Source organism: Falco cherrug, chromosome 8, assembly GCF_023634085.1.
Source record: "Falco cherrug isolate bFalChe1 chromosome 8, bFalChe1.pri, whole genome shotgun sequence".
Lineage (NCBI taxonomy): Eukaryota > Metazoa > Chordata > Aves > Falconiformes > Falconidae > Falco > Falco cherrug.
Window position 1 is genome coordinate 42,225,381 of NC_073704.1, and position 255,007 is coordinate 42,480,387.

General features: G+C 44.8%; 1 protein-coding gene across 6 annotated transcripts; it reads left to right on the forward strand.

Annotated features, from left to right (window-relative positions):
- Positions 1-63,404: 63,404 nt before the first annotated feature.
- GALNT13 (polypeptide N-acetylgalactosaminyltransferase 13) lies at positions 63,405-221,865 on the forward strand. Of its 6 annotated transcripts, none has more exons than XR_008733679.1 (16): positions 63,405-63,708; positions 76,033-76,137; positions 76,768-77,016; positions 126,490-126,658; positions 146,883-147,049; positions 148,468-148,675; positions 149,734-149,904; positions 158,264-158,381; positions 167,344-167,524; positions 187,113-187,252; positions 191,365-191,463; positions 205,658-205,792; positions 211,589-211,618; positions 213,514-213,712; positions 217,617-217,656; positions 217,852-217,964. XR_008733679.1 is itself a non-coding variant. In XM_055719318.1 (15 exons), exons 3-14 carry the CDS (start codon positions 76,875-76,877, stop codon positions 213,697-213,699), a joined length of 1,746 nt encoding a protein of 581 aa, XP_055575293.1. In that variant the 5' UTR covers positions 63,406-63,708; positions 76,033-76,131; positions 76,768-76,874; the 3' UTR covers positions 213,700-213,712; positions 217,852-217,964. The 6 variants fall into 6 exon arrangements, 2 of the variants coding, with proteins under 2 accessions (XP_055575293.1, XP_055575294.1); XR_008733676.1 differs by having other exon boundaries at positions 63,406-63,708; positions 76,033-76,131; XR_003560646.2 differs by lacking the exon at positions 63,405-63,708 and adding an exon at positions 63,730-64,121 and having other exon boundaries at positions 76,033-76,131.
- The last annotated feature ends 33,142 nt before the right edge of the window (positions 221,866-255,007 follow it).

Here is a 255,007-nt window from a genome sequence, read left to right on the forward strand (position 1 = left end):
CCTGGGTTTTGGGGTGGGTTTTGGGGGGAGCAGGATTTTTGCCAGTGGGTTTTGGGGTGGGTTTTGAGGAGCAGAACATTTACCAGTAGGTTTTTGGGGAGCAGGATTTTTTCCAGTGGGTTTTGGAGTCAGTTGGGGGGGCAGGATTTCTGCCAGTGGGCTTTGGGGAGCAGGAATTTTTCCAGTGGCTTTTGGGGAGCGGGATTTTCGCCAGCAGGTTTTGGGGACTAGGATTTCTGCCAGTGGACTTTGGGGATCAGGACATTTACCAGTAGGTTTTGGGGAGCAGGATTTTTTCCAGTGGGTTTTGGAGTTGTTTTTTTTGGGGAGCAGGATTTTTGCCAGTGGGCTTTGGGGTGGGTTTTGAGGAGGGGGACTTTTGCCAATGGCTTTTGGGGAGCAGGTATTTTGCCAGTGGCTTTGGGGAAATGGGGTTCAGGGATGGGCATTTTCTAAGGCAGCAAGCTCTGGGGGGCGCCTTTCTAAAAAGTGGAGTTTGGGGAGTGTTTTTGGGGAAACAGTGTTCCAGATTTTGAGGGAGCAGGATTTTCCAAGTGGGATTTTGCAGGAGTGGGTTGTTTGTTGTTTTTTAAAAGGAGCAAGTTCTTGGGTGTGGGCTTCCAGAGAGTGGGGTTTTGGGAGTGTTTTTGGGGGGAGAGGAGGAGGTTTCTGCGGGGGGGTGTGTGCAGTGCCGGTCCCTGGGGCTGTAGAAGGAGCCAGACCAGCCCTTGGGGGATGTGTGGGCTCAGTTGGTTGAACCTTACCCTCCTCAAACACCGGGCCCTCACCCCGCCCCCGGTCTGTTTTAATCGAAGGTTCAGCCGCTGCATGGCCCCAAGGGTTTTTCGGAGCCGTGCCTCCTGTATGTGGCTGGAGGCCACAGTGCCAGGAGAGGTGACAACAGGAGCGGTGACAACCCAGTGTGACTCTGGGGACGCACTCAGCGGCAGGTGCACAGGGGTCCGCGCGTTGTGCACCTCTGCACCCCACTGCCCAGCCCTGGGGGTGCACCTGAGAACCCTGGGTACCAACGCTGCTTCCCCAGAGGCACCCAAGCACCTGGGGGTGGCTGGGGCTTCGTGCCCCCCATTTAGGGGTGGGTCCAGCCCTGATGCTGCTAGTGGGACCGCTTTCCCCATCTCCAGTTTGGGGGTTGGGGGCTAAGTGGGGGGTGGCAGCAGCTCCCGACACCCGGGGCTCTGGTTTGGGTGTGGGTCTGCCCATGCCGCTGGCCACCGGGTGGTGATGGGCAGGACAGGCAGTCCCGTACCGCCAACCCGGCGGTGATGGCTGGGGGTATTTCCGAGCAGAGGATGCGAATGCAGGCACAGCTGGGAGCTGCAGGCAGCAGGCGGTTGCTGCCGTTGTTAACCCGGCCCTCTCTTTGCTTGAGCGGAGATTTAATTATCGCAAACAGGCAGAGGAGTCGGTGTGCAGGGGCCTGCCGGGGGGCTGCGAGCAAGCACTGCCCATGGCAGGGTGGGCTGCGACAGCCACACGGCTCCTTACACCATCCAAGGCTGGTCCTCATGGGATGAAACTAGCAGGGAGGTCAAGGCCAGGCATGGAGAAACAATGTTTTCTGAACCCCTTGAGCTAATTGCCTTAGCGGGGTGGCCGTTTTGTTAACTGACACAGTCGTCTAGAGCCCAGATGAAACCTGTTACCCATGTCCTGGTCTCGATGCAGCCCGTTCCTTTGGCACAGGGTTTTAGGGGTGGCAGTGCCTGTGCGGGGTCCCCTCCCTGAGGAGCCCAGCTCTTCTACCGAGAGCAGCCCACCTACAAGGCCGTGCTGGGTGAGCTCTGCTGCCTTATCAGATGGGACATGATGGGAACATTTTGTTTTTACTGTTGGAGGAAGAAGATAGTATTAATTCTAATTAGCAATGGGAGTGCTGGCAGTTATTTTAGCCAGAGGAAAATGCTGGAAGAGATGTTCAAACTCCGCATGACTCCTTTTTTGCAGCTCGGGGTTTCTCTGCTTTCCCAACTTGCTGTGCAAAGCAGCTGGTGGGGGCGGCAGGCGCATGGTCGGGGTCTGCCCCCCGTGCTCCTCTGTGCTCACCAGCTCTTGGCACCTCTCAGCAGCAGTTAGGAAAATGGATCGCATCCCTGAGTTATGTCAGGAGAAGGGATCCCATCCCTAAGTTGTGTCGGGGATGGCCTGCATACCCTCTCAGCTATGAAAAGCCAGTGGCTGAGAGTAAGGAGAGCTGGGTCTGTGCACCCACTTGTGCTCTGTGGATCGCTAGCAAGTTTTCTGCAGATTAATCATTTGCAAAGCCTAAACTTGAAGTGCTTTGGAAAAGTTTTCTAACAAGTGATCCTCACAGTGCCCTGAGGCAGCAGCAGCAGCAGCAGCAGCAGCGTTAGACCCATCTTAGAGACCGGACCGGGACATCTCAGCATAATGGTAGTGGTTGTGTCAAAAGGTACAAAAGAGAGAAATTCTGGAGAATGCAGTCTCTGTGTACCTGGTGACAACATGCAGATTTCATCTTTATTAGTTTTCTGTGATAAGGAAACAATATGAAGAGTGACCTTTGGTCTGAGCAGGGAAAACGGTATGGTTTTCATACTGTATTTAACTGCTGGATGAAAGCAAGATGTGCAATTTAACCTCTTAAAGTCCCTGTCATTGTTTTTGTAGGTTTTATCCTTATGATTTGCAAACTGGAATCGGATTAGCCTGGAAAAATAAAGTTTATTTCATCTTGCCCAGTGAAAAAAGTTGCTAAAAGCTCAGGATACAGGTTTTAGCCAGTGCAGTGTCAGGCAGATGCAGAGTACTTGCCTGTAAAGGCTCAAGGAAAGGATCGCTCTTCTCCCCTCCTCCAGGTCTGTAGATAATTGGAGGCAAGAAGGCACCAAGAAACAGCAGGGGCTTTAAAGAGTACTTTGTGGAGCTATGAGATGGAAAAGAATGTTCTCATTTACAATGTTTTGTTGTGGAAAAAAATCTAGGAAAGGAAGGGAGAGAAAAACACCATTCATTTTGGCAGTGCTCCGGACAAACGGACAAATCGGGGCAAAGCTCAGCGGTACGCCCATGACACGGTCCTGCCTCGTGGTGCTGGGGCTGGAGGAGGCCGTGGCGGCCAGTGCCCTGGGTGGGATTTGTGTGGTATACGTGGCAGCCCTGGAGAACCCAGCCCCCGGGCAGTGTTCCTGCCCTCCTCCTCCTCCCTGCTGTGGCAGACCCCCTCCCGCCATGCAGAGCCTTGTTGCTCGCCCATGGGGTCTTTATACCTTCTTGGTGCACAGTCTTGGGGGGGCTGTGAGGAGGGGGTAGGGGCAGCCCCATCTCACCTGTGGGGCAGCCCCCAGCCTTCTGGGTGATTTGGGTTGTGATGGGGGATGGGATGAAGATGTGGGGGGGATGGGATGGGGATAGGGTAGCGATTAGGATGGGGGTAGGGGTAGGGATTGGGATAGGGATGGGATGGGATGGGATGGGATGGGGATAGGCATGGGGATGGGGACAGGGATTGGGATAGCGATAGGGATGAGGATAGGGATAGCGACAGGGACAGGGACAGGGCTAGGGCTAGGGCTAGGGCTAGGGATAGAGATGGGATGGGGATAGGGATAGGGTTGGGATGGGGATAGGGATAGGGTTGGGATGGGGATAGGGATTGGGATAGGGATAGGGATGGGGATGGGATGGGGATAGGGATAGGGATGGGATGGGGATAGGGATAGGGATGGGATGGGGATAGGGATTGGGATAGGAATGGGTTGGGGATAGGGATGGAGATGGGCTGGAACGAGGAGAGAGATGGGATGGGGACAGGGATGTGTGTTCTGCAGCCGTTGGCCAGGCAGCAGCTGGCTTCCAGGAGCAGATGTCAAAGACACCTGTGGAGCAAGGGCTCGCCCGGTCAAGCGCCGCCCGCCCCCCGCGGTGCTGCCGGAGCTGCCCGGCCCGTGGCGGGACCGCGCTCTGCCCGCGGCCGGAGCCCTGGAGCCATCCGGGACCGCCGCCCCCAGCCCCCCCGCCCCCCGGCCCGGCCTCACGGGTGCCCCGGCCCCGCCGCCCCCCCCCGCCCGGCCCCGCGGGTGCGCGCTCGGCGGCGCCGCTCCCGTCCCGCTCGGCGGGGCCATTGCCGGGCGCGCAGTGACACCTAGCGTGTGCGCGGCGGGCGGGCGCGGGCACGGGCACGGGGACAAGGGGACACGGGGACACGGGGAAACCAGGACATGGGCAGGGGGACACGGGCACAGAGACACAAGGGCATGGGCAAGGACACGGGCACAGGGAAGTGAAGACATGGGGATGGACATAGGCACAGGCATGGGCACGAGGACAAGGACATGGGCACAGGGACATAGGCACAGGCAGGGACATGGGTAGGGGGACACAGGTATGATGACAGGGACACAGGCACGGGGACACGGGCAGGGACATGGGCAGGGACATGGGCATGAGGACACGGGCATGGGCACAGGCACAAGGACAGGGACGGGGACATGGGGACATGGGCACAGGTGTGGGGACACCGACAGGGGCACAGACAGGAGCATGGGCAGAGACATGGACGTGGGCACAGACATGGACACGGACACTGACACGGGCAGGGACAGGGGCAGGGGCACGGGCAGGACCACCCTGAACGGCCTCATCTCCCTTACGAGGGCAGAGGTCTGATTGCCCAAGCCACGGCAGTGCCCACTTCAGACTTGTTTAGTTACCGCAGAGCTCTGCTCGCCTTCAGCGGGTTTCAGATTCCTGCTGGAATACTCAGCCCCGAGCTAACGCAGGAAAAACAGCTGCAAGGGGAAAATTCAGGTGGCACCTTCAACCCGGCAATGTATGCACAGCATAAAGCAGGGAGTCACCACAAATCTCCATTTTGAGCTCAGGCGAAGGGTTTCAGAGAGTCCTTGCAGCCAAGCTGATGGCCAGGAGAGGTGTGCCCAGGTATGCAGGGGCTTCTCCTTCCCACCTGTGCCATCACCAGCGGTTTGGGGTGCCCGCCAGGGCAACGTATGGTGGTGTGAGCTAACATTGATACTCGGGAACTAATAAAGGTGTTTCAGGAGAGGCAGTGGCTGCCTGTTTTTCTCCTGTTCTTGTTTCATGCACTTCACCTTCAGATGCATCCTTACGTGGGATCTTGGTTGCGATGAATACTGTGTGACCATGACATTTTCCTCTCTGGCTGACGAGGCGTTTGTTCATCCTACACGCACCCCGTGTCACGGCTCAGTGTGCTGTGCAGGCACTGAGCACCGGTGCAGCTCAGCCAGTGGCAAGTACAGCTGATACCAACCTTTTACCATCTCTCGACGCTCATGCAAGTTTCCCTGTGCTTGCAGCACAGCCAGCACCAGCCCCTCTGGGGACAAGTGGCTGTGTATAGCCCCAATGTGCTGGCGTTTGAGATACCAGCGCAGCACGGGGCACCTCCCTGTCCCTGGTGCAGGTAGTGTGCAGCCTGCATTTTGCAGATGACAACGAGGAACTCCCAAGTGCAATCCCAAAGGGCAGCCCTTATCTCCCTCATCATTCCTCATCTCCTGCTGCCAGAAAGAGCCAGCTTTCCCGTGCCTGGCAGCCAGTATCCCCACTAACCTCCCAGGGACCCTCCCAAGGAGGCTTATATAGCACAGCCCTTCTTCAGGGCATTCCAGGAGGGGAAAAACCCACTTCATTTGTTGTGATGCTTCTTTGGAGGGAAGCACTGGGGGGGGCAGGGGCACCCCTGTGCGGGGCTGGTGCTGGCACCGGCCCTGCCCCACTCCGCAGTGAGGGATGCTGGAGGAGAGGCGGCTGCTCCTTGGCAGAAGGGAGCTCTGGCTCGGCCAGGGACAGGGATGCTTCTGCATCCCCAGCCTGGGGACCACTGAGGGCCACCAAGGAGCACGGCTTGTTTTGCCGGGTGATAGTAGGCTTAGGGTACACTGGCACGGCTGACATTCTCAGTGAGATGGATTAAATGTCACTGTGGCTTCCCCCACATCCGAAGCCCACCTCTTTGGAGAGCGGTCACGATCCAGATGGATGCTGGAGGTAATATGTGCCCTGTTTATTAGCATAAACCTTTAGGATAGAGGAAAAGAGGAAACTTAGCCCAGTTTATGTGACTTCTGGAATGACCTGCAGTGCTGAGAAGTGAGGGAGGGCTGCCCTGCCCTGCCAAGGCAATCCCTCCAGCAGTGAGCTCTCCTCGCTCCCTTTCTGCCCAGCCTGCGCCCCTCTGGGTCTCCTATCTCCAATTACCACCAATTTGAGAAACCTATTTTAAAAAGAGACTAAAAATAAAAAGTAACGCTTTTATGATTGTAATAAGTGGGGGTGTAATTCGGTGCTACAGAGCAACTTGCCTTTGCTCCCTCAGAGAGCAGCAGCAGTCAGGAGGGATGGTGGGGAGATGCCAGGGACCTGCCTGCAGCACACTTTGCCCTGGGAACTGCAGTGCCTGATAAACGCTTGGGGACCTCCCCCTGAGAAATTTTAGAAAACTGCAGGTTTGACTTTTTCATTATTCCCGCACACCCCCCCTACATTTTCGCTTTACTTATTATCTTAATTTTTTCTATTTTGATCAAGGCAATGAAAACAAGATTCAGTCTTTTAAACTGCTTTATCCGAGGAAGTAAGAAATTGTGTATTTATAAAACATGCCAGTCAACGGATGTATGAAACATACTCTGTTCCATTCCGTGTGTATTCCGCTGGTAATTAGCTATAAATACACTCTCATTTGGTGACTGATTTTAAGTATATTTATTCTACTTAGTTGTGGAAAAAAAATCATGTTGATCAGCTCCCTCGAGGCCTTCATCAAGGTGAGTTAACGAAGAGAACAGACCTGTGCTTTTTATGAGTGGGTGTTGGGTTTTTTTAATTTTAAGAAAGGTTTGTAGCAGTACCTCTTTCATCCTGGTCTCCAGCTGGGAACCCATGCCATCAGCAGAGCTAGTATCTCACAACAGGATCCTCCGGGCTTCAGAGTATAAACATTCAAAACTTTGTTCTCCTCCATCTTGTTATAAAAAGTGCAATAACCTGTAATGAGAGCGTGGAAAACAATCCCATAGATTTGCAGGGTTTGACTGAGTTTGCCATGAGGATGACACAAACAGGGTACGGCTGCTGAAAGGAAAGGGATGCCAGACTGATGCAGAACAGAATATAGAACATTTTCGTTGGAAGCCACCTACATTGAGCACCTAACCCAACTGCCTGACCAAGTCAGGGCTGACCAGGCTCCAGCACATTGTTCAGGGCATCATCCAGATGCCTCTTAAACTCTGAAAGGCTTGGGGCATCAACCACCTCTCTATGAAGCTTGTCCCAGTGTCTGGCCACCCTCTTGTTCAAGAAATGCTTCCAAAAGTCCAGTCTAAACCTCCCTTGCTGCAGCTTTGAGCCATTCCCATATGGATCTGGTGCCCTCTGGGATAAAGGCTGGCAGATCTATTCTATAGAGCCTAAAAATCCGGAGTGTGTAGACATGCATGTGCCCACTGCTCTGGGCTCCTGAGGTGGTTTCCTGGGGTGCACCCCCTGAGGGATGCATGCTTTTTAAGAGCACTCCCCAAAATGGCCAAAGCCCAGGATCAGGGCACAGGGATGCTGGTGGCATTGCCGCTGGGTCCAGCTTAGGGCTGTTCTCCCGCAGCAGCGATGGCAAAGTGGCTTCTGCCTTCCTGCTGCTCTCCCAGCCCAGAGGCTCACATTTGGCAGCCGCTCTTTCCCTGCTGCTGCACTGGACAGCTGATGAAGACATCCCAGCAGTGGAGAAGCAGTGGTTTTCCTCCGCGAGGTGGTCGCTGCTGCCTTTCTGTAGGGGTTATAAGCTCCTTACGTCTGCAGGCACTGCTTGACGGGGCTGTCACAGCACCTGGCCAGATGTGCTGCAAAGGATAATTTGTTCCCAAAAGATTGCAATTATGTAAATTAATATATTGACTTATTTTTTGTTGAGTAAAGCCAACAGGCTCCCTACTCACTCTAAAATATCTTGGCATGTAATTGGGCTGCCCACTGGGATGGAGGTAATTAGTGAGGAAGAGGGAGACAGCTGTGAAAATTGGATATGGACATGACACAAAGAAATACATCTTCATGTTACAAAAGTACTCTTCTGCGTGAACCCCGTGGGAAGTGCGTATTAATGCATTCCCCGGTATGCCACCGGCTGTCTGTGCCCTCTGCGGGCTTACAAATGAGTTCCAGAGAGCCGTCAGGTGCCGCCGGAGCCTGCCATGGTGTTTGGCTTGTATAAAACATCTGGGAAGATGTGCTGTGACAACGGTGGTGTGGTGTGACCCATGCACGGTGTCCTGCTCTGGCTCCTGGCTGGAGAGACAGGGAGCTACTGGGAGGGCGGGTCGGAGGCCACGAAGGTGCTGGAGCGGGCGGCGCGTGCGGGGCGGCTGCGGGAGCGGGGGCTGCCCAGCCGGGGCAGGGGGAGGCGGGGAGGGGACCTTGTCGGGGCACACGGAGACCTTAGGGGCGGGTGGCGAGGGGCCGGGGCCGGGCTCTGCCCAGCGGTGCCCAGCGCCAGGGCTGGGGCCAGCGGGCACCCGCTGCGGCACAGGCGGCTCCCGCTGCCCGTGAGGGAGAGCTGCTGTGCCGGGAGGGTGCCGGGCAGCCTGGGGGGGCTCCTCCTGCCCAGCCCCCCCAGCCCAGGCTCTGTGCAGCCTGCCCGAGGGGAGCTGCCGCAGCCGGGGGGCGGCTGGGGGGGCTCCGCCTGCCCTGCAGCCCCCACCCGGCTGCGGTTCTGATATCATTCTGATATCAAAGGCAACCGTGATCGCAGCTCTGTGTGGAGACTGAGCTGCTGAAAGCCCTTGGGGGTCTCCTGCTCCCCTCGCGAACGCACCCACCAGGCCTGGGGAAGGCTTGTTTTGTCATTCTCAGCAAAGACAGGCTGAGCAAACCGCAAGGGCCCCTGTCCCATACCCCGCACGAGGAGAAGGTGGTGGCATGCACAGGGCATCCTGCTGGGACACGCTCACCCTGCACAGACACAGCTCGCTCTCTCAAGTCCCATATAGCCTCATTGCCATGACAGATTGCTTTGGGAAAAAATGCATTAGGCACCCGAATAAATATTTAAACAAACGCAGGCCACAAAAAGCAACACAAGTTGGAGCTAAACCGGTGGAGACATCTCCATAAGGCAGCTTGCTGCATTGCCGGGGCTTGGCACGGTGATCTTGAATGGAGGCAGCTCAGCCCTGTGGCAGAAGTCCACGAGACACCTCTTCTTCTTCCAAAGGCTCAGGACGAGCACGAGGAAGGCTAAAACTCAAGGGGCTGAGCACAGTCGTGTATTTCCAAGGCCTCAGTAGATGGTGTGGGGCTGTGGAGCTGTCGTTGTGCCGGGCAGCTGAGCACAAGGGGTTGGAGATCCACCATCTGACTGATGGATCCATGGCACTTCAACAGGTCTCAGAGGAGATCCTATCCTGCAATTATCTGTTCACTAAAAGTTGCTTTAAGAGGAACTTAAGATGCACTTCAGCAGCAGTTTGCTCATCTGGGATACTGGCTCTCAGTCAGCAAAGACATTTAAAACATTTCTTCCTCAAAATATGGCTTTTGAAGACTCCTCAGCATTCCCAGCAGTGCTTGCTCCTTCAGGTGCAAAGCCTGTAAGGGTTTACAAAATATATTTTAATTAAACTGTTATTAGCATTTAAATGCTAATGGGAAGACTTCACCCACATTTTTAATAAAATTATTTCTGAAACGGAGCTTAAAATAAACACTACCAAATTATTTTAAATTAAGCCAATTTCCTCAAACTCAAACAGGAAAAGCTTTGGCTAATCAGGGGGTTGAATAAACTGAAATCCAGGAATGATAATATAAGACTAAAGGAGGAGAAAATAGCGTTTCTTCAGGTCAAAAGAGTTAATTATTTTTAACCACATGATTGCTAGGTGCAGGCACTGCTATGGCCCACGCAAGCATGGCAGGTACTGGTCAGCTCTCGTGCTGGAGACCAGGTCCAGATTGTGCAGGTTGGGGCACATGGGCAGAGAAAATGGTTGGTGCCGCTCAGCGGGGAAATGGAGCTTCTTCAGCAAAACGTTTGCTGGAAACACGGACCTGAGCAACTGAGGGCGGGACACCCACCTGCTGCTGCTACCGTTCTGGGAAAAAGGACTTTGTGCTTTTGATGACATAAGGCTTCGCCAAGAGAGGTGCATGCTAATTAATATTTTTTTTTTTTTTTTTCAAATCTAGATGGAAACAGCAGAGCAAGACTCAGGTTTCTGGCCAACAGCCCCAATTGAAAATGCAGAAATATTTTTCAAGAAGTCTTGGCTGGCAGCAGCGCCAGCATTAATTGCTTTCACAAACGCTGTGTGGCCCAAGCGTGCAGCCTGGGCGTGGGGATGGCTGGCACCCTCCGCAGCACCCTCCTGCCCGCGCTGCCTGCTGGCACCAGGCTCCACCGCGGTGGGGGTGCTGTCAGCCACCTATGGCAGGTCATTGTGCAGCAGCTGGAACGTCTCAGACACAGCCGTCATATTTATCGCGTTGCAGCAACATGTCTCATTTGTGGTATTAGCAATTGCAAGAGATCTCTCTCACAGCTGTTAGCAGATGGCACTTGGCAATGCCCCTGGACTCAGATAAATTCAGAGGTTGCTTTCCTTAAAATGATACTTCCCTCAGTGTTGCTTTTCACCCCAAATGTATAGTAACGTGATTTAAGTTAATTTCAATACTGGGTTTCAATTATACCTTTGTTTCATAGAATCACAGAAGGGTTTGGGTTGGGAGGGACCTTAAAGCCCACCCAGCCCAGGCTGCTCCCAGCCCCATCCAGCCTGGCCTGGAGCACTGCCAGGGATGGGGCACCCACAGCTGCTCTGGGCAGCCTGGCCCACCGCCTCGCCGCCCTCACGGGGAGAGGTTCTTCCTGATCTCTGACCTGCATCTGCCCTCTCTGCGCTCAAAGCCACCCCCGTGCCCTGTCACACGTGCCCCTGTAAGAAGCCCCCCCCCAGCTTTCCTGCCGGCCCCTTCAGGCGCTGGGAGCTGCTCTAAGGCCCCCCCGGAGCCTGCTCTTCTCCAGGCTGAACAGCCCCAGCTCTCCCAGCCCGGCTTCCCAGGAGAGGGGCTCCAGCCCCTGCCCATCTCCGTGGCCCCCGCTGGGCTTGCTCCCACAGCTCCATGTCTATGTTTCAGTAAGGATTCATTATTTTCCTATGGAGTTTGGACTCCAGTGTGTTTAATTTCACTGCAAACTTCAAGCAGCAGAGCAGAAATGCAAGAGGGATCCCTGGGAATGAAAGCTGGTCCCTGAATGTGCTGCTCCCACCTTGCAGGCACAATGTTCTCCAGGAGTGTAATGCACAAAACGCAAATCAAGCTTTCTGTTTTAATGCTACAACGCTGCCTTTTTTTAGGTTTTGTAATAGACCAAGAGTGAAACAAATGTTAAAGACTGAGTTAATTCTGTTTAAGGGAAGGCATATTCCAATGTTAACAACTTTTTTAAAATTAACATTATCAGTTTGGTACTTAAATATTAATTACTGTTCAATAGATCAGACTGTACAGTCTGACAACGTGATGACATGTAACCAATATTTTATTTAATATTTTAGGCCTCCCAAAATGCCTTAGATCACAGGATAATGTAGTAAAACTCTGGTCTGCCTTCACAAAGTAGCATCTGATAGCATTTTTTATAAAGGGTAAACAAAAAAGCCCATTATTCTGCCTACTGCTACCACACTGCTTTTCCTATGGAAGGGTAGTCATTCACTTTTTAAATGTATGAGCTATGAGATAATTTTTTTATTTGAAGAGTGAAGCGATCTTTTGCTTTGGGAGGTGGGAATGGAGTAAATGGAGCCAGGTGCCAGGGATCAGCCCTTCCCACCTCCCAGTCATCAGGCCAATGTGCCCCAGGTGTTGCTGCCGCACTTATATTTAACAGAGCTCTGAGCTCTGGTCTGAGCTTGCTGCTCATCCTGGTGCGTGCATTGCTTCTGTAAGTACAATGTGAAATGAAAAATAGGATTTTTTTAAAAAAAATAATTTAATTTTTGAGTGAGGGCAGTGGGGTGTGAGAGGGTCTTTGTGACTTCAGGTTACTTCTCTTGCTTTGGCTCAGTGTTGCTGTGCCTGGTCCTGGATGGCTCTGTAGGAGGGAGCTGGGGTGGGAGCTGCCTGAGGAGCCCAATGCCATGCCTGAGCAACTGCCCACCTCAGGGACATCTCCTGGTTGAGGATGTAACATCTTTGCTTGCAGCTCTGTGAGTGCAGGGGGGGTGCTGGAGCAGGCAAGGCTGCTAGGAAGCGTTGGAGTAGGCAGCAGTATGTGTTGGATGGTAGAAAAGGTGCAGCAGAAGAGTAACTGCTGAGAGATGGTAGCTGCAAAATGTGAATTGGCAGCAAAAAGTGTAAACTGTGCTGGACCCCCCGTGGCTGCTACTGCTTGGGTCTGTGCTGGTGGCCCTTGGGCAAATGGGGTGGTGGATGCTGATGCTGTGGGCCACAAAAGTGTCTCCCCTGGGGAGCTGTGCACTGGGCTTGTGTGGGTGCTGGGGGCTGACCAGCTGCATGGGGGAGCTGCCCATCTGCTGGCATTGGTGTCAGGAATAATGTCATTTTTTTTTAAGAGCCAGAAAAAAAGTAGGAAACAAAGTAGAAAGTGAAGTGCTGAGCTTTTTGATTGGCAGTACGTTTTCTACAGTGGGTGTAACTCAGCATTTTCAGGAGGGGAGGGTGTTTTACTGATTCCTGTGGTCCTGGTTTGCACCCTCTGGGTTTAAATGCCACTTCTAGTAACATGGAATAAGCATTTTATGGTGACTGACATATGGAAATTAGGGCTTGCAGAAACCTCTTAACTTCACTGTATCACTGATGCAAGCCTGGATCTGTGGCTTTGCCTCTCTTTCCCACTCTGTTCTCCACACACACGTGCATCTTGTGCTTTTTAACGAAGTGTAATAATGTGCAAATGATAAGTTATATATCTTCTATAAAGAAAAGTACTTGTCTTTAACTTCATTTGAAATGCTGTCATATAAACACCAAGTCAGCACTCCAGAAAAAAGGAAGCTTTCTGTGCATTTCAGCAAGAAAAAAGTGGTTTTGTACAGGTTTTGCTCATGACCATTATATCCATGTGAAACAACTGAAGTATTTAAGTATGAAATGAAAAATTGTTACAGCTTACCTTAAAACATTGCACATGAGATTTATGTGAGATACAGGCTTATCTGCTTTAAAACTCAAGTGTTTGTTTTTTTTTTTTTTAAAGAACCACACCTGTAATTGTTTTATCTGCTTAGTGCTTCTCTTGCTGGAGCTCAGGACCTTCCATGTGGTGAAGGAGTACCCACAGGTTTGTTTTGTCTCACAGCAGCACTGCTCCAGCAGCTACCTATGATGGCAACCCCACCGGCTGTACCTGCTCCTCATACCTTCACAAGGGCTGGGAGTGGATTCTGTGGAAACAGTTAACTCTAAGTATCTCAGACACTTTAAAAATTATCTTAAAATTAGACCCTTCTTGATTCGTGAACCACAACTAGATCTGTTGGTGACTGTGTAGCTCTAAGCTGAACTATACTCACGCCTACTCATGGAGAGGCTGAAGCTCTACTCAGTGGCATGTCAGCAGGGGCTTTGTGATACAAGGGGACAGTCAATGTAAAGATTATTTTTCCTAACCCCAAGTTCAGTTTTGAGCTCCTTAGGCCCTTCTGCTCAGAAGGGAAGATGCTCTGCAAAGCTGTCATAGTTCCAGGGCTTCGTTTGCCTGATCCAAGTATCTCTGCATGAATTTGTCGCTCACCGAGACAGCTCTAGGGAATTTGCAACTGCAATATATTTTTTGATTGCCTTAATTTCTGAAATGCACAATTCAGTCCTACAATTTGCAGTGATAGCTTATATTTATAGAGAGGTTTTTTTAAGGAATTTATGTAACTTGCTGAAGCTGGACCATGGTAGTAACTCCCTTGCTCCAGCAGGCAGACCGGCTGTGGCGTGTCTGGCTGTGGCTGTGCCCAGGGTAGGTCTGTGGGCTGGGGAGTTCTCTATGTGGGGCTGGACCCCCAGCCCTATAGAGCAGAGCTACTTGGAAAGCTAATTTGAAATCTTAGTGGAAGATACACCTGCCTGTGGGGAAACTATTTCCAACTTGGACAGATGTTGATGCAATTGATGCTGTCATGCCCTGTGGAGGGTTGTGGCTGGCATGGCAGGACTTGATGTGGCTCAGTGGTACTGGGGAGCAGGTAGTTATGGCTTCCCTCCCAGCTGCTGCTCTGAACCTTAATTACACCATAATTAGTGGCTTTTCTGGAGAAGCATCCCCTTTGGGCTCTTCCTACTCCCCATGGGGACAACAGTGGTGTGAGTCTGTGGATGCGGTGGTGCCTTACTGGTGATGCTGGTGCTAGTGGCGCATATGTGCTACCTCTTTTCTTCTGCAGGCTGCTTCAAACGGAGTCTAGTTTCTGTGCATCTCTGCTACCACGCTCTCAGCCTTGTAAAAGAGCTGGGCTTAGTGCCAGGGCCTGAGTCTGTGGGCACGTCACCTCCCTGTAAGATCAAACTCCTCTGCCCTTGTTTTAACTTGGAGCAGAAGAAAAATCACTTACCAAGCACTCATCACTGCAGAGTGCAAAGGCACACAGCATTCATTTGCTATCGAGATGCTTTCACCATTCAGGTAAACCATTGCAGAACAAGCATCTTAAGTATACTTCCACAGCTCAGAACAGCCCAGCAGGTGCTTGTGTTTTGGAGAGAAGATGGGTATTAGCTGGTAAGAAAAGATTTGTGCGTGTGCTCCTGTGCTTGTGTATTTGTTTGGCTGCACAAGTAATTTCAAGTCAAATCAAAATATAAGGAGCCTGTAAATAAGTTTTTACTCTTGGGCAGTGGTTTTTTACCCAGAATGGTAAATCAGTAAGGAAAAAAATGTCTATTACCTCTCCCCCCCATAGAGGGGAATAGAAGCACAAATCCTACTTCCATCAGCAACTGCCGTTGTGCTGTCTCTCACCACCCCCCGCAGACCTTCCCTCACTTGATGTCTGCTGTGATGTCTCCAGCTGCATGCAGAGATAAACCGGATTCATTTCCATGGTGTTTCCACCATTCAGCTGGGCTTTAGAGAGGCACCATGAACTGTAACAAGGGTGTATTGTATCTGCAGCACAGCATGTGGTTTTGGGGCTCTTCAGAACTAGGCTCAGCACTGGAGAGGAGCCCTGCCCTGCTGTGGGACATGCGTGGTGGGGCAGCCCAGGAGCATCTCCCATGTCCCTTCCAGCTGTGGCATGGATGGAAAGGTGCCTTTAAGGATAACAGCCTTGCCAGCTCAGGTGACTGGCTGCTTGTTTTGCTGTACTTACTGCGCCAGCTGCCCATCAAGCTGGAGCACCGCTTCTCCAAGCACAGCTCGCCTGTATGGTGCCCTGTGCTGCTGCAATGAGTATTTGCCAATTTGGCAGCCTAAGGTTTTGCTCCCAGGCTTTTCTTTGTGCGTTCTGCTCAGCCACCTGGCTGTGTGTACATTAGACATGCTGATCCATCCTCCTCTGAGGTGGACTTACTGGAGGCTGAGAATAGACCCTGGACCCTCTTTTCTTCACCTGCCTGCAGACCCGATGGGGAGGGGTGGGGGCGGGGGCTCTGCTCTCCCTCTGAGCAGCCTGTCCTGTTCTGCTGGCCGCAGATGATGCGGCACGCCTGCTTTGCACAGTCTCACCCCTCCATCAATACGCCAACTGCTTGTTTTAGTGAGCAACAGAGCATTGACTGTAAACCAGATCATATTTTTTAAAAATCTATGCTTTAAATTGATACTCAGAAATAGTATGGAGTATGCCTTGGCCAGCCCAAAGGATCCTTGCAGGGAAGCAGGGGTGATGTCGGCAGCAGTGGGGGTCAGCAGGGAGCCCGAGTGGCACAGTGGGTTTGTCGGGGCAGTTGCAGCGTGGTGCTTCGGCTCTGCCCTTTGCTCAGCCCAAATGATCTGTTGCTTATTTAATGTTGTTACAGGCTGACTGCGAATATGGGCAAAGACTGGGGGTGGTTTGTTTATAAATGGAAGATATTGCCTGACCTGCCTGTGCTTTCATGTCAAACTGGTGTAAAGCTGATGGGAAGGGACCTCTGGAGAGTAGAGTCCTATCTCTTGCTGATAGCAGCTGCTCTAAGCCAGAGTCAGACCTGTTCACGTTAGACAGCGTAGAACACTCCTCTGTACAACAACAGATAAAGGGATTGAAGTAAAATTGTCGTGGGGAGGCTCAGCATCCTCCTTGAGAGTACTTACCTAATTATTTACAATTATTGTGAAATGGTGTTCCCTTCTTACTACCTTTTCAAGCTGTTTGTTAAAAGCTCAAAAAAAAAACCCATCCAAAACCTTTCTAATAAACCCTCATTGCATGATCTTATAGGCTGAGAGTACAGACTGATATGTAAAATTAAAAATGAAAAAGTAAAATTTGGTGTTATCAGCTCCTGTATGATACACCTCTTTTAATTCTCCTCTGATTTCCCTGCAGTGCTATCAGTCTGCTTCTGCTACGTGGGATCAGTTCAAAATCCATCCTTAAAGATCCCAATGGAAAACCTCCCTCCAGCTCCTCAGTACTTGCTCTGTTGATGTAAACAATTTAATTATTTTGGCCAGTGCCATGCCATTTGTGCCAATTCCCATCTTCCACAATTAATGCCTCTTTAGCATTGGTAGAATGCTTCACTGAAGCTCACATAAGCCCATCTTTCTTCTGTCTGGAAAATCGCTGCTTGAAGCCATGGGGTGGATTCAGCAGCAGCAGGTCATGGCAAGCACGAGCAGCACCTTTTCCTGCGTCCTCCTTATCTGTTCAGTCCATTTTGCGATGAAACTGCTTGTCAGAAGTCATGCTGGGCACTTCTGAACACCCAGAATGCTCAGCCAAAACTACCATCCTGGCTGACAAAGTTGCAGCTGTATTCTAATTAAATATTTTGAAATATGAAGGGGGACTTTTGCAGTGTCCCTTGCAGATGTTAATCCCCAGGGATTCATTGCATCTGTTTATGGCCTGTATGAAGACGGATGCAACTTCCAAGGACCTTGCATTGCCCAGAGTCGTAGGGCCACTGGCTTTCAGGGGTACAGGTTTAAATCCTATATTTGCTCTGCAGGATGTTTCTGTGGCAGCTGAAGAGCTGTTTCCAAGGAAACACCTGAAATCAAGGGCAGTAAGCAATTAAGTGTGTTAATTGTGTTGGGTGGTGCTGTGAGACCCAAACCAATCTTGCTGCAGTCTGGGATGCACCCTGGGACATGATGTGGGGAGAGATATGGAGAAATAAACTGTGTAACTTGTAGTCAGGGTAAAAAAAAAAAAATGAACAAAAGCCCATGTTGGTTTGTTAAATGGACTGCTGGTGCTGTTCTAGCACAACAGTGTTCAGCAAAAAAAAAAAGTATTTGGGTAAATGCATGGTATTGGATTGCTAATGTTCAGATATCAGTGATGCATGTGCTATATGCCCCTGCTTTGCAGGCGGGCGGTGAATGAGTTTTGTTGAGATGCGGAAAGGGATGGCTGCTTTCTGGAAGTGAGAGAACTGGAGCTCGTGGCCAGAGGGGCTGGCTGAAGTTAGGTCTCTTACCGGGGTCCTGTTCATCTTTGGATGAAAAATTACGTGGTCAAAACAGGTTCCGCTGCCTGGCTGTGCCCAGTGCTTTGCTGGAAAAGCGAGTGCCCGGCAGGGCTCTGCCACAGCTCTATCACCAGCTGGGGGCTGGTTTTTACATCACCTTTTTTTTTAATGCCTCATAAAGAGAGACTTACCCTTTTAAACTGTGCTCATTTCCACTGCCCCAAAGGAGGCAGTGAGATGAAAGGAAGCAAATTTTCACCTTTTAAATAACAGTTTTAACATCTGCTTTTCATTCAGCTCACAGTAGTTCTGTGCATGGATTCTGTGGTTGTGTTTTTAATAAAAATGACTATTGTTACTAGACTAAATTTCAGCCTTCTTGGAAGAGTGTATCAATATTTTGATTAGAGAAACTATGCATTTAAAAAAGATGAGCAATGTCTTGGCAATCTTGAAATGGGAAAAGGATAAGAAAAAGTTCATATTTTATTAAACTGTATAGCTGCTTCCTCCAGTTGGTAGATTGTGGAAGGAATTTAGGTTTAGGAAGAAAAAAATGTTCCGTATACTCCTCTGGGAGCTGATGTAGAGGAATAGATGCATCCCTCCAGAATTCAGAGCTGGCCTTTACGGCAGCCCCAGGGACCATAGGGTGTCCTGCCCCACCGGGATGCTCTGCGTGGGATGGGGTTTAGTTGCTGAAAGTAAAAAACAGTCCTGTGAATATGCATTAAGCCAAAGGAAAATATGAAAGGAGACAGCAAGTTGTTAAAATAAACCTGGACTTGTTCAAAAGGGTCTTGTGACCCCTGCCTCCTATGCTGCTGGTTTTGGGAGGAAGGGGCAGCACCATCCTCCTCCTCCCCCATGCCAGCTTCTCCCGTGCTTGGCTGTGGAGTCGAGCTCGGCTCTGTGATGGGAGTAGGGATTTTCCGCAAGGTATAGAAGGAAAAATTCAGAGACTGTTCTTCAGTGCTATTGATTGCTTAACATGAAGTATCTTTTGAAGGACTGGAAATGTACTTTTTCTGAGAGAAAACATCTTTCTTGCAGCGCTGGGTCCCCACAGCTCTCTGCAGGGGCCAGGGAGCTGCAGTAGCTGCACGGATCAGCTGGTGGTGGGGGATGTGCCAAGCAGCCGTCATCCTGCTGCTAGATCAAGGCAAAAATTAAACCGTCACCAAGGAAAGTAGCACAATGGACAAACTGTTCAATTATCCAAGGAGCAAAATCACAGCTTCTGAGTGCTTTAATACAACTTAATGAGTTGTTGTTAATACTTGATTTTAAAAAATTGGATTTTTAAGCAGCCTTAGAAAGCACTTTATGCCATCTCATTAGGCTTAGAGGGCAATAAAAATGTTTCTTAGTATGTCCAAATGTAAAAAGGGAAAAAAAATTCAATTTCTCTGGAGCCAGTTGGCATTTATTTTTCTCACTTTAGTAGCACAGCACAGTCCTGGTCATGAACAAAGTTAGATTTTCTTGTGCTTGCTCCAGGAGCGAATATGCACCCATTTCCTGGCTTGCCCTCTCCTCCAGCTGCCACCCAGAGCTGGCCATGGCACATCACTCCAGGATGGAGATTGCTGGAGGTGCTGGTGTGGCTGCGCTGCCCTGGGGTTTGCAGGAGCAGCGCTGGCTTCACTGGGCACTTCTGCCCTGGGTCCAGGATGTGTTCCAGAGCCATGTTTAACCTTAGGGAATGAAAAATTCATGTGAAGGTCTTGTGTGACTGGGGTGGAGGTGGAAAGCATGACTGCTTCCTCCCCTCCTGAAAGTGCTTTTCATGTGATGGTTGGTGAGAACCAGCGAGGGAGATGCTGTGTGCTGCGGAGCAGGGTCTGGCTCCTGCTGTCAGCCAGCAGCCCCGCCAAAATAAAGGGATCTCCTCCTGCAGAAGCCCACCCTGTGTAAGGCTTTCTGCAGTGGAGCAAAACCACATTTGCCCAAGTGCCATGTGAACAGGATTAGTACTGCCTAAGGCTTTAAAGCTCACACATAAATTGTGTGTTTCCTTGGGGCAGGTTGGGCCTGGCACAGCCCCTCGTGGGGTGGCAGGGTGGGTGGCTTTGCCATGGAGCATCTGAGACACAGAGGCTGATGCTGAGCTGCATCCCAGAGCTACTAACAGTCCTGCGGTGCTGCTCCTCTGTCATCTGCAAAGATAAGCTACACAGCTCAGACCAGATCGCATCACCTGTACTGCAGATGTCCCTGCAGATACTGGTCTGCCTTGAAACCTACTGGTCATTGCTCCAAATGACGGGACAGACTGAGCAGACCTGGTGTGCTCATGTTCAGGATGCTCCTGCCAGTGCCTGGCACAGGGCCTGGCTCCCTCATCACCCCTCAGGCATGGCCGGGAGAGCTGGGATGCTCCAACAGCCCTGCGAGGCTAAGACTTCAGCTCCTCTGTGCTGCAGGGCACGGCATGTGTCTTGTGTGCTTTGGGACTCCATCTGCGATGATTTAATGCTCTGAACAAATAAACCTGGTATGAGTGTAATGCGTTACTCCTGTTACTGCTACGCCTAGGTCCTGGTGAGCAGATCCAACTGGGCTAGACCCTGAAGGGGAAGTACAAAGGAAGCAACCTTTCCCCGAAAGCTCAGGTTGGAAGACAAGAAATAACAAGTGGCTGCAGAAGGGAAATCGGCGAAAAAGCAGACACCTTTACATGTTGGCTGGCTGCTCCTCTGCCCAGTCTGGGTTCCTAGAATATGGTTAAGCTGCATGGCATCTGGTTGGCGTGGGTGCCTGGGGCTGAAGATGAGCCTGAAGAAGTTGCAGAGAAGAAGGACCTGGTAGAGCACCTTCAGGTGCCACACAGGACACAGCCCAGTTCCTGGCAGAGTGCCGGTGAGAGGAATAGAATTTGTGGGCCAAACGCAGCAATGCATTACTGGCACTCGCGATTACAGTTCCCAGAAGAGCAGTAACTCAATTGCACTGTATAGACTCTAATGCCTTTATTGTGTGTAAAAGGGTAGGTTGGCCATTGCTGCAGGCTTGCGCATCTGTCTCCCTTCCTGAGCTGTTTGACACCCTCTCTGAGCGCCCAGTCCCACAGCTCCTGCTCTGCTGTAACCCCAGCAAGGCAGACATTACCTGCCTGGGGCAGGAGCAGCCTTGCCCTGCTGCGGGCTGCCTGTCCAGGGGCTGGGCTGGGGGCCTTGGGTGAGATAAAGGAGTTAAGTGATGTGTGGGATCAACATTGGCGTGGTCTGCCTGGGCAACATGAGCGGCAAGGGGATTGCATCTGCACACTGGTCTTACATGGCGAACACGTGTCAGGGTAGCCTGCAGGCACTGCGGGTCTGCCGCAGTCGGTGACAGCCAGTGGCTTCTGCCTCAGCATGGCTCTAGTTAAGCTGCCTGAGCTGACCTTCCCTCTTCTCTAAAAAAAAACCTTTCAAATTTTTTCTTGCTGGATGCTGGGGAGCTCTGAATTTGAGTCTGTGCTCTCCAGCCAGCCCATGGGGGCTGCAGGTCACAGGCACCACCAGCACTTGCCATCCTGTCACCGCAGGAGGTTTTGGCGTTGGCCCTGGCTGCTGCTTTGTGCGGCGCTGGGAGCAGGTGCCCTCCAGCGTGGGGGAACCCGCGAGTGCTGATGAAGCAGAGCTGGCTCCCACTGGACTGCAGACTAGATCAAAGTGTCACTTCTGAACTGCTTGGAACCTGGTGGCATTTGGGAATGAGGTGTGTGATGCTGGGCTTGCCTGTAAATAAGGCTCCTGCTTTGCAGCGTCCTTGAGCTGCTCTTCCTGATGAAGAACCTCAGAAAAATATATCTATGCAACAGAAAAGTCTTTCTACAGGGATTTTTGATTTGTGTGCGTGTAAGAAATATAAAACCATAACAATGTTTTTTTTTCCATGCTCTCACAATAAATTTGTTGACATAAAATAAGAAATAGCTATAAAAAGGAATTGCACCAAGATGGGGACCAGAGCTGCTTCTGAATATAACTATAGTGAAGTTCTTTGCATTTCTCTTATTTTGCCTGTGTATCTCTTGGGGATTATTCTCCTATCGGATTTGTCCCCAAATAATATTTATTATTCTTGTCATAACCAGCCAAAAGGCATAAGTGGAATATAGCTCGCTTTTGAAGCCCTCACTTTTCAGAACACTGCTCCTCTGTGTGCCAGCCTGCAGCCCGGGTTTCTGTCGTGACGCTCACAGCCTTGTTAACTGCGCTGTTGAAGCCTTGATCTGGCAAAACCTCACAGGGGCAATCGGGGTGCACACCATGTGCATCAGTGAGGGGGGTTCAAAGGCAACACCAGTAGGTTGATGTCTTCAGGGCAGCTGTTTGCTGGACTCTCACCCAGCCCAAGCCCTTCCCATGGCTGCTGCTGGCATGCAGGCTGCAGATGGGAATGGCGAGGATGCTCCTGCTTGGCCCCATGTGGTCCCCAGCCCCATTGCTCTTTTGGGTGCTCAGCACCCTCTCCCAGCCGGAACTGCTGTTCCTCCCCACCGCGTGGTTCCAGCTGCAGCGGGGTCTGCATGATGCCATTACCCAGCGATGGAGCTCACAGTAATCCTGTGCTGGTGCAATTGCAGTTATCTCTTGCATCTTATCTCAATTTATTTGTTACAAACTTTTTTTTCCCAGTAGTCTAGTGGCAGCATAAACTGCTTTTTTCAGGTATTTTAATAGGAGAAATACTTAACAAACCTTCTGTCCCATTCCCCTGAAGACACTGTGCCAGTCTACAAAAATGCCATAAAAATGCTCTGTAATCAATAGAGTAAGACAAAAGACAAAAGAGCAATCTGTTTCTCTGATTTACTTAATCACATAGCATTTGATGCCTGACCTTTAAGTCTTTTGGACTATATTATATTTAGTATCTAATTATCAGTAACACAAATGCTATGGATTTAAAATCTGATGCTGAAGCGATCTGGTCATCAGGGAAAAAAAGCTTTCATAATTGCATATGATAGGTACTGGAGAGATTTCCAGGAAGACAAAAGTTTGGACTGAGCAGGGGAACAATTCTGCTAGGATTTTTTTCACTGTAGTATTCTGATGCATTTTTTCCCTCAGTGTAAAATAAGCTAAGGTTGATGAAAGCATGTCCAGTGAGGCAGGTGGCACGGGTACGAGTGCAGAACAGTAACATCATGGACAGTGCTGTGCCGGTGGCAGTGCAGCCAGAGGGCTCCCCCCCCGGGCTGTACACCGCCCAACCACCCCAAAGGGATCCCTCATCCCAGATCGATGGAAGTGGGGAAAAAACAGTAGTTATGCTCCATGTTTTCGTATGACTCGGAGCCCTTGCTTTTCCCCGACTCTGAGTTAGTATGGAAAAGGGATGGATGGAAGAAACTGCAAGCACCTGGCAGTGCTGGTGCCCTGGGCGCCTGCCTTCCCCACCACCTCCCGTGCCTCTGCTAGTCACTATTTGCTCCATTACAAACTTAAAAAGCTACACAACACCACCTACAGTGGTGTCCCCCCGGCCCTTCATATTTCTGTAGGCAGTTTGGCTGTCTGGGGGACCTTTTCTGCAGATATTCAGGCACTTACGGTGTGAGGGCTGGTGCTGCCTTTTGTCCTTCCCTGCAAAGGAAAATTCACTGCAGAAAAACCATTCCTGTTAGCTTTAAATTAAGGCAAATTGAGAAATGTGTAATGTTTCTGGCAGGGCTGACTTCAGTAAGCAGGTTTGCTGGTGTACATACAGCGGGTGGGGTGGGGTGCTCATACAAGCCCCATAAAAGCACACATAGGCATTGCCGAGATGCTTTAAAGTTTGAAATTTATAATATAGTTGCTTTTTCGTGCTGTTGTGTAACATCTTTGGTACCTCATATAGGTGTTGCCCCAAGTTCTGTGTTGCTCACTGTAGGGTGTTCTAGGGATGCTGCTGGTATGGATTTTCCATGTTCTGGAAGTCTCTAACATCAGCGTTCTTGGCTAAGACACAAGGCTTTATGCACTTATCTCAGGATGGCTTTTTGTGGATGCTACCTACCATTGCCAAGCGAGGTCAGAAAAAAATGCTTTTTTCCTCTCAAGGACAACTGGGAATGTTACCAGTTCCTCAAAATGATTCTACTTCAGCTACTTGCCCATGATGCATCTTCTAATGATGGACTCTGTATTTGCCACTTTTTTTCCTCCACCATTTTCCATTTCTTTTTACAGGATGCCTTGCTATTTTTGTATTTCTCTGTCTGAATCCTAAGCAGATTTTAATGATGTTTTCACTGTATACTCAATTATTTTACTGCAAGCTTTATAGAGAGTCCCAACCAGTCTTCTGTGTCTAAGGAAAATTCCTGTAAAATATTAGATATGTAAAATCTGCCAGACTTAGATCCTTTTATGTATAGAGTCTGTTAGTTAGCCCATAAGAGAAAGCTTTTTCTCTGATCATCTCATTGAATGAGCATGTGCCAGGCTCTGGAGCTCGGTTCTGGGGATGCAGCTCAGGCTGGAAAATGGAGCGGTGCTGGGTTTCTTCCAAACAGAGGGTGGGGGGCAATATATGTCTGGTAACAGTTGTGTGCTGCCTCTTACAGCCACCTTTCCACATGCTGGGAAGGAGACCAGGCACAAAATGCCCATTAAAATAGCAGCCGTTCCCATGCCCAATTCCCCGCGCTCTTTACTATGCGCATCCCGATTTACATTGTTGCATGCACTGAAGGCACGAGCATGTTTGCAGCGGGAACAGGAGCTACATGGAGAGGGGAAGTTAATAACCCATCTTTCACACCTTGCATGCTGTTTGGGATTTCTTCCCAAGCTGTGCCCAGGAGGATTTAATCTTGCTGACGTTGCACTAGCCCTAAACCGAAATCAGTTAAGGATTTTGTGATCTTCCTTACTTTCAAGCTGTTCTGAAAGCGTGAAAGAAGGAAATTGAAGTGGATTGTCTGGGCTTTTTAGCCGTTGTTCTCCTGTTATGCGTTTGTTAAAAGGACTCTGTGTTTCTTGTAGTCAGGTAGAAAATACTAATGGAGGTAGCTGGTGCTTTACTACAGAACGGCTGGGGACATCAGGGTAAATAACACATACACGACCTTTCTGATAGCGTTGTGCTCGGTTTGGGCAGTGGTTTGGACCATGGCAGCCTGGTGATACTGCAAAGCTGGGAAATGCTGGTGGGTTTGAGAATGAGGGGGAGATGTTGGCACCACGGGGATGGTCAGCCGCTGCCTCTGCACCCGTGCCTCCATCCAGGCACCTCCTCAGCAGCTCTGTCCCTGCAGGCACCTCTGGGCTCCGGTGGCAGAAACACCTGAGCCCATTTGTGCTTTGCGGAAGGGATGGCTTCACCAAAGAGGCCAGGAGTGAGCCCCCTGCTCTGCATGGTGCCAGCCCCTGCATGGGGCTCAGCCCTCCCTCTTGGGACGGGTCCTGGCTGCCTCTGCTGCCCAGGTGGCATCCTGGGCAGGTGTGCTCAAGGAGCACAATAAATACTGAGCGGGAAGATATTAAATCCAAACTGCATTTTTTAAAAAAAAGTGAATAAGAAAACAAGTCTCATAAGCAATACCGTGAGATAGTCTGTAATCATTAATACTTGTCAAGCAAAGCACTGTTCTTTTCTAAAAATATTGCTGAAGGGAAGCAGATGATGTCCCAAGCGCCTGGTACATTAGACTTCCCAAGTCCCAGGGGAAACTCCTTTTCCAGCGTGTGCAAGTACGTAGGCAGAGTGACTTTTGCAATGGCTCTGGTGTAAGTTTCGTTCTTCGTGGGCATAGTATCTATAGGGATGTTACAATCAGTCTGTGATGGTCTGCCTTGCATGAGTAGCTCGTGAATTCCCATCTACTGTGGCTGCACACAGCGGGTGTTTTAGCATAGCTCAAAGGTGTGACACTGCGCAAGCATAGCTTCATATCAGCTATTCTGGAAATATTTGGATATGCAAATAGCTTAAGAGGAAATAGAACCTACTTTTTTTTAATACAACAGGAATGAGGGAGAAGGGAATTGCTCTGTTTCAGTTAAGAGATACTAAGGTCTTCTAAAGACTACAAGTGAAACCTTATGACTGATGATGACTTATTGCAGAAGTAATTGTTTGTATATTGAACTAAAGTTGAGAAAAACCTCAGTTTGATATGCCTTAGCGTATTCTTGGACTGACCTGTTCAGCCCTGAAGACCTTGTACAGTTGCAGGAGGTAATAAAGCTGTTTTCCTGCCTGCACAGGGAAGGTTTCCTGGGGGTGGCATCAGCAAAGCCTGGCCTGAGGAGCGGGGATGCTGAGCACCATCTTCTCAGAATGGAAAATCTGGGCTTTCTGAATACCTGTTAGCTCCTGTGGCTCACAGCATGATAGCAGAGAGGAAAGGAATGTGAGTAAGAGGAGTGAATCAAATGAATCAAATGTAAATTTAATATATTCAAGCAAGAATTATTCCTATGTCATTCTAATACTGTCATTGACTTTCACTGAGGTTCAAAATGCATTCAGAAGATCGTGGGATTTCTGAGATGTGTTAGGATGATTATGGGAAACAGACTTTTGGTATAGCTCTTCTCTCCTAACAGGTTACTAATTTTGGATCTACTGGTTTTTGGGTTATAAAATAGCTGTATTGGAAAGCATTGGAATGGTGGCACAGTAATGCGGCAAACGAAAATGAAGGATAACTGTAATTAAAGCATTAGAAGACAAAGACCCTTTCAAGTTATTCCAGATGTACCCAGCCCACAGACAATCAGAGAATTTGTTGCATTTATCAGCTTTTGTCGAGCTTACCAGCCATGCAGATCCCATTTTGGCAGGTCAGTGTGAAAATCTTTCAGTGGTTTGATGCCACATACCGGGTCAAATGGGGATTGATCCTGCCATCACCTGCTGGTTGAGGGCCTGAGTGTCAGGCTGGAGTTAGAGGTGAATCTCCTTTAATTAAAATGTATGGAAAATTCTGATTTTTCTGTGCCTGTCCTGCCCTATTATGTGGGAACATTTGCATTTCTGATGATGAAGGGGTGGGGATGTCTGTCATCAGCAGCCTGCTTCTGCTCCTTCATCCATGCCTGGCCCTGCTAATGAGCTGCTCTGCCCCAGGGAAGCTGGCTTTGCTAGGTGACAAAAGTTATCTATTCTCTTATCCTGCCTTGTTCACAGTCTTTCAGGAAAAGAAATCGTCAATCACACTTAATTGCACTAAATTATGTGTGGCAGATGGGTACAGAAGTGCTGCTTGCTCCAGGCTGAAATGAGCCCTTGCAAAAGTGAGCTCTTGTACCGGGATTGCAGAGGAGGATGGCAACCACATTCCAGCATGACCCATCAAAGCAATGCTGGATCCTGGGGTAGCCAGAAAATGGGGAAATTCCCACAATTACTTTTTTTTTTTCCACAGAAACACCCTCATGGTTTTGGCTATGCTACACAGCTTTTCCTTTACTTGTAGAAATTTGCTTAGCTAGAAATTGCTTTAAGTTCTTAGGTGAACTATGCAACTAGATAACAAAAGAAGTAGGCTAAATCCCAGGGGCAGGTGGTTTGCTTTAAACCTCCTCCTGCCAATGCCATCAGGAGGCATGTCACCTCTTCCCTGGGCTGCCCATCCCACTGCTGCAGCCAAGGCCACGGCTCGCTGCAGAGACCCCAGGTCTTTACAGCTCTCAGGCATTCACAATTCACCTTATGAATTACTCAAGGTTATTTATTTTTTTTTAAGCTAGTCCACTGAACACTGCAAAAGCAGTGAAGAAAAAGTCAAGATCAAGAAAAATGTGGAACAGAAGTAGGAGATGCCAGTAAATGATCCTCCAAAGGCTTAGGCTGTGTATGATGGGGCTGAAGAAATGTATGAGGAAAGGAGACACGCCATGTGTGTCCAGGAGACTTGCTCTTTCGAACACCTGTAAAGCATTGCACAACTTGAACCCCATGTGGATGGAGGCAGTTTCACACAAGCAGGGTTGTCCCCAGCATCTACCCTCCTTCTGCGTGTGCAGCAGCTGCAATCTCACGCAACTCTAACCTGGAGTGTTCTCCTGCTTTACTGAACAGAAATAACCAAATGCCCCTTGGCACCAGAAGTCCCGGTGCGCTGGAAAGCCGTGCTGTGGGCTCAGGCAGTGTCTGCATCTCTGCTCCTGGTAGTATGGTTGGGAACAGTATCGGGAGCAATGGGCCAGCAGCCAGCTCCTGCCAGGTCTAGGAAGGCTGGTGTGGGATGCAGAATGGTGTGGGTGCCGCCGCAGGTGATGTGGAGCCTGATGGTGCCGGCACTGCTGGACCTCATCCTGCAGCCGGTGCGGAGCTGTATGGCTGATGCAGGTGGGCTGAGGTTTGTGGGTACCTCGGTGGCCAGTGGTCCCACCTCTGCCCAGCACCAGGACAGCTGGATCAGGCAGCTCTGCTCTTGTCCAGGCAGTTTTGGATGTCTCTGAGGATGGAGATCCTGCATCCTCCCCATCCCTCTGTTCCCGAGTTGGCTGCCTTATGGCTCAACATGCGCTGCCAAACCTGCAGCTGGGGTTTGCCCTGCTACAGCCTGGCCCCACCAACTGTCCTGTGCGCCTTTGTGCCCAGTGGGTACAGGATTGCTGCAGAGACATCTGGACCACAGCCCTGACTTGCTCTGGATTTGCATGCACCCACTTTTTGTAACAATTACCTGTTCTCCGTGATGAGGATGTCTTTTTCTGGTATGTGCCAGTAAAGAATAGCAAAATACCTTCTCTTGGGCATCTTCTCTTGGTATCTTACTGTTCCAATCAAAGCTCACAGCTGAATTAAGCTGCAGTCACTGATCTTGCCAATGCTTCTAACAATCTGTATTGTGTCCTCCCTGCTTATCTTCCTTCCTTCAAGCTGCAGCTATCAGTTAATTCAATCAGGATTGATTAGGCAGTCAATGAATAATTAGTTAAATCATTTGTGGTGCACACCAGAAAGCCCAGTTTCTGTTGAAGGAGCCCCAGTAATTGCCAGTGTTTAAAAATGTAAAAATAAAATGGATGCCATGGCTGAGTCGAGCTGTTCGTGCTCCTCTGGAGCATCTCCCATGATTTCTGTTGGATCTGGGAAACAGGGACCTGAAATCAGGAACCAGCAACTGTGGCCCTGTGGATATTGCAGGATTATTTATTTTTTTTCAGAGCATTTTGTCAGTTGTATTCTTGAAAGTAATAAACCCCCCATTTTAAATTTATGATTTTACACTTGCAATAGCCCATGAAGGATATCCTGTAGCAGAAAATAACACATTCTGGAAAAGACTTTTACTTGGTTGGAACAGATCCAAGGAGAAAATAAAATCATCTACAATACTGCCTAGTTCAAAAAGTCTGATTGTTCTACACTGAGAAATCAGACATTCGTGGGGTATTTTACACTAAGGATATTCATTTTCCAAAAAGATAGGAAATACTAACCCCATAAAAAGACTACATTTCTGAGGATAATATTTTACAGAATCCATAAGCTGGAAACTGTGGTGGGTTATTGCTTGTCTCTATTTGCAGGGGGGGAAGGAAAAAGCACAAAGTCAATCAATTGCTGATCTACCAGTTCCCAAATGGACCTTGCAAATACTCTTTGCCATGGATGCAAAGTGATTTTCTGTTGTCATAAAACCAAGTTTCCATCCTTTTCTTCCAACCAGCTGAAACAGCTTTTTAAATCTTTCTTTCTGACCTGCTGGCCTTTGGAGCTGGGCAGCATGGGAGACCTCAGATCCCTGGTGCACGCTTATAAATAATTCCCATCAAATCCAGTTTTGCTGGAGACCTTGCTCCCACAAAGCCCTGCTGGTGTGGGGGTGCTGAGACCTGGTGCGTGGTTTGACCTGTTTATCTGCTGGAAGCTGAGCAGACAGTGGAGTTAGCTCACCTTGTGACAGTAATTCATTGCATTTTCTTTAGCTTATTCACTGTTATTTAGAAATAATTTTTATTTACACTTAGCGGTGATGGTGGGTATCTGACACAGGAGCTGTGCTGTTTGACTGATCAGATCAATCTCGTGCTGCTGCTGCTTTTTCCTCCCTAGACATGTGCAGGAGCATAAATCTGTTTGGTTTGATAACACCGAATTCTCTTTCTGCGAACTAGATGTTACCATGTACGTGAGAGCATCTCTCTGGTTGGTACTTGCCGTCAGCTGGATATATGCCCGGCGCAAATGTGAGACATACTTTGTGTGGCTGTTATTCCAATAAAACTGAGTTGGTTCGGCTTTTGTGGGAATCACACAGAGGTCTGTAACGGGAATGCGGAGCTGAAGCAGAGGAGTCAGCGCTCTTGCTTGGTGTTTGTTTGATTTTGCTGGTCTAAGGGCATTTCTTTGCAGTTGGAGATCTTTGAGGTTGCTAGAAATTTTCTTTCTGAAACTTAAAATAACTGCTATTTGGAAAAGCAAGAAAAATTCGAACGGCAGAGGTGACTGTATGAGAATCTTGGGCTGGGCACGTATGAATGAGGAGATTGGAAGCACAGAGTGCAAGGAATTACTTACCCTTGTATAAAAGTATTAATTCAGGTCCCTGATGGAGTAGGTCTGTACCAGCATGATGCTGTGCCTGTGCTAATTAGCTGGGTTAATCCTCAGCATTTAATTTAGTAGTGCTAATTACTGTAGGTCCTGTGACACAGCTGTCCTGTTCCCAGTTTCTGACCCCATTTGCCCCACTCTGGATACTCACAACTCTAGCAGCGATGCATTGGGAACCAGAACTTGGTGGCTGACACCAGTGGAACCCCCTGGGGGGGTTAGCGCAGAGGGTGCTGAGATGGGCTCACTGTGCAGAGCTCTGTTTGCAGGCTTTGGTAACTGATGGCGTGCATCAGCTGTGATGGAACGTTACCTCTGGGGGAGAAAAGAAGAAAAAAATCTTCCCCAGGGGCTGACCATGTTCTTTCCTCTTAAAAATGTATCCTGGTTTACTCAGTTGCAGATTGGCAGTAGTTTCACCCACAGCAGAGGGTGTAATTTGGAAAACAAATGCATCTTGTGTTCTGAAGATGGGTTATTTTGGGGACTGGCACGTGAGAGCCTGGAGTCAGATGAACAGCAGGTCTCAGGGCTGACACTTAAACAATTAACTTCAAAAACCCCACTACCTGTGTTGCTTCCCTCCAGAATAAATGTGGAAAAAAAAAAAAAAAGGATTTTTAATATGCAGGAGCACTCACCAGGGCAGAAGCTGATGTAACGATGTTAGGCAATATTCGTTTGTAGCCTCATTTTTTTAGGTTTGGCAGAGTGGGCTTCCTGGAGCATCAGGGAAAAGGAGCCTTTGGAGGGGGATGTGAGACAGAGATGCTGGAGTGGACTCTCCCAGCATGATGGAGATTGCTTGGGGACCTGAGGAGGTGACACAGCAACAACCAGAGAGCGCAGCAGTCCTTAATTCAGGATGAGAACATCTCTGTCCCCTCCAGCTGTAGCTGTGGTGCTGCACGTGCTGCCCCTCGGGCTGTGAAGCTGAAGCTGTGTCGTGCTGCTGCATTGCCCTAGCCTGTGGCAGTGGCTTCCAGGGTAGTGCATGTCCCACGTGCTTTCCCTGACCCTCTGTGTTCCCCCAGAAAATACGGATTGGACCCTGGAGTTAAAAAATGTAACCCAGTGCCTTTGGGCAAGGGTGCTGGCTGCCTTCTGGTGGTGCTGGAGCAGCCTGGACCTTGGCTTCGGGAACTGGCACTGCAGCTTGGCAGCCAGCCCCCAGAGCGCTCTGGCATGCCCAGAAACACCTTTGGCATCAGGGCAGTGGAGGTGGCCCTTCTCCTCCTCAAACACTGAAATATCGACTACTACCTGCTTACCAAGATCAGTAGCATCTGCACCGCACAGGGATCACCCGCTGTGCCAGATGGGCATAAAGACTAAAGCATCTTCCTAAGAAATAATCTCTGAAGGAGACTATTCCCACAACACATTTTTCTTCATTGCCTTTGTAAATTCAGAATATATGTAGAAATAGTTCAAGCTCCAGAGTCACCAGCTCCCATAAAGAGGTACAAAAATTCAGAAGATGCTCAAATAAGCAAAACTTCAGATGTGGTAAAAAATCTTAAGTACAAACACAAAAAATCTAGGACCACAGCACAGGATTTGCAAACACTTATGTGCTGGTGGACCTTTAAAAAATAAATCAAGGAAGTCTTAATGTTTAAACGGCATGTTTAAAATTTAACCTGTGCATTTCTGTCAGTCACCCCTGCTGCACAGCAGCTGGCTTGCTTAGTGCCCAGCCGAGAGCATTCCTCTGTGAGCAAGGACAGGCTGTTATTTCCCCCAAACGCAACAAAACCCCAAACCAGCATAACCAGTGGCAGAGTGTGCTGGGAGAGGTCAGGGGGAGGCAGCCCCATCCTCTCAGGCTCTGGTATGGTAGAGATGTGCAGCCTGCACCCACAGGGATGCTGCTGCAAAGGGCTGGGCTGGCAATGGGCGCCGAAAAGCAGGGCGAGACGTCACCCAGCAAGGTTTATCCATTAAAGCGGGTCACGAGAGGCATTAAGGGTAAGCCAGGAGGGCTTATGCTCGGCTGGGATCAGGCTTGGAGCCTTCCTCGAGAAAAGCTGCTCCTGGACAACATGTGTCCCCGTAGCAGCAGTGGTAAAGGCTCAGCCGCTGCGGGGAAAGCGCCTGCAGACAGCTTTTAGGACTTAAAAAATAGAAGTTGCGCTGGCATGGTGCCTGTCTTGTTTTGTCAAACCTTTAATGTAGTTTCGTTAACCTTTAATGTAGCGGTGACCTCTGGGATAAAAATATGCTTGCCTTCAAGTTTTAATATGTGCTTTCTATTCTAAAGGGAATTCTAAAACTACGTAAGAGACCTTTTCCCCCGACATTTTCAGTACTTTCTGTTAAAGCACAGTAAAATACACTTTTTGTGCTGTAACACCTTCCCAAAGAAACAGGCAGCACTGCAAGAGGACCTAACTGGGAAAAATCCTTTAAGGATGGCGTTTAAGTATTTATTAATTGATGCCTTCATTTGCATATGAGCTTTGATTCATAAGTGGTCGCATTGCTAGGCTGGGCATCTCTTGGGCCCACTCAGGGAGCTTGTGGAGCTGCTTTGCTGTTCAGCAGCGTGGTGCTTTGTGATCCTGAATGCTGAGGATCCGGCAGGTTTTCACCGGGGAGCTTAATCAGGAAGTTAGGGAGGAGTATGGACACTGCGCTGTACCTTCAGGCACCCAGGTACCAGAACGTGGCCCTGGCTTTCGCTGCCCCTGGGAGGCTGGGCTCCTCGGAGGGCTGCTCTGCTCTGTGCCGCAGGACAGGCTTGGGGATGCTGCTCGAGGCAGAGTGAGGGACGGGGGGCTGAAAAAGCCTCCATCTGCTTTTCTGTAGCACAGCGTGTCCCTTCCCTAGTCTTCTTTCCCCTCTTGCAAGCTGTGTTGCTGCTTCTACTGCTTAGTGTAGAAATATCCTTTAATACGCTGCTTGTGGTGTATCCCTTCCCATTACTGCCTCTGCTGTCGCTTCCAGCAGCGCGGGGGTCTTCTAAGGCTTTCTTGCAAAGAGCTGTTTGGTCTGACAGAGCTGCTCTCAGCTCTGGGGCTTATTTTGATGTGTCGCCACTGTTGCACTGAATTGCTTTTTTTCTTCTCTGTATGATAAATCATAAATAGATAATTTCCCTGAGAGAAGAAACACTACGCTTATGCTCTGAGGAGATAAACACGGAGCCGTGCAAGCCCTTCACAACCAGCCCTGCTGAGGAGGACTTAAAACAGGGCTCCAGAATTGCAGCAGAGACCTGGAAATGCAAAACTCTGGAATAAAACTTATAGCTTGGAAAAACTGGGTATTAATAATGTTCAACCATATGTACACTGATTTCCATAAAGAGAGGTAAAATTTTACAGCTAGAGTTTACGCTCATTTTGGACATCTGCTTAACAGGCTGTGGAGTCTCACACAGCTCTCCTGTGAGAGGCTGCTCTTCACAGAGTTGGATCCTACTCGTAGGGTGAAGTAACGATCGTGTAAAGCCCGGCAGCAATGCGGAATTTGGTCTGTCTGGTGTTGGTCCCCATTTCTGACCAGCGGTGTTTTCCAGCCCCGTGTAGGCAAGCTGCAGTTCGGGTCAGAGCTGGTTTCTTGACCTCCCTGCCCCTGCCTTTGCTCGCTCCGCCTGTTGCCGCAGGACCACTGTTTTTGAACGCTTCCAGCTCAAGGTCAAGTACAGCTACATGTAAGGCAGAGCTACGGTGTGAGGCTTTCCCATTGTTTCTTTTAGGGGAAAAATATTGATGCAGAACATACACAACTTGGTGAAGGTTCAAGGCTGTTATCTTTAGTATATGATAAATAAGCAAAATAAATGTCTTTGCAGAAAAGTTTGCAAGCCATTACAGTTTCCCAGCCTAGTGAGGCTGGATCAGCTCCTTTCAGATCTTGAAGATCTGAAAAACTTTAAGAAGATCTTAAAAATCTTTTCCCATGTTTTTAGCTTGGGAGCTACATAAAACAAGGTGTGAAATGTCAGAGGCCCAGAGAGCTGCTGGGCTACAAGAGTTATTTAAACCCCCCTGCAGAATGCCCGTGCTCTGCTGCACAGTGCAACAGGGATAGGGCATCTTCAGTAAAATGGGGAAAAGAAGCCCGACGTAGGAAGGGATGAAATATTTCTCAAAACGGAAAGAAAATGTTCTGAAAAACAGGTATGTCCTTTGGCATGCTTGGTTGTAATCGCTTTAAAAGGGTTAAATCCCGTGGGGGAGCAAGCGCAAGGGCATTTTGTGCAGCTGGGGGTGGATCTGCTGCCCGTGGGCAGCTTTAGTGGTGCTGGTGCCCTACGAGCCACCGCGTGGGCTTGGGGCTGCCCCTGCACACCCAGGCTTTCTGCCCCCGCTGCTGCTTCTCACGTTCTCCCTCTCTTTTTGGTGTAAATATCAGCCGATTCTGCATTTAACCCCCTTACCTGAAAAAAAATGAGGGGTAAGTGATTTATTTGGATATAGGCACTCACGCAATGAATGGGTGTTTTTAATTTTAAATTCATATATGAAGGACACACCTGAGAGAACATTACCTAAATTTTAACAAGTCCACTGAACAAGCATTTGGAGCCAGAGAATGAATAGTCTGAGTTATTTCACCTTCCTAATTAACATTAAAAATGTATTTTTATTAAGAGTTGCTTAAAAGGCTGACTTTAAAATAGGTTCTGCCCTTTGCTATCATTTTTCAAACCGATACGGTAAAACTGCAGCTCAAGCCCTTTCAGCTTGCACATGAAAAATTCCATTGTTTAACGGTGTCGTACATCTTAATTCAATTGTCACTTTCAATAAATATTTTGAAGCTACCAGCAGTTGTTCTTTGTGTGGCAGCTCCTAATGTTAGATTGCATTTTCTTGAAAAAAGTTAAAAGGGAAGGTATTTGGCACATTAAAGCTTTATTGCTCTTTCCTGGCAATTTCTAATCCCAGCAAAACATTGATCTTTAGTTTATATTTTTCAAAATTATCTTAGGTTTATTTGTACCCACAGCTGAGAGTAGTTTAAGTTTTATCTGTATGGAACTAGTGTAATAAGTACAATTAATTGTGCATTTGTACTCCAAAAGAATATTTACATCTGTTTGGAACAAACAATGTCCTGAGTGCACAGGTAGTTTCCCAGCTTTTCCAGCTTTTTATCCAAATCCTCATGCAGTACTGGCTGCAGGTGCAGAACCAAGGATAAAAGCAGGGAGAAAACAGCACTACAAAGCCAAACAACTACAATCACAACAATACAGTAAGTCAATAATTTTTTTAATTTTTTTTAAAAAAAGAAGTTGGAGAGCAGAGCCAGGCACCCAGCAATGAGAAAACAGAGCCTGTGAAACCACTGTTGATTGCCTCCACCTTTTTAATGGTCCGGTACTGGGATTGTTTGGAGTTTTGCCGAGATGTGCAGCTGTGATGAAGCGTGGGGAAGGCGCTGCGTACCCCTGCAGCGGTATGCTTTCAAAACCAGAGAGAAAAGGTCAAATTGTACTTAGGGCCCACATTCTGCAACCTCCGTGTGCGGCCATTGGCAGCCTGGCACTGAAAATGGCATCACTGCCCACCAAAATGCTGCTTGGCCTGATATAAACCAACACCACGAAAAAATACTTCATTTCACAAATTTTAGTCACTGCTTTCCCTTCCTCCGCCTCTTCCCCGCACTCCTCCTGCGCCTGCTCCCCGCTTTCCTGACATAGATCCCAATTTCTTTCCTTAGAAGGGACAGGACCGAAGGACCCTCTGGTCTCTCAGGTGATACCTATGCTGGATTTCTTTGCCTGTCGCTTTTTTTTGTTTTGTGTATGGTATCTGGATGCAGAAGACCTGTGCGTAGCTCTACAGATGCATTTATGCTTGGCAACAGTAATTACAACTTGGTTATGGCTCAGAGAACAAGCTCACTGTGGAGTGATAGTTAATTTTAAGTATTGGCTGCCGCGAAGCAGCAGCAGTGAAGATGCTAGGTGAGGAGCCTAAGCACCCGCTCAGGATCTTCTAGCAAAGTTGCAGTCCTACAGCCATGACTGAGGGGCTTCCCATCATCTTAAAAGCCTTCATCCTTCTCCTGAAGAACCACTGAGCCATGGTTTAATGCAAGGCTTTCGCAGGCAGCATGAAATGCATCCCTCCACCAGAGGGGAGCCCCTTCCCAGCACCACCCTAAACTGGTGTGGCTGGAGACTGATGCCTGTGGAAAAAAATGAGAAGAAAAAATGGCCTTGCAGATCTTCGACTCCTGGGCTATCTCAGCAATTAATGAAAACCAGCGCCATGCCCAAAACTTTTTTTTTTAAGGCCCTCTGAGAATAATCATATTAAAGTAGGTCTCATAAATAATTCACCACTGCTGACTTAATGCCTTTTTTGTGCGAAGGCCAATTATAAAAACAAACACTTAGCTTTATGTAGATGGGTAAATGAAAAAAGTCATTTCTATGACACATAATGTATGCTTTCATTTATAAATCGTGCTACCAAATACAACTTTAAGTGCCTCTCTCCACCATTTTTAAAAATGTTCCATTAAAAAAGAATTTGTTAAAACTAACCTGCCAAGATAGAGAAAAGAATTTTAGGCACTGTTATAGCTAGTTTTGTTTCTAGATTAATGAAACTTAATACTAACGCGACAGTTATTTCAGCAGCTCACATAAATCCAACTTTTTGGTCGTGTTAATAAAGCACCGGCGTTAGTTGCTGTAGATGGCTGCTCGGGTGGCTTCCAATGCTCTGCCAGAGGTGCCTGACCCGGCACTGGGGACACCTTGGGAAGCTGGAGGATGTGGCCTCAGGGGCTCAGCACCCAGCATTTCCACAGCTGCATTAGACCCGGGGCAGCAAAGAGGGTCAAGGGAGCTTTAGGAGCACTTCAGGTCCTCGTCCCCAGTGACCCAGGAAGAACAGGTAGGGCAGACATAACCTCCCCTGGACTGGACTCCAGCAGTCTCAAAGAAGATGGTTTCCAGGGGTCCCTGACAAGGCGAGTGGTCTTTTATCAGGGGAGCAAGTGAGATGCTTGACTCAAAAAATAGCAGAGTCAGAGCAGCTTTTGTGTACTGACAAGGTCAAGAGAGGCACCGCCTTGAGCTACAGCGATGGGCCAACACCTTGCTCAGACTCTCGGGGAGGAGGATGCCTGCGGCAGAGGAACATCTCACAGACTGACCTACTTCATGGAGCTGGTCCGTTTATTTTTTTGTTAATGTCCAGTGGATTGAGCTTTGCACTTAAACACTTCTTACCACCATGGAAGCGCAAGGAGCGGTTCCCAGGTACTGCTGAACTGGGTCAAACAATGAAATAACATGTCTGGCAAATGCAGATCTCCTTCTAGGGCATGGATGGACCTATTTGCTCAAAATTAATTGCGGCACAATGTATCTAGTCAAGCAATCTATAGCACAGCGTTGCCTGAAAAGGTTTTTCCTCTCTCTCTCTCTCTAAGAAAAACTAATAGCAAGACTCGCATAGAGTTTTGAAGTTAAATCTTGACCAGGTTTGCTCTAGCTTAATGAAAAAAATCTGCATAATCTGTTTTTAGGTAAATTCTGCCAGAATTTGCATTTCTCTTGAAAATACTTGTTTTATGATACAGCTTTGTGAACAAGCAAGTCAAAGTTACTAATCCTAAACATGCTTTGTGCTAGCATTCATAAAAAATAACTTCAAGTACTTCAAGTGCTTTCTAGACATACTTCTTAAAATGCTCTCCTCGCTGATGCATGTGGGCACGGCTCGGAATCTGCAAAACCTTCCCCGGAGCCTCCCCATAAGAGCCGGTTAACGCCAGTTACCTGAAATCTTTGCGTTACGAGATTCTCTCATCGGTAGCTGACTTTATAACACACCTTGCCAAATCCCTCGTCTATTTGAAAGCAAGACCTGAATAGTTTCAAATTTTCATCTAGATGTGGGTTCATGGAGAGGTATACCTTTAAAGTTTTATGGCTTTAGCGCTCAATATTCAGAGAACTCCTTTGACTTCAGTAAAAAGCGATGGGATTTGAGGGAACTTCTGCTTCCCTAGATGAGCGATTCAGTCTGATTTAAGTGGCTCTGTAGATCTTGCAGGAGAGTCTCTCAAACATTATTCACTCCTCTGAGAAATATGCGATTGTGGAAAGCTGTTAGACTTTTACCATTATTGTTTGGGTTGTCTTGTAGAGGGATGAATTGCCCTGTTCTACTGATCACAAATCAGTATCACAAACACTGTGTTCTGTAATTGCATTTCATGTAATAATTTATAGTTTCTTTACTAAGAATGTGGCTTATGGGTTATAAAATAGAAGCGGTAGAAATATTTAGCTAATGGATTTTTCTAAGCCACTGCAAAAAATTTATTTGCATTATAACTTCTCCAAACCATCCGTTTTTATAGTTGTATCCATTTCCCAAGCAAAGTAATGTTATTTTAATCAAGTCCACTGGCTAGAGCTTAGAAAGGGCAAGGAATGTGAAAGAAAGGTGCCTTATGTTACAAATATGTATTTGGATGCATAGGAAGAGTATACCTTACGTACTACCTATTGGGTTTAGACCAAGTGTGCTCTGTTATTTCCTTGCAGACATTCCTGTGTTGCCCAGCTGGGGAAAAGGCAAGCAGGCAGCATGGCCAGATCCTGCTTGTCTTGTCCAGATGTGCCGTTGAGTTGAGGCCAAGCTGCTCACTAACGCCCGGGGCTGGGAAGCATCCTCATCCCCCACGAGTACTTACTGCAGATTTACATGCCCCAAACTCCCCCAGCTGAACTCACACTGCCAACTTGCTATAAGCCCAAAGCCCACAGTAAATGTCTTTTAACACACCTATTTTTTTTAAAGATGATGGTGGCTAATTTGCACCGTCTATCCTTCTGGCAGCTAGTGCCAAAGCCCTGTGCAGGGGTCAGGTCGCCCCCCCCAGGGGGATGCTGCGTGGTGGCTGCAGTTCCTAAGCCCTTGCTTGAAATACCAGACACCAACTGGACTGCAGTTTGAAATCCAGGCAAAGAAAATGGTTTTTCAACCCCTAAGTTGCTGGAAGGTCTCCTTCCTGAATGCTGGGCTCTAACTCTGGGATAGCTATCCCAAAGGGCACGGCTGCCAAGAAAACTGCAGCGCTACTTTTAATCAGCCACCAAGTTTAGCAATCCTCTGCTCACTGGGTGGCCCCGGCATCTCGGTCGCTGCTTCGCCCTTGGCACAGCCTGGCTCTGTGTCTTCCCTGATGAAATGTTTCCTGATTCGGATGTTTCACTCCTGCTTACTAACTCATCCTTTCTGGTCCGGCTCGGTGCTGCTTCACCCCTGTTGTATTTGGGAAAGAAGGCAAGAAGTATTTATGCTGGTTTTCGGTCATCCTCCTTGGGATTGTGTTTGTAAGTGTATTGCTGAGGAGCGCAAGGGGCGGCACCGAACTCCCCTGCCCGCAATCCGAGCTCCTGTGTCCCCTCGAGGTGTGATGGGCATCGTGCCGTTTCCCAGCCAGGCCGCTGCCCCTCGCCGCCGCGTGCTGCCCATGTGTTTTGGTCACTGCGCAAAGCTGAAGGCACTCCTGGGGCGCGGCCGGCACTGCTCGGAGCGTGATGCACAGCATCGGCCTCAGGATTCAGCGACTGATGTGCTTCACTTGATGAAACTACCCGTTTCATCAAGAAGATACAATATTGTTTGTTAAGGTTGGACCCAATCATCTTAAGGGTCTTTTCCCACCTCAGTGATTCTACGATCTCTGGAATCTGTCTATACATATGAACCTGGCCAGCTCTTTTTCTTTGGGATGGCCAAGCTCATACAGACCGATAAACCTTTACCTATAGCATAGAATCCTGGACAAATAGTTAGAAGGTGTTGCAAATTCATATTTACCAGCAAAAAGGATGCTGTGTGTCTGAACGTGTTTCGAGAACTTAATTTTATTTGACAATCTGGACTAACGAGGGGTCTCCAAGATGTGCTGTCACCTGTCCCCTCCCACCCAGACACACTTTGCCCTAGGTTCCATAGAGTTTAGAACATATACCAAACATCATATGCTAGCCCAAATATAAGACGCATTCACTGAAAATTCCAGACGAAATGATCAGTGGAATTTTTTCTCATCTTTATTTTTATTGTCTTCTGTTCTGACTCCTTCATTTTCAATTTTCCTATCTAGGTTAGGTGTCTGGGGATTTCTGTATCTCCTGCTGTGATTTCTTCATGTCTGAGTTTCTTCTCTAAAGACAGCCTTTCTGTCTCTGGCTGATAAAGCATGTTTTTGGAAGATCAGGTGGGGGGGTGGGGGTATTTTTTTCCCTTTCACTTGTCTTTACCTTCTTCTTCCCCAGTGTAGCTTCTTTCCACTGGCCAGTTATCTTTTCCTCTCCGGAGAGCACGTCTGTCTTTTCTTTCCCTTCTATTTTCTTTTCCTTGCTACCACCATTATCTACAGTTCCATTTGTCTCATATCTTTATGAAAATGTTTACTCCCACTTTTCTTCTTTTTCCCTTCAGCCTGCATTCGTCCAACCTTTTATTCCTCTTTTGTTTATATCTCATATTTCAAGTTAAGTAAAAATTTTCTGCTTTGGCTTAAAAGAAGTAGAACCGACTGGGTTTACAAGGCCTCATGAGGCAGGACTATGTCACAAACACACCCGGAATAAGCTATGATCTCAAACAGAAGATCATTCACAATTTGGTGACATGTAATTTTGGTGTGAAAGCAAATCGGATTTTTTTTTTGTGTGTGTGCATGAATTTAACTTCATATTCTATGCTTTCTTGTCCAACAGCCCTAAAAGCCCTCTTTGTTTCAGAACAGCCGTTAGTCAGTGTCGCCACCGGCTCCAAGGACATTCCAGGTACTGACTGAACGTGGTTTCTCTGTGATTGCTCAGCAGCTGGAGATACTACCATCCACTGACTCTCCACCCGTAGGCTAACGTGACCATTTTTCAGCAACACTACCTTGTATCGTGAAGATAGAAGGTACCCACAGTTATTCTGGGGAAAAAATGAGCACCACACATGGGGTGGCAGGAAGGTCTGTGACCTCCTGCTCTCTGTCCCTACAAACTGCTGCAGAAAAACTGCAAAGGGAAATCTGGAGAGTGATTTCCAGCAGTCTGATCTGTATCAGGTAGATATCATTTGTACAACTTGTAATATTAGGGGTGGCGATAACATCCATCAAGAGGTCTCAAGAAAAGCTGGTAAAAAAGCTTCCCGTTTTAAAGCTTTATTGCCATGTTCAAAAGTTGATACTTTGACAAAAATGTTGAAAAAATCCAGGAATTCAGTGAAAATTTCTGGGTTATCTTTTTTCCTGCTCTTAACTTGATTTTTACATTACCATTTCATAACAAGTCATCATTTTATAAGCATATACAGGCATATGCCTGTACCTGTGTATATGAGCATATACGTACTTGTTAGTTATGGATAACTTTAAACAGGTTTTTTTCTGTTCATGTGGCTTGGGGCTATTAAGTGACACAAAGAAAATACTTCATGGGCTTCTGCATAGGCATAAATTTATGGCTATGTAGTTGGGCTGAGTGTTTCAATTGTCATTACAGTATCTTCAGGAGCAATTACCATTGCAGTGGTGGTGGAGAGATTGCATGAACTGCCATGGTAGAGAGCAGACCTTGTATGATACGTGTTTACTACATGCCAAGATGACCCCAAACCACATGATCCCTCCATCTACTTTTAGAAAACAATCATGAGTGAGCAGTATCCCCAAATACTTGTGGCGTTCTGGAAATTTCTGATTAATTAAATCACGACAGAGACTTATTTGAAAATGTTTATGAAAATTACCATGCTGTTTATCACCTACGATGGTTGACCTTGGCTGGATGCCATGGCTGGTCACCAAGCTGCTCTATCACTCCCCTCCTCAGCACAACGGGGGGGTGGGGGTGGGGGCAGAAAACAGGATGAAAAAAACCTTGTGGGTCAAGATAAAGGCATTTTAATGAAGCAATAGCAAAGGTCGCAAGTACAGAAGCAAAGGAAAACAAAAGATGGGATCTTCCACTTCCCATCAGCAGGTGATGCTTGGCCACTTCCCGGTAAGTGGGGCTTCAGTATGCATAGAGATTGCTTGGGAAGACAAATACTGTATATAACAAACGCCCTGCCTTCCTCCTCCTTTCTCTTAGCAGATGCTACATGTATGGAATATCCTGTTGGACACTTTGGGTCAGCTGTCCTGGCTGTCTCTGCCCCCAGGCTCTTGCCCACTCCCAGCCTGGTGGTGGTGGTGAGAAGGTTGGAAACAGCCTTGGTGCTGTGCGAGCGCTGCTCAGCATCAGCCAGGTGTCATCACCACCCTTCTAGCTACCGACACAAAGCACAGCGCTGGGAGGGGATGCTGTGGGGCTCTGCCAGGCCCAGCACATCACCACAGCTGTAAAGACACGTACACTGTTACAGAATTGGAGGAAACAAGAATAAGAACAAAGGGATGTAGAGCAGCTTACTGGCTATGCTATCTGGAATAAACTAAGCGGTGATTTTTTTTAACATGTCGTATACTTAAAGGAAATCAAATTTCACTTCTGCAGTATTGCTTTTCTTGTATTTTCTGGTAAGTTTTAATTTAATAGGTGTGGTTTTCAACACCACAGTTAACATTTAACAAAAAATTAGTAACTAAATACAGTAACTCCTATTGACTCCTAGCTACCCTCCATGTAATTTCTACAGCTGTGACTCTGTAACATATCTGTAGTCTGTGCCACATGCAAACAGGTTTCAAATGATTAAATTTCCCTCTTTATTATTCCATTCTGTTTCCCGTAAGGATTTCAGATACCTAATTTGGGGACTCGGTCTAGTTTATTTTACATCCATTAAAATACCTTTCAAGTGTCTCTCTAAGTACCTTTGCACAGAAGAAAACAAAGAACTGACATACAATTATCACTACTTGGCTTTCTGAAATATCTAGCTTAAAATGGCTAACAACTGGCTATCTCTTTCTAGGATAGTAGTGAAATACCAGTCTCCAAACATGTTTTTGCAGCATATTATAAGGTTTTTAGCTTTTTTTGTCAGACCTAGTGGCCACTGAACAGAGCAAGAAGTGTTTACATATTGTTCACTATTCAGCTTCAGTTCCATCTAGTTAAACATGAGGGGAATGTAATATATTTATTTCCCCAGAAAATTCTATATTCTTTTGAAGTGATGAATGATTCAGCAAGGCACTGTCAGAGTCGATAACAGTTTTGCTAAGCTGTCCTACTCTCCACTGTCACATTATCAAAATACACTGCAATAAAGGATGCTTTGCATTCTCCCATTTTCTATTACTAGCCCACTAATTCTCTGTAGCACCTAGTCCGTACATTACCTAAAATACCTGTTGCTTAGATTCTCTGCTTACACTGCTTTATAGTTTAACTTCATCATTAGCTACCCAAGAAGTTTCCACATACAGAACTATTTTCCTTGAACAGATCCTTTGTATATTTATGGCTCTTTTTTTTTATAATTCAGCACATTTGTTTGGTTTTTTTTTTTTTAATCCTACCCAATGTGAAATTAGATCTCAGCTGTAGGCAGAGTTGGAAATGAACCCAGGGACTGGATGGGCACAGCATGGAGCCTAAATTAAGTTTTTACACCTCTGATATATCTGCAAATGCATAGAAACGTTGGTGGGCAGCAGGTCCTGGCAATGTCTGAAAAGCATGTATGTACATAAGGCTGTATAATGACCACTTAATTTCTTTATTTATTTACTCTTGCATTTGTGGGTAAGTGCTATTGCCTCTGTTTTACAGATAAGGGAAAAGTATTTAATGGCCCACAGGGACTAATATTCCTAAACTCTGTACACAATGTAAAATACTCTGAAATATGTTTTACTACAGTTCTCTTTCCTCCATTTCCTAACCTTAGCTTTGTGGGCCACCCTTTCGCCTGCTGCCAAATGGCTTGCCAGAGTTGCATGTGAGATCTATGGAAATGCGAGGAATCACAGCGAGGCCCCTGCACAGCCCCTTGACTTTTGCTCAATCTTTCCTCAGTGCCCTTGTTTTGCTAAGGGGGGGAAGAAGAGTTGTTGAAGCAGTTGAGCTGAATCATGCCACCAGCAATTTGCAGTAACATCAAGTTACTGGCACACACCCCTGCATGCTCACTGCAGCGCCTGGAGCTGCAGAGTGGCACCTGCACTGCTGCTCTTTTGAGTTTTGCAAAATCCCCTGTCCTTTGCAGCCAGGTATGTTATTGTGTACACAGGTAGCCACAGAAAATTAAAGTCTCATGCTTTAGGTTCAAGTGATTAAAAAGGATGCATTCTGACAGGCAAAAGTACTTCCAGAAACACTTTCAAATTGTGGGGAATAAAAATCTTAGCCACCCCAGTTATAGCAGAGTTTGGACATAACAGGTAGTTCATTCTGGGTTTAGAACAGGCACATAAATTTGCGTCCAAAATGCAATTTGTTTAGATGATGTAAAGCTCCTGAAAACACAGAATTAGAATTAAACGCCTTCTCAACCATAAGCATGGCGCTGCAGTCATGACTAGAATGTGCTGGAGCACAAGTACCATAGACAAACATAACAGACTGAACAAACAAGCAAGAAATGCACAGAAAGCAGGCACCAGTCAAAATCATAAACCATCCTACAATTCTGGGTTGGGAGGGACCTTAAAGCCCACCCAGTTCCCACCCCTGCCCCGGGCAGGGACCCCCCCAGCCCAGGCTGCTCCCAGCCCCATCCAGCCTGGCCTGGAGCACTGCCAGGGATGGGGCACCCACAGCTGCTCTGGGCAGCCTGGCCCACCGCCTCGCCGCCCTCACGGGGAGAGGTTCTTCCTGATCTCTGACCTGCATCTGCCCTCTCTGCGCTCAAAGCCACCCCCGTGCCCTGTCACACGTGCCCCTGTAAGAAGCCCCCCCCCAGCTTTCCTGCCGGCCCCTTCAGGCGCTGGGAGCTGCTCTAAGGCCCCCCCGGAGCCTGCTCTTCTCCAGGCTGAACAGCCCCAGCTCTCCCAGCCCGGCTTCCCAGGAGAGGGGCTCCAGCCCCTGCCCATCTCCGTGGCCCCCGCTGGGCTCGCTCCCACAGCTCGTGTCCTTCCTATGCTGATCAGCAATAACAGCAATTTCACTGAATTGAAATAAAGTAATGTGTCCCTGACTGTCATTATTTTTATTGTCACTTTGTCATTACTGGTAGTAGGGGTTTTTTTAGCTACTCTTTTCCATATTTCACTTCCTGAATAAAGGTGTTGAAAATACAAACCTTACTTTTGGCTGAATTCTATTTGGAGAAAATTTACTTTTAGCAAAAAAGAAATTTGAAAACTCTAACATCATTGGTCAGAAAACACAAAAGCTTACGCTATCCTACTGTGCTTTGTACCTTGTCTTTAGCTTGCATGGTCTACAGGGCCATGAGGACCAGGGCAAGCGGTGCCAAGCTTATTGGTTAGGTCTGAGCTTTGAATGAAGGCTTGGGTGTGAAGTGCTGTAGCCAAGGTGGACTATAATAAGAATTGAAGAGTTCCAGGGAGATGTGGTCTAAGGGAAGAGGTGAGGCTGTGGTCAAAGATCGACACAGGTCTAGAGGCCCCTCATACTGCACTTCCCACTGAATCCTTGGCTGAGTCAGATCCTGACTGGCTGTACATACCCGGTGTACGCGGAGGAAAAAAGCATGATTGTTGCTTGTGTTCAAAGAATTGGTTGTTTTCTGGCTTTATCTCTTAAGGAAGGTAACTGCAGTCAGCGTAACTTCCCCCAGCCCTGGAGGCAAATAAGAGAATAAGGACTGAAAAAACCTCCAAGCAGCTGCATGTATGGTGGTATCATCAATTCTGAAAATCTGAATGTTCAGCTTTTATGTTTCGTTTAATTGGAAACAGATATTGGTCATTTGCTGTGTAAACAGCCAGTGTGAAGTTGTAGTATGCAACTCTGTGATTACTATTAATGATCTGAAAGCATATTGCAATCAGGGATTGCAATATGCACTGTAGAGGTCCGAAGACACATTTTAAAACTAAAACATTTATGCCGCATGATTGTTGAAGAGATTAACTTGCTGTATTTTATTCTTAGTTGACTTTTCCAGCCATCAGTGATTTTTTGCTTTGTCTTGAGCACCATGTTGGTTAAAATTTCTTCTGTGCAGCCATTTTGATGTGAATCTAAATATCAACATCTGTAATCGTGGGTCTATTCTACTTCGTCCCTGTTTGTCTCAAGAGAGGTTATTGGAAAGATCTTAAAATTTAAAACTGTACAGCTAAAAAGCCCTCTGCTTCTCTCCTAAGTTAATCTCAAACCCTTTTGTTTCTGGCATACATCCATATAGCTGAGATCAGTAAACAGCGAGTCCCCAGATGGAGGGCCGTTACGTCCATCAGTTGTATGGGAACCGATCTGGGAACCATCAACCTCTCTGCAAGATGAAGGGTAAGCCAAGTACATGAACTCAGTGTCCTTCCTGTAAACATTCTTCTTAGGCTTTGTTCACATTCTCTACAACCTAAGACAATCTCATATGAAGTATCTTTACCATGCTCAATAATCATATTCTTGAAAGCTTTATTTTAATTGTTAAACAGAACAGATGGAAATTACCCTTAGTATGCAGATGAAGGGAACAAATTCTCGTTTGGCTTGTAGATGATGATTTTCACTGAATTTTGGGTATGCTAGAGTTTCTACTGGGTTGATATTTATATCAAGGAAAGCCACAAATGTGGAGAGTTTGTTTATAGCTGGAGACAAGCCCAGCTAATTACTAATCGTCCTTAGTAACACCAGTTGTTGAAACTTGACCCAAGATTTGGACAACACTTTTGTTTTGTATTATCTGAACACTTAAAAATGTGGTATTTTAAATGAGTATTGGTGAAAAGCAGTTAAACACATGTTCGTTCATGTTCGTTTTGGGCAGTTCTGCAGAACAGCTTTCACACGCTGTGCCTTCTTCCAGAACATTGCTGGTCTTCGTTTAAGAGATGAAAACAGCAAAGGTCCCGAGGGAAGATACCTGCCTGCCTCTGCTTTGTTATATATACATTTTGAACATGTCCCCTTAGAGGCGACACGAGCTCTAGGCTAAACAGTTCATTTTGTCTGCACATGCCATTTTTCTGTGCGTTCTGTCCCTGACCATTCTCTACAGCTGTTGTATTTTTAAAGATTTTTATACTGTGTGTCATGGTAATATGGAGCATTAGTATGGAATATGTCAGACATCTGTGCACAGTGGCATCCAGGTCTTTTTTCTGAGAGTAACACTTAAGGTTTCATCAGTGTTCAGGCTATTACTTTCTAGAACATGTATCTATCAACTGAATTTTGTCTGCCATTCTCCAAAATTGCTTTGCTTACTTAAATATCTAAAGACTTTTTACTCTTTCTCTCTGAGGCAGTCTTTAGCTGTATTAGTCTCTTGCACACTTATGAAGAATTTTGGCATCTGTTGAAAAACCCAAGCTAATCTGGATATTCTTTACTATCATCTCTTTTGCTGATGTTCTAGAAAAGTTTTAATTGAAAGAGAAGTATTTGATGTAAAGAAGATGATTTGGCCAGTGGCTTTCAAGTATAAAGCTTAGTTGTTTTACAACATTATTTTTTTTTTATATTTCAGGCTATACTACCAGCTTCTTATCTGTAATCCCCCAGGTTCTTGCAGATCTCTTAGAAAAGCATTCGTTGGCCATGAAGTTAACGTAGCACTTTAATTTGGCTGGTTTGATCTGACCTCTGCTTTTTTACTTTTGACGTTTTTCTGACTGTGATTGTCTACCTTTGTAACATTTAAAGATATTTCTCCAGTTTCTTCTATAATAAAAAAAACGTACCGATAAATACTTAAGCTTTTCAAGAGAGCCTTTATTCTACAAAATTACTTTCTTTATACCCTTGTGGCTAAGCCTATCCCCTAGCTCTCTTGCAACTTGCCTGTTTCTGAGATAATTAAAGTTTTTATATCTTTGACTGTCTGATCTTTGCATTCTCTCTTAGCTCATCTGTTACATCCTTTGTTTTAACTACCAGTTTTACTTACATAGCTTTGAAAGAAAAAAATATCTGTGCCACATCTCTTGTGCTGTTGGCATGATAACCTCTAACCTCTGCAGTTCCACTCTCTATTTTAAAGCATAAAGAACAAAAGAAATTTTTCATGCTCCTGCTACTTTGTGTATTTCTTGATGGTTTGTCTTTTTTAAATAAAATGTAAAGTTTTGGGGTTTTTTTAGATGGCATAGTTTTTACAGAGGTCTATTGTCTAAACATTGAACGCTTGGAAAAGTTTCAGAAACAAAACTGGCAAGTTAATTGTTGTAGTACTATAACATTACAATAGACTTAGTAAAGACAGCATAGCTTCTTTCCACAAATAAATCTGTTGCTTTTCTGTCTCCTGCTAAATAGACATCTTAAGATGTGAAAATCCATTACAAACTTAGTATAGTATTGGAAAAATGGTTATATATTAAATAACTAGAATTGGTATAGTCTTTAATTAGTGTTTTACTAAAATACTGTGCATGGCTGGCCTATCTCTGCAACTTTTTCCATCTTCAGTTAAGAAAACCACCTTATTTCTGGGTGGAAATTTAAAACTGAAAGTAGACATTAGAAACTGACGTATACACAATTTTTATAGTATTTAACAAAAATTTTCACAAACGGCTAAGCAAAATATTTTGTGAGGATGATGATCTCAAGTGAAGGTTGCTCCAGATATTTGAGCGAACAAACTGTTATTCATACATGAAATTCCATCACTGAAATTTCAGCTTGTGTCTTCCCATATACATATGGTATGGTGCCTACCGGGTGCTCCGCATGGACACTCAAATCTAAACACTGTCCTCAGTCATGTGAGTTTTATGGTTTTTTGCACAAGAAAGTGCAAGGGTTAAGAAGTTCAGGAGAAAAACAGGACTTAGTCTGAGTCAAGAAAAGTGAAAAGGAATTTTGCTTTACAATAGGTGTGCGTATGAGAAAATGGAATGAAAACAAAATTTCAGTTAAAACTCAGAAACATATTATGGGAAAGTAAGTTATAGAAAGGAAAGTATTTATTGTGGATAATTCAGGGTGCTATTAAATGTTTAATTGCCAGATCAAAAGGAAATTAGCAGAGCTGTTTCAGCAACGGGTTCTTATATTTATTCACTTACTCTCACTTTGCATCCACAATAACATAGCATTACACCTTTCTTACCTACCCTGTTTTATCCCCATGATGTTTCCCTCCTTCATGGAACTCCTCCCCACCCCCCACCCGACCCCCCCACCCGACCCCCCCACCCCCCCCACCCCCCCCCCCAACCAACCACCAGGGCACAGGCATGGACCTGTTTAGAACATACACCGAATCCCTTGATATTATAGCAACTGCCAATGTAAAATTTGTTTCTGAAAAAGAAAAACTCTGCAAACAGCAGTAACCTTGCCTTTCTAGCATTAATTATTTTTCAAGTTAACCCACATAAATCATGTGAAAAGTTAACACTTACTGCATAACACAAAACCACCTGCAACATTTCTCACATTATAATGATAGTCATGCTTATGTCACAGTAATACATTTCCCATTACAACTGCTCCTCCTTAATTCATAAACCACAAAATATAATAACCACTAAAATATATATGGGTTTTCTTTTTTGTTGTTTTGGTTGGTATACTAAACATGAATACAGCATTTTTTTTCTTATAACCATAAAATTTAATTCATCAGACATCTGTGTCATTTGACTTCATTTGACCTCTGTGCTTGGAAAATGCATACATAGAGAGCACTTTAAATTTAGTCAATGTACAGTACATTGACAATAATAGTTACATATCTACTTACTTCTGTCCTCAGAGTGCCACTGTGTGTCTGCATGTTGATAATTTTGGCCAGTTTCACTGATTCCGCCTTCCACTCCACAGTTAAGTAGTCTGAGGATTTCATTGCAGTGATCTTCAGAGCATTCTCCACGCTTCCAGGAGGATATGCTAAAGGTTAAAGGCAGCCTCAACCTCACAAAACATCTGCCAAAGCTCCCTGTAAAGCCAGTTGAGAAAGGTTCCTCCAGAGAGGGCTCTGGAGCAGGAGCCCTAGCGGCCCTGATTTTCGTGCTGAGGAGCACCCGCTCTGCTGGCTGTGGAGCGAGCCAAAGGGTATTGACCTCATCAGGCTACTATTAGCTTTCGTGAACCCGTACATACAGGCTACTTAAGAGCTCTCTACACAATGTGCTACAATAGGCTTTTTGAAACACTTGGCTTTTTAATCACTTCTCCATTCTGCATCTGTGAAACTTTTGGTGACACAGCTGCCCAGCCTTTGGTGACAGGGAGCATGCTTTATCTGCAGTACAGCAAATAGCAACCGCGTGTCTCCATCCTGTTGTGTTCCATCTTGGCAAGAAAACACCCTCCTTTCTCCTTTGTGATCTTCCCAGAACACTTATGAGCAGGCCCATAAGGTCAACTTGTAGGATTGGAGTCACTTAAGTACAAAACCACTAAGTGACTTAGGAGCCTAAATCGTTGATTTCAGGACAGCATAGGTTTCTGCAAGGCTGTGTGCTTTTCAGTAGTGTGACGCAGAAATTCCTGAGTTGGCATCAGTAGCTCCAAATAGCTAAAATGGTCACGTTTTGGTCAGGAGTTGTGTGTGGAGATGCACAATGGAAAGGTGCTCTGCTGTGCACTACAGCCATACAACAAAACAAGTGCTTTTAGTAATCTTACAAAGAAGAACAGGCTTCACATGGGCTGGCTATTCATATGGTTACTTGGGTTGGAAGCGATGTGCTGATTTCTTCGGTCTTTTCTTTGAATATTGAAATAAGGATATGGCTTATGCTTATTATCCTTATGCTTAAGGATATGCAGACTGAATTATTCTTGTGTAACAGAGGCCTTACAAAGTTATTACTCAACCTGGGTAAGCTATAACACCATAAATCCACAGGTATTGTATAAATGACTGGTTTCTTCAGCTTTGTCCAGAACACTACACTTAACTGTTGCTGTGGTTGAAGCATTAAATGAGAGAGAAATCGAGCCATTTGATAGATGTACCCTGCAGCTGATGTTTGCATAATTTTGTTTAATAATGTTACTTTTTAAAATGAAAACATCTATAAAATGTGAATAGAATGCACCATTTAAAGACACATTTTTAATTCTACTTTATCTCCTTACTCCTGTCTGGTAAAGCACCAGAGAAATCAGATTAAAATGTCTTCCTTGGACAGCAAGGTATGGTGAAGCATCTTTTTCTTTTTCCCTCTTCGAAGTCATACTCAGGTGATATCCACCCAGTGGAATGTATCTAAGTATGTCTTCGCCTCAGAGTAAATTATACATATTTCTACCAGACATCTACTGGTTTTGTCCTTTATTGTTAGGCTTTTATTTCATTAATAACTTGCACCAGCCTATCATTTTAGACATCCATCAGCTTTGATTGTTTTTGTTCTGGGATACCACACTGAAGAGATTTTCAGGAGCTCTGCAGGGAAGTAGATTCTGCTAGATTTAGTGTCCAGAGTGTCTTTATTGAATGATAGGAAGCCTGCTCTTCCTTGCAAAGTAAGGGTGATGTCAGTCTGCTTTGTTTGTGATCTTTCTGTATACAGAGGTGAGCAGGTTTGCAATCCTCTTAGGTAGGTGACTGAAAATAAGGACTGAAGCCATGTTGCGATAGATATGCTTCTGCACTGTTATGTTAGCTCAAGGTGGTTTTGGAGTCACCAGCTACAATGAACTCCCAAAGGCAGTTTCATTGGAATAAGACCAACAGCCTACATATGCTATTCTAGAACAACATGAAGCATCAAGCAGCTTTTACAGAATGTGAGAATTTAACAATATAAATAATCTAGAGCAACAGTACCACACCGAGTGTCACTCCTGTGTGAGAAGGGGAGTATAATGCTAGAACCTTGTTCTGTACTTCTAACTCAAGAGAAAAGCAGTAACATTAACTCTGTACCTGCTGACAGCTAAAATTTCAACAAAATCTTCTTTAAAGTCTTGAGGGAAGCAGGGGGTTAATGCCACAGTCTCACAAATTCAATCTTGTTCATGTCTTGACGTGGTTCCTGTGATATGCCTAAAACCTGCAACAAGAAAGAAGGAACAGCATCACAAACTCCCTGAGCGTAGAGGTTAAGATTCCTCCCACAGTCAGTGTGTTAAAAGCTTACCCGGGTAACTGCTACCTGAAGACCTTCTGTCAATTAGAAGATGAGTTTAACCAGAGGTCGAATTAGCATTGATTTTTGTTGAAATCATGCACTCGTAGAATAAAAAAAGGATAGTAAAATAAATTCTAGATGCTTTTGCCACACTGTGCAGGCATGAAGGAGACTACATCTGGAAGACTAAAGAAGACAAAGACAGGAACTCGGCTGTTTGGTACAACTAAGGTGTTGTATTTGTTAAAACGAATTATCTACTTCAGTGTGCAAACTAAAACAAAATCTTTAAAAGTCGGCCAGTGAAAGAAAACATCACAATGACTTTCAGAGAGGACTGGAATAATTTTCTTTCAAATCAATACCTTTTCCAAGTGATAATTCTTTTTCAGAGATATGAAACAGGGAAATCACAGGTACCACAAATCATATTAATATTTTTCCTTTACAAAATGAAAAAAAGGAGTATTAAGAAAAAAAGAGAAAATATCAATAGCCTTCAAAGACTAGAAAAAAAAAAAGTTTATAAGAACGTGGTGTGAAATGCTAATCTCAAAAATCAAATAAGGAATGGTATTTGTGGAAGGAGTCTTCATAAATTTCTGTCATAATGTGCAGTGTTCTTGTAATTGACAACATCTGGGGAGAGAAGGAATTTGACAATAGGATGCGTATGATGCAAATGGCTTGCAAAAATTATGGGGAATGAAATATTAAATTATCTTTTACGTATTCAGAGACATTTGAGAGCATTTCCCTTACTTGCATTTTCATTTTGGTAAGCACAGAATAATGAGATCAGATTGGGTTACTTTGCTTCTGTATGTATAAATGTCTATGCTGTCACCTCCAAAAAAGACAAATTGTCAAAAAAGCATTAAAAATGAACGAACGATGTTACAGCTTTGCGGTAGGAAATCCTATTTTGGGTTCAGATGCAAACAGCATTCTTTCAAATCAGAACTGACCAACAAAATGAACACGGCCAGCACTAACTGGCTGTAGTGGTAGTCTAATGACTGCAGGAAGGAAAATATTGATAGGGCTGATAGCAGAGGAAAGAAAAAATCACCTTGAGATTCTGCAATGTCAGTGAAAACCAGAAAGAGTCATCTTAAAAGGAACGAACAACTGGAATCAAAAACCCAAGAAAGGCCTCAGTTTCTTCGAGTAAGGTCCCAGCAGCAGAAGACTGAACTGGAGGATTAGAGCAGCAGAGGAGCGCATGGTTTCACCAACAAACACACAAAGTTCGGCTTGACTCCATCCCGGTACACCCATCTTCTACCCGAGTGCACTCCCGAGAGCGACAGCAGCTTTTGCTGGTGTGAAGAGGTGCTAGCTGAGTACAGCCTGGCGCTTACCCTACGTGCTGCTTCTGTATTGGTTTAATGACGTAAATTGGGAAATGGGAGCAGTTAGAAGAGCCCGAGCTATACAGCTATGGATCCTGCAAGTATTAAATCTGTGGTTTCAAATTCTCTGAAGTACTCCTTACAAGGAGAAGTTTGTAAACAATTTATATGCAGCTTTATGCTCACATAAAAAAGAACAATTTCAAATGATGTCATTATGTTGAAACTGTTCTCTAATTAATTGATGAATAGGAAGAAAAAGTCTGAAACTAACCACTTCTTAGTTGTAAATAATGCACCCTGTTTTGTACAAACTTAATTAGAAAGGTTTTCCCTTTCAGCAGTAGAGTACTCATAATTCTATTAGAAAGTCTGAAATAAATAAGCTTAGAATTGGGCAGCTGTTCACAAATTAGCACTGTCACAGAATTCAACTTTTTTAAATCCTTTTATTATGCAGACTCAGGATGTATTTTACCCCACGATACACCACTATACCTGAAATTTAACTCATTCTTAGCTATGTGCTGCTTCAGTATGAGTGAACTCACACATCAACACATTGTTCTTTTCACTGTGTGCAGGAAAAAGCTCAGCTATTCCTTTTGGTGGAGTTGCAAACCTTAATCGAGGTAGGAAAAAGTTAATGGTTGACAGCAACCTTGTACATTCTGTCATGCGTGAAATTTTGACAGCAGCATTGAAGGAGACAATTAAGCCACTTCCAGGTTTGAATGTCACTTGGAGGCTGACTACAACACAGCAGATGCTCTCCCAAGGTGTGGGAGGCATCTTCCCACCACATGGAAGACTTCAATGAACTGCACGGTTTCAGATGGATTCATATAATGCCTTGCAAAATTAAACCAAATTAATGCATTTTTTAACAAGGGAAATTCTGCAAGCAGTATAAATGACATTTGGGTAATGCCTCAGGAAAACATTTGGAAAGAGTACTTACAAAGGGAAATCTAGTTTCTGCTTTTATAGCACACTTTATTTCTTTACAAGTAATATTTCTGTTATTGTTGTAGATACCAAGGCCAAACCCCTCTGCATTTAAATGGAGTAAATGCAAATGTGTTGTGAGACACCGAGTTTACACCACAATGGGTAATGACTGTTCATTTATTTGTAAGTAAGAACATTTGCAGTATACTTTTCAGCCAAAAAGATTGTTGGCCACTATTATACATATGAAAATGTGATATCTCATTTAAAATGTGGCAGCCGTTACTGACAGAAGCAAAACTAACCCCCAGAACACACAGTATATAGAATATCTGTTTTCCAAATATGAATGAGGTCACCCTTGGATGTGATCTATGTGTTATTAAAATGAAAGATTTCCCTAGGCAGAAAGCCATTAAGCCTGAATTAATGCCATAAATATCTAACAGCTACTTCAGGTGAATAATTCTGATTAAAATATTGCTGTAGTTTTCTCAAATCACACTCCATGAATATTAGCCTGGAAATTAAGAATACAATGTTTAGCACATACTAACATGCTTTTACATGATACAGTGGCACATTTGCCGCGAGTTCCATGAAGTACCTGCTGGTGTGCCTTTGGCAGGGAGAGGAGGTACCACCGCTGCCTCTGGCACAGTCCCAGCTCAGTGGCTGCGGTGCCCACACAGGACGCGAGGACTTGGATTTAATTTCCTCCTCTGCCTAAGAGAACTTCAACCTGCAGCTCCCATTTCCCGTGAGAGCTTGGGAGACTGCTGGCTAATGAGGCAGGACAAACCCTATTAAAGCCGTATCACTTTGTACAGAATCATTAAGATTTAATTGGGCCAGAAAGAAGGTAGGGTGATGCTATGGATAGTTGGGTCCTATGCCTGCCTCCAATCAATGTTTAATTTTCTCCCCTTAAATAGCCTTTAGAGCAGGGATTTGGACCCAGGCCTGCGCGCTTGAGGTGGTATGGAATTACCATGCACTGCTGGCACGTCTGGGGACACAGGGGGCTGCGCCACAGCGACTGCCACCCTTACACTGACCAAATCCGTAATGCAGCGCAACACTCCCTGCATGCAGCAGCATCAGCATGTAAAAGCAGGGTTTCTAGACCTTTGCATTCCTCTGCCTGCGGCGGAGAGCTAACTTGGCACCTCCTGAGCCTGGGAATATACCACATCCTACAATCTGGAACTGTATAAGCAGGAATATTTGAAAAAGCTCAGCTCTAAAGTGCCCTGTAGACCTTCCTTGCCAAGCAGACTGTCTGCATGCAGCTCACACCTGAGAGACCAAATATATAAATTCAGGACTCCTCAAGCAGAGTTGATAATTATTTACAGATCATCCACACCCTTGATGAATGATTTATGCACTGCCCTGCTGGGTTGAAAGGAGACAGCAGGCAGCCATGCCCTCTGAGTTTTGTGTGAAGTCCAACTGAAAAGAGATGCTCAGGAAAAGTCTACTAGACCAGACAAAATGATACCTCCTAGGCAGTGTCAGCCTGAAACACCACCCAATTATAATGTGGTAATTTATTGATACCTTTTGTTTTTGTAAGCAGCCAGTGCATTTATAGCATCACCACTTGGTTCTTACTCTTTGTAAGAGTGATCTTGATTTTAAAAAGAATGCTCATTTTACTTCCGAGTTACAGATATGCAATTAAATACGTGAAACAAAAGTGAGAAAAATAATACAGATAACTACATTTAGCCATTGCCCTCTCAAAGGAAGATAAACTTCTCCATTCACTGCCAAAGGAGTAACTTAGATGTGCCTGGGTTTGCCAGCCTCCCTTTTCGCTGTGTGAATTATTTCACTCTTGGCTTATGAGTTGTTTCAAGCGTGACCTGCACGTAGCTAGATCAAACACCTGTTATCATTTCATGTTTTCTATTCAACATTGCCATTTCCAATGGTTTTTACTTTATTTTTGAGAACTCTAATTGAGTTTGTAAAACATTATTTTTCCTCTGAGTCAAGACCAAAAAGACAGTAATCTCTCTGATCAGTGCCTCTGAGGTTTCCAAGAGAACATGTGCTGAAATCCCAAAGGCATTTTTGTGGTGTGAATTCAAGACACTTTTTATTCCTAATAAGAAAGCTATATGACTTCCAATATTCATAAAGCATTGTTTCTATATAAGATTTCGAAGTACAATTTGCCCTTCATGCAGACAGAGATCGAAGCAGAGATAAAGGAAAAAAACCAAAACCAATTGATACAATAATGCTAGTAACAGAAGTTCTAATTTTAAAAAAGGAGATCATTTGAAGGGGAAAGATTAATCGTATTGACAAAGAAATCTGGGTTTTACTAAAATGAGGTCTTCATTTATCATGTAAGTTTTACTATGAACAAGCTAGAAGAAATGATTAAAGTAGACGTGATCAAAATTTTACTGAGGTTTGGCAAGGTGGCAGATCTTTATCTGACACCTAAAACATTGAAAATCAAAAGCAAATATTACAAATATGGAAATCTGATGTATCTCTAGACAGAGGACCAGATCCTGCCCTGTGTAATAGAAAAACCATTAAACTAGCTCAGCTCTGTGATCTAAGGGATTAGGATTGCAGCTGTGGTCCCCCAACAGAAGCAGTTACATGTACTGAGTTTTGAGGATCTTTACCATGAACTTAGGACCTGGAGGAAAGCTCCTTAAGGCTTCATCTATATTAGTACGTTCAACTTCCCTGGGACCATTCTCTGGCACTGAGAGCAACTGGCTTGGGATGGCCTCTTCCTCCAAAGGTGAATATGCAATCCGATTTTTAACGTCCGTGTGCAGACACAGAAACATCTTTTAGAATTTGATTTACTATTTTATCTGTGATGAAGGATGCTTCTCAATTAAGCACTCAGTTAAGGACTCTGCTATCTTAATATAATCACCACGATGGTGATACAGAAGTAAAAAAAATTCTGTATCACACAACCAGATCTCTGAATCTTCTAGACAGTGATTTTTATTTTAAAGTAAATTGAAAGAATGACTAACTCACCTTCTCTCTACACTGAGAAGGTAGACATATCACCTGGGGAAAAAAAAAACCCTAAATGTACCTTAACTTTGCCCTTCCATTGCAAATGAGTTTTCTTAGCTTAACTGACTTCATGTGTTTTTACGCCTTTCCTGTTTTTAACAACCAGTCAAAATGAAACCACTTCTGGCCTTAAATTAATGGTAAGTCACAGGTAATGAAAAATCTGTACTTCAGACACTCCCACAATGAATGAAACAGCTTCACTGAGAAGGGTAAAGAAGTAATAAACTTGTAATAAATGTCAGAAAGATGTGAGCCCTTTATTGGAAAAAACCTCATGTACTGCTTTTAACAACTGAAGCTGTCAGTTATATAAATGATAATGTGCATTGAGGGAAAGCAAGCTATAAATCCTTTATTTCTGAAATGAAATTTTATCAAACATGAAGAAATAGGTTGATGACAAAATTAATACTCTGGTAATGCCAAATATAGATGCATCTGGATATAACAGTGCTTTTGACTCAAAGCAAAAAGGATTTTCCCAGTATTTTCTTGCATCATGAGTGCTTTGCATCCAAAAATGCCTGTGCCCTTTTGATCATCCTCATCCTCAGACTGAAAACAATTCTGGAATATTATTTTTACCATCACTAACTGGTACTGAGCAGAGACTTGAGCACTGGTTCTGCCACACACACAGCTGAACAGCAGGCTATTGCATTCAGAGGAACCATCAGAAGAAATGCTCTTTACCACCTCCAGCACAGGCTGGTTCACTGAGTAAATGCAGACCTCAGGGTGTTTGACACTGACTTCTCACTGGGCCTGAAACACTGTTCACTGAGATTTGAGATTCTTTCTGGGTCCATAGCTGTAGAAAGAAACTTAAATTCAGTGTAAAGGTTTAGATTCAGTTCTGTGTATGTTTTCCAGCTCCACTGAGCTTACCCATCTTTTTAAATTCGAAGCAGACTGGTGCATTTAAATAAGAAACAAAACATGGAACAGTATTAATGCTAATGCCCTTATTTCACTTCCATTACCAGAGAAATATGTTATCTTCTTTAATTAAGTAAACAGAAGCAGAGGTAAATGATTCTAGAGAGACAGGACTAGCGAGAAGCAGCCTGAGGTTTACCCTTTATGAATAAGGAAGGCAAGACAGAGGCAGTTACTAAGATGTGCAAGAAAAAAGGAAATTAAATCACAAAGCCCAGATGACATTTGTCTAAGAGTCCTGAAGAAACCAAAGTCTGGAGTAACTGAACTGCTGCCAAATGCATGTAATTTATCATCACACACACCTACTATATCAGATGAGTGGACTAAGTGTCATACGCTGCTTTAAAAAAGCTCGAAGATTTGTGTTCAAGACATAAAGGGAGTACAGGGCATAAAGTATTTAAATGCAAGGGTATTTCAACCTTCCCATAAAGGGCAGGAAAATTTATCTCAAAGGTTATCCCATTTCTTTTCAAATGGTAAAACCAGGTTGTGTGGTCGTACAGGAAGTCTCCATCAGAGGAGGTATGGGATTAACTGATGCATTAGCTGTGATTGCTTTAATGTTATAAATGATACTTCATGGGTTTGATGAATAGTTACATTTGGTTTACCTGTGGTTCTGCGTTTGAAAAGGTAATATAGCCAAAGCAATAAAATTGAGTAAGTAGAACGGTATAGGCTGCTATTACCTAAAAAAGAATAAATGAATTACACTGAAAGGCAGTATACATGCAATAACTGTCAGTCTGTTATCTATCAGCCCATTTTATTTCTATTAGGTGGTAGGAGAGAGTTCTATATTTTGTGTAATTATTGATGTAAAATGCAGATGAAAATGAATTGGCTTCTTCCCCCAGCTTTGTTTTCCTTTCTGTATAAGATCATACACAAGTCAAAGGGTCTGTTTTAGGAAATAAATACACGTTATTTTTTTCTCCAACCTCACCTGCCAGAAAAAAAAAAAAAAAGGTTACCTTCTGGCATGACAGATTGGTTAGAAGGTCACAGTAGATATTCCAGTAGAGCTAGGAATACATTCTTTGGCACAACGCTATATACATTTTAAATAATGCAACACAATATTTGAAAGTACTTGCCAAGAAAAAGCACTGGTTTTATATAAGCACTATTCAATTCCAGCCTGTAAAAGCCTAGCAGACATGGACTTATGCAGGTCACACAATCAGCTGACTGATAACCAGTCTGACTGTGACACCACTTACGTATCTGGAAAGCAAAGGGATGTTTTATAGTCCCATTTTGTCTGGGAGGGAAAAGACAAGTTCTAGTAATAATAATAATAATAAAAAAACAAACCACAAAAAAGCATAGGGAAACATGAGGATGAGTGGAGATGGGGAGTGGCTTTTGTATAGGGGAAACTGAAGTGGCCTGGACTTTTCTTCTGCCTGCAAGGGCAAAGGGAGAAGAACGACTGAAACCCGTGAAATCACGTCATAAAAAAGTGTATTTAAAATGACTGTCCACCGTTTCTCAGAATACATGAATGGAAGACCACCCAGTAAGAATATCAAGTATACGGCTAATGTGGTGAAGCTGAAGTACTTTTACAGAAAACGTATAATTAATCTTGGAACTCTATGGCTCAAGCTGTTGTTGAAACCAAAAGACAAAACAGAATAAAATAGATGTTAAGAGAAATTCATAGAAGATTTATAAATAGATGTTAAATGCGATGGTCTGTAGGCAGTCCCCACGCTGGAAACTCCATGCTGCTAATTGCTGGAAACACAGACTGCTGGGAGAAGAATTATTTTATATTTTTGCTATTTCTTATACTGTTTTCCAAGCATCTACACCATATTACTGCCTTTGATTCAATCAAATATGTCCACCCTATGTGCCCTTTACCATCATACACCAGGTATTAGGGAATTCTTTTCTGAAGAACGGGATTTTTTGACATAGTTACCAGCATGTGGCCCACCCACGGTTAAGTAGTAAAACAGATGCTTTTGTGCAAACACCACACTGTTACACCAGCCATACATTTAAAGTTTGTGTATCTACCCTTGTATTCATTCTTGTACCTCTGTACCTATGTACTGCATTCTTCCACTGTCAGGAATGCACTATTCTAAAAAGGACATTAATACTATGTAACACCATGTGAGTGTGGAGAAAGAAGTCTTTCCTCTGCCTTATGTATCACCTGGCCACAGTAAGTTAAAGGATAAAAAATCAGAAAATAATACCAGACAAACTAGATCGGTTACTGCAGAACCACAGATGTGACCAAAGCAGAGTTGCTTAATATACCCCACTTGTACTGAAATCATCTGGAACTGTGAATGATTTAACACTGGGACATAGACAATGCCAAAGACAGAAGTTTTGGTACACACAGAAGAAACTGTCGCTATCTCTTCACCGTAAAGGGTGGTCAAGCATTGGAAGAGGCTGCCCAGGGAGGTGGTGGAATCATCACCATCCCTGGAGGTACTTAGAAGACACGTAGATGCGGTGCTTAGGGACATGGTTTAGTGGTGGGCTTGGCAGTGCTGGGTCAACAGTTGGGTTTGATGATCTAGAAGGTCTCTTCAAACCTAAATGATTCTATTGCAGAGGAATCCACTTCCAAATGACTAGGGAAAAATGAAGTATAAAATCTTTTGGATACAAAAACGTATCTTTTCTACAATAGGTTAAAGATCTGTGCGGCTGCACTGTCAGGAGCTTCTTGAAAGTAAGTATACTAGTAACATTTGGAGGTTTGTTATTTTAATGAATAAAGATAGCAGTTGTCTATTATATGAACTAAAAGGAAAATCAGATTGAGAAGTGAATGTTTCTGCTCTATGACAGTGCATGGTTACTAGTCAGGTGGTGAAAAAAGTCCTTCCAGGAGACAAAAACTGCTCCGGAGTATTTTTACTCAGTTCTTTCAAACAGGTGCCATTGCCCAGAATCTAACACAGCATTAGGACTGAACAAATAATGCAGCCACTGAATTTTTCTGTTTCTTTTGCATTTATTACTTTTGAGGGAGAGGATTGTTTTAAAAGTGCCAAACTCTGTGGATTGTTATTTTCTTCTACACAATAGCTGATATTTTCCTACTTGGAGCAAACATCTTCCTGTTAGTATTAAAAATTAACGGAGAAAGAATACTTTGCACTTACACAGGCAACATCCATTTCTGCATCTTAACATACTTTACAGGAAGCAATTAGTGCTTACAACTCCAGCGCGAGGTTAGAGATAAGAAAGCTGCAATGCAGAGAAATTGACTTGCTCACCCTCAGAGAAGCACGGAACTGGATTTCCAGTCTTGCGCTCTATCACTATACTGAGTTCTCTGCTTTGCTTCTTATGAGCCTACCTTAGGAATCACTAAAAACTTTACAGGCTATGTATCATATACACTGACCAGCCTTTGTACCCCAAAGAGAGCTCAAAAAATTCCGAGCAAGCTTTCGGTATGGTTTGAGGAGAGAAACAGAGGCTGTTTGTTTATTTAACAAATAAACATTCATTTATTTAGATGTTATTTTAAAACATACTGAAAAATGCTTTCATTAATCACTTCCGTAAGGGGAAAAAGAAAAACAAAGTGCCGAGAGGTTCCTCATCCTTATATCAAAGCATCTAGTTTATGCAGTTAGCTCTCAGGGCCAAAAAAGACATTATTCAACTGACAATGCAATGTCGTAAGTCAGGACTTTCTCCACATTCCCTCGGCGCTGCCCAGGCTCGTCACAGGCTGGGAGGAGAGGGGACCGTGTCACAAAACAAAACGTCCCGGACTTTCTATCTGCTACCCACTGGGAAGAAAGTCAGCGTCCATGCCATCGTCACCTGGCTGCTCATGTAAACAGGACGGAGAGCTTTATCCTTTTGCTTTCCTTTTCTAATGCGTGTGATTTAGCTCCCGAAAGTAACAGAATGTCAGCCAGTGCTGAGGACGTGCTGCTGGTTCTGAGAGGGGCGGCAGGGCCGCTGGGGCCGGGGGTGACCCCAAACCCCCCAGCCCCGCCGGGTGCGAGGGCTCTGCCGGGCGGCGGCTGCTTCCCCGGGATTTTACCTGAGGAACGGTGAGATACGTCTGCTCCAGGGCACACGTCTCCACAGCGATTAACCGAGCTGTTTTTAAATGGAGAAATACAACGTTTCGATGCGTAGCGGTAACTGACAGGAGCTTCCCCTGAAGGGTCTGGCAGCCGGGGCTGGCACCAGGGGGGGAGCGCGGCCCGGCGCCCGGGCACGACGCGCGGTTCCCCGGGGGGCTGAGCGCGTTAACGTGCCGCTTCCACCAGCCCAGCCCGGGTGAGGGCCGAGGGCTCTGCCCGGCAGCGCGGCCCGCCAGGGGCTCCCGGGGCACGGCCGGCTATCGCCCCCCGCCCCGCCCGCTCCGCGCCACTTCAGCGGAGGGACCGCGCTCGTGTCCCCCGCCGTTCCGCCGCGCTCCACCATCCGCTCCTAGCAGGTCCCCCAAATGCACAAGCTACCGGGGGACGCTGCGGGCCTCCGCGAGAGGACGGCCGGGCTGAGGCCGGCTCCCTCCACCGCCCCCGCCCCCTCAGCGGCGGCCTGCACCGGGGGCCCGGCCGCGGGTCCGAGCGCCGCACGCTGACCCAGCGCGCCCGGGGTGAGGGGGGCCGCCGGCCACCCACCGCCCGCAGGCTCGCAGCCGCAGGCAGCGCTGTCCCGGGGCGGTCGCACACCGACCGCCTCCCGGCGGGGACCTCGGCGGCACCGCCCGCTCCCCTCAGCACCTCCCGGGCCGCCCCCCGCCAGGCGAGCAGCCCGCCCCCGCACCTGCCCGCCCCGCCCCCCGGCCGGGCAGGCTCCGCGCCCCGCTGCGGGGGCACCCACCTCGCCGCGTCCCCGCTCCGCCGGGCCGAGCCCCAAGTATCGCGGGAGCCGGGCGCCGCCGCTGCAGCCATTGGGCGGCGCGCCGGAGGAGAGGCGGCGGCGGCGGCGGCAGCGGCAGCTGACGCGCGGCTCCCGACCCGGCGAGGCAGCGGTGCGGAGCCGAGCCCGGCGCAGCCTCGGCCGCGCCTCGGGGCCGCTGTCCCGCCTCGGCGGCCATGAGGAGGAGGAGGGCGGCGGCGCCGCGCTTGGCCCCGGGCGGGCGGCGGCGCTGCTGAGCGCGGGGGGCGCGGCTGTGGGGCTCGGCGTCCCGCCTCAGGTAAGCGGCGAGCGGCGGCGGGGGCACCGGGCGGGGCGGGATGGGTCCTGGCCGCACCGAGTGCCAGCAGCGGGGGTCGCCACCCCCGCCTCAGCCCCGGTGCCTTTGTCAACTTTGCGCGGCGCTGGCGGCGGGCGAGCCGCCCGCGGCGGGCCGGGGGCTGCCGGCGGGGCCGGGCTGCGGGCGAGGCGAGCGGGCTGCCCTTACCCCGTTTCCGCAGCCTCTCCTGGCGCTCCCGGGTGCGGCTTGGGGCGGGGAGAGCGCTTTAAGCAGCGGTAAGCCCGACCTGAAGCGCCGGCTCTAGTCGGCGATGGCAAACTGTGCTTAAACCCGCGTCCTGGCGTGCAGCTCTCTCCCTGACGAACTGGTGCCGGCGCTGGGGGGAAGGTCGGAATACCGCTGGAGAGCCCGAGGTAGGCTGTGCTGGTGGCAGAGGGGGAACAGGGGTTTGCGCTGTAGATCCGAGCGGCGGGTTCCCGAGCTGCCCGGCAGCCCCTCGGCGCCCTCAGCCCGGGCTGTGCCGGCGGGGCTGGCTGGCTGCCGGCGGCCCTTTCGCCGGGGTGTAAATGGGCCAGCCCGGGTGTAATTGAGGTTTTGGCACAGCTCTTTGGTAGCTAAGGTTTTTCCTCCGAACGTCATAAAGTTAGGATGCCGAGTGTTTTCCCGAGAATTGGGTAAAAACTTCTTCCGAGCTGAGAGAAAATAAAGTTTATTTTACAGTTCTGCTAAGGTATTTTATCAGTCTGGAATAGTAAAGAAAAACCCAGAGCTGCTAGAGATGCCACTATTTCCTCTTCGTTGCAGAATGAAAATGGGCTGAGTATTTGGGTGCTCCTGGCTGACTGGAAATAGTTAAGAGGAAAGATTAATGAGAGATTAAGCCGTGCTCAGAATTACCCGAGGAAAGCGAGGGGCAAAGATTATTTTAACTGGCTGATGGCTGGACTTGGAGGAAAGAGATGAGGCCTGAGAGATTTTATCGTTTTTCAAGTAGTCTCTCTAAATTTTCCTCCGTAGTGCCCTGGGTTGATAGCAGATCTGATTACCAGCGATCTTGATGGTCTGCGTCCATCGCCATCGGTAAAGCCGTGCAAAAGTGCTGAGTCTGCAGACAGTTAAAAAACCTGGTGTAACTTGAAAAGTAGTACTTTATCTTTTGATAATCTTTTAGCTGGGCCTGTTACTATTAAGTGCATTAGGTTTGGGTTTTTTTAATATATATAGAGTGGTTATTGGTGGCATTAAACTAAGAGTGTAATATGGCATATTACATACGGGGTTTGGTTTTGGGGTTTAGAAGTGGTTTCTTCGCTGAAGCAGTATTCTAAGAAACAAAGCATGTGCGGTATCTTCCAATTTTTGTGCTCATACATGAGTGTTTAGTGTTTGCAAGTTCCCGAAGATGAGTGTGCACTATCAGGAGATGCTGATGCTGGTAGAACAGGGTGGGAAGCCAGACTCAGAGTCTTCTGTTTGTCTGCGGATGAGCTTTAAGAAAATACAAGTCTAAGTAACTGTGCCTTTCAGGCACAAATGAAGACTGAAGGGGAGGATGTAAGCCTACATGGTTCTAGGATTTATGACTGTTAACACCTGCCTCCCACCTTCCCCGGGAAAAGCTACGATTCCTCCTGAACTTTCATGAAGAAGAGAATCTGTTCCCATCACTCGTACCCCCAGGAACCTAGGTGAGAATAAGTTGTAAAAACGTTCCTTACCAGCCATAGCAAAAGCTTATGACCAGTTTATATTTGGGAATGTGGAGAATCACGTTGAGTTACTTTCCTTCTAATGTTAAGTGCAGTTGTTTTGGTTTGAGGCAAAATACAGTAGAGTACTACCTAACCCCACTGTCAGATGACAAGAAAATTAAGGCTGAAGAAGAAGAGCAGAATCACTTGGAAATAAGAAACTAGGAAACCTTGTAATATTTTTCTACATGAGACACAATTCTAGTGGGTTTTATGCATTAGCAGGTGAATTCAGGAGAATAATTTTCTTGAAAACATGGGAGAATTGACTTCCATTTAACTGTATATAATTTCTATGAACATAGGAAAATATGGGTTTTTTTAAAGATGCAACATAGTGAGAGCTGTGCGCTTCTAAGAAAGCTGCTTTCTTCAAAGACTTTGAGGTGAGGGGGGGAAGAAGATTGGACAGTGCATATTCTACTTTAGTGATGATCAGTTTTGAGTTAAGTAGGTATGATGTGACAGCTTATTGATTGTCAGAAATGGCCCTTTTTGATATTCACAAACTTTGCTTTTTTCAATACTGTTGTTCTGTTGGATTGGAAGAAGTGAGCAAGTTCTGATTTCCCGGTGTTATAAATGAGTTCTTTTGGCCTTAGTATTTAGAAAAAAGAATCAACAGGTCCTTCTCTTCACAAAATAAGTGAAATACATGTTTTTGTATTGATTAGTGTTCCTTGGTGGGTATGCCCTGCCAGCTGATGTGTGCAGGAACGCCTCACAGTCGTTATTTGCTTGACTGATCTTCAGGTTTGTGTTGGCAGCTCCTGATGAGTGCTGTGCTTGACCTTTCTGCACTAGGACAGCAGGGTGCTGAGGGTGGGCTTATGCCATGGCCTTGACCTGCATGCCAACAGGCATAATGCACCCAGAAGGTCACTGCCATTTTGGCAATGCGGAGTGGTAAGGAGTCACTCCTAAAACAGGACTTAGGTAGGAGGCTGTTACAGAAGGCAGTGGTTGTTTCTTTGGCGATGCTCTGGTTCCACCTGTTTGAAGTTTTGGGTTTGTAGTATTACCTTCATGTGCAAATATCAAAAAATCCATTTGATCAGCAGGACTGGTGCAGTGTGAATGTTCGGTTATTTTTCGGTGTTAGCGTAGATGAGTGTGTTGGCATGGCTGGGGTGGTTGGGCAGAGTCCTGTGTCTCCGTAGTGTGTGTTGTCTGTGCTGGTGAGGGCTGGCCAGCCATGCAGTTGTCGAAAGGTTTGTGGGGCAGTCCTCTGGTAAGTGGCTATAGCTGCTCGGGCTATGTTCTTCCATGGATACTTGCCCTGTAGCTTTTCTCCTGGTTGTCGTGTCACTGCCTGGCTTGCTCCAGCATTTTCTTTTTGTTTGAAGACTAGAAAACTGGTCCTGGGTGGTATCTGTCAAGTCGTCAATACCACTCAAGTACTTGTTACTTTTTAATTTCACTGGTATGTGGGAGAGCACCCACCATCTGAAAACAGAATAAATATAGTCAGCTTAGTCTGCTAATTAGCTTTGACAAGGTTGTACAGCAGCTTGCAAGGGGGATACCTGCCTATCACCTGGTTGGGTGGTTGGTGTAGGTTAGAGAGATGCCTGCTCTGACAGTCAAGACGAGAAGAAACCTGTGAGGTTGGTGAGCAAAGTACCCTGGTGTGTTTATGTCTGTTACTAGATGGGCTGCACTTTGGGAGAAGAATGTGGCTGTATTCTTTTAGTTGATTTTTTTTTTTTCAGTTGGCTTTATGTTTTTGGTGCTTTGTGCCAACACACCAGTAGAAACAGCCTGGTTTTTAGTACAAAGTTAGTATCTGAAGGCATGGACTTTAAAGGAGGGAGTAAACCCAGATTAATTCTTCACAAATTTGCCATCATTTGCAAGTGGGTGGCTTACAGTGAGGTGGCTTTGAACAGAAAAAGCTTTTCTTGTCTGGATATCGGGGATATGCTGCTTTGAGGTATGAATTCTGGGAGAAACTGGTGCTAGTCATTGCCCGACTCTAGTCTGAACAAAGCCACGCAAAATAAAGGGTAGGCTTTTATTACAAAGAAGTTTGGTTAGATGAATTAATAAGTCTTTTCCACTTTAATTTCTGAGTCACGGAAATGCATTTTAAAATGAAGAATAGGTCTATTATTAAATGTCAAGCAGCCTATTTCAGGAAAGGAGAGAGGGGGAGAAACTAATTCTTAAAACAGAGAACACTGGATAGCTCTAACTAGAGATACCTGATTTCCACACACCCCCCGCCTTCCCTTGTCTTACTAAATGTGGAAGAGCTTCCTGTATTGATCTTGGAGATGGGCAGTTTCAGCATTTTAAGTTCTTCAGATAGCTGTAGGTGAATTGATAAACTGCTTATGGTATTAAATGATGATTCATGTCTTTTTGAGAGTATAGTATATATTAAGGTTTGGTTAGATAAATCTAGCCATAAGGTTTTTTTAGGCAAAATATATTTTAAATAATTTTATTTTAAAATTAAGTTATGCCTCAGAAAGATAGGGTTGCAAACCTTAATAGTTCTTAAAGCAAGCTTGCCTCTTCAGTTTTTTAATGATGATTACTCTTGTAGCAACTCTGATAAATTTAATTTATAATGCAGTGTGGCATGTTTTGCCCAAAGCTTAAGCAGTGGACTTTAGCTTGTTAGATCATATCTCATGATATCATGGTGCTAGTGTGCATGGATGCAGTTCTGTTTTAGTAGAGTTTTGTCAGTTCACGCTGGCTAATTGCCATTCGGTGCAGTACTGCCTGCGTTGGACCCTGATTCTGCAGCAGAGATTGACAAAAATAATAATGCCAAATCTTTCTGTGACTGACACTTAAATATTGTTGTTGTCTGTTTTTACTCTGGCAGCTGCAGTGAATCAGAGGAAAGCTACGAGAAACAGCCGCATTCATCCTTTGATTTATTAGAGGTGAAGGCTGGAAATCTCAGATTTCAGTTGAGCTGAACTCTGGTCTGCCTTCCTTAGGTGTGAAAAAGACATATGTGATTGCTCTTATTTCTGCTCGGGAATTTCTTCCAGCAAACTTCTTTCTGATTACTGTTCAGCTGACCTACCCATCTTTTGCAGAAGTCTGATCCGAATGGCTCTGACAGAGCAGATGTGTACTATAGATTAGTTCTGAAGGGTTGAAACACTACTTTACTGGAGGGCTTTGTGGATGCTTTTACTACTGACTTGCATTCATTTTTTAAAAATTAAGTATTCTGCTGCTATCACGAGCTCAGTGTTCATTAATATGTACATCACTTGAGTGTCAAATGTTGCATTATAACAAGGATTTGTCAACAGCAGTAATTTAATGTCTGAATTAACTGCTTCATAAAATGATCTGGTATTCTCATATATAGTACTGTTGTGGTCAATACCGTAACAGTAGCCGTGGCCATCCTAAGGTTTCTGTTTCTTTGCCTTTAGCCTAAATTCTTTTAAGTATGTGTGAGAGGAACACTTGAAAGGCTGTGAATTGAGATGCTTGCTAACATACAGAGATGTCAAACAGGATAGATTTCAGTGCTGACTGAGGTGTTAAGTTGCATACATTAAAAGGATGGTCTACATGACAAATAACAGATTCGCTAGAAAATGCAGCATGCCTCAGTTAAATAATGAAAAGTCAGGAAATTACCACTGGAGTCGTAACAGTAATGTAACTCCATCCACTTACTCATCTTTCTAATGCGCTTGCCATCTGAAGGCTGTGTACAGTAATGGATATGTACCCCAAAAGGTCAACCAAGGCAGTTTTCTGTGTGTCCCCCTGCCAATAGCGTATTTTTTTTTCTCCTCGGTACTCTTAGTTTAGAGGGGTATAAAGGAAGAGAGGAGAAGGAGGGGTTCTGTTTGCTATGCAGAGGTATTGGGCAAAGTCTCAGTGGAAGCGTGTAGCTGTGTACGGCGATATTTAATCAAACCTATACTATGAAACACTAACACAAATAACAGATTATCAGGAATAGGCGTTTTTGATCCCGCTTTTCATCTGTGAAGTGTTGCACCCATGACATGTGCTACTTAACTGCAGTAAGAACCGTGATGTTGTCTGGAAATGCAGCTCAATTCCTTGTCCTCTGAGAAATCAAGCTGCTGTAGTGGCAGTGCAGGTATCTCTGGGGTGTATTTTGCTGTTCCTTTACTGCTGTCGTCATCCTCTTGGTTATCTTACAGCATACAGCAAAACTTGTGTAAGTGTGTACTGAGCAGGAGGCAGGAGCAGGCCTCCTTTTCCTTCTCCTGCGAGTCAGGCTTCAGGGTGCTAGTGGGATCCCCGGGTGTTTTGTTACCCTCCGAGGTACTGCCCAGTACGTCCCCTCTGCTGCCAGCCTGTCCCACCTAGCCGCTGGTCCCTGTGGGCTCTGCTCTGGGGAGGCTGAAGGACCTGGGAATCACTTGGCAGCAGAAAAAACCCAAATCCCTTCCCCTCCCTGAGAGCAGACCCAAAACCTCCTGGCAGTCTGGAAAGCCAGGCTGGTGCTGTGAGTTACATGTGCTGCATCTGGTGACTGGTGGGGAACCAGGGAGCAGCTGGGCAGCTCTTGGGGGGGGCTTTTGGCAGAGCCTGGTACCCGGGGGAGCAGCCCCCCCAGTTGCTAGGCAACTGCTGCCTGATGCTGTGCTGCAGCAGGCTGTAGATGCATGCAGATGTGGCCACATCTGGCAAAGGAAGGAGGTGTAGTGTTCATCCTCACCTCCTGTGCATGTTCCTATAATACATGGTAGATTAAGCTCCGTTTTATCAGGACCTAGCTCCTGTGGGTACTTCGTGAAGCCTTTATGGCTAACATTGAGATCAATGTTGACTTGAGAAGTGATGCTCAGCTCTATTTCAGATTTCATTCCATAAGAAACTGTTCTGTTTTGAAACAGTCCTTTCATACAAATAATTTGCAGTTTGTATCCTTTCTTATCCAAGCCTCTAGTTGTCATTGAGTCAGTTATGGTGTTACCAGGAGTATAGATGGCTAACTCAAGTTGCTTTGCACAGGTTAAAGTCTCACAGGTTTGGGAGATCAGGTTGAAGTCAGGGTGGTTTTGATATTAATTTGGAAGATGTAATCACAGTTTTAGGACATAGGTGGACTCTGGGACTCTATGCTTCTGTATTAAATCAGTAAAAGTGCTGAGTGATAAATCAGGCGATTCTGATTTTCTTCAGAGAACTTTTGTAAACGGTTTATTTCTGTCTTGGTCAAGAATTAGGACACTTAATTCGTGTTGAGTCTTAAGAGTGGGAACAGATTAAGGGGCCATTCAAGGATGTGCTCATACTGATTTATGAAAATGGGCCATTTGAAAATGCATGGAGATAAAATTCTATTACGTTTCTTCTGGATACAGGTTTTGCATGTGGTGCTTGAAGCACTGCTGTGTTGGACTTCCTCTTACCCCCATCCCTATGTTGCTGCTATTTACATCGCGAGTCCACAACAGAGCCTCAAATTGCCACAGGTTTCACTAATGAAGTGTGAAGACAAAAAGCAGTTGGAGGAAACCTTTGGTCTGTGAAACAGGTGGATGGTCCTTAAAGGAGCTTAGATCAAGATGATCAACAGGCATGTTGATACAAAAAGCCATGTTCAGTGCTTCAAAAAGGTGTTATTCTGGCTAGAAGCTTTCAGTTAACACCTTAGATGAAATTTTTATGTGCAGCATATTTGCAGTTTTAATACTTCTAGTCCATTAATTCACAAGACATGAAGATTATGCTCATCACTTAACAGACTGCTCTCTCCCTTAGGCAGCTTTCATCTTTCTTTTTCTGTAGTGGAAGTGTTGATGAGCATGCCCAGGGACAGGCTGGAGCTGCCTCTTGTGGGGTGGATGCTGATCCTGGGGTTGGAAGGGAGGGATGGCTTTGAGGGGTGTGGATCCAGGCAAGTGAGGCCTAGGGGCTGATCCCTTTTCAGCGCTGGTACAAAAATACTGGCTCAAGAATTGGGGCTTTTGTTGAATCAGTGCACTAACGTGGGCTACATGTCAAACTTTGAAGAGTGTGACTCCAGGAGCATCACCAGGGGAGTAGAAGTGGTAAATGATTTTCAGAAGTCTTGGCCTCAGTCTGTGCTCCCATTGTTCCTACAGAGGAATAATATTTTTTTTTTTAATCTCACAGAGATATTGTGAAAGTGAATTAAATCTTTTGAGGCAACTGGATAGAGTAGTGATGAATGCCATGGCTTTGAGCCCCTGAGAAAATTAAACATTGTTCATTCTGTGCATGGCTTGGCTGGTATGAAATAAATAGGGCACGGGGCTGTGTGGTGAGTTACAAGAAGAAATATGGAACAATGGCTTTGTTTTACCAAATCTGATCGGCTGTGTGCAGTCAGTGAAAGTGGGCTCTGCAGGGAGATGGTTTTTTTTTTTAGTACATGAGAAAGGCAAGTCAAGGTTTTTGCAGCTATCTTTAATTCTGCCAGTTTTTCAGAGCTTGGATTTGCAACCTCCATAACATTCTCATACCACAGCATTTTATTGTGGCGGTTTCAGGAAAGGCTGGCAGTGCAGATGATTTCTAAATTTGTATTCTGTTTTCCATTGTAAACCTCTGTTTTTATTGCTTATAACACTGACAAACTGCAGGTTTTGGGGGCAGGAACTTCCCTGGCTTTGTTGCTGCTAGATCCTTGTTTTAAATTAACTTTGTTCTTAGGAGTGGGTAGCTCAAAACCCCAGCATCTTTACCTTCCTCCTCTTCCTGCAAACCTTTTACTCTATATTTTAGAAAAAAACCAACAAACCTCTTCACCTCTTGTGAGGTCTGGAGGAGGGACTTTGGGTTATAAGAGTAGCTGACGTAGCCAGCATTGAGAGGTTCCTTCTGCATGTGGTTGTTGGTGACCAAAGTACCGTGGCTGCGGTGCTGGCTGGCTGTCCTTCACAGGTACCGCTCTGGGCTGCTGTGAGCTGGGAGAGAGCCGAGCCCCTTCAGCTGAGCGTGGGCAAGAGGAGAGCCAGGCTAGGAGGGGAAAGGCTGAGCTGAGCAGAAGAGCTTGGCCTTTGGAGAGAAACAGGTATTTGGAGGCAAAGAGAGAATCAACTTCTTGGAAAAGGAGACTGGGGGTAGGATTAAGAGGGGGAAAATGGGTGGGGAAGAGCGTAGAGGACCCTGACTGGGTGTTTGGCAATACCTGAATAAGGAAACATTAAAAACTAGTAATGGACCTTGGGAAGTGAGAGGAGAAGGAGATGCTCGACAAGAAAAGACCACCTCTCATTCCATTGCAGCAGTGGTGGGGTGGGAGAGCTGGGGACAGAGCAGGCTGGGAGGTGGACTGAAGGAAAGGTGGGAAAGAAGCAGCAGAGGGGCAGAGGAGCCCCCGCTGGGAAGCTGAGAGCAGGGGGCATGGGTGGCAAGGCTGGACGGGGAGCGTGGCCGAACGCTGAGCGCTTGGAGTGGGAAATGTGGGTGACGAGGTCATAATGCACATGTGCTTCAGGGATTGCCTTATGCTGGCCAATTCTGTCTCTTTGTGAGTTGTGGGGGTTTTTGTTTGTTTATTTTGCTTTGTTTTGAGTGCTTGAACTTTTTCAGTGGTCCTCTTACATAGTGCTGGTGTTTTCCTTGTGTGATAGAAATTGAGTAGTACATGTTCAAACCATGCTTTCGTATGCTTGCGCTCCAGGTACAGAGTAAGCAGGTCAGTGGTTCCTGTGTTTGGGAGGAAGATGGAGAAACTGTTTAGTGTGGTTCTTACCATAGCCACAACTCTTTGCTTAAGTTTCTTATTTACTGCTGTGAAATCCTGAAAAGGCGGCCAAAAGCATGCTGCTGTTTTAATTTTGATTGGGTTTTGGGTTAGTGGCAGTTGTATCTAGTTCTTGGTTTAAACCTTTGCATTTGAAATTTTTTTAAGACATATTATTTACATCATCTCCTAAGGAGTTGTAATATAAAGCATTTATGGGAACAGAAGAGTATTCAAAGTCCACAAACGTATTGGCAGAAACATAGAGATTTTGGCACAAGTGTCCCAAGGTTGGTGTGAGGTTGTCCAGACCATGAGTGAAATTTTTTGTTATCTATTTTTGTGTTATCTGAAATTGGAGAAGGAGAACTTTGCTCCTATTTGCCTAGCCCTAGCTTTTCAGGTATTTTTTTTTTTATTTCCAATATTTGCTGAAAAATGCAATGTTGGCTAGTCAAGATGAGCGTGATTTTTTTTTTTTTTTTTTTTGTGCAAATGTGAGGTTAAGGCAAGGGAAAGAAAGGGAGAGGGGAGATATGTCCATCTTGAAACAGAGCTAGGTTACAAAAAATATTCCAAATTATAAACTTTTATTAAAAAAAAAAATTTCATCTGAAATTATTTTTTCAAATTCAACTAAGGAATTTGATTGAATAAAAAAGATCAGTTAGCCCATCTTGGTGATTTATTTGATCTGTGGTGAATTATCCCATTTGGAATTCAATATGCATGGATTTTTTGCATATTTTATTTTTTCAAATGAACCTTAATTGAAATATAAGCTAATTTGAGGATTGTTTGTGGTGGAGTTGGGTGGTGGGAGGTGGAGTGTGGGAAGTCTGGAGCACATGTGGGAGCAGTTTAGAGTGAGCAGTGCCAGAATGGTCACAGATGGTGCCCAGTTCTGGTGTCCACCAGGCTTCATATGTGCCCAGAGAAAGGGCTGAGCTGCTCAGCCTGCCTGTGGCTGGGACAGGGAGGGTGGCTTTCACCAGGAGACCATGCAGACAACAAGTGGTCCCTCTTCAGCCATTTGATCTTTAATTCCTCATCCCACATGAACAAAGCATGGTGTTCCAGCAGGTACCTCTGAAGAGCGAGCCATCTTCTCAGTGGGGCACTGCTGGATTCAGCGGTGGGGCTGAGCCTCCACTGTATGCCTTTGAAAGCTCCTTCCCACCCCAAACAGAGCATGAGTTTTTGAAACTTGCATTCCAAGAAGAAAACCACTGAGTTCCTCCCCAGCTGCCTGGCACTTACCTGCTGGTCAGACCTCCTACAGGCATTGATGTGTAACTGTAGAGGCTGCTCAGTTACAGTGTCTGCTGGTGGTTTTTCTCTGGGTAATGAAATACTTTAATTTCTTCCTTAAAAAAAAGAAAAAAAGTGGTATTTGTAGGACAGGGAGAGTAGAAGGCTTGGTTCCTTGCTGCTAGTAATCCTCATTTTGTAACAAAGCAACCCAGATGAATGGTTAGAGCTTGAGGCCAAAGGCATCTTGCAGCAGGCTGCACTGCCTGTCCCTCACAGTGAGACACTGCATACACAGGAGCGCAAGTACCCTGATTTACCTGGACTTTAAAAGATTAAAGTGAGTGTTATTATTTTTTTAAGAAAGGAGGAGAATATTGAATCTAAATGTTAACTATTGTAAAATAAGAAGCTCACTGTCATTGCTGCTAACTTTGTAATAGCCTGTTGCACTGCCTTTGTTCAGACACCTGAAAGCTGTGCGGCTAGCTAACGCATCGTAGCAGACTGCAGTGGTTTCTGTGCAGACTATTTGTTTAAATACTGCACAGAATTGGGAATAGAAAATTCTTTTCCAATCGCCCATTGATGACTACTACACTTCTTGTTTTAATATAAGCGGGTAAACCTCGGAACTGATGAAGAAAAAAATTCTTCTGTATTATTAAGAGCTTGGGGAGGAAGTGCCTTTGTATCTCAGCTGGTGCTGAACAAATAACTATTCTACTCCACACTACAAAAGCCAATTACAGCCACCATGGTGACAGAGACTGCGTGGGGAGGGTTAACACTTCAGCTGTTTTCTCCTCTCTTTTTTTTCTAATGAAGATCTCTGTTAATTTGTTTTTTCTTTGTAATTTTCTTCGTATAATTAAGCTGTTCTTGTTGCCTGGCATGAAAATGAATTGTGCTAACCTGAAACACGTAGTCCTGAGCCTTGAAATTTTAAATCAACTGGCTGTAGATCACTTCAGCAAGAAAAAGAGCTATTGGTTGTGTTTGTATTTAAGACAGATGGAAAAGTGTATTAATGATTACATAGTAAAATAGCACTTCAAGAATAATTTGAAAAACTGTATATAAATAATTCAGTCTCTTCTATCTCATTGGTTCAAATGAGCTGTAATTAAAATGTAATGTAAGTTTCTTATATTTTGGAAATACTTAAAATGAAAGCAACCGGTTACGAAAGCTCCCTCAGCACTGTGTTCTACCTGGTATGCTGCTTAAACCAGAAGGTAAACTGGCCTAGCTGTCTGATTCTCTTCTCCCTGTGTGCTGTGGGAGTTGATGTGGCTGTGCTTCTTGGGGAGATCACTTTGGGAGGGACAGAAATGCGTTTGACTAGAAAGTAACGCAGCGGGATGAGGTAGTGTGGCGAGAGTGCGACCATGTGTAAAGAAAGCCAGGCCAGGAGTGAGTTAAACCACGAAAGCTACCAGCTGTGATGTTGCTAGATAGAAAAGCTGAGGGGTTTTCGGAACTACGATAGAAAAGTGTTGTGTATGAAATCACATTTAATTAAGGTAGGTAGGTTAAAACGTGGACAAAATTTATGAGAGCTTTTTTTAATTATAAGAAACTTCTTTATGTCCTAGAAAAGACAGTCAAGTGATAAGGAATTTCTTCTCTTTTCTTTTATAGGCACTCGGACAGTTACCCAGCAGTTAGTGCTCCAATAGTACTTTGGGAGCATGGCCGCAGCAGAACTCCCAGTCCTGACGTTGAATGCAGCTTATAATGGTAACCGTAAGTCTTGAATATGGTCGTCTAACTTACAGCCCTGTGCTGGGCGTAGATACGGAGGCTGTCACACCTAGCTTTTGTTGACCAAACTTTCTGTTGCAGGCAAGAGCCTAAATATGTTTGTGACTGACTGCAGCGTACTTTTGCAAAACATCTTTGGTGATAGTAAGGTGGTGTTCAAAATTTTTCTGCAAGATAAAAATTAATTGGCTTTTAGTGTTCAGAGGCCGTATCTAAAATAGCCTTTTAAAAACGTTATTTGAGGAAAATGAAAATTTCAGTTTTCTTCCTTAATATATGTCAGATGTTCAATAAAATAGTGACTGTTGGTTAGAACTGTCTGTTAGCACTGCTTTGTTGTCTTTTTGTGGAATCTTTATTAAAATTTGTTACATTGCATGAAAGCTGTATATATATTGCATGTGTTTCTGAGTGAAGGCAAGTTATGTAGACTGTCCATGACACATACAGGTCAAAAAGGTATTCATAGAAGGGTGGTAGAAAATGGAAAGTACCTGCATATATGGAAAGAAATACTATAAACATCTCAACACTGCACTTTCCTGTACGTTTTTCAGTTCAGACTGTGTGTACTTGTTAGCTAATTCAGACATTTTTTCTTTTTGCTTGCAGTGGGATGCTTTTCTTTGCTTCCATATTGGATTTTAACTGTGGAAGTTTGATACGTCTCAGCAACTGCCGTCTTTCCTCAGAAACTGAGCTAGAAACCAAGTAAAGCAATGAGGAGATTTGTTTACTGCAAGGTGGTTCTGGCCACTTCTCTCATATGGGTGCTTGTGGACGTCTTTTTACTTTTATACTTTAGTGAATGTAATAAATGTGACGACAAGAAAGAGAGGTCTCTGCTGCCTGCTCTGAGGGGTAAGTGCCAAATCTAAACTGTCTTTGAGGGTCATAGATTTTGGGTTTGGGGTTTTTTTAAGCATTTGGCCTCACAGATGTTTCTCAGTACTTTCTAAACTATTGTTCCGATTCAAACAGACAAAATGCCAAGACTGAAGTCCTTTCTTTCTGTAGTGCTTTACTGGTTTCTGAATTAGTTTTAAGTTATCTTAGTGTTTGACCTTTGCTGTAATGAAGGCTGAGTCTTGCATGTTTTCTTTAGCAAAACTAATACAAAATGTCTTTGATACGCAGAAGAGAAAATGAAAATGAACATATTAAGAATGTTTTTTTATCAAAAGTTATTTGACCTACAAGGGAATTGATGCTCTGTAATCCTTTTTTTCATTTGGGAAAGGTGTAAACTTGCTTTTAAACTCTTTAACTCTGGCAGAAACAAGAGATTTAAAAGACACTTGATTCCCTCTACCATATTAAAACGTTAGGATAAAGTCTTAAATGCAGATGGAGCAGAGATTCTCGTCTCCAAATATTTTTTAGCAATGTCATTTACTAAGCTGGAGTTCATGAAAACTGAACCTTGGCAGAAGCTACACGTTTTCAAGTTCGTAATGGCTGATTTCCAGAGCAGTCGTCTACAGGGCAGTACTTCCCACTTCGTACTTGCAGTGAACTAGAAAGTAACCTGTAGTAGCTGTAACATTGACTCCCAAGTGCAGTTAAGGCTGTAAATTTATGGGAAATGCACAAGAAGAAGAGGGAGTGGAAATTTACGCAATGTACATGTTTGTTTTTCCTTGTGAATTAACATCCTATTCTTTGCCAGTTTCGGTTCAGCATATGGAAGAAGGAAGACACTTTGAATCCCTAATAGGATTGAAACAACATTAATTAGAACTAGTGCAGCTGCTTTTGTAACATGTTTACTGTTGACAATAGACAAAAATTGTGTCTAGTGCTGTTCCTTTCTTCATAAATACGTACTTGTGGTAAACTACTGATCCTCAGTTTTGTCCATAGGATAAACCATTGTCATCCTCTAAAAAGTGCTTTGGAGTTACGGGTCAGTTGAGTTGATAATTTTGCAGTAATTTGAAATGAAAATACCATTCAGTGATGGGTTTGTCATGTGGCAGTCCGTACTCAAAAAGTATTTGGAAGACCTCACTTTCACCTTCTAATCATATGAGTAGGTACATAACATTAAAAATAATTAAAAAAATCAGTTATTTTTCCAAATGAAAAGGATATTGCTTGTTGTCATAGTGGTTTTCTTCCCTGTGTAATTGAATTACTGGTTTTTTTTTTAAACAAACATTTGGCAAGAATTTGGTATATCATGAATAAAACAACCCATTTTACCTATATCGTCAGCTGCAGGAAAGTGATCACAGATTGATTTTTTTTTTTTTAAGTATTCATTGGAATTTTCTCAAAATTGATTACATTTTATGAAATGTGTTTAATCGGTTGCATTTTCTGCTGTGTAATCGGATATTTTGTAAAGAAAAATACTAAATATTAGAATAATGGATTTATTTGAACACTAACAACTTTTAAATCAATCTAGACTAAAAAAAAAATAAATGTATAAACACATCCCTGCCACCACCACTCAGACTTAAATGAAAAAGTCTGGAATTTGCACATATGAATTCACCTTTTTGACACTTCTTTTTTGTCAGCACAATACTATGTATTACTTGACTTTTATTTTGAAGTACTCTGTTGCATTTAACTACTTGAAATGACTTTTTTACATCCAACTTATTGAATTCTACATGCTGTGCCTGTTATAAAGAGGTGAGCTTTCTGTACAGAAATTCTAAAAGCGACACTGCTTCTTCTTTCTCTAAGTATATAGATATTCATTGCATATATGCCATTATTTCTACCTTAAAGCCTGGCAAAATAAATATTGAGTCTGTTAATATGCTATGCATATTCTACGTGATCCTGGAAGAATATTTGATTGTAATACTTTTTACAAAATCATGAAAGTGTATGTAATGTTTGCAGATGCTAGTGTAGGTTTGTTGGAAATTGCTTGCATGCCATTTTTTTGTGAGATTACTGAAATTCTAGAAGGCTTCTGCCAAAAAAGGAACAAAACAAAAAAAAGCAGAGTTTATCTACTTTATCCTTAAGTTTTCGATCGGGGTGGGGGTGGTGGGGGCAGGGGGCAGTGAGCAGTGGAGCAGAGAGGGGAAAAAAAAAAAAAAGCCAGTACTGTAGAATCTAAAGCAGTGTCCTTCACTGATATCTCTACTCTGCTTGGTGACATACAGACTTAAAACAATTCCAGGAAACAGGAATAGCTGAATATTCTTGTTTAAAAGATTCTGGTTTTAGAAAAACATTGTTTAGTAGATGAGGGCGGTTAATTCAGTAATCGATGACTTGCATAAATAATTGCAACGAACCCACGTTTTCTCATTGGCTGTTACAATTAGAAGGTTTGGTAGCTTCTTATGTAGTTTGTGGAGTTTTGTGTTAGTATAGCCACAGACCTGAAACACTCTACAGACTGTTCCAAGTAAGTATTAGGTGTTCTTGAATGAAACTCTTATTCCAGTCCACTAAATTCAAAGTTAATTTGTCTGACTTTTGGGTTTTTCCCGTACCTTAAGTATTTCTTGTTATATTACATAGTCATATGTATTGCCAGGCCAGTATGCATATTTGAAAATAAAAAAAAATCCGGAGTAATTTTTCACTTTGTTCTGAAGATTTAACAAATTGTCTTCATTTATTTCTGCTCAAACAATGTGTGTTCTGGTGGAGTGATCAGAAATATTTTTTAAACTTCTGTAGCTCCCAATCCAGCAGACTGCTAAAACCTCCTTATACTAAGTGCTGTCAGCTATTTTGATGGAAATGAAGTGTAGTGCTGCTTTTTTGCTGTAAAGTACCTGCATGGGTACCGTCACCTTTGTCTTATTAATAGTGTATTTATCAGTCTCTGAATACCTCTAATTGAGACCACAGATTATCTATAGACATAAAAGGCCACATAATTACAGTATTTGCACAAGGATATTAAAAAAGACACAACAAGAATCAATATACTAATAGAAATTTAAATTAGACATGGTAATCCAGTATTTGAAGTCACTTAATCCATCACCCTTGTCATTAATTGGAGAAGAAGGATTCTGTTTATGCAGAATGGTGTGTGGAGAGGTGAAAGAGGTAAACTTCCCGTGCCTTTTTCAGTCGTAATTATTGCATTCTGAATGATTCATGAAGACAACTTTACAGTAGATGTTGAACTGTAAGCAGTGACAGTCCATGGACTGGAACACAGCTGTCAGAAATCCCCCTCTGATGTCTCCCTGTACACCTTTAAGCGCACGAGTGACAAGTATAAAAGCTGAGTGTTATAAAAATGAGCTGTCACTGAGCTGGGTTAGTGGTATTGCTTAACAACTTGCAAGTGTTATCCTAATCAACCCCGAGCTGGCTTTTAGTCAAGTCATCTTTACTTGCATCTATTTTTGTGCCACTATTGAAAGAAAACATTTATTTCTTAAACTTCCTACCTTAGAAGAAAATCAGGATTGGGCTTGGGCAGCCTCTCAGCAGTCTCTGTTTGTCAGGGGCACATGCAGAAACTTTGAAAGTGACGGTCAGCAGTTCTGCTGCCGCTTGGTTCAGGGCCTGCACCCCAAGGGCAGAGTTCTGTTGCTGCCGCTTTCTCCTAATGTTTAGTGCAGGTCTTCAAACACACCTTGGAGCCCCTAATGTGGTGTCATTTGGGCAGCGTTGTCTGATGAATCTTGGAGGTGACAGAGGAGTAAGTTCCCAGGATGCGTGTCAAACAGGCTACGGGGAAGCTCTTTGAAGAGCGGTCAATAACTTGGAAACAGGATCGCAGTCCCTTCCCGTTCCCGGAGGCGTCTGGAGTCTTACAGCAGCCTGCTGGGATGCATGGAGATTTTGCCTTGCATTTCAGGAGGTTCAGGGTAGGTCTAACTGTGCCTAAGCCATTTCAGAAGGGCTACGAGAGGTACAGGTTTTATGGAGAGCATCACATTAGTTAGAAACTCAGTCTGGCTTCTTCCCAAATGCAAATAAAATGCATGTTGTCTAGTGGAAGAGGGGACAGGGCAGCACTTAGTAGTGCTCCTGGCAGGAGAGAGCAGTCTGGGGAGAGGGTCCTCCTCGCTTTTCTTTCCTCTTTGTGTCTCTTCCTCTCTTTTCTTCCTGCACAGGCAGGAGTCGGAGCTGATTAAGGATTTAAAACATTGCGAGCCAAGGTGCACTAGTCAGCAGTTTGCTTAGGCAGGGCTTTGAAGGGAAGAAACAAGTTGGCAAGTCCGAAAAAGGCCAGATGGCCATAGTGTTTACCCTGTAGCATGTGTGCATGAGGACTTCAGGAACACGGCACTGAGTAAACTGATGGGAGGCACAGCATTGTATTGCCTGTTGGAGGACCCTTACCACAACCTGAGCCTGTTGTGGATTCAGCCATCACACGGGAGAAAATAGTGCTTGGTCTGTCAGGTGTCTCTGCTTGTCTCGGGCTCTTCTGCTCCATGTCAGTGCAGTATGTATTTCTTTGGCTTCCAGCGAAGAATTGTCCAACTCAGTCATGTTCAGCGTTAGTATTAATGGCAGCTTTTCTCAAGGACAGGTCTAGTTCTTTCAGAAAAGCTGGTTCTCCCGCTGTGTCTGTGTGGGACTGTATCTAGCCCTGTTTAGAGTCCGGGGCAATGAATGGGCACGATGACCACCAAGTGGAAAGGTGGCTACCCAAGGAAGAGACTGCGAAGGCAGTCTTTCTCATCTTGTGAACTGATCATGTTCAATCTAATATTCCTAGCAGATGGTTCTTCTGAAATGTACAGTACTCACAGCTGGCAGGACAGGATGCTTTCAGGTCTGCTTGAAGAAACAGCCTCACTTTTATTAAAGGCAGAAGCCTTTTTAATGCACAGTCTAGAAGTCAGTTTACTCAGCACAGTGAGCTTACAATGAAGGAAACGTTTAAACAATACTGGAATGCTATTAAAATTGCAACCTGCACCATGAAAAGGGATCTTATGAAGAAGGTACAGTAAGTAAAAGCTGAAGCCATGATGCTTTTAATTAAAAAATAATAGCTCGAGTTTTCTCTGTACTGCTTCTGTTGCCTTCCACAACTTTGTGATTGTAAATGGATTCTTACTGACTCTGGAAGTCTTGGTCTCCAAACACACAAATGAAGTGCTTTTGAACAAATATTCAGTGTGTAATCCTAAAAAGCTGAGAGAAGGGTTTTGCGTCTTGAATAAATCCACAAATGGCCTATATTACTGCAGCTGTAGTTATTTGCCTACATACATCATCATAAAGCCAGCTGCCACCAAGGACGTTGTAACCTGTCTAGTAAGATGGCCAAATGTTGCAAGGGCAGTGCTCTTTTTTTGTGGGAGGAAAAAAAAAGAGCAGGTGTCTGCAGGTGACCAGTGAGGATCTCTTAGCAGAGCTCTGTCCCAGAAGACCCTGCTTCTCATCTGCATTCTGTGGCACGCAGGTGTGGGTTACTGTCTGATAAACTGTGCCTGCTGGGTCTTGCTGCTGTATTGAAAAAGCTACAGACTGTTTCTAAGCCAAGGCAATCTGACAGCCTGGCATCTTATCAATTAAGCTTTATTTTAATTTTCTGCTAATTAGGGTAATTCTGAATGCCCACAAGACCTTTGCTTCACAGTTGCTGTAGCCTCCTCCTCACTGCAGCTCCTTACTATGAACTGAATGGAGACCATCATCCCTTTGGGGTAGGTGCCGTGAGATGTTCCCCAGCCTGACTGCAACCTGGGGGCAAGTGTGTTAGCAGGGAGGTTGTACTCTGAGGTGCAGCGTCTCTTGTTAAGCTGCTGTGGATAGGAGGAGGAACGTAACTGGAAAATGGAAAGACCTCATCTCTCTTGATCTGTCTGGCTAGATGCATGGCCTTCCATCCATCATCTCAAATGCTCTTAGAGAATCCTATCACACCCCCACAAGCTTCTGCTGTGCCAGGAGGGCGTTTGGTTTGTTGTGCCTGGTGCAGCAGTTGAGAGAGGGAGGATCTTAGTTTGTTTCTAGGCATCTTGTCAGGAAGAACATGTCCTGGAGGCAAAGAGAGGGTTTCATGCATTTGTTTTAGTGTTTTTCTTTCATTCATGGTTAAGGAATTTGAAATGGAGAAGGACTTGAATGCAGAAAATCCTCTAATTTTTAATTTCAATTTCAAATATGTTAGTTAAACTTAGTGTTTTCTGTTTGGAAAGCTGTCTTTGAAAACAGTTGTTGTTGGCACTTTTCTGTCCAGATTAAGAGTAAAATGTGTAGTGAGCTAGGGGTAAGTGAAATATTGCGCTCTAAATAATAAAATGGGGAGCATGTGCTGTGATTGAAACAGTAATTGCAAAGAAAGTGTGATTAATTAAAATGACTGTATATGAGTAATGAGACAAAATTGTAAGTTTGAGTGCTTGTCTTTGCTACATGAATAATGCTTTTAATGCAGCTTTGTATTGTTAATGTGTGTTTTAAATTTTCATGAAGTGGTGACAAATCTTTAACATTATTTTGGTGTCTAATGCCTTTATGCAAATTTTTGTTTGTGGTGTTAACTATGTTCTCAAGTGCTACAAAATGGATTTGTCATGAAATCTGTAAAAATAATTGAAATGTTATTTTGAAGAAAACTCAGTATGAGGAAGGTTCATTTATTCAAATCCTATAATGTATTTATGTATTTTTAAAAAAGAAAAGGTCTGTGTTATGATCATATAGAGCAAGTGAATGAAACATTTGGATGCTGCAATAAAAGTTTGGGGTTTTGGCCAAGTTTAGAAAATAAGGCATTCATTTGGGTAGTTTCCATAGTAACATGTTTATCTGTCAGATTACTGTATGCATTGGACTCTCTGCAATAACAATGGTAGCAAATATTTTTAATAGCATACCATAAAGATTTAATAGATGGATGGATGAGTATGTACATTGCACTAAAATCTTTTCACAAATTTGTTGACAAATAAAATTTAAAGTGCTGATTTGGATATTGTGAAAACACATTAAGTTTATTTATAGATCTTCATCGCACAGTTCAAGGAAAAAAGCATTTCTAAAGCTTGAGGGAAAACTGCCATAGCAGACATCTTTTTCTGATTGCAAACTTAAAAAAAAAAAAAAAAAAAAAAAAAAATGGAGGCTGTCTTACTGAGAGATGTGCTGCTGTCTTGTTTGAACTTACAAGCTTCAGCCAGAAAATGTCATGTTTTCTAGCACACTGTGGACTCCGATTTGAGGATGAATTGACAGATATTTCTTCCTATTGTTCCATAACTTCCCGTTAACTTTTATTGTTAGATATTTTAAATACTGGACGTTAGAAGAATGACTGCCAAGCTGTTTTGGCAGAACGAAGGACTTGTTTGTTGTGGAATGGGTCTTGGTAAATAAGTATCTTTGCAACTATGATTTGTGTCTCCTGGAAATGGTATTTCTGTTATACCGCTTTTTGTGTACTGAATGGTACATACATAGTCTGTCTGTGCAGCTGTGGGTATTGCATGGAACAAGTGAAAGTGTTGACAGACCCTGAATAACCTCTTCCCTCCTTTGAAGAAGAAGGGGAACTCCCCCATCCCCACCGCAGCAGCTGTTTCTCAGTAATTTCTGATCTCCTGAAAAACAAATAATCAGCCACATGGTCTGGAATTTCTCATTTTTCCAGAGTTCTGCCACCAGAAGCTTCTGACTGCTCCCCCAGCTCTGCAGGTCCCCTAGCTACTGCATGGGACGGGTGATTCCCAAGCTTGCTCCATGCCACATGGATGGTGATGGTTGCAGTACTGGAGGCGGGTTATGCTTCCCGTCTGTACTGCTTTTAGGTAAGGCCAGAGGTAATGGGAGAAAGAGGAACGTGTGTTTCTCAGTGCCATAACCGGGAAACAGCTCCTGTTTCTGACACTGAGAAATACACGGACTCATCCTCAAGGGATCCAGCTTAAAAAACCAAAACCACTAACTCCAGAAAGCAAACACCACCATCACCCCTCCCGCCCCCCCCCCCAATCAAAACGTGGGCTTGTTTGATCAAATTGTTGTACGTGATCAGCCTGACGTACAGAAAGCGTTGATGGTTATGCACAGTACTTTGCCATGACAGTAGAGTAGGAAGGGAACGGTGTTCTCCCAAGTCTTTGCGCTCCCGTGGAAGTCTGGTTGCACAAGGTATAATTTCCACAGTTTTGTGTTGCTTTCCTAATTCTTTTTGTATGGATAAGGTTTACCTCAAGGTTTATTGTTGAAGGTATTTAACCCAAGAAATACTTAATGAGAAAATAGGAATAATGATGAAAGAGTTAACTTGTACAGTGTTTCTATACTGTGTATCTATATGTTCATACACTATACACAGTATCATGTGCATATACTTACACTTTACGCATGCTTAAGCTACAAGAGTTGCTCAGGCCAGAGAAGGTCCTGCCCTCTCACTCATCCTTCCCTCCTGCCCAGTGAAAGGTTCTGTATGACCAGAAAGGTTTATTATTTTTTTTTCATTGCTTTTATACTGCTTAAGAATTTACTGAAAATTTGGCCAGGGAAAAAATGTCATTCCTTATGTATGTGGTGTTCTGAAATATTGTTAGTACTTCTGTGGTTAAATTGAAGTAAAAACTATGATACCTTTCCAAATAATAAAAAAATCTATCCATCAAAGGTTGGTAGAAATGAAAAATATTACCTTTTTTTATACTTTACTGATATTCATAATACCTTCCTTATCTTCAACATTTATCTGTCTAAACGAGTGTTGTGTTAGAAACCAAAGTGGAAATCTTCAGTGCTAGTGGGAAAACTTGCTGACTTATTTATGTGTGAAGCATACTGCATTTGTTCAAATAAGTTGATAAAATTTTAAAAAAATGAGGTTTGTAGTATGAAAATACGTTTTGGCATTTTTGTATATCACACAGTCCTGCTGTAGTATCTTAACTGTGTCCAGCCTTCTGAGCTGAATTGCGATTTTAGTTTCAGTGTACAAATATCTAGGGGAATTGTTTAGTAGATATTGAAAACTGCACTTTTAGCTTGTTGACAGTAAACATAGAAATATTGGAAGATGTCAAAAGTACTTTCCATCTGTAGTAGCTGACAGAAAAATGACATGGTAGTGACAAAATTGAGATTTATGTTCTCCCTTGCTGCCAAAAGTTGGATAACTCTAGTGTAGTATGTGGTACGACTGCATTTTAAAGCTGTCTAGAAACGTGCAGTTGTCAGTCCCTGGATTATTTTTTGAAATGTGATTTTTTTTTTTTTTTCTTCTTTTTTCCCCCGATATATTAAGGGTTTTATAATGATTCTTTTTGCTTGATGTTTCGGAGAGAAATTGTTGGTGTGAAAAGCTTGCATTGCATGGGTCTATCCTGTATCCTAAAGGTATGAACAAAATACTGTGAATTTTACATAACACTTCAGACTTTTAAGTAAGAAGGGTATAAACAATTAGGGGTTTTGCCTTGTTTGTTTTTGCATTTTCTCTTGAATAATCCACACCATTCTGAAGTTTAAAAACTATGTCACATTGACAACATTGTCCCTGATATTCAAGTACTTTCCAGCTGTCCTCATAAAGCCTGTTTAAGAGTTTTCCAGGGGACCGGTGCCCTGGGTATAAGAGGACTGCCCTAGCTCATCTGAACTTCATTAGCGGGTATAGTTTACCAGGTTGTACCATTTGTTATTCCTTTAAATTAAATTTAACTTGCTGTTCTTTTGCATTTTCAGTTAAGTTTTTTGTGGTGTTGTTTCATTGCTTCATCACAGCACCAGGAGTTTTAAGGCAGAGCTCATGAATGAAGTGTGGACATAGGCGCGTCTTGCTAGTTAGGACTGCATGTATTTAATAAATGTGTGTATTTTTCCAGTAACAGCTTAAATTTTTATGTCTTAATGGTACAAGAGAAAAATAGTTTTCATGTAAATGCTAACAATTGGCTCTCTCTGATAGACTGATAAATATTAGTGGTTTTAGTGGTGTAGGTATAATATATAATCTTCAGTTCAAAAACAGGAACCTGCAAAAAGTTGAAAATTTAATTAAAGGGAAATGATCTTACTGCTAGTTGAATATGCAAGATAGGCAGGAAAATGTATTATCCTTCCCAGAAATAGATGCTTTGCACTTGACAATTTTTTATTTCAGAGACAGCCAGTTTAAAATCATGAGTGGCTGAGGATGCTTGTATATACATGTGCCTGTATGCAGTATAAGAGTGGTTTGATTTTGCTTTGTAACTAGTACTTTTCTCAGTTACAGTTATTCTGATAGCAAGATATATGAATTGTTTGTGTTGTAAGGCAGGAGAAAGAAGCCAGTTTTCTAGCTGTGTTGGGAAACTTCAAGTCATTCTTATGAGGATTAACAGAAACCCAGAATTTTAGAAGAGATACTTTCCTTTGGCAATGGCAGAATATGGTTTCCAGCCACTTTGAAGATTTTTAGGTTTTCTGGTTTACTTTTTATGTTCAACAGATGAATCATAAGATTACTGGAAACCCTACTTGGGCACAATCTTTTCTTTTTGCAAAGTACCTGTCACCATTTAGACCTACTTGCTTACAAAATTTATTGACAGTCGATACCTCAGGAGTAAATAGTTTTATGAAAATTAAGAAGGATTCATGAAAACCTCGTGTACTTCTATCATCAGACGCTCTTATAGTGGATATTGTCTAAAAATTATGACTCTCTTCCTGTTATTGACACTACACTTCCAAACTGTGAATGAATTTCAGGAAAGCTCTGCAGATAGTGTCGGTGTACACAAGTCTGCAAGAATTGAGCCTTAAAAATGTGAAGCTCTGACTGCCATCAGCCCTTCTTAGCCCAGTTTTAAATAACCTTCAAATTGTTCTACACATTACATGGTATATTTGAATCTCTTCCTTACTGTTTGAAACTTCAGCACAGGTGAGTAGTTTTTAATCTTGAACAAGTTCTGTATAGGGTTTAAGCAATACAACAAAACAGTGAAGAAATCAGGGTTATTGAGAAGGCATCAGAATAATAAGGGATACACCAAGTTAAGTTGTCATGTGCTGCAGCTTTTCTATTTTGCAAAGGAAGAGAAGTGGGTTTTATGCTAACTTGAAGCCACCATTTTTGACTGCAATTTTTTTTTTTCTGAAGCAGGATGATAGGGAATTTTGGGGAAACTTTTGAAATAAAAACAATTGGTTTTATCAGTAAGAAATACTTTAAAATTGTGTTGTTGGTGCAGTATGGAATTTGAATAATAATTAGAAATCATAATATCTATTGTGAAGGCATGATTGTTTATATATCTGAATACCATCCTTTGAGGCTGTTTTTAGTAGATGTCATGCGCAGTATTCCTGTGTGCGGTAATGGAAGTTTTTAGCTACAGACGTTCTCCAGGGCCTTGATTGCCAAATCTGACAAGCTAAAGTGAGCATTCATTTGCATAATAAAGACTGAAGAATCAGAGTGAAATCCATTCCAATGTCATCCTTCTTGTCCTTGGGATTCTACTCTATTAAAACAAATAAGCAAAAACCAAAACAGGTTCTTACCATTGGGTTGCCATGCAGAAAATGTGTTCCTATAAATGAGATTAATAATACCATCTGGTACTTTGTGCCTTTTGTGATATGTGAAATAGTAGTGGCAGAAAGGTGTCATTTACCTTTAGTATTTGGCTAAAAAGGGCATGCCATTTAATGGGAAGGGAACTAGGAAGCATTTCAAGACTTAAGTTGTATGGTAGTGGTGTAATAGCGCATTACAGAGAATTTCTGCATCAACGTGGTATGACACCTCCATACTGAATTTTACTCTAAATACCTAACAGCTTTTCTTAGGCTAAACAGCAAAATAAAATCAGTTAATTAGTGTACTCAAACTGTTTAAAAATTATCTGCAAATGTACAGAAAGAGATTTTGTTTTTCACTCGTTGATATACTTACACATAGAACTGTTAATGCAAATACTCTATAACCCCCAGTTCATGCCTCAAAGTAGTTTTACACATTTTCTATTAGTTTTTGGATTTTTTTCCTTTTAAAAAAAAAGCAGAGTGCTCTAGCAGTACGTCTCACTCTGCTTTCAGTGTTCTCCTACAACACTGAAGATTTATATTGTTTCCTTTTTTAACTGCCCAGGTTGAGGGGATCAGTGAGTGCAGGCTGAGCTCAAGTTTGTTTTACGCATGCTCCGATGAGCTGCTGTCACTAATTAGATCTCACATATTGGTCTCTTTCCTGACTGGCTTTTCTTGACTTGTCTGAAACTTTGTTTACTTTCAGTATTGTACAGGTTTAATTAAAGCATGATATAATCCTACAATATTTTAATGTGGAAATTCATCTTTTTGCGTTCTGTTTTATGATATTATTATTAGGGCTTGGTTAGAGTTGGAAATAAATTGGAAGCATTTAACTCCTAAATTGCTTCTGTCCTTATAATGCTGAGTGTATCTGCCCAAGATTTAATTTTTTTCTCTTCCCTTTTAAAATTTTTTTACATGAAATTAAATTGGAATTATTGTAACGGGCTCTGTTCTCTGATCTGCAGTTCCACCTCTCCCTCTGTGCTTGAGGTGCTGTAGGTTCATGTCTGTTTTGAGCGTGTTTGTATCCCGGTGGCAGGATCGAATCCTATTGTGAGGACGCCTGGTATTAGCTGTGACAGAAATAGCCCTTTCCTCCCTTGAGTCGACATTAATTACACACTCCATAGCTGATCTGTGTGCAAAAAAAATCTGTAGTAGTGCTCTGGAAATGGAAGCATTTTGGCAGAGTAACTGAAAACTGAATGCATGCTTTAGACCCTCGCAGAAGTCATTTCCCAAAGCGAAACGTTGTACACTCTCCTTTTGCACACACATTGTGTGCAACACATCTTAGAACCATGGAATGGTTTCGGTTCGAAGGGACCTTAAAGCCCACCCAGTTCCCAGCCCTGCCCCGGGCAGGGACGCCCCCCAGCCCAGGCTGCTCCCAGCCCCATCCAGCCTGGCCTGGAGCACTGCCAGGGATGGGGCACCCACAGCTGCTCTGGGCAGCCTGGCCCACCGCCTCGCCGCCCTCACGGGGAGAGGTTCTTCCTGATCTCTGACCTGCATCTGCCCTCTCTGCGCTCAAAGCCACCCCCGTGCCCTGTCACACGTGCCCCTGTAAGAAGCCCCCCCCAGCTTTCCTGCCGGCCCCTTCAGGCGCTGGGAGCTGCTCTAAGGCCCCCCCGGAGCCTGCTCTTCTCGAGGCTGAACAGCCCCAGCTCTCCCAGCCCGGCTTCCCAGGAGAGGGGCTCCAGCCCCTGCCCATCTCCGTGGCCCCCGCTGGGCTCAGTTCACCAGGTCCGTGCCCCCGAGCTGGATACAGTACTGCAGTGGAGGTCTCACAGGAGCCGAGTACAAGGGGGACAATCCTCTTTTTTTGATCTGCTAGCCACACTTTTGATACAGCCCATGATTTGGTTGGCTTCCTGGGCTACAAGCACACATTGTTGGGCCATGTTGAGCTTATTGTCAACCACCACCCCCAGTCTTTCTCCTTCGGGCTCCTCTCAGTCCATTCTCTGCCCAGCCTGTGTTTGTGCTTGGGATTGCCCTGACTCAGGGTCAGGACCTTGCACTTGGCTTTGTTGAACTTCATGAGGTTTGCACAGGCCCACCTGTCAAGGTCTCTCTGGATGGCATCCCTCCCATTCGTTGTGTCTTGGTGTTGTTGGCAAACTTGCTGAGGGTACGCTCCATCCCAGCATCCGTGCTGCCAGCAAAGATGTTAAACAGCACTGCTCCCAGTACCGACCCCTGAGGAATGCCACTCATCGCTGGTCTCCACTTGGGCATCGAGCCGTTGACCGCAACTGTTTGGAGTGTGACCATCCAGACCTTCCAACATGTGTTCTGTTCCTTGTTTCTGTGTTAGTACTTTCACTAATCTTCAGCACACAGAGATGCAACATCTCTACAAAGTCATCTTTCATGAAGAGGAAGTAGTATCCACTTTAAAGTTTACAAATATTTGACCAGCAAAGAAACCTTTTAAGAGGAATTACAATATAAATTTTGTAGGTAAGTCTAGTACAAATGTACAAATTAAGAAATGAAATTCAGTTATAAGTAAAGCTTTGCTCAAAGGCTTGGAGAACTAAGTATGCCGATTTTTAATTCACAACTTTTTCCCCTTTTTAATAAGGTTCTCTCAGTCAATACTGATGTTTTCCACTTCTTTACACATAAAGCTAGCGCTATGTTAATGGAATTAGCGTGCTGTGTGGATTTTCTTACTGAAGAGAGAGTATGTTGCAGTGTTCTACACCTCTCTTCCATGAGAGGCAGGAATTTTTAGAAAGCTGTCCATGTGCTGCCTGAAACTGGTGGAATTATTCCTGGAAAAATTTGGCTTGGCTTTTCAGCAATTTCCTTTTCTGTGGTTTGCACAGCTTGCTCTTAGATGTTAGATAATTTAAATCTAATCATTGGAGAATATTTTTGGTATGCAGAATGCCTACTTCTATGGTTTGACTACAGTACTATTAAGACACAAAAAAAATTTATGGAAAATAATTTATATTAGTTTAAACAGCAGCTCATCACGTGTTGTGAAACTGCAGTGCTCAGTAACACATTTTTGATATGCTATGCTGAAAGAATACACTTACTATAGTATATTACAGAATATTCTAAAATCAGAAAGACTAGTGTACAGTTAAAGGGTGTGTATTTTGTTTTTCAAAGGAGCATTCTGCTTTCAGAAATGTAAAGATACGTTGATGCTTAGCTTCTCTTTTCTTCTATTCAAACAGAATTTTTAACTTCCTTTGACATTGGGCGGTCATTAAATGGTTGAAAACCTGTGCTGAGTTCGCAGGTTTTTTTCATAACTAATTAACAGTTGCTGTTTACAAATATTTGCCAAGCACAGTGTGAGACAGGTTTGCGCAGAGAACTTCTTTTTGGACCCTCAGTTTAAAATCTATGTTGGATTTTTTTTCAGAAAGGGTATATAAATCTGTATTGAGTCTCTCTTTCAAAGAACTGTTGCTCGGTCGGTGTTTTGAGCTTAATAGGGTTTGGAGTACATTTTAGCGAGTACGTCTGGACAGGTGTGTAATGCGTTGGGAGGTTTATTGTTTTTTTCCTGTTGCAAAATCTCTAATGCATTTCTTTTGGAATTTCACTTCCTTTTGTATGTGCGTTGTCTTACAGTGTATTTTTAAAAAATATTTTAAATGGGCACTTAAAACATGCAGACATGAGCATGTGTACAGTTTGTATAAGAACTACAATAGTAGAAAGGCTGCATCAGATTAATATTTCATTGCATTCTTTTTTAATACACCAAAAGTAATGATAAAACTTGATTTATTTATTTTTCTTCTCCTTCCCAGCTTTAGGCAAAGTAAATAATTTCTAGCTTCTTTATATTTTCCTATAGGAAATGGCAAATGTAGGCCTATTCCACTGAATGCTTATTATGAAATGTATGTTGTGCACCTTTTGGGAGTATTATGCCATTATCACGCAGCGAGTTCTTTGTGGATCAGTCCTTTGAAATCCAGAATCCCTCTTAAGACAAAGTGGAATTAGATAGGATGCAGAGATCCTCATGTGTGCAGGACACCACGTTAATTTGCACAAACTGGTACTGGGGGAATATATAGCTTTGCTCATGTTTTCTGATTTATTTTATTGTGCTTCTATTCAGTTGATTCAACTCATTTAACTAGCAGCATACTGAGTCATGCCTTGCATAAAGTAAGTAAAATACCTGACCACTGGTGTGTTGGCCAACATTGAGAAGTGCCGTGGCCCTGTCACACTGCAAGGATGATTTAGAGCTTGCATTTTTACACTTGCTTTGCCTTCGGTTATCGTGCGAGGACTTCAGCAAGAGTGTCTGGCTTCGGTGGTAATGCCTCGGTAAGTGCTCCGAGGCAGCAGAGCTAAGCTTGCATGGGACCTATGAGCTGGTGGTTTCTGCCCCCAGGTATTCCCCGGGAGCCACATACTCAGAGAGAAGTGTCTTTTAAATTTTTTTAGAAGTAGGTCAGGTTTTGCTCTGGCTATATGTATATGTGAGCTGTCTGGTAGGTGAGGGAAATCAAGGAATTTATGAGCAACAAATATTGAGAATATTTATGAAGAGCAAGGAGTGCTTAAAGGTAGTAATGAAATAAATGAACCCAGTTTATTTACAGTGGATATCTCTGCTTTGTATGGTGATTTTTCGTTGCAGTAGTGATTGCCTGTCTCTATTGAATTGCAGTTTTTCAGTGCATGTAACTTTAGAAGTCAATGGGATGCTGCTGCTTAGCTTTACCAGTGTGTTGCTTGCATTGTACTAGAATTTTATTTAGTAAATGTCAAATTTCCAGCCACACAACCTTTAAAGCCCTCAAGTGCTTTTTAGTGCTTAACATTGTGAGACTTGCATGGAGGTGGTGCCATCTCGGCAAAAACGATGAAAGTGTTTTGTCCAAGTTTGTATTGTGGAGCCAGGCCGGAGGTCAGGCTCTGTCCTTAGGGATAGGTCATGGTTCCGCTGAGGTCCATAAAAGTGTGCAGGGACTGTGACAAGCAACATTTGAATAGAATCCCCAAACCATAAAACCCCGCCAGGAACCACCCCCATAAAACCACCCAAAACACAAACCAAAACCATGTGGACCTCCACAGCACCCTGCAAAATTATTCTAGTGAATTCAGCTGTAAGTATCACAGGCTCTTGCACTGACATAATTCTGCTCTCCAGAATGTGTTGAGTTACAAGAACAATGTTCTTTGTGTAATGTTGATATCTGAAAACCAAATAAAACTTTAATCATAAAAGACTCCCTTCATTAAGTGATAAGAGCCCTTTGTAATAAAAACTTGTCAGTCTTTCATGGTTTAGGAATAATTTAACTGTGTTAAATTCTCTTGTTTTAGACTTTATATAGCGGCAATCTCCCTCATTTGCTACGCCGGTGGAAATCATAAGTTTAAATACGGCGTATTGGGACTTGGTGCTGGCGGGTTCAGCAGTTGGTTCCACTTTTGATGGTCCTAAAATTTAACTGCATGAAATGATCCCATTTTAAACTTCATAAAATGTCAATTTGCCTCATTTTGCTATTCACTGGAAGTCATAATTCTGAGTCGAATGTGCCGTGATTCTGATACGGGCAGATTTAGTGGTTGGTATGAGCATGCTGGTAGTCTTGAATTGCTTTTCGTAACCTGCTTGAGGGAAGCGCTACTGGGTGTTTGTGGGGCTTGGGGTGGTTTCTGTCACCAGTGTCCCGTGTTGTGGGTGAGCTGGGTGGGTCCTTCCCACTGGGACACGCGTGTTCTGGAGATGGACCTGGGAGTGCTGGGGGGCAGCAAGCTGCCCACGGGCCAGCAGTGTGCCCTGGTGGCCAAGGCGGCCAGTGGGACCCTGGGGAGCATGAGGAGGAGCGTGGGCAGCAGGTCGAGGAGGGGGTCCTCCCCCTGTGCTCTGCCCAGGTCGGGCCCCAACTGGAGCGCTGGGTCCAGGTCTGGGCTGCCCGGCTCAGCTGTTCCCCCGGAGCTACTGGGAGGGCGGGTCGGAGGCCACGAAGGTGCTGGAGCGGGCGGCGCGTGCGGGGCGGCTGCGGGAGCGGGGGCTGCCCAGCCGGGGCAGGGGGAGGCGGGGAGGGGACCTTGCCGGGGCACACGGAGACCTTAGGGGCGGGTGGCGAGGGGCCGGGGCCGGGCTCTGCCCAGCGGTGCCCAGCGCCAGGGCTGGGGCCAGCGGGCACCCGCTGCGGCACAGGCGGCTCCCGCTGCCCGTGAGGGAGAGCTGCTGTGCCGGGAGGGTGCCGGGCAGCCTGGGGGGGCTCCTCCTGCCCAGCCCCCCCAGCCCAGGCTCTGTGCAGCCTGCCCGAGGGGAGCTGCCGCAGCCGGGGGGCGGCTGGGGGGGCTCCGCCTGCCCTGCAGCCCCCACCGGGCTGCGGTTCCATTGCAGGCAGGGTGGGTCAGTGGGACATGTCGCTCTCCTTGGGCTGATGTTAGCCTTGGGGTGGCCAGGGTGAAGTGTTGGGGTTGTCGCCTTCAAGGAGAAACGTAAAAGTAGCTGTGTTGAGCAAAAAATGGGCTAGGAAGTGGCTTTTGTTGGCTTTTTGTTGTTGTTGTTTTGACTACTAAAAGATCTGTTTCTGTTTTGAAGGTTAAAGATCTGTATCGCTGATAAACGATTCATTCACACATTTAATTTAATTTCCTCAAGGATACTGTAACTAATGATATTCATTATTTAGGTATCTGTATATTACTGAGTGTTTTATACTTTAATCCATTTAATATGACATGACAAGACAATGAAATTGAAATATATGCTGTGTAAAAAGCATTTATATTTATATTTCCTATACTTCAAGAATCCCTTTGTTCTTTTGTTTAAGAATGAGTAATTAGGTTGTTCTGTTATGCACGCCGAGCGGCAACAGTTCATTTTCCTTATGCACCCTACTGAAGGGGAGGAGATGGATGCTGGAGGCACTTGCATACATCCAAAAAGAAAGTAGAGGTATAGGTTTTGTTTGGTTGGGGTTTTGGATGTATTTTTTGTTTGCTTTTGTATGAGTATGTCATGGTTTAACCCCAGCCGGTAACCAGGTACCATGCTGCAGCTCGCTCACCCCCCCTCACCCAGAGGGATGGGGAGGGGGATCGGGAAGGAATGTCAAACTCGAGGGCTGAGATAAGAACAATTTAATAGGTAAAGCAAAAGCCGCGCACACAAGCACAGCAAAGCAAGGGATTCATTCCCCACTTCCCACGGGCAGGCAGGCGTTCGGCCATCCCAGGGCAGCAGGGCTCCATCACACGGTTACTCGGGAAGACAAACGCCACAGTGCCAGATGTCCCCCCCTTCCTTCTTCCTGCCCCCGTTTATATACTCAGCATGATGCCATATGGTATGGAATACCTCTTTGGGTAGCTTGGGTCCTCTGTCCTGGCCATGTCCCCTCCCAATTTTCTGTGCCCCTCCATCCCTCTCGCTGGCAGGGCCCAAGGAACTGAGAAGTCCTTGACTTAGTATAAACATCACCCAGAAACAACTAAAAACATCAGTGTCCTATTGACATTGTTCTCACATCATGGCCAAAACACAGCACTGTACTAACTACTAAGAAGAAAATTAACTCTATCCCAGCTGAAACCAGGACAGAGTAGTTGGAGTATTATTATTATTATTTTTTCATTCTTATGTTGACAATTGCTAGGAAGCTTGAGTCTACCTGTAGATAAATATTTCTTTGTAGAAAATGCACAAAAGTTTTCCTATATGTTACTTGTTGCTTTGTTGCAGTTTTGAAGATGCTAGTATTAAAGGAAAGCATTATGCTGTCATTACAATGGGGATTTCTTCAACTTTCTTTTAACTGCTGGTTATGTCATCTTAAATTAAATGATTATGCTTGAAATAATTTTATTTTGGGAATGCTTGTGACTTGCTGTAGATATAGATGTTGCTCTGACATTCGAAGTGTGTACTGGAAAAAAAGAAAAAGAAAAGAAAAAGGAAAAATAATTAAAAAAAGAAGAAGCCAGAGTTGTGAACCACAAATTAGACAAGGCAGATGCTACAATAGTAAATGCTATTTATCTTGTATTACATTTTATGGCATGATGACAGACTAAGTCTCAGAGGAAAGAACTGCTTCCCCACAAGTAGGTCGTGCATCTCAAATCTGACTTCTAAACTAAATTGGCTTTGGCTTATTGTTTGTTAACGCTAGTCTATGGTACAAGGAGTAAAACCCCAAAATAATACAAAAATCATTAAAATGTCCTAAAATTACTCATTCAGTAAGTGTGATGAATGTATATTCTTTCAGTTAGTAGTGTAGAAAACTGATCTTATAAAACATTGAATATTGGTTATTTTGTAAAATGAACTTTGTAGATGGACTTGAAATTTTGCCGTTCCTTTACCTAAAGCTGTGGTTTGAAGGTCTGATCTCTGCGCTTCTGGGCAGACATCTAGAACCATGGGCAGAGGGTAACCTGTTTGCCTTTGCAGTTTTCAGAGAAATCCATTAGTTGGATTCACTAGCATAACCCATCACAAACATGCCTTTTGGGCTCTCAGAGGTGGCTGGGGGGTTTGCTTGAAAAGCTGGGGGAGCTGGTGAGGTTGGAGAGAGGGAACCAGGCTGCTCCTTTCTGTTGCTGGCGCTGCCTGCGCTTGTTCTGCAGTCACAGAGGGGCTGGGTCTCCTGTCCGGTTCTTTGGCAGCTTGGGATGAGCAATGCCAGCCGTCTCCTCAAGTAACCAATTCCAGCAGTGTGCTACCCTCCTTTTCAAAAGGTTTGGGTTTTTGATACTGTTTCAGCTGAGCCTTTCCTGCTGCAAAAAGAAGATGCAGGATTGCTCTTTTGCAGAGGCTGGGTAACTCATGCGCCTTTGCCCCCTGTGACAGTCCTGTAGTGATTTGAAGACTGTTGTGCTGTCTTTAGGCGAGACAACCATGTTCCTGTGGTCTTGCATGATTGTTTTCTATCTCTGGCAGTTCTCTTTGCTCTCCTCCTGCATTTTCCCGTGTGCTGGGTGTTAGCAGTGTGGTGCCTGGTGCTGAGCTCAGCCCTGCGCCAGGGCGCTGAGCCAAAGGGAAGATTGCTGCGCAGGCGCTGCCCCGTCTGTGCTCATGCGTTTCCCTTGATGGCATCGTGACTCGTCTTCCCTTTGCAATTCTCTGCAACTCCCGCATTCTTTTGATATCAGAGGGAAAAATGGAGAAGGAAGAGGAAAATAATGATAAAAGAACAGTTTAAAGGTTAACTAAATGCGAAAATGGTATGATGAGAAAATAATAAGCTTCAAAGATGTTAGGACTTATTTTCCTGAAGACATTTGGGTGCTTTTTGTACACAATGGAGAGATGATCATTTCTAAACTAAAATTAAAAAGAAGTAATTTTAGGAGTAGAAGTTAATAGCCTATTTCTTTTGTAGTATTGTAAGGTATAATTAAAACCTGCTGCCAGAATGAAAGTGTAATTGCTAATGTGAATTATTATACCAGGGAGACCTACAATAAGGGAAAGTATCGGGCATTTGATGACAGTTTGGATCTCCCAACTCTATTTTTGGGTTCCTACTGCTTGCGTATGGTCAGAATTGTTGTACCATAAATATGGAAGAAGGAAAAAACCTTCCAAAATTGCCACACAGAGTACAGTTAAAACAACTGCTTGAGACAGTGTAAATAGATAAATGCTACCATCAGTTTCATGTGTAACTGTTACTTTTAGCTCACAAATAGCTGTAAACACACTCTATTAAAAACGGTTTTTGCTTTGAGCTTTCCGTATTTAAGGGCAACATTGGTACACAGGCTGGGTTACGTGAAACCCTCGGCATTACAACACAAGTTCTACGTTAGAACAATACTGAGCATGTAGTTCTGGTACTGTCCTGTCCAGCTCAGTGCTTTGGTGTGCATTTGAGGATGGAATTTCAGATTTCTTTGGTTGGTAGGGTGGGGGGAGGGGTTTTTATTTGCTTGGTTTTAAACCGGGTGAATAGGAGGGGTATAAATGTGTTCTTTTTAGCTGATTTGCTCTGTCTGCACCTTCTATGAGGCCCACTGATGAGACCAGCTGGGAGAAGTGCTGCCCCTTTCACCTCCGACACAGCAAGGAGTGCGTGCCACAGTGTGTCGTGGGAAATGCAGCGTTTGCTCTCTTGAAAATGCTGGGTTGTAAACGTAAAACTTGTGGTTTATCCCACAAACTGAGGGGCTGGTAATGAGACTTAGGTAAGTACTCCTGGGAATTCCCTGATGATAATCTCATAATTAATTCCACATGGTAGAGGGCTGCTGTCAGCTGCTCACCTCCTTATTGTTGCTGGGGCCATCTGTGATAGGCGCAGGTGGAGGAGAGCAGGAGCACGGGTCTGCTACGTGCCAAGGTGGCTCTGTGAGCAGGAGGGGACAGATGGATGGGGATGTGCTAGTTTTGGGACATGCTCTCTTTTGATCTGCTTACAGTCTAGTTCTTCAGCACATGGACCTTCTGTTGATCAATTAGGTGCTCCTTGTGTTTGCTAAATTGTTATGGGATTAATTATTTTAACTAATGTAGTCACCATGTTATGTGAGGAGAAGGTAAAAAAAAAAAAGGCAGTCTGTTAGGAAAAATTTTCTTTCTGGCAAACAGATTGATGTATGTGTGTTACTTGGTGTTCGTGTCACAGTATAAAAACAAGCGGGTGAAAGCCCAGAACCATAATGCACTTTAGAAGAGAGGAGGAAAGGATTGTAAATTAATGAGTCTTTTTTTTTTTTTTTTTTTTTTTTTTTTTTTAACCTTGGCAGTTCTGGAGCCTTGTATCCTTCTGCCTGTCCTGTCCTCTAGTGTGTAAGAAGATTGAGAGGGTACTGAATCATGATGTTCTGCACCTCAGGACCCCAGGAGAAGCCTTTGTGAGGAGGAGAGGGTGAAACACACCCAGTAACTGTGCAGCCCCCATTCCTCAGGGCTCCTGAGCCCGTGCTGGTAGCACCATATTTTGTATGAACCCATGCAACACCTCCTTGGCAGCCAGCCAGAGCTCTAGCCTCCTAGGCGTAATGACATGATGAGCATTTTCTCAGAGCAAAACGATAGGACATGTATACCGCTTAATTATCCTCGGGAAAGGATGCTCTCTAGATGCAGCGCTTGCCAGTATGAGGAGAGGAGCGCTGTGCTCAGGTCCAGATCTCTCCTCTCTCCCCAGGGCTGCCAAACAAGACAGAGGGTCCTTCTCCTCTCATTCATCATGCTGTTTGGACCTCGCTGTATGTTAGCACCGAGTTATTTATGGGCGCGTTGGCTGCTACAGAACTGACACAGGTTCATTCTGAAGTTATTTCCCAAAGTGGCGTCAGATCTTTCATTTCATGGAAAGGTGTTTTCTTGAGTACACAGTCATCCTTCTTCAGACACTGAAATGTAGGTCTTCAGCTTCTTAACTAGGAGAGCAGCTAGGACTGTTCGCAGGCATTGGCCTTAGTAGTGCTAGATGCATGAAACTTTGTAAGGGGAAACAAAGTAATGAAAGGGGAAGGAGGTGAAAGTGGTTCTGGCTGGCCAGCTTGGGCAGGTTGAATAAACACAGGAGGCCATCAGGTCTAGCCAAATGGGATTGATTTGTCCTTTTTTTCCTCCCAAAGGAAAGGCAGGATATGTCTGCTGTGTGCATGGTTGCAGCTGAGAAGGACTGATGCAGGGAACACCTCCCTGGTCTGCATGTTGACGTTCCTGTGATTTAGGTTGAGCACTGCAAGAGGAGTCCTCAGAACTGGGTGCAGTTGGCTCATGCCCTAGACCTCTTCGCGAGGCACGAGGCGAGGCAGCGAGGCGCTGGGGAAGGGCAGTGTTCTGCAGCAGTGGCTGCGGCCCCCTGAGGGCAGTGGGCTGGGGGTGGTCGTGTCCGCCTGCCGTGTGGGAAGGCTGGGGCTCTGGGTCTGGGAGCACCGTGCGCAGCGTTGCCTCGGCTCTGCTTGGCTGCTGTGCTGCGTGCGGAGCACGCACAGCCTGAACTGGGGCTGGAGCCAGCTCCGCGATGCCAACAGCAGTGTTTTACAGATACAGAGGAGTAGGCTGAGGCTTATTAATGCCTGGAAGTGTTATCGTCTCTTGTGAGGAGAAAAACATTAACCTTCTGATTAAACAAATAGTATCTAAATTCATTTTAATTTAGTTTCCAACCTTTGCATTTTACTTTTCCTTACTGCTTTTCTGAAACCTTTTGAAACAAATTCACATAGCTGCTTTGTGCTGCAGGAAGAATTCAAGCCGCTTTGTGCTTGCTTTCTTTCACTGTGCCTGTGTGGAAGTCCCCTGGATATCACAGCTTTCCTCAGTATTTCTTCCCTTGTATTGAAAATGTTTGTTCTTAAATGAGTTCTTTTCAGGCAACACAAGTAATTACTCTCACTGTTGTGTGTTAGTTACTTGTTCCTGTAGTTTGTGGAGCTGACAAGTTTGAAGTCTTTTAATCTTTAGACCCTGTACTACATGCTACCATAATGATGATGCTAACACATCCATTAATTTAGCTAATGCTTTACAAAATTGACAATTTTCTCATCTGTTGCAGCCATACATAACTGCTGACACACACACACAAGATGTCACACCCCCACAAAACCTCTTCAGAAGAATAAATATATTGATGTATCCGCTAAATGCAGTCTGTCTGTTTTCCTGCAGACTTCATGCTGTGCTGAAAATAGATTTTACTGAGTTGTAGAAGCACATGTTTAAAACAGAATTAAACTGAGTTTGCGTGGAAATTTCTTATTCTTTGCTTGCTTGCACACATGCTTGCTAGCCCTCACTCCTTGACTGTGAATCCCTCTTTGCTTTCAAGTTAATTTCGTCTTGAGATCTGATCATCTTTGACTGCTGGGTTTCTATTTTTGCATTTTACAAATTTGTTTTTGTTGACAGCACATTCCCTGTCCATCCTCTGTGTGCCTTGATTAATTTTTGCCATTGTAATCTTTCAAATCTTTGGTTATTCTTTATGTGTATATATATTCTTTATCTAGATAATACATATTATATTTATTTTATATATAATATATATAATAAATTCTTTATATTCACCTTTTTCTAAACTAGGTTGATTTTCTGTGGAATTGTTAATATTTTAACTTTGTTATCTTAATGCTTCTCATTAGAGGTCCTTTTTTTTTTTTTTAAATCTTCTTTGATCTGTTTGTATGTTGTGGAATTTGTATGTGCCACTTCATGGCCAGTTTTGATGCTGCATGCGTGGCGCCTGTGCCCATCCAAGAGACAGTGGTGGCCGCTGGCTGGGGCCATCTGTGACCCTCTTCCCTGGGGCACTAAATACCCTGTCTTTTTTTCCTGTGGTATCCAACAAGCAAACATGTGCTGGAAGGTGACACAAATTAAACTGCAGGTCAGCACGGGGAGACCTTTTAAGGACTGTAATACAGCAAAGGAGTATCATTGCCTATCACAGGCGCTCACTGGAGCTGGCTGCCTGGCCACCTTTGTACCAAGAGGTAGGTGCCTGCAGGACGTGCCTTTCCCACTCCAGCAATCAGAGGAAGGCTTTCTTAATCTTTGACTGGTAAATTTAAATTACATTAATCCCACCCAAACTTTATTTTCCTGTCTAATGTTAGCAAGATCTAATAAGAAGTCTTGGATTTCATTTATTTTTGGTTTTGCCAGTAGATAAACTTGTATCTTTGTGCATGCTGGAACTAATAGTAAATTGTATTCTAAAACCCTGAACTCCGCAGGTGTGTGGGCAGGCTCTTTCCCTGCTTGGATATGAAATGCCAAATGGAGAGGAAGTGTAGATCTCAAAGTTTTTAATTTAGGAGGCAGTTTTGTACTTTCTTCCAGCCGTAGGAGAGGGTGACCTATGTTACTCCGTTCCAAATTGTTAATCTTGGTTACATTTGGCCACAGAAGATGTGTGCAAATGTAAGGCTTAATTTCATGCTTGGTTTGTTTCAGTGGAGTACTGGAAGATGTTTCGTCATAAATACAAAAAAAAATATTGTTTTTAAAAAAAGACGCTGCTCATCTAATATCAACATGAGGAGGGTTCTAGGGCTTGGGAAGGGACTGTTTCTCTTCCCAGAATTCATAATCTGTTAAATTTAGGCAAAAGTCCAGAGCAGACATTTGCCATGGCTGCTATTCAGCCATTTTTGCGGCTAATGGGAAAGTTGAAATTCTTCTCGTCTTTACTTTAGAAATAAGTTAGAGTTCAGGGATAGTTTTGTTCAGTGGGTAGTTCTGCTGAAGTAACAAAGTGGGCACTTGCCAAATTCACAGCAAGCCCTTCTGTGTCCTTCCTGCATCTAAATGAGTGATTACAGTGTGAATTGCACTAAAATTAAGTGCTATGGGGAGTTCAAAGACCTCAGTGCTGGTGTCTGGACCTCTCAAGTCTTAGTGTTTCTCTCTGCTGAGGTGAGAATTGTTTCTCCCGACGTCCCTTGACGTTGTCCCTGTCAAGCACTTTGTCCATGTGGGATCAGTTCTTCAAGGGCAGAGATTAGTGCAAAGTGATGGAATGTAGGAGATTATTTTATTCATTCATTCATTCATTCATTCATTCATTCATTTATTTATTTAATGCCTGCTGGAGCTATTAGTTGTATTCTGAAAACTCAGACTCTGCAGGTGGTATGGGAAGGCCCTCTTCTTTTGAAACTCATGCACATAGTGTCTCCTGCCCCATTTTTAGAGGAGATATTTCCAGCCGGGCCATAGTAGATGAAAATGGATGTGGCAGTATTTCCAAATTCCTAACTTCCCATGGGGTTGAGCTGGCGCTAGCCTTCAGGACCTCGTTGTGTCCCTTGTGATGGCTTGTCCCTTAGGTGGGTCGCACCACTGTCCTTGCCCATGTGAGCACCAGGCAGGATTACTGCTGTGCCCTTTGCCTGGCACGTTACCTACCTTTGCTTTTTTTAATTACTGCTTTGATCAGAATTAATCAACACGTTTAAAGTGGGACAGTTGACATATTGCAATAAAAAGGGGAACAAATAAAGGCGAGAGCAATTAGGTAAGCCTGCTCTCTTAGTGCAAGTTTCCTTCCTTTCTTTGCTCCCTTTCCTGCTGGTGTGGGGCTGTGCTGCCAGCCTCACTGGCAGGAGATAAACAGCTCATGGATTAATTTAAATGAGAAACTACAACATTCCTGACTTGCAGTGATGTCCTCATGCTACTTTGCTCTTCCAGCAAAGGAAGAGAGGGTAAAATGCAAGCTAATTTTAGAATTATATTTTAATGTGAGTGCATTCATCCTAGCTATCACTTAGAGTAATTAATTTCTTGACTTCATAGTACAGATTGTGTGCAAATTCCGTAAGACCAATTAATATATGGCAGGAATTGGGAAAAAGTGATGTTTCCCAGGTTAAAAAAAAAAGGTTCTCACCAAAATTTTATATAGGTTCAGCTGGGAAATTGTGGCAAGACAAATGCTGCCTAATTTAATTATATGAATATATTTATTTTTTTCATTTTGCAGTTCTTGTTTTCCGTTGAAATATATTGCAAGCTGGAAGACATTAGCAATGATACTGTCCTGATTTAATTGGAGCTGTTTCTTTATGGTTCTTCTGACTTTCATTACTCAAGCAAGTCTCTTTCTTAGTGTTTGTAGTTAAACAAGAAGCCTTGGTACATTTACAGCTATGTATTTGTAGTTGTGCTGTTTTCTCCTCCAGGAACATCTTTTGGGGGAGGTTATATTCCATAGAAAACCAAGCTTTCAATATAAACCATAGGAAAAATTTAATACATATCTGTATTAGAAGGGCATTGTTAATGACAAATTAGTTTTTAAATGGTTTTATGCAATTAAAAATGCATGAAGTGCTTTAATTAAACCAACCTATGTTTGCATGTAGGATGCAGTTTCTTGGAAGAGTTATTAGTTTTGTGCATGAAAGAATTATCAGTTCTGTCCACAAACTGCTTTGGTATGGGTGATCAGCAGTCGGTGTGGTGAAGCAGAACATCTGGCTCCTTGTGGTCTGGGCGGAAGGTACCATACATCCAGGGCGTGTTTTCATGAAGTGGAAGAGCAAAAAAATTCTGGTTTAAGTTCTAAAGCAGCTGCCATCTTGAAAAACTAATAAATTAGGAAAAAATAATTTGGTGATAGTAAATCTAAATATATTTTATAAAAGTTAAGTTACACATTCATATATATATATATATGTATTTGATGCCTTTTAATATCTTACAGTTTAACTTTATAAAAGTGGTGTGTAGACTCTCCTGAAACACTTGAAGAATTACTTCTGGAATTCTGCAGTACACTTGTGGTATTTTAGTGACTTTAAAGGGAATATCGGTTGCTTTTACAAAAGGTGTTTCTGTTCCTTCCAAATACCTCTGTTAGAGTGATTTTTCCTAAATTGCCATTATGCTGTGATTTATTCCTAGGGTCTCTGTCCCTCAGTGTTGAATATTTTACGTTTTAAATGTATATGCTTAACACAATACAGCTGTATAAGTACATAATGTGGGTGTGTGTTTGCAAAGTATGTATGTGTGCTCCCATAGATTTGCAGTTCTGGTATTTTTAATGTGGCACTTCAGTATCACCTTTTTTTCTAATTTTATGGTTAGCATATTTTGCATGGGGTGACTGAAAACTTGTTTTAAAAACTGCTTCAGAATCAGCGATTGACATCCAGTTTTAATTGCTGTCACCTTGCAGTCAGGTACAGGTTCCTTTCATTCCTGGTGCTGCGTGTTGCTCATTGATCATCCACAGCGCAGGACAGAGGCAAAAACCTGCTGCTGCTCTGCTTGGATTCCTAGCGGTGGGATGGCACTTCCCTGCTGGCTTCATTGCAGAGCCCAGCTAACACGTTCTGGGCAGAACTCATGGAAATGTGTGAAATTCGTATTTTAGGAAATTCCAGACTAAGTAAGAGTCATGTAAGCAGCGCATTGTAGTTCATTGATTGGATGCAACTAACACAGGTTTTTATACTGAATGAGGTATGTATGGGGATGGTGATTTGCATGTAGTAAATTAGACTAATGGACAGGCTGATGGGCATGTTTTTTAAATCTGATTCTTCTCCTGTCTATAAATTAAGACTTCCTCTACTACAGGCATTACATGTGTGTTTCTCTAAGTGTAGGTTGCTTTGGGTTTGCAAAGGCAACTCGTAACTGTGTTCCAGGCACAAGTTTGAATTTTCCAGTTATTCTGCTGTTAAGAGATTTTTCAGTTTAAGCTCAGATTGCCTTTTTTTTCCCCTCCATTATTTTTCTTCTCTTTCTCCCACCCCCTCCTCCTGCTTTTTTCCTCCCTTTTCCCCCCTCCTTTTCTCATTTCTTCTTTTTCTTTCCCCCTCCTTTTTTTTGCTTTGTTTTTGTTTTTTATTTTCCCTGTGCATCTTCAGGATGTAATCTGTATCGGCTTTACTTTACTTGTCACTTTTGGTATATAGGCTGGCCACTTGGTGTATTTAGATGGGAAATGTTGGATTAGGTCAGTCAATGATGGGATGTGTTACTGTTATGGAAAGGATAAATGGTCCTTTCTTTGTCCTTAGACAGCTTTTTCTAATAGGATTAAGATGGATGTGTGTGGCCTGAAAGCTGATGTTTAAAATTTGATGCAAATAATAAAAACCTGAAGAATTTAAAGCCTGCAAGTTAAAAAAGCACCTATTACGCTACAGATCATCCTGTTGTCATTTTAGACCAAATCAGATGTGATTTCACCATCAGGCCCTAACCCTCATGGTTAATTCATGAATGGGAATTGACAGTGATGTTTTCTGACTACAGAAATTCTGACAGAGGTATCCTGGTGGTACCACTGTGAACCAAGTGTTCCATCCCTGTTCTGCTTGGCACCCCTTTGGTGGCCATTGCGCAGGCACGGAGTCGATGGCACATTCTGTAGCTGTTTATATTAGAGTCTTTCGTTTTTTCCCCATATATTTCTGACAGCTGTGGCTCCATTTTCATTTCTCCTTGCCTTTAATTAGAAATGAGATAATTTCTTTTGAAGTTGTTTTCAGTATCTGACTCTTGTATTTTCCTTGCAACTCAACAAATCCTGGTGCATGATCACGTTGCCTCTTGCTAGGAAGCGACTAATTGGGCTATTGTATAATATTGCATAGAGCATAACCTGGCTGTAGGGGAGAGCTGTGTGTCCTTGGAGGCTGTAGACCCTGTGGAATCCACATGTTCTCTTAGCTTACTGCTTCTGCCGGAGTTCCGTCTCCCTTCAATAGGGAAAACAGCAGAGCTCTAGGGGGGTGAAAGCAGCTGATCCTCATCTGATTAAGCAGCATTTACAATGACAGACAGCCCCAGAGGAGAGGAGCCCCCACACAAACCTGGTGGCTGCCTGCTCAGCCTGCATCTGCAGGGCTCCTGGCGTGGTGGGTGCCTGCTGCTGCTCTCCTCTGACCAGGACAAAGGCAGCCAGCTCCTGGCCAGCAGCCTGGAGCGATGTGCAGGACTTGGCTTTACCAATGTTCAAAAAAACATGTTGAGTCATTTGGAGGCTTTGAAGAATTGTTTCTTTCTAGGGCATTGCTAAGAGATCATCCCTGCAAGGAAGGTGCCTCAGTGTGGTAAGGACACGCGGTGATTCTTGATGGTGCTGGGCAATGGGGTTTCTTCTGAGGGACGGGAGCTGGTGTTCACCCTCGCGGTGGTGTGCAGTGCATGGATCACAGCCCGGTGGGAGCTGCAGGGCAGGCGGAGCTCCCCCAGCCTCCCCCTCCCCTCCCTGGGCTGCGGCAGCTCCCCTCAGGCAGGCTGCACAGAGCCTGGGCCGGGGGGGCTGGGCAGAAGGAGACCCCCAGGGTCCCACTGGCCACCTTGGCTGTGAGGGCATGCTACTGGCCCATGGGCAAGTGTGATGTACAGTGTGAAGGTGTCATAGAATCACAGGACATTTTGGGCTGGAAGGGACCTTAAAGCCCACCCAGTTCCCACCCCTGCCCCGGGCAGGGACCCCCCCCCCAGCCCAGGCTGCTCCCAGCCCCAACCAGCCTGGCCAGTGACAGCTGGCTGGTGTGATCAGGACAGTGACAGTGCCTGCTGGCACCTTGCAGCAGAGGTATTACCGGAATGGGAAAGGCCCCTTCTTGCATGTGTAACTCACCATCACTGCCAGTAACACAATGTACTCACATACCACCAGTCACTAATTAAATGTCTGCACACAACAGTTCTTTCCCCCAGGGGCTGCTCTGGATACTTTTTCTTGCTTCATTTACTCTTTTGTTAAGTGTGGTTTGCTGGAGGAACTATCCTGTGCCTCAATGTCGCTGCAAATGAACAGAAATAGGTGTCATTTACTCTCTGTTAGATGAACACAGTCACGGACTGTAGCATGAAGAATCAGGTATATATTTGTTATATTATTCATTATTTTACAGTTATTTTCTCAATTATGGGGTGCAAGTCCAGAAATGACCAACTTAAGCCTACAATTCAAAAGGTATCACTCACTAGACCAGTGTGATTTACTCTCTGTGGGAACTGGCAATCTTCCCTTTTTGCTTTTATGTAAATCATGAGTTGCAGTAATTTGTGACACAATGGTGGAGGCTGTAATAAGTCCTGTACGAGTTGGGAAGTTTAAACTATTCATAAACCCAAGATTTATTACCATGCAGACACCATGATTTAGGTCAACATGCATAGACGGGGAAGTGTTTTTCTTCATAATGTAAAACTTTTTATAGCTTTTCTTGTAAGGGAAATTGAACTGTGATTCTTTTGGTGCAGAAAAATTTCTTTTTTGCATTTAATTTGCATTACACTTAATAAAGGACAGTATTTGTTAGAGAGGCGTATCAATTTTTACAACCATGTCAAATTTAGCTGACCTCTTTGCAATAATTAAATACTCATTAAAACTGTTCTTGCTGTAGAAAACCATTCCGTAAGTGGAACATAGCAATGGTTCATATGGAAGTGCAACGTTTCAAGATGCCACATGCTTGTTGCAGAGGTGGAGATCTTACAGACAGGCTTCGCTGCCTGGGTGCTGCTGTTGCTAAAAGGACCTGGCTATGCACAGCCCTTCCTTTGTAAGAGTGGGTGGTTTGGAATGGGAAGTTCACAAGCTGCCATTTATTAGTTTTGAATCTCTTTGCTCTTCTGAGTCTCCCTGTCCTGACTTGTCCCCAGGGCAGCAGGATGTGGCAGGTTGCAGCTTCCCTGCAGAGATCCCTGGGGAGCTCGTCTGTGCTGGTGCCTGGAGACTCTCAGTAGTAAAAAATCCTGCAAATACCCATTCCCATCTATAAATGGGTTATGAAGGAGTATGAATTTTTCAAGGAGAAAGGAGGCTTCTTAAGCCAGTAACTTCAGGCTTGTTCACAAGGCAGTGGCTCTTCAGAAAGAAGCTGGCTCCTTTTTTCTTTCACTAAAATAACATTTACCAAAGTACGTAGCAAAGTGCTGTGCACAAGTGATTGATGCGTGCTGCTGCAATGTGACAGTATTAGCCATCAAGCCTTGTATCAAATACCAATTAGGGTAATGTACGATCCTCTGTGTGCATCCCGGCTCTGGGCTCATGGTGTGTTGATTCAAGTGGTGTTTTCCTGAAAGCAATTAATCCTGATGTTCGTAACTAAATGGTTGGTTACACATCAAATTGCTCTTCCTCAGACACACTTCAGGGCTGCTTTTGGTAGCTGCAGATGGGTGCTCAGGTGAGGCCCTGAAGGACATGGAGGAGGAAACCTGCTGCCCTCAGCCCGTGGCGCTGGGGGGTGTCCCATGGGCATCAGAAGCTCTCCTGCCTCTTTCCCCTTCCCTGAACCCTCCGATGTTGGATATACTGCGTTTGGGAATCCTCAGCAGGTTCCTGCTGATGACTGAATTTGGGGTGGCAAAATTTGCTGTTGGTTGGAGGTAGGGAGGGAGAAGGATGCTGTTTTCAGCATCCCTCCTCTTTCCTGTGTGGATCCGAGCAGGTGACAGCAGCTCCCCTGGCTTGGGCAGGGGACTGGCGGACTTGTCCGCAAAACTTTTCACAAAACAAGTAAGAAAATTCGAGGAATGTTTTTCTCTCCCAGATTTTTGCCTTGTTGGAAGTATAGCATGGTAGACTAAAAACATTGAATGGTTCAGCCCTATGGGAAAAAAAATACACAGCAACAAAAAGAAGAATCTTTAAAGATTTACTGAAGATGTCTAAATGAATTCAGGTAGCTATCAAACATTTATTTTTTCATAAATTTGGAAAAAGCAGGCCTGTTAATGAAAGCAGATGAAATGCTCAGATATAAAAATCGTATGTCAGTAAAGGTTTGACTTTGTAAGACATTCTAAAATACTAGATTGGCAGACAGGGCAGGATCAGGGAAGGTTTAAAAAACAAAAATAAATGAAATGCCTCTTACTTTCATTCCGTGCAATTACTGTTTGCTTAATTTTATTTTGCAGAACATTGGTTTGGCTGTCACTGTTAATCTTATGTTTGTTTCTCTACCTTTACTTAAGTACTTTTGGCTTTGTTTGTAATGGTGAAATTTTTCAAAATAAAGAACTACTGCTGCAGGAAAAAATGGCACAAACCTGCATAAACAAACCAGTTCAATGCAGGTCTTTACAAGCTGGTGGAACTACAAGCGGTAGTTACAGAGTGTGTAGGTAGTGCCATTACAACAGTAGGAATATTTCTGAAAGGAGCGCCCATCATGTGGTCCATGGTGGGCAGGAGGGGCGCATGAAGGACCCCCCCAAGCCAGGGAGTCTCTTGCTGAGTGGCAGGACCTTCTGAAATGTGGCCCAAAATGCGTGGCAGGCCGCTCCTTGGTCTGTTTGTTTTCTGTTGGCTTTTGCTTGCTTAGCACTTAGCATCAGTTAGGTATTTCCATTACTGTTAAATTATTATTGATATACTAATAAATCTTTCCTGGCTTATTGCTCACTTATAATTATTTTCAGAGAGGTAATGCGTATCTCATTGTATGTGCAAGTCCAGGAGTCATTTATAAAACACAGCCATAAAGGTGATAGATGAGCAGGCGATTCACATGCGTCCCATCCTTTCCTTCGAAGGCCGGGGATCGTCCCTCCCAAAGACGGCATCACGGCTCCTTGGAGCTGCCTCCTTGGCCCCAGGAGCATGGTGTGACCACTAGGACAAGCAATGTGTGCCATGCTGGTGTGTGGCTGTTGGGTCCAAGTGCTGCTGGCTTAGGGAGTGATGGGCGACCCCAGAGTGCTCCCAAACAGATGCTGCCCCTGTGGATCCTCTCCTTCTCTTGCATTTTTGTCCGGGATATTTTTTTCCTATGATGCAGGAGGCAAATGAGTGAGCTGAACCTTGCTGCTGTTCTTTGCTGATCTTGAAGCCTTTGTTCTTACTTTCTGTAAGATGGAGTGCTGGGGGGCAGCAAGCTGCCCACGGGCCAGCAGTGTGCCCTGGTGGCCAAGGCGGCCAGTGGGACCCTGGGGAGCATGAGGAGGAGTGTGGGCAGCAGGTTGAGGAGGGGGTCCTCCCCCTGTGCTCTGCCCAGGTCGGGCCCCAACTGGAGCGCTGGGTCCAGGTCTGGGCTGCCCGGCTCAGCTGTTCCCCCGGAGCTACTGGGAGGGCGGGTCGGAGGCCACGAAGGTGCTGGAGCGGGCGGCGCGTGCGGGGCGGCTGCGGGAGCGGGGGCTGCCCAGCCGGGGCAGGGGGAGGCGGGGAGGGGACCTTGTCGGGGCACACGGAGACCTTAGGGGCGGGTGGCGAGGGGCCGGGGCCGGGCTCTGCCCAGCGGTGCCCAGCGCCAGGGCTGGGGCCAGCGGGCACCCGCTGCGGCACAGGCGGCTCCCGCTGCCCGTGAGGGAGAGCTGCTGTGCCGGGAGGGTGCCGGGCAGCCTGGGGGGGCTCCTCCTGCCCAGCCCCCCCAGCCCAGGCTCTGTGCAGCCTGCCCGAGGGGAGCTGCCGCAGCCGGGGGGCGGCTGGGGGGGCTCCGCCTGCCCTGCAGCCCCCACCCGGCTGCGGTGCTGTATCTCAGTTAGAAATTGCCATATTTTCAGTCTTGTTTTATGCATCTTTGATTTTATCTTTGTGTACGGTAGACTTTTCTACTTCACATGAAAGTAGGAAAAATTTCCCAGAAGTTTTGGATGAACAAACACAACCAGTGCCTGTGCCTAACAGCAGGAGAGGAGGCGGATCGGTGCTGGTGATGCCGTCACTGCTGTGCCTGCATTCCCGAAGCGCTGTGGGCAGGACTCGCCGAAGGCTGGTGCTTCTCTGGCGCTGCCGGGGGTAAGGAGGCCTCGAGGATCCCCTTCACTTCTCATTAACCTGGACCTGTCCTGATGCACGTCCGTGCTGTGTGTAACGCCTGCTCAGGGCTTCTGAATGTTGCTCGTGAGTGCATGAGATGGCCGTACCTGGTACTCTCAGCTGGGAGCTGCTGCCTGGTGCCATAAGTGTGGCAGAGTCTCCGAGTTGCAGGCAGATGTAGCCGTTTCACCCACCACTTCTCTTTAATTTTCCTCTTTACTAGAATTTTTGTTCTCTGCATGGTGAGTGCCTTGCGCTTCTCCCCGAGTTGCTCTTAAGAAAAGCTAATCCCTGCTCTTTCCTCTGATGACTATGCTGCCTATTGACAGTTACAACCAGGAGTTAGTGAAGGCAAGGTAGAGCTAGGCGGTTTTTTTTTTTCTTTTTAAAACCTACCTGGTTCTTGTGGGTGCCCTGAGGGTGGCTGGCCGCTGCAGCCTGGGGGGAAAGGGTGCCCGACACAGCCCACAGCTGCTGAAGCAGCATCTTTGGTTGGCCTGTGTGGAGATGGAAAAAAAAAAAAAAGATGATTGCTTGTGAAACAGAATTGCAACGAAACCATTTGACAACGTAACTGGGAGTAATACATTTACATTTCCTTTTTCCAGGGCTGATAATACAACTATCGAGATTTTTACAGAGACTGAGGTTTCACAATGCCTTTCCTCAGCCTACTAAAAGACTTTTTCAGTGATGCAGTGATTACCCAATGTCAGAGCTTTCATGTTGCTTCATTCTCTAGTTTGTCTTGGAGTCCATTATAGTGGAAAATTAAAGCAAGCGATACCTGGAGATGATGTGCTTTTCTGAAAAAGATATGAGCCTTTCATTGTCACATTCATAAAGATATTGTTTATTAATTGATTAGATACTGTACGGTAAGAATGGAAGGGGATGGGCTAGAGTGCTTAAATTGTTTTTATTCTCTTGAAAACAGTTTGCCTGCACAGCCCAATATCTGTGGTTTCTTAACTTTGCATTACAGCTACTTTGCTAAAAATTAATTAAATAAATAAAATGGTTATAGTTCTGAACTGTGTTGAACTCGTATGATGTGTAATTAGGCTTTGAATTTGTATCAAAATCTAGCAGTAGCTATTAACTGCGGTGTAATAAACAAGGCTAGTAATTGTAGAGACCTTTTAATTTTAGATTGCATAATTTAACTGCATGTAAGTTTCTTATGAATTTATGAATAATGTTCATGAGAGTTGATGTGTTTTTTGGATAAGAAAATGCTTCTTTTCATGTGTTCTCTCAGGAATGGCAGCCAGTATCCATAAGCAGATTTCACGTCCCTTCTAAATGTTTGTTTGTTTGTTTTAAAGATCTGATGTTTAGTTTATTCTCTCACTGCAGAGCTCCTTATACCTCTTTAGGCATTGCAGAGTCATTGTAGGCTGGTATGTCTCTAGACAACATGTGTAGCAGAAATGCTAAAAAAAAGTGTGTTTATGGCAGAAGTTACAATGAGTTCCGATGCTTTTAGTATCAGAAAGCAACATTCATTTTTTTCCAGAATCATGGAACTCTTATGTTGAGAAATACTGCGAAGTAAATGGTCTATTTAATGATGTTTATGACAATTTTACAGGATTTATCGCTACCATATAATTAAAACTAGAATTCTTTATGTTCTGGATTAAGATAAGTCTGTGTATAGTTCTGAGCAGCAGAGATACATCATGTAAATGGCAAAGGACTGTGAATTGATCCTTTAGTTTATTGGATTCTCTGTGGAATTTATGGCAACAAATTATTGGGGCTAAAATGTCTAATATCCACTATGGAGATGCAACCAAGAATTACTTATTCAGGATGCAGGTTTAGAAAAACAAACCAGCCAAACAACACCACCCCCCCCCCCCCCACACACACACACCCAACCCCAGCCTTCTGTGTAGCTGGCTGCCAAAAGGTTACAGCAATTCGGGTAGTCGTGCACCAGAAATCCAAAATAGCAGCAATGGAGGTTATGATGTATCACAGCATGTCAGGACTGCTCCTGATGACTGTGAGACTGGACGTGTGTTTTGGGTGATGGAGCAGGAACATTCCTTAGCTTCAGTGTGCTTTTCTTTCTGAAGTCAGAGTGAAGGTTGCGGTGGCTTTTGCTGAATTTTGGATAAATGCTGGTTTGTATCACCCTTGCTGGGAGGCAGGGCTGTATGGATCAGACTGCAGAGCTATTAATTGGTTGCTCAAGCAAAACCATTGGAAAGATAGTTATTAGCTTCAGCTGCCTTATTAAAAGGATAAAAAATATGAAAGAAGATAAAATAAGCAATAAAAATAATGCTTAGAACTGAAATGTTGTACAAGTAATGTAACAACAAACTAGCATGGAGTACCAGAACTGGATTTGGTACAGGATACTGGGAGTGTTCCCCATGTGAAGTGGCTGCCGTGTGGCCCAGCTCCAGTGCAGCTCCTGCTAGCAAGGATTCACCGTGCGCTGCTCTGTAACCAAAGAGCAATGCTGTGTGGCCCAGAACAACTGCTTAGGTGAACTTTTTCCTCTGGATGTTGTTTAACAGTAGGAAAAAATGCGAAGGAAGTTATTCAATACTGTATGATAACTTTTATTAAAAAAAACCAACCAACCAAACCCCCAAAACTAATGCTTTTGTCACATTCATGGTGAGTTACCTCTTACAGTTGAAAACCTGCAGTTCTCCTGCAGTGAAACTACACTAGAAGTATTTTTAGTAATACCAAATCATTCTTGTTTAAAAAATAAGATTGTATACCACGTATAGATAAATATGATAGGGAGGTACAAACCAGTTGGTTTTTTCAAACAATGGGATTTCAGTCTTTTCCTGACTTGGCCCTTTAGGTGTCACTTCTGTCTGTGTCCGGGTGCTGCTCTGACTGGTACGGTGCAGGTGAAGGATTTTTTGCTCTTTCCTTACTACAGACTCATCTTCAGGTGTGCCATCATTTCTTTTCCAGTTAACCTGCTGTTGGTTGACAGTTGCCCCTGACCCCTGGGGCAGTTAGCCAGGCTAGGACAGTCCCATCCGTGTGAAAACACAGCGTGACTGAGGTCCGTGGCCAGGCTTCTGGTTTTCCCAAGAAGTGGCCGTGGGCCAGCAGACTGCGGGAGGAGAAAGCTCCTAGAATTGGCAAAATGGTGTTAAACTGTAGGTAACATGGCTGTGGCACCTCCTTGCTGGAAGGAGGAAATGCTTGCACGCGTGAATTTATCCCCTGGTGGGTGCCTGGGGAGGCGGAGCGAGGCTGTGCTCGGGGTATCTGGCAGTTGGGAGCATCTTCCTCGGTGTGTAGCGCTCTATTTATCCAGCTTGCCTGGTGAAAGATCGCATGCATTATCAGACAGACCTAAGCATGGGTTTTTATAAGATTCCTCTGAGAATGAGACAGGAATCATTGATTTTATGCCTCATATTAGTATTGTAGTAAAATATGTCAGTGATAATTAGGGCCACTGTAATGCGTAACCTGTGCGCTGATGGAGGCAACAGCTAGGCAGCAGCCAGCTCTGCCGGGCGTCTAGATCCCAGCTGTGTGTTTATATATTCCTGTTTCAATTGAAAGATTATTTATGAAATACGTTTTTCAAATTTTCATTGTAAGCAGAGACAAATTATAATTTCCTAAGATATATTTACCAGTAAGCTGTTCACATTGTATCTTCCATGTGTGCTGTATGTGTATGGGGTTGTCTGAGAACACCAGGTTTCTGGCAGAGAGTAATTGCATGTGGCTTACACCCCTTTAGCTACTTTCTTCCTTGTCTCTATACTGAGATCAATTTTATCCTCATTTACTTGTCTTTACCTTCCTAAACAGCAATAGCATAATTATTTCCTCACTTTCTCACGAAGTTGGGAATTTTCCCTTTCGAATTGCTTATGATCATGGCAGCTGCAGAACGAGTGAGGTTCAGCCAGATGTCAGACCCTTAATGGAACCATAGTTGGGTCCCACCCCTGCCCCGGGCAGGGACCCCCCCAGCCCAGGCTGCTCCCAGCCCCATCCAGCCTGGCCTGGAGCACTGCCAGGGATGGGGCACCCACAGCTGCTCTGGGCAGCCTGGCCCACTGCCTCGCCGCCCTCACGGGGAGAGGTTCTTCCTGATCTCTGACCTGCATCTGCCCTCTCTGCGCTCAAAGCCACCCCCGTGCCCTGTCACACGTGCCCCTGTAAGAAGCCCCCCCCAGCTTTCCTGCCGGCCCCTTCAGGCGCTGGGAGCTGCTCTAAGGCCCCCCCGGAGCCTGCTCTTCTCCAGGCTGAACAGCCCCAGCTCTCCCAGCCCGGCTTCCCAGGAGAGGGGCTCCAGCCCCTGCCCATCTCCGTGGCCCCCGCTGGGCTCGCTCCCACAGCTCCGTGCCCCCCTTATGCCGGGTCCCAGAGCTGGAGGCAGCGCTGCGGGGGGGTCTCAGCAGAGCGGGGCAGAGGGGCAGAGCCCCCTCCCTCGCCCTGCCGGCCCTGCTGGGGGGGCAGCCCAGGATAAAAAAGTTTTCTGCTCTGTTGTTCAAGAAGGCACCATCCGGGATCCTCGCTCTTTGGGGCTGTGGGATGGTTCCTCCCTGCGCTGGTGGCAGCAGCCCCATGTCTGGGGGTGTAACACATCCCTGTCAAGGGAGATTTCAGGTTTCAGAGGGTGGTTTGCAGCTGGTGCAGTGAACTGGTAGTTTTGAAGCTGTCCAGTTGGATCGTTGACGTTGGGGGAAACTGAGGTTTTATCTGCAGTGGAAAACTATAAAGTGGTATTTCCAACTTCCTCTTTTAGAAATTTCAACCAATTAATAATACATGAATAAGGTTAGAATAACTTAGTGACTGGACAGTTTCTGAAAGCGGAAGATGCTTTTTGATGCCGCCGGTATTTTTCATTTTTTGCAGTGCCTATTGGTTACGTTTGTACAGGGTAGCCACAGAGCGCCCTCGCTTTTCAGAGTGTTTGCAGTGTGCTTGGTGGTTAAACCAAAAAGCTGTAGTTCTGCTCATCAGCATCACAGACCAAGATGGTTTTGGGGTATTCCCACCCGAGCTCATCCCAGGGAGGTGGGGTGCAGCTGGATGCGAGGTGGGATGCAGTTCTAGGGGTGGACCCTGCTGCTCCTGCTCTGTCTGCAAAACACCACCATGAACCTTTGCAGTGTTGTTCTCAAAACCAAAGCGCAGGTGCTGGGACCCAAGTAGATGGAAGGAAGATGAACATTTGGGGTGGAAAAAAAAAAAAAAAGAATTGATGATGACCTCTCACAACTTCTGAGTGTTGCCATGATTATTTGTGCAACAGCCCCTGAGCAGTGCCTTTTCTGAACTGTTAAGTAAATTGAATGCTTTGAAACCTTTTGGTGTTTGCTTTTTTTCGCCCCTTTCTTTATCCTGAATTTTGTGCTTTCTTTTCTCCACTCCACCAAAGAACTCAGCACTTGTAATAAGCCCTTGTGGAGGGGTTGTTTTCATTTCCAGAGGAGGCCTATCTCCACTGACAGATGATGAAAAACGTCCGCAGGCAGGATGCTGGAAAAATAGCATTTTTATTCTTTGTGGGCATGCTTCATGTCAGTTCCATTATCCCTGCATACACCAAGATGGTCATTGAAGAGGTGAGCCGTTAATTCTTGTGCTTGGAGGTAAAGCTATTTTTGATAGATGTATTTTTTTAAAAAAACCCCACGCTTCACATATATTTGAAATCAGCTTCAGTAAGTTAACAAGCAAAACTGCTGAATCATTGCTCCTTCTTAGTTGCAACTATTAAGTAGAGTTAACTGAAGCACCGTGAGGCACATGCAGATGGCTCCTTTGAAAAGTGTTAAGTGTATACAGCTCCTTCTGAAATTACAGAAGTGTGACAAGGTGTAGAACTCTGCAGAGAACTGCAGATTACTTTGGTTTCAGGATCTTGAAAGATAATCACAGAAGAAGACTTCTGCTGCAAATTAAAGCAGACCCATTTGCTTTGCTAGAAGCATATGAATTTATGCCCTTGAAGGACAAAAGCTTTTTTTTTTATTTTCTTTTCTTTTTTTTTACCTGGTCCTTGATTCAAACCAAGCTCAATTTTATTGAGTGAAACTAGCGCTTCAGAAAAGGCAGGCAAGGATGATTTCAGGTACTGTTTGGTCTCTTGGTGGGGAGAGACTAAATAAAATAATTCTACTGCTTAGAAAAGCGGTAAGCAAAGAAGGATAAACTGAGGATTTGTAAAGGCATAAATAGGCAGAGAAGGTTGATCAGGGATTCACTGTGTCTCCCAAGGTAAAAACCAATGAAAATGTGAGAGAGCAAATCCAAAGCAAATAAATGCAGAGAGAAATACCCACAAATAAAAGGGATAGTTGGTTTGTTGTTTGTTTGTTTTTTTTTTGCCAGCAGTGCTCAGTTAAGTTAAAAAATAAATGGATTTTAAAAGGGAGTACACAAGTTGATGGCAATCTATTGAACATGACGGTCTGGGTACAGCCCCCATCTGAGTAAAGGGAAATCTCTGGAAGAATTATTTTAAAACCTGTGTCTTACCTTTTCTGCCATGATCTGAGACAGTGTACTAAGCTAGACAGACCTTTGTCCTGATCTAGGAAAGGATTTGTCATCTTGTGATTTAATGGAAGCCTTTCCCAAATGGATACAAAACAAAGGGATTTGGTTTATGGAATTATAATACTAAAAGGGCAAGAGGCCTGAAGACGCTTCGTCCAATTGGTTCTGCTGCCGATACTGTTTATTCCTATGGTTTTCATAGTTCTCTTGTAAGTTACGTGACAAAGAAGTTTTCCTTATTTTACGCACTGAATCTTCAGCACAGACTTTGGTTCTGGTCAGGCTCCTCCCTGCTGTTTATTCACTGGCTTTAGCTGAGATCCTCCACACCTACTTCTGACTTTGCCTGTGCTCAACCCTTAAATATTATTAAAACACATCAGTTATGTGTTTAGCTCATGAAAATTTTTCTGTTTCCTCAGATGTATCAAGGTATGAGTCTAATTCAGTAATCTGTTTTGCTGCTAAGTTGCCTTGAAAGGCTGTAAAAACTCTTTTCTTCAGAGGTTTCAAAGCAAATACTTAAAAAGACACCCTAAAACACCAACCCACATATGCCATGGATGGTTTAGGTCCAGTTAATTGTGTCCCGTGGTGTAGGGAAAGCTTAGGTGACCTGAGATCCACTTCCATCCCTGTTCCTCTCCCATTTCCTTTCTTTCATCTTACATTTAAACAATGACAAGTAGACTGCAATTTCAAGTTCATTAATCAGTGTGATCTACAGAGGAGAAGAAACTCGGTCTCTGCTTTCTTAAGGTTTTTCGCACTGTGAATTTGTAGCATTAGAAGACGGTGCTAATACAATCCTTGAAGAAAACAGAGATGAGGTATGTGTCATACGCATCTGGCAGCTGTAATGTGGTTAATGTGATAGAAGCTGGTCGCTGCCGTCCTCCTCTGGGTTTTGTTTACTGTTTAAGATGTGTATATCTGTATATGTGTATAGGTATGTGTATGCTTAAGAAGGACATGGAGCTGTGGGAGCAGGCCCAGCGGGGGCCACGGAGATGGGCAGGGGCTGGAGCCCCTCTCCTGGGAAGCCGGGCTGGGAGAGCTGGGGCTGTTCAGCCTGGAGAAGAGCAGGCTCCGGGGGGGCCTTAGAGCAGCTCCCAGCGCCTGAAGGGGCCGGCAGGAAAGCTGGGGGAGGGGGGCTTCTTACAGGGGCACGTGTGACAGGGCACGGGGGTGGCTTTGAGCGCAGAGAGGGCAGATGCAGGTCAGAGATCAGGAAGAACCTCTCCCCGTGAGGGCGGCGAGGCGGTGGGCCAGGCTGCCCAGAGCAGCTGTGGGTGCCCCATCCCTGGCAGTGCTCCAGGCCAGGCTGGATGGGGGTCCCTGCCTGGGGCAGGGGTGGGAACTGGGTGGGCTTTAAGGTCCCTCCCCACACAAACTGTTCTGTGGTAAGTGTATGAAAGTATTTGTCTCTTGTCCTTTTACAGGAGTGAGGTGTGCATCTGAAGCTTGTCCTCCTGTGTCAGGATGGACAGCTGTCTGTCAGATCCACAGTAGATGTTGCCCAAAACTCATCCCCACTGAAAGCAGAAAGGCTTTCTGATGCTCTTACCAAATTATTCAAGCTATAAGTAGCTTATGTAAAAAGCCTAAAAAAAAAATAATCACTGAAATAGTTTCTGTCTTCGACACACACGACAGAGGATCTCAGATTAGTAAAGCACAGGCCACCACGCCTTGCCAAGGGTAGTATGATACACCAAGGAGACGGCATCACACCTCAGCAGCTCCTCCAGGTGTTGGTTCTGCTCATTCCTTCTCAGCCAAGATATCTTTGGGTAAGGACAGAACCATCTAAAACACAAATTTTACAGTTCTGAAATATTTCAGTTTCTTCAGCCTTCCCTGGAAGTGGACTATTCCCTGAAGTATTTCGGGTATCTAAAACCTAATTTCTTTTTTGACATGGCATAATCTCATGTAACTTGTATATAGGAAAGATGCTTAATGAGCTTTGATGGTTGCTGAGGATTAAGACATTATTTGTAAATTCACTAAAATATATTAGGGATGCAAACATTTGTGTTTATAGAGCTGGCAAAAAGCTGTTAAGACAGACTCATTTCACTCTGTGAAGGGGAGTATGGTCAAGGGAAGGTAGGAATCTTGAATGTGACTCAAAATACGGTATTCTAATGTAAGTTCTCATAAAAGTGAATTAATTTGGTATGCAAAAATTATTTCCCCTGTTATTTCAGCCTAGAAATCCTCATTGGTTTTTCATCTGTCCTCTCCCTCTCACTGCGGGCAGGGCTTGAAGCTTGTGCTGGACACTTGTTTCCAGGTGCCCATGCTGCGAGCGAGGATGCTTTCCAGCTCCCGACATCCTTGTGCTGTCGGTTCTGCTGTCTGATACCCCCTCATCTCCAGCATCCCCCCATCATCGACACACACAGGGTCTCCTCTTTCTTCTGGATATGGGCAGAGTTTGTGATTTTAAGATTTCTAAGCCTGAGTGAATCTTATTTATGTTATGCAGACTGTTAGTGCCAAAATGTATCAGTGAATTTAACGGGCAGGCAGGGCTCTCCTGGATGCCGTCTGCTGCCAGGACAGGTGGGCTTTCCGTGTGCAGGTCCTGCCAGGCTCCCAGAGGGATCCCTTCCACCCTGGGATATACTGGTGAATGAGAGCCTTGAACAGTGCGTTTGGGGTAAGGTCTCATGCAAAGAAAGTCGCAGGCAAACGAGTTCAGGAGGCTGTTGTACAAACAGTCAAACCTGCAGCCTCGCCCAGTGCCTTGGAACAGCATGAAGTACAGCATGAGACAGAAGTGCTGGCACCTATGTCCCTGGAGCTCAGGAAGGTGTTGTACAGTAAATAAAAAACCTCAAATTACTGAGGAGTGGTGCTGGAGACCAACACAAGCCCATGGAGACCCATCAGCAAGGCCAGGTCAGTGTGACGCCACAGTACTGTACTAACACGTACCAGCAAGAGGAATGCCCGGTAAGGGGGGAGGTGGGTTTTTCCACACAAAGGAAAAGCAAATTAACAGATGAGTCAAAGTTTTTTGTTTCCTGTTTGGTTTTGTTACTCACTAAAACTTTCAAATTGCCAGCAGCAGAAGCACTCTCAAAGTATTTATGGATCGGACATGCTAATAAGCTTATTGATAGTCAGCCACGTAATTGATACATAGAAAAATGACATCTCTCAGCTTCTTCCACACTGGCTTTGAGGATCATGGTTGTCCCTGAGTCCTCCCTCGGGTCTCCATTACAATTCCAAGTTATTTAAAACACAAGCCTGGAGGTCAGTTCAAGTGCTTTGAACCGTGACAGCGGTGTCTTACCGGTGGGTTTGGGCTGGGAAGGGCTGCTCCTGATGGAGACACGCAGCTTTCTAGGGGGTGAGTCAGCTCTTTCCATCAGGGAAAAAGCCTGGAGGCAGCAGGGGTTGGAAAACCCTCTCCTATTTGCGCTATTTGTGTAATTTTTTTGGCAAGATCTGGGCAGCCCCTGTTAGTGACAAGCCTATCTTCCCATCACCGCTGCAGAGGGCTGGAGTTACTTGCTGCTGAGTCATTTAAAATCAATGCTCTTCACAGTGCTATCCAAAAGAAGTATAAAAGCTATGTAGAAAAGGTGCTTTAGACAGGAAATTCTAAGCGATATTTTTTGAAGATGTACTCTGCCAGGAAATAGCTTGCTCTGCTCATTTCAGCTTATAAACACCAGTACAGGTGGAGTAATTCATAATCAGCAGCGTGCATTCACTGATTATTGCCTCTTTTACCATTCATACATTCTGAATACATAAGAAACAAATTTATATTTTTTTATCCTCTAGATGAAGAGATTTTGTGTTATGTTTATGTTCTGTGATTGAAGAAGTGTGTGTGTATGTTTTGCATATGGATTTTGATATGGAAACTTGAATACAAATTCGGTATTTCATAAAATATTCCGAACAATTTGATTTGATGTATGCTGTACTATTAGAGTATGCTGTGCTTCCTTGAAAGAGAGGGCAAAGCAGAACATAAAAAGTAGGCAAAATGATAAGGTCAATATTTGGAAAAACAATAAAAAATGTTTTGTTTGCTTTTGATAAATAACAGGTCGTTCAGTAGAAATATTTATAGTGGCTTTGTGCATTTAAAGAGCCAATTTTGGTGTATACCCGGTAGAAAACTTTGGACATCGTCTTTAGATTCTTAAATCTGTTCATTACTAGCAAAAATTCAATTTTCTATGACAAGTTTGGTCAAATTTAATATTTTCAAAATAACTAATTTGCTAAATATTCCTGCCACTTCTGGCATTGTGATGTTAAATTGGTTCTTATTTTAATATTTTACATATTGTTTGGAAAATGGAAAGTGTTATTTTTCCTAACGTGAGTATGTCTGGGTTGTTGTGCGCTTCGTGTCTGCTGGATTTGAGACAGTTGAGGACTGTTTCTTACAGACTCTCTGGGATCAAAACTTGTTTATTTAAATATGAGGGAGAAAATACAGTAAGAGATGGTCCTGGATATGGATTCAGGTTACACCTCTGAAAATGTTAGCATATTTGTCGTTGTTAATTCATAAAACGTGTGCATCTTCTCTAAAGATTCAGTAAGTCAAGGTTGCTGCATTTTAACCATAGAAGAATTAAGTGTTTCTTCATCCAGAGATATGTAAGCTATGATTGAAATATAATCTGATAGTACTTTGCTTTGAATAAAACTGTGAGAGTGGAAAGGCTGTTGAGGAAATTTCTGATTGGTTTTGTAATAAACTTCAGGGCAGGAAGGTATCTTTGAAGTTCTATCTTGATGGACCTTAGTAAACAATAGAAGAATACAGAGTCTTGTAACGAAAATTAGTTTTGCAGATGAAGGAATATATAACTCGTGCTTTCAAACAGAATAAACAAAAGTTTCCAGGCTGAGTTTAGTCAGCGTCCTGTGATGGTACGCTGCAATGAGTTGGGATTTCTAATGAACTTCTAATGAAATTGCAGTGGGTTTACACATCCTCTGCAGCTGTCTTCCTATTATTTAGGCTTAGGAGATGAATCCCTTCTCTGTTGGTATGCCACCAACATTTTATTAGATTTTAAGGAGATACAGTTTTGATATTTGGCTTACTACAAGAAGAGGCAGCAAATTTACTGTTGTGATAACGGCTGCTAATAATGGGTTGCTAAATTCTTTGGGTTGGTTTTTTCTCCCCCTTAAATAATTTATTTTAGTGAAAAGTTTCCATTTTCTATGGGAAAAAAGGGCCACTAAGATACTTCTAGCCACCTCCAAAGTATTTCATCAGAAAGTAAAAACATTTTGCTATTTAGGCTGGGTGCCTCGCTGTGCTCTGCCTCATGGTGCTCCTCCAGCTTCATTGCCACGTGGCAGTTTATGGCACGAGATGCCCGGGTCCCCTCTGCCTGCCCATGCCAGGGCTGCAGTGGGTCTGTCTGACCATGAACCGTATGGCTCCTTGCCTGGACAGGCAGGAGATGTATGTGCTGATGCAGTATAAAAGAGAGGTGGTCCTGGGCTTCTGGGTGGGGTCTGTGAGGCCCTTGGAGCTAGTACAAACCCTTAAATATAGCAGCAAAACAGAGAATGTCTCCTCCAAAACGTTGTCAGAGTGAAGGATGCCACAAGGACAAGCCTCCTTTGCTTTCTCATCATTCCCTTCTCCTCCTCAGAGAGGTTTGCCCCTTTTTGAGGGATTCCTTCCCTTCCATGTATGTGGTGGCTCTCGGGGACGAAGACGTTGACCAAGCTCCCTTCTGTGCTTCTTACCTGTTTTTCCACGGTTTCAGCAGTCAGGCTGGCTCTTTTTGCCTGCTCCTTGCTGCTGTTTACATAAATTTGTGCCCTCTGCCTCTTCCAGCAAAAAGAAGGCAGAATTTATTTCCATAAACAGCATTTGCAGCTTGAGGGACTAGCTCTTCAAATGACTAGTCTCACCGTTCCTCCAGAAAGTGATGATATAGCAGAGTTTAATTACCAGCCATTAATCCCAAATATTTTATGTTCCTATTACGCATTACATAAATATACCTTATGAAATGCTCCGAGAGGAGTTTAGTAGCATATATAATTGTGTGTGGACGTGTGCAATGCAGGTTTCCAAGCAATTCTGTGGGCGAGGCATATCTGCGGAGAGGTGCAGCAATGCGCTAAGAGGCAGCTAAAAGCACAGCACAGCTATGTTCTTATACTTTTATTTTTTCCAGTGGTACGTCTAAACGGTTTTGGCTGCGTGACGTATTCTCAGAGATAAAATTCTGCCTATTAGGGAACGTAGATAGCAGTGTAGTTATGAAATCCTTTCCCAAAGCCAGGTGAGAGGAATCGGCAGCTCTGCTCAGACATGAAAAAGGGTATCTCATCGCATCTCAAGCATGCGTTCAGTGCTGGTACTGGTGCCACAGCCTGTTTAGCTGCTGGGAGGATGCTGCTGACCCCAATAGACATTAACCACTGAGCCTGTCGTCCCTGGGAAATCACGTTGGACACAGAGGACTTCAGAGTCACCATGTTTAAGGTTTCAGCATCTATCTGATAGCAGTTTCATCTTCGCATGTAATCACAGGAAAAGCTAATAATTTCTTCCTGTTGCAGCATCTAAAACTGCTACTTCTGATCAAGGGGAAGGATAAAAAAATATATCAAGTAATGCTGTAAAATGTTCTTTGCTCAACTGAAGCAGAAAGTGGAACTGCGGAAACAAAATTTCTGTGCCCAGAGTCTGTAATATTTTTTTTTAGAAAGCCTTTTCTGTATATTTCCTGTAGGTTGTTCTAGCAAGCCCTGATGTCTGAATTGCTTGAAAAAATAATGGATGGATTTTTCCTTAAAAGTCACTTATCTGTGCATTTGGTAGAAAAAGCTTTATTCTCGTAGGTTCTTGTTGTTGTTGTTGCAAAAATAAATGTGTTAATTTTGTTTCAGTGAGTAGAGGAGCCTTCATAAGCAACAGTCAGGATATTAAGCATCAAATATTTCAAAGTAATTTTGACAGTAAAGATGAGAAATGAATGTGGTGGCAGAAAAATAAAGCCAAGATCCCTTTGTTAAGATTGCAAATGGTGATGTTGGGATCTGGCACAGAAGTTCACAGCTTGAAGGTCACCGTCAGCATCGGCTGCTGCCCAGCCAGGTCCCCAGGACAGTGTGCAAGCTGCCCTCCCAGGGCTGCGGACACGGAGGGCTTGGACTTTGCTTATTCATGACAGTAGCAAATAACAGTCATCACTGAAGACAAATTAATCAGTATTAATTAATCAGCCTCAGTCAAGAGGCTGATTTGAAGCGTGAATGTAAAATTAGTTACAGATTCAGGTGTTTCTCGTTCTGTGGGTTGGTGCAGCATCAAGGTATTAAGTAGCTGGGAGGGGAACTGGCCTCTTTGCTTAGCTGCACATTGAGGCTGGAGAAGAAAACTGATGGCGGTTCTGTCATCTTCTGTCTAAAGGTTTTGCTTTAGAATAATGATTATAAATACTTCTATATGTGGGATGTTTCCTTTCTTTTAAGATATTGTTTCCTAAAAAGGTAGTCTGTATCTTGTTTATTTTTGTGTGCTTGCACAAAGCAATACTAGGATTTTCCTCAAAATTCAAAATTGGCTATACAAATATTTCTCAAAACTAGTCTCTAATAATATGTAAAAGATACTCTGTCAGGGTGGGATACTGTACTTTTCAGGATAGATTTTTTTTTTTGTCACTGAAAATTAATTGATTTATTTATTAAAGGGTTGAGATTATGCTATCACATGCCTGGTGGTTGAAACTAAATAAAAAAGTTGGTTAGAGTTAGTTTAATATGATGTTCTTCAAATATTTTCAATAGCTATGAAAGTGCTCTCCAGATCTTTTCTGTCTGCAGTCTCAGAGAGAATCTGGTGTTGCGCTGTGTAATCCTGGTGTAAATCTCTTGAGAATAGTCATTTGCTGTCATTGTGATTAAACCAAAAGCTGCAAGTGAACAAATCTGGGTTTTTTATTCATCTTAGAAAGGAGCTAAGTCCACATTAGGATCCAGATAGAGGTAAAACCTCACAGTGGAGCATAAAGAAAACTGTGGTATGTTATATATTTTTTAATGTTCCTTGTTGAACACCAAAACTTGCGGAGCCCCGTTGGTGAAAAATAAAACATATGTCTGCATACTAAAAGTTGCCTTTTGCTGTTTTGTGTTACAGCTGTTATTTCTCGAAGCCAAGAAGGACCTGGAGAGATGGGAAAGGCTGTGCTCATTCCCAGGGATGACCAGGAGAAGATGAAAGAGTTGTTTAAAATCAACCAGTTTAACCTTATGGCCAGTGACCTGATTGCCCTGAACCGAAGTTTGCCTGACGTGAGATTAGATGGGTGAGTCCCCGCGGTACCGCCAGTCTCCTCTCAAGGCATGAGATATGGCGGCGTCTCAAGGTTAATTAATGGATGTTATTACCAGTGGTTGCCGAAGGAAGCCATTTGAAAATGCCAGGGTTTACTCTTTCTAGATTTGGCTTCTAGTACAAACTGTCTTAAGAGAAGAGTTACTGCATCACAAACGTTACTATCCTGTGCAATTTATTTTGTGAACAGCTGAAAAATTGTCAACTTAGCAGTCAGTTTGCATTGTGGCACATAACAAAATGCCCTCTGGTGTGTCTTATCACCTGGAATAATTTAAATATTTTTTTTCTTCAGGGAAAATATTATTTCTATGGTTTTAAAATGATAAAAACATCAATGTTGACTTTATAAATTTTCATAACTATCTTTCGGCGTTTAAAAATGGATATTTTAATGCTGCTAAAGAAAAAAATGCTACCAATACAAAAAACTACCTGTAGGATGAGTTTTCTTTTAGTTTTCATAGACTCACAGGACGGTTTGGGCTGGAAGGGACCTTAAAGCCCACCCAGTTCCCACCCCTGCCCCGGGCAGGGACCCCCCCCAGCCCAGGCTGCTCCCAGCCCCATCCAGCCTGGCCTGGAGCACTGCCAGGGATGGGGCACCCACAGCTGCTCTGGGCAGCCTGGCCCACCGCCTCGCCGCCCTCACGGGGAGAGGTTCTTCCTGATCTCTGACCTGCATCTGCCCTCTCTGCGCTCAAAGCCACCCCCGTGCCCTGTCACACGTGCCCCTGTAAGAAGCCCCCCCCAGCTTTCCTGCCGGCCCCTTCAGGCGCTGGGAGCTGCTCTAAGGCCCCCCCGGAGCCTGCTCTTCTCCAGGCTGAACAGCCCCAGCTCTCCCAGCCCGGCTTCCCAGGAGAGGGGCTCCAGCCCCTGCCCATCTCCGTGGCCCCCGCTGGGCTCGCTCCCACAGCTCCGTGCCCCCCTTATGCCGGGTCCCAGAGCTGGAGGCAGCGCTGCGGGGGGGTCTCAGCAGAGCGGGGCAGAGGGGCAGAGCCCCCTCCCTCGCCCTGCCGGCCCTGCTGGGGGGGCAGCCCAGGCACGGCCGGGGCTCTGGCTGCGAGCGCCCATGGCTGGGTCGCGCTGAGCTTGTCGCCCACCGACACCCCCAGGTCCTCCTCCGCAGGGCTGCTCTCAGCGTATTCATTCTAGAACAATCAGAATTTTACAGAACATTTTTCAAAATATAAAAACTGAAAGAGGTTTTGTGGTTGGGGTTTTTGTTTTGTTTTTAAGTCTAGTAACAATTTATTTTTAAGTGAAGCTTGAAGTTTGTGTGATGACTTTGAGACGGTGGAATAGCTTTGGGGGAGTGTTTCACCAAGTCTACAGAATAATTTTTAATGGAATTTATGGATTAATTGTTCCAGTCACAAGGGGGGCTTGTGTTTACACATGTGTTTGATGTGAAAGTGTGAGGGTGCGTGTTTATCTCCATTTAAATAGGGAATTCCATTACTATCTAAAGATCCAGCAAATTATGGTACTTAACAAGAAAATAAATAGTCTAGATTTGTTGTATACATTTTTTTCTGTAGTCAAGAGAATTTCCTTGTGTCTCCCAGTAGCGGTGTTAAAGCTAGCCTAGCTGATAGAGTATGCTGTCAAGCCCATTTTATCTTGAAATTTTTGCATTAGGACATTCTCCTAAAAATCTATAACTGAAATTGCATGCGTGGAGGGTTATACAAACTTACATAGTTTTGGAAGTAAATTTTTTGAGGTGGGTATTTTTTTCTGCTTAATTTTTATAGAAAGCTAGTGTTGATTGAATTTTACCTTTTCCAATTCAGTTTTTTTCCCTGTTGTCCTTCACCTACATAAATGGTCTGATTTATAGGTACTGCAGCTTATATACAAAAAAAAAATCAGATAAATACAAACATAGCTAAATATATACAAGTGGTCATGTCTTCTAAAATCTCCCATTACTTTTGATTTTTAAATTGAAAGTCACTTAGCTGAAATCTTGCTTATTATGCTTTGTTTGGAATTAAATCCTTTGGGTTCCTGTGAACTCTAAAATAAAAGAAATGCTTTGTTCCCTGGATTTTATTTGTAAATGCCTGCAGATAATAGAAGGAGCAGCATGGTTTTAACGGTAGACCTTGTCCACAAACAACAGAGTGATGCTTCTCTGCAACATGATCATTTGTAATTTGGTGATGCCAAGTCCCCGTAAAACACCAGCTCAGATCATTGCTAGCAGAGATATATTTCACAAAAAGTGGACGCATCGGGCAAGCTTTATGGCTTGTTTGTTCTTTATTGCTTGCCCTTTGTGAGAGTGCGGAGAGTGGTCACAACAAGCTGGTGGGGCTGGCTCCAGTGTTGCAATGGTTGCAGCAGGCACAGGGCATCTTGCAGCTTTCTGAGAAGTGAGGAGGATGCGCTGCGATGCTGGGCTGGGGTTTCTCCTGCTGCTTCCTAATTATTTTCTTTTACCCCGATGCTCTTGGCGGGTGCCTCGGCTTGCACTGGGCTGCCGAGGCTGTCCCAGTTCTGTGGAGTGTGCTCCTCTTCCCTGCAGGCTTTGCAGCAGACTGAGAAGACCCGGGTGCTGCAGACACGAGAACAAGGGGGGCACTTGCAAAGTCTCTCGGTCTGTTTTGGAAGGCTTTCTTCTTTCCCTGGTGGCACTCGTTGAAAAGAAAGTGTGGATAGAAGAAACCAGTGAAACGTTCAGCTTAATTTATAGTTCTGCTCAGTCTGAGGGAGATGAGCTTTTTAATACTGCGAGAAACCTGTCTAAATGCATTTTCTAGATGAAAAGATGTTTCGTATTCTTTGTTAAAAGGACAGGAAGTATTACGGGACTTAGGAAAAAAATAATTTTCTCATTTTCCTCTTCAGACAGGTGCTTTCCTTACATATTCTGTCCTTAGGGTGTATTAAATTGTTCTGAAAACCAATTTATAATTCTTTGCTATTAAGGAAGAATATGATTTTATGGTTAATATATTTAGTGTATAACAGAAAGATGTATTTTTATTGATGTGGGGGACAGAGGCATCCAATTTGCCCTGGGTGTCAAACTCGCTGTGCCTTTCACGTTATAAATGCAAGCTTCTCTTTCAGAGGCCAGGAAGTTTTCTGTAGCAAAATTAGACGAACAGAAAAAAGTAAAATAAATAAATGTTCTTGCTGCATGTGCTGTCTAGTGACAAAACTGTGATAACCTGTGGAGCTGTGGATACTGCTGCGTTTTGAGTAATCGTGAGCTGTTGCAAAGATGGATGTTATCAAGGTGTAAATGTGTTAAGTCGGTGTATTGGCTAAATGTGGCAGAAGCCTTGGGGCCAGCGCGAGGAGGCTCTGCGGGAGGCTGGGGGCAAGGTGGGCACCTGCCGGGCAGTGGGTGCCTGCGGGGCGGTGGGTGCAGGGGCGCGGGAGGCGGGTGGCTGTGCCTGGGCAGGCAGTGGCTGGCGTGCAGGGCATCGCCACCGCTGTCTTCGTGGGTGTGTGCCGGGAAGCGGCCAAGCGGCTCTCTATTTTGGTAATGATGCTGGGGGATTAAAGGAATGAAGGGCATTTATACAGGACTAGTTAACTCTTGCCATGACTTGACCTTTTTATTGTACCTCTCGCCTGTCAACATTTCGCTGTGTGTAAGTGGCGTTTTCACATAGCTCAGATCGCGTGCCACGCCATTAAGTCGCGGTCTCCGTTCTGGCTGCCTGCGCCAGTAATTAAGGATTCATGTGCCGTCAGGGTTGTGTGGGGTCCCTGGGGTGGAGGGGAGTCACAGCCACTGGCAGCAGTCCTAAGCACTGCTCCTCTTCTCTGTCTTGCATGAGATGTCCCTGACAGATGCAGCAACTTTCTGTCTTGGGCTGGTTTAAGATTAAGATGTTGGAAAAGCTGAATGCCTGTTTCTCAGGGATGTCCTCTTCCTGCTCCTGGTGGTGTCAAGTATAGGCTTAAAGCAGAAAATGATGTGTCTGACTTCCCACACTCCTGTCTTCAATGAAAATAAACCCACAGCTTACCCATTAGTCCTGTGTTTAGAAGGTTTTATGATTTCCAGCTGTGGTTTAGCCCTAAACGCAGAGTGTCGTCTGCTGGGAAAAGGTTTCCCACTGCCTTTATATCTCTGCAAGAGTTATTTAGAATTGTGCATTATAATATGATGTCCATGCCACAAATTAATGTCTACAACTAGACTTGAGAATTCTGATAAGAAACAAAGAGCCCCCCCCAAAAAAGAAAAAAGAAGAGTCTTGTTGTAATTTCTTATTCTAGAAATTAATTCTTCAGTTATGCTATGGTACGTTTATTGTCAAAGTCATTGGGAAGAGGACAGTGAATTAGTAGTAGTACACTGACAAGGTAGCTTTTTCACTGGGGAGTGTGTGTGTGTATGTATTTATATGTGTATGTATATATTTATATAGAGCAGCAGATAGTACCTGGGCTGTCACTGTTTGTGATCATTGCTGCTGTTGTGCCTCCAAACGATCAAAGCAGAGGGGGGTGTGTGTGTATGTCGTAAGAGTCTGAATAAGAAACACATATTTAAGAGTAAAAAAAAAAAAAAATCTGAGGGAATCATAATTTTTTTCACATTAGCAGATGAAAGAGCTCTTGAAACCTGTTATGACTCTCTGATTAAATGTTCGATGACTGTGAGCTAATTCTGGATTTACACTGCAACCACAGTACTTGTGTTTGTAAGATGAGGGAGATATTTTTTTCAAAGGAAAAATGTTAGATTTCTAAAAAAAAGTTTCACTTTATGAATTGTAGGAAGAAAAGGAAGGCTGGATTGGTTGGTGGCTAATGAGAAATTCCCTTTACAGTTTTGTGATAAGGCGGCTGCCTCTTGTCTTGCCCTTCTCCCAAACGGGGATGTTTGTGAATTGGCCTGATGCGCAGTCCTGACCTCCACAAAGTCGATGAGTTGGCTCACACTTCTGCAGGAATGAGTTCTCTCACCAGGACAGCGCAAAAGCCACCTCCTGTGTGCTGTAACGGGACAGTATGGCGGAGTCCTGCGCATCTCTGCTCCTGCGCTGAGATGTCAGTCCAGCACATGAACACGACGTTCATGCTGGCAGTTAACTTGCTCCCCGTTACATCTAGTGCTGCCCACCAAAGAATGTCCCTCGATTGCCCAAGTTCTGTTGGTAATGGCCAACTTGAAGATTTTTAATCAGTGTCAGGTCTAATTTGAAGTAGCTATTGATTAAACCTTAAACCCAATTTAATTCATCATAGAAATGTTTAGTTTTATTTCAAAGTATTTTCTCCAGCAAGGGAAGAAATCCATCGTCAATCTTTTCTGGATGAGTGCTGTTCTACAAATGCCCATACCATTTTAATTGGATTTTCTTATTGAAGTTTAGGTTGAAGTTAGCTGTTTTCCATTGTGTTTGTGTGTGTGTCTGTGCTTATGCGCATACATTTCTGATCAGAAACACAATCACACATTACCATTTTTGAAACTGTAATTGCGGCTTAAACTTGGTGCCATAGTTCTGGGTTGGCTTCTTAGAAGCAAAAACCTTGATGGGTGGTCCCAGGGTGGAGGGAAAGGCTCTGGAGGAAGTAGTATAGAAATGGCGATCGCTGCTTGTGGAAATTTCCTTTGTGGAACATCTGTGAAAATCCCTTAGTGCCTCGAACTCCGTGTTACGGGGCAGGAAGCTTTGATTAGATTTGTCTGTGATACCGCTATTTGTTCTTGCAATTTGGCCCTGATAAGGGAGGGTAAATTGTTTTATTTTGTAATGCTTGCATCTAATCCATTTGTCTTGCACCAGAAAGTGTTGTGTTAGGGTTTTTCCCGGCTCTAAGTCGTGGTGGATAAAGTACATAAACCCAGCAACAAAGGAACTCTTATCTGCTTACAGCTTTGTATAATTAAAAGCTTATTTATTTTTTAAGATTTTACTGTGTATATACCATTACACACAGAGAATCTATAAACCACTCATGAGCAAGTAAGCTTGGGGAGAATTCGGCAATGAGTTTGGGCTAGAAATTACTTTGAAATGACAGTTTAGAAATTATTTCACCTTGTCTGAGGGGGAAAAAATCACCCAGGTTGGCTGCCAGTAGGGAGAGAAAGTACATACAAGTAATCTGTATAAGGTTAAAGACAATTCCCGATGTATAAATTAGCTAAAGAGTGTTAAGATTATAAAAGTAATTCTCCAGCAATGAGAAAAATATGTTCACAAGTGAACATCTGGCTTCTAATCTGGTTTTGTGAGTCCTTCATCTGTACTTTCACGTAACAAAAGGATCAGTTGAAATCTGTGGCCATTACCCCTTGGTGGCTGTGGCAATGTGATGTCCCTCATGGCACAGCCAGCTGGAGCAGGGGCAGGACCTGTCTGCAGAGCACGCCTCAGCTCAAATCAGCTGGGCTAAGCTCAGGAAATGAGAGGACATCTTTTTTTTTTGGTCACATTTCCAGATAAACCTAAGTTGGCATTTGCAAAACGTCCTCACCGTGGAGCATCTTGGTATGCTTGGGGAGATTCCATGTAGAGTATCTTTTCTAACCATTTGGTAGCTGGTGTGTAACAAACGACAATAACGTACCAGGTTTTTCATTCATTACCTGTACTGTGGTTATACACAATTTAAGCCTAATAGGGTGCAGCAGTAACTCAAGAAATGCTTGTAGCCCTTTCTTTACTAGCTTGCCATTTTACTAACTAATTGTTTGCACTCTCAATTTCCACATAGTGCCAAAGCAACAGCAACCGCCATGAGATTCTTACCCACAGGGTTGCTCCTAAAATTAGAAATGCACCGGTGCCATAGCTCTGACAGAGGGCAAGCGATGCAAGGAACCCCTGCTCTCTGCCCAGCTCTCAGGAGCTGTTGGAGTGTGTCTTTACAGGTGGGCTTTAGATCGCTCCCAGGAGCTGCCTGCAAGACAGACCAGCAGTTTGCTTTGCTTTATGCTGCTCTTCAAATGACTTTATCAGATTGACAGTTTTTGTTTTAACTAGGAATGAGGCCTGCACAGGTAAGAATATTATCTATATATATATATGCGTGTCACGTGAGGACAGCTGTATGTGACAGAACAGACACAGGTACAAAAGGAAGATTTTTGATTCAGACACCATCAGCGAAGCACCCATGTGTAAGAAGAGAAGAAAATGCGAATGCTCAGTAGAGGTCAATCTGTACGAGTCATTTGAATGGAATTGGCTTATTCTTGTTAATCTGAAAACAGATTAAATTTCTCTGCATCTGGAGGTGTATGTACCAAAGGAGCAGAAATGTGTCTAGGGAGAAGGGGTTACATCTGGAGGCTGCAGAAGCGGTTTTGGCTGTGGACTTAGTTAGTTCCTTACACTAAGCGGCATTTTTTTGTAGACAACGGTACACATGGATCTTTGAGGGTGTCCTTTGTTCAAAGAACTTGCAAAGAGTTTGATTTCCAGAAAGATAAACCTGCTTCTTGTTGACACGCTGCTCCATGTGGTCCGTAGTCTGCTTTAGAGGAAGGCAGTTAACATGAGGAGATTTGATTGTAAACCAGAAGAATTCAGCTGCTTACTTTGTGTTAAAATAGTTGAAAACTGGTTTCAGTTCCTGGCAGCACTGCAGTCAGCCTGGGATAATGGCTTTGCTAGAGAGGCCCCCAAAATATCGCTCTACTCTAAGCATAAAGAATGATTTTATTTGTAGAAAAATTGATCTAACCAAGGTATTTTTACTTTCTTTATTTATGGCTTCAAGTGACTTGGAATAGTAGTAAATGGTTAAGCTGTTTGTATAAGAGAATGGATAACTTCAGTGTTATTTGGCAGGTATTGTTTAATTTTTATTTTTTTTCTAGTAAAGAATTTGCAGGCTGCCTTGGAAGCCAGTGCTGATGGGACCTCACCTCCTTCCCATCGTAGCTTCTCCCAGATAATCAGGACAGCTGACATGCGGCTTTACCCCCAGACCTTTGAGAATGGGGATGGAGGGTACTTAATTGAAGATTTTGATTTGCATGGCCTGTTTAGTTTTTAAAATGTGTGGCTATTTCATATTTTTAAAGTATGTCAAGGTTATCCACATTGCAAGGATAAGCATGTTCCTAGTTTTCCCATAAATACCCTAAATAATGTAACAGTGCTAGGTTGAACTGGTAGGTGTTTAGTCCTTGTGTGGTATGCGATTTAGGAAAATATGTAGTATTTAAACAGAAGGATTTCAGGTAGGTCGATCTCATTTCAGTTCTGCTTTTCTGTCAGCAGCTCGTCCCAGGACAGTCCCCCCATGTACCTCAGGGCTGATCCTGACCCTCGCTGGCTGCAGGGTCCACCCTGCGAAGCAGCTGTAACTCAATTTTCTGACTTAATAGCGCAAGGCTCTTCAAGCATGAAATTGCTTCCTTCGTGTAAAGCTGTCCCTTTGCCTGGCAAGTCAAGACTCAGAAACGGATGGTTACCGTGAGTGCTGCTCTTGGCCCAACCAGTTGTTGCGAGGAACAAAGTTCAGCTTCTATACGTGCCTGGAAGGGGAATGTGGGAATGAGCCTCTGGATACGACTGACGAGTGAGAAGAGCCTGCAAAATTGTATTCGGCAGCACGAAAAACTAATCATAGCTTCTTTACTAAAAGAAGATCCTTAATGATTAAACGAAGGTGCGGCGGGGCTAGAGCAGGTGGTGTGTGCGGGGCGACTGCGGGAGCGGGGGCTGCCCAGCCGGGGCAGGAGGAGGCGGAGAGGGGACCTTGTCAGGGCACACAGAGACCTTACGGGCGAGGGGCCGGGGCTACACTTTTTTTTTTTTTAAGAGGATAGGCATTGAGACAAGCAAATGCCTTCTCAGCCATGCAGCTTGTTAGATGATGCTTCTACAAGCAGATCATCAGTATAAGTTCATTTCTGAGCACTAAACAGTCAAAGCAATAAAGATCCGTGGTTCAGCTTCTGTCAACAGGTATGCGGATGGCTTTGGCATTGCAAGGCATCTCCTCTTAACTCCAGGCAGAAATAAGGACCAGTTAAAAGCACCAGCCTGAGGCAGTCCTGGCCCTGCAGTAGCGCTGGCCACCACCCAGGTAGGCATCTGTGCTGATGTATCTGGCTGTGGTGGATGTAACACTGGGCAACTTCTCTTTTGGGGCATGTGTCTCTCTACTAAGAGGATGGTCTTGTGTTTTGAAACCTCTTGTGGCATGCAGAGAAAATTCACTTTGTTGTAAAGGAGTAGCCAGAAATAGTTGTAAGAATGCCAGGAAATAAGCCTGTGTGGGTAATTCATGCTCCTGTTTTATCTCCTCCCTGATGGAAGCTGTCCTCCAGCTTGGTTATGTGCATTCATTCAGAGAAATCGGCTACTTCCTACCTTATCCCATAAACTCCTTTAAAAATCTGTGCATTATTATTTTAAGTAAGAACAAAATAAAAAGAAAAATAATTTCTCAGAAATTTATGTGGTGGTGTGTACAGACTGGAAAAGGCACTCTGAATTTTGAAAATGGTATTTGGAGACTTCCAGAAGTGTACTGACTGACAGCTGTATAGTGCAGTACTAATCCTTGTGGATTTATGAAATGAGCTTTCTGGCGGTGCGTGGATGTGTGGGGAGGACAGCATGGGGGGAGGACAGCACAGGAGCAGGGATTTGGCTGGGTGCTCACAGAGGACTATAGGGTCACCAAGCCTTTGGCTGATTTATTGCAGTTGGTTTCTTGCCAGCAGTTCAGTTTTGGGAGGAACCTCTGAATCCAGCACATCATTTACCTGCTTTGCCGAGCACAGCATGGAGATGTACCTTCTGACTACAGGCAAATGCTGAATGAAGAGCTAAGCTTGCAGCATGAAAGCATGCCACCACCCTCATCTTTACTTCATGTGGTGCAGAATTTCATCCCTTAGCTGGGGGCTCCAGAGCTGTGTGAAAGCAAAAGCGTGTGAAAATTATTTTTTTGTTTCTTACATCATTTATTGCAGATATGAATAAGAGATTTGAGGATTCAAAGTTAATACTTACTAAAATATTTTGAAAAATATGAAGGGGAAGTTTGAGGTGGGCTTGATGAGCTTCAAAGAAGATTCAGCAATCATATAACAAAAAATGGCACTGGAAATGATCAAAAACCATCCAAGAAAGCCTGATCTGATCTGTAATTTCCATTATAGGTCTTTGATTTTTGTTGGAAAGGGTAGAGAAAGTCCAAAGTGGCCTCTAGTATAGTCCTCTGAAAAAGAAATGGTCACCTCTACACTGCATTGTTTTAAGTGGAAAGAGGGCAGATGCAGGTCAGATATCAGGAAGAACCTCTCCCCGTGAGGGCGGCGAGGCGGTGGGCCAGGCTGCCCAGAGCAGCTGTGGGTGCCCCATCCCTGGCAGTGCTCCAGGCCAGGCTGGATGGGGCTGGGAGCAGCCTGGGCTGGGGGGGGTCCCTGCCTGGGGCAGGGCTGGGAACTGGGTGGGCTTTAAGGTCCCTTCCAACCCAAACTGTTCTTTGATTCTTTGATTAAGGTTAGAAAGGACCCTTAAGATCAAGGCCAACCGTTAGCCCAGCGCTGCCAAAGCCACCCCTAACTCGTGTCCCTCAGCACCTCATCTGTGCTTCTTTTAAATCCCTCCAGGGATGGGGACTCCACCACCTCCCTGGGAAGCCTCTTCCAATGATTGGCAATACTGTGCTGTATTACTGTGTTCTTCGTCAGATGTAAAAGTAACTTCAAAAATATTAAAATGGAGCTTGGAGCTGAAAAACCCCAAGGAAGAGGTGATATCCAAGGCTATACCCAAAGCTTTATGAACAGTGGTAGCTGAAGGTGTGAATGAAGGGTCTTTGCTCCCAGAAGTGGCAAACCTATTGATACTCTAATGAAACAACAGAGAAAAATCCTTGTAAGATATTTTCACATTCATCATCTGCTGGATATAAAAGTTGGTTAGCTTTGGAGTGCATCGGTACGATAAAATTTGGTAAGACAACGTAGCGACAGTTCCAGGACAGTTCTACTTTCCTCTAAGTGAAATAAGTTCCTATTCAATTGTTTTCTATTTACCTTTCAATTGCATAAATTCCAGTCTAAAATACAAACTGGTTCACTTGAAGTAAGTTCATTGAAGCAGGGTTACAGCTGTGCGTGTTGAAACGCTGCAGCAGGATGGGTTACAGGGTGGCGTGTTACCCTCTGGGTCGGGAGTGCTGGCGCTTGGTGGAGCTCGCACGGCCTCGTGCGCCACCTGTATCTGTGGGCAAGAGGAGACACAACAGATAAAGCTTAAATGAATGCCATTTTGGCAGGGAATTTGAACCCTTGGACAGTGTTGTCTTCTGGGATGCTGCAGAGCCTGTAGGGAGGGAAAGGTGCTTCTCTTGAATGGGCAGTCTAGGTTTTTTAAATGCTTCATTGTGATGGGAGCAATATCAGAGGATCACAGAATGGTGCGGGTTGGAAGGGACCTCTGGAGATAACCATATATTTCATTTTCACACTTTCTCTTTCCTTGAGTAGCTGGCAGGTTTTGTTTAAAGTGGATCGGAGACTATTTAAGGCGATAGGATTCTCATAGTAGGAGAGTTATCACCCTAGAAATAAATTATTGCTTACTGGGGTAGTTAACTTACAGTCCAACTTGTGATTTTCAGAAAGCAAAACCAAACACCAAAAAGGAGCATTGGTGATCTGCGCATGGCGCAATTAACAGTTTTGACAGGAAGGTTTGTGGTAGGGGAGCATTCGCTGCCTGAAGTTTTCCGTAAAGGTGCTGGCCAGAGGCCTGGCTCTGGAGAGGGCTGTAGGGTGTTTTAGCAGCTCTGGCGGCTGGAGTCATGCCAGTGCTGCATTTGGCTTCCCATCACGTACTTGCTGCTTCAAAACCACTTTAGCAAGGAGAGCTGGGGGTTTTGGTTGCCGTTCTTTGTGGAGGGAGACCAGAAACGGTCTGCTGGTACTGCCGGACATCAAAGAAGCTGTTGTTTTGCCAGAATTTTATTTTATATATTCTTTTAATTTAAGTGCACCTTTCCTTATGTTTTTTAAAATCCTGTTCAAGATTAGAGGAAGGTGGAAATACTTGGAGTATTTCTGTGGATACCAACACTGTCCCACAGGAATCACAATCCATGAGTGCGCTCCTGAAAGCCAGGTACAGCGGAGCACAAAAAGCATTCCTTATGTGCTATTAGCACCCTGGCACGTAATCAATACACACTGATAAGATTTGGCATCTTGTGAGGTATCAACGCAGCGGTGGCGTGTTCCAGGTCTAGAGGGAGATAAATATAACTGGCTGCCAGCTTCACTATGCAGTGGTGCATTCATCTTCGCAGCGGCGAGTAGCACCTGAGCATGGAGATGGTGCATGCTGACGTGCTCTCGGGGGGTGCTGGCATGGGGGATGATGAGAAATGGCAAGATTTCAGGCTTTCTGCATTTCATAACAAGAGGTATGCCTCAATTTCAGGTTGTGCGCCACAAAGCTACGGGGTGATGTTGGAGAAATGCTGTGAGTGAACACAGGGGTAGATGGCCAAGATGCCAGCATTGGTGATCAGTGCTGATGGGGACATCTCAGGATGTTACTGAGCATTTCTTGAGGGCGTACTGTGGATCAGGAGCTATCAGGCTGCTGAAGTGCTTCCTGAGGCAAGGAGGGCATGTGGTGACACAGGGGCAGGGCACTGCAAGGTCCCGGGCACGGCTTCTCCTTAGAGCCTTGACCTCTGGTTCTTCATACAGCAAAACCAGCGCTGCTGCGGAATGCTGCGGAGCCTGTAGGGAGGGAAAGGTGCTTCTCTTGAATGGGCAATCTAGGTTTTTTAAATGCTTCATTGTGATGGGAGCAATATCAGAGGATCACAGAATGGTGTGGTTTGGAAGGGACCTCTGGAGATAACGCAGTCCAACCCCCTGATAAAGCATTTGCTTGATTTCTGTAGTGTATCCTACAGAAAATGTACCTTGACAAAGCAGCCAAGCCACACCAGCTGCCAGCTGCGAGATTTAAACACCAAAATAACTAGTAGTAGCCTTACCATGGTAAGCAGTATCATAATCTTTTTCAGGGTGCATCTTGCCATCTGTTTTCATTGGGAAGGGGCTGGGGGGAGAAGGCGGCTGAAGGATGGTGACAGGCAATTACCGATGGTGTGGCGGGGTCTACCCTTGTCCAGTCTCTGTCTGTCAGAACTGTCAGTCCTGTCAGGTCATCCCTCCGCTTGCTTTTCAGAGAACACTTCTATTGCACTAATCAATATACAATCACGAACTTTTGGAAGGCGTTTGACAGTATTGTATAGCTGAGCTGGAGTGCTTTGTTACTGGGACAGCTTTCAAAATGAAATCCCTGAATTCAGAGGCGTCAAGGCATGGTTAAGGTTGTCCAACATCCACCACTTCCCCGTTCCACTTGAGGGTGCCTTCGATTCCCTCTGTTGGCACAGGCGCTCCTGCACCTGCCTGCCTTCGCTGCTGCCCTCCTCAGCCTCAGCCCCTGGCCACCGAGCACCCTGTGTTAAACACATCAGCACTGAAGTTGTCCTATAGGTACTTGAGTTTCCCTCAGCTCATTTGTGAACTGATAAACGTTTTCCTAAGAATCGGCATGTAAGATGTTATTCCACATAAGAACACATTTAAATACACGGAGTTGTTTTTGTAAGCATGATAAGCTGTTTTAAGGTGACGTCTTCCATTTTATGTGAAATTATTCTTGGTCATGCTTCAAAAATAACGTGTGTGGACGTGACGCTAAATTAAGATGGTAAAACAACTGCAAGGCATAAAGTTCACTGGACGGTAACCGCACCTATGAAAAGATGAATTTATTGATTTAATTCACTCTGTGACTTCTGATGTTTTGGCGGTTTGCTTAAATGCAGTGCGATCATTTTTAAGAGGCAGTTTTGCAGAGGCTCTTTCTGCATGGTGATACATTCATCACTCTTTGGTATGGGTCTTTATGTGCATTACTATGAAATTAGGGGTGAGTTTCTCGTGTCTTGACGCTGCTGTCAGTTTTTCAGCTATGCCCTTGTACCTTGTCTACCGATGGTGGTGGAGGCAGGGTGCGGGTAAGAGGGATAGCTGCTTGTCCTGCTGGACAAGGGGTGGTTTGTGGTTGCATTAGCTGGTGTTCGTCATCGGTGCCCCGGAAATGGGATGCACTGAGATCATTGCTGCGGTGAGCTGCAAATAGGAAGAAGTAGGTGCCTGCCCCGCTCCTCAGCAGCACTGCCTTTGGGGCTGATGGAAAAACTTCTGTGGTGTCCAGCAGCTTTCCCAAATCACCTCCCGGTGTGGCATTCAGCTCAAAGCTGAGAATGAATGAGGTAGGAGATAGCATTCAGGACTATCATATTAGCTGGAGAGAGATACAGCAGCAGGTTGTGATACAGCATAGCAGGTATTTAAACTGGACTGATTTTAAAATGCAAGAATTCAGTGGGGAAAGAGACAGGAACTAAGACGCAAAACAAGTGCAAAAAGAGAAATTACATGTCAGCAAGGCAAAGAAGTAGTGAGGAGGTTGCTTATGTTACTTTCAGATGTTATCTGCTTACTGCACATATTAATGGTGTTGTGCAATCATAGATGCTTTACAATGCTGGAAATCATGATTCCAGTGCAGTCTAGTGTGGAACTGGTGTATTCAAGAATACTGTTCATCATAAACAGTAAATACCCTTCTGTGAGGAGACAGACCTTGTGAACCCACAGAGATAAATTAAGGTTTCATATGTTCATATATGTAGGTTTTTGTGTACGTGTAGATAAAACTGTACATACCTGCTTATATAAATATATATAACCTATATATATTAGATAGGTGAATAAATACGCTGCCACTGTTGCACAAACAATATTAATCAGAACATAAATATGCACTAAAAGCAGAGACAGAGGTGCAGCATGCAGCAAGTCAAGAGTATTAATTTGGCACTGGGAGATGGTGCATTCACCCTTTCCCTTCCCACCTCTTGTCCTTCACTTCCATCACCTCCATCACAGAAGACTGCAGCGTGCACTGTTACTGGTTTCTCAGTCTGTCTGTGCCTGGAATTTGGGATCCCCTCTCAGTATCCTGACCAACAGCTCCTCCGTTTTGCTCAATTCCCCAGGCTGTTTTGTGTTCCCTTTACCCTAACTTTGCATGCACGTCAGTGACTGCTCTGCACCAAAAGTACCAGTCCTGCAACAGACTGGTTTCCAGTGCCCTGACATAACTGGAGGGTGCAGTAAATTTGGTCACCTGGAGGCATCATACCGGTGATGTGTGTTACCAGCCTTTTCTTTATGGGTATTTTCACTATAGCAAAGCAATAAAAGGTAATGACTAAATAATCATGAAAATCCCTCAAGTCTTATAAACAAAAAGTATTTAACACAGTTCTATATGTTCCCAAATGCATCATATAAAAATATACTACATAATAAATTGTATATAATAGCAATAGTCTCATTTTTTCCCTCCAAATACTTTGCTTTCATGCATGATCTTTCGCCTTGAGTTGCTTCCCTGAGAGCTTCAGCACGGTTCTGGAAGGCATAAAATCACGGGGTAACCCTCCACGCTCACATAATTTTCATGCAGCCAATGGGAAGGATAGTAAATAGGTAGAATCTCACTCTGTTTCCATGTTACTGATCTCAGAAAATGTGTTTTTCTCATATTTAAGCAGCTGTATTTACTTAATGTGTATTCATAAAGTAGCATCTGATGACTGCATGAGAAGACCCAGTGTTTCTGGGAAAGTATTTCCAGTGTCAGTGTGTGTGAACAATCAGGACACATTGTAAATAATGCAGGGGTGGCGGAGAGGGAGCCCTCGTGTTTGATTGCGTGAGTAGCAGATTACTTACTTATCATTTCTTCAGCGCATGGTGGATTTTCGAATTGGAAAACAAGCAGCATGAGTCACTGTCGTCATTGCAGTAAAAGGGACGCAAAAGGCTTTTCTCTTTTGTGCGCTCTAAAGGGAGCAGAGCGTTAGGTGGGTATCTGGGGCTGAACCCCCCCTAGAGGTGTGCTCCAGGGGCAGAGTGGACACTGGCGGAGGCTGAGCCTTCCCTGGGGAGGGACATGGGACACTGCAGATTCCACATCCCTCCAGACTGTCCCTCTCACGGGATGCACTCCACCAAGGTACCCAGCCCAGAGACAGTCCCTGGGAGGGCTCTCGTGGACATGGTGGGGATGTGAGAGCTGACCTAAAGCTGTGCCATGTGTCGCTGCAGTCGTTGAGGGAAAGCAGGGCCGTTGGACACGGCAGCTCGTTGTGGCCAGAACAGGGAGGTGTTGGTGCACCAGGTCTCTCCCTGCCGTCCCCTTCTGCTGCTGGTCTTGCCCCATCTCCAGCATCTCCCTGGCATCGCTGCGCCACATTCATCTACTGACCATCCAAAAAAACCCAGCCTGGCCAGGAGGTGGGCTTGGGGACATCTTCGTGAGGTGAATCAGCCCACGAAGAGGTGTGATGAGCATCGTGTCCGGAGTGTGGCCACACACAGGCAGGAACGAGGTGGTAAGGGGGTGCAAATCAGTCACACCCGTATGGATTGTGATTGTTTTCCCTTGCACATCTTGTAAATGGCAGTGGGAATTACTTTAAGAGGAAGAACAGTGATTATACACCCACTGTATGGTTGTATTATCACCGATCTTTGTTGTTTAACTTTTAAAGTGAATCAAATACTTAGGAAAATTGTTTTGAGTGAGCTTAGTGAAAACTAATCAATGTCTCACTTCCAGCAGAGAGCAGAGGCATGTTGGTGAGAGTATAACCTTCCCACCCAGAGCCGTCCCAGCCTCATGCCACCTGGTATTTCAGTCTCTCTGTCCCCTGCCTGCCTCCTTATGTCATCTATAGCTACAGGGCTGGCCATGGCAGGTCACTGGCAGAGCAGTGCCATTGCCGTTTGCTGGGAAGTGCTGTGAAGAGGATCTGGGACAGCAACGCAGCTGTAAGTGTGTAAGTGGAGTGCTGTGCCTCATCAGTGGGAAGTGAAGTGGCAGCTCTCTGGTGTTAGGTGTGTAAGAGTTGTGTCAATGACCTAAGGATGTTTTTGTTTAATTCAAGGAGTAAGTGTTTTCACCGTGGGAGTGATGGTTCCAGACTCAGGTCATCCCAATGACCAGTGCAGGAATCGGGTGTTACACACAGATTCATCAATTAACAAGCTCTAGTGACTTCTTGTCTGTGCAGAGTTTGCCAGCTCCAGAGCATTTTAAAAACCTGGTCCTTAATAGAATAGAATATGCTGTTTTGGTTGGAAGCGACCTACAGTGACCACCTAGTCAACTGCCTGACCAAGCTCCAGCACGTTGTTCAGGGCATCATTCAGATGCCTCTTAAACCCTGACAGGCTTGGGGTATCGGCCACCTCTCTAGGAAGCTGGTCCCAGTGTTTGGCCACCCTCTCGCTAAAGAAATGCTTCCAAAGTCCAGTTTAAACCTCTGCTGGAGCAGCTTTGAGCCATTCCCATGCATCCTATCCCTGGATCCCAGGGAGAAGAGCTCAGCATCTCCCTCTTCACATCCCACCCTCAGGAAGCTGGAGAGAGCAGTGAGGTCACCCCTCAGCCTCTGTTCTCTGCAAACTAGATCAGCCCAAAGTTCTCAGCTGCCCTCAGAGGACATGGTTCCCAGCCCTTCGCTAGTGTGGTTGCCCTCCTCTGGGAGCCGTCAAGGACCTTCACATCCTTCCCAAAGGGTGGGCACCAGCACCACGCACAGCACTCATGGTGGGGCTGCCCCATTGCTGGGTACGGCGAGGCAGTCCCCTCTTTTGTCCGGCTGGTTATGCTGTTTGATGCACCACAGGATGCCATTCATGGATCTTTATGACCTGATTTATGACAATTTGGATTGGTCTGTCTGCTGCAAAGCATAGGATACATGACCTCTTCATGAGTGTCCTCCACTCATCTAGCCCTTAGCTTCCCTGGGTGCCATAAGGTACCTTGGAGAGTAATAAAAAGGATAGTTAAAATACTGAAGATCCTGGCAAATACTACATGATGATAAAAATTCTGTACCTTAATGTTCTGTTTGCACTACAAAATTAGCATTCAGCTGCAGACAAGGAACCATCTTCTTGTCTCCTTTCACTACTGATGTATGTTTCTGAATACTTTTAAATGTAATCTGATGTAGTAGTTCTTTTCCAGTTTCCAAGATTGTATCTATTTTAAATGAAATTAAAACGGCTGTTGTGAAATATGGAACAAACAGCATTTATTCCAGCTAAGAATGATGTTAAGCTCTGGAAAACGACTCTCAACATAAACATACTGAGCTTTGTGCTGCAGCCTTTCTGCTTTTCAGTCTTTGAGACCTGACTGTGAGCTGCCAGGGTTGACACGAGACACCTTCCAAGGGCAATTACATGTGTGAGGAAAACTTCTACTGTGCCTCGGAAACAAATAAATTCAAAATGTCCTTCTTTGGATACAGTGTCCTGCTGGGCTCACACTCCTTTAGACACCTCTGGGTAAGCACCAGGTGTCATCATGGATGATAATTAATGAAGGACTTTTATTTGTCTGAACTCTGAATCTAAATCATAGTTGATGGATGGTTGTATCGTTAATTAGATTGCGGAAATGGTGACGGTGGGATGGCTACCAGCAAACTTTGGTGGTCATCATCAACATGAATTTAAGACTGTTGTGTGTGTGCGTACATATATATATATATATATATATATATATACACATATGGATATATGACAGCTTTCTGTTGTCAAGATCTACTGACCAATGACATATATATGTATACACACACACACACACACGTGAACCTTTTATCTGTACCATAGCAATCAGTGATACGTTGTATTCTTCTGTATTCTGTTCTCACCTTCTGCTTTGAAAGCTGTGCTCACGATGTTGTTTTATCTTTTTTTTTTTTTTTTTTTTTTTAAACTGTCGGTGAGGCAGAAGAAAAGGTTAAAAAGAGCTTTGTTATGGTCGGTTATGTTTAAGAAAGAAACTATATGGACAGGCTGACTTTTCTTCAGGGACCTCATTCATTCATTCTCTTGGCCCTTGATTAGAGCAGTTTCTGTGATGGGGAGGCTACTCCTGAGCAACTCCTTCATTGGGACTGGTTGATTTTTCAAATAACACAGACAAAACTGATATGCTGAGCCTGAGTCACAGTCAGAGTGTAGGGTATGTAAATGCTAATGAGTAACTTACTAATTTAGATTTTTTTTGTGGGGGGAAGCTTCAAATTTGTGGTATTCCAGAGAAGATGAACTAAAAAGCTATACCTAATTTCTTCCCACTTTACGTGCAGTTTAATTCATAGTGTGTGTGTGCTGCTGCTGTACAGTATGTACATGCTCCCTGTCCCTTCTGAAAGGGCTTTCCTGAACCAAGGTTACAGTAGGAATCTCAGGGCCAGAGAACCATATGGTAGCAAAATAGAAAAAAAAAAAAAAAAAAAAAAGTGCAAATTATTTTCAGTCGCAGTGGTTAAGAATCCAATATTAGGTATGTTTAAGTGATGACTTGACCTGTGCTGGGCAGGCTGATGTAGGTGTGTTTGTATTTTTGAATTGTGTCCAAGATGTGGAACAAACATGCAGAATTTTGGGTTGTCTCTTGTAATAAGCAAATAGCTTCAATTTGCTTCTGCAAAATCAGCAAGAGTTGCTATCTGTTGCTCACTTTGCCTTAATTTCCACATTTTCCAAAACAGGTGAAATTACTGACCTCTCATTCTCTCATTGAGTGGCTATATAGAGTGGTCTAGAAAATAGTGATTTTTTTTTTCTTCTTTTTGAGAAGCCACCAAAGATGGGAAGGTCTTGGAGGGCTGTGTACTTCAAACTGTAGAATTTAGAATTTGTGACAATGAGAGTCCCTTGACCTAACTGTAACCACTTGATACACCTCATATTAATTGCCCCGTGTCCTGTGTGCAGCTGTGTCAGGACACGATGATGCTGAGCCTGCTGGATGCCAATTTCTTGGCACACCAAGTGGGAGCGAGGGGACTGGGAGCCTGAGGGAGGTGTGAATGCAGCGGTGCACGTTCCTTTGGATACTCTGCTGTGCTTTCTTAGCAAGAAAACAGAATTTGAAGTTCCCTCTGCCTTCTGGCTTGGGAGCTTGAAGAGATCGGTGACCACTTTGGAACATATGCTCAACAGGGCTTGAAGCCCCTTTTCCAGGCTGTCCCATCAGTAGAGATCTTTAGGGATTTTTGTAAAGATTAACCTCCCTTTTTTTCTGTATTTCTGTATTTTTTGGCAGGTGCAAGACAAAGGTCTACCCCGATGAGCTCCCCAACACAAGTGTAGTGATTGTGTTTCACAACGAAGCCTGGAGCACCCTGCTTCGGACCGTGTACAGCGTTATCAACCGCTCGCCGCACCGCCTGATTTCTGAAATCATCCTGGTGGATGACGCCAGCGAGAGAGGTAGGTTTTGGGAGAGAGGAATCGCGTTCCCAGTGGTGGTGTAGCGTGGCGTGTGAGGAGCCGGCAGGAGAGCTGTGCCTGTGCTGGTGGCCAGGCTGTTATTTGTCATAATAACCCGGTTAAATCAAAAACTTGATAACCCGGGGGGGTGGGTTATTGGGCAGTAACTCATGGCTGGGGTGCTCTACCCACACACCAGCAGCACTCTTTACACTGTGCTTTATCGTGGCATCTGTAAAAGACAGACCTTTTTCACATCTCTCTCTGTCTGTCTCTTGCTGTCCCTCAACCCCTCTCTGTTCTGTGTTTCAGATTTTCCTGAATATCCAAACTGAGCCGGTTTCCTCATATTGCTCATCTGTGTGGGTCATTTATTTTGGGTCTGGCTTTTTTCTTTCTCCTTCTCCCTGCTTTCCCCCCACCTTTCTTCTCTCTCTCCCTTGCCCTGCTCCCTTCCCCCCCTCTTTCCCCTCCTTTCCTTTTTCCCCCTCTTTCCCCCCACTTTTTACCACTCTTTCCCGCTTCCCCCCCCCCTTCCCGCCCACCTTTTTTCCCTTTTTTATTTCTTTTTTCTCTCTTTTTCTTTTTTTTTTTTTTTGTTTTCCTTCTTTTTTTCTTCCTCCCACCCCAGGGTTTAGCAACAAAACTGTCTGCCTGTGAGACTGATATTACCTGGGAAAGGAATCGCATTTCATTCCGCAAACATACTCAATGGAATGATAAATTTTCCTCAAGTAGCCAAATGCGTATAATGGCAAATGCACCGTGCAGCTGCAACGGTCCAGCAGACAGAGGATGCAGGCTGAGCCATCCTTTAGTTCTGCCCCATGTAGCATTAACTGAACTCTAATTACTGTCCTGGATTTCCCTGCTTCAGAGGACAAGTAGGGTTCGTGTTCCTCTGGGCCAGGATGTGGAGGAAGACTTTATCCCAAGTAACTACTGTTTATCCAAAAAGCAAAGTTTTGGGTTCCTGAAGAGCTCAAATGCTGACCTTCATCAAAAGTAGTCGTATTTGTATTTCACTGTTGACAAATTAGCAGCAGCGTAATCATTTTGCACTCACTCTTGATTGCTGGCTTATCTCGAGCAAAACCGATTGTGACTTTTGTAAAATCTCTGTGGCATTTTCACGGGACGCTCTAGCTGCTGTGTGCGCTCTTTGCCACGTGGCTGCGGGGCGCAGGGTGCCAGCGTGTGCCTCGGTACCTCGCCTCAGTCTTCAGAAAAACCCAGGATGTGTCAGGGTGGTTCCCGGTGTCAGGGCAGCGTGTGTGGTATGCCCCTGGGAGGGCCGAGCGTGATGCATCAACTCTGCGGTTATATTTGGAGTCCTTGGCAGTTGCCAAACCCAGCTAAAAATAAGGTTTCTCTTCTATTTTTTTTTTTTTTTTCCCTCCCCCGATTATCTTTGGCAGAGTTTTTGAAGGCCTCGTTGGAGAACTACGTGAAAAACCTGGAAGTCTCCATCAAGATCATCCGGATGGAGCAGAGGTCGGGACTGATCCGCGCGCGGCTCCGCGGGGCAGCAGCCTCCCGAGGGCAGGTGATAACGTTCCTGGACGCGCACTGTGAGTGCACCCTGGGCTGGCTGGAGCCGCTGCTGGCCAGGATCAAGGAGGACAGGTGAGCGCAGCGCTGCACCGTGCGCATGGAGAGCTGGAATGGGAACAAGGTCATTGGTCAGAAAAGGAGATCGAGGGGGTTTGAAACCTAGCGGGAAGGTGTTCGCCAGTATTTGTGTCTAGGATCTAATCAGTAGAGACTGGAGAAATCTTAATTTCTAAATAGGTATGTGATAAGCTTTTGATTCCTACAGCAGGACTCTGTTACTGACGGAAGACCAATAATGCCAGGATGGCAACTTACGCCATTCACTTTCACGAGTCCTGGGTGTCCCCACCCAATGGCAGTCTTCACCCCTTCTTGTCACCAGTCACAACGTCTTAGCGGTGACACCTCCAATATCTCTGAAATTTGCACTCTTTTCTTTTCTTTTTTTTTCCCCTTTTTTGGCCTGTTTTTTCCTATATTCTCCTATTTTCTTTTTTCTCTTCTTTCCTCTTTCCTCTTCTTTCTTCCTTTACTTTTTTTACCACTTCCCCTTCTATTGCCCCCTCCCCCCGTCTTGGCCCCCTCTTGCCCGTCTTTCCCTACCCCCCCCCCCCATCTTTTCCCCCCCTCCTTTTGCCCCCTCCCCTCCCTTTTTTTCCCCTGCCCCACCAAGGCCCTCGCTCTGCTCGATGGACGAGCAGCCCCAGCTGCACACGGTGCATGGTCCCATTTATGAACCGCGCTGCAGGTGCTCCATGAGACGCACACGGTAAAACCCGCCCTGCTCAAGCCCAGCAGCCACAAGCAAAAATAACCCTGTTTGTCCTGCTGCTGCCCATCTTGGGAGGTGTAGAGGGAAACTGCACAGATGCAAGGAGCAAACCTGCCCAACGCAGCGTAGGTCGTGCTGCTGCCGCCTTTGCGGGGTCGGTTGTTGGAGGGGTGGGTGTCGGTGGCTTTTAGCTCTTGGGAGCACAGCAAGGGGTCAGAGTCTCCAAAAAGCTGCGGGCAGCAGAGAAGGGGAAATGTAAATGGGGTTTTAGTAGAGAAGCCTCAAACTGAGTGCAATATTCAGCACACTGACATGACAAAAGTGTTCTATTTAAAAATAGCCTATTTTATCCTTACAGGAAGACCGTTGTCTGCCCGATCATTGATGTGATCAGCGATGACACATTTGAATACATGGCTGGATCTGATATGACTTATGGAGGGTTCAACTGGAAACTGAACTTTCGCTGGTATCCAGTTCCCCAGAGAGAGATGGACAGGAGGAAAGGAGACAGGACCTTGCCTGTCAGGTGAGGAATCAAGAGTACTGTGCTGTTCGAGTCTACCGTGTACTTGTTTGTGTAGCTAATAGTGCTTAATACCTAAGATTTTGCTGCAGTATCAGAGAACACGTGTCAGTTGCGGCACACTGTTCAGGGCAGTGAAGACCAAAATCGACCTATCCTTAATGCTGCAGTGTAGGTATCAGAGCTGAGAAAACTCATTTATATCTTCTTTTCAACATTCAATAATTCAAAATCTTATCTGCTTTGTAAGTTCACCCTATGATTTTTTTCTGTAAATGCCCTGTGACCTTCTGTTTACAGGTGTTACTATTTTTTTGTAATTTTAGGCCAATATTAGAACATACTGCTGAAATACACATTTTTTAACACTGAACACAAGTATTCGGTTATGATGATTTGCACTTAAAATGCGTACTTTCATCATTGCCTAGAGGATAAAATTGATGACTGTGCACACTGAGTCAAAAATGATCTAAGAGTATGTCCTGAATTCCCGTGATCATTCCTGACCTCTTTCATTTAATTGCTCAAACCACGGACTGTAACAAAACCTCTAGAAAAATTTTAAATGAAGCTGAAACAGGACAAATTGGATAAATTACTCACAATGGGTTATTTGCTCAGCTCTAATAGCTTCTGTGGTCTTCATGAAAAGTTTTTTTTTTAAAAAAAAAAAAAGGCAAAAAGCTTTCACAAGTGGATGTAATGGTTTCAAACCTGTGTGAGAGACATGATGAAGTGGACAGAATTCCAGTCCTGCATACCCCCGCAACAGGCAGATAAAGGGAGAGCCAACTTGGCGGGAGGGGGGGGCAGCAGTCACAGCACAGCTGTGCGAAACGCTTCCAGGTAAGGCAGGGCGGACAAAGAAAAGCCTTTCAAAATTACACAGGCCAGAAAGTGGCCAAAATCTGTCATTGTTTGTCCTTCAAAGCCTGGAGGCAGGGAAGGGCTGGGATTCTGAGGTTGGGCTCTCAGGAAGCACAAGCGGGTGCCCAGGAGCAGACCCTGTCGCTAGCAAAGGGGGCATGACCCCGTGTTTGAGCTGGGCACTGCATTTCTCATGATCTCAAATATCATCACTCAGCTGTGAAGTCTGCCAGCAGCTATTTCGCTAAAGCTGAGGTGTGCGTTAAAATCTGTAGAGTTAATTATCCTAACGAGCCGCAGAACCGCATGCCGTGCTGGCTGCTGCTCCCACTGTGTCACTGGCTGTGCGCTGTTTATCCTGCCTCTCCCGCACGGCATCAATTCACAGAGACAGCGAGCTGTCAGAGACATGCAAATCCCAGTTCTTGTTTCCTTATCTTGGAATGGAGTAGTATTTGAAGTGAATCCATAATCAGACATGTAATTGATTCTTTAAATTATAAAAACAAAGAAATAGTGCACTTCCCCCCCCCCCGCCTCCCGCTTTTAGCTGGTGGTTGCCTGGTCCTTTGGGGATTCTCCTGGTGAGATGGGTGTTAGTGGGCAGAGCGTGGGTGAAGGAGTCAGAGTTTAATGCCAAGTGCCACATTCCCATAATTATCACTTACACAAGTGCTTTAGAGTGAAGAGGTGGCTCTGAGGGTGTGTAACTGTGCTGGCTTAAGACCAAAGTGTCAGCTTTTAGACATATGGATGCCCTGTCTGATCACATAGTGGAGGCATTCCAGTCTCTTTGGTGTCAGAAGAAGGTACTCCCTGTTTCATTTTCCTTTTTACCTGATGGGAGGGGAACCAGCAAAGCAAGCGAGCTGTGGAACTGCCCGAGTATAACAGCATTCCTATGGGAAACAACATTTAGTAAGTTATTGGCTGCTTTCAGTGCTAGCTGGTATTTCCAGATGTTTATCAAACGCAATCAGAGAGACTGCGGCAGCCCATCAGTCCTGAGGTGTAGGAAACACAATCACAAATTCTGCATCCAAAGAGAAAATGTATAATACTTCACCTAAGAATGGTTCTTGGCAGCTGCTGCCACTGAGTATTCAAAAAATGAGGCAATAAAAAGAAGCCAAAGCCTAACCCATACCAAAAATTCAGAAACAAATTGATGAGTTCATATGCTTTAATCCATGTTGCTTCCTCCATTCTGTAACATTATTTCAGTCTCATGTAGATTGACTATGTCTTTACTCATGTTTTTTCTTTATAATCAGTGAAATAGGTGTAGAATGCAAACATCATTGGATTACACGTTTGTGTGCATGTTTGCGTAACATTACCATTGCACTCAAATTCTGCTTTTTGTTACATTAAAATCCACGTAATTTACAGTTTTACTCAAAGTATTTATCTTCCATAATAACATTGATAAATTCCTACCTTTGCTTTTTTGATTTAAAATCATAACGCGTTTTCAAACTGTGAATTATTTTATATACAACTTACTATTTACGTATAATTTGTATTGTTGTATAAGTATTTTTATGGAAAAGATTAGGAGAGCTTGCTGCTGAGAGCTTGCCAGTTGGTATGAACAGGGTTCAGCCGTCACGTACGCTGTGGCCATTAAGCCTGACGAAGTTACCATGGAAGGTGCTGTACCCTCCCAAAAGGTTGCCTGCCCAATTCTCTCCCGTTCGTGCATGTGAAAGGCTGTTTGCTTGTTTGCCTAGGGAGTTCAAGGAACTGTTAAATTCCTAAGTTATGTATTTGAATCAAATAGTCGCCTTTCTTGGAATCTCTAGATTTAGTGGGAAAAGGTTAATTAATTCAGTGACTCGATATTAAAGACCTACAACTAATTGTCATGCAGTACAGCTGCGGAAGAGCTTTCTTACTGACAACCATTAGAAAAGTTAGATTGGTTGTCATATTTTTAGCAAACAGAACGGTGGGGACTCATAGGTGCCTCTCATACTGATTAGTGATGCTTTGCTTTGGTCAGATCGGGTTCTGATCAGAGATCTGTACGTGGATGCTATTCCTGCTCTTCATGCGCTAGTCCTTACCGCTTTTGCCCCTTATTTTCTTTTTCTGGTTCTTAAACCCTGGTCTAACATCCCTTCTCTCATTCTCATTTTCTTCTTCTTCCCTTGCCTAGCTCACTCTCAGGTCAGCTAACACCGTGATGGCGTAACCTTCCCAGAATAGTCTAAACCAGTAATTCTTACCCGAGGAATCACAGGTTTTGTGAAGGTAGCAAAAGCTTTCCCAGTTGGCGACCACTCCTGGTTTAAAGGCGGTAGGTGGGGGTGGGCAGCACTATCAGTGGGGAGCTGTCCTGGGCAGCAGGTCGGACCATCTCTGCCCCTACCCCATCAGCACTCCCCACCTGGGGAGAGGGAGGATGGAAGTTGGTGGTCATCAGATACTGGCATTTCTTGGGATTTTTTTTTTAAACTTAGTTAGAATTATTTTTGGTTTACACGTACAATGATCAGAAGCAGAAGTGACATCAGGAAGCTTTCAGTTCACGAGGTGTCTTTGCTAGGACCAGAACTATGAAGTTAGAAGAGGTAGGGGACAACTAGAAGATAATCCCTGAAGAAAAGATTGTTCCTGGAGACAGAGCTGTTCAAGACAAGTGTTTCATTCTCTGAGGTTTGTTAGGATCAGCCAAAATGGATTTTTTCAAGTGTATTTGCGGAAATCAAATATGTAATGTGGCTTTGAGTACAAATGTCACCTGAGCCGTGGAGCTTGCAGGGGCTTCCCAGTGTTGCTTTAGGGGTACAACACTTTGAAGGTACAGCAACCCCCAAGGACCCACGTCAGTGGGTAATATATGTTTGGGGTTTTTTGTCTGAATAGTGAAGGCTATTCGGTGCTTTTCTGATGCACCTCTGGATTTTGTGCTGTTTCCCCGTAGAGTAAATGCTGTGACTTCCACTGTCACTGGGGTAACCTCCGGCTTTGCAAACCTTGTAAATGATTAGCCCTTGTCAAAATGTGTTATTGTAAGTGCAAAGCCCATTTCTGTTCCCAGAGGGCTCCCTGGGAGCAAAACCCAGATGGTTGCCCTGTGCAGAGGTGGAGATTAAAGCAAAAAAAGCCTCCTGCAGGTATCAGGGGTGATGGGTAGGTCTGGGAATGAGGAAACCTGAGAGCTCTGGGCAGCGCAGCTCCCTCTCAGGTGTGGCCTGGCTCCATGGGAAGCGTTCTTGGGCAGTACCATAAAGCCAGCGGTCCTGCTAAACCTTCCCTTCTTCTTTTTCCACTGAAAAATATCTGCCCCGTATTTGTACTTTGCAGATTTTCTTTTGTCTTCAAGTGAACTCATATCTCCTCTGTTTTTGCCTGTGGCAATAGAAAACTGGTCTGCACCAAGATCAGTTGACAAACACCTTGTCTTCTATACATCTACAGTATTAAAAACATAAAGTGTTTCTGTGCTGGGCATTTACAGCCTCTGCACGGCACATTTCTATGGATATTTCCATACTTGCCTGAATTTTTGTTAAGCTGAAGGCACTCCAGGCTAGTATTATAAATCATAAAAAATATATGTTTTCTTCTGGAAAATCTTTTCTCAAGTATAAATTGGTTGTTGAGAAGAAAAATACAACATCAAATATTAGGAGCATATTGTATTTATCTTATTATTGTTATTATGGCTGATTAAACTTATTGGCTGCAGTTAATACTGCCTAGATGATGTACAGCCATATTTTAAACTGGTGTGAAAACCTTATTCCAAGCTACATAAATCATATAGTCTCATTCGTTAGTGGTGTGGCTGTGGTGACCATTGGGGCCCTTGGAGTGGATGCACCTGATGGGGAGCTTGGAGGGTGCAGGATGAAGTGACCTAACGTGGCTTTAGGGAGCTCCCAGCCTGGGGGACCTGAGCTGACCATCCCCGGCCACAGCAGGGGCTGCTCCGTGCCACCCCCTCCTCGCTTCCCTCCCCGGCATGGCGTGAGGCACCACCGGTGGGATGCAGCTAGCCCGGGGATTGCTGCGGTACCTCACGTTGTGCAGCTCCTCTTATGGGACGTGAAAGGTGCAGGCGCAGGGGTGGGAATCCTGCTTGCCGCTAATAATTGCAGAAATGAGTAGCAGACGTTATCTTCAAAATAAAATTAAAAGGGGGGTTGCATGATGATTCGAGTTAATCATAACACATTAGTGTAGTAGTTAGTATGGCTCCACGTAGGCAAAATATAGCTCATAGGCACAAAGCTTAGACAAAAACCGTAGGAACACTTACGCTTTCTCCTAGTACTGTTTCAGCTGGCTTTACAGTGAGAGCTCTGCAGATCTGTTTGTGTAACATTAAATTTACATAACAAAGAATAGTCCTGCCTGCTGCGTTTCAGTTATTTAAGAATCTGTGGTGTTTGTTGGTGTGTAGTTACTTACATTTTACAGCATGAAACTCAGCACTTTCAGTTAGTAGTTATTAGGGAAACACTGTTTTTCATAAACAGTTGCTGATGACATTTCAGAAGAATCCAGATCTGCGTGTGCAGTTCAGTTGCATCATTCAAAAATGGCTTAAGACCAAATCTTTGCAAAAATGGGAAATTTTGTACCATTCGGGCAAAGGCTGACCTCCTGCAGGGGAAGGAGTGAGAGGAGGAGGGAGGAGAGGAGGTTTCTGTTGCAGACAGAGGAGTGGGGATGGTTTTAGTTGTCCGAAACCGGTGGCACTCCTAATTTCAGTGAGGTTGGTGAGGGTAGGAAATCGTTGTGGGCTGGAGCTGGGGTCTGGGCATGCAGCGCTGGGAACAGGCTCTCTCCAAATGTCTGTGAGTCCTGTGGGAAAGCGGCCCCTTGTCAGGCAGGTGTGTACACCACGTACCGACGCAGCTTTTGGTATCGGGGTACGTAGCTTTGCCTGGACTTACGGGGTTGTCAGGGAATCAGGAATAGAAATTTATTTTAAATACAGTATTTTTGCATTGGTAATCATCCGCCACAAAACTGGCTCACTTAAGAATGACTTCAGAGTCTGCTTTATTTTATGCTGCCCATGCTGGGCGGCGTTTGGCTTCCACGCTGGCAGCAGGCGGAGGGTCTCGCCGCTGGCCACTCTCCCCAGCTCCACTCGCCGCATGGCTCAGGGGAGCTCGGGGGGTGGCAGGGTTGTGGGGGGCAGAGACCCAGCAAGGCAGAGGGCAGCAAAGCGGCTTGGAAACCTGGGAAGGTTTAGCCTCGTCTGAATGACAGACAGTTAATTAACTGAGCTTTCAGTGCTGAGAGAAGAGGGAGAAAAATAGAAATGAAGGGTTGGTAAACTCAGGGTCCAGCATTATTTCATTGCTAAACTGCGCTGTTTGTTTTGTGGGTTTGTGGGGTTTTTTTGGGGGGGAGTAATGATAGTCAGCTCGTGCAGAAGGGGAAATAATTGCACAGCAGGAAAATTACCAGGTTTTGTTGAGAATAAGTGAGGGCTTCTTACTGCCTGGGCTGTGTCCAGTGCCACCGCAGAAGAATCTGTGTACCACAGCCCCGTCCCTGCAGTCCCCACGTACTCTGTGTGTGCGTGTGTAACACACACACTAACCCACACCTTACACCCCGATTCTGTGTGCAAATAGGGGGGTGCTTTATCTAATTCTTTTTGCCTGTAGGGCATATGAAAACTCCTAAAGAAAGATCTAAGAAATGCCCAAGCGATTCAGGTTCCACCACGAGCTGGAGCACCCTTGAAGCCCCTCTGCCACCTTTTTCCTGCATTGCACATGAGCAGTTTTGTTGCTGTTGCTTTTTGGAAAAATTCTGTAGGCTTGTTTTATTTCTGCGTTTGCCTAAGGCTGTCTCCAAACACAGGAGCTCTTGGAGAAGCTGAGCTTCAGATGGGCAGAAGTGCTGATGCTGGAAATGCTTCACTTGTACAGATTCAGGTGCCTGATCTGACCATAGGATATCAGATATTCCTAGCGGTCTGCACAAGCAGTTTATTAAATAACTGAAAGAATGAGTTCAGTTTTGTGACTGAATCCCTTGCATACAGGCCATAGTTACTGCCATGGTTGTATCATTGTACTCATATGCATTCAGCTTGCCTTACGTTACACGTTTTCAAAATCCAGTCTCACCCACTTTGCAGTTGTTTTCGAAGCTGAGGACAGGAACGTGACTGGTACTTGACCAGAAAGGCTTGATCTGCAGCTACAGTAATGTGCCCGGAAGTCCTCACCAGCAAAGCCCATCACTGTGGGGATGCTGAGAGCTCAGCATCCTCACACCAGAGCCCGTCTGTCGCTGTGGGGATGCTGAGAGATCGGCATCCTTACTCCAGAGCCCGTCTGTCACTGTGGGGATGCTGAGAGCTCGGCGTCCTTACTCCAGAGCCCGTCTGTCACTGTGGGGATGCTGAGAGCTCGGCGTCCTTACTCCAGAGCCCGTCTGTCACTGTGGGGATGCTGAGAGCTCGGCGTCCTTACTCCAGAGCCCGTCTGTCACTGTGGGGATGCTGAGAGCTCGGCGTCCTTACTCCAGAGCTCGTCTGTCACTTTGGGGATGCTGAGAGCTCGGCGTCCTTACTCCAGAGCCCGTCTGTCGCTGTGGGGATGCTGAGAGCTCGGCGTCCTTACTCCAGAGCCCGTCTGTCGCTGTGGGGATGCTGAGAGCTCGGCGTCCTTAAAGCTGTCACTGGTGATAGGTGCTGTCACCCCACACCCTGCCTGAGCTCTCCTGACAGCAGATGCTGGGGCACCTGCAGGGACACATCTGGGCTTAAACCCTGTCCTTGGGGCATCCCCTTTAGCTGTGCACTCGAGTTTGTGTGTAGGCACCGTCCATCTTGTGAGAGGGCTGTGGTTTGGAGGGTACATACAGGCGCAGTAACTCAGAGCTGTGTTCCTGCTAGCTGGGGTGAGCATTTTTCATTTCATGTAGACTTTAAATGCTGAAAAAACACAGAGCAGATATTTACAGGGAAATAGGACATCTTTACACAAAGAGAAGTTGCACTCTGACTGGATTTGCCTGTTGTAAGGATTTATAATCCTGTTAAGAGAGATTATTCCTGGTAATTTTATGCACATTTAGTCTCCCTCTAAGGCAAAGCTGAGGCATTAAACTCTCTTCACTAAGCATTTCAGACTGGATTTTAACTGCTGTTCTGGATGCAGAAGGCCAAAATTCCATCCACTTTACCATCACAATACTCTTGAAATAATCTATGGAAATGTAATTTTGCGGGTAGGAAGCAGTGCTGCAGTTCTCGCTCGGGCAGTGCTCTCATCGGCTTGGGGGAGCGCTGCCCGAGAGGTGCACACAGCCCGCACGCTCAAAACCGTGTGATTGTCGTTAGTAGTTTGTATTGAAGTTGCTGTGCATAGAGTGTATTTATAGTCAAAATGTCTGAGGTAGTGAAATGTATAGTAGTGTCACTTAATAAATTCCACAGTGTCTTTCAAAAGATATTTTTTCTTTTCTTTTTCCCTTTTTTTTTTTTTTTTTTCTGTTTGTTTTCAACTAGGACCCCTACTATGGCTGGTGGCCTATTTTCTATTGACAGAAACTACTTTGAAGAGATAGGAACTTACGATGCAGGAATGGATATCTGGGGTGGAGAGAATCTTGAAATGTCTTTTAGGGTAATTGCCGTTTTCCTTCATTTTATGTCAACACACACAGTTGTGCGGTAACGGTTCCTACACTGCAGACAGGGCAGTTCTGCTTTAGCTGTCTTGCAAGTCATGGGTTAATTTAAATTCTCAAGATATTTGGGAATGCCTCATTATAGTATTTCGGTCCTTTTTACTGCATGAAACATTGTATTACTGTTTGGAAATTTTTACACTTTCAAAATAATATGTATTTCAGTAATACCTTTCTTTCCTTGTAAAAGAAATAAGACTTTCTGTCAGCTAGTGCAAGTCCTAGCTGACATAAACAAGTTACAAATTCATACAGTATAAAAAAATAAATAAATTCAAATATATGTTTTAACAGAAGTTTTTGAAAGTTTATGTCATCGTGAACTTTCAAGCTCTGTCTGGGATTTTTATTCTGTGTGAGAGCTGAGCTCGCAGAGAAATTTCACATCTTGGAGAAAAGTGACTGTGTTTCTGCTGGAGATAGGTACATTGACCATGACAAGAATAAAATGCCTTTTAGTGAAATGCATTTAGTAATTGTCCTTTAGATATAAAAGAAAATTGGAAAATTGAGTCTTTAATAAGTAATTGTTAGAAAGGATGCTGAAAATTACTTTGAACATCTCTGATGTGTCACAATTTATGCATTTTAAGTAAGTATGCAAAATAAACCCTGGTATACCGATGTGGTACGTAGCACATCATGGGGATATCCTTCTGTTCTTTTTTTTTTTTTTATGTCTTTTTGTCTTCAGCCAGGGCTGGTGGACTATTTTCTATTCACAGAAACTCCTTTGAAGATTTTTGTGAAGCAGGTATTTCTAGAGAAGATCAACTGAGAATTTGAAAGCATTTTCAGCCCATTTTCTATAAACCGTAGTTGTTCACTTCCCGGTAAAATAGAAGGGTAGAGTTACTACTTCTGAGTATTAATATTTTAAATTGGTGGATTTCAACAGTTTTTGGTGTATAGACCCCTAAAAATATCTCTTGGATGGATGTAGGCCCCTACAAAGGAGCTTATTTTTAACTTCAGCCTGTTAGCAGGCTTGTTTTTCATGTCTTTAGAAGTGATCCCTGGAGCAGAGTGACTAGCAGCACTTTAAAGTGTTAAATGTGTGCCTCTCTCCAACCAAACCCGCATGTTACTACTGTTTGTTCTTCACCGACTATCAGTGTGTGATTTCTGCAAGGTGAGGGTCACCTAGTCCACTGAAATGTTAAGATGAGAATTGCTGATGCGCATTGAGCGCTGGCAGAGGGAACCTCGGAGCCGTTGGCTCTTGCCGGCGTTTGTTATCGCTTACAGAAAACCTTTTGCAGGACCCGTTTTGGGTCATTACTGCGGGAAGGTCCCATTCTCGTTAGTGAAGGGTCTAAAATACTTAACTCTCATTTTGGAAGAACACTGGCTTTCCATCATGAAAATGATAATCCCTGAAAACCCAACTGTAACTCAGAGGGACAAACAAGGCGATTTTTGTTAAGAGTCCGTACTGGAGAGTACATGGAAGCTGTTTCTCTGTGGGCTCCTTTTGGCAGTGGCTATCTTTGTTAACAAAGATACAAATATTGATCGTTTTTCTGTCCGGCCTTGTAAGTGCAACAGAACAAAACAATTTACAATTCCACGGCCTTTTCCTGCTCCCTGGCATAATAGATTCATTTCAGCCGAAAGCATTTGATCTTCCGCTGAGAGCGGCATGCAAGCCTGTGTTCAGCTCCCAACATATGGTAGAGAAGTGCTCTAAATAGGATATTCATAATGCATAGTCTGGCTCGAATAACGCTAATATATTTTGCAAAACCTTTCCTGAGAAGTTCAGCAATTTAGTGGTGGTGTTTTGTCTTTATCTGGTGCTGTTCTGCTCTGGCTCTTGGCAGCTGCGTGGGAAGCTCCGTGGGGCTCCTGGCACGGGTCAGCCGGCTCCTGGTCGGGATAATTTGGGGTTTGCAGTTCTGTGTAGTGCACGTTGAGCCGTTACCTCTGCCTTTGGTACAGTTCCTCTGGCTCTCCTCCCTGGGCACTTCCGTAATTTATATAATATAGATAATATATCTTCCATCCCTAATTAATCATTGCTTGAGTGCTGTTTCAAATTGGACTTGGATATCTCAATGCTGAGCAAGCCGGCGATGGGCTTAACTTGTATAAATTTTGTGAGAATACTGTCATGAGATATTAATTTCAGCTTTAAATTAAAAATCTCAGTCAAAAATATGTGGAAAGACAAAAGACCAACGACAGCCACTCTCCACAGAAAGCCCTAGTGATAAAAGCAGGAATGCAGCTTTGCCATGATTCTTATTTTATACGTTAAGATGGAGGTGGAGGGAGCAAGGGGAGAAGGAATCGCATGAATTTTGGGGCATCATATTAGAGAACACGATTTTATGTCTTCAGAAGATTTTCCTGCTTAAACTTCAAGAAACACTACCGGCCTGGAATGTGTGCAGCAACTTAATAAAAGGGCATGGTGTCAAGAATAGAAATAAAATTACGTGCTTCCAGCACCAGGGATTACCATGGAAATGCCAGGCCGCCACGCGATGCTGTTTCTTGGTATTTAGAGCCTCCATCTGTAAAGAAAACCAGCCGGAGAGTCAAGTACATCAAGGACAACCAGATCAATAAAATACCAAGGCCTCTGCATTTAAAAACCTATCTGATGTTTAACATCTGCAGAAAATTGGTAGCAAAGAGTGCCGAGGGACTGGGGAGGTTCCTCTGGCAGCCACGTGACAAAACTGCAATTACTCGGCAGGTTTCTGGAGTATCTTGTTGCGGTCAGGAACACACTGAGACTAAGGCCTAGTTTGGGAAACGACTGGAACAGGAGTCAGGATGTTCCTGGAGCTCTCACTATATTGGATGTTTCTATCATCACGTAGGAGAGGGGTGTTGGTCTGTTATTCAGAGAAGAAAACCAAAAAGCCCTGTCATGTTAATCCCCGCAGCCTCAAAAAATGTGGTAAGTGCCTTTGCTGTCTGTCCCTGGCTTACGTCTGCGCCCTCTGATCTGTGGCCAGCAGCGGCGTTACCCCCAGTGGAATGGTTAAAAGGGTTCACGGTATTTTTGGTTTCAGAGAGGCACACAGGCATTTCTGGGCTGGACGCGATGCCCTGGGGAGGGCGCAGGGATGGAGGGTCCCCATGCCAGAGCAGCACCCGCAGGGACGGAGGGTCCCCATGCCTCCCACCGCTTGGCCGGGCAGCACCGGGGCTGAGTGCCGGCAAGGACTCGCAGCACGGCATCACGATCGGTCTGTCGTGTCGTGACAGCCCCTTGGTTCCCATAAGATCCCGGGCGCAGCGTGGCAGTGTGCACGGCTGTGTGCCCTTCCCTTGCTTCTGGCTGAACCGATGTTTCGTCTTTGAGCTGTGCCGCTGCTCGTTGCTGAGCGGTCTTTAATGATGCCTCTTGGAGGATGTATTTTAATAATGGGAAAAAAAAATAATCCTGGCAGGAATGTCCTACAGCTGTAAGGGTCTACTCTAGTAAATGAAAACCTCATTTATTCTTAAACATTTGCCGTATTTTCGTTCATAGGATTCGTTCACCTTTTTAATTTTTCTGTTAAGTTCCCTAAGTGTTTTATCCCAGTCAGAGAGTGTCCTGAAAACTTGATAGTCAGAAAGCAGCTCATGTAGCTTTGGAAAGAGTATTAAAAATAATCTGTCCATCAGAAAAAAAAAAATAAAAATCATTCTTTAAAATAATCCAAGTAGGCCAAAGCAAGGCTAGAAAAAGCAAATGCGTACTCTGAACAGGAATAAAATGCTGTTTACTTTTGGTTTTCCAGCAGCTGTTGGAGGCGCGGAAGAGGGACACAAGGGTTTCCATGTGTTGCCTGAGCGGTGTGATACAGTTCCATGCCGCTCTTGGTCTCTGAAATGTCTGGTTGGACTGTTGGAGGAACTCTTACAGTGAATCAATAAGATGCGAGGATGTTTAATTCTTTTCCAACTTAGTGTAGCATCCAGTCTTTAAAAATACTCTTATTAAAGCATGAGCAAACCATTTTATGGTACCAGGAGCTGTTTCGGTGCGAGGAAACAGGCGTGGGCAAACAGCAGCCCCCTCGCTCCGTCCCAGCTGCGGCCGCTGCTGCTGGAGCCCAGAGCTGCATCCCAATGGTCGCTGCATTGTGGAAGGAATAGCTGATGAGCCTGGATGCTATTGATGAAGCTTTTCCAGATATGCACAAAGGGTAATTAACAGCAATTTTTCAGCCTGACTGTATGTAAGCTCTCAACTTTCAGCTGCAAAATTATAGGTGTAAGAGAGCATTTAAACACGCTTAAGTAAACGGTTTTAGCAGAACCGTTGATTTGGGTGACTGGAAGACCAGCGCTGTGTAATTACAGGCAGAGCAGTGTGCAGCTCCTGGCGAGGCTGGAAAGGTTGCGTGCGTGCAAGATTATTTTCAGAAGTACACTGTGACATTGAAATTAATTTTGTGTGTAGAATTTGGGATATATAAATCCCTAATCACCTGGCAAACAGATTAAAAAGCTATCTCGGTGCTTTTCAGTATTCCTTAGCTGTTTGTTAACTAATTTTAGGAGCACAGTTTGCCCACAAATTGTACTCGAAATATGTTTGTGAGCTTACATTTAAAGCATTTTTCACACAACGTTTTTCCCTTTCTTTGGACTGCATTAGTTTTCCCCTATGTCAGGGTTCTTATCTTTCTATAGGGAAAATATTCAGGATGCAGCAGTTCAGTTGGTGTCATTAGAGACATATTTGGTATTAAGAGTTTTCAGTTGGTTGGTTTTTTTTTCCTAATCATTACTTACCCATCACTGCATACCAGCAAGCTATTTTAACTTATTTAATACTAACTGTGCTTACGTATTAACTTACGTTCCTACTGCAGTAATCTCTGGGGATTATTTTACCGTAGCTTTGATCTGAGCGTATATGTGAGAGATGTTTAATCTAACACCATCATCAATAAGCGCACACCTGAACCAGAAGAGCCCCTTTATGTAAAAAAATATTTTTCTAAACTGAAGTCAATGGGATTATTAACATGTAAAGCATTTGCTTTTGGTGTTTTGTATCTCTGCAACCTGAAATTTTAGTTTTATTTTAATCTAAATCTTGAGTTATGATGGGGTTTGCTTTTAAGCGGGCTGGAGAGATTCGCCGGCGAATGGCAGGTTGGCGTGTGTGTTTCCTTTTAGGATGAGGTAGATGATAAGTACTCCTGCCACCCAAGCATGAACAAGCATCAGAGTAATTTTTCTACTTGTTTTAAAATTCAGAGTAAAGCCTCACAGTCATTTTATTTGTATTTGCATACAAATTATTATTAGCCTTAAATATTTGTGATTGTCTTACATTGAGATTTGTGGGAACTGACTGTGACTCAGTGCTCAAAAATTATAGTGAGTGGGGGAAAAAATCAGACAGGGATCAGACAGGGTTTAATGCACTCGCTCTGTGCAATAATAGGAATGGTTTTAAAATGTCTGTGAAAGCAAAGGTAGTTCTAAATAATTAATGCCTATATTTAAAAAGGGATAAATTATGACAAAGGGATAAAGTAAGGCAAATACAAGCCTTCGTTTTAATTCCATGGCGCGCAATGTTTTACTGCAAACTTTGAAGGAATTAATATTTGTAAGCAAAAAGATAAATAGAAAATGGGTTAGTCTTGCATGGGTTTATAGAAGGTAAATTATCGCATGCTGGATTTGACAGGTCATTTTCCAGACCAAGGAAATGTGGCAGATCTGCTGGATGGTTCTTCACTGAAACATTTCAATAAGGGGCACGCTGGAAATTATCTCCTGAGTCAGGAGACGATGGGGACCAGTATAAACGGGTGGGTGGGAAAATGGGTGGTGGTGAAGTGTGAGATGTCAGGTAGGGATGGGTCACTATTAGAGTTTCTTAACTGTAAAGTTGCAGTTGGATGTTGGTTTTTTTCCCATTAAATAACTTTTCACAAAAAGCAAGGAATGAACTCGTGGAATATGCTGGGTTGGAAAATTCAGGGAGGTACTTGAAGTATGAACAAAGTACCATGGTTGGAAGGACGCCTGATTTTGGGGAATGTATTCGGGTAGAAGGAGAAGGGTTAAACTTCAGAGGAGAAGGGAAGGAAGACACCTTCAACCTCAAAAAGTACTGTGTGACGATAACTGGTTTATGAATAATTCAGTGTGAAAATTAAAGGTAACTTTAATATTTTTTTTAAAATGAGATACGTCAATCTCATACCAGTATATTTGCAAACCAGCTGCCTTTCGTCCCTCAGTGCTTTTAGTCGCCATCAGGGCCCTTATTGCCTGTGACGATGTGTGGGCGGCCAGTACAGTGGAATATTGCTGACCCTAAGGGCTGGGCTCCTGCCTGCGCTGCCCCCGCAGCAAGCGCTGCCGGTGGGTGCCTGGCACAGGGGTCGCAGAGCTTTGCTGAGCGTGGGCTTTGGTGGGCAGAAAGTCTCGTTGTAGCCGTCCAGGGTGAGACACCGGCTGTTTGTAATTCTTTTCCCAGGAAGGGAGCACTAAGATGACTAGAAGGACTGTGGCAAAGCAATAATTAATAAAATCATTGCCATGTTCCGAAAAGTCTCGGCATGTTGGAGGAAGGATATGGTTCATTGGAAATACCTGATTCCCAAGCTGTAGGATCAAGTAAATTCTATCCCTGGAAATTTTGCTGGATTAAAAAATAGAGTGAATGTTAAAATGACTGCAGCAGCAATAACAATAACAAACAATAATAATAACAACAGCAACAACAATAGTAATAATAATAAAATAAAATAAATAATAATAAAATTTAATGGCAATTTTACTCAGTAATTTTTGGAGCATTACATGGAGCAGTCACCAGCTTTGGGAAAAAGCAGCTGGCAGGTACTGGATACCTGACTTGAGGTGTTTACAAAGAGCTCTTCGGTAGCAAAGTGTTGGGAACAGTTTCGGTGTTCACTGTAGTTGCCATGAGAAGTGATCCAATGTATTACTGTAGCGTGTCTTGTCTGTACAGTGAACAGATCTCTGGAATCCCACAGTCCTAAAGCATCAGATGAACTTCTGGAAATAGTCATTTGACCAGGGAATATTCAGGAAGGTTGGTTTGTTTGGGGTTTTAAACTAATACTGAAAAGATAAAGGTCCTTTGCTTCTGACTGGGGTGCAGGTTCATCCACATTCCTATGACAACTGTAATAGATAGCAGATTGTACTGAGGACAGCCAAAAATGTGCTTAAAAAATGTACAGGAACACACATTTTAAGAAGCGGCAGCGTGGGAGGAATTTCCTGCCAGGGAGAGCAGTCGGAGGGGGAGAGCAGCAGCAGCCGGGGGGGAATGCTGGTCCTTGGGCACAGACCATGGGTTAAGGTGCTCCTAAAACTGCCCGTGCCCATCGCTGTCCTGCCCAGCAAGCTGCTCTGTGCATCAGCAGTGTGTATGGCAGTTGTAGTGCCTGCTCCCTTTCCGTATGGCTGCGTGTTCCTCGGCATCCATCAGCTTGACGTTTCACCTGAAGTGACTAGTTGTCACTGAGCTGCAAAACACAAGATGTTAAACACAAGAATATTTTGATGTTGTCGTTGCTTATCCCAACAGAGTACATCACTTAGCATACTAATTAAATTATATAAAAGGATTTAGCCCTAATTAAATAAAATCTGCATTAAGTTACTATGGTAACTTAACGTCTGTGTCGAGGAGCTCTAATTACAAGACTGCACCAGGGTTCCTGTTTAAAACATCCAATGGTTCTTAAACTCTTGTGGTTTATTACCAGGAGGCATTGTAAATTTTAGTCCTGCTGGCTGCTTAGGAGGAGACTAAAGCGAAGGGTGGGACGAGCCTAAGTAAGGAACCGGGCAGCTGGCGATACCTTTGGTGATGCCAAAAATGTCAGTGAACCTTAGTGAAGAGTGAATCCCGAGGGACTGATATTGTCTGGCAGAACAGCAAAGCTTTGTAACCCCATAAGCATCCGATGGAAATCTTTGTTTGCCCCTCTTGTTCACCCGACTGCCTGCGGTGTGCTCCAGTTCTGCAGGCTTGGACCTCCAGCCTCCTTCCGTTTCCTCTCTACTTGTTTTCAGAGCCTAGAAAGATGGGAAATGGCAGAACAGAAGTTAACACACAAGCTGATGTGTATCATAGCAAGACTCTTGTCATCTGGCAGAAAAATACATTACTTCATTTAACAACAGGGTATTAAAGGCCAGGATTATATAATTTTTTTATACTTATGCAGCTGTATTGAAACCACTGAGCTTACTCAGAGTATAAATTCCAGTAGCGGAAAGGGACAGTTTGCATCTAGAAATTCATCAAATTCTTTTCTTTCTCTATAACTTTTTTGGGGGTTTTTTTGGAGTTGATCATGGTACTCACCATGTGAACATGCATTTTGCATCTGCATTTCACTTCTGTGGTTCTGTGGTGCTCAGAGTACCTGTGCTGGCTGCTTGCTATTGCTGTCTGTGATAGTAACCAAGCCCTGCTGTGCCTTTGCTCGGGATGGTCATGGGCATGATTCTGCTTTGAAAAATATGTCCATAGACATATCCATATCTATATATCTATATACACACACACAAGTAAAGTTCTCTGTTTCTTTAAATATTATGAAATCCTGGAAAATTCAAACAAATAACATCCATACCCTACACTGAATCTATTATAGGATGACGCTTTTCTCAGATGGTGCTTTGCATGTGTTTTTGTTGTAAGGACACAGAACCAAGTGAACCATCCACACAGGCATTCACGTTGTGACAGTTGTTAAAGTCTGTGCACATTCACCGCTATCAAGAGTTTCCCTTAAACTTTTTCTTGAGATTCCCCTTTGAATTGTGACCTGGGGAAATAAATCAGGAGGTAGCTGCTAACCTGGCAGTCCCAACTGCTATAAACTCGGCGTGGCTTGTATTTGGTTTAGTCAACATTTTTTCTGCATGTTTTAATTTCAGATTTGGCAGTGCGGTGGCTCCCTTGAGATTGTCACCTGCTCGCATGTTGGCCATGTTTTCAGAAAGGCAACACCTTACACCTTCCCTGGTGGCACGGGACATGTCATCAACAAGAACAACAGGAGACTGGCAGAGGTCTGGATGGATGAGTTTAAAGACTTCTTCTATATAATATCCCCAGGTAAGAAATTCTATCCTGATCATATTATGTTCTGTACAGCTGTCTGAAAAAAAGGGAAGCGTAAATGTAAGGCACATAAAGGTAAGTGTAGACATGTCCACATGTGTGTGCACAAGTTGAGACATAACAGCAAAAGTGCTTTCAAAATTCTATCCTTTCCATTTGTTAAAACCTTCTATAATCTGTTCCCAAGGTAAAAATATATTAGTTAAGGCTCCTCCTTTCCCAAAGACCATGAGGTTTTCATCAGAACGTTATTCTCATAACGTTAGTTTTCAACCAAGTAAGAAAGTTCTTCTGACGCATTTAGTCCAGGAAAAGTAGAATTTGGCCAGATTATCGTTATGATCCCTGAAGATCATAATGATATTCTTATAATAATAATGAAGATCATAATGATGCCTTCAGAAGGCATCAATGGGAGGGCAGCAGGTTGCCCAGAGAGACAGTGGAGTCCCCGTCCCTGGAGGTATTTAAGAGACATAAATGCAGTGCAGAGGAACATGGCTTAGTGGTGGGTTTGGTGGTGCTGGGTTGTACTTAAAAGTTGGATATTAAAGGTCTTTTCCAACCAGAACAGTTCTGTGATTCTCTCCTGGCAGAGGTGCTCTGGGGCTGCGTGGACAGCAGGGGCCCTTTGGAGCACAGGACTCAGTGCCATGAAGTGTCTTCATCACGTTCCTCTGTCTCACCAATGCCAAGTATCATTCCTCAGGAGAAACGCTCTCTTCTAAACATGCAGATTGCTCTTCCTTTTTATTGGTGATTTTCATTTAGGTTTCAGTATAGAGCACATAGCAGATACAAATTACAAACAAGGTACAAATACATGAGATAAAAAACATATTCCTATTTGATCTTATAATGGTTAAGGGTTATATTGCGCATAAATATTTTGATGAAATAACCTAACATTATGTTAAAGCTGGGGACGTTTAATGTAAATATAATCAGGGCCCCCATATGAGTGAGTTTATTGGAGTAGGTACATTAAAAATGGAGCGTGACATGGGGCTTTCGTCACTCTCCGTGCGACGCGCTGAGGTGTCCCTCCAAAAAGGACATGTCCCACTCAGCCTGGCACACAGCTGCCTACCCAGGGACTCCCTGGCTGGGAGAGCCCTCACTTTGGTTGGCGTAGACAGTCAACCTGTGCCCATGAAGTGACAGCACAGTTTGTCTTTTTTTTCCTCGTTAATTAAGCATAAGTTTACTTTATGCAACTAGCTCTTAAATAAATCTTGGTCTTTAGAATAATGTAGCTACCCTCAAGTCTCTGACAGGGCAGTTTTCTTTCATGTTCTTACTTTCATCATTTCAAACGTACATGTTCACTTGAAAAATGAGACTTGGAGGCGATTCAGTTTTTATCAGACTTAGAGTTTTAAACAAACGTTTTGGGGTTTTTTTCCCCTGAAGAAACCCAAGAATCAAAAACTTTAATGAGTGGCTGTGATCAGGAAAAAAAGAGTGTGTACCTGCAGTGCTGGTTTTTGAGTAAAGACTGTCTTGCACCTGTATTTCAAGTAGACCTTTGGTCACAGCTGACCTCTTAAAGCAGGCATTTTGAGCTTAGACTTTTCTTTCTATAAATCAGGACCAGTAGTTTTATTTAATTTGATTTAGCTGAAATAAATGAAAAAATAAGGTTAATATACTTTATAATGTTATTTTCCTTTTAAAGATTTGTATACAAAATAGAAAACTATTCTGGGTGGGTATTTACTCCGAACAGTTTTACCGATACCACAAAATTATACAGTAGTAAAAAGTAAATTGCTTCAGTTCAAAAGCCAGAATATATAGTCATATGTATGAAAAACAGTTATTTTTTCATACTATTTATAAATTACTTAAAATGTCTGTGGTAGAGAGTAACCATAGACTATGTAAGCTATTGTTCCTATTTTCTTGTGTGCTCTGGGATAATCTTCCAATTCTTCCATCTTTAAACTTTCTTCCCATTTAAATTCTGTAGCAACAGAATCAGTTTACATTTTCACTATCACCGAGAAGTAAACCTGGGACCATATAATTATCTGTATGAGTTCTGCGTTTCATCTCCAGCGCAATTTACTGTTATTATACCTCAGCTCACTCTGACTGCAAACCTGCTTGTTTCCACAAGCTGTTTTGGTGCTTTGATTTTTTCAGGGGTGCAAGACATCTCGGTCAATCATCAGGTGCCAACCTGCAATCATGAGCTGTGAAGTCGGAAAACTCTTGATTTCTGCATGGGTTGTCGCATGTGTCCTGTGGCTGTCACACTATGCGCTCATAAAACATTCTGAGTCCATCCTGGAAAACCCTTATCAAGCCAAATAATCTAAGGCACCATTAAAAAAAAAGTCTATGCACACCTCAAGTGCCCCGTTAATGGCGTAAAAAAGATATTTATTTATTTATATCTTATATATACACTAAATACAGATGTGTAAAAATGTGTATATAACCAAAAGATGCAAGCATGAAACAAATCTTTAAGAAAACATCACCAGGCTGATGATCCCCATGAGTCAGAGGTTTAGGGTGGCCCCGAGCGTTTTTGGGAAGCGCCAGCAGGGCTCTGCCTCCAGCTGGGAGGAAGGGCCATTGCATCGCAAGGGAGAGAGGTGCCGGTAGATTTCCTCCGTCCTTGTGAAATACCTCCTCAGGTGCATCTTCTCGTGGTGCTCTGGCCCCAGGGCTCTGAGTGGAACACTGGTGGAGGAATGCCTGGTCTCGAGAAAAAGTAAGTCTGTTCTCTTCGGGGAACAGCCCATGAGGAGAGGTTTCTTGGTCCAATAGTAGGAATGAAACCATGGAAGAAGACAAAATGTTGCTGACTTCAGGGTGGGTAACAAAAGCCAAACCAGCCAACGAGGTGAACCACCATCCCTCTCCAGCCATGTTCTGTATGGGTGGCAGTGGGATTCCTGGAGGGCAGAGGTCTCCAGAAGCCATTGGTATCTCCAAGTCCTGTTTGTCTTCTGCTGCGTTTCTTCTGAGTCGTGCAAGGATGAGCTACTTGCTGCCTTGGTCTGGAGGAGCAGGTCAGCTGTTAAAGCTACTGGTGTTTGTCATCACTCGTAGTGCTGACTGAACAGACATCATGGGTCACACCTGGTGGAAGTGCAGCATGGGTTCTGCGTGTGCTGGCTTTAACAGCATGCAGAGGGTAAACATACCATGAGTGCAGAACAACCCCACTGACAGAGTCCTCTTACATATGGAAATGGAACTTTGTGTGAGATGGGCAGGGTTGTGTCCCTTTCTAATTATATCTGCCCAATTAATGCTGGAGGAGTACGGTATGTGACAGAAAATTTGCTTGACTGTTTCTGACATAATTGGTTTCTGTTCCCCTGCAAGAGGAAGGGAAAAAAATGGAAAAAATAAATATAATGCTGACAAATGAATGTCTAATATGATGTACAAGTGAATTCACAACCCATGTAAGAGGCAGTCAAGTTCGAACCATAAATTTATCACATGGGATTAGCCATTGTTTAATTTGCTTCTCCCTTAAGTTCTTTTTTTGTGCAGTCTTGTAAGAGCAAGTTACCCATTGCATTTGTGTTGAACTAAATACATTTCTAATATTTCACCCTGAAAGCGTACATTTTCTTAAGAGTGTGCGAGTACTAACAATGCATATTCACCACATAACATATGTGGCGAATACACTGCACTCTGTGCTTTTATATTCTGCTTTGACAGCAAGTTTTTCTAGGCTGATGAGGAGGTAGTTGCTTTAAAGCATTTAGGTGAGCTGAAGCTCTAAAAGCACTGTACTAAGGGCTATTGAAAACACAATACATTTTAAATGAAATATTAGCAAAATGCATGTAAAGGTGACTAGAATAGTGCACGACAGGATAGAATAATTTAAAAATTCCAATTTCAGAAAGAGTGCCAGATTAAATTGCTGCTCTGTAGTTTTCTAAAACATGTTAATATTTCAGTTTAAAAAAATGCTTCCAAATCGCTTATGTTCTAATTTTCAAATTCCTAAATGCGACACTCAAAATCCTGGATCAGAACTCTTTCTGGGGTTTTTTCCCCTCTCTTTTTCTCTCTACCATTGCTTTTCTTTTTGTGTCACAGCCTTCTAAGCAAAGGTCCCTTTGGTTACAGCAGGGCTTGATTTTTATATTTTTTTTTAATCCTTTTTTACCCAGAATTTCTACTGAGATATTGTGAGTTGTGGTAGGGAGGAATTCAGTACTGAGCAAAAGGTGATGTTTGGCTATAGAAAGTAAAAGAAAAAGGGCATGGAAAAATGTATCCGATTTAAGTCTGCCTTTGGCTTTTCTCCAGCACATCTGCGAAAGCTAGAGCAAGCCCCTCACTGTGGGCGCGGGCAGCCGCCGTCCCCCTGTGCCCCGTGCTGGCACCGCTGCTGGGGGGCACAGGGACACAGAGGGGCCAGAGCTGGGCAGGGGCTGGGGCACGAGCCCGATGGGGGCAGCTGGGGGAGCTGGGGGGGGGGTTCAGCCTGGAGAGGAGGGGGCTCAGGGGGGCCCTGATCGCTCCCTACAGCTCCCTGGAAGGGGGCTGCAGCCAGGGGGGTCGGGCTCTGCTCCCAGGTAACAAGCGACAGGACCAGAGGGAACGGCCTCAAGTGCACCGGGGCAGGGTCAGACTGGGCACTGGGGAACATTTCTTCATGGAAAGGGTGGTCAGGCACTGGGACAGGCTGCCCAGGGGGTGGTGGGGTCAACGTCCCTGGGGGTATTTAAAAACATATAGATGCGGTGCTGAGGGACATGGGTTAGTGATGGTCTGGGCATCGCTGGGCTAACGGTTGCACTCAGTGGTCTTAAACATCTTTCCCATCCTAAATGATTCTATGGTTTTCCCTGCTCTGCTCTTTTGACAATTTGATATCAGACCTCCAACAAAATAGATTACTTTGGAACCACCCATTTAAAAGAAAATAAACCTCAAGAAAGTGGCAGTAGGAAATACCTGTCTCCATCTATCAGAGTGCTCACGTTGCAGGATGCCATGTGAATGGAGTGATGCAGTCATGCCTCTGCAGGTCGAAGCATTTTAAATATGAGATTTGGTTTTGAGAGTGGCTATGAGGAGCACATTGGATGGGTAAATCAGAACCTTAATCCTCTCTGCTGGTGGTTCCAGCCTGGAGCTGCCTGTGTGGTGCTGCTGTAGCAGGACATTATTTGGTGTGGCTGTCGTCTATCAGGGAGGCGGGTGGTTGGATGCATGGATGGATGGGTGGATGGATGGATGGATGGATGATCTCCAGGTTTGGAGGAGTGGTGGGTACTGACATGTACCTGCGGTTCAGCTGGGCGGAAAATGCCCAATTTGGACATTTGGAAACGTGCAGATGCTTTTGATAGTAGAAGCCATTGTGAAGCTCTGTGTGGAAGAGCACCTGCCATGTGAGAGGTCAAATGAGCACGCGTTTTGATGTCTCCTCATTAGCACCTGTGTCTTGGACAGGAATTACAGATTATTTCCTGTTGCATTAGAGAGCAGCTTCTGAAATCATTTTGTGGCTGCCTTTACAATTTCTTAGGTTTCAGCAGCAGCGGGGGAGGATTTTGTCAGTGACGTTTTTTTTAGCTTGGATGTCCAATATTAGGCTTTCCAGCCTGCATTTCATCAGCTGGTTTCCGAGGTGAGAAGACATCCCTTCTGCTATGGAAAAGACCAGTTGTTGCCGTAGGCCATTTTAATTTCGGCTCCTAAGCACAGATACAAATGAAAGGCTATCTTTAACAAACCATTTTTCAGCAGTCTGACATCCAGTGAGATATCATGCATTGCAAATACCGCTTTCCACGGTGATTCCTGTGGGAAGGAAAAGCTGCTAGCAGAGGTATCCTTTTCCTTTTTCCACCTGGGGAGGACGTTATCAATTTCCCTATCAAAATTTCCCCAGGGTTGACACAGGGCTGGGGTCCTTCTGCCTTTTCTTTTATGCCAGTATGATGCTAAGGCAGCTCTTAAAATGCAGTCTCCATCTGAAAAGATGGCAAGATAATAAGGTAGAATTCAAAACCACCCTGCAGTATTTCAGATGCAGGACCGTATGGGATGGGTGGACATTCCCTCTGCACCCCCTGGGTGTCTGGGTTTGAGTATGCCTTTGGCTACCGCTGATAAAAATAAGACCTCAATTAGATGAAGCAAAAGGGGCTTATCTTGCAGTTTTTAATGCTACTACCTGGGGAGGGGAGGGAGGCAGCCGTGTTTCAAACCATTTAAATTGCTCTGCACGTTTGTGGTGGGTTATAGCACAGCAGTCAGGTTATGCCAGGGCCCCCCTTGAAAGAGCCGTTGTGCATGGGGAGACCCTCACAAAGCTGTGAATGGCCCCGCTGCGCTGTCCCACAGCCTCCCGAGCCGGGCGGGGGGGATCGTCCTGCCTGCTGAACCCTTGGCAGCTGTGCTGGGGTAGGGGTGGGGGGGTTCCCTCCCACCACCGGTGCTGTCCCGACCACGGTTCCCCCCATCCCACCTGACCAACTTCACTCTTTCATCTCTGCTATGCCTTGGTGTGCCCCTTGGTGATAAGCATCCCCGTGGGACGGGACCCACCTTCGGGCACATCAGCCTGGTGCTGGCCCCGGAGGGCTTCTGGCAGCACTGGGCACGCACCAGCGGTGGGGTTGGTCCTGCTGGCTTGGCTCCAGCTGCCCTTACCCCCTGCCCCCCGGGCAGGCGTGCAAGGTAAGAACTTCTAGGTCATTTGCTCTCGGTTGTTAGTTATAGGTACAACTGTGGAGTCAAAGAGGGATAAAATGATTCAGGTTTTGTCATGACAATATTTAATGAAACTGTTTCCTTTTATTGGAAAAATTAGGGTGAAACGCCACTGCACCTTTTGTATTTCTGGTTAAGTTATCACCTGCCTTTTTATGAACAAAACAGTAACTTGCTTCTGAAATGAACACAGATAGTCAGTAATGCTTCTAAATGTGATCTGTCTTCTTTAAACAGTTATACGTTGGCATATTTGCACAAGATTTTGATAGAAAATTCCAATTCAGAACCTATGGAGAACATGTTATTGAAAAAGAGGCTGAAATGAGGTCAGTGCCAGTGATGCTGGCAGGACAAGATCAGTTTAATTCAACACTTAATGCCTGTTGCTGTTTCAGTCGCTGGAAAGAATTTTGGTATAGGGCTCCTTTATATTTTCTGCTCTTTTTTAAAGTTGTTTATGAATGTGCTGTACCAGTTGGCGATCAAAATGTGATGATGATGTTCCCCAGCATTAAGAATCAAATAGAGGAGAAAGGTAATTAGGGGGTTTAGAAATTAAAGTTAATAACATTTAAACTTAAAAAAAACCCTTCTCAATAAAAGAATTAGTAGTTTGGGTTTTTTAATAGGCCATTTCTAAATGTTAGAAATTGTTCCCAATATTATTAAACTGGGGGTTTTTATCCTTTTGTCTGGCATGCATTTCTCTTACTTTATTAATCTGAAAAATACAGATCTCAAGATAATTCTGTTAGAGAACAAAGGAAGTTGCATTTTAGTAATTAGGTCTCTGAAGCTATTATCTATCAGCACACACTCATGTACCCAGTTCTCCTCTGGGACCTGATTAATTTGATTTCTCAGCTGATGTCCTAAGAGAAAGAGGAACCAATGGTTGTTCACAGAGGCGTTGTGTTAAATATATCTCTCAGCATAATTAGGGTGCACACCTAGTAATTTTATTTCAAGGTAAAAGTCTGGATCAATCGAGTTATGAATTGTTTTCTTGAAGCTGTCTGCTTGTAAAAATAGAACTCCGCTGAAGAAGAACCCATCTGAAATTTTTGGTGGTCTTGGACATATTTAAAATTGCTGCCCTATCTTTGTGGAAGCAGTGTGTAGATAAGAATAAAATCTTTTATTTCTGCTACCCTTGAATTTGGCCATCCTGTGTGTTGGCTGTTCATGTCACATGCTCAGATGAGTTAGGAACCCAAATTTTTAATGTATCCAACAGAGATTAACAAAAAACACCAAACCCCACAACCACAACAACAAAAAGTAAAACTGTACAGGTTAAATTCTGCGAAATATTTTGAGTTGAAAAAAAAGCTTAATTTATCACATGGTGAAACGCTGGGAGAAACAATTAACATACAAAAAAGTGCTCTATTTTTGTCCTTTGGCGTTGGTGGTGGGAGGGAACAGCACAGTTTTATTTTTACTGTGTCTTCTGGAGCGAAGGGTGGCTTTGCTCAGTCTGGAGCGGGGCCCCAGGGCTGTGAAAGCTCTGTTTGCTGAGGCTGGTATGGATTTGAAAACTGAGAGTAAGATCACAAAATATAATTGTAGGGAGGAACACTTACCTTTTTGTTTTAATATAAATACTGCGTTTGACAAGGAGTTTTGAATGTTACTTGGCAGGAGCCTGAGAGTCTGCAGTGTGATTACAGCCTGAAACCGTGGGAGCCAAGTCATTCAGAAGAGTTTGAAAAAATGTATCTCAGAAATTCTGGAAACACTTAAAAGGGTTTTAAGTAAGTCTCTTTCTTAGAAAAGAAAAATATGAATTTGTTCTGAAAAATGGAGGAGTTACTGCGTATTGCCCATGTTCTGCTGCTGTCAGTGGCACTCTGCAGCCAGTCTCATTTATGCTCAGGTTGAACTGGTGCCGGGTAATTGAGCTGACAGGAGACTTTCCTCCTAAATCAGTAAAAATCCTCGCAATTTTCTGACTGCAATAAAGTGTTCTATTCTGACTGCTTGGGAATGCAAAGTACCCAAAGGGGGGATGGTCAGTTTCATCCCAGTGAGGCAAAATGTGCCCAATGCAATGCCAAACTGCATCAGCAATTCTCTCTCCTTCCCTCCGTATTGGTCTTTTATTGGCATCTGTAATAAAAAAAAAAAAAAAGCTTAATAATAACTAATCTCTGTTAGTATGTTTAGCAGTCAGCTTTCTGTTATTTTCACTATTATCCATTAAATTAACAGTGTAATTGATGTAAATCAACAGTGCAGGATTAGACGCTGGGTGGTTCTTTGCTGTTACACCAACATCTTTTTCTTATGTGCAAAACCACGTCTTAATTGTTTCCAGGGCACGTGTGCGTATGCCCTGGTGGGTCTGCGGGGATGCACCTTCTCTGTCTGCTGCAGTCACACTGCTCCTGGCAGCCACAGTCACTTCTTTTTCAAGTTGTTCCAGCGTATCTCATTCCACTCAACCTGTGCATTGCTAAATGCAGGCAGTTATGTCAATTTATGCATTAAAATACCGTATCTAATCATTGAATAGAAATAATTACATGCTCAGGATAGGCCTGCATTTGCACAGTCAGCTGAAAAAGATAATGCCCATAATAGTTCGGTTTCTCTGTACACTTTGTGCATTGCTAAACCACTTTATCTTCTTAATAATCAGTTAGTATTCAATTCCCATGTCCTACCTAGTCTATTAAAGTAAGGCTAAAATGCAAAATTACATTATTTTTTGAGCACTTTATTTAAAGCATTATTGAGAATTTAAATATAGTACTTTATAGTTTTAATTTGGGATTACAAGATAAGTGCTTGTGTTTTACTTAGATTTACTCAGCAGACGATGTGCAATCCCGCTTTCAAGTGTAATTATATAATTAGGTTGATAATGACTGTATCAATTTAGGAAGTAAGAGCTCTTGATAAACATTTTCCCTCTTCCTTTACCTATTTAGCATTTCAGTGCTCGAGGACTGCCAGAGCTGCGAGTGCACTAATTCCAAAATAAGTTCATTTAATCTGCGGCGTGGTGATTCCACAGTGAAATGCGTGTGGCCACGCTGGTGCCCCTGGTGCGTGGCCGCTGAGTCTGCACGCATCCTGCTGGGAAAGCGCTCGCCTGGGGTGAGGATTTTCTGCAGGAGCAAAGCACTGCCCTGCCCGGCTGGGCTGCTCCTGCCATAGCCTGCCACGGTGGGAAATGTGTGTGCTAGGGGTGAGAAAGGGGGAAAGGAAAGAAAGGGAGAAAAGAGAAGAATAGGAGAAAAGAAAATAAATAAACAAAAAAGGGGGATAAGAGAAAAGGAAGGAAAGGGGGAAAGGAAGGGAAAGGGCAAAAGAGGGGGAAGGAGGGGGAAGGAAAAGGGGAAAGGAAGGGGAAGGAAAAGGGGAAAGGAAGGGGAAGGGAAAAGGAAGGGGAAGGGAAAAGGAAGGGGAAGGGAAAAGGAGGGGGAAAGGGAAGGGGAAGGGAAAAAAGAAAAGAAGGAAAAAAGGGACAAAAAAAGGAAAAAGAAAAGAAGGAAAAGAGGGACAAAAAAGGGGAAAAAGAAAACAAGGAAAAGAGGGACAAAAAAAGGGAAAAAAAAGGGGGAGAAGGAAAAAAGAAAGGAAGTACAAAATTTAATACAACTTTTCCAGCATCATAGTTTCCAAAGATCCTTTCTTGGTTCCTTGCTCAACCAAATTGAACATTAGGGCTGAACACATCATGAACAAGGGATGGAATCTGTCACGGCCAGTCAGTCTCAGGCTCGGCACTAATCCTGCCCCAGACAGACGTGAACACGTCCGTGCTGGCGCTCCTGCGTGCCAGAATGCTCTTGTGACTCTGTATGCAAGAGACTGCTCGTACGGGTCTTGCTGGGACAGCTGAGCTATTGCTTCCCGAGTCAAAAAAATACTTTTCTTCTGTTGCTTCTCTGCTTATATTTAAGACACTGATATTGAAGACCTGAACCTATTGGTAGTCCCTACTTGCTGAGATTCTCTGACTGAAAAAAACCCCAAACCCAAGAAATATTGAATGAAAGCAATTGGGCTGCAAGATCTTTATAGTGTTAGTCACTGTTCTTAACTTTTCAAGTAAAAATTAAGTGTCTATATACACACACATACAATTTTCATGAAAGTAGGTGAGGAGGTGTCTGCGGTGAAGAGCCGTGCCCGTACCAGGGGTCCATCTGGAGGCTGCAGGGCTCTGTGCTGCACGGGGCATGCCACAGTGGTGGCAGGAGAGGGGAGGTGAAGGTGGCAGGACTGGCTCATGGTGAGTCCAGGGAGGTTGTGCTGTCCCTGTCCACCTCGTCCCTGCTCCTCCTGGGTGGTCCAAGCCACCCCTTGTGGGTCCATGTGCCGCAGCACTTCTGTAAATCGGTTTACTGACAGTGTTGCTTGCAGGAGCAAAAGCTCCTAAGTGTGCCCTCAATGGGGTTTTGGGAAATAAGTGCATCTACAATTGTTTTGGGTTTGCGTGGCAAGGTTTTGGTAGTTGGGGGAGCTACAGGGGTGGCTTCTAGAAGCTTCCCCTACATCTGATGGAGCCTATGCCAGTTGGCTCCGAGATGAACCTGACCTGGCCAAAGCTGAGCCCATCAGTAATGGTGGTAACATCCCTGAGATAACGTATTTAAGAAGGGAAAAAAACCCTCCAACCAGGGTCAACCCACCACAACAACATTGGTACTCAGCCCTCGGCCTCTGCTTGGCTGGTCAGGTTCACCCAGCCAATGTAATTAATCAAAGGCAACAATCTAAAAATGAATAACGCTCTTCAAGCACCGCTTGATAGTCAGGCATCACCAAAAATACTAAGTGACTAATGCTGTAAAGGAACACAAGTGACCGCGTTATTTATTTGAGTGTTTGCCCTGATCCTGTTTCTGGTTGCTTTTACTTTACTGGAATCGGTTGTTATCCTTCTCAGTAATAAAAGTCATGGCTGCAGGCAGCAGTTGGGGCTGCTGGTGGTGGGGAAGCTACTGGTCGTGGGGAAGCTGCGTGGGAGGGCTGCGCTGATGCCCACCAGCACCAGTTCTTCCCTTTCAAGGAGCTGTTGGTCTGCCAGCCACAATCCTTCTCTTCTACAGATGTGTCCAGAGAAGTGGCCCTGCCTCACTGCTGTGCCAACAGTTAGCTGAGATGATTTATGCAAAATAAAATACGAGACAGTCATTTGGATTTGAGTGTGAACCAGTTGAGCTACAGAAATTGGCTTCGTGTGTAGTGACAGTGGAAATTAAAGGGTTCGGAGAGCGCCTGGATGGTGATCCTGAGTCCCAAAGATGTGCTTGGACCACTCTCAAGGGGCAGGAGGTCCTCGCGGTGCCCATCAGCGCTGTGGCCTGAGCCCCTCTCCCCTCCCCAAGCCCTGTAGCAGCTCTGCTTTGCCAGTTGCCATGTGCAATATTAGGCTGGCGTTATTAAACTTGGCTTTGGAAACGAGGTTGGTTACCCCAGCTCTCCCTCGCAGATGCCACCCCCGTGTACCAGCCTCCCCCCGGCAGTGGCGCCATGGCAGAAGGCGGTGAAGCTCTGTGGATGCTTCCCACCTGGGCTGGTGGTAGGAGGAAAGGGCAGGACTTGCAACACCGTGGTATTTAGCTGAATACCGTGTTACTAAAACCAGCAACTGCCTTGAGAATTATTGTTGTTTGACTTCATTTGGGGGGGTCATCTAGCTTGATTTAGTTCAAAGGTACTTTCGAGAGGAGGTACGAGAATCGGGGTTTTCCTGCCTTGTAGCTGATCCAGAGGTCTTGATGTGTCAATACGGCCTCACCTAAAGCTGCAGCTAAAAGGGGGCTTAAACCCTTTGCTCCTGGGTGCGATCCCTCCTTTGTATATGCCCTTGGTTTTGTTGGAGGTGAAAGATGACTTTTGTAGATCAACAAACGCAGAAGTGCTCCCGTGTAATTAACATAGATGAATCGAGACAGATCAAATTCGTGCTTTATCTTTTGTGTCGTTTATAGCACTGATACTTGCAAAGAACATTTTATTAAATTTGTAATAAAATGGAGTGTAAGGAGTGGGTTGGCAGATTGTTGCCAGATCATTGCCAGCCAGCCAGAGCCTTAGATTACTTTTTTCCTAACGATATCCCTTGTGGGGCATATTACAAATCTCTAATGAGTTAACACAGCTTTTCAGCTGGTAGGGAAGAGTAGAAAGAAAATCTTTATTACTTTACATGTAATGCAAATGGCATAGGAGAAATAATACACTCACACATACCATGCCCAATATTGAAATACCAGGTAATACAAAACATACATTTGAATACACTGGGGAAAGAGGCTGGCTTTGTATTTTGTCTCTAAGATTTCTGAGTTGGGAAATAATCCTGTTCTGTTAGGGTTGCATGGACATTCCAAATGAGACTCATTTTAAGATGCCTACAAAATAGAGATCGATGGCTGACCTACATGTTTAGTCTTAATACAATAAATGTCAATAGAAAACAAGCGTTTAAATTTGAAAAACAGCATGAATATAATGGTCTTTTATGAGGGTATTTAGTAATTTTTCCAGCTACAAAAATACATTTTTTTACATGCACACCCATACTTAAATCAGCTCTAGCCTTGCTACAGTCCCAGTAGTGCCAGTTTCACTCCTGCTGCTCTTAGGTGTAGTAAGAATGACAGAATTTCCCAGGAACATTTATTTTCCATATTTTGATGACAAAGAAGAGCTGTAATGTAGCAGGGTCTTATGGTTTTCACAGCAAAAATGCTTTCACTGCCAAAATTCTTCTAGTACCTCAATAATTTTACTGCTTTAATTTTTACTCTCTGGTGCCGGGTGGTTAAAGCTGAAGTCAGAGGTTTCTTTTCAACTCTGCCTCTCTTAAAAGCTTTCCTGACATACGAACTGGAAGAAACATCTTAATGCAGCATTAATTCTATTCATAATAATGTTCCCATTGGTATCTATTTCAGTAAAATTAGTATTTTTTTCTTCAGTGTCTGGACAAATTTTGCAATGTAAGAGTTAACTAACCTCTGTCATTCTAAAATAGGTATTTTATCTAAAATAGATACTTACTGTGTAAGTATCATACATTACAGGTGTGTTTATAAGGCAAAATGACATTTGAGGTCTTAATCCTTTGCGGTAAATCAGCTTTAAAAGTGCAACGCACTATTGTGTAACGCTTTATTTGCAGAAACATTGACAATACTGACTCATTTTCTTGAGTTATAAGGGTTTTTTTAAAAGTTAGATATTATATTTTCTCAAAGTATATATAGCTGACATTTTCCCATTAAAAGCTCAGTCTTCATTCCATACCATATTTTATATTGTGAAACCACTACCTATATTTATCTTAAATCACTCATGAATTGATATCAGGACTTCTCAGGAAGAGTGGGGAGGGTGGGTGGTGGGTTAGTTGTTTTTCGGTTTGTTTTGCTTTTTAATGAGTTACGCATGGTTTTTTGGCAATATAAATAAGACACATCAAGAATTAATGTTTTGGCTAATTAGAAAACGCATGTGTTACCAATTAATATGTCTGCTTTTGACAGGGATACAGCATGAAAATCCCTGGATTTTAGAAGCATACAGCATTATGTGTCTTATTTTCTGGATTGTGTTGTAAGGAGCTGGTGAAGTGCTGCAGGACCTGCCTGGTGCCTGGCAGCTCTCCCGTCCTGGGCGCGATGGATCGCTCCTCTCGTGTCAGCAAAGTGACGAGGGGAGCTGTAAGCCCCTGGTTACCATTCCGCCAGCTGCCCAAGTAGTCACCCTCTGCCTCCTTGAAGGGAGAAGAGCGGAGCGTGCTGGATAGCAGCACCCTCCCAGGCACTGGGTAAATCCTCTTAATGCAGCAACTAATATTTTTCCAAAATTATCGGCGTGTGTTCTTGCTTCTCTGTAATGTGTGCCAGACCAGGCACCCTGGTGTTGCAAACTCATGTTTAATTTAGCACTTTGCCATCTTTAATCCTATGAAACATCATTTTGTCTGCTGCTTTGGTAGTAAAAAAAGCAAAAATCAGACTCAACCATCTCTATCTGTGAAGGTTCCCAGTGGCCTCCAACTCGGTTCTTGGCTTTTGCGTTTCACAAGGGCACCTTGGATACTGGCCTGGCTACCGTGCAGCGCGATGCAGGTTTTCAGAGCTGAACTACAGACAGAAGTGCATGGACTGGCTTCTCTGGTCACCTTCCTCTACCTTTGAATACACTAGAATATCGGTTCAATGAAACAACGGTTTCCTCTTCGGTTTTCAAGACAGCAAAAGATAGCAAAAGCCTAATTTGGATTAAGTTTTCAAAGGGTTATTCTTACGTAAAGAAAATTATTCCCAGTTCTGCAACCTCTATTTCATTCCAGATTATATTTTTTTCATCTTTTTCATCATGAATTAATGGCTTGTTCTGCAGAAATGGTACGTTACACCGATTTTGAAACTGTGCCCTTGTAAGCCAATCTGCAGGACATGCCTGTTAGAAAAAATGCAGATGTAATGCAATGCTGCCGCCATTTAATTTGTTCTACTTGAAACACATCTGCTGCTCTGTTAAAACAATCTGCTTCTTTCCTGAGATATTTTTAATCCATTCTTTTGCACGCTACGCTTTCTGTAGCTTCTTGTGGTGTTTCGTTCCTTTTTTTTGCACCTGAGGACATTTTACTTACGCTTTCTTATTTAAGCATAAGCAGCCTTATTAGTCATTAATTATTTTTATATTTCCTCTGAGTCCCATCGATTATTTAGCAAGTAGTGACAATAAATAGGTATTGATTCATAACAGCTTGGTTTTAAATTGAGCTGAAGGGAATATAAAGGTTTACTGGAGATCCATACAAATGAGGTCCTTGCTGGAAGACAAAGGGGCGTTGCGCTAGCATCGCGATGTGCGGTGTAAGTGAATGCTGCCGACATGGGCCAGCCGGCTCCAGCAGGATGGGGAGTATAGAGAATAGAGGAGCTTAGGGAAGGGAGAACATGTCAGGCTTTGAGCAGGGAGTGTTACCAACGTGCCTTAGGAGGTACGGAGAGTGAGGAAAGAGACAGCTTGAGTTGAGGGGGTGGATGCCAGTGTCTTGGAGACCTGGGTCACCACCGTGCCGGGGGAACCAGCCATCTGCATCTGTCGTAGGATCCCAAGTCCTGAAAAGCCTTAAGGTAAACCTACCCCAGTGAGGTGAGCATCGAAACCCTTCAAAGACTCCCCATCACTACAGCTAAGCTTTATTAAAATGTAAAAGTAGAATTTATTTTGCTGGAGTTTGTTTAATTACGGAAATCTCAAGTATGAAGTTGAGCCAGATTGAGTGGGAAAAGGTTTATTGTGTTTTCCATTCTGGCAATTGCAAGGTTGAACGAAATGTGGAAACAGAAATCGCTGTAAGAATTGTAAAGTAAAATAGGAACAAGGTGTTTGGTGAATCCACAGGGTATTTTCACTGGGAGGTAGTGTTTCTGATTTGGTTTGTAACTCAGATACCCACGTGTGTGCGTACAGTGGGGGAGGCTGGGTGGTTTGCGATCTCAGCCTATAGCTGTGTTAATATCCTTTTTCCTCATGTTCAGCTTCATCAGATCCCCAAGTACAAAGCACTACAAAACACAGATACTGCTTTTCTCGTAACACTTCCAGTGCCTTCCCATGAGGAAGATTAGCTTAATTATAGACAAGGATTGAATAGCACAAATAAGAGCAGCAGTGCACACCTCCTCTGGAAAAGGCAGCAACCACAGACCCCCACTCCCCCTTGCCTGTAAAAGCTTGTCTCAAAAACATTCTTTTAAAAATAAAGTCTTTTTTCTGAAAGCAAAGATATTTTCAGTGCAGTTGTGTGTAGCACACATTGCACAGATAGCTTTTGAAACCAGGCAAGTGTTCTTGATCTTCCACCGTTGGTACATGCAAAGGAAAAATACTCTGCAGCCAAAGTCTTGTCACAATCCTGTCCATGCCTGACCAGGTCCAGAGGACTTGTTGGACTCGTCCGTGACTGCTTCATTTGTTCCTTCTGTGGTGAGTAACGGTAGGCACAGGGCGATGGAACAGCCACAAGTTGCTGCTTAATGGAAGCACAGGGGTTAGACGCCAAGGTGGTTTAAGTGCTGTGAGTTAAACAGTGGCTATGTGAGTTCTCCTTAGAGAAAAGTTGCCATTTGAAAAAGCAAAATATTAAATAACAACTGTAATACTGACCTTTTGGTGCTTTTCTTTCCCTAAACAAAGTCAAAGGAAACTCTGTGATCAATCCTTTTGATGGCAGAACAGCTGATGGATGAGCTCTGTTTCTTGGGGGGAAAAAAAAATAAAAATTGTTGAGTCCTTTAAGAATTTTATAAAACCTCCCCAAATACTTTACTGAGCATGCTTTAGCCCAGAAGATGTTCTGAGAGCTGTAGCGCAGGTGAAGCCTCCTGTCCACCACAGCTGTCCTGTATGGCCCCTGTGTTGCCCTGTGCCGTAAGCTTGGCTTTTCCCAGGGCGCTTCAGCTCGGCTTTGCCTGGAGCTCTTGCATTTCCACCGCAGTCCCTGCAGATCCTGTTTTTCACCTTCAGCCAGCTCTGCTATAGAGGATAACACTGCCTGGATTTAACCTGGATTTGATCTCTCTCCACTTTTCCGCCGTCCCCTAAGTTACTATGATTTAATTTCTCTATATGGGTTACAGTAGAAGGTTTTATTTGAATACTTCTGTTTACTGAAGTTTAAAATTTCAAGCTTTCCTAATGCCTGGGTAGGTGCCACTTAATTTATTGGCACCAACCAAGAACAATTGGTTTCCGAGGGGTTTTTCTGATCTGGAGCTGATGAAGCATCGGTCGCCCCCAGCCATTGTGATCAGGCTGAAGTGCTCCCCAGGAGCACCTGCCTTGATTTTAACCTGTAGTAATAATTCGTAGCATATCATGTATTTTAGTTAATTATCTAGAACTACATCATATCCTACAATTGCATAATGATACATAAACCTAATTTGTCCAAGACGTAACCAGTAAGTATTTGGAAACGTGAGTAAGAGTGGTTATCCAAAACAAGTTAAACTTTTGTTTTATAGTAATGAATAGTTTTGCTGTAGTTATGTACTGAATTTCTTTAAAAATTGATAGCATCTTGTGCTTCAGGGTGTGATTCGCTAGCAGAATATGCTGATACCCTAGGAGCTTCACCTCTATGATAATTTCAAAATAAGATCCCATAAATAATGGAAAGCAGAGGATGATGGAAACGCAGCATGGATTTCAGATAGAAATCTGGGACTGTCTTTCAAACTCTTTTGGCTGACTGCTGGCAGTTACTACCGCTTTGCCTACTGCTCGTTCTTTGGATGATACCTCATGTCTAAAATTTGGTTAAATCAGGCTGCAGAGTGTATTTGACATGCTTTTTGGTGTTTGGTTATCTTTCTTAGTAGCTCAGGTTGGCCAAGCACCTTAAGGCTGGCCTTTATGTTTCTTCCAGTGATGAATGGTTCCTTCCTGAGCTGCCCCATTCCTGGAGTGTGTGGGTATTGAGAAGGACATTGCCAGGTTACTGGTTCAATATTATTTTAGATTCTGAAAGTCACGGAGCTGGGTGTGCTCTGGTAGAATTTCCAGCGATGCTCACCCCTGCTGCCGCTTGTCAGTGGTGAAGTTGCGTGTCACCCTGCATTACGTGGACAGGTTGGAGAGTGAATGCTGCATCTCAAAAGATTTGAGAATACTTTTAAGACTGCAATGTCTTTATTCATGCACTTACAAAGTAGATTTTATGTCACCTGTATCATGGACTTAATGTGTCAGTGGTGCAGATGTGCCAGGGTCGTGAGCTGTACAATGCGTGTTCGTGTGCAATGCGCAGTCACTGCGGATCTCTTGGTCCCCTGTGTCTGGGACATGCAGCCCTGGCTGTGTCCTCCCACTTTTATGTCTTCTGGCGCCTACTTCTACCATCAACAGATAAATAAATCGCTTGACCGACTGTCCTGAGTCTTGAAAGCACCATATATTCCTTTAATTTAAATCAGAATACACTGTACAGGGCGGATTTCTAACTGATTTCCCTTCTCCTTGATTATTAGTCTCTATTTTTTTTTCTCTTCCTGACCTGTATTTATGATTTGTGGCCTATGCACCACTCCTGATGACCAGCTGGATGCTTCTGGCTCACGCCTCTGGTGTTTAGGTTTGCGGTAGGAGCAGCACCGCTGGGCATGGTGACAATTTAACTGTGAGATGACATCATGACACCTCCCTTTCGGAAAACGGTGCCCTCTGTGCCCTGCCTGTGGTAGGGCCGGTGGGTCCGGGGCAGCAGATGGGTCCTGGTCTCTGCAGAAACCTGCCACCTTGCTGCCCCTTCCCTGCCCTATGGCAGGAGACATTTAATTTTATAGTAGCGTCAACGAGGATGTGGTGAGTTCTGCCATGGGCTGAGCCTGGGGCCTGCAGGAGAGAGGGGGCACCGAGGTTCCTCAGGATGGGGAACGTGTCCTTTCTGGTGAAATCCCCCGAGGCGTGATTGAGATTGCATCAGTAAAATAGCCGTGCCTCGTCTGAGCTACTTCTCTCAGAAGGGTGCTGGAAAACACCAGCAAGATGCTTTGGAAAATTACAGATGGATCTTTTATTATTTTGCAATATGAAGAACTCAAGGAGTTCGGTGGTCCTGCCTTTCTGGGTTGATAAATGATCTGAAAAGCAAAAATGTAATTTTCCAAGCTTTCCAATTTGTTAAATCAATTATTTAATGCATGTAAAGAGCTGCAGTGTAGCAGCTGCACACGTATTCACATACTGCTGTACCATAATTCCGGCAAATGGTTATTGATAAAAAGGAAATCATGACAACGGGAGAAGGATCTGTGATTTATGCTTTGCAGGTTTACAAAACCTCTGCTTTGATCATCTGTTCTCTTAACAATTCCAGGTGTTGTTAAGGTGGATTATGGTGATGTATCCGTCAGAAAAGCACTAAGAGAAAATCTGAAGTGTAAACCCTTCTCGTGGTACTTGGAAAACATCTATCCCGACTCCCAGATTCCACGGCGCTATTACTCGCTTGGTGAGGTATGAACCATTTCCTCTGGCTAAATTAAACCAGTAAGTACCCTGTGCAGATGGAGGGGTCCCTGAGAAGGTGAGTGGGTTTGGAGAAAGGAATAAAGTGCTGGTGTGCAATCACTGTATTGTACTTATCTTTACTTTGGAGCAGGTTATATTTTCTCTAAATCTTCCATAGGGCATTGCTATTCTGAACGTATATGTTCACCATTCAAAATTTATCTTTTGAGTAGCATATTGGAAAAGTGAGGTTTGTGACTAATTTTTTGGAATAATTAAGTAATGCGCAGTAGTTGAAGGGAACTTTCCATCATCACTTATCACTTACATTTAGAGTAGAAAAAGCTTTTTCTTTTTTTTTGTTTTCTTCCCTTTTCTTTTTAAAAAAATGTGTGTGATCCTTGATGATGTGTTTTCCAGCAAGGCTGCCTGGAGCTGAGTAACACAGACATTCCTAATGATCTGCTGGTTCTAGTACCACCAAGAACTGATATCACTTTAACATTCAAATAATTCACTGTTAGAAATATTCTGTTGAGTTTTACCTATGCTGACTTTTGATAACTCTTGAATGGTTTGATTTAAAGATAGCTACGAATAGAATAGCAATCAAACGAGCACATAGCTTTTTACATCCAGGAAAGTAATTTACTATTGAAACTTGCAATTGTAGTGAAAAATAAAAGCCACAGTAGTTTTTCCAGTTTAACTATGACAAAATAAAGTGAAACATGGTTTTACAGCAAGGAAGGAACTCATGTAACAACTGTCAGATAATAAGGTTTTGTACGATATTGTCAGAATGGAAAATAAAAGTATGAGAAAGTAATAAAATAGTTATTAAAACACCTTATTTTTACCAACACTGCCTCAGTTTCTATGGAAACAGCAGTTCAGGCAGGATCTATGAATTAAAACTCATGTCTGACTATTACAGCTGCTGACTGCCAGTTGAGCAGTAAAGTGGATTTTTAGACCTAAAGCTCAGGTACCCTCATCAGCAGTAATGGACAATTTGAAAAACATCAGAAGTGCATTTCTCAGTCATTTTCCTCCCTTTCAGCAGAGATGTAGTCTCGTAGAACAGACCGTCTGACTTGTCGGTGCAGCTGGCATCATTAGCCCACTAATGGTCTGCAATGCGCCTGGCTGCTCAGCGAGACGCGTGGTGCATTGGGGTGGCCCGTTCAGGGGGTGACCGTGCTTCTCTGCTCAGATCCAGGAGGAAATGATGCTCAGCAGCCCTGGGTGGGAGCCGTGGATTTGCTGGCTGTGAAGAACTGGGTTTGGTAATAAATCTGAGAAGATTATTCTCTAGTACAGTACAATCTAAATGTAATGAGTGCTCAGTGTCGGGCCCCAAATTACATTGTGCGACTGCATATTTCATTCTTTTGTAGCACAAACAGTGATAAAAACAGTGAATAATTTTGACACATTTGAGATAATCGTCTTTACTTATGACCTCCTGCAGGCATGCCTTGAGATTGGACAATATTTGTGCATGGTTCACTTGAACCACCCTATGTTTTAAAAATAAAAATTGGTATTACATGACATTTTGATTTGAATTTCATTTGGTTATTGCACAACTGGTTGATATGCATCCGTTCTTTTTATAAATAAAGTGCACACTTTTCAAATGAAATTTCTGAAGTGTGGAGCTATGCAGAACTGAATTTCTTGAGTAGTTTATGAAGTGCATTCATTGTACACTTAATAGGCAGATCCCAAAGACTGCCAATTCTTTATTTGCAAGTAAATTTTCTATTCAGTTATAACATAACTTATATAAAGTGACTGTATGAGATTTGAATTTCCTAGGTGGACAAAAATATGCCTCAGAATGGGCATAAAATGTTCTAAATGTGGTGGATACTGAATAGTCTTTTGAAAGCGAATACAAACTAAATGCAAGTCGGGAGTTATTTTATAAACCTGAGACATAATGATCATAGGTGAGTTTTCGAGTCACTTTTTATTTTAGCCCTCTGTTTTAATGAATCAAGGGCTTGCAAAATTAAATTACCTTTCTCGTGGAAACACTTGAAACTCTTATTTCTGCATAAAGGTGATTTAAGAAAAAAGGCTGGGGTTATCATTGGAGCTAGTCACCAGGGTATGGTTTGGGGATTGTGGTTCTGTCGGTGGCCTGCCAAGTGGCACGTGCCAGCCACGAGGAGAGCAGGACGAGGAGGAGAGGGGGTCCGCGAGCCTGCTCGGTGATGCTGCGGCTGGTCCCCAGCACGTGCCGCAGCTTGCGCCGGAAAGCCACTTCCATGTAAGCTGCAGCAAGTCATGTACCTTCACTGGGCTCTAAAAAAAATTTCCACCTGCTTTTAAAACAAATGGACAGTGGTGGAAACCAGCAGGCTGGTTATCAGCTGGCGCCTGAGGTCTGAGCCCCCACATCAGTGACTGGGCTGTCAGTGCCGGCAGCCTTTCTCCTGCCTTCGGCAGCTCTTGCAGGATTAAGCAATTAAGAGCATTAGCCTCAGAGATTACCCACCAGCACAAGGTGCTGCAATTTCTTCCTGCATGATTAGCAACGTTAGAGCAGATTAAAAAGCAACCACGTGAAGCTTTCCTGAGCCACTCTTTCCCGGTGTCGTTAATCAGATTTCATGATCTCATTTTCCTGGCATCGCTGTGTCAAGCCCAGTCCGGTGGCACTGGTTTGTGCTGGCTGCCCTGCTGCGGAGCCACGGAAGGTGGCATGGGCAGTGCGGGTGGCCGGGTACCAAGTGCCATTGAACTGTTTCAAAATACAGCTTTTCACGACAGTTTTACCAAAGGGATGAGGGACACAGAGTGGTGGGTTTGCTTGTACACGTTAGTAAGAAAATCACCCCATGGTGCTGTGGACATTTTACAGGGGCACGTGTGACAGGGCACGGGGGTGGCTTTGAGCGCAGAGAGGGCAGATGCAGGTCAGAGATCAGGAAGAACCTCTCCCCGTGAGGGCGGCGAGGCGGTGGGCCAGGCTGCCCAGAGCAGCTGTGGGTGCCCCATCCCTGGCAGTGCTCCAGGCCAGGCTGGATGGGGCTGGGAGCAGCCTGGGCTGGGGGGGTCCCTGCCCAGGGCAGGGGTGGGAACTGGGTGGGCTTTAAGGTCCCTCCCAACACAAACTGTCCTGTGAGTCTGTGAGGAAGAGCAGGAGGAGCTTGTCCTCCTGTGCTAACAGGTATATGAGGTGGGTTAAGAAAAAGGCATTCCACGCACATACAGCTGAACGCTCACACCGTCATGGAGACTGTGACGTGTGAGAGCATTGGAGGGGACTGTGGCTTCTCCTGTTCTCCCCTCATACGAAGCTGAAGTTGGTTGATTGCTTTTATACTCAGCTGTTTCCCTGAATAGATGTGTATTCTAAAAATATGTTTTGGAGAGTGATGCTCTGATACTTACTCTGCTGCTCCTTATCGCTTCTTGCTCTGATGGCTTTTGTTGCGATCGCCTAAGCCGAGCATCGCTGGAAGGACCTCATCACATCATGTAGTGTGTCGCAGGCGCCGTGCTCATAACCTGCCTGCTTCCCAGCTGCATTGTGCACAAATGATGTAAAAATGGTTTGTTTAAGCAGAAATGTTCACTAAAGTGTTTTTGTTCCTCTCTGAGGATGGGTAGATTCTGAGGGGAACGTTTTATTTATAAACTTTTTAAAAGCATGTAATTAGTCAGGAAGCTGTCCAGCAGCCTCTGCTCTGAACGTCAAATGCTGTTCATACTCTGTTTTTCTTTCTTGGAGTAGAGTCAGCCCTGCTGGAAGAAAAGAAAAGTGCATATCTTGGGCAAGCCATTAGTTTTGCATTGTTTAGAAGAAAAAGCGCATTGTATTTGTTAAACAAAGCAACCCAGGGCACTGAATTAATTTTTCCTTGAATGCTGTTCATACTTACACTTAACATGTAATTTAAAATCTCATTATACTCTTTGTAATCATTTTCATTTTCTTTTGGGAGTGTGACGTATTTACAAATTGCAAGTTAAAATATATTCATATAGTTGAATGCACGGGTAATGTACTTTCTCCTACAGTGGTGTATTTTTTTTTCTGCACAAATATGACATCTGCAGGCATTTTTTTCAAGGAATGTTTCATCTCTTCCTTTCTTCAGATCAGGAACGTTGAAACCAACCAGTGTCTAGACAACATGGGCCGCAAGGAAAATGAAAAAGTGGGCATTTTCAACTGCCACGGCATGGGAGGAAATCAGGTAAAAGAAAAAAAAAAAAAAAGAGAGAAAAAAGGTATTATTTGTACAATAATTGCTTTACGTCTGCTGCTGTGTAACCACAGGCACAACAGCTATCAGGAAAAACTGATTAGAATTCACCCAGAGCTGTGTGGAGCTGCAGCTTCCCCCATCAGCGTTTCTTCCCTGCTGCAGAAGTGGGGGTTGGTTTGTGTTGGGGGCGTTGGGGACGGCGAGGGTGCCCTGCCTGGGTACCCCCTGAGTTCCGCGTGATAGGAATGGGACCCCCTCCGTATACCCCATTAATGCGGCTCACCTGTAGGCGTGTTGGTTCTCTATAAAAAAACAAGAGCAGCAGTTAGCAAATGTATTAATGGAAGTTCCAGAACGTTTGAGATTTTGAGCTTAGGAATTTTAGGAGTAGTCAGCCGTTTTCTTGAGTGACAACTGCAATTTTTGGGAATATACTGTAGGTCCAGTGAAGTATCCCAGTAAATCTATTGAATATATTCCTGCTGTTTAGAGTGCAGAGAAATGCACTTAAAGTTTCAGGTACTAACATTAGAAAATTTTATGGTGGATTTTAATTTATTTTTTGGTGTTGAGGGAAAAATCTTTTTTTTTAGTTGAAATGGGTAAGAATCTGCATGACTTGTGGCTGAGTTCACCTGTCTAAAACCTGAAAAATACATGTGCGGAATATTCATGCAAGTTGAGTTTTTTCCATTAGTGGAAATTCAAACAACGGGGGCGCAGGGGTGTTTCACTTGTGCCTTGGCTATGTTTGAAAAGGAGTGAAAAGGCAAACGACAGTCATTTAGCTCGTTGTACCACTGATGGATGACTGTACCTGCTCTCTGTACAAATACCCGTGAACTTTGCATATTCTAATGCCTCAGATTCAAATTAGCAGAGCTGATTCATTTGGGTTTAGTCGGGTTTTGCAATGTAAACCTGTAACAAGGCCTTTTCCCCTGGGGGGCTGTCAGGTGGGGCTGCAGGACGGGGGGTGACATGCGGAGCGGTGCCAGCCTGGTACAGCCGTGCTGTCCTGGCACGGCCCCTGCCTGCGCCTGTCCCACGCACGGTGGGAACGGGTGGGATGCTCCTGCTGTTTCCCCATCACTGATTTGACCTGGAAGTTCATCAGAACTTGCTGCAAACCCCTGTTTTTACTTGTACCTTTCTGAACATGGTTTAGCCCTGATTCTCTACTTTTTTGGGTTTGCTTTACTTTTGGAAAACATTTCTCCTCTTCTTCCCTCTAATTCTGATGGCTTTCTCAAATTAAAGAACCCAGGTCCCTTTGTTCAGCTTCTAACAGAGGGCTGCTCCTGCCTTCACCCCCTGTGATTAAAATCCCTAGAGACCCCTCAGCAGGACTGTAAGTCTGTGCTGGCGTCCCACCCCAGGAAGGTCTTTTGACCATGTCCCTACTGGGTAACGCTTGATGAGGGCGACTTTTCTGAGTGCCGCATCTGCTAAAAAACAGATGAGAAGATGCAGGACCTTAGAGCAAATTCCCGTATTTCTTTCAGAGGTAAGGTTGTCCGTCATATTTATCCCAAACTTCATTATCTTTCTAAATGACTTAGGAGATGGAAGTGTTAGGATCTTGATAAGACTGCTTATGATCAAGTTTGAATATTTTCTTGTGTTTCCCTGTCTTTCTGCACGCGGTGGGAAGACCCCTCTCATTTTGTTCAGAGAGGAAGAAAATCTGAACCGACTGTCACATCTCCAAACCCTCAGTTCCTCTGAAGTACCAGCTGTGAGGTTAGGAGGACTGTAAGGCTCTGAGATAAAGACGGGTGGGTTGTGAATGTGTGTATGGACCATATAGCCTATAGAAACCCTAATTACTAGTAGATACAGCCATTCATCCTCATCCTTCCTAAGCCAAAATATTTCATAGCGAAAGACATTTTGGCTCCAGTCCCCTTTATACCTCTCACATCAGCCAGATAAATCTGTTGCGTGCACCTGCAAGATGAAGAGACTCTCTGCTCCCCTGCCTTTGCATGAACAAAGAGCAGTATGTCATCGGGTGGGGGTCTCGCTAGGCGCACCCGACCTACACGCAGAGCATCATTCATCCTGTAGTGCTCATACACAGCTCCCGTTAAAAGTTACCTTTATTAAATTCTGTCCTAATGAAAAATTAGAACTGAGTTAAGACGTGTAAATGCTGGGGGCGTGGTGGAGGGGGCTTGTATGGTTACAGAAATAGCTGAGGAACAAAACTACTTCAGAATGAAAATTAGGCAAGAATAATACCTAGCTCATTAGAGCTGAGCAAGATGCATGGGCGCGATCCAGCTTGAGGCAGGGGCAAATATCTCACAGCTACCAAAGTGTTTTACAGGACTTAATGAGATTCTAAAAATATGAATTTCTTTAACAAATTAAGAAAAATGAGATATGTTAACTGAGGCCCTTCGTGTGCGAATTGTTTCTGGAGCATAAAACCGGAGGATTCGTTGTTGTGTTGGCATGGGTATTTCAGCTTATCCCATCTCAGCTAGGATCTGGTGATGATTAATAATCTTTAAAATAAATACTGTGGCTCTCCTAATGCAGTTAAAAGCAATTTCAAAACTTTTTTTTCTTTGCTCTGTATGGAGTGAAAATAATGCAAAGCCTATCCTCAAATCGGCTGCGGTGGGGATCTGGCTCTGGGGGCTAGAATACAGGTTTGTGTGTATAGCTCCTGGGCTGGGGGCAGTGGGTTATCGTACTTCAGGGGCGATGGTTTTCAGGAGGGTACCCGAGGTTGACTCCTGATTAAAGGAAGCGCTGGCCACCTGTGAATCGTGGAAAAACTATTCTGCTTCCCAGCCTCAGGCAGAGGGGGATGGCCCATCAGCCTCACACCTGTTTTTTTCCCTGCCACAGCTGACTTCTGGGTTTGTGTCTTTTAGAGGAAATTTGTTCCTTTTGGTGGCCTGATGGAGGGTGAAACAGTTGTCTGGTTTTCCTGCCTACAGTCATCCTGGTGGGCACAGTGTTTTGGCTTTTGTTGTGTTACCATGGGAATGTCATCTGTTACTGTGGTTCTCGGGAGCCTCGGGGCTCTGTTCATAACAATAAGCAAATCATACAATCCCACACAGGCGGGAGGGGGATATTATTAGGGAGCAGGGCTGGGGGGTGATGCAGGTTCGGAATTGCACGGCAGGTGCATGAGCGTGGGCTGGCAGCCCCTCTCCTGAAGAGATAATGAAACAACAACATTGCAGTCTCTTATTTTTTTCTGTTTAACGCTGAGGCTTCATTTGTGTATAGCAATGAACCTGCTTTTTGTCAGAAAAAGAATAAAAATCGCTGGGGATGTGATTAAGCACATCTTCATTGTGGCTGCACAGTCACAAACCCCCGAGAAGGGTCCTGCGCTGCTGCGGCCCCGCAGTGCCCCCCGGGTGGGTGGTCTGTGCCTGATCACAGGCTGCCATCTGCTTCGCAGCTCAGTCTCATCGTGCCCAAGAGAGCGGCCGTGGAAGGTCCAGAGTGGTGGGAGCGCTTTGTGAGCAGCTTGCAGGGCATGCTCCCTGCATCCCAGGGCGAGGAGACTGGCTGCTGCGGAGCTGACTGTAAGCCTAATGGAAGCGATAGCTGAAAGGGGATGCTTTTCCTTTGGAGATGTTTCCTCGAGATAAATATTGTGGTGGTTTTTCTATAGTGAGAAGGATAGAATCATTTAGGTTGGGAAAGACCTTAGATGTGACCAAGCCCAAGCGCTACCCCAGCACTGCCCAGCCCACCACTGACCTGTGTCCCCAAGCGCTGCATCTGCATGTTTTTTGAACACTTCCAGGATGGTGATTCCACCACCGTCAGAGCAAAGTGTAAGCAGTAGTGCGGCTGGGATCGTGTGGCCATTGTTCAGCATCCCGCCACACCGCAGGCCTCCAGCTCCTGCAGCTCCTGCAGCCCCGGCAGAGGGGATGGTCTGGGGGATTTCTCACTGGTTTACAGCCTGCACCAGCTCCCTGAGCGCAGAGGGCTGAGCTGGCAAATGGAAGATGCTTCATGCAAACCCTTTCCCAGGCGTCTCAGGGCTCCTGTCCTCGATTGCTGGCTGCCGAGGCTGACAGTGTCTTGTGTGCATGGCAGCTCTGCGTGGGAGCAGGCTTTTTTGGAAAGGACATTGTGGTTCCTGCAGGATGGAGCGTGTTTTGTCAGGATTCATTTTGAGTCAATGAGGAATTGCAACAGCCAGGATTTTGCTTGGTATGAACTTACCTGGGGCGGCTGTTGCAGGGTGAGATCAGAATGAACATAATGTTTTATATGTTTTGGTAAATGTGCAAGGGGAACATGACTCCCTTCTGGCAATGTTTTATACAGAAAGTTCAGGCTGGGTACTCGCTGGCAGTTCAAAGAAAAAAACAACACACACAATAAGGGTTGTTAGGGGGTTGTTTTTTCCCCAGTTAGCTCTAAGTAATAGGTCTTTCAGAAACTGTTCTGTTTCACAGTTTCCATTTTTCCCCCATTCACAGTAAATGTGTTTATTTTCAAACGCCTTTCAAACATGAGCACTTTCTCTGTAGTGGTACATAGAAAAAATAATTTATGATCTCTCACTCTTGTAAGAATTTATTGGTGTGGTGTGATAATTTGCTTACTACTGGGAATGGATAGAAATGTGTGAGCTGTCTGACTCCTGAGACGTTTCTGTAAAGGAAGGCCGCCGTTCTCAGGAGGTTATAAAGAGTAATTTTTCCTCTGTTACTATTGTTGCCAGGTCAGAAGGAGGGAGAGGTATGTGATAGATACCCTGATGGCAAGCAGGGTGGATGTGCTGTTGACACCAGCACAGCCACCCGATGGCAGCTCGCACTTCGGCTGCGGACGACTAATGCAGGAGTCACCTTTTACATTTTCACTTAGCTAATTTATCAACCGCAGCTGTTCAGTAAGTCATCGGAAAGCAATTTATGCACAAGATCGGATGGAACAAAAGCTGCAGTTTAGTGGCAATTAGACTTTTATTCATGCAACAGATACAAGTGCTGCACGTGAAGGGGAATTGAGCAGCACTTGTGCAGCTGACCTCACACCAGAGACTCCTTGGAGACCTCACTGGGTAAGGGAACACCACACTCGTTACAGACTATGAGTTTAGTGCTTTGATTTTATCAATTGTAATATCTTAGGTAAATACTAGATTTCATAAGGTGTTATCAGAAAGTAACTTAGCCCTTCTGTGTTCTTTCTGCCTTTTTCACCTTTCCCAGTCTCCTGTTTTCCCTAACTTGGCTTTCTTTGCAGCTTTTAGTCTTCTAAACAGACCCATTATGAACAAAACTAGTTATTGCTTATATTTTGTTAGTCCATTTTGCTGATGGATGATTCCCCTTGCAGACTTTACATCATTCTTATGGATTGAGGTGATAAACCTTTGGGGCAGGAACTGTCTAATACTCTGGATTAGCTCAGGATGCTGCACAATGAAGCCCTTGGTGATCTTCAGCACCGTTATAATAACTGTGATTAATAGGGAACAAAGGAGCCATGTCTGCATGTTAAATAACAGTATCTTTTATTTAGTACAATCAGAATGAGAATAATGCCTTCTTTTTAGAGTCTGCGGGAAAACTGAATTGATGCTTCCTTAAATTGGCAGAAATAGTCGCAAGGGAACGCAGGAGGACGAGCATTAGATGTGTAACATTGCAGTAATGAAGCCTGGGTAGATAAAACGCAGAATGTAAGTGTTTGCTGTACCTACTAAGAGGTGTGAATCTGGCGCAGCGTAATGAACACCCTCAGATCCTGGAAGCATCGACGGCTTTTTGTTGCCGATGTGCTGGTAGCCATCCTTTATAAAGTGACAGCTAGCTGGAAAAAACCACAAAAAAATTAACAAAAAAATCCCCAAGAGCACCAACTCAAAACAGACACACACAAAAAACCACCCAACTACAATCTCCCCACTGCTGTGGAGCCAAAAATAGGGTTTTCTTTCAGTCTCTGTGCAAAATGCTGAATGCACCTGAAATCCCTATAGGGTCTCAGTGGTTTAGAAAAGGACAAAGGATTCTATGGTGGAGGACAAAGGTTTGAATATGGGGAAGGTGTGCTTGCCGTCAGCACAAGGGGGTGATGCCAGTGTTTCCCAGTGCCGTTTTGATAAAACTGAGCTCCTTAGCAACCGTTGGAAACCTTGCTAAACCAAAGTTTTTCCCGCAGATCCCACTGTTGCGACCATACATGTTCCCAGTAGATGCTGCCAACCAGTTTTGTTTTCTTCTATTTTATTTCTGTTACGTTGATCATTTAGTATAGCTCCAACTATCGACTTCAGTCTGTGCTAGCTGGTGGTAATTACAGTGTTTCTCTGGATTGCTCTGCATGACAGTGTATCTCTCCTTGGGGCTGAGCACCAGGATAAATGAATTCTTGGCACTGGTGGTTAAAGGTTGAGGCAACAACAGAACAATTTTTACATGAACCTTCCAAAACATGGAAGTCAGCTCTGGCTTGGCGGTGCCTGTGCTGTTCACTGCAGACTCTGGGATGGGAGGAGTGGCTTTTGGGGCATTAAAGATCTTGGCATAACCTCTTTTTTTTAGAAATACATCTGGTCCCTACTTCTAGAGTGGCCGCAGGGAAGCCTATGAGGTGTTCAGGGGCTCTGAGCCGGGCACATCTTCAGGTCATCCCATAAACCAAGGGCTGACCCTTGATCAGGTTGAATATCCCTCTGGTGGGACGCACCATCTTGGTGTGTTTAGTTGGTTTTAGTATATGTATCTTCCTTCAGGGTGAAAATAAACTGTTGGAGTAGCACAAACTAAAACCAGTCCTGTAAATCATCTGGAACTAAAAAAGGGTTGGATGTGCCAAATCCCAAAGGCTCTGGACAAAGGGCTGGGTCTCTGGAGGGCTGTTGCTACAGAACTTGCTGCTTTCTGCCCACGTCAGCCTAATGAGCACCCAGTTCCCAGCAGTGGCCAGATACTTCAGAAGCTTCTGGGGAGGTGAGGGAAGCATGCATGCATGTCTTTGCATATGATTAGATTGTGTACTACACAAGTAGGAATGAAAACCATTTTTTTTTTTTTTCATTTCCTGAAGAGCTGTTCTTTGTGTGGTGGAGTGTTGGAAATGGGTATTTTTTCCTTCGAAGAGTCAGTGCAGTTGTTCTCCGATATGGGATGGAGTTGCTTGTTGAACACCCAAGCTGCCAAAAAGTCCTCTTTGATGGAGATCCTGAGGTGTGAGGTGCCTTTTCCACATGGCTGTTTGGGATTTGTTCAGGTGCTAAAATGCTGAAGTGGTTGGCTGGCCTTGGTAAAGACAGGATTTCAGTGAAGAGGCAAAATATCCAAGTCCTTGCCCCTAAAAGTGATTTAACTGGCTATTTTATGGGGAGTCCTGGATCTTTTTTTGGGTGGTAGGGGAATCGGCTTCAATTCCCCTGCTTTGCCTAAGGTGACTTTCAACATCTAATGTGTAAACAATTTCAGGAGGAGAGAAAAAGTGCTTTCCTTGCAGCTTTTGTGAGAATATTTAAATCATTTATAAAAGGTGAATTCAAACTTTACCTTTGACAGTGGTTGACAGAATAAATTAGATTTTTCTGTGCTTAGTTATGTCCAGTTTTTTACTGTCTTTATTGGTTGGCACACTTCTTCCTCAATTGTATAGCTACATCATCAAAATTTAGTTCCACATAATTAAGTATAAATTAAGGGTTTATGAACAATATTCTTAGTATTAGACTTCTTATGAGTTGACAAAATACTGTTTTCCAAAGAAAAGGACAACCAAATAATGGGAAAGGAAAATTCTGGCTATGGGCTATTGCAGTCCATATGTATATGTATATATACACACACACATATATAAATATATATGGATTCGTATTTGTGTGTGTGTGTGTGTATATGTATATATAAATAGCTACAGATTTGTATTGACCACTCGACTGGTTTCCCGTTAACAATGTTGCTTGAAATTTTATTGGTGTTGAAGAAACTGCTTCGTTTCTCAGACTTTGATCAGGAGGAATACTTCATTAGGTCCTTTTAACATGAAAGAAGTAATGAAATTGTCAGTGATACATGAGGCGTCTCTCTCCAGTTCAGTCGGATGATGCCTGAATCCCAAGCATCAGCTTAATGGAGCTTTGGCTTCACAGGGCTTTACTGCTGCCTCAAAACTTGCTGTATGGAAATATACTAATGAAGGATGTTATAAAAAAATAAATACAAAATACATTAACTCCTGTAAAAACCTCTACCATGCATAGGCAATAAATCTGTCTGTGTCAGGACTGCAGGTGTTATGAAAGGCAAGGTGTCTTTCTGTTCCTGTTTAGTGTTAATCGGCTCCACAAAAAGCAGGAGGCTGGAAGTACCTTTGTGTTTCTATAGATCAGTGCTGTGTCACTTGTGAGAATATTTTGTAATTTTGTCATTCTGGAGACTTTAGCAGTGTCTTCTTTAGTAGTGTCTGCTTCAGCTGCATTAGGGACTTATTTTAACCTCTTTTGGAAAACTGATTTGGATGATGGAACCATGTGAACAGCCACAGCTCTTGGGTAGCGGCTCTTGCCTGGGAACCTTTGTCCCGGTGATGGAGCATCCCCCTCGCCTGCCGGGCAGGACCACTCTCCGGGGCTGGCCATGGCGGGTGCCACCAGCCCAAGGGGACAGCTGCAGCAGAAGAGCGAGGGAAAGCAATGTGTGCTCACAGCCAGAGCCCCGGCCGTGCCTGGGCTGCCCCCCCAGCAGGGCCGGCAGGGCGAGGGAGGGGGCTCTGCCCCTCTGCCCCGCTCTGCTGAGACCCCCCCGCAGCGCTGCCTCCAGCTCTGGGACCCAGCATAAGGGGGGCACGGAGCTGTGGGAGCGAGCCCAGCTGGGGCCACGGAGATGGGCAGGGGCTGGAGCCCCTCTCCTGGGAAGCCGGGCTGGGAGAGCTGGGGCTGTTCAGCCTGGAGAAGAGCAGGCTCCGGGGGGGCCTTAGAGCAGCTCCCAGCGCCTGAAGGGGCCGGCAGGAAAGCTGGGGGGGGGCTTCTTACAGGGGCACGTGTGACAGGGCACGGGGGTGGCTTTGAGCGCAGAGAGGGCAGATGCAGGTCAGAGATCAGGAAGAACCTCTCCCCGTGAGGGCGGCGAGGCGGTGGGCCAGGCTGCCCAGAGCAGCTGTGGGTGCCCCATCCCTGGCAGTGCTCCAGGCCAGGCTGGATGGGGCTGGGAGCAGCCTGGGCTGGGGGGGTCCCTGCCCGGGGCAGGGCTGGGAACTGGGTGGGCTTTAAGGTCCCTTCCAGCCCAAACCGTCCTGTGAGTCTGTGAACACTGGAAAGAACTGTACTTTCACCCCTCAGCAGCCCGTGTGCTGGTAGCTCAGTTGCAGCCCAGGACAGATGCGGTAGGTGTGTGCTCCTGGCTCTGCGGGCAGTGGGGAATAAATCGTGTCTCCCAATGTGCTGGTGGGCCCCCAGAGCAGCTCCTGCAATGTCTGTTCATTGTGGTCCACAGGCTTGGCAGCCAGCCCGATGCTCGGAGCAGGCGTGTTGGCCCATGCCCCCCCGAGGAGCTGGGCTGACCTCCATCATGTCCCCAGGTGTGGGGTGACAGCAGCAGAAGACCAGACTCTGCGTGGAAAGTTCCTTCCTGTCTTGCACTGGAATGTGTGGCGTGAAATATACTATTTAATTAGCTATAAAATGCAACATGCTCCTCACCCTCTATTTTTATATGACATTAATATAATTATATCTATAATTAATATGGATTGTAGCAAAATGCTAGCCTGATAATTTTACATAGTCTTAATTAGCATTCATTTTTCTTTCTTCAGAAGGCATGTTTTTCAAACCCATCTTCTGTAATTGTCAATTCAGACATCACTTACTCTTTCAAAAGATATAATGGAACAGTGTGTTGCAATTATCAAAGATGGGAGGAAAAAGAAATATGCAAATGGAAATAAATTTCAAAATATAAGTATTTGATTTCCATAAAACACAGAAGAAAACATCTCTCTGAGGCTAAAACACGTCTCTGGGGCCAGAAAAAAATGCCTGACGCAAATATGTTTAGTGTAAAAAAAAAAAATTAGTTAAAAATCAAAGTTGGAAGTTGCTTCAGAATTAACAGTAATGGGTAAATCTCTTAATAATGAGCATAGTAAAAGATGAAATATCTGTACGATATAATCATAGAGTAATTCTTGAACCCAAACTGCTACTTTGAGTGAGAGATACTTCGTGCTGCAAATTATATCAGTGATTTACAGATTATTAGATTATTTGGCCACATTTCTTGTTATCTAGAACAAGATAGCAAGCAAGTCCAGTATTCTCCCAGTAAGATTTTTGGGGTGAAGGTGTTCAAAAGAAAAATCAAAGCCTCCCGAAGGTGTTGTCAGACATTAATTACGGTAGCTTGGTGGCCGAACATTATTATGGTACCTGGTTTTGAAGAGTGGTTTTAGCCCAGTGCCTGAACCGCACGATACCTTTCTCTTCCCCAACAAATAGATATACATATATATCTTTCTTGCAAATACGTATATATTTCTCTATATATTTATAGGTACCACAGCTTAATGTTATAGCACCAATAGTCTTTTGGACCAATTTTTTTAGTTTTTTTCTTGGGTTCTGTGCTTATTATTCCAAACCCAACTTCAAAACAATGTACTGGAGGGGGATTTTCGGAAGTAGGGATGAATGATGAAGAAGGCTGCTTTTGTTGTTACAGTGTTTTGTTTAGAGAAGAATTTTCAGATGTTGCTATAATTGAGAGCGAAGGTCATAAACAGTTGAATATTTGTTTCTAAAATCTTCATTTTTCATTTCAGTCCAGAACATAGACTGTTCTTGTACTTCTTTTTGAAGAAATCTCCTAACTGATCCTGATTTTTCTTTTTTTTTGTAACCTTATGCACATCGGTGAACTTAGCCTGATGAGCTCATATCAGCTCATCTGATCAAGAGGATGTACATCTGTCGGACCTCTACAAACCAAACCAGTAATCAGTCTGATCAAGTGTGGATCTTTTTCATCAGTGTTTCTGTTTTACTTGCCAGGGGCAAGGTGTAGGCAGACATCTTACTATAAAAAAAGTAACTGGAAACAACACAGATTCAGGATATGAACCAAAACTTGAGTAGGGCATATGTGACAGCTTGTATGAATTTAAGAATTTGAAAAAAATGCTTCTGCTGCCATGCATTTAACATACAGGAGTACTTGTGAATGCTTTAGTTCTCGCTGAGAGTTGCCAGAGATGGACACAGTTAGAGTTGCTGTTCAGAATGACGCCGGTGTCTCCTCCTTGGTCAGCCCTCAGCTGTGAATTCTGTAGTATTTCCAGAATGTCATTAAGTGAGCTGTACCTAGACGGAGTTTCCAGCACCTTGGCTGAGGTTACAAGGGTTTTTTTAAAGGCTTTGGGGCTTGCTTTTGCACACAAGGAAACACAGAAAATGTCCATTTGAAAACAAAGTGGCATTTTTTGATGTGATGCAGACTGATTTCACCCCCGTCTCAGCAGAGCCTTGACAAGCTGGTGTTTCAGAGCCTCTTGCCACTGGAGAAAAGCCCAAGTATTTGCCTGTGGCCAGTGTGTTTTTCAGTGAAAGCAACGCTTTGAGACCCTCACATTTGATCTCGGTGATTTATCACTGGATGAATAAATGCAAAAGGCGGCTTGTGCTTTGCTGTAACTTTGGATCCCAGATTTTCACCCAGACAAGTGGGTTGTGATCAGTGAATATGAAATTTGGAAAATGGAAAGACGGCTGATCCTAGCAGCTCTTGCTCTGCCTCATGGCTTTGATTTGGAGCTGGCTGCTCCGCTGCCACGTTGGCATGCTGACTCCATTCTGTGATTGCTCTGAAAGATTTATCTGAACCTCCAACTTAAAAAAAACCAATCTTCCAGCAGCCGATGGGCTGGAAGAAAGGGATGCCATCCAGAGGGACCTTAACAGGTTTGAGAGGTGAGCCCGTGCAAACCTCATGGAGTTCATCAAAGCCAAGTGCATGAGGTTCGCATGTGTGACAGGGCACAGGGGTGGCTTTGAGCGCAGAGAGGGCAGATGCAGGTCAGAGATCAGGAAGAGCCTCTCCCCGTGAGGGCGGCGAGGCGGTGGGCCAGGCTGCCCAGAGCAGCTGTGGGTGCCCCATCCCTGGCAGTGCTCCAGGCCAGGCTGGATGGGGCTGGGAGCAGCCTGGGCTGGGGGGGTCCCTGCCCGGGGCAGGGCTGGGAACTGGGTGGGCTTTAAGGTCCCTTCCAGCCCAAACTGTTCTGTGGTTCTGTGAAAATCCTTGCCTTTATTCCCTTGGCCGCTTTTTGCAGTATACAGGTTTTGAGAGTTACACGGGCAGAATTCCCTTTACTAGTGCACCACTACCAAGTGTCATGTTTCTGAGTGATGTGGTATCTCCCGCCTTCTGCTTAATTCACTGAAAAAGTTTTCATTTACTGCTTGATTGATTTTTCTTCCTTGAGTACAATTTAATGTAACACTGGAAGTCTCAATGGACAGACGTTCCCTGGGGCACTGCGTTATTTCCGGTTCAGATCTCAGCTTCAGCTCTTTTAATTTTACTGTAGTCCTTTTACAAGAGCAATTGTTTTATGGGAACTCTGAAATCACCAAGTAATTGTGGTATATGTCCACATGCTATATTAATCCATGCTTTTATTATATTTCTCTGTTAATTTAAGCCTTGGCACCTGAGTGAATATTTTGCGTATTTTTGACAGCATTGTATCTCCATTGCAGGTGTACAGATTGAAACTCATCAAAACCTGAATGGGACATCATAATTCTATATTTTGTCATGGTCTTGACATTATTTTATTAACTGCAAACATTCCCCTAGTTCTGTTGCCACCATGGTGGCACTGCAGCCCCACGCCCCAGCAGCAGCCGCCCGTGTGATGTTTGTTTCAAGTGGGCTGGTAGATCACCATGGGCAGGCTGAGGCTCCGCTCCCTGGTCTCCTGCTGCTGATGAGAGGGGACCGGAGGGCAGAAATAATTCACTTTTTGCCAGGAAAAGAATTTTCTGCAAGGAAAGGATGACGCAATACAGAGCCGAGGCATTTCCAAAGGCCATTTCAGGAGCCTTTGTGCTGGGGCCAGCAACATGATGGAGGTTGTGAACAGTGGGTTAGGAGCAGAGGGATGCTTCTTGTGTGTCCAGGCCACGTAATTTAGTGTAAATGCTCACAGTTCTCTATCATCTTCCTTCCTTTCCTTCCCCTTCTCCTGTGGTCTCCACATTTTCCCCCCTCTCCAGGCAGTGGCCCTTGCTCCTTGTGTGGCTGGTGAGGAGCGTGCAGGAGGGATGGCTGGAGACCCCAACGGCAGGTTAAAGTTATCAGGGACCTTCGGTCAAAGTTATTTAGCACTCCTCCAGCTCCGGACCCACCTGTAAAGTGTCGAGACCTAACTGAGCATCCTTCCCCATCAGCCTGAACCCCCCTGCAGAGCCTCAGTGGTGATGCTGCGAGAGCTCAGCCAGCGCTGCCTGATCACCCTGCAAGGCAGTAAGACTGTCCCACGCATTAGGATTTATTACTGTAAATGAACTAATCCTTGTGCACATGGTCAGGAGAAAGTCAGTCGCCGCCTGGATTTTGTCCATTGGCTCCTCACTGAAGGTGTTCAGTTAAAGAAGCCTTCTGACACTTACAACTGGTTTGACAGGAGTTTGGTGAGGGGGTGTTCTCTCATACCTTGATTTTTTGCCTGATTTGATTAAGTGACTTGATATTTCTGAAAAATTCATGCACATGAATCTTTGACATAGGTAATCCTTGGTACCCAAAGTTAAGGTAGGTACTAGGGGGAAGGTTTAGTTTAGGAAGGTTTGGATTCTTCCAACGATGACTCGGTTTAGCCGTTGCACTAAAAGATCTGTGCAATTTCTCCTGAAGACACTGATCACAATTACTTCTGTAGAATCCCCAGGAGGTAAAACTGAGTGCATGCCTGGATGATTCCTGGACTTGGTCCCATAAAATTGCTTTTCCTTAACATGATATTCCTTCTTTTATGTGCAGCAGACATTCACCAGCTGAGCAACTTGCATGAAACTCTTGTGAGATCCAAGGCACCACCTCCATGTTTGGGGAAGAAAATAGTTCTGCTCTGCTGGAGTAAAAATTCCTTGTATTCCGAATGGGCAGTCAGTTAGGACTTCTGCTAACTCTTTCTCACTGCAGTCATGTTCTGTTTGCAGGTGTTTTCCTACACCGCTGACAAAGAGATCCGCACGGACGACTTGTGCCTGGATGTCTCGAGGCTGAACGGTCCCGTCATCATGCTGAAGTGCCACCACATGAGAGGGAACCAGCTCTGGGAGTACGATGCTGAGGTACCCGAGGCTTCAGTGACACACCCGTGCTGGCCAGGCGTGGGGGGTCGGTGACATGATGTGCCGATGGTGCCTCCTGTCATAGCGCAGGCTTGGGAGTGCCAAGGAATTCAGCTAATGGCTTGGGTTTAAATTGTGTTTCCACAAAATTTTCCATTTAGAGAGGTGAAAAAGTCAATTATAATTTAAAAAAGCTCATTTCTAGTAACTGGCATCTTGTATTCTTACAAGCTTGAAGAAGTATTCTGCATTTTTTTATATAAGTGAAGTAGAAAACAAGATTATTTTTTTTTTTTTAGGGTTTTTTTCCAGTTTTTTCTGCTGGCTCTTAAAGATTATTGACTCTGCATTTAAATTGTGTTTAATTATTTTCCGTATACCAATCACATCTCTGGTTTGACACTACCACAGGAGAGGAGGTGGATTTTTCTGGGTTTTGAGAGGGAGGGCAGTTTGAACAAACTGGGGGGCTTACGGAGAGGTTGCCAAATGAATACAAAATATGTGTGAATATCTCAGTATTTTATGGCCGAATAGTTTTTCTTTTTCAGTGAGACAGGAAACTTTTGGCTTTTTGGTTGTGTTAGGAGAGATCATGGGGCGGGTCTCGCTGGGTGTGACGCCTGTGGGTGCAGTGTGCGCTCCTGTTCACAGCGCAGCATCAGCATCCTCTGCCCACTGCCGTGCGTGGCTTACTTTTAAAGTGTAACACTTAAAATACTGAGTTTTCAGACTCTCAAATTGGAATATTTCAAGCTTATCTCAGCAACACCTTAAAGGATAAATTTTGACTATTGAATAAATATTCATTTTAAAAAATACTTTTAATATTATTAAAATCACAGGCCTGTATGTCAGCTCCCCGTTGGGTTCCACGCGCTAGGGGACATTCCCGTGCCCCCTCCAGCTCTCCTTTCCCCAGTGCCGGGCACTGCAAAACACTCTTTTGCTACCAAAAGTGCAGAGAGCAATCCTTCCTGATAAAAACATGTATGTGTACTGCCAGTCGCTTTCCTTTGAATATTTTGGACACAAACTACTGAAAATTACATTCCCCATTGAGCAGTTTTAATGCTGGATGCCCAACGGTCTGCGCTGATGTGGCTCTGCTACTCTCCGTTTAGAAATGCCAAATTAGTATGGGCGTATTTCCATGACTGCAAAGGTAGAAACCTGCTGCAAAGCTAGAAGAATACTGATGTATTTAAAAGATGTGCAGTCTTTTAAATATTTCCAACATTTCATAGAAAGAGTTGCTTTTACTTTTCTGCATGGAAATCTAAATTTCTTTCAACCAAATATGCTCTGCTTTACTTTTAACATTGGAAACATCCTGGTTTTTTGTCTTAAGTTTAGCATGAGATATCCACAGCGGAGAAATTCTAAGCAGCTGTGTAAAAACAGAATCAACCATTAGATGGAGCTCATAAAAAAGAAATACACCATTTTTTTACATAAAGGATCTCCGAGGACGGTTTTGCTGTTTGTTCTACAGATAGAAGGCAGCCCCTTGCATTATGTACCTTTTGATTTATTGACAGGAATATTTTTGTTACCAGTTTTACTCTGTGAACGTTCAGGCTTCGGCTTGCAAGCAAACTTCCTTTTGATGGCAGCACTGGTATTTATGATACATTGGTATTAGCGGCGGTGTGCAGTGGTGTGGAGCCCTGGGTCCCATCTCCCCTGCATGGGAGGGTGGGAAGGGCACCTCACTCACCCAAGGGCAGACTTGGCTTAGTTTCACTGCCTGGTGATCTCAGAGTATTGCAGGAAGCCTCCAAATACATACCTACATGCAGTGTGCAAAAACATACCAAATGTGCACTATTTTTTCCCAAGAAAACAACTGCTTGATGAGATAGATATATATATATTCTTTTTTCCCCCCCCCGAGACAAACAGTTGCAACACATTGCCTGAATAATTTCTATCCATTCATTTGCTTTTCCAGGGAAATATCACTCATCTTTACCTTTCTTTACTTATTCAGAAATAGAATAGAGGTGATGTCTGGTTGTTGTACCATGGTTACAGAGCACATCCCTCCTCCTGTTAAAGGTATTTAGAAGTTAAGACTTGGTAATGGACAGCAGTGCCTTGGCCACATCTGGAGGTACAATGAGAGATGTCAATAATCAAGAAAAAGGGGTTTCTCAATAGAGATTTTCAAACAATTTTCTTTGATTTACATACTGTTATTAAATTTTCTGTAATATTCTAGTTCAGTTTAATTTGTAGTATTTAAATACATAATATATTTAAAACCCACAGAAAGTCTTTTCCAAGAATTTATACGCACCTTAATAATATTACAGTTCTCTAAGATATTCCTAACGTCTATGTTTTCTTCGATAATAAACAAGGAGCTGAGGAGGTTTTGTGGTGGCAATAAGAAAGGTAACTCAAATGCTTTCATACTTATTTGTGGGAGTATGAGATCTGTTTGGTTTGAAGCAGGATATTCAGAAAGGCCCTTTTCCCATTTTATCATACCCAAGTTCTCTGAATTTGTGTGAAATGCTTTTAACACTTACAATTATTAATACGTTTTTACTTGCACTTGAGGTGCAAGTTAACTTGAAACCCTGGAAGTAAATGGCGATGAGAAGGTACCAGCCGGTCTGTCAGAGCAGCGAACGGTTTACCGGAGGAGAGGACAAGACATTTTTCATTTTGGGTCCAAAACTGAGCTGCAGTGGCCGAGCTGAGGGAGTTTAGATATCAACCCCAGCTTGTGCCCTGGGCCTTTGCCTTCAGGGGTGCTAGATGCCCTGAGCTCTTGTAGTGCAACAAGTGACACAAATAGAAAGAGGGCGAGGAAGAGATCCCGAGGGGAATGAAGTAGGATTAAAATACTGGGAAATACAAAAGAGTTTGCAGAGATGGTCACTGTAGCCCTGTGGCTACCCTTACCTTGGGAAGAGTCAAATAAACTAGGAAGAGACCTGGTTTTCATATGCGGGAAGCCATTCTAAAGTAATTTTTTTGATTAATCTCAATTTTTTTTTTTTTTTCCTAAAGAAAACCCCCAAAAACCATGGGAGGAGGTATGGGCACAGCCAAGAGGTGTTACACTTCTGTGCTGAACTTCACCTGGTTTTCAGCATTGGAGGGAGAAGTAGCATTTCCAGCAGTGACCGGGATTCCTGGGCTCCCGGGCGGCTGGAAGCATGGGTTTTGCTCTTCCCTCTGAAGTGTGGGTTTGTATTATCCTTGGTCAGAGGATCTGCTCTTAGGGATGAGTAAGTCAGACGTATGGGTGGGTGTGTAGCTGGATTTTCCAAAGTGTCTAATATCATAAAAAAAGGACACTTGTGTGAATTGTATGGCATAAAATTGTCATGAACCTGTTGGATAACTGCTAATTGAGATAAATCAGTTGATAACTGAGATAAATCAGCTGATAACTGAGATAAATCAGTTGGTCACTGCATGTCAGCAAAGTTATTGAGTGGGAACAGAGTAGTTTGCATCATGTCCTGTAGAGTTAAAATGATGGTGGTGTCTTGATAGGTCATATAAATACTGTAGTACTTGTCAGGGTTTGTACAGCTTTTGGAAAAACCAAACAAAACACCACAGAAATGTCTTTAAATACTTTTTTTATTGAGCAAAAGCAGTTGTGACTAAGGAGATACTATATATTAGCAGATTGCCACAGTTCGTATCACTGAGGAAAATGACATGGTTTTAAAAATTAGAAAAGGTAGATAAATTACCCAGCACGGAAGGGAGCGTTACAGCTCCCAAATGATGCTCTTACCTTGAAGAAAGCAAACATTTAAGTTGGTATTTGCAGGGATTATTGGGAAGTCACATACCTCGGTGAACCGTCAGAGTGCTGTGCTATTCTTCCATCTTTCTCCAAAAAAAACCCTTAAAATGTAGTGGTGTGAACCCTCTGCTGAGTGGGAGAACAGAGCCGGAGCGCGACCGGTCTGGCTGGGAGGAGGGGGCTGGGCTGCGGTGGCGGTTGGGGCACGGCGGATTTCAAGTGAGCTGTCCCAGCCGCGGGCAGGGTGCACGTGCCGTGGCAGCAGCGTGGCGGTGCCCAGCCTGAGTGATGGGTGCAGCTATAAAATAATGTAGAAAAGAATAGTGGAGAGTCGGTGTAAGAAGAAAAGCTTTTCGAGTCACTTTGTGCGAGCTTTGCTTGCTTATTTAATCTGCCATATGGACAATATTTACATCAAGCTTAAAAAGCAAGTAGAATTTTTATATTTTTTTTGCAAAGCCCTGAATTAAAAGAATCAGATAACGCATTCTCTTTTAATACCCACATAAAATGGAAGTCAGTGTTAAACCAAAGCCACTTGCAATCAAGAAGTGATTTTTTTTGTTGTTGTTCAAAGAGATTGTTCCACAATTCTGGTTTTCAACTTGACTGAGAGGTGACACACAGCGGCTGCGGCTCTGGGGCTGCCAGGGCTGGCCCCACAGGGTCGCCTAAACCTTTTAGTCCATCGCTGCCTCCTGCACGGCAGTTTTCACTGAGCTGTGTCTTTTCCTTAACCCAGTGGGGTAAATTACTTTTCATGATACCTGTAGAAGAAAAAAAGAAGCCCAATATTGATATTCATATTTATATAGTTTAAAAAAGAAGCGCTTATAGGCACAACATGCTGATGGTATAGTCTGGGTTTAAGGGAACACTAAATAAAGAAACCTGCTGTCACCAGGAGCAACAACAGCAATGAGCTACAGCCTGCCCATCGCCGAAGGAGCTGTTTCTAGGAGGGGTACCCGAGTCTGGGTGGCTTTCTCTGTTTCTAATGCAAAATGGCTTTTAATACTTCAGGCAATAGTAGTTTACAGCATTTGAAAACATTTTTTTCTGAATGTGTGTATATCTTGGCAGGAAATCCTTTTTTCTCTTCTCTTTTTTTTCCCCTTCTCTTTTTCTTTCCCTTCTCTTTTTTTTCCCTTCTCTTTTTTCTTCTCTTTTTTATTCCTTCCTCTTTTTTCTTTTTTTTCCCCATTATTGAATTGTAATGCTTTTCTTTCCTATTTCTTGAGCAGCACATTAAGATTCCTGGCCCTTTCTCAAGCCGCCCATTACCTCGCAAGGGCAGCTCTATAAATCAGCCATGGCAATGGGATGTGCCACGTTAGAATTTCCCAGCTTTCAAAGGCTTCCAATCAGCAAGTGTTTTATAACGTATTTATAATGCAGAAGTGCTGTTTGCTTTGGAATGGTGGTGGGAAACAAGGTGGCAGATCAGCAGAAAAAGACCTGGGAATTATGATGGGCTGGAGCTGGAGTTGCTCCGATCTTGCTTGTCTAATGAAACCTGTTTTCCCAATTCTGCCAAATAGTCATTCATTTGGTTTGCCCCCGTTTGGGGGCACTGCTGTTGGTGGACCTATTTGTGCAGGGATTGCATAAAGCTGGTGTTTGGCTGCCAAATAAATCCATCAAGTTGAGGTTGAAAGCTGTGTGGAGCACGTCCAGGTTCGGACTGGCCCACCTGGAGACTCCTCCCGTGTCCCTCTGACATCAGGCAAATCTCAGTGTCTAAAGCGTGATGAACTCTTCTAATATATAACACACACAAGTGAGCACAGGAAAAAAAATAATGCTGTAAGTGCATCACATCTGATAGAAAATATTTCATTTCCCCATGCATGAATAACGATGTCAGGATTTGATCTTGCGTAATTACTGTTATTTGTCACTAAACACAGTGTCGATGCAAAGCTGTTGACTCTGAATTCACAAAGAGTTGAGGGTCTTCACATGTTTCTTGAGTCGCTGTTTGACGCCAGTTTCCCTTTTTCCCCCCCTTCCATCAGTACGCTGGTAAATGGGAATATAGCTTCGAGGTAAGTTTGGTAAGGACCGAAGGTGCTGTACCAACCCCCCGCATAGCGCATCTCTCGCTCGCCCCTCTAGCAGTGCTGTGTAAAAGTGACGTGCCTTAGTGCCTTTCCCTAGATACTACTGCAACGTGCCAAACTTGTTTGTTCAGGTAGCTGCTATACGGTGTCAGGCTGCCAGTGTTTTATACAGACATCGATAGAGAAAAGCCACGTTCCCCAAGATACGGTGTAAAAAATGGTGGGGGAGAAGCTCATGAGCACGTGGACACAATGAAAGTGAACAGCTGGCTTGCTTCTTGGGTGTACTTCAGCATCCCTTTCCATTTCTGTTCACCACTGATGTAACCACATATTGCATCATCAGTGTCACATTGGCTGGTCTGCATCCTTCAAACAATTGCAGGCTTTGTGGCTGTTGCTGTTCTTAAAGTTATGGGGCCAACTGGAGTTAGCATAGTCGAACTAAAAGCATAAGAGCTTACGGTTGAGTTTTGAATATCCCTATAAATTGCAGTCTTATTACCAACTTCTACCACAAAAAAATATGGCCGGTAATCTGACTATTCTGATAAATTGCAGCCTTGTTACTATGTATTTGAAAGGACCTGGATCTTAAAAAATGAGTAGGGAAAATATTGCAGGGTTTTTTATTAATTCTAAGAGAGTGGTGCTTAATAAAATGAGGGAAGGGGACAAATGATCTCTTGCTTCCATTACTATAGAATTTCCAAAGTCAGTGCAGCCTTGCTGGTGGCTGTAAGTTAAACTTGCTGTCCCATGAGCCAGGGAAAAGAGTCTGGTCCAATTACACAGCTTAGTACTATTTATACCCATGTGAAGAATCTACTTTAGATTCTAAAGAAATTTAGACATTTAATACAATAGAAATGTGCAATAGAGAGAGATGGTTACATTTCAAAGTAATTTATTTATGTACCTCTGTTTTCCCTCAAAAGAATAGCAGACAGAAGTGAACATGAAGCAATAATGCATAATGAAACAAACCCAAGCATTGATGCTCACACTGGTTACTCAAAGTGACATTATAAGGACATTTATTTTTGATATTTTTAGTGACCTCTTTATATGTACGTTACTTTTTCCCTTACGAAACCAAAACCACAGAGCAGGAGAGGGTGAGGGGGCAGCAGCCGGAGCATTCCCAGCCTCCCAGGCAGCAGCAGACCTGGGCACCCACGGTGATCCCAACAGCTGGCTGCCGCAGCTTCAGGCAGAATTTAGGGAAATAAAAGCTCTCCTCCATCTCAGACAGCCTGGTATTGGCATGATAAAGGAAGGTCTGAAATCATAGTTGGCAAAAAATTCCTGTCTTCTTATAGGGAAATGTTTAATTCATTATATTTTTCATTTAGTAATGCTAGAGTAGGCTTCAGGATGATTATTACAGGGTGTTACTACAGTGGGAACACAGTCCCTGCCCAAACCTTGCTGTGCAATGGGAAATGGTGATTGCAACTAGGCAGCATGAATGCAGGGGGAGGAATCAGAGGCACACTTGGGTCTAAATTGCAAAATGTAAAGTGAATTTACATTTCTCAATGTGGTCTCATTGCTGGTGTCTTTCATTCACAAAAGGTCTCAAGTGGACCAGTCCCTCAGAGCAGAGCAGCGAGAACATTTTTTGTGAAGCTAAAGCTTAGTTCATGACTATGCCTATTTATGTACGTGGAAGGGGGTGTAAGCTAGCACAATTTGCCTACAATTTGGCACCAGAACATTCACAGGCGCAATTAGCCATTAGTGATTCCCATAGGAGTGCTCTTAGCTGTATCTGGTTCATTGCTGTGGCTGTTTAATCAAACTGTCTATTGCTTTTTCCTTTGTTTGTCTTTGTCTTTGCTGGTTTCATTTACTTTTACCGTTTTTCTGTCACGCAGACCCATACATTTCTTCATATAATCACGCAGTCCTGCCTGACACTAAGCAGGATAGAGGATGGCACCCATGGTCCCACTGTGGAGGTTTGCAATGGCAGCCCCTTGCAGATGTGGATGCTAAGAAACTACACCAGGCTGGAAGTCTTTAGAAAGATTTTTTACAGCCCCACTGACTATTTCCTTTAATAAACAGTTGGAGGTTGGTATTAAAAAGCAAATACAGCATGTAACGGTTCAAGCTATTCCCAGAAAAATGCTTTTCCATTTTCTGCCTATTAAACTCAGCTGAATTTCCTTTCTTGTTTTTTCAGATGATTATATGGATATATGGTAGTATATATGTTTAATGTTCATTATTGTTATTTAATATTAGTTATTGTTAGCTATCATTATTTATGCCTAATTTAGGATTAATTCAGCTGCCTTGATCTATTGATGTCAATGCGATCATTACTGTTTGTCATAGCTGAAGATTTCGTCCCTATTCCGAGACACATATGTAATGCCAATTGCATGATTATTTTTCAGAATTTTGAAATTTCATTTTGAAAATTCTCTGTTTTAAGTAATTCAACCCTAAAGGTATTAGTCAAGGAGAATTTCAAAGCATCAGCAGATGTTTTTTGAGGTATTAATCACTGAAGGAATCAAAACCTTGTGCCAGCTCCCGTTCTCTCCCGGGCAGTTTTGCTGGGCAATATAAGGGATAGTGACGGGGCAGCACCTGCCCAGGGGTGCAAGCTGGAGTTGCTCTCATTTCTTACCTGCTCCCCAGCCAAGTGGTGTTACCTTCCCGTCCAAACGCATCCTGTTGAAACTGGGAGACTCTCGTTAGTGGCAGACCCCTCGTGACGGCCACTGGCAGGGTCTTGGGGGTGATGTGGCGTTTCAGCCGGTGCATTGCCACTGATGATGGGCAGCACGGCCATGGGGCCATGTCCTGCCCTGCTCAGACCCTCCCTGCAGACGCTACTTCAAGAAACAGCGTTTTTTATTTTCTGAGTACCTCTTCTGCTAGAAACAACATTTTGCTGTTTTTCTTTTTTTGTGTCTTTCATTCACAAAAGTCACTTTTTAAAGCCGAGGACTTTTGCTGGTATTGCCAATCTCTAGAATGCCCGCTAGAGTAAAGCAGTGCTGGAGGAAAGGATCTGTGCTCCATCACTTTGCCATAATGTGTTCAGAGTCTTCACTCATCAGAGCTGTTATTTGCATACATTTGTTGAGCGGGGAAACGACAGAGCTTGCTCCCATGCATCTGCGTGTCTGTGCAGCTAGCTCTGCACCCATGCGTGGGTTCTCATGTTTGAGTAAAATAAAAATTTTAGGCTGGCTCGTATGAATATCATATTGCCTAGTAATTAATTGTTTTCCAAGCAAACGAGACCTTTTTTATAATAGCATAAATAATGATAGCACACAGAAATAAAAAAAAAATTATGAGACGGTTGAAAATCCCAATGACATGGTAATCTAGCACAAAATTATACACTGAATAAAAGGGAACAGCTGATGGAGGCAACAGCAGCATTTATAGACTTGTTTGCATTTCTGGTTATAGTAGAAAATGATAGCAGCTTAATTGCACTTAAAACAATATAAGTGAAGAATCAGTGATGCTTTGAGCAGTGCTATTTAGTAAACAAGCTACTTCTGTTAGCACTACTAATTCTTTCCTCTTATAATTAGAGGAAAAAATGCCTTATATTCATCATTGAATGCATATCAAATGGCCCCTCAGTGATTTGTTATAATATCTGCAGGCTTTTCTTCGAGAATTGCATAATAGTTTGTTTTAAACTGAGGAGCAAATCTCTAGGGACAAGCTGTTGAAAGAATATTCATAATACAAATTAGGAGTGTTAATATGTGAAATGGCAATCGGGTATGAACTGTGGTGTAAAATTCTGCAGCACAATAGTGCAGGTATATGCTTGGGTAGTAAAACTGTGTCGTCTGTTGGCCATGTGAACATTTCCCAGCAGTTTAATTGAAACACCAGACAATAGTTGCCTTTTTTTTTTTTTAATATGAAGGTACACAGAGCCCGCATCAGAGGCATTAGTTGCTAAAATGACTCCTTATTTGCATAACTTTGCATTACAGTAGTGCTGTTCATATGGTGATATAGTAGTATCAGTAGTCATGGGTGCGCGCAGTGGAGCGAGCAGCCTCCACCGCCCTGGTACCCGCTGTCTGGCTGGGAGAGTTCTGCAGTGCTGCTGCTCCAAGGCTGCGGGTCGGGCTGTGCTGGCGCAGGCTGGAGTCTGCCTTTCTCCCTTCGCCGGGAGGCTGCGGGATTTTTGTTCCCCCGTTTGTTCCCCGGTTTGGTCCTTTGCATGGTGTTTGGCATCAAATCAGTCTCTGCTCCACCGGAGGATCTGCAAACAAGAGCTCAGTCCAGAAATCACCCATTCCCTTATATATATACTATAGACACTATATATTATATATATGCACACTATATAATATATGTAGTATATAGTGTGTATATATTCTATATACATTATATAATATATGTAGTGTAGTGTATATATATTATATATACACACTATATAATATATGTAGTATATAGTGTGTGTATATATATTATATGTACATTATATAATATATGTAGTATAGTGTATATATTATATATGCACTATATATGTAGTATATAGTGTGTGTATATATATATATAAAATACAGGGTTATAATCCCTGTGGAGCTGCTGTACAGCAGCTCAGACCTCCTGGGACAGCTGTACCTGGATCATGAACCAACCCGTGTAGCTTGTTGGCCGTTTTTAAAAGGAATGGAAGGCGAGGGTCCATGAGATCCATGGGGCGGTGAGGCGGGCGCAGGACGTGTCCCACGGCAGGCAGCAGACCTCTCTCTGCCTTAGCAAACAGCACACAGAGGAGCGGGTCTGTGCAGGGAGCCGAAGCCTGTGAGCTCTTGGTCTTGCGGTAGGAGATGGGTGCTCATGCTGGGTTTGCCCTGCCAAGCCTGTGGCATGGCCTTACAGCCGTGGGGGAGAGGAGCCAAGCTTTAAAACACCGAGAGACAAACTAAACAAAGGCTGAAATCATCAATTTCTGATGTAGGTGCTGTAGCAAGCCCAGGTGTTTGCTTTGGAAGGGCTGAGCTGGTATCGAAGCTGCAAAGCCATCGCTGGCCGTGGTGCGTAGCCGTCGTGCCGTGCCAGAGCCAGGCAGGGCTTGGCTGGAGCAAACCCCACTGCCCACCAGGCCTGGAGCCCTGGCCAGGCAGCGAGGGGGGCTGGGCTGGGGGGGGCATCCAGTGACGTGGGCCCCAGCCCTGCCAGCACAGATCCAGCTGCATCCTCAGCTCTACGGGGACCACCGCCGTAGCGGGATCTGCAGCACTGCGCTCCCCTGGCTCCCGCATGGTTCAGCGTGTGGGTTACACCACCGTCACAGGCACGCGGCGGTGACCTAACCTGTATACAGGTGCGCGGGCAGATTTGCCTATAATACAGTTTTCATTGCTTTTTCAGACCTTTTCAGAAATAGTATATTGGTAAATGCAACACTTCATATATGGCAAAGGCATTTCAGGTGTGTGCTCAGTTGCTGTGATTTTGGGTGTAAACCCCCCCACCCCCCCGATGAACCGTGGAGGAGTGACGGAGAGATCACCTGCTGCTCAGCTGCAAAGGTGCCTGTCTTGTTTTATCTAAGTACCAGCTTCATGTTTAACTAACCTTGATCTCTTCATGAACATGTTCTCCCAATGCTTTCAAACAGTAGATGATTTCTTTCTTCAAAATAAGTTTTATTTCCTATTGTCCCCTTCTACCCTCCCATTCCTCAGACATACGGTGTCATGTGGTAGGAACAGAAAGGAACAGATGTCCCAAAGAAGAAAAAATGTATTGGAAACAAAAGAATTTTCATCTGTGTGTTGCCATTGTTTGTGTAATACTTAGCAGATTTATTTCCATCAGCAGTTATTTCTGAGCTAACAGTGCCCTGCTTGGAAATGCACATGCGTTCAGGTTGTTGGAGACTAAGCTCCTTAATCCTGTTGCTTTACAATAATATTTCCTTGCACTTATTTTGTACTTTTCTGTTGCACGGGTTTGTTGCTGGGCTCGGCAGAGGCGCTCCCTCCCCAGGTTGCCTGGCCAGGTGTGAGAAGGTGAGCTGGGCACCCCGTGCAGTGGCCGGTGTCATGGTAGCCATCCCGTAGAGCTGTGTGAGTGGTACCCAGGGATGAGCACCTGTCCCGTGTCTTGTGTAGTGACTAGAATAACACTGAAATAAGACTGAAAATGCGCTTACTGATTTTCAGCCTTAATTATCTTGCTGCAACTTTTGTGCTTCTCTGTTGCAGAAGCTCACCCTGAGGCACATCAACAGCAACCAGTGTCTGGATGAGCCGTCAGAGGAGGACAAGATGGTTCCCACCATGAGGGAGTGCGGTGACAGCCGTTCCCAGCAGTGGCTGCTGCGCAACATGACCCTGGGTGCCTGAAGTCGGCGCAGACCCGCTGCCTCGGCCAGGATGTCCTGCTCCTCCTCCTCCCCTCCTCCTTGCTGAGGACAGTGGTGCTGAAGCCCTCTCCAAACACCGGCTGTCGGAGCAAAGCCACAGTGTGTGTGTGGGGCGGTCTTTGATGTGGCAGGTCTCCATGTGCCCCTTTGAAACCTGGGACTGTTCAGAAGAAGCTCATCTGAGTCTATAAATCAAAACGTGCTGTTACCAACACAAACGTGCTTCAAAAATGGTTCCAGAGAAACCTCTCTAAACCCTACATCAAAGAGGTTGGGATGGAGAGTGTTTTCTGTGTGTCACACACCACAGCGGAGAAGTAACCCGATATAAAATGCCTTATGATGCTAACTGGCAGTGGGAACTGTCCTGGCAGGCATCTCCTGAGCTGGATGTGTTGGTGCTGGTCTTCCTTGGCAACGTGGTGGGATTATTTGCTGTTCTCCCGTGTCGAGTGGGACTCGGTGGATAACCACACTGAGCAGCAATGTTGCCAGACAGAGGGAAAGCTTAGTGGTTTGTGCCAGGCAAAAAAAAACCACCATAAAGGATCCTGTTGTTTGAAAAGGCAGCAAAACTGAGCAACGACTGCACTCAGAAATTGAAATTAAATCAAATGAGGCAACAGCAAAAAACAGCAGCGGCATTTAGCAGGAGTGATGCACGTGGGTACCTCAGACCAGCGCAGGCGAGACTGTCCTCGGCTGTGGGAAGGGAAGTGGCTGAGGCTGACACCGGGGCAGCTGCGGGGGGGTTGCAGGTGGAGGCACCACACACTGGCCCTCTGAGACCACTGGAGACCGTGAGTCAGTCTGAACTTGATCCATAGCTGCTACCCTTAAGCATTAGTGCATAGCTGCATCCCACCCAGGACACAGCCCAGAGCTTCATCCCTGGATCCCCGATGCACAGAGGATAAAACTGCATCGACTCTGCCTTCTGGGCCCAGATGTTCTTGCTTCGATAGCAATGAGAGATGCTTATTTTTATTTTTAATAATTTTGTGGCTTAATCATTTTGTTAGCATGGTTATGAAAAACGTGCTGATGACACGCAGTCGTGTCGGAGGTATCGCAGGAACTGAGGCCTGTGGTGGGGTGTGGGGAAGGGTCCTGTACGTAAGGGTGACATTTCCTATATGTACTGGTGACATTTCCTTTGGTGACCCCAGCAGCATGCACTCCCCAAAATGCATCTGTTGCACGATGGGTTGGGCAGGGGTTTTGGCAATAGTCTGTAACGTCCCGTTGCCGAGAGGGGCCACGGGGGCTAAATCACAGGGCAGCAGCCGCAGCGTAATTCCAGCACGGGTAAGTGGTGAAATGGTTTCCCATTATTTCACTCACAGCTCCTAAAAAGGTCTGTTTATGCACTAGGTCATTAAAAATTATGGTATTTTCTGTATAATGCTCTGGTTGTTACGGATTAATAGTGTCATATATGTATGTATTATAAATTTATAGATCATCCATATTTTCTTGATACACATCATTAAATGAAAAATAGAAGGATATTAAATTGGAAAAGTGATTGCTGTGCATGCATGGGAGCTAGAGTATCACGGATTAACTCACATTGGAAGCTCAACTAGTCCAGCCTCCCTGCTCAGTGGGGTCAAACACTTCCAGTTCTCAGCTTCAGCTTGCCACAGAGGAACACAACATGGCTTAGAAGCTGGCGAAACGGGAGAAGGCTGAAATGCTGCTTCACAGAAAGAGCGTGCAGACACCATGAAAAAATTTAGACACCAGTCTCCGTGCAGAAAAAAAATGAATAAATTGTCTCTTCTTCTCCTTTGCAAGGGCTTTCACCACGTGCACAGCCACTCGTGCCGGTAAGTCGTGTGGGCAGGCACTTGGCTTCTGCATGTCCCTGCAGAAGTGAGTGTTGTGGAAGGTCCTGCAGCATCCAGGAGCCTCAGGAGGGGGTAGCTGGGGGTGCCGTCTGTTCGGGGGCTTCTTGACGTCACAGCTGGAGGGTCATGGCAAATGCAGCTGTCTGGGCTTTGAGGTGCAATCTCAAAAAAAGATGAATAAAATGATATTTCTCTTTAGAATTACTATAAAGGTTAATACTCCTATGAAGTGTGTAATCCCTTGGCTAAGATAGGAAGCTTGCAGTGTTTGGGTATGGTTAGTGCCTGCCCTGCTGTGTCCCTGCTTGGGGGGGGAAGGAAGGGAGGAGCCCTGTGTTGGATGGTACTTATTTAGGGGCAAGCATCCCTCACAGCCGCAGCAGAAGTATTGCTCTAGGTCTTCTGTGTGTTAGCAGGATGGCCCGCCATTTAGAAATTATGCTCAGACCTAGAAAAAAAGCACTGAAGTACCGGTTTCACTCCAGTCATGGTGAGTTTTTCCATGGGCTTTGAAGGGTGGATCCTGGATTTACCCCCTCGATGAGGATACAGAAGCCCCGTGAGTCTCATTGCAGAGGAATCTCACACGAAGCCTCACCTGTGGAGCGTGCGGTGGTGATGGTGAGGGTGCCTTAAATGCAGATACAGCATCAGAGGTGGGAAATGATGGGGTTTGGCAAATGAATGTAAGTTACTGCGCTTGGGTCCCTGCCCTTCCTCCTGCTGCTGAATTCAGGTGTTGCCTTGGCAAGCAATTTGGGCTAAAATAATTTAAAATAGCTCGTTCGGTTGCCTCTGTTGGTGAGTGTCTGAAGCTCAGTACCCACAAACAGACCACAGCCAAAAAGCATTGGTTGGACTTTGTTTCCCCATTTATACAATATCTCAGAAAGTTGCCAGGAGGATTGACTTCTATTTGCAAAATGTGTTTAAAATATAAAGACTCCTACAAGTGCTGAGTATTTGTTGTTTTCACTGTAAAAGTGTGGCTGGTTCTCCTGTTTTTTAAGACTGGCTTGGATGAAATGGGAGTGAGCTGTAATGCTAGGTGGCATTGGCAGACCGAATGGTTTGAAGAGTAAGTTGAACCATAAATGCTGTAAAAAGTTCCTTTCGATCTCCTGGTACCTTCAGGTGATGAATGGAGGCAGGGAACCCAGGTACGACCCCAGAACTGAAATAGGCAGTTGGATCAATCGACCCAGATGGGTTTCTCTGCCGATACCTATTTCCCAGTCGCCAGGAGGATTTATTGAGTTCTTGCACTCTGATAGGAACAAATAGCGCTTTGAAGAAAAGCTGCAAAACCACGTTCTGATTTTTTTTATTATTATTATTTTATTGGAAATGGGAGATCTCATCTGATCCTGTGCCCTTGGGCTGCATCTCGTGGGGGTGCTGGGCAGAGCCTCGCGCCAGGTGATCCTCGCAAGGTCAGAGCACAGCTGGTGAGCCCACACCATGCGTAACCTGCTGCTCGCCACGAGCCGCTACCTGGTCCGACGGCACTGAGCAAACACCAGCAATGTGATTTAACACTTCTGTGGCTTCCCATGGGCCATGCTTACCCTCCAACGTGTAATAACGTCCATCCAGACTCATTGCTCCGACACGTGGCCACCCCCCTTGTATTTTTATTTTTTTTTTATTATTATTTTTTTCTCCACGAGCACATATCCAGCACAGCTCGGCAAAGCAGTGCCTTGCCAAAAGCCCACGGCACCCTGAGATCATACACAGTTTATTTGAAAAATGTTGGTATTCTGCTCAGGTGTTCACCGAAGCAGCCAAAGACTGAGGTGGGTAGTTTGGAGGATGTGCTTGCAAAAGCTCCTGAATAAGTGCTGGGAAGACAAATTTAAATTAGAGTTATGAAAGTAGATTGTGGATAAAGAATTGCACATTTTAAATGTTGTAACGGTTATGAAATGGCATACTGGTACTCTTTGCTGTACATTTAAATATTTATACAGTTTTGTAGAATTAAAATATACTGGTTTAGTTTTCTTCTGGTGTGTTTGTCTTTTTCCAGATGTACTGATATTTTAGATGGTAAAGTGATGCTATCTGCTAAAAAAACCCAAACCATGAAACCTCTATATTTTTAGACCTTTTATTTGCACATACAAGGTCAGGAATAGGCAGCGGAGCCGTCCCAGCTGTGGTGTGAGTGATGGAGAGGTGAGCGTAGGGAACTGCAGCTGGGCAGGTTGGCACAGCTGTGCTCAGCTATTCCCCAGCTGGACTTTAAGGCTCAATTTTCCGGACATCCCCTGAAAAACACTGTCATGTAGGAAAGCTGAGCTCGGCCATGCATCGGATAGACTCCGAGGGAGCAGGCCAGGATCCACATCTCACACTTGGACTCCTAGATTTTGCCCTGCTGTGCTAGATATTGTCCAAATGCTGTGTTAATTGTCCATGTTCCGGGGAAAAAAGTAGTAATTCAGTGGGAAATGTGTGTTCTCTGTGTAAATCCTGCTTCAGCTCCCCCTGCAGCGGGCACAGAAGGGCCAGGTTGGATGGCTGCGTATTGCGGCTGGGTTGCGATGCTGCACATCCCTCGGCTCACAATGCTGCCTGACTGTTGAGCTGTAAGGAAAAGAAAGTGTCTGGTTATATATTACAGATAGTACGTGATGCCAGTAACAGGGCTTTAGTCTTATTTTGGTGCTCAGAGGATTTTGGTTTTTTAAGTCATGTCTTGAAGCCTGAGGCAGCTGGTTAAGTTCTGGTAAGAAGGGAGGAGGGGGAATATTTGAAAAACAGTGTATTTATAAACATAAATGAGAATTAATCCTCAGGAGACTGAGAGGGAGAGACCAGGTAATGTCATCGCTGCAGTGGAAGTGATTCTGAGCAATGTTAGCAGAAATAACGGTATGCCAATATTGACCTACCGCAGATTTTACTGTTAATTGCTGGACAAAATCAAGCCTTTTTGTTACTAGGCATACAAAAAGTTCAGCAAAATGGTAAGTGTTTGAAGCGATAGAAGGTTATGTACCCTTCAGCTGCATTATCTTAGAGTAACTGACAAAGAAATAACATTAAAGATGATAAACTTTTTTATAATAACAATTTTAGATGAGTTTTATAATTCATCTTTCTACAGTGCACCAGTGTACTTTGATCAACTAAGTCACAAAAGTACTACGTGTTAATATCTCATTTAACAATATTATGTCCTTCCAGAGTAGCATCCTTGCTCCTGCAACTACAAAGAAAAATAAACTTAAATCCTTTTTATCAAAGTTTATTTGCTTCAGGTTGTCTTCAGATAAATAGGTGTTTGTGTATTTGTTTCTGATGAACTGCAGTTGATATAAAACATTCGTCGCATATGTGCGATTAAAAAAATGACTGTCAAGTTTCTACTCTGATTATTAAACAAATTTGCACAGAAGCAATTAACTGTAGAGCTTATGTTAATTATAGTATGTGAATCATTTAAATTAATCATAAAATAATCTATTTGTGAGTAATGAATGCAGACATAGAGGTTTGGGTTGTTTGGGTTTTTTTGCATTTCTCAGAAATGTTAATAATTAGGATTGATTATAGAGCTAAAATTACAGTGAGGGGAACAACCTACATCTTGTTTTGCTTAAAACCTGTCTGTGATTTTATCGGTTCTTTTGAGGTCTGTTTAAGGGTTCTGCAGAGCCACCAGCCACGGATGAAGCCCCGCCAGGTACCGCTGGGGGTTAAGGACAAGCCCTGTGCCTCGGCACCGCTGCCACCCGCTCAGGCTTGCATTTCAAGCCTGAACTGGGAAGGATTTTTGCAGACTAAAGGTGGTAGGACCTGCCCTAAAACCCACGTGCTGGCAGCTTGCCAGCCAGTGGGACTGGGTATCACAAGTTTTGGGACTGTTTCTGTAAATTCAGGTTATAAGTAATTGGCTTAATCATTTTATTATGACACTGGCTTTTTTCAGAGCTATTACTGGCGATGTCTTGTGTCATTGGGTGGGCAGGTGGGGAAACCTGACGTGAAACGTTTGGATGTGAAGTCAAGCAGACACAAACGTTCAGATTTCTGAGCTGATTAAATCTCTGTTGGCTGTGTAACCTCAACGGTTACAAAGCATCTCTTCCTGTTACTTGACGCAAACATTTTTGATCTCAACAGTATAAAAACCTCAATTTGAAGACCACATTTTATTTCACTTTTCAAAAAAAAGTTATTTTCTTTATTTGTTTCCAGGTCATCCCACTTGCAGTACATTCAGAAGAATAACACTAATTATTTTCCAGGTTTACCTGTGAATTAAATGTATATGGGCTGCATCTTAATGTCCTGTGTTTGCTTTGCCACTACGGTGCATTTTAATTGACGCTGATCTCTCTGCATCCCGCGGTACACGAGGCGGGCGGTCGCAGAGCTGGCTGCTGGCAGGTGGGAGATGCCGTTTACCATTATTCCCGCATAACGTGCGTCTTTGTGTCCCTCGCCCTGGGACCTTCAGCCCTGGGAGCACTAACCAGTGCTGGCAGCACCGCAGCCTGTCGGTTTGTTTGGGGCCGCTCCTGGGTTTCCCGTGCTCCTCCCTGGAGCTTTGGTGGTGCGGGGCCGGGGAGGCAGTGGAGGGAAAGCACCACTTGGTGTGCATGCAGCTGTGTCCCAGCCACGGGAGGGGATCGCTGGAAAAGGGAACAGAGCTTTAAAAGCGGGAAAATTCTGTAAATTTTAACCGGTTTTGAATTTCAAAGAAACCAGCAGAGAAAAGGCGATCCTTTTCCTGGAGGGCAAACAGCAGTGGGGGTCACTGACGGCACTGCTGCAAGGTCCTTATCGGCAGCTGGGCTTTCCTCTGCTGGGGAATCCGGCGAGCCGCTGAGGGAGAGCAAGGGTGTGCTGTGCCAGGGGATGCGGAGGGGTCCCTGCTCTCGCCTCGGCTAGCGGGGTTCATTCAAGCCGAGCCAAGTCACGCGGCTTGTTGGCGTGAAGTTGGTGGCACAAAGCTGTATCGTTAAGAGGGTACGTTGGTGCAGAACTTACTCACATTGGCTACCCCTGCAATGGCCGAGGCTCTCCTAAGGGTGGAAGCCTGCTGAGAAAGGGCACCTATGGACACAGCAGGCAAAGGGAGTTCAGGTTCTGCGGAGGAGGCTGTTCCATATGGATGTCCCCCTTTCTGCCCACCAGCGCTGCAGATGGTGCTGTTTTGTTGGCTAGGAACGCATGAGTAGCAGGTTTGGTCCTGCACATCTGATGTAATTAATCTGCTTGAAGGTCATAGGCACTGACCAGGAACAATTCAGTTCACCTCTGCTGCTGCCCTGGTAACATCACCCACATGGCCTGCAGGGCTGAATCTGCCACAAGGCTTGACTCATACAGGAAGGGGTTAGATGGGTGCACTATAATTCAATTTTCATTAATACAGAGAATTTTTCCCTTTAACCATTATCCTTCCATTGTGTAAATAGCCCTGGATAACATACTGCGTTCTGCCTGCTGCAGAGTAAATGTGCGAGTTCCAACGTAATGCTTCCAGCGGGGCGTTGCGGCAGCATGGGCAGTAGAGCTGTGGTGACGGCGCAACCAGACAGGCAGCAAACCACTGGCTGTGCCGCTCCTTCCAGCATGCTTCCCATGGCTCAGCCCTGCGTGGGTTGTCCTGCTGGCAGGAGATGCTTTTACCCAAGGTGAGCCCTGGCGCACCAGGAGCCGCTGCAGACTCCTGTAAGCAGGTCATCACCAGAGACAAACCTGTGATGGGTCAGGGACAAGTGCCAAGAGAGCCACTCCCAGGTGAATGGAAATTTCTTACTGTTCTGAGCCCTTCCTCCCTTGCCACAATAATTATTTAAGTAAGTTTTATGTGTTTTGTCCCAGGAAGTGCTGGCAGGAAAAGTGGAATTCAGCTTCCAGCCCCGGGAAACGTTGCATTTCAAATGAGACAAACTTGTCGGCTTCGGTTATAGACCAAAAACGGAGTAACTTCTCCTGCCCTGTGCATGGTAAATCCTAATTTTGGTAGGAGCCCTCATGTTTAAAGAGCAAATACCATCTCTATGATCTTTCTGTGGGTTTGGGGCTGGCACGTGTAAGGAGCTGCGAAAGCGTTTATGGCACGATGCCACAGCACCTTTCACCTGTTTCTGCCAATGAGTTGGAGACAGAATCCACAGCACCTTTAGGAGGTGTGTCGGGCTAGTGGGGACACTGTGGCCCTGGTGGGGATTTCAGCTCGCTCGAGCCCACACGCCCCATCTCACCCCTTTTCTGCTCTCCATGCCCATGGCCATGCTCTCCTGCAGACCCTCCAGCTCACCCCAGTGAGAGAGGGTGTAATAGCACAATAATAATATTAGTTTCTGACAAGAACATCCATCTAAGTTTGCTAGCAGGTTTTTTTCTATCCTGCCTCGATATTTAATTGGACTTGTACAAACTCCTAGTGTTTTCACACACACCCCCAACACAGTACAGCAGCCTGCCAGCCCTGTGGGCTTCAGGCAGAAACCAAGCTTGCTGGCAATTGCGAGTAGCTGGAAATTGGGTCAAGTCTCTTTGATGGGATGGCATTATTGAAAAGTGTTTTAATTTTTCTGTTTAGCAAGGATTATACCAAATTTTGTATTGTTAAAGATACAAATCTTCTCACCTAAGGTATAAAGATTTAGAGGGAGATAAATCCAGGGTGAGCAGAATGTTGGACTTGGTGACCCCGCAAGGTCCCATCTGACTTGAATTGTATAAGCCTGTTAAAAAAGCTACAAAAAGTGGTGTCAAGGGAGGGTATTTTAACAACTGCCTGTGCTCTTTCTTTACAAAAAGCTGTTCTTGCTAGCAGCTTACGTACTGCAACTGCTCAATGTTGTCAGTGAAATTTCTTTAAATCAAAGAATCACAGACTCACAGGACAGTTTGGGCTGGAAGGGACCTTAAAGCCCACCCAGTTCCCACCCCTGCCCCAGGCAGGGACCCCCCCAGCCCAGGCTGCTCCCAGCCCCATCCAGCCTGGCCTGGAGCACTGCCAGGGATGGGGCACCCACAGCTGCTCTGGGCAGCCTGGCCCACCGCCTCGCCGCCCTCACGGGGAGAGGTTCTTCCTGATAACTGATCTGCATCTGTCTTTTTTTATTTAAAATCTACCATCTTTCAATTTTACTTTTCCATTGGTGATGGAAACCATGACCCCATGGCTGAGGACTGCAGGAGGGGGTCGAGCTGCCTGGTCCCCGCACCCGCACAGAGCCCAGCTGGGGGCTGGATCCTGCAGCCCCCTGGCAGGGAGCTCACCCCAGGCTGTGCTGGTGGGTGTCCTGCTGGCTCTCCTGGGATGGCTGCAAGCCGACATCCTCCACCGGCTCCAGCAGCGACTTCTCACAGGTGTATTTTTGGCAGCAGGGTGGCTTCGGGGGACTTTTCTTCTGCTTCAGATACAAGGGGTTTTCTGCAAACACATGAGATCACCTATTACTTGAACGTAACACAGGCTTCATGTACTCATCCAGGCGAAAGTGCTTTTCCCCCGGGTCCTTTTTTTTGTTGTTTTGAGTATGGGGTGTTTTTTTTTTTCCTACAGAAAACCAGGTTTTAACATTGTTAAAAAACAGGTTTAACATGTGTAGGGAAACAGGACGTCTGTAGGAGAGTGTCTGCCTTGGCTGATTTTCTGCCTTTTTCTCCTTGTTACCAGAGTGGGAGGCTCAAGATGCGATACCAGCAAGGAGGGATCATGCTGTAGGGTGTGTGGTATTGCCTGAGAGCTGTGGCATCTTTAGAAATACACGGTGTTGAGTAGTGGCAGCTTATTCTCCAAAACAGAGAGGCTGGATTCTCTTTTCCGCAGAGGAGTGTTTCTGACCCCTGGCTCAGTGTGGTGTTTTGCTTTGTTGCTCTTCAAAGAGACAACGAGGTGGTTTTGTCCATGGGCACAGGAGGAAGATGTGTTCAGCACCTTCTGAGAACTGTTTTGTGTCTCCCTTGTCCAGAGTTTCCAGGCAGCTTTGAGGTCCAATATCCAGATTTCAGACTGTAAATGGCAACCAAGTTCTTCTGCAACAGCCTTTAGTTTTAACCCTGAGCCCTGAATTTTCAAAATCCTGGTATTCGGCATTTCTTTCCCTAAAATCTGGAAATATGGACACAATTTCCCCCACTAGCAGGGATATTTTTAGGGCTGCGTGGGTGAGCGGACCTCGAACAGGGGTCTCAGCCCATCTCCCTCCCTGCACAGGGTGGGCTTATGCGGCATCATTTGGGTACTGCAGGGTGTCTGGGGAGGGGGGGCAGCTGGAGCAGCCCACCACCACCCTGCCCGCTCCCACCCGGGGGCCACCTCCGGCTGGGAGAAGCGCTGACAGAGGTTTCTGCTTTCCACATTCGCTGAGCTTCGCACTTAGGACAGAAAGATCTTACAGCATCGTCCCTCCAGACCCCACATGCTCCACAGTGTATGTTAAACCATCATGTAATTAAAGGTCATAGAAAATTGTAGTCTTAGATTAACCTACGTATTTGCAATATTTTTAATTTCTTGTGGTGCCTCGTGCCGAGCCCCAGCCAGGACCCAGCCTGCCGTTAGGGGAGATGCCAGAGCATCACCCTTCCTCCCGCTTAAGGCAAGATCTTAAAAATAACAGGACCTTGGTAAGATTCTTAGCTGTGAAAGAGGGGCATGGCTTATTTGTACCAGATCACTTTGTTCCTTTTGGAACTGAAGATTGTTTCACTCTGCTTTTCACGTGCTCTGCAAAGCTGTGGCTGGTAGGATGTAGCAGCGTGCCTGCACAGGGTATTCCTGCTGTCACACAACTGAGGCTGCAAGAATCAGAAATGTACAAAACCGACGTCGCACAGCCATGTTTCACTACGTTCATAAGTCCTGCCTCTACTCCCACACACATTATGTGTTACTCCAGAAAAAAAAGATCAGTATCTGCCTCTCCTGGTTGAATAAGAGGGTGCTTCGTTTGATCTACCACTTCCCCAGTTCCGAAATATCTTTCTGTGACACAGAAAAAAACCCTAAGCAGCAGCAGTGCTGCTGGCCTGGATCATGGGGTGATGTGTGGTGATTTGGGTATCTGAAAGCATCCCACCGCATCTTTGGCTGCAGCAGGGGGGTCGGAAGGTCTCCAGGGAAACCCACAAGTCCATTTTACTAGGTAAGTGCTTCACGCAGTTCTTTGCACTGTTCGGGCATATGTAAAAAGACAGAAATATAGAAAACATTGAGATAAGAGGAAAAAAAAATATTAAGGAGATGTTAAGGTTGGAAAATGCCGGGTGAGTTTTGCAGAATGACATCATCTTCTGGCAAAAAATCTAAAAAGGCTTTGAAAACTGAGTTGGAAAAATATACTGTAGGGAGCTTTTAAATTTGTAAAGTAGATGAACTGAATAACCTCATAGAGCTCTCCATCTCTAATAAATGTGTATATATATAAAAAACATATTTATATGTGTGTATATACACATATCTGTTTGTATATTTAAATGATGTTGGTTTTGAGAGGATTTTAATGGACCTGCTGCATATTGCTCCAGGCTGAAGTTTGACTGAAGATATTTTCAGTTCAGGAAAGAACAGGCTGCTGTTCACACAGTTACGACAAGTAACCTTTTCCATTTTTGTTAGCAAAAGGGAGAAAGCGCAAAGCATTTCACGTTGTTCAGATTAGCGAGTTTGTTTTGAGATTTTCTGAAATCTCTTTTCTTTATACCTGCCATGTATAAAGAAGAGATTATGATGGCTAGCTACTTAGAGGGATTAGTAACATTTTCATTAACCTCTTTTAATTCTTACAATATTGCTTAATGAAGACTATTACCAGATTTATATCCCAGTAAACTACAGTTCCGTAGGATGTAAATCATATTGGAAAGTGACTTTCAATGGGAAATCCTGTTCTCAGAGGGATTGTATAATTAATCTTAGAAAATCTGTGGGTTTTTTTGTAATATCCTGGCGTTTCTTCACCATGTAAGAGAAGACAGAATTCAGACATGCAAATAGCAGTGTTTGTCATAAGCATATTGTAAACCCATCTGCTCAGGGCTGGGATGTGAGAAGCGGGGACCTCTTGCTGAACCCTTGCTGCTCTTTTGCAAGTAACTGCTCATCGTGCTTCGCGCGATGCTGTGCTGCTCTCAGTCTCCATCTCCCCATGCGAGGGCTGCTACAGGACTTTCATCTAGGATTTGGCTGCAAAATAGCAGTCTGGCAAAGCAGCATCAGGGTTGTAACCTCACCCACCGCGGCTGGGCTGGATGGAGCTCCTCTCCATGAAGGATCTTTTCTGTATCAAAAGGAAATCTCAAAAGACAAGAAATCCCTATGAATATGAAACCTCTCTCTCTAACAGATCAAGTGCAGCTTGCCCTGCACAGGTAAGTTTATATATTGATAAAGCAATACATTTTTGTCAGCTTTCATGGTGATGCCAGTTGTTTCTCAACAGCTCAGTGCTGTTCCCACAGCACCAGTGGGCAGAGCGTGCCGCTGTGCACTAAAGTGCCTTTAACACTGGGGGTGCATCCTCAGCCGCGTTACAGCCAGCTCTTGAGGAGAGAAGCACAAAAGCCTGGACCAGCAAGCCTGAGAGCCTCTCGAGTGAGAAAGTAAATGAATTACTGACTGGCTGGGACTATTTGTCCACAAATGTCCTTTTTTTTTTAACTGTTCACCTGGCTTTAAATGCATGGTGGTGTTGATCCGTTAAGCAAACCCTCCCCTGACAAAGCTTGTGCCCCAGGGCACGGGTGGGTTTGGATGAAGGGGGAGATGTCTGTGGGGTCCCAGGGCAGCAGGGGGCAGTGGGACCCCCGTGCTGGCACTGCCCTGCTGCTCTCCGTGTGGGGTTCCTCGTGGGGAAAACAAGCAAGACCCAACACTACCCATTTGGGTTTGCCTCCGAAGTTTGCTGTAATTTCTTCTGATCGCTTAAGCACAAACATCAAATGGAGCTGGAGTCCGGCGTGGGGGTGGCAGCAGAAGAGCGAGTGGTCGCAGAGGTTTCTCTGGTACGGTGGTGAGGTGGTGAGCTCCCCACGGGTGAGCAGGTACCCGAAGAAAGACCTGGGTGCTGGTACTGTCCACCTCACTTAACCCCATGTTGCCAGAGGCCAGACGCAGGCTGCAGTAGCAGTGCTGCTGGCTGAGCACATCCCAGGTGGAAAGGCTCTGGAGAGGACCTCGTGCCTTGGTGGTGGGGACTGGTGGTGGAGCTGCTTTGCTGGGCACACTGCTCTGCTGGTGTCAACGCAGCTCGGGGAGGGAGGAATGGGAGAGACAAGGTGAAACACTCTTTAGTGTGTCACCCACAGAGCCCTGGGCAGCGAGTCTCCTCCTGCCCAGCCCCCCCAGCCCAGGCTCTGTGCAGCCTGCCCGAGGGGAGCTGCCACAGCCGGGGGGCGGCTGGGGGGGCTCCGCCTGCCCTGCAGCCCCCACCGGGCTGCTGTTCTGTGAGACACAGAGGCTGAGTGCTTGCAAGGGTGGCAAAGCCATTCCCACCCCAGATGAACTCAGTTCAAAATGAAGGGCAAAACCTACGCCTGCATCTCCTCTCAGCCCGCTCCCGGGGGCTGCTTCAAACCACCCGTAACACAAAGCGCTTTCTGAACCGCTGCGGTTCCGCAGCCTGCCAGCCCTTCATGGAGTCTGTCACGAGGAGCAGCTAGAAAGAATATGACCTTGGGGTTTTTTTCCTTTTCATTCTTTAAGGTGCAGAGAGCTGGCCTGGAAAGTTGTTTGCTACCTGGTCTGGACCAGTTCTTGCTCTCCCTGCCAGCTGGCTCCCCAGCTGCCCCAGCCAGGGAACCGGCGGTCCTGCCTTCCTTGCTTCCAGTCACACCTGTGTACACAGGAGTGAAAATTTATTGCGATGATGAAATCCCAGGAGCTGTAATGTGAACTGCGCGCTTCCAGAACACATTTGAGATGTAAGAAAAACGTATTTTAAATCATCCGCCTTTGAAGTACAGTAAAAAATTTTGGCATTTCATAGATGCAGCAGCAGAAAGGAAGGAAGGATTTATATCCTATGCATTTAAAACAACCTGACAAATGTTTCTGAAAGCTCTGAAATTGTGAGGACCAAAAGGAGCTAACGAGGCATGTGTTTCTTTCCTTGTGCGTTTGCACTTCAGTGCTTACTCTTAATTTTAAACTAAAAGGAAAAAGAAAACTGCTACTTGAACTCTTCCCTCTTGCCACGAGTGTAAGAACTTACCCCATCAATGTCTCAGAAATCCTGCATTAGGCATAGGCAAGAAAAGCAGCCTTCCACATAGCACACATCCTAGCACACAGATTGCGTTTCTTCTAAAAGATACCAATGTTACATTTAATGCTGTATGTTCTTGATATCCGTATGAACATTGATCATCCTTGTGAGCCAAGATTTTTTTTTCACCTTGATGAATTCTGTTTCACTGGTTGTGCTCTTCATTCTGTCCTGAGTTAGGGGATATGGAATATAATTTATTGTGAGATAAAATGGACATGCTAAAGAGAGAGAGATTTATTTGAAATAGATGTATTTATAGATCTATTGTGGAAGGTGATACTAGCCTTTACTGGTCTCATTGTGCACCTGCATTTAAGCTTGTAGGTGGTGGTAATTACCCTTTCTGTCTCGTATGTCAGCTCCTCAGAGGCTGTGGGTCTGCTCCAGATCTTTCCATCCTCTTGTATGTTGCAGTCTGTTGTTGCTGGGGTTTCGTGGCAGTCTCCCACACCAGACTTGGACAAGCTGAGTGCTTCACCCCAGTCTTAATGTGCTCTCATTGATAACAGTCTTAAATACCAAAATAAGCAAGGAATGATATAGGAACAGTTTAAGTGTATGTAATTATACCAATAAACTTCTCAAATGAATAAGAATGGAAGTAAGCTGTTTCCCAGTCTGATGGTCACTTTTATCTCTCTTCTTTGAACCTCTGCCAGCTCTGTAAATGCTTTTGAGAGTGAAAAACCAGTGCTGCTTCAGGAGTCAGAGAGGGCATGCCATGCTGGCAGCTGACTGCTGTGAGCCTGCAGGCACAGCTGAATGGAAATTTGTTCCCCAGGTTTGTACATTGCAGCCCATATCCTTGGCAAAGCGCACTGGTCCTAAAGCAAACACCCAGCACACACACACACATGCACACACACATCTGCTGCTCTTCAAGCCATGGGCTCGTTTCAGACCCATTCCGGTCTCTTTGCAACCACAGATGCCTTGAACAGAAATTTGGACCAGAGTGGGATAAGGCACAAGGCAAGGGTGATGGTAAGAGAGCTACCACCGAGATCTGGGGAACCGAAACTCAGCTGGATGTTGGCCAATGTATGAAGAAAGGTATGTAGAATTCCATTGTATACATACATTCCAATGAATGTAGAAAACCCTAGAAAGTCCAACCAGCCAGTGACTATTAGCCCAGGTCCTCTTAGGACCATTGGTAAACTACTAATTAATTGAAGCCAGTCATCTAGCTGGTTTTTATCCATTTGGGAAGGATAACCTTGGCTCATAAGCATCTCCCTGGCTGCAGGTGCCCCTGCTTTGTCATTGTACATGAGTTACCATGGCCCTTCAGACCCATCCTCAGGTACACCAGATACATACTCGTGTGTTGCCTGTAGTGACAGGGCAAGGGGGAATGGATTTAAGCTGAAAGGGGAGATTTAAATTAGATATTAGGAAGAAGTTCTCCCCATGAGAGTGGCGAGGCGGTGGGCCAGGCTGCCCAGAGCAGCTGTGGGTGCCCCATCCCTGGCAGTGCTCCAGGCCAGGCTGGATGGGGCTGGGAGCAGCCTGGGCTGGGGGGGGTGTCCCTGCCTGGGGCAGGGGTGGGAACTGGGTGGGCTTTAAGGTCCCTCCCAACACAAACCATCCTGTGATTGTATGATTCTAACACTGCCAGCCCCAGCACTGGTGTCTTTGCTGAGCTGTCAGCTGGGCAGGAACCCAACACTGATGGGAGCCCCACAGCATCTTGCATGGCTGCCAGGCATGGATGGCTGGGGGAGGGTGGTGTTACCTGCTGTAAATGGTCCTGCAGTCCTTGGGAGCATCATGGTGTGGAAGCATGTACTGGCAGCAAGGGCAGCCAAACCCCCCCTCTTAGGAGAAACTGGCTTTGTAGAGCATTTTATGTGCAAGATGACTGCTGGGGCACGGTGGCTGTTTGCCTGTGCCATCCTGAACTCTGGGTAAGTGCCAGGTTTGCCAAATGCTGCTCACACTGACGTGTCCTTCAGGTTGTGTTTCCGTGGTGCTGGTGCCTCCTCCCTGCTCCGCTCCCTCCTGCTGTGACCATCAACATTAAAAGTCATTAGCAGTCAGAAATCCTCCAGCTTCCCACGGGATCAGCCAGATCAGCACCTCGCAGGCTTTCCTTGCAGTTGGTCTGCTCCTTGAGTGACTCCTGTGCGAGCAGCATGTCCAGCCATACGTCCATCACGTCCTGCTCGCCACGCCGTGAGCTGCCCGAGGCCAAGGTGAGGGGCTCCCCGTGCGCCAGCCAAACCCCCACAGCCTTGGGCTGCCCCTGCTCACCCAGGCAGCAGGGAAATACAGTGACCTCTGGTAAATCAAGGAGTAAGAGTTGCAGAAGCAACTGAAATATTTATAAGGAGGCATGTGACTGGAGGCTCTCTGGGTACCTGGCTGGATTAGTTTAGGGAACAATGAGTGAGAGCTGCCCTGGGTGCCGGGAGGACATCCACAGCAGAACCTGGCAGGTGACTTGTCTCTTTTGATCCCTCATATGTTAAATGCAATAGATGCTGTCCCCAAAGCCAGCAAAACATGCAAGCTCCCACATGCTAATAGACTTTTCATTTATTTTCCTTCTCCTGAGACGTTTCTACTTACGTGTGCCGATGCACACCGCCTGGGTTTGCCTTCCTGGGAGCTGCTGCTCGGGGCTTTTACAGTCCCACCTTGTCTGCATGGGCTAAAGCTTGCCAGCAGCCCTCCAGATTACAGGTGTAGTTTTGTAATGTTGACAGGTTTTGATTCTGGGGTTGTTTTTTCTTCCTTCCCCCCACCCCACATCCCCAGCTTTCTAGCCTTAAAAATAATTTAAATATCTTTTCTTTTTTTTTTTTTTTTTTTTTTTTTAATATGGTGTACTGGCTAGGCCCTGATAATTCTTCATGAGCATAGCATGCTTGTGGTAGGGCAAGGAAATAAAAGAGGCATGTCTTAGGTAAATTAAGACCTTATATGCTATTAATGATGTCATTATTATTGTCTCTCCTAAAAACAGAAGTGGAGCCTAATCCATTGGTGCTGCTGCAGAGGCAACTTCTTGAATAAAAAGGAGGATTAGAATCACATGCAAGCAGGGAGGCATGCATGTTTTGCACAAATTCGACTTTGTTGTGGATGTAAAATGCTCTTTCTGTGTCGCTGATTTGCCTTTCCATGATAGGAGCCTTCCCTGCCCGGTGCCCTCCCATCTCTGGGTAGCCTCAAGGAGGCTGGCACACATTCGGTGCCCTTCAGTTTGGTGTGTTGTCCAGCCCATCTGCGTCAGTCCCTTGTTTCTGTCATTATTTCACATCAATATTTCCCCAGTAAATAACCGTGCATCTCTTTCAAATTGCTCAGGGGCTGTAACAAAAAATCGTGCCTGGCTATCTTCAGCAGCAAAATACTGCACATTTCCATGGATGCAGCCGTGGAGACTCCCAAGTTCTCTGGAACCCTCTCCCGGTGTGCTGCTGCAGGAGAAGTGCACGGGCTGGTGTCAGCCCGCACTGACGCAGCAGCATCTTGTCCCCTGCCCACGGCAAGGCTGCCGGAGCCTCTGCTGTTACGAGCTGCCGTCACTGCTGCTTGTGCTGCGACTTCCACACGCATGAAAGCAGTGCTGATGAATCCAGGCATGCAAAAGGAAATATGCCTCCCCAGGCTGAGCATTAGCATGAGAGAAAATTGCTTAATAACTTACTTGATTGCATAACTCTTAATTTGCAGGATGCAGAGCAGTAATCCTGGCACCGCTTGTGAGCCTGTCAAGCTGAAGTGCTGTTTTCCCCATGCCGTTCCCAAGAAAAAGATCAAATTAATATATTTACTTCCAATTTACACATAATTGTGGATGTAAAGCTGTAGTTAAAAGAAAAAAAAGAAGTAGGTTTTACTTTTTGTTTTCTGTTCAATGAGGTCTGTTGGCCCAGCGCTGGTCTTACTGAAGTCACTGGAAGATTTATCATTTTATCGTCGGATTTAATGAGATCTGCGTTTCAGCACTGTGAAACATCTGAGACAAAATTGCCCTTTTAATGTGTTACTAAAGCTGGATATACAATTTGCATATGCTTAAAATTTAGGATTAAATTCAAACCCTGCTGCCACTCCGGGGTGACACATCCGACCAGGATGGAGCGTGCAGCTGCGGCAGCCGTGCGGCACAGGCACGAGAGGTGCTGGAGGCACGGCGGGAGGGTGCAGCTTAAAGGGTGACATTTGGAAATAAAGGGCACAGGAGCTGGGACACTGGGACAATTCTCTGTGTTTGCAATGATGCATACCCACCCTATGCCTGCAATGGGTGTTTTATAGGTTCAGATGAGCAACAGGGGATTTTTGTGAGGACGTGAAGATATACCAAAAACTTCTTTCTGTTACAGAATGAAGACCATTTGCTGTCCATAAAGTAAGCTGTCAGTGCTGGGAGGTATACATCGTTCAGAGTTTAACAGGAGTATTTACTAATTACTTTACAGCCTCTTTTCCCAGGAAAATGTGGCTTCATTGATTTGCCATCATTCCCATCAGTGTTGCCTGGGCTTCGGCAGCCACCTCCTCCTGTTCCCCTTCCTCGGCCAGCCCCAGCTCAGCTCAGCTCAACCCAACACTGGATGGGAAAACAGAGTTTCCACTAATCTGGTGGGAAAACTGTGAGGATAAGACTTTCCCTTTGTGCTAGCATGGCTTCACGTAAGGTAAGACCCTATTTACCACCCTCTTGGCCATCCTTAAATTGCCCTGGTCTTGTTTGCTGCCTACAAGTGCCAGCAAATCCATGTCCGTTGGGATGAGACACCTTCGGCGAAACCCGGCTCTCCCTATTGACCAGTAGGAAGCTGCTCACTGTACAACATCCATGCATCCATCAAGGAGACTTAAAAATACTGGCTGTCATCATAATTCTGCAGAAATTATAGGGTGACTTTTGGCCCACGGTGTTCAGAACAACCCCATGACACTAAATTTCATGTGAGGAAGCTGTTACCAGTGTGCTTGGTGTGGGGGAAATGGGGCACTGCAGCAGTGGCTTGGGAAAGATCAATACCAAAGGACAAGTGTTTCCCTAAACAACCATACATTGCAACAGTGCTGGAACCAGTTGGACTCAGAGGGTTTAATTAGCAAAGATAAGTGATGGGGGATTTTTCATATTTGTAGTTTTAACAGTTTGCTTTATTTTATTTTATTTTCTATTTTTTATTGTTTTATTTTACTTTATGTTTGTGTTTATTTTATTTTACTTTATTGCATCTCCTCTATAGTCTCCCTGCCCTACATGTCCTTTGCTGTTCTGTGCCACAAGCCACCAGGAGCCACAAGCCCCTGCTGGGAGGGCTGTGGCTCCATGACGTGGCAGAGTATCCTAAGTACATTCAAGTATAAAGTTGCCTGGCTTTTAAAAAACACGGAGTTGTCCTGGCCACCAGTGGTCTTTTGCCCTCCTTCCTAGGCAGACCAAAAGCACTTGAGCTGGTGAGTGTTTCACAGTGGAGTCAATAGTTCAACATGGCAACAAGTTTTGAATAGATGTGGATAAGCAAAAATTTCAGCAAGTTGTGTTAAACAAACAAAAAACCAAACCAAAACAAAAAACCCACAAAAAAACCAAACCAAGACCAAACCAAAAAAACCCCAAACCAACCCCCAACTTCTCAATAACTTTGAAAGGAAAAGGGTGAAAATTTGTGTGAGAAAACTGGAAGAGCCCAAGTTGCACACATGAGTCTGCAGTTCCCAGACTAAGCCCGGCTCTGAGCCACGCAAACGAGGAGATCTGCTTCTTCCAAACGCAAGTGCGTTGCTCCGTGCCCAGAAATACCAGCTAGCCTGGGATACGTAGCATTTCGTTTTCACATCAAAGTTATCCTCTAATCCGTTTATGCATTCCTAATTCCTGCCTTGCCATAATAGCTAGTGGCTATTAAAAAAGTTTTATTTCTTTGCAAAAACAGCCCGAACATTAAAGAAAGGAATTATATGTCTCTGGAGAGCAAATGAATTAAATTCCAGGTTCATCCACAGGATGGAGTCCTGCCACTCCTGCTCAAACCCTGGGCAGACTGGACGAAACCCAGGTATGGATTCATCGAGGGCTTGCTTCATTCATGGTGTATTTCCATGCAACAAAATACCTGTTTTTAATTTACTTTCCTCTCTCAGGGTCTCCTTGAGAAATAGTGACTTCGGGATCGATATTGCCGAGGGCTGTCAGACAGTTTGCATATTCACCCCCTCCCTGGCTTGGAGGGGTTTCTACATCACTTAGAGCCTCTGATTTGGGTGATCAGAAATAACTGTGAACACACCGTTCTGACTGTGGTATTTCCTCTGTTAGTTACATTATGCTCTCTTATTTCCTAAAAAAAAAAAAAAAAAAAAAAAGGGGGGGGGGGATGTGCACAGTAATTAAAGTCAATTAGGTCAGTATAATGTGCACAGTAATTAAAGTCAATTAGGTCAGTATAATGTAAACAAAAGGAAAAAAGTGGAAAGAGTCAAGTGAATTTGAACTGAATTTGTCTTTTGTGTCACCTTACCTCTGGTGAAAATAGAAAAGTCTTTTATGGGTCTGGGGCCATTTAATTCTTCCTGATGGGGGTCAGAGGATTAATTATGCTTTGTATTCATATCTTGGGTTTTTATACATGCTGGCACTATTCACTGGAATTTGTTTTGAAGGTCAAACTAAAGCTGAGGGAATCTGCTAATGTTACTGTCGCAGGTGACTTGCTTTGCTTTCAGCATATTCTAAGATAAATGGTCTTATGAATATTGCATGAAAACACCTCTAGTAATGGCTTTTAAGTGATTTAATTTTGAAAAACAGCAGAGTTTAGCAGAATAACAGTGTTATTTACATGGGAACCAAGCTCAGCAGCACAGGACCCTTGGTCATGGTGCTCCTGCAGCCATAGCCCAGCAGCTCCCAGATGCAGGGGGTACAGCAGAGCATCCCTCCCCAGAGGACAAGCTGCTCACCAGCTGGGCTTTCCTATCCAGATCCAGTAGGTGATGATTCAATGCTCTAGCAGGGCTTTCCCTTCCTTGGAAAGAGCTGTCAAGATGTGAAGGCTCATACTAAGTTCGCCTAAGTCGGATTGCGAAGGCCAGCAGGACTGCAGCCCGCAGCGGTGCTGATGGTGCGCTCTAATTTTCCCACGTTTGCCTTTGAGCTGCTTACTTTCTACTTAGGCCTGTAGTGTGGTATTAGTGAAGAAAAATCAATTAGGTATTTGGTTTGGCACCAACTCTCAAATCCCATTAAATATTGCTCTTGGCGCTGGAGTGATTGGCATTAGTGCGGCGGGCACTGGGTGGGAGCCAGGCTGTCCCTACGGACCCTCCGCGCGGGGTCTGCCCTCGCAGCTGCCAGGCAGAGCCTGAGCAGCACCCTGCTGTCTCTGGCCATTTACCCAGCTGTTAAAAGCAAACGGTAGCACTGCCCCCCCCCCCCCCCCCCCCCCGTAGAGACTCACAGATTTTTTGGCAAGCAGGGATCGTTAGAGTAAGGGTCAGGCTAGCTAGTACGGCATAGGCTGGAGGGCATCAGCCCACTTCTCCTGTGTTTGGGTAAAATGCATTTTAAGAAGGCATCAGCTCTTGATTTGGAGCTTTGGTGGGAAGATCGTTCCAGGAGCGAATTGCCCTCAGTCCTGCAGGTGAGCTTGTTCACTGCAGTAGCGTTCTAAATGCTTCTTACAAAAAGTACCGTCTCAGCATATAATAGTCCCAAACTATTCTTGCAAGAGATCAGCACATTTTAAATTTGTGTGGAGACTGTGCAAAGAAACACTTTCGCTTTTCTCCTTCCCATTGTGTTTGCAAGTGATTTTGAGATGGTCTAAAAGCCTCTGACTCCTGAGTCCCCATGTCCTGCTCAGGTCACTTGCTTCTGAGAGCTTACAAGCCTTCATGTGATTGTGCTGTTATACAAGATAGGTAAAAGTTCCTCCTTTTGTCACAGAAGTGCTGAGACTCAATGAGAATTATAGAATCAAAGAACGGTTTGGGCTGGAAGGGACCTTAAAGCCCACCCAGTTCCCAGCCCTGCCCCGGGCAGGGACCCCCCCAGCCCAGGCTGCTCCCAGCCCCATCCAGCCTGGCCTGGAGCACTGCCAGGGATGGAGCATATCAATTCCATGGATTTAAAGTCAGCTTAGGCAGTCCCGGTCCTCCCAGTAGCTCAGCAGGCTGGGTTTTCACCCTCCTCGGTCCATCCGTGGAGGCGGTGAGGATGTTCTGCAAGTCCCGCTTGGCTTTATGGGGCTGTGCTTTTGCGTTGATGGTTGTGGTCATAAAATATGCATGCAGCAGCATGATTCATGGTGTCTGGTGCTAAAATGAGAACGGGGAGCGGCGAGGAGCAGCCCACAGTACACAGCATTCCCTTTTACTGTCCCAAGTGGCTTGCCCAGCCCTTCCTCGCCAGGTAAGGCATATTTCTTTTAAAAAATATTCAAGCGAATGAAAATGCTGAGTCTCTTCCTTCTGCCAGAGACAGCAGCAACAATAATTAATCACTGTCTTGAAGGACCTGAGTGGACACCAACTGCTTCCTTCAAGCAGGGCTGCGAGTCCCTCTATGCTTTTGCGTCAGCGCTAGGGCTCCCCCAGGCACTTTGGGGTCCTTTCTGGGTTACCTATTGCCTGGGTGTGTTCCCCTCCAGCAGCTCCTCCTGCAGCCCTGGGAGCATCGTGGGGAGCCGGGCATCCGACCGGCCAGCTGCCTCGGGCACGGCTGACCCACAGAGCTCCAGCCGCTCGTTCCCCGTGGGGAAGGGACGCAGGGCACAGCCTGGGGGAGCGGACACTGCTGACCCCACCAACAGGCGATGGTCAACAGAAGAGGTCGCACCTCTTCTGACCCTGAGCAACACGGAGCTGTGCGAGGCAGCGCAGCAAGTTGTGCCACATGGGCAAAGCGCTCTGAGATAGGTTTCTGAAGGGGACACAGCATTGTGGTTGCAGACCTCCACTGAATGGATATAGGGTTGAAATAGAATTTTGGGTTCAAATCTGTGATAAAGGCTTCCAACACAATTTGAATAATTTTAACGTTCAAAAGTCCTTTCTGTTTTTCTACATGGGATGAATTTGGTTTGGTGGCAATACGACTGGTTCATTTCTTTGATGCCAGAAACAAACCCATTCATTTTTTTTTCCCTTCTATTACCCAAATTTCTGGATGCCAAGCCCAGTTAGGTGCTGCTGTGCCTTTCGCGTGTGCCCAGGGAGGTTTCGGGGTTGCCTGGGCAGGCTCTGCCCCACTGCATCGGGTGGGTTTTGGGACACCCTGAGTTTTTTTAGAAGTATCGCCACTTCAGTGCTTTAGAAGTCTGATTTCTTCCTTGCAGGAGAAATTTTTAATATTCTAGTCAAATGGACTTTTTTTCTCCTGGTTTCTGTGGGCTTGGGTTGATGCACTAAAGTGTTGTTTGCTGAAGTGCTGCAGCTGGCCTTGGTGAAGCCCTTGTCTGACCACATCAAATGCAGGACAGTGCAAAGAAGTGCAAAAGAGAACTCTTGTGATATTTTAAATGGGGCTTTCAAAATATTTTCGACCTCAATTCCTCTGTCTTAAGCTCCAGCCTGTAAAATTAGGGGAAGATAAAATCTGTTTGCCTTCCTGGGATTTGGTGAAAACCAATTAGCTTTTACGAAGTTCACTGATAACGTAATGACAGGCATGACAGAGGAACATGGGGGGAAATTTATAATTTTCTGTCTGGAATAAAGTTTGAGTTATGTGCAATAAATAAAGCCTGGCAAGACATTGAACAGGAAGGGACAAAAGCACTGCTGCACAGAAAGCCAGGAGTGGGGAAAAAACCATCACGGGGTCTTATAATGAAAAATGACATTGTACTGCTGTAGAGAGAGGAGGGGGAAGCAAACTTAGGCTGCATAAACATGTTAATTTCTGGCATTTAATTATGCGCCAGATCCCATCTCCCTGGGGATGTGATTCCCACCGCCCCCAGTGAGAGCAGGGTGGGCACCCACACCCGCACCCTCAGCACCCCTCATATCCCACCAGAACTCTGGACAAGCAACTTCTCACATCTTCTATTGGTTTATGTTGGCATAGCCCCTGTCCCATCATGGGCAAGCTGCAATATGCAAGCACCTGCAAACGCTCCCCCATTAACACTGGGTAAGTATCTAAGTAACAGGCACAAATTGTTCTTTGTGGTTGGGATTTTTTTCCTTTTCCCGTGTTTGATGATGTTTGAACACAATGTCACAGCAGAAGCAGTCACAGTCCTCATGTTCCTGTGCCAAACCCCGCCTATGAACAGCATGAAGGATTTATGCAAGTAAAATACATATGCTTCCCAGGAATGTATTGTACAAAACTGTATATTTTCTTAATATATTTTTTAGAAAATATTTCACTTTGGCTTTATTTCTTTTCTTTTCTTTTTAAATGGATCACTTCCAGCGGACACTTAGCGTCGGCAATCTTTAATCATAGCAGTTAGAATTGTCTGAATGATGAAGCAGCTGAAAACTGTTGACAGGATGAGCTGGCAGGTTGAATAATGGAACTCTGGACTGAGCACAGAGATGATAACTGCAGTGATCAGCACCGAGCAGTGCCGGGCAGCTGGAAGCCAGAAGCTCTGGTCCCAGATAACTTGTGAGATGCATGTCCTGGGCAAGCGGTTTAATAGGGCTGGGATGCAGCCTTTTATTGAAGGTGCAGCGGGAGCTGTTTTCTAGGGTATTTTTTCTTAAATTAGGCACAAGGACACTTTCATCTTTCTGGTGGATACTTCTGGTTTTCTGAGAGTGACACTTTAAACAACAGCTGGGGTGCTGCTGCGTAGTGCTGCAGCTGCCCCGATGCTTGGCTGCAATGCCATTGCTGCTTCCACTTGGCTCTGTTTTACTGTAAACTTACCCTTAGATCTTCCATAAAATGTGGTATTAGCTATTAGTGTGATGTTATCTCCTCGGGCATGCTAACAGAAGGTACTGAGTGAGGAAAAGGGGGAGCTGGGAGGTGCTGTAAGAGAAATGTCTGCAGGAATATTTTGAGCAGCCAAAATGTACGCTGGAGGGGACAGACTTTTGCACAGTCATAAGGAAATGCTTGCTGAGATTAATAATGAATCCCCTCAGCAACGGCCTCAGGGAGCGGCACTTTCAATACAATTTCTTCCATGGCCAGCGAACTGGACCACCAGCTGATAAAACTCACTTTTCAACAGGTAAACTGAGGCACGGCGTGGAAGGTTCGCTGCCTTCTACAGGCTTTAGCAATTGCATCCCAAAGGGATGTTACACCAGGAGCCTGCCCGGCTGAGAAATGCTAAAAAACGCCTATTCGATATAAATTAAACATGGGAGGCTTAAGTTGAAGCATTGCCATTATGTTAAACTGAGCATGATCCCGAGGAAAGCCAGTGCCTTGAATCAGATAAAATGTAAATGAGCAGCTTCTCCATCTCGAATTAAGTCACTACGATTAGTGCAGATATCCACCAGCCAGCACCGTCTGTGCTCTTTCTCGAGCTGCTCTAAGACGGGGTTTGCAGCTGCATTTAGCCTGACCGATTTTTCTTGATATTAGGATTCTGTTCCTCATCCTGACTTAAGAGCTGAGTACACGGGACCAAGGATGGGGCAGCAGCAGAGCAGGCGGGTTACAGCCGGGGCGCATTACAGCTGGAAAAGATGTAGAGAAGCAGAAAAGAGATTTTCCTGCAAAAAGGGTGATTCCTCCTCTTCCCCACCCCACACAGTGGTTTTAGTCCCAGGAGAGAGCACACATGCTCTCCCTGTGAAGAAAAAAAATAAATATGTATACACACACACATACATATATATAAATATATATATATAAATGTTTTGGTGGGTTTAGTGTGTGTGATTTTTGCTGTGGCTGTGAGGAGTGGGGTGTGAGTGGCCCGACGCTGACCTAGCAAGGGGTCCCTGCCCCCACCTGGGAAGGAGCCCATCCTTTCTTGCTGCCACCTGTCCTTGCAATCCACAGGGGTGCTGCAGCCCAGACAGCTCCTTTGATCCATACGTTCAAGAAATCTGACTTAGGACAGAGGCCAGCTTACTCCACAAAACTCAGGGTTTTTTTTTCCCTTCTCCCTGCAAGCTTTTCAAAGTATCCTGCCCTGTGCCAGGATTCACATCCACTTCTCTCTCAGCTTTCAGGAGCAAATAAAACTTTCTTCCACGGAGGAGACCTAGGCTAGTTTATTTAAGATGTGATGGGAAGGGAATTATTTCCAGACCTGTCTGTGCTGACATTTCAAGCAGAAATAATTGGGTACACATTCCAGCAGAAACAGAACTATCTGCACATTTTTGCAAGGTGTGAGTTTATTTGGGGAAGAATTAATGATTCGAGACTTCAAATAGGGAGCTCATAAAAGCCAACAAATGACCTAGGGTCGACTCCCTGGCACTGTAACTTTGAAAAAACATTTATAAGGGAAGTCAAAGAGCTGGAAAAAACTTTTTTCCCTTTTTGTAGACTGCATGAATCTTTTTGTTCTATCAAATGTCGCTGCTGTGTCTCGCAAACTTCAGTATGAGTGGCAGAAGGGTTGAAAGGGGATGCAGGAGTTCAACAGCTGCCGCAGGAACGGGAGGCATGGCAGGTAGATCAAAAATAAGTCATCACAACCTGCTGCTGTTACATATCGGACAGGTTTTGTTGCTGTGGAGCACAAAGATTTTAGCCTTTCATTTAAAGAGTGGGTGTATCGGGAATCGAGGCAGCTCAGACTGGGAATAATAGCGGGTAGCACATAGGCACATCCGTAGGGTCCTCAGCATGGAGGGCTGGTGGTGCGTAAATGGGAACATTTCTTTTTCATGAAGGACTCCCTTATTTGCCCATCCCAACCTCAAAACCACTCTCCCATCCCTCTGCCTCAGCACATCCATGTAAACGTCCGTAGGGCCCATGCAGGCGCACACACAGCCGCTGCAGCATCCCTGCAAACCCCTGCCCTCAGTGGCATCCCTTCCCTGCCCCTAAACCATCTGGATGGGCGCAGTTCAGGGATCAGCACCAGAGAGCTGGAAGAAACCCTGCTGAGGCATGCATTTCATAGGCAGTTACTTACGTGTGTGTGTAGTTTGGGTTTGTACCTTAAACGCTGCTGGAGAACAGAACAAATCCAGCTTTCCTCATTCATGTAGTTGTCACGAATGGGTGTTAGCCTGAAGCCGCTGAAAGGTATTATGCATGTTGCAGCAGAAACTGGTAATATTCGTTGGAGGTCACTTGCAGTCCTTCTTTCTTTAATGGAATACAAGCTCTTGTAATACACTCTGCTTAGTATGGCTTTAAAATAGTCCGATGATATTTAATCTTATGCAAATTGAGGCTACATACCCCTTCTTTTTCCTGCAAGCAGCTCTTCATTGCCTGATCTGATTTAGTGGATGGGGTATAATAGTGAATTACTACTCGGGCGGCCGCCCGCCTCCCCAGCCATCCCAGCACGGCACCCCCGCACCTGGGTCAGACCCCAGGGTAGTGCGAGGTGCTGGCTGCCCTTAGCACTCACAGCTGTGCTCTTCCGTGGGAGAAAAGCCGGTACTGCTTTGGCATCCCCTAATTCATTACCCAGCGGTGCCATGCTGTACCACTTGATCTGAGGTTCTGGAGGAATGCACAGCTCTCTGTGTTAGACTTGTGATCGCATCTTTAACTGCTAGGCTGGAGACGTCTCAACCTAGCATGAAAAACAAAAGCCTCACAATAGAGCAGATCCTTCCAGGTCTCCTGGACGTTCAGTGAATAGCAGAATATAAATTAACCTTACTGTCTGAAAAGAAGGTAGCAGCACAAGGGAAGGCTGGGGCTGGTGTTGCTGATAGAAATTTTTTCAAAAGTGGATCACACTTTAAAAAAATAAAAAAAAGTATAATCTGCAGTTCCCAATCTGTATTAATGCTGCACACTTAATCTTAGCTTTTGCTCCTTCATTTGATTCACTGCCAGGACTTTTGCTCTAATACTAGCACAAGTTATTTGTTCCACTCTTGTCTTTACTGCAGTATGCTGATTTAAATACAGTATTTTTTTCAAGATTTGGTGGTGGAAGGACACAAGACAAGCTGAAATGCTGCGATGGAGCAGATCTTTCCTTTGCCCCAGGGGTGAGTACAATACAAAGCAGACAGTAGCACATTTTAGTTTCTTTAATTAAGACTAATTTACTGGAAGAAAACTACACAGCACAGTGACCGCTGCCACACTGCTTGGGGCTCCCATCCTCCCCCAGGAGCAGAGATCCTTTTACCACTTGCTGACACAACTTCTTGTACCCAGGGGTCCCATAAGGGCCTCTCAAGCTCTTGTCTGTGTGCATCCCTGGGGCTCCTCAGGGTTCCTTGTCTTTGCCCTGAAACTGAAACCATGAAAAAACACAAAAATGGAATAGGGCAGGGCAGGGCAGGGCAGAGCAGAGCAGAGCAGAGCAGAATAGAACAGAACAGAAGAGAAGAGAAGAGAACAGAACAGAACAGAATGAATTAGATTAGATTACAATAGAACAGAACAGAATTAGATTAGAATAGAATAGAACAGAACAAAACAAATTAGATTAAATTAGAATAGGATAGAATAGAATAGAATAGAATAGAATAGAATAGAATAGTTCAGTTAGAAGGGACCTACAACAATCATCTAGTCCAACTGCCGGAGCAGTTCATGTCAAAATACTAAACTACTTCATTTCTTTTTTTTGGTTTTTTTGGTTTTTTTTTTTTTTTAGCTCAACATCACATCTTTGGAACAGGGAAAGAACCACCTCCAGAGGGCTTTTGTTGGCTTTTGGGGTTTTTTATTTGTTGGTTGCTTGGTTGGTTTTTATTTTTCTTTTTTCTTTGCTTTCTGGGGGCTTTTTTTGCACAAGGAAAATCCAGGTACTTCTTTACTAGGTTACTTCCCCTGTTTTTTCTGCCTCTACCAGGACTTTTCTCCATGAGGAGAGAAGAGAGAGCTGAAAGCAGGGATGTTTCCAGCCATCACTGAGGAAAGAGTCGGCCGCTCGCCCGGCAGCAAAGGGAGCTGGGGCTGGCTGGGGAACAGGGGAAGCTGGCACCAGCAGGGTAGGGGGCTGCTCCAGGTCCCCGTCCAGCAGGTTCCCACCTTTGGGACCTTCTTTATGATGGAAAGGGGAGAGAGCAACAAGAAAATAAAGGGGATTCCCGGTTATCTGTTCCCACAGGTGCATTTCCAGGAGCATGGCAGCTGTCCTTGCCCATGGGCAGGGCGGCAGGGTTCATTTCTGGCCCCAGGTGGGTGCTCTTTGCTGAGCGGCAGCTTGCCCATCCGACCGCAGGAGAGAAAATGTTTTCCGGCCCCAGTAACAACTTCTGATAGCAACAGCATTTTATTGTCATGTTTTGCACTTGGTTTATAGGAAAAATGGGGAAAATACTCGTTTGCTAATAGCACAGATGGGAAATGTAGAGACTACTTGAGTGCTTGTCTTCAGCTAATAGCCATTTATTCTCCGCAGAAAAAGATGTTTGCTGCATTTCTGCCATAACTGTTTATCTGAAATGAAGATTGATTTTCTGATCAACACAGCCATAATTTTCTATAACTTGCCAGCTTTACCCGTGCATTTTGCTGAACCATTACTCTAAACTGGAGTTAGTTATAAGTATATGCCACACTGTCTTTCTTTTATGGGACTGTTGTAGTCGCTCTTTCACTGTGGGTGGTGGTTTGAAGGTTCCTCCCCAGGTCTAGTACTTTGAATTTCTTTTTATTGAATTGTACTTTTTTTTTTTTTAATTCCAAATTATTATTTCAATTTGTCAAAACATTTTAAATACTACTTTTGTCCTCATTCTTCTTGTACTGCCTCTACGTATGGTATTGTTTTGTAAATTTAATACCCCTGCTTACACCTTTTTCATCCATGGCTTCTCCTGGAACCAAGAGGAGCTGCTGCAGATACTCAGTTATTAATCTTTCTAGTCCAGCCCTGAGCCTCTAAATCTTGGCAGACACCAGCTGCAACTTTTCAAGAACTTGCACAAAACACACTGCACTTTTTACAGGAAAGAAAATATTTCAGAAACCATGATGGCTGTCAAAAATTCAATTGATGATATCATAATTTGGATTTACGAGGACAGTTAAGCACAGTGCACTGGAAGAAATATGGTTCTGGGGATGCTTTCTGGTAATTAGTGTATGTATGTCCCGTGCAGCATCCTCACAGGGGAATTGCATCTTATTCCTTGGTTGACATTGTTCTGGCACCACTTCTACTCTGAACTATTTTGAGTTCAAAATGTGAAATAAACCCATTCGCTGGAGATTGGAGGTGGCATCTCTGTGCCCGCTCCTCTGGGACAGATCTTCACCCAGTTTCCCCCGTTGCTTATCGAACCCAGGTATATTTTTAGCTTTCCTGGTACCCTGTGAGGAGTCCCACGGGGCAGCAAGGGTTGGCATATGCAGCATATGAAGAAACACGTCCTTTTTATTTTTTCCCCCCTTTGGATGTTGGTCTGTGTGTGACCTCAGGAGAACCAAGTGGCAAATCGACATCGATCATTAAAGCAAAGGTTCCCAAGTGCCAATGCAAATGCACACACTTCAATAAAATCAATCGCTCTGACGATCTACTCAGGGCAGCCTGATGCCTCCTCCAGCCAAACAACGCTGCCCTCGTAATGGGGGAAACCTGAGGGGAGCCTTGGCATAGCCAGCAGCTCATTTCAAACCTGCAAAAAGAGCCTGAAAGCAGCATGAGTGAGGAAAAAAACCCTCCACGTTGGAAAAAGTACTGTTTTGGTCAAGACTGTACTTGACCAATATTTTTACCATATTGGTCAAGACAAATTTTTAGGTTGTTGGTTTTTTTTTTTTTTTTTTTTTTTGTATTAGAAGTGAGGGAGGAGAGAACACTGGACGACGACATGTGTTCATGGGCCAAGCTGGGGGTTTGCTGTGAGAGCTGTGGGACACCTTTGGTTTTCTCCAGTGGCCGCAGCAAAGTCCTCCCCGGCTCTGCAGCCCTGCAGCTGCTGCTGGGCTCCCTGCCTCATCCATTGGCCAGCTGTTTGCTCCTGCCTTCCGAAAATTCAAGGAATAAACCAGACCTGTGTGGGATGCAAAGGAGGCAATGATCCTTCTGGCAGGGTACCTGTGATTTTCAGAAAAATCTTTCATTTGCCTTCTCCTCCCAGCAGAAACTGGATAAAAATATTCTAATTTTGGAAAGTGATTACAAGGCATTATTAATTTGCCAAGTTTTACCAGTAACCATAAACTGATGTTAGCTTGAGAATACCAGGGGAGAAAAAAACCAGCGTTTGTGTCCATTTGCATTTGACAGCTCAAAGTTTTGAAGCCTGTTGTTGCTACACATTAGTTGGAGAAAAATCATGGAGATGGAGCTCCTCTGAAGACAGCAGAATTAGATGTGCCTGAAAGCCGTCTGGGTGGCTGGGGAGCAGGGCAGCATGATCCTGCCGGGCTCCTGAGGATAACTCCTGGCCCCTCCAACACGAGCCGTGTAGCATAAATGAGTTAATGTGAGACGTGACTTGTATTTTAGATGATGAGATGCTGATTGAACTTGCCGTGCCATCACTGCTGGTTTGTGAGCACTGCTGCAAACGAGTTCATTTGCCGTATTTCTGCTGTCACAAGGCGTTGTAAGCAAAACAGTTTCAATTACTGTCATGCTGCTGTTACCGCAGTTTTCTGCCTCATGGGGAAGAAGTGAGATGTGAAGTGCAGTGCCTGTCCTGAGGAGAAGGCTCAGAAACATGGCCCTGGGCGGCAGCTGGAGATGCCAGCGGGAGGGGAATATCCTGCCCCTTCCCAGAGCTCTCTAAGACCCAGCAACACACATCTCCTGCATTTTTCTGCTTCAGCTGAACCTTCCTGGCTGCAGTCAGTGGCCTTGGACTTCAAAAGCATCAGAGCTTCACTTCCAGATTTCCTTCTGAGCCTTCAGATATACCAGATGTTTAAACAGATAGTCATAGAATCACTGAGGTTGGAAAAGACCTTTAAGATCATTGCATCCAACTGCTAACCCAGCACTGCCAAGCCCACCACTAAACCATGCCCCTAAGCACCACATCTACATGTGTTTTAAACTCTTCCAGGGATGGTGATTCCACCACGATGATGGACTGTGACCAGGATGATGATGGTGACCATGGCCAGGATGGTACAATCATGTTCATATGGTTAAGTTGAACGTTACAGTCCAGAAGGGTCTTCTCAGGCAGGCCACCAGAATTATTCATAACACTTGTTCTTGTATTTAACATCCTTTCTCACTGCGTGGGTTTTTCTCCAGATTTACCCAGTGCTTCCTGCAAATCCCTTAGGAAGTAAGGAATCAAATCCCTTACTTCAGTGCACTGATGCAAAATGCCACTGCTGCAGCAGGGCGCCTGGGACCACGTCCCATGTATCTGTTGCAGGTGGCATCCCACTGTGGCTAGCAGGCTTTTGTATTTGTGAGTTTCATTTTCAGGTGAGAGGAAGAGCTAAAGGTTGTTCCCGTGGCAGGGAGTGCACCAGGAGGCAGAGGGCACTTGCTGCAGTGTAACGTAACCAGCGCTGACCTCCGAGATAACTGACGCTGGACTCTCCATGACCAGTGCCATGGGTGTGTGACACCGGGCTTGTGGATGCCCAATGCAGATGTTACTGTGAGTCAGCAGGGAGTAGCGGGGTTTGACTTGGACAACATGTTTATCTTGCAGAACAGGCGCCAATGGACTGAGTGATGCCCAGGGTGAGGTGGGGGGCTCACAGCCCCGTGTTGCTTCAGTGGGGATCTCCCCATACATCTGCACCGAATCCCCTGCCCTGCACTGGACCACCAGTCCCCAAGGGCCTTCCAGAACTGACAACACTTGCTATGGCCAGTGGGCGCAGTAACGGACTGAGTCCCACCTCGACATGAGCATAAACCTGGCATTTAGAACCCTTGAGTTTGAGGAGGAGAGCTCAGGTTGGTGGGGGCAGGAGCTCTCTCCTCCCCAAGCAAGGACGCCTCTTTGGCAGGACTCACACCCCTGACTACATCAGAGTTTACCCGGGAAAGTGTTCTTAGCAAAAGCACTGAACTATTAACCGGAGCTCAATTTTTGCAGTGAGTGCATTTATCAACGGAAATTCTGACTTTCTTCTATCTGTTGCCTTAATAAATCATCTTTCCTTTTCAACTTTGCGTGGGTGTCTCAATGAAAGCCCATGCGAGGACTCCAAGAGGCCAACGGCAGCGCTGTGAGTGGCTCTACACGTCGTCCTTTAGACCTGAACCGCTGGCCACGTCTAGGACTAGGACTGGATCCAGCCACAGTGAGACCCCTCTCTGAGAAGGTGTTTAGGAAGCAAGGGGGTCCTTTCTGACCCTCGTGGCTCAACGGGAGGGCTTTTGCGCCCTTCAGACTCATCCATACAACATGACAACAGGACATGGAAGCCGGTGCAGCTAGGTAGCCGCTTGGGACGCAGAAATTCAGCCCACCGTGCAGCATTAGCTGTGTTTCTGATTTTGGTACACATTTGCTTATGAACTAATTTGATGATTCATGGTGGAATTTTCTGTTCTGCAACCCAAGAACATTCAGAATCTCAATTTGAATTTGAATTGGAAATCCCCACATGGGTTTCCTGAGTGGCTTTGCATCCCAGTAAACATTTCATTGCACTGCCAGGCATCGTTGCCTCCTCCCATCCTGGTGGCAGGACTCTTTGTATCAATGGCACACTGAATTGCAGAGAAAAAAAAAAATGGCTTGTGGTTTGGATGGGGAAATGTGTGTTCTGGGCTTTTCCTTCCTAACTCTGTAGCTGCTGAGATCTGGGTTGAGTCGAGAAGCAAGCATGGAGGGAACAGCATCACAGACATCAGGAGGAATTAGAGGTCAGGGCACAGTTGGTTCCTGGGTCTTCTCACATTGTCCTGCAGCTACAGTGTAATGAAATCAGCAGGGATGTCTACCAGTTTGGGGCTCCTGACTGGGGAAAAGTAACTTTTTCCAGTGCTTTCTTGAGAGCAGGGTGTTTTTGTCACCAACACCATTCACATGAGGGAGGACATTCTTTTAAATGTCTATCATTTTCCTTTCCACTTACATTATTTCCTTACCTCACCATGGGTGACAGATCAAGTATGTTGTCAATCTGCTTGTGTGACGTCGTGTCTGCCCCCCCCCAATCAATAATTAATTTTGTTTTTCATTTCAGTAATTAGAAGGAAATAGCTCCCCTTAGACCATTGTAGTTCTGTAACTGTAATACTGTGATTAATAACATGAAATCTTCGCCCACATCTAGCCTACGGAAGGGAAAGAAAAGGTGAGAGAGGCCACTCTGGGAAACTGGGGAATTAAAAAGAGGTACCCGAGGACAGGAGCGGGGAGGCGGGGGAGGCAGCCGGCCTCTGGGCCGGGGGGGCTGCAATAGCATTGCTCCCCGTAGCCATAGCGTGGGATGAACTTCACCGAGCACGTGCTTTACCTGTGGGGGAAAACTGCCAGACATTGTAGATTAGAGGAAGAAAAGTAAGGGAGGGGAGCTGAAAGTGAATAGAAAACAGCAAGGACAGGCTCGTTTTGGTGAAAGTAAATGCATTTTGCAACAAAAAAATTTGCAATCTGAAACATAAATGCAGTGGCAGGGGGAATTCTAGGCAACTAGCACTGATGAAGATGAAGCGATAACGGTTAGAAAATTAGGTACGGCTGTGTTTTATGTCATGAGAAACAGCTGACAAGGCGAATTGTCTCTGCGTTCATACCTGACAGGGTGTGCAGGTGGCAGGGGCGCCGGGAGGAGGGGCGGGTGGGGGTAAAGCATTACGGGGAATCACCGGGGCACAGCAAAAGGAGAAAACACAATCAGCTTGGTGCGAGGAAAGCGGAAGGGGTATCGGGGAAACAACGGCAGCACCAGCTGCTAGAGGGGAACATCAGGTGGGAAAACTTTGTTAGGTTTGCATAAGCTATTACGAAACTTTATTGAACTTATTACAGAAGGGAAATATGAGAAAGCGCCAGAATCATTAGCTGATGCTCTGCCACCACCTTTCCCAGGGTATGCCCTGCTGCTGCCACCCCACACCATGGAGCTACCCAAGTTTTTTCACTTTGCCTCGTTACCTGATTTTTTAAGATCTTTTTCTGTGACTGCTGAAGCCAAACCACAGCAAAGTCTGGTTATTGCTTGTACCACATACGCGCTCGGTCAGAATTTCCACAAGAGAATTTTACAAAACTGCCTTGAAATCAAACGTTTGAGCTGACATTATTCTCAGCTTCTTCAGCGTGCAGCCTTTGCAAACACACAAGGTCCATGTCCCCAGGTAAGGTAACTGCCCACACGTGGCTGGTGAGGGTTTGGGGATGGCTGTGACCCTCTTAACTCGGGCCCGTGCTGACCTCAATTGCTTTGTCTCTGAACTGGATGGTCCTCTGCTTTTGCTTTTTTTTTTTTAAATTAAAAAATGCCCAGTGGCCAAACATCCACTATACCCTAGATACAATTTCCAGATTTGGGGTCTTTTTTCTCTCTCGGCTTGAAAATATGTACTTGTCTGAATTTTTTCGGTGACTTTTCCCCTCCCCTCCCCGCCCCTAGCCAGGTAGGGGCTGCACTTTGTGTCCCTCTGCTATGCAATTGTGTCCCTCTGCTATGCAAAAGATCTTGCTGCCGTTTTCCCATCCGCTCACCTTCCTGTGGCTGCTTCTTTTTGAGCGATGTGTATGAGCACTGGACACGGCATCCCATTTGCACTCATGTAATTGCCAAGTGCAGTGCTAATGACATGTTCTTCATCCCGCTTCTGCTTTGCTTCTGTCTGCAAATACCCGCCACGTGAGAATTTTTCCGATCACAACATAATTTTCACATTTTTCTGCCCAAGTCTTTCTCAGCCCCAGGCTCCCGAGCGGTGAGTACGGTGTGCCTTCATCCCACCGCGCTCACATCCGGCTGTGCTTCACTGCTCTTTGAACCGAAAAAGCAGAGCAGGTTGGTTTTAAAACACTTATTTTCCACAAACCCGAGCCGATGAACCACCACCACCCTGCCCTTTACCCTCTTACAGGGCTGTCCTGCCCATGCCCGTTGCCTGGCACGACGGCTGCCATGGCCTCGGCTGCTCGTTTCAAAGAGATGCTTCTCTTCTGTGCTTCGAAACACTGTTTCAGAGTGATTAAAACCGGCTGTTAGTGACCAAGAAACACTCAAATGCACCAGTTTTAAAAATCCCCTGTGCTAGGTACTGCGGCCAAGCCACCCAACACCCTCTGGGGGTACGGCTGCATCGCCCGGCTTTCCCGCAGACACTTAAAATTTTCAGCCTTCTGTGTATTATTGTTGGCAGTGGGGTTTGCAGAATTTTATTTTTTTATTTTTTGCTCTTACTAACAGGTCTTTTGAGCAGCCTTGCTGGCCGTAGGGCTTCCTGGTCCTTTTTGTTACTCTGCTATTTTTTTCCCGTCCCCGAGTGCAGCAGGAGGGTTGGGGGGTGGGAAAGCCCTTCCCCTCTGCGGGCTGGGAACCTCGTTCAGCTTCTGCAACCGTAACAAAATAAAAACAAAATGGAAAAATATAAAAGTGCCGGAGTCGGGGTGCCCCACCTTCCCTCAGCCCTCCCGGCCTCCCCTCCGCCGCTCCCGGCAGGTGCCTGGGAGCCGCAGCCCCGTGGCAGAGAGGAGGAGGAGGAGGAGGAGGCGCGCAGGGTGAGGAGGGCGAGCAGCGCACTGAGGGTGCGGAGGGCGCCGGGCGGGCTGGGGCGGTGCGCGGTGCGGGAGGGAGTTGGGCAGAACAGACGCGGAGCCGTGCGCGGGGGGGGGAACCGGAGCGGATGGAGTTGCGCGGGACAGTGCGTGGGGCTGTGTGCGGGGGGGAGTTGCGCGGGGTGCTGCGCAGGGCGGCTGTGTGCAGGGAGCGCTGCGC

What these genes read in the sequence shown, in the direction of transcription:
- GALNT13 (XM_055719318.1), top strand. Translation starts at nt 76,875, where the DNA reads ATGAGGAGATTTGTTTACTGCAAGGTGGTTCTGGCCACTTCTCTCATA. An exon ending in GGATGACGCCAGCGAGAGAG is followed by an intron (nt 147,050 to 148,467) that starts GTAGGTTTTGGG and finishes TATCTTTGGCAG; the next exon opens with AGTTTTTGAAGGCCTCGTTG. An exon ending in TCTGGGAGTACGATGCTGAG is followed by an intron (nt 205,793 to 211,588) that starts GTACCCGAGGCT and finishes CCCTTCCATCAG; the next exon opens with TACGCTGGTAAATGGGAATA.